Source organism: Zalophus californianus, chromosome 7 (assembly GCF_009762305.2).
Source record: "Zalophus californianus isolate mZalCal1 chromosome 7, mZalCal1.pri.v2, whole genome shotgun sequence".
NCBI classification, from domain to species: Eukaryota; Metazoa; Chordata; class Mammalia; order Carnivora; family Otariidae; genus Zalophus; species Zalophus californianus.
Genome location: NC_045601.1, coordinates 45456690 through 45736796, shown reverse-complemented (window position 1 = coordinate 45736796; position 280107 = coordinate 45456690). Strand labels below are relative to the sequence as shown.

Genomic DNA, 280107 nt, shown 5'->3' with positions numbered 1-280107 from the left:
CTGAAGCTGATCAGCAGCTGCGTTGAGAACTCAAGAGCACTTTAATTAAGGGAGAGACACGCAATGATGGACAATGCAGTGGTGAGGTCAATAAAGATTGGACCTTAAAGTGTCAAGACTGATTCCACCTCCTCCTCACACATGATTTTTTTTTTGAAAGTATAGGTTTTTTACATTTTCTGTAGGTATTGAAGTAGATTCTGCCTTTGTCATTTTAGAATGTAGGCAGAACCTGATGTATGGAAGTGAAGGCAAAGAGTTAGTTCTAATGATACTCCCAAGTATTTTCATCTGGAGTAAATAATAATATTTATTTTGTTTTCTGGGAGCTAACCAAAGACTCTGCTTCTCAAACTGGAGCACACATAATCCCAGGATGTGCAAAAGCATGACTGGTGGTATTTGAAGCAATAATTAGCCATCTCAGATTATCAGTTTTGCACTTGGATTTGGGATAATTTTTGCTTTTGTTTCTCTACTTAGGCTAAATTGCATAAAATATAAGATTAAAAACAAATACAAGTATGTGTATTCTTTGCTGTATCCCTGTGACAATGTCTGGCACTGAATAGGCATTTAATATTTGCTGAATGAGTGAATTATGGAATAGAATGAAAAATTGTCATGCATTTTAAAGGTTAAACATAACAGTTAAATGTTCTGTTTGCCATCTGCAGCTTGGCATAATGCTTCTGGATTCTGCATTACTTCGTACTCTTCTGCCAGCAGGGGTGCCTTAGGAAAAAGATGGATAAATACTGATCTAAGGCAAACACATCTAAAAGGTTACATGAACATTTCCTAGTTGAGGTAAGACCAGGAAGAGTGATGAATAACATCTCTTATGGATGCACAGGATGAGTTCATTGATTATACTGTCACAAACTCCAAAGATGTATGTGCCAAAAAGCAAAGAGATGCATTCTTGGATTCTAGGAGAAAGGAGACTGTGGGTTTTCAATATTTATGTGCTAGCCCATTGTTTGTGTTACAACACAAAGTAGTAAACTACCTCAAGTAGCTCAGTGTTTGTCTTTCAGAGAACATACCTATCAGGCAGCAAAGGTAGACATTGTATGATATATTAAAATGGGTTGACACTTCCAGAACTGTAGAGAGTAATTTTAGAGAGACCATTGAGATCTAACGTGATAGGGAAAGGTTTTCACAAATGATACATGGAGTATGAGTCCATATAAATATATAAATGGGAACAACATTAGGTTCTTTGCTGCTTTAGGACCTATGTCAGAGTAAGAGATGCAGAAGGCTGATATATTATGAAGTTGATAGCCTTCTGTTTCATTTCACTTTTGTTAGGCAAAGGACTTGGAAAGAAAATGGGTAAGGTAGGTTGGGAATACACAATTTAGTGCACCTTCCATTAATAAAAATGGAAAAATGCTGGAAAAGGTTCAAGAATATTTAAGGGATATCAAAACAAAATTTTAAATACTGCTGTGAGCCATTTTGGCACCTGAGGTAAAAGGAAAAATCAGTAATTACTTAAAATTTGGATATTTTATTTATTTTGGATTTTACATTAATCTTTATTTTTTTTAAAATACTGCGTTAAATATTACTTATCTTAATAACTGAGTTTTTGGTGCCTCCTTAAATTTTGCAACCAATATCAGTGCTTCACTCACCTTACCAAAGTCCTTGATAAATGCGTAAGGCTTTCAGGGTTCTCTGGTCTCCATCCTAAGAATACCAAGAAAGGCCTGGAGGCGGAACCATGTGGAGGGGGGCTCTTTTATGTAAACGAAGATGCTCAGAAGACAAAGAGAATGAACCATACCAGCTTCAAGAAGATATTTAAGCTAAAGCAATTAAGGGCCTGGAAATTACTAAACTATGTGTTACTGCTACATGCCTCAGACATCAAAAAATAGGTTATAGCTGGGCACCTGGGTGGCTCAGTCGGTTAAGCATCAGCCTTTGGCTCAGGTCATCATCCCAGGGTCCTGGGATCAAGCCCCACATCAGGCTCCCTGCTCAGCGGAGAGTCTACTTCTCCCTCTGCCCCTCCCCACTGCTTGTGCTCGCTCTCTCTCAAATAATAAAATCTTAAAAAAAATAGGGTATAGCTTTGACCATACCAATCCAAACATACTTAGATGTGATACAATCTTTAGTAAAGTGAATTATACACCAAATTTGGTGGTATCTTTAATAGATTGATTCTTGTGGAACTCACTCTGTCTAGAAATATGGATCTAGAACATTTTCCACCTAGACTTTTGGGATGATATTTTTAAAATAACTTCTTGATATTTGGATGTATCTTCTGACATTTAAGTTTTGTTTTAAAGGTCAGACTGATTCATCTCTATTGCTTGAAATGGCCCTTAGCCATTAGGATCTGTTACCAAGAGTGTTTGTTTTAAAATGTAAATATTGATGCTAAGGTCTTTGAAAAATGACATTAAAAGGAGAGTCTTAGTGGGCGCCTGGGTGGCTCAGATGGTTGGGAGTCTGCTTTCGGCCCAGGTCATGATCCCAGGGTCCTGGGATCGAGTCCCGCATCGGGCTCCCTGCTCCTTGGGAGCCTGCTTCTCCCTCTGCCTCTCTCTCTCAATCTGTCTCTCATGAATAAATAAATAAAATCTTAAAAAAAAAAAAAAAAGAGTCTTAGGCACATTCTCTAAGGTTTGCATTTAGTGTCCTTTTTTATTTATTTATTTTTGCTATTATCAACTAATTTTATTGGATTCTGTCTGAGATAGGAAGTGTTTTTGTGTCCACGTATTTTCTGAACTGTGGTTGAAATGTCTCTCTTCCTCACATAGGTGCTCAATTGATAAAGAAATACATTGAGCCAGCCCTAGAGAGCTTGAACACAAAAGGAAAAAGTGAAGATTTAATGTTTAATACTTAATATTTTAGTTCACCACTGAAAGTTAATCCCTTACGTAGTATGAAAATATATAAGATGGCTCTGGTGGAAAGAGTGAGAATTAAAGTAATAGGCTCTTCTAATAACTGAGAGTTTACACATTGTTAACATAAGCTCTGATCCTTAATTTCCTCATCTGTAAAATGGGGATTAAATAATTTCTAAACATGAAAACTTTACTTAAAAATGACAATTAATGAACATGTTCGAATTGGTGAGTTAACACTGCAGTTGTTCTCCCCACATTTTCCACTCCACCTTGTCCCCCTGCCTCACACAATGAAATTGTAGGGAAGAAGTGTGGTGCCATAGGCTGAATGTTTGTGTCCCCCAGAAATTCATATGTTGAAATCTTCAGCCCCATGGTGATGATGCTGGGGGCTGAGCTGTGGGACGTGATGATTGGGACCAGTGCCCTTGTCCGAGCTGCCTTGAGCTCCCTTGTCACTTGTGCTGTGTGAGGTCACAGTGAGAAGGCCAGGAAGGAAGGGGATTCTCTCTGGACACGAAATCCTGGTAGCATTATCTTGGACTTCCCGGCCTCTGAACTGTGAGAAGTGTCTGTTGTTCATAAGCCACACGGTCTGTGCTGTCTTGTGATAGCAGCCTGAATGGCTGAGACCAATACTCCTCCATCTTCCTTTTGCCATTATTTCATCAAAGAAGCGAATCCGGGAACAAATCAAACATGTAGCAGTTCAGGTGGCATGTCCTTCATCTGCGGTTGCACACTTGATGCCCTGCCTTCCAACTCTGGCAGCAAAACTGCCTCCAGTTAAAGCAACTGGAAGGGCAGCTCAGCTCCTTAGCTCCCTGTTTGATCACTTGTGGGTTTTATTGCTCTTCCATTGCAGTCCAACTTCTCCCTCTGCCCTGAGTACCTGCCATCATGCCCTCAGAGGTGGTGTTCCTGAGGGCCCTTCCCAGTCCCCATGCAAATCTCAGTCTGTGTTCTCAGAAGAACCCAAAGGAAAATATCCTATGAAATGATTTCAACTAAAGCAGCCTGGTGACCCGATGGCAGAACAGCACTGGAGCGGAGCCCACCAAGGACAGAGTTTGGTGGGGTGTGTGTTGAGCCAGGGCCCTTGGCTACCCACAGACCCCAAGTGATGCTAGGAAACTGGTTCTGGGTGGGGCCTGGAAATATGTGGGAGCATTTCTGTTTGTCACAACTTATCAGGGTGGGAAGAAGCCAGGGATCCTAAACACTTTCTGGTTTGAGGACAGCCCCACAACTGGAAGAACTGTTGCAGAAACAAAAGGCACAAAAATAAAGAAACAAACCTGGAAACCTTATTCCCTTTACTGGCCACTTGTTCAAGTTTTGTCTCGCATGCACTCTTTGGTATCTGTGGCTAGTTGTGGGGTTTTTGGTATTTGTCCAGAATTTATAGGTGCATGAAAGATGGACTGGAGGGGATTTGTGCCATTATCCTGGAACCAGAGCTAGAGTGATAAGAGATATGATTCCAGGATATGAAATGGAGTTTGGGTAATTATGGTGTGTTTTAAGTTGCTCTAGACTGGATTGATCTCAGATAAAGTCATGGCTTCCTGGAAGGGTTCTCACTGTTCCAATATGAGTAATATATTTGTAGAGAGAAACAAGCTCCTGTGGTTGTCCTTGGAACCTGGCCTTTCTCAGGTTCTTTCCTACCCTTTCCTATATGCCTGGTTTTTCCAGGTAACAATGGTACTGCATTTCAAACTCATTGCAGTCCTCATTCATACAGAAGAAATTCCTCATTCAACATTTCTCATTCATTCTTATTGAAATGAGAGTCAGAGGGGTACCGTCAGTATCTTGGCAGTATTAAGTTGTTCATTTTCTCTCCCCTTCCATTTGCACCTCATTGGACATCCATGACTGATTAAAGGGCCTCTAGAGAGCATACAAGGACACTGAGAGATCCTTCCATCTGCTTCCCAAAGTGCATAGATTGGGAATCAGAGAGGCTATGGGGCCAAGGGAGGTGCAGCAGCAGGGGTAGTGCTGGTCCTAGCAGAGGAGGCAGAGGAGGGAGAAGGCAAAGGGTAAGTTGAAGTCCCCCTGGCTGCTCAGGTTCATGGAGGGGCCTGTTGCTCTTCAGCAGCACCTGGATTTCTGAGGAGAGCTCTGTGACGGGCACAAGGGAGAGAAAGGGGAGAAGGCCAACTAAGAATTAAAGGAAGGTGTTTGCTGCTGTGTGCCTTGGGATTTCAAGAAGTCTGGGACCTCTGAGACCCCTCCCACCCATCCCACTGGCTTTGGGCACACCCATGGCGCAAGTGCTAAAGCCCACAACTGCCCTGCCACTCTGGCACCGGCTTTTTTTTTTTTTTTTTTTAATGTCAGTTCTCTTAGGTGTGCTCCTAATTTTAGTGATGAGTCAGCTCCAGCAAGAGAAAATGAAATATTGTGCGATATCATGACCTTCTGGGAAACAAAAGTAAGGTTTCTGATTGCCAATGTGCTTAACTGTTAGAATCAAAGTCAACAAAGCCTTTCCCAAATAAGAAGATGCTCGAAACTTCAAGTGAGATGACAAAGGCACATCTCATCCACTATGAAAAATTATAGTATGATGGTATCACAAAGAGAAAATGACAACTAAATTCAAAGACAAAGACTATTGCGATCCTATTCATATATAATTAAAAACAGCTTTCATGAAGAAATTTAGTGAGCTACAGAAAATTTAGAAGGCAGTTCAGAGAACTCAGGCATAAAATTAATGAACAGGAGTGCTTTACCAAAGAATTTGGTGAAATTATATAAAGGAACCAAAGAAAATCCGGATCTGAGGGACTCAACAAACAAGATGAAAAATTGGAAAAGCATTGGAAATATAGCAGGTCAGATGGAAGGAAAATAGGCTATCTGGATGATAGGAATTTAGAAATGATTCAAGTGGAAGAGGAGAGAGACTAAGACTTTCAACATGTCAAGAAACCCTATGAGAGTTATCAGACTCTTGAAAAAGCCAATATAAGAATAATGAGTATACCAGAAGGAGAAGAGAAGAAGGGGGCAGCATTTATTTAAAGAAATAATTGCTGAGAGCTTCCCAAACCTGTGGAAGGAACTTAACATACAAGTCCACAGAGCTAATAGAACACTTTATTATCTCAATGCAAAAAAATCTTTCTCAATGGAACATTATAAATGTCCAAAACCAATGGTAAAGAATTAGAGGCAGGGGGAAAATAATTAGTGCACAAAGGAACACCTCACCACTTAGCCTCTGGGCGGATTTCTCAGCAGGAACAGTACAGGCCAGGAGACAAAGGAGAGACAGATTCAAAGTACTGAAAGATACAAATGACAGTCATGAATACTCTGTCCACCAAAGATGTCCAAGATGAAGGAAAATAAGGGCTTTCCCAGGCAAACAGAAGCTGAGGGTGTTCGCTGCACTAGACCTGCCTTGCAAGAGAGGCTGAAAGAGCTCTTCAAGCTGAAATGAAAAGACACTAGTGACACACAAAAAAATGAAATCATACAGAACACTGACAAAGGTGAAACAGACCATCAAATAGAAAGATTCACTCAGTTTAAGAATAGTTTGTTAAACAACTATAGAATAAAGGTTAAAGGAGGAGAGTACTAAAGATAATGGTATGTTTAAGGAATTCACAGCATAATAAGAGGTAATTTTTGACATCAGAAACAAAAGTGGAGGAGTAAAAGTGTGGAACCATTGTAGGGAAATTAATATGATTTTCTAGCAGCAGATAAAGGACTAGCATTATTTATGTAAACCTTAAGGTAAGCATAAGGCAACACTCAGAGAACAGACACAAATGAATATGAGTTGCCAGCAGGAGAAAAAGGACTAGCAAGTTTTATGTAATGCTCAAGGAAACCACAAAACAAAAATCTGGAGCTGACACATACATGCACACGCACACACACACCCATACACACACACACACACACACACACAAATGGAAGACTGAGCAAATCATGACAAAACCCACCACTTTACAAAGGTGGATAGAAACAGAATGAAAAAGAAACAATATAGATGGAAAATAACCAGAAAGCAAAACATAAAAGAAGACTAGAAAGTCCTTACATGTTAATATGGTTACCCTAATTATATACCCTAATTAATGGATGAACTCACCCAATTAATAGTGCACACAGCGGCTGGAGTGATAAAAAAAAATACAAGACTCAACTATATGCTGCCTACAGGAGACTTATATCAGCTCTAAAGACATACATAAGCTCAAAGTGAAGAGATGGAGGATGACTTTCCAAACAAGTGAAAACCAAAAGAAGACAGATGCAGGCTGCTATTTTAGATCAAACGAAACAGATTTCAAGTCAAAAGTGGTAACAAAAGACAAGAAGGTCATTATAAGAATGTAAAGGTCAATACATCAAGAAGCTATAAAAACCACAAGTATTTCTACTCCTAACATTGAAGCACTGAAATATATTAAACAAATACTAACAGATCATAAGGGCTAAATATACAGCAACCCAGTGATACTAAGGGATTCCATTAGCCCACTAGCAACAGTAGATACATTATCCAGACAGAAAATCAACAAGGAAACATTGGAATGGAACCATACTTCAGAAGAAATGGACTTAAGAGACATCCGTTGAACATTCCATCCAATATCTGCAAAATACACATTTATCTCATTATTGTGCAGTATAGATTATATAATAGGATACAAAAATCTTAGGAAATTTCAGAAGATTAAATTTATACCAACTATCTTTGCTGACTTTGTATGATACTGACAATAAGAAAGTGAAAACATCCACAAATATGTAGAAACTGAATGACACTTCTGAATAACCAATGAGTCAAAAATAAATCATAAGGAAAAGAAAACATGATCTCAGAACAAATGAAATGGAAATGCAACATATCAAATCTTTTTTAGAACATCATATCAATTCTTACGGGATGCAGCCAGAACAATTCTGCATGGATATTTAATACCAATAATCACACATTACAGATTAGAAAGAGAGCAAATAATGTACTTCATTTTACAGCTTGAGGAACAAGAGAAGAACACGTTAAGCCCAAAGCTAGCAGAAGGAGGAAATAATAAAGATCAAAAGACCAGAACAGAAATAAATGAAATAGAGACCAGAAAAACAATAAAAAGAATCAACAAAACTAAGACCGGTTCCTTGAAAAGGTCAGCCAAATTGACAAAACTTTACCTAGACTAACAAAGAAGAAAAGACAGATGACTCAAAATTAGAAATGAAAGAGGAGACATTGCAAGTGATACTACAGCAATAATACATAGAAGCATAAGAGATGACTATGAACAATTATATGCCAGAAAAGTACATGATCTATAAGAAATGGATGCATTTGTAGAATCAAACAACCTACAAGACTGAATCAAGAAGACATACAAAATCTGAAGAGAAAAATGAGGAATAAGCCAATCGAATCAGTTATCATCAACCCAACAAAAAACCCCCAGGATCAGATGGATTTACAGGTGAATTCTACTAAACATTTAAAGAAACAATACCAGTCCTCCACAAAGTCTTTCATAATATCCAGGAGGAAGGCCCATTTCCAACTCATTCTATGAGGCCACTGTTAACCCTCATACCAAAACAGACAAGAACACCAAACTACCAAAACTGAAACAGAAAGAAATACAAAATTCAAACAGACCCATAACCAGCAGTAACACTGAAAGGCAACCTACAGAATGGGAGAAGATATTTGCAAAGGACATATCTGATAAAGGGCTAGTATCCAAGATGTATAAAGCACTTGTCAAACTCAACACCCAAAAACCAAATAATCCAGTCAAGAAATGGGCAGAAGACATGCACAGACATTTCTCCAAAGAAGATATACAAATGGCCAACAGACACATGAAAAAATACTCCATGGAACTGGAGGGTATTATGCTGAGTGAAATAAGTCAATCAGAGTAAGACAATTATATGGTTTTACTCATATGTGGAATGTAAGAAACAACACAGAGGATCACAGGGGAATGGAGGGAAAAATGAATGGGAAGAAATCAGAGAGTGAGACAAAGCATGAGAGACTCTTAACTATAGGGAACAAACTGAGGGTTGCTGGAAGGGAGGTGGGTGGGGGGATGTAGTAACTGGGTGTTGGGCATTAAGGAGGGAATGTGATGTAATGAGCACTGGGTGTTATATGCAACTGATGAATCAGTGAACTCTACATCTGAAACTAATGGTGTACCATATGTTGGCTAATTGAATTTAAATAAAAACAACAAAAAATATAGACCAATAGTCCTGATGCAAAAATTCTCCTCAAAAAAGCAAACTGAATTCAAGAACACATTAAGGTAGTATACCCCTGGACCAAGTGGGATTTATCTCTAGGATGAAAGTTTCATTCAACACACAGAACTCAATAAATGTAATATACCAATAAAATCAAAATAATATGCCATGACTATCTCAATAGCCACTGAAAAAGCAACTGAAAACACACAACATCCTTTCATATGAAAAACCCTTAAGAGACTGAGTGCAGAAGAAATATACCTCAACATAATAAAGACTATATATGACAAGTCACAGCTAATATCATGGTCAATAGTGAAAGGTTTAAAGCTTTTCCTCTAAGATCAGGAGCAAGACATGGATGCCCACTCTCACCTTTCTTCTGGTACTAAAAGCCCTAGCTAGAGCCATTAGGTAAGACAAAGAAATAAATGGCATCCAAGTCAGAAAGGGAGAAGTAAAATAGCCACTATTTGCAGATGATATGACTTTATATATAGAATATCCCAAAGAGTCAATCAAAAAACTATTGAAATGAATCCATAATCAGAGTAAAGTTGCAGGATACAAAATCAGTATATAGAAATCCGTTTCATTCATTTACACTAATAATGAGATCTTTGAAAAAGAAATAAAAGTATCTCATTCATAGTAGCATCAAAAACAATAAAATCTTGGGCGCCTGGGTGGCTCAGTTGGTTAAGTGACTGCCTTCGGCTCAGGTCATGATCCTGGAGTCCCGGGATTGAGTCCCGCATCGGGCTCCCTGCTCAGCAGGGAGTCTGCTTCTCCCTCTGACCCTCTTCCCTCTTGTGCTCTCTATCTCTCATTCTCTCTCTCTCAAATAAATAAATAAAAATCTTTAAAAACAACAAAATCTTAGTAAATTTAACCATGGAAGTGAATGACCTGTACAATGTAAACTATAAGACTTTGCTGAAGGAAACCAAAGAAGACACACAAAAAAATGGAAAGACATATCATGTTTGTGGATTGCAAGAATGAATATCATTAAATGTCCCTACTACCCAAAGCCATCTACAGATGTAACACAATCCTCATCAAAACACTGAAAGCATCCTTCACAGAAATAAAAGAAAGAACCCTAAAAAGGTATGTTTCAGTGGTTTAATTATGATATGTATAGCTTTAAATCACTTCACGTTGATCCTGCTTGTTTGTTGAGCTTCATGGATGTACACATTAATATTTTTCATCAAATTTGGGAAGATCTTGGTCACAAGTTCTTTAACGATTTTTTTTTCTGCCCTTTTCTCTTCTCCTTGCACTTATATATTTTCTACAGGTCTCTGAGGCTATGTTCAATTTTCTTCATTCTTTGTCTTTCTATTCTTTTCAGTGTTTGTAATTCTTTTCTCTATCAATCTGTCTTCATGTTTCCTGATTCTTTCTTCTGTCAAATCAAACATTTCTTGAGATCTTGTGACTCAACAAATAGGACATATTTTTTTATAGCTGTTTTGTTTGCTAAGTCCAGTGTCTGGGTCCATTCATACACAATTTTTATTAATTGCTTTTTTTTTCCTGCATGTGTATCATACTTTCTTGTTTTTTGGTATATGGTACCTTTTTTTTTTTTTAAGATTTTATTTATTTATTTGACAGAGAGACACAGTGAGAAAGGGACACAAGCAGGGGGAGGGTCAGAGGGAGAAGCAGGCTTCCTGCCAAGCAGGGAGCCTGATGTGGGGCTCGATCCCAGGACCCTGGGACCATGACCTGAGCCGAAGGCAGACGCTTAACAACTGAGCCACCCAGGCGCCTGTATATGGTACTTTTTTTGGTGAAAACTGGTCATTTTAGGATTCTGATCTTATCCTGGAAGTGGTGTTCTGCTTTTTTGCTTTATTTTATTTTTAATTTTTTTGTATAGTGACTTACTAGAACTAATTCTATGGAGTCTATCCCCAGCATTTTGCACACTCTGTTACTACTCAGATTTTTTTTTAAATTCTTGTGTTATATTTAAGACAAGGCCAACATAGCTTAGCAGTTAGTCAATAATAGGTCAGAGGTTGTAAGCAGATAATTTTTCCACTCATCACCCTCATAAGTTTGGCAAATAATGAAAATTTGCATAACCAGAAGTTTCAGTTACTTTCCTCAAGCTATTTATTTTTAGGGAATCAACTATTCTTTTCTAGCAATTGACAACTTTTGCTTCATGGATAGTGTTACATTTTAATTTAGAGAACACTGTGAGGAAAAGGTTTTCTGAATAATTGCAAGGTCAAATTTCTGTCACATTAAACACTTATTTTCTTAACAGTAAAATTGCTCCAATAAAAGGGATTAAAGCCTTCCTTGAATCAAATTTTTATTTAATGAAACCAAAGATGAACTCTAAAGTTCCTGAGAGTCGTTCTAAGTAAGAGACACAAACTACCTTTGCCTGGTGAAGTGTTTACAGAAGGGGGTGGTGAGGAGATGTGTTAGGAAGGGCTTGAGTCATTCCAAATCTGATAGTGTGTATGCCATAACATTAACAAATGCCAGTGAGTGGTGATTTATCTCAGTATATGTGAAGAGATGTCTGTTATTCAGGAAGAAGTAACAATAGAAGAGAAGCAGCATCTAAGGTCAATAATCCAAGTACATAGAGAGGGAATTTGAATAAACCTTAGAATGTTTATCCTTTATGACCATTCTATTTGGAAGACTGGAGAGTGTAGAACCCCTGAATAAGAGGACACAGAACAGTACCTGAGGAGCCGACCCCAGGACCTATCTCTCTGTGATATAGTGGTATGAAGACTTAGCAAATAGTAACACAATCGAGGGGTTTAATGTCAGGTAAATGGTTACTGGTAGTTAAATGAGTATTACATTTGTGTCAAGCCTACTGTAGAATTTGGGAAAGTGCCTAATCCTTCAAAATACATGTATTTTCTTCTTGCAGATGTGGATTTCTTCCCTCAACTTCTCAACTGTTCACACTACACTTATTCACTTATTCTCCATTCTGTTTCATAAGAAACATCACAACGATTTAAAGACACCAATACTTGTGCTATTGAAGAAGAAGAAACTCAATCCATTGTACTACTGATCTCTGGCCATTAGAGTATCATGAGTGCGACAGCAAACAAATGCATGCATATTTTCTGCTATAATTCAAAAGCAGAGACTTTGGACCCTACCAAGCATCTCTGAGTAGCAACAAACTGCTTGAAGCATTTATCTTCCATTATTTATGGTAAATGCATCCAGGCTTTTCACTAGACCTTTGGACAATCTACTGGTCAACATCAGCCTAATCCCTCTTCCTTAATGAGTTCTTGATTCTGGGAGCTCTACTAATTGATGAATCATTAAATCTCTTTGTGGAAAACTTAGTTTTTATCCATGTCTTTCTCCTTCAGCAGTACACAATTATTCTCACTTGCCTTTATATCAGAAGTTCACACTTCATTTCAAAGAACTCCTAAGGTGAGTAGCTTCATTTTAGTTTGGGAATGAAAAACTTTTCCCTTATCCTTTCTAGGTTCTTTGGCTGGTCTAATAATTAAATTGACATAAGACAGAGATTCACAGAAGAGAAATTTAATTATATATGTGTGGGAGACACACAAAAGCATGAAGAGTCAAAGACAGTCTGACAACTGAATCTTATAAACCATCCTGAGCTAAAGAGAAGGGGGTAAAATGCTTTGGAAATCAAAGACGAGGAAGACAATTCACAGGAAGATGAGGAGAGCACATATGTGGTAAACAGATGTGTATCATGCCATCAAAAGAGTCTTTCTAATAGAAAAAGTTGCATGTGGTAGGAGCTCTATTCCTGGTGTAGCTCCCTATCTAAATTCTTTTAGGCAGAAGGTAGAAAGCTGTTCTGAGTCTGCTGGGTCTTTTTTTTCCCCACATTTTAAAATTATTATTTATTTTTATCTTTTTATTTTATTGTGTTATGTTAGTCATCATACATTACATCATTAGTTTTTGATGTGGTGTTCCTTGATTCATTGTTTGCGTATAACACCCAGTGCTCCATTCAATACGTGCCCTCCCTAATACCCATCACCGGGCTAACCCATCCCCCCACCCCCTCCCCTCTAAAACCCTCAGTTTGTTTCTCAGAGTCCATAGTCTCTTGTGGTTCGTCTCCCCCTCTGATTTCCCCCCTTCATTTTTCCCTTCTTTTTTTTTTTTTTTAACATATAATGTATTATTTGTTTCAGAGGTACAGGTCTGTGATTCATCAGTCTTACACAATTCACAGCGCTCACCATAGCACATACCCTCCCCAATATCTATCACCCAGCCACCCCATCCCTCCCACCCCCCACCACTCCAGCAATTCTCAGTTTGTTTCCTGAGATTAAGAATTCCTCATATCAGTGAGATCATATTTTTCTGATTGACTTATTTCGCTAAGCATAATATCCTCTAGTTCCATCCATGTCATTGCAAATGGCAAGAGTTCGTGTTTTTTGATGGGTGCATAATATTCCATTATATATATATATATATATATATATATATATATATATATATATATATATATATATATACACACCACAACTTCTTTATCCATTCATCTGTTGATGGACATCTTGGCTCTTTCCATAGTTTGGCTATTGTGGACATTGCAGCCATAAACATTGGGGTGCACGTACCCCTTCGGATCACTACATTTATATATTTGGGGTAAATACCCAGTAGTGCAATTGCTGGGTCTCAGGGTAGCTCTATTTTCAACTTCTTAAGGAACCTCCATACTGTTTTCTAGAGTGGTTGCACCAGCTTGCATTCCCACCAACAGTATAGGAGGGTTCTGTTTTCTCCACATCCTTACCAACATCTATCGTTTCCTGTCTTGTTAATTTTAGCCATTCTGACTGGTGTGAGGTGGTATCTCACTGAGGTTTTGATTTGGATTTCCCTGATGCCAAGTGATGTTGAACACTTTTTCATGTGTCCTGGCCATTTGGATGTCGTCTTTGCAGAAATATCTGTTCATGTCTTCTGCCCATTTCTTGATTGGATTATTTGTTCTTTGGGTGTTGAGTTTGATAAGTTCTTTATAGGTTTTGGATACGAGCCCTTTATCTGATATGTCATTTGCAAATATTGTCTCCCCTTCTGGCAGTTGTCTTTTGGTTTTGTTGACTGTTTCCTTTGCTGTGCAAAAGCTTTTTATCTTGATGACGTCCCAACAGTTCATTTTTGCCCTCGCTTCCCTTGCTTTTGGCGATGTTTCTAGGAAGAAGTTGCTGTGGCTGAGGTCGAAGAGGTTGCTGCCTGTGTTCTTCTCAAGGATTTTGATGGACTCCTGTCTTACGTTTAGGTCTTTCATCCATTTTGAGTGTATTTTTGTGTGTGGTGTAAAGAAATGTTCCAGTTTCATTCTTCTGCATGTGGCTGTCCAATTTTCCCAATACCATTTGTTGAAGAGACTGTCTTTTTTCCACTGGACATTCTTTCCTGCTTTGTCAAAGATTAGTTGACCATAGAGTTGAGGGTCCATTTCTGGGCTCTCTATTCTGTTCCATTGATCTATGTGTCTGTTTTTGTGCCAGTACCATACTGTCTTGATGATGACAGCTTTTTAATAGAGCTTGAAGTCCGGAATTGTGATACCACCAGCTTTGCTTTTCTTTTTCAACATTCCTCTGGCTATTCAGGGTCTTTTCTGGTTCCATACAAATTTTAGGATTATTTGTTCCATTTCTTTGAAAAAAGTGGATGGTATTTTGATAGAGATTGCATTAAATGTGTAGATTGCTCTAGGTAGCATTGACATTTTCACAATATTTGTTCTTCCAATCCATGCGCATGGAACATTGTTCCATTTCTTTGTGTCTTCCTCAATTTCTTTCATGAGTATTCTGTAGTTTTCTGAATACAGATTCTTTGCCTTTTTGGTTAGATTTATTCCTAGGTATCTTATGGTTTTGGGTGCAATTATAAATGGGATCGACTCCTTAATTTCTCTTTCTTCTGTCTTGTTGGTGTATAGAAATGCAACTGATTTCTGTGCATTGATTTTAATCCTGCCACTTTAATAAATTCCTGTATGAGTTCTAGCAGTTTTGGGGTGGTCTTTTGGGTTTTCCACATAAAGTATCATATCATCTGCAGAGAGTGAGAGTTTAACTTCTTCTTTGCCATTTTGGATGCCTTTGATTTCTTTTTGTTGTCTGATTGTTTTGGCTAGGACTTCTAATACTATGTTAAATAGCAGTGGTGATAGTGGACATCCCTGCCATGTTCCTGATCTTAGGGGGAACGCTCTTAGTTTTTCCCCATTGAGAATGATATTCGCTGTGGCTTTTTCATAGATGGCTTTTATGATATTGAGGTATGTACCCTCTATCCCTACACTTTGAAGAGTTTGAATCAAGAAAGGATGCTATACTTTGTCAAATGCTTTTTCTGCATCTATTGAGAGGATCATATGTTTCTTGTTCTTTCTTTCATTAATGTATTGTATCACACTGATTGATTTGCAGATGTTGAACCAACCTTGCAGCCCAGGAATAAATCCCACTTGGTCATGGTGAATAATCCTTTTAATGTACTGTTGGATCCTATTGGCTAGTATTTTAGTGAGAATTTTTGCATCCATGTTCATCAGGGATATTGGTCTGTAATTCTTTTTGGTGGGGTCTTTGTCTGATTTTGGAATCAAGGTAATACCGGCCTCATAAAATGAGTTTGGAAGTTTTCCTTCCATTTCTATTTTTTGGAACAGTTTCAGAAGAATAGGTATTAGTTCTTCTTTAAATGTTTTGTCGATTACCCCTGGGAAGCCATCTGGCCCTGGGATCTTGTTTGTTGGGAGATTTTTTTATTACTGCTTCAATTTCCTTAGTGGTTATGGGTGTGTTCAGGTTTTCTTTTTCTTCCTGGTTCAGTTTTGGTAGTTGATACATCTCTAGGAATGCATCCATTTCTTCCAAATTATCTAATTTGTTGGCATATAGTTGCTCATAATATGTTCTTATAATTGTTTGTATTTCTTTGGTGTTGGTTGTGAGCTCCCCTTTCTCATTCATGATTTTATTTATTTGGGTTGTTTTTCTTTTCTTTTTGATAAGTTTGGCCAGGGTTTTATCAGTCTTATGAATTCGTTCAAAGAACCAGCTCCTAGTTTCGTTGATCTGTTCTGCTGTTCTTTTGGTTTCTATTTCATTGATTTCTGCTCTGATCTTTATTATTTCTCTTCTCCTGCTGGGTTTAGGCTTTCTTTGCTGTTCTTTCTCCAGCTCCTTTAGGTGTAGGGTTAGATTGTGTATTTGAGACCTTTCTTGTTTCTTGAGAAAGGCTTGTATTGCTATATACTTTCCTCTTAGGCCTGCCTTTGCTGCATCCCAAAGATTTTGAACAGTTGTGTTTTCATTTTCATTTGTTTCCATGAATTTTTTTAATTCTTCTTTAATTTCCTGGTTGACCCATTCATTCTTTAGTAGGATACTCTTTAGCTTCCATGTATTTGAGTTCTTTCCAACTTTCCTCTTGTGATTGAGTTCTGGTTTCAAAGCATTGTGGTCCAAAAATATGCAGGGAATGATCCCAGTCTTTTGGTACCGGTTGAGGCCTGATCTGTGACCCAGGATGCGATCTATTCTGGAGAATGTTCCATGGGCACTAGAGAAGAATGTGTATTCTGTTGCTTTGGGATGGAATGTTCTGAATATATCTGTGAAGTCCATTTGGTCCAGTGTGTCATTTAAAGCCTTTATTTCCTTGTTGATCTTTTGCTTAGATGATCTGTCCATTTCAGTGAAGGAAGTGTTAAAGTCCCCTGCTATTACTGTATTGTTGTCAATGTGTTTCTTTGATTTTGTTATTAATTGCCTTATATAATTGGCTGCTCCCATGTTAGGGGCATAGATATTTACAATTGTTAGATCTTCTTGTTGGATAGACCCTTTAAGTAGGATATAATGTCTTTCCTCATCTCTTATTATGGTCTTTGGTTTAAAATCTAATTTGTCTGATATAAGGATTGCCACCCCAGCTTTCTTTTGATGTCCATTAGCATGGTAAATAGTTTTCCACCTCCTCACTTTCAATCTGGGGGTGTCTTTGGGTCTAAAATGAGTCTCTTGCAGGCACCATATCGATGGGTCTTGTTTTTTTTATCTAATCTGATGCCCTGTGTCTTTTGATTGGGGCATTTAGCCAATTTACATTCAGGGTAACTATTGAAAGGTATGAATTTAGTGCCATTGTATTGCCTGTAAGGTGACTATTACTGTATATTGTCTCTATTCCTTTCTGGTATGTGTTACTTTTAGGCTCTCTCTTTGCTTAGAGGACCCCTTTCAATATTTCTTGTAGGGCTAGTTTTGTGTTTGTAAATTCTTTTAGTTTTCGTTTGTCCTGGAAGCTTATTATCTCTCCTTCTATTTTCAATGACAGCCTAGCTGGATAAAGTATTCTTGGCTGCATATTTTTCTCATTTAGTGCTCTGAATATATCATGCCAGTCCTTTCTGGCCTACCAGGTCTCTGTGGATAGGTCTGCTGCCAATCTAACGTTTCTACCATTGTAGGTTACAGACCTCTTGTCCTGAGCTGCTTTCAAGATTTTCTCTTTGTCTCTGAGACTTGTATGTTTTATTACTAGGTGTCGGGGTATGACCTATTTTTATTGATTTTGAGGGGGGTTCTCTGTGCCTCCTGGATTTTGATGCCTGTTTCCTTCCCCAGATTAGGGAAGTTCTCTGCTATTATTTGCTCCAATATACCTTCTGCCCCCTCTCTCTTTCTTCTTCTTCTGGGATCCCAATTATTCTAATATTGTTTCATCTTATGGTATCACTTATCTCTCGAATTCTTCCCTCGTGATCCAGTAATGGTTTATCTCTCTTTTTCTCAGCTTCTTCATTCTCCATCATTTGGTCTTCTATATCACTAATTCTCTCTTCTGCCTCACTTTTCCTAGCAGTTAGAGCCTCCATTTTTGCTTGCACCTTATTAATAGCCTTTTTGATTTCAACTTGGTTAGATTTTATTTCTTTTATTTCTCCAGAAAGGGTTTCTTTAGTATCTTCCATGCTTTTTTCAAGCTCAGCTGGTATCTTTATAATCATTGTTCTGAACTCTAGTTCCAACATCTTACTAACGTCCATATTGATTGGGTCCTTTCCAGTCGGTACTGCCTCTTGTTATTTTTTCTGAGGTTAGTTTTTCTGTCTTGTCATTTTGCTCAGAGGAGAATAGATGAATGAGAGAACAAAATATAACAGGGTAACAATGATCCCAGAAAAATATACACTAAAGGGGGGGGGAAAGAAAGGGAAAGAAAGAAAAAGAAAAAAAAAGAATATGATCAAATATGATCAGGCTGGTGAATAGATCAGTGCCATACACTAGATTTTGGGTGTATTTTGGTCTGTTAGAAGAAACTGCCTCCCAAAATTTTAAAGAAAGAAAAATTTGTATATGTACAAAAATAAGTGTAAATACGATGAAGGGATGGAATATGACTGTAAAGATGAAAATTATAAAAGATTTTATAAAAGGAATTGATAGGAAGTTGGTTGAAAAAAGAAAGAAGAGAAATTTAAAAAAACAGCAAAAAAAAAAGGGAGAGAATGTGATCACTCAGGAGACTAGAACAAAGCCATACACTAGAGATTTAGGGTATATTTTGGTCTATTAGAAGAAAGTGTATTCCAAAATTTTAAAAAGGGAACAATTTATATATGCACAAAAAATAAGGTTAACTACAATGAAGGGATAGACTATGACTCTAAACGTGAAAAATAAAAAAGATTTTTTAAAAAGGGATTGATAAGATGTTGGTTGAAAAAGGGAAAAAGAAAAATTTTTAAAAATAGAAAGAAAAAAAGAAAATTTAAAAAATTAACTTTGAAAGACTAAAGAATCATGGTAAAAAAGCCATGAATTCTATGTGCTGTATTCCCCTAGCACTGGAGTTCTGCCGTTCTCATTGATTGGTAAACTTTGTCTTGGCTGGCTGTTCTTGCTGATCTTCTCGGGGAGGGGCCTGTTGCCGTGGTTCCCAAATGTCTTTGACGGAGGCGGAATTGCCCCGCCCTTGCCGGTCCGGGCTAAGTAATCTGCTTGGGTTTGCTCTCGAGAGCTTTTGTTCCCTGCAAGCTTTCTGATCAACTTTGGACGACAAGAGTGAAAACGGCGGCCAGTGAAAATGGCGGCCTCCCCATCTCCACCCCAGAGGAGCTGAGAACTCAAGAACACAGGGCCCCACTCCTCAGTGAGCCCCCAGAGAAAAGCAGTCAATCATTCTCATCTCCCCGGTCTCCAGTGGCACTCCATGCTCACTTGGCCCGTGAAGGCCGAGCGTTTCTATCTCTGGCACCTGACTCGGTGTGGAGTCTCCAAACCCAGCAGATCCCTGCGGTGCAGTCCGGCACTGCTCCTACTGGTGGAGGAAGGGGAGTCTCCCTGGATCTGCTGCTTGTTGGGGCCTGCTGGAGGAGCAGTGGCCCGACTGTGCTGTGGATCACGGTTTATGGCAACCCCAAGCTGAGAGCCTGCGCCTCCACTCCGTCTCTGCAACCTGCTTCCCTGCTCTGATACCTGGGAGCTCTGCTGCACTTCAGGCACCCCCCGTCTTTCTGTGACCCCGAGGAACCTGAGACCACACTGTCCCAGCGAGGGTTCCACCTCCCGCTTAGCCACTGGAGCGATCGACATCCCTCATCAGAGCAGACTTCTAAAATTTCCGATTTTGGGCTCTTCTGCTCTATCACTTGCCGATAGTGGCTGATGGAGGCCCCCTCCCCCGCCATCTATCCTCCCGAATATCGCCTCGGATTCACTTCTCTACACATCCTGCCTTCCAGAAAGTGGTCGCTTTTCTGTTCAGAGAGTTGTTGCTATTCTTTTCTTTGATCTCCTGTTGAGTTTGTAGGTGTTCAGAATGGTTTGATCCCCATTCAGCTGAATTCCTGAGACCAGACGAAACCCAGGTCTCCTACTCCTCCGCCATCTTGCTCCACCTCCGAGTCCGCTGGGTCTTAACTGCTTTCAACTAAAAGATAATCCACATGTCAAATTGGTACTTTTAGGGGTGACATACTCTCTGCTTCCTTTCTCTTGTCTGTACTGTACTAGTTATGCAGTTTTAGGTGTTTGGTGTTTTCCTAAACACTAGGCTAAAATGTGTAAGCTATCAGCTCTTCTACATGAAGCAAAACTATACTATCCTTGTTTTGCTTTGATTTCCAATAAACTGAGCCATTTTATGATTCCAGTTATTTATTTAGATATTTAAGAACATAACTAAAAGAAAGGTATAATTCACCATGATAGTAGTAATTATACTAGGATCTAATATAAGTAGAATATAAGATGGTAGAATTATGTTTATTTCATAAAAATATCAAGGTATTATAGGCTCATCCTTATTGTTTTGATCCCAAGACATGAAATTGGCTACTGTTAGGGAGCCAGTGCTTCTTGATAATGGAAGTTAATATTAGAGCCCAATGGTTATGGAGTTGTAAATTAGGTTGTTTCTTTGAACACTGAGGATGGCAAAGGTGAGAAGCCTTAAATAACTCGAGTGACAGACTAATTTATCTCCTCTCTCTTCCTCTACCCTTCCTGTCTGGCCCCCCACTTTCTTCCCTGGCTGTGAATTCATGTTGATGATTCCAACTAATTTGCAGCTTTCCTAAATCTCCTTTGTAAAGAGAGGCTATCAATCCTCTGTTTTCTAGTAACAGTGTGACTGTCAAAATATATTTTAAATACTTCTTATTTCCCTTTGTCTTATAATGACCCTTTCCAGGGCATCCTGGAATTGCTTTCAAATTGTGTGATTCTGAAGCTCTTATTTTGTCAGCTGTTCCTGTGTCCGACTACTTTGGGGAATAGAAAAAAGACACTTCAGAGTCATCTGGAAGAACCCCCAAATCAACTATAACCTCAGGGTTCATAGCATCAGAGTAGATTATTTCCATATGGCTAGTGAGGGATACTAATAAAAGGCAAAATATATATGTAAATGATGATTCATAAGGCTGGGTTAGCACTTTCTATGTGTCAACCATTATTTGAATGTTTTCTCTTAGACTTTTACTTTGTGCCATTGTTCATTTTGTCATTATGGACAGCTTAACTGCTCACATGCAATTTGTCAGGCTTCCTAGAAGACAGTTATGTGTTTGTTAATTCATGCTTATACTACCCCAGTTATTCTAAAGAAGTTGCAAGTTAAGAAATAGAATGCCTGGGCACTCTGTTGCCAGATAGGGCCTTGTAGATCTCATTAATGTTGGTGGTCACAGATTCAAAGCAAGCACTGAAGCAGTCTAAGTGCTCCTTCTTGATCTGTTTGGATGCCTGCTTGGCTTTCTTGGCTTGCTTTTGGGTGTCCCCCAACTCATCTGAGGTCTCGTGGAACTTGTCTCAGACACTTTCCAGTATTTCCATGGCTTTCATGTTAGGGGCAGCAATATGCTGGAGCCCACTCTGCTGCTCATTCAGCTTCTGCTGCTGTGTATTCATTTCCTGTTTGATCTTCTCAGCCTGGGCATCCTTCAGCTCTTCACACAGGTCACCATAGTCAATCTCAATGAGGGCCTCTCACACAGAGTTACTGGAAGTTCACTGCGAACCACTCACTGAATCCTCCCCCTGGGAGCTACACTCTCCCTGACTAATGTCATCCATAGTGCCCTTAGACAGTGCCAACTTGATGTCCTGCATCTTGCAAACCTGCAGCAGATTGTGGCAGTCACTGCATTTCTGTTCAAGCTTGGTCTCAATGGCTGTTACCTCCTTCTGTAAATGGGTCATTACCTTGTTGGTGCCCCAGTTTCTTAAGAATCTCCTCCATCTCGTGATTTTTTTTTTAAATATTTTATTTATTTTGACAGAGAGAGAGAGAGCACAAGCAGGGGGAGGGTCGAGGCAGAGGGAGAAGCAGGCTCCTGCTCATGACCCAAGCCAAAGTCAGACGTTTAACCGACTGAGCCACCCAGGTGCCCCCCATCTCATGATTCTTGTTATTCACCTCTGTTCTCTGTAGTTGTTCTCTGTAGTTAAGAGACTGTTTTATAGTTTCCCTCTCTATGTTAATCTGTTTTTTTTTCTAAAATTCCACAATATGAGGGAAATCATATTGTCTTTGACTGACTTATTTTGCTTAGCATAATACACTATACCTCCATCCACATCATTGTAAGTGGCAAGATTTCATTTCTTTTTGATGGCTGAGTAATATTATATATACCACATCTTCTTTATCCATTCATCAGTCAGTGGACATTTGGGCTCTTTCCACCATTTGGCTATTGTTGATAATGCTGCTATAAACATGGGGGCTGCATGTATCCCTTTATTTCAGGATTTTTGTACCTTTGGGTAAATACCTGGTAGTGTAATTGCTGGGTCATAGGGTAGTTCTATTTTTAACTTTTCAAGGAACCTCCATACTGTTTTCCAGAGTGGCTGCACCAATTTGTATTCCCACCAACAGTGAAAGAGTGTTCTCCTTTCACTGTATCCTTGCCAACATCTGTTGTGTCCTGTGTTGTTAATTTCAGCCATTCTGACAGGTGTGTGGTGTTATCTCAGTGTAGTTTTGATTTGCATTTCCCTGACGATGAGTGATGTTGAGCGTCTTTTCATGTGTCTGTTAGCCATCTGGATGTCTTCTTTGGAAAAATGTCCATTCATTTCTTCTGTCCATTTCTCAACTGGATTGTTTGTTTTTGGTTGTTGAGTTAGATAAGTTCTTTATAGATTTTGGATACTAACCCTTTATCAGATATGTCATTTGCCTATATCTTCTCCTGGCCTGAAGGTTGCCTTTTAGTTTTGTTGATTCACTGTGCAGAAGCTTTTTATCTTGGTGATGTCTGTATAATAGGTGACAGAAAGAGAAGAAATATTTGCAACGTCTACAATTTAAAATTAAGTAATATCTATAACATAGTAGGACTACAAATCAACAAGTAGGGGACAGCAATCTGAGTATAAAAAGAGCCAAAGAAATGAGCTGAAAATGTACAGAAAAAAACACCCTCCACCAATACCAACCACCCCCCTCCCCAAACTGGTAAACAATGATATGTTAATTTACATCTACTAGACTGACAAATATTGGAGGAGTGAATTAATCTGAATGCTGACATGGAGTGCACAGAAATCTACATGCATTAGCATATTTCCCCTGAGAGAGTAGTTGAAGCAGCACCTCTGGAGAGCAATCTGGCACTCCCTGGACAACTGCAATCCAGATGTAGCAGGCAATTCCTGTTTTGCCTATTTGCCAAGAAAATCTCATGCAGGTGCACAGGGAACATGAGTGAGGGTGTACACTGCAGTGTTGTTTGGGGTGGGGTGTCTGTTGGGGGAAAGTGGATAGGTCAGTGTGGGAATGCACACCTCGAAACAGCATCTATTAGACAATGGATCAGACATAGCATATAAATGAATGTTAAACCACAGTGCACAGTGACAAACAGAAAGAAATGTTGCCCATGGATTGAAAATACAAACACATACAACAGTACATATTTCATAAGAACACTCCATCAAGGAATGCACTTTAAACCCCAAAGCCTATTTGTCTGTGGTGGGGGTTGGGATAGAATGGAAGTAGGAAATGAGATAAAGGAATAGACAGATTGGGGAGGGCCTACAGTGAATCAGTGATGTTAATATATCAGGAACTGAAGGGAAAAGCTTAGTATCCCATCATGCTAACATCTGACCATCAAATAGGCCAAGAAAGAAAGAAAAGAAGGAAAGAAGGAAGGAGAACAAAGGAAAAGGAAGAAAGAGAAAGAAAGAAGGAAAGAGAGAGAGAGAGAAGGACACATTGTGAAAGGGGAGGTGGGAGAAGAAGCTAAAGACATTTGAATTTTTGAATCTGTGAAGAGATTCTTGCATCCTCTTATTGAGTCTCTCCAGAACTGTGGCATGTTAGATAACTTCTCAGCTACCCTGAAGCTACGATCCCTTCTGCAGTAGCAGCGTCTGTTATCTGGGAAAGGTGAAAGGATGTAAGAAAGCCTTTTAGAGCTTCCTAACAAAGAGTTTTCATTGAGTTTGAGTTCCAGCTGTGGTAACATGTAGGCCCATGTGGCTTTGGTCTTCCCTGGGCAGCACTAGAGGACTACAACCACCAATATTAAGGTACTGCGAGGACCAGATAAGGGGCACACCACCTGCGCCTGTCAGCAAGGGATGCGTGCCCGACAATGATCTTGCTCACTGGGTGCTGCTACTTAGAATGGGTGATGGGATGGTCTCAGGAAGGAAGCCTAGGATGGGAATTGTCAAGTGGCCATTTCTTCTGAAATGCTCATTTTAGAAGTTGATTTGAATCTTTCTGGGATCTGTGACTTTTTGTTGTGGTAAGTCTTTTTAAAGCATTGCCTGGATATGTCAGAAGCATGACCTTTAAACCTTAATAGTCCCATATAGGAAGCATGCAAATGAAATGTAAGGAAACTAAACCAGGCAATTACACCCACATATTTTGTGACAAATGTCCACTCTAAGTGGAATTAGGCAAAATAGTCTTTGTAAGAATTTGTCACATCCCACTTAAAAAGAAAGGTCCAACTTTAGGCATCATCTTTCCCTTCCTGTCTCCATGTGGGTGTCCCAGGGCCTCCTTTAGGGATTTATAATGAACACTGTTCCCTTAAGTGGACATCGTGGGCACAGAATGAAACGTGGGGAAGGGGGGAAAGATGGAAAGTGCCTCCTCCGGTGGAATTCCTTTTTTCTTTGCTTATTTTGGCTCATATTCTAGGAGTGGGATTGGGGAAGGAAATAGAAAGGCAGACATAGAAGATCATTCAAAACTCCTGTATATGAAGCAGAAGAAAACACAGAAGAGTCAAAGAATAAATTTGTGGGACAAATTGCCCATGGAGTTTCAAATGGAATATCTCCTGAAACAGAAAAAGAAAAGCCATGTTTGTTTTCTTTCACCCATAATGCATTTTAGATACATTAAGAATTCCATTCAGATGAAATTACCATTGTACTTATTATAGTGACAAACTCTGATTAAAAAACTGATGACATATCTATCTCCATTTTGGAGGAATTTGTGCATCATTGAAAACAAAGTTATTCCTTTTACAGGAACCATCTGGTTCCAGCAGTTATTAAGTCTGATTTATTTTGAGGAACATCACAAAGGCACTGGAAAACTGCAAACCATGGATCGAGTCCCCTTCTTCAAGTACAACTGTCAAAAAGTGGATTTTGGGGAAAGACCATCTCCTCGTCTCTTCTCTACCCACCTCTCATACTACTTGGTTCCAAGTGGGCTGAAGAACAAAAAAGCCAAGGTAAGAAATAGACTCTGACTGCTGAGACATAATTGTTATTTTTCATTATTTCATTTCGTTTCAGGACGTTGACACTGTTCACTCATCCACTGTTCACAAATGTGGCATTTTACATACTTTAATTTTCTTTTTTTTTTAAGAGTTTATTTATTTATTTGAGAGAGAGAGAGAGAGAGCACAAGTAGGGGGAGTGGCAGGTGGAGGGAGAAGCAGGCTCCTTGCTGAGCAGAGAGCCTGACGTGGGACTCGATCCAAGGACCCTGGGCTCATGACCTGGGCTGAAGGCAGACACTTAACCAACAGAGTCACCCAGGCACCCCTTTACTTTAATTTTCAATAGCCATCTGTGTTCTTATCTTATAGTATTGGATTTGTATCTTGCACCCTTTGTTTTCTGATTATACAAGTAATGAAGCCATTAAAAAAATGAAAGAGTATATATGTGTGCATTTAATTTACTTTCCAGAGTGTGTTATAATATCATATATAATATATATCCTTTCATTTTTGAATCAGCTGTATTAGCAAGTATATATAAAAGGCTATATAAGTATATATAGCAAGTATATATAAAATCCTTCTTCTTTGCTCTGTGTGCCCTCCCTGTTTCCTTTTCACAGTTCACCTATTTTGCCTACTTTCTCTTCAAATGTACTAGTTTCTTGGAAATCCAAAGGAACCTCAGAGAAATCATTTGTCTCTACTGTGGGATTTTCTCTCCCTCTCCCTGGATTAGTCACCTCTACCCATTGATAATTTCAGCTCTTGACTCATTACCTTTCTCTCTACCTCTACTCCTGTTGCTCATGGGATTATTTCAAAGCTGATGTGAATGGTCTTCTGTCAGAGCCAGACAAGGGTGAGCCAAACTGCCCCAGAGGGGTCAACAGGAAGGAGGCACTCACTCATTCTCAGGGTCATGCAAGTGCAGGATTGCCTCCTTCTCATTGACCCCTCAGGCTCTGCACTGGCCTCTCATATCCCTAGCCCTGCCAGAATTCTCAGTGTTGACTTCACCTCCAGTGACCTTTTCCTCCACCAACCTCCGGAGTTTATAACGTGTTATTAACCTGCCTTTATTTATGACACCATTTGCCATCTGATGTAATACATACTTACTTGTTTATTTGTTGTCTGTTTCTGGCCCGAGTGTAAACCCATGAGAGAGATGGAGTTTGCAATGCCTAGAACAGTGTCCAGCAGGTAGTAGAGTTGAATGAATGAACAAAGGGGTCACCAGCAATTGCCGTAACTTGAATCCTGACTTCAAGCCCTTTGTTCTCGGAGAGCTGCCTCCTTTTCCTCCCACTCCTTTCAGGTGTCCATTGCAGTGACCGGTCGCCACATTCAGATTTCCTGTCCCCTCCCCCTCCACTTCTCCTCTCTCTCTCTCTCTCTCTCACGCATATCTTCAATTTCGTCTCATTCACCAATGACTCCATATTTTACGTTCAAATCCCTTTTGTCTAAATTCCCTTGCTCCATTCAACTCTATTATGATCAGCTGCCAACCCCTAATTCTAGTGAAACCCAATAATTGTATATTTGTACCTGTGTTCATGAATCTGGTAGTGTGGTAGGAAAAAACCAAGACACTTGAAAGTTGTATCTTCTCTTTACTTTTATGGCCTCGATTCTCAAATTTTACTTTTTAAATATTTTGCTTCCCCCCCTTTCCAGAATGACTGTTTGCTATTGTCTTCTGTCTTCTCAAACCTCAGTAGCATTCTGCTCCACCTCTCCCAGTAAATAGCCCCTAGTAAATGGTTCCCGCTCAATGACCTCCACATCCAAAACCTCCACTCACTGCCTTCCCTCCTCAAGAAGAAAAGGATGTGTTGACTATTTCTGTTCTCATTACATATCTGCCTCTCCACTCATGGTTTGGATCCCTTTTTGGATTCCTTTTATCTACCCCATTGTTTCACAAATGGTAGACATTTTGTTCCCCACAGGATATTTGGCATATTTGGAGCATTTTTGGCTAGGGTGGTGATGCTGCTGGTCTTTAGTGCGTTGAGGCCCAGGATGCTGTTAAATGCCCTATGATGCTCAAGGTCGCTCTTATAGCAGGTTATCTGGGAAAAATGTCCATGGTGCCACCGTTGAGAAACTTGCTCTATTCTCAAAGATTATACCTGAGCAATATAATTTCTTTTTTTCATTCATCTCCAATTTCCTGTGATTACAGAATCATTACATTTGGCCCATAACCATGTTTTCATGTGGCACATTTTTACAGCAAAACAAAATTTCTCTTGCTCCATTTCAATTTTCAGCTACTGCCTTTCATTTCCTGTTTGAGGTAAACTTCTTAAAAGAATTTAGCCTCAATCTCCACTCTTTTTTTTTTTTAAGATTTTATTTATTTATTTGACAGAGAGTGACACAGCGAGAGAGGGAACACAAGCAGGGGAAGTGGGAGGGGGAGAAGCAGACTTCCTGCTCAACAGGGAGCCTGACACGGGGCTTGATCCCAGGGCCCTCGAATCATGACTTGAGCCGAAGGCAGACCCTTAACGAATGAGCCACCCAGGTGCCCCCTCAAACTCCAATCTTTCACTGAATCCTGAATGTCAATGTCACTTATTTTTTACAACATTTTCAAAATGCAGGAATCATTTCTTATCATTTTTCTTGGCCTACCACTGGCATCTGATGTAGTTGATCACTTTTTACCTCTTTAAACATTTTCTTTTCCTGGTGTTTCAGACACTGCCAAGTTCCTGGTTTTCAGCCTGTCTCAGTGGACATTTAGAGCAGATACTGTTGGATTCCCACCCAATGACCATTCCCTCTCCTCATATTTCATGTCATCAGAACTCCCATTGTGCTTGGATTTGTACCCTCTATGCACTTCTGGCTTGATGGTTTCATCCCTGCCTGGGGAGAAGGGCACCATTTGGTTGGTCCAAGTCCAGGGTTTGGTGCCAGGCAGCTTTCAGTGATTTATTCAGGCACAGGTAAGGGACATGCTTATGAGCAACGATTCAAGGGAAGAAGTTTCTTCTGTGGTTTCTCACAAAAGGTTTCTTCACTCTTAAAGAGACCATGGGGATGAAAAGTGGTAGCCATCTGGCATGGGGAGTAGGGTGAACATGTCAGAGTAGAAAAGTGGGAGACTCTTAAGTCCTTGACAACATCGAGAAGATGAGTTAACCTAACCTGTTGCACTCTCATCTTGGGCCTTGGTGTTTTGTGGGAGAAGGTGATACCTCTACTGTTTAAGAAGTGTTATTTGAGGGGTGCCTGGGTGGCTCGGTCGGTTGAGTGGCTGCCTTCGGCTTGGGTCATGGTCCCGGGGTCCTGGGATCAAGCCCCGCATTGGACTCCCTTGTCGGCGGAGAGCCTGCTTCTCCCTTTCCCTCTGCCTGCCGCTCTGCCTACTTGTGCTCCCTATCTCTCTGTCAAATAAATAAATAAATAAATAAATAAATAAGAAGTGTTATTTGAGGTTTTCTCTACCTTATACATGGCATCCTGCGATACTGCTCCTTCCTACTTACTGGCTTTTCCTTCTCTGTCTAACTTCTGACAACTGATGATTCCCAGGTGTTTGGCCTGGCCTTCTCCTCTTCTTCCTCTGTTGTGAATCCCCGTTGTATATTACCTAATCACCTAACTTTAAATACTATGCCTATGTAGTTGATATCTCCCTTTAATTCTAGATTGCTATAAACTATTTACTATTTCCTATATTATGCCTATAAAGATCTCAAATATCTCCATGGACTCTATTATCCAAATATGGAACTCAAATATCCTAATGGCATTTTTATTTTACCTTCAAACCACTCCTCTTCCCAGGTTCCCTATATTAATAACTATCATTATCTACCTAAGAGGGTTAGGATCAAGACATGTGGCATAAGTGACTCAGTTGTACCATTGTGCCCATATCACTTTGACATAAGCATATAGATTAATGACAAGAAGCCATTCTCAAAGCCAAAGCAGGAGACTTGAAGAGTCACAGCAAGGGAATGAAAAGAACTTCTTCTCTCAAATTTAGGACAATCTTTTATTTCATTATGGAGATATCAACCACTGTTGACAATTGTTTGATATTATCAGCCAGTTTGTTGATATCAGGTAAATGCCCTCGGTGAAGAGCTCTATTTCCAGGGCAGTGGGGCCACTCAGGGCTGATATCCATCTTCTCATCTCCTAGCTTAAGGGTTGGCTCCAGGCAATGTGCAGGGAGGCAGCAGGTGAATGAAATCTTCCCTAGATGCTTCCCAAAAGAGTCATAAAATATATACATGCTATTTTCACAATGAAGATGCAAGCCTTAGGTTTCATTCAGGGCCCCTGAATATTCTGTACACACAGAGAATAAGCCATTTAAATGTGGGTTGGACAGAGATTGGTGACATATTGTATTCTAATGTCATTGGGTTGCTTAGCTGTTTTTGAAAGTATGTCTTCTGATTGGTTAAAATAAACAATTTTTAAAATGAATCCCTCAATGCTCCTGAAGTAACTTCTGTATGCAAAGTACTTATACTTTACACTATGAAGATATATAAATAAGAATTATGTAAACCATATGCTGAAGGATGAAAAGCATACTCTAAATTTTCTAAGATGATTTGAAAATATCTTAGTAAGTTTTTCCTATTGTTCTATAATATTATAGCTATGAGACATTTTCACATGTATTAGCTTATTGATGTAGGACAAGAGACTATTGTTGCTCTCTGTCAGGGTGAGTTAAGAAGAGGTACTATGTGAGGTGTGTCTTGAGGAGTAATTGAAAGTCACTGGCCAATCATAAAGGGAGAGGCATTGCTGAGAAGGGGAAACCCAAAATACAAAGAGGGCTGAGTATATACGTGACATGATTAGGAAAGTGTAAAGTTAAAACAATAGGCTTCATCCAATTGGAAGGTATTAGGGTAAAAATATGAGAGAATGAAAGCATCAGAAATAATGAATACCTCCTTTCTTTCCAGATTATTTATGTATACAGAAACCTTAAGGATGTTATGTGCTCATATTTTCACTTTGCAAAGAATGTGATGTTACAATTTACAAGTACCTTTGAGGAATTCATGAAACAATTTCTCAACGGAAGAGGTAACTGAAATTTATAGCATAAGTAATACGTTTGGTGTCCTGTGGTAAATTTTAAAGCTTAGTGAATTTGGCAGAGAGAGGATGATGAAATAGAGTTGAACAGGGGTCAGTAATCAATGTTTCAAGCCAGTTGGTAGGGTTGTCTTGGATGACCATGACCTGTCATTTTTACAAATTTTGCTTACTCCTGCTCCCTCTCAGGAGACTGTCAAGTTACATTTATATCACCAGAAAATGTTTACATCTAACCATGAAAAAGGGGTTTCATGAGCATACGGTTTTCTGGTCTAGCTCAGAGAGAAGCATGTCAATTTAGATCACAGGATTGGAGCTTTGCCCTGTATATTGCACGGGGCACCTCCCAGGAGCTCTATTTGACAAAGTTCTGATACACATTCCTTTCTTTTAAAAAAAATTTTTCATTAAATTTTTATTTATTTTTTAAGTAATCTCTATGCTCAATGTGGGGCTTGAACTCACAACCCCATGATCAAGCATTGCGTACTCTATCGTAGAGCCAGCCAGGTGCCCCCTGCATTCTTTTCTGAGGAGACAGTGTGGCTGTTTGAGCAGGAACAAGGCCTGCAGAGGTAGAGATGATGATCTGGAACAGGAGAGTTAACTAACATTAGTCTCTGTGCAGAGCTGAAGTGCCTCATCAGGGAGCCTTCATGTTGCATGCAGCAGGAAAACAGCTCTGTGTGTCTTTGGGGACAGAGGGAGGAGCAAAAAGGAGAGGATTCATTCCTCTGTTTTCCGGTTTTGGTTTTTCACTCCCCATGTGAAGATGATTTCCTGTCTATATGAAATGCATTTTTAAAAGACTAATTGCTTCTTGGGTTCATGTAATTGTTTCCTAGGGGAAGGTGGATAGTTCTCCCATAACCAGGTGCTAGGGGAAATCTGAAATCTAGCAATAGACTTCCTTTTCCTTCTTTGTTACAAAGATTCCCGCACCTCCCACCACTGCAGCTTACTTTCAACCTGTTCCACATAGTTACATAAATATGTCTCTCTTTTTCCCAGAGTGTTAGAAAGCCTTTGGTTTGACCACATCAGAGGTTGGTATGAGCACAAAAGCCTCTTCAACATTCAGTTCCTGATGTATGAGGAGATGAAGAAGGTGAAAAACATGACATTGGTGACTTCATGGTAGCTGCGAGGCAGCCTGGCCAAATGAATTGATAGTTCATATGTAGAACACCCAAAAACAATATCAAACTTGAGATCCCAGATTAAGTGTACAGGAGACATTTTTCTTTATCACTCCTGTACTTTGTTTACCAGGTTTTCATTTACAATTAATTAACTGGAGTTTTCTTTTCAAAAACTGTCTGTGTGTGAGGCATTGTGTATTTATTTCTGTGGGCATACACATGTTTGATTATTGTGAGCCAGATTATTGGTCACTCTTTCATGGATTATGAAATCTATTTTCTGCATTATTGGTTCTAGTAACATTCTTGATGTTATCTTCGTCATTCTGGGATGCATCTCATGGGAAACTTTAATCTTATCTGTACTGTATATGGTTAAGCACTGCAAGAAAAATTAAATGAAAATGTCTGTGTACGATTAGAAACAATCCAGCTCCCAGTATACTCAACTATAAATGCCTTAAAACAGAAGAACATCTATTGCTTATTGACTGAATCCCAGAGGCAGGCTATCCTGATGTTGGTTGTGGCAGCTCAAGTGTATCGTGAATGTCCCAAGCATTTTCTGTCTTTCCTTCCTATCACATTTAGTGTGGCAATGATGTCTCCCCTCATAGTGGCAAGATGGTCGTAGCTCCAAAGTCATGTCCTCAGATGTATGGCAGGAAGAGAGGGAAGTGGGAGAAGAAAGGGCTTTCTTGCCTTGCTTTGCTCCCACCTGTTCTCTAGGAGGAAAAATCACTCTTTTAAACTTCTGTTTGACTTCATCTTTCTGTTTCAATGCCAAAATTGGGTCATGTGACCATCCTAGATGAATGTTTTGTAGAGGACAATGGGATTGCCATGAGGATCTTGGGTCAATCAGGATCATTACTGGCAGGGGTCTGGGCACTGCTGCCAGAACACCACCAGGAATCTCTAAGCAGTAAAGAAGAGAGAGCTGAAAGGCAGGCAAGCCTAAGGGCTACCACCTGCTGAGTATTTGTCACTGGTTTCTGTTACACCTGTTCCAAGCTCATGACACCAAGCCTAGACTCTCTTGTTGAGTCCGTATCACCTACCAAAGAGAGATTCAGGTATGTGGCCAGCCTTGTACCTTACTCACCATATGGCCTCTCCATTGCCTCCGGCCTCCCCTCCCCTCTTTCTCATCCCAGGCATGCGCCTGCAAAGCTCCACCAGGGAAATTCAAATTCTGATAGTCCTGTGACCTGGTATCTCACACCTTCCATGCAACCCCAACACTGCATATATTCTTTCTTTTGCCTGGACTCCATACCTTCAGTTTGGCTATCTAGAAAATTCCTGTTTTTGCTTTAATTCCCAGAACAAATTTGTCATCTTTGCTGAGACTTTCTCTGAATTCTGTTACACAATTACTCTCTGTCCATAAGTTTGTGTATTGAATTCCCAGCACTGATTCCCTGTTGTGCCTCTGTTCCCTTGCACCATCACATGGGCGGTGTCTGACCTATAGTACCTACTTCCCAAATACTTGCTGAGTTAACACAGATAAAATGAAATATGAGTGATCCTAAATGAACCCAAATGTGCTCTAAAACAGTACAAAGTGAAAGATTAATTTACCAAGAAGGAATAAGCAAGTCACTTCTCATGGTCCAAGTCCATTTTTCTAACCAGCATAAGCACCTACGTTTTTCACTCCCATAAAAATACTTAGCTGTCACTTTTGTGTAAATCTTCTTTCTTATAATGTACATAATTTATCATACTCTGATTTATTTCAGGATCTCAGAGGTTCTGTGTTAAAAATCTGCAAGTTTCTGGGGAAAGAATTGAGTGAGGAGGATATGGATGCTGTTGTGAGACAGGTCACATTTGAGAACATGAAGTATGACCCACTGGCAAATTACGACAATATAATAACCACAGAATATGGGATGAATGTAAAAGGTCATTTCCTTCGCAAAGGTGAGGTTGAACAGTGAGTGGCCATGTTGCACTGTGGTAACCAATGGACCAGGTGTAGCTTCTAAGCTTGTTGGCGGACTTTCCTAACACAGAGCCCTCATGGGCCTGTTCATGTCTCTGGACAGATGATTTTCTGATTTCTTTTTGGTGCTTTTCAGGAGACTACATTATTTGTTCCCCAAATGAATCTGATGAGTAACCTACAATCACAAGGTCTTCTCCATGGCCCCCTGAAAATCTACCGATACCTAGCACAATGTCTGCCACAAAATGGATGTTCATTTAGTGTTAGACTGCCTCCCCTCATCAGCATGGGCTCAGCACGTGATGGTGAGGTAATGATGGGTCTGTCGGCCATCACTAGCTGCTCTTGCATCTCTGTGATTTACCCTAAACCTCCACCAGGGCTGAATGAAGAACACACAGTCGCTGTCCTTTTGATCTTGGGCAGGACTATCATGTGTCTCTCTGTAAAGCAGATTCTTACATCACAAAAATGTATAGGAATATCTCATTTGTCTCAATATCTCATACCTCTGGTCAGTGGGATTTTAAATGAATGACTCCTTATATAACTGAGAATTTGAACATGTTAAAATTTTTTTATATTATACAATCTTTCTAAATGATATGTTGTGATGTTCTAACTTAATACACGGAAAATCTATAATACAGAATTAGAGACATAAATTTTGTATTCAATCATAGGGTTCTGTGCCTCTATGTCAAGTAGCGAGAAATATTCGCTTTGATTTCTCTAAATTAGTATTTCCTTCACTTAATCTCTTCCTATGTCTTTACCTGTTCAATTCAAAAATATGAAACACTGTTACCTGGGAGCCCACATGAGGTGGGGACTTGCCTTCCCCGTTATGCCCGGCACACCCTATCATGTTGTAGATGCTAAGGCCCTTCTCAACTGCCATTGTCCTTGCACCTGCAACTTGTTTCTCTTTGAAAAAAGAAAATGTTCTGTGTTCCTACATCTTTAACACACCTGAAAATGACAGACTGAAATGGCTAAGAAGAAAAATAGAAGGAGCCAAATCGCCTGTGGAAGTGAAGCACATCCCCATATGTTTATTGTGTACACACACGCACTCTTCTCTTAGGTGAGATCTAACGGGATGTCATTCACACTAGCTTTAGCGCGGCGTTTCCAGTTTCCTTAGTGTATCTAGTTATTTGTTTACAGTTCAGTGTGTTTTAAGATCAGTGCTTCTTTTCTTGCCCCTCCTTCGGTCAGCCTCTGTTTGTCATCAAGACTCCGTGTCTTGAAGTTTAAAGTAAGACTGTTGTAAACCTAAAGTGGGCAAAGAGGGAATAATTACAGGTGAGCCGTTCCAAAGTGTGGGACCTTGGGTGACATTTTAAAACTCTCTCTGAGCATCCATGTCCTCACCAGTAAATTTAGCTCATCGATATCTGATTTTATGGAAATTGCAAAGGACTTCTGTAAACTACCAGAGCCCATGCTAGCCTGGAATGCAATAGTAAACAAGTTGCCAGAGTTTTCTTCTTTTCCAGGTGGCTGACAGCTGAGAAATCTGGCTACTTATCTTAAATTATAGCATAATTGTGAGGATGAGTTTGCCCCCTTGCCAGGAGGTGGGAGAGTGAAGGGTCGTGGCCATGTGCAGGAGTCAACGGGGGCCTTAGTGGGGAGAAAAATGAAAGTGCAAAAAATGTTTCTCCCAACAACATGCCCCCTCTTCCCGGAATCTTCACTGATGCAATTTCCTTGTTTTTCCTCCCAGGTACCATTGGAGACTGGAAAAATCACATGACTGTTGAGCAGAATGAAAGGTTTGACAAGATTTTCCAAAGGGAGATGAAAGATTTTCCCCTGAAGTTCATCTGGGACGTGAATGAAGATTAGAATGCAAATAGTTTAAGAAAGCACTTTCAGAAGGAAATATATTGAATTGTACACTTTCATCTTTAACTCTCGTTGAATCATTATTGAAAAACTTCAGTGATTAATAACTGTGAATATGCCGTCTTTACATCATTTGTCATCTGTGGCCTGTTTTCCATTTGCTGGGATTCCTCAGTTTCTGTTCAGGAGAGGTTTCCTCTCTTTGTTTTGGCATATAATTAGGGAACAGTTTTTATTTTATATTCAGAAATTCCAAAGGTCTTGGGCCAAAAAGGAGGTCATAAGATGTGATCAAGTTAGCATCTTATAATAGAAGCCTTGTCATTTATAAAAAAGGTACTTATGGTCTTTCTTCATATGTAAGATTTTAATTCTTAGGTAGTGAGTCAAACTTTCATTTTATGACTTCTGGGTTTTGTGTCTAACTTTGAGTGTTGCTATCACAAGTATTTTCATGCATTCATAAATCATATCTTTATTTATCTTATGTTGTAAGAAGACTATTTTTTTCTAACACATAACAAATTGGCCCAAGACCATTTATCGAATAGCCACCATTTTAAATAGGCATTTAAATAAATTAAAAAAGACACGATCTTGTTCTAATCAATTTCATGCACATGAGCTGACTTAGGCAAAATGACATATTTTTCTGTTGATATATTTTCTTATAACCCTGCCATAATTTCTAAAATAAGTTAATAAACTGTAATGACAAGTTGTGTTGGAATGTTGCTGAGTATTGCTTTATTCTTAAAAAGTCATTGGGAGTCTGCCTTCGGCTCGGGTCATGATCCCAGGGTCCTGGGATCGAGCCCCACATCGGGCTCCCTGCTCGGCGGGAGGCCTGCTTCTCCCTCTCCCACTCCCCCTGCTTGTGTTCCCTCTCTCGCTGTGTCTCTCTCTGTCAAATAAATAAATAAATAAATAAATCTTTAAAAAAAAAAAAGTCATTTAAAAACTGACATCACCACTAATTGAGTCTTCCTATTCAGAGATATTATACCCTCACCATTAATTTGTGTTTTCGTTCCTGTCATTTGGTACAGATACATGGGCCTTACATAAGCCTTGCTTATTTCTTGTGGAGTTTATCCCAAGCAGGCCTATATGCTATTTGTAGCTATTGGGAAGGGATATTTTGAGTTACACTTTCCAACTGCTGATTGCTGCTCATGGATTTTTGCCTGCTCACTTATCTCCTGAGTTTCTAGTAGTCAGGCGGGCTGAGTGGAAGCAGGGCAGTCAGTGTGGGCCCACAGGGTGGGGGTGTGGATGCTGCCACCCATCAGATTCTGACCCCCAGATTCTGCAGACCCGCTGGTGTATCCCTGTGTGTTTGTGCCCAATTTGGGGGTGCTGGCTGCCTCTTGTGCCTTTACTTCCATTGGACCATCGCTCTGTTTATCTTTCCTAAGAAACATACCTAATACTTTCCTGAGCTGCAGCTTTACACAAGGATATAAAGGGCCTGATCCTTGCATTGGGAGAGGATTTCTCCTCTCCCAGGGCTGCTCCTGGTTCACCACCTCCTGCCTCTCTGAACTCCTTTCTTCCAAGGGCTCGTAACTCCACAGCCATGGGCTTAGGAGAGGACACATGTCTGGAGAGAGACCTTCCTTTTCTCCTCCTTTCTCCTTATTTCTTCTCAAAGTAGGGTTTGTGTGGGGTAGAGGGAAGGAAATCTTGTGCTTAAAAGTAAATAAGTATTGGCACCTTCTGTATACAAGATATTGCCTTTAGAATTACATATGCATTATCTCCTTTATGATTAGCAAAACCCTGATGAGGTAGGTACTCTTTCATAACAAGGGAAACAGGAGTTGTAGAGATGAAACGAAATTTCCCCTGGGCAACTCTTTAGGTTAGCACTCTGATTCAGAACCTGCTCTGTCTCGCTCTAGAAATGAAAAATCCTTAATACTCTTTTAGCTTTTAGTTTTCCATTAGGGATTGAACTGGGTTGAAACTGAGTTTTCGATTTAACATGACTCAAGTCTATCTGCTTCATCCCCATTCCAGTGAGAGACCAGGAGGTCTGTTTCTCCTTAGTCCTTAGAAATGGAACCATTGGCTCTTGCCTTCATTGGTGTGCATTTTAGTTTTCATTTCTCCTGCCCGAAAGTTTCAAAATCTGGCCTAAGCCCAAAATTGCCAAGTGCACCCAGGAAAGCAAGCCAGGATACTTCACCTATAAAGGCTCTTCCCTCTCTGGAATTTTAGTTGATCTAGTTCCTATTGTTTCCCGAGAGCTAAGGTTTTTAAAATTTTAATTTTTGTGACTTAGTTGTTTTTTAAACCAACTTTAGCCAGGGGAGATTTGGTCTCTGGACCTACTCCATCCTGCGTACTCAGGAAAGGAAGTCTTAGCCACAGTTTTGACAATGATATGACCAGTTTTGGTGGCCTCCTGCCAGGTGTGACGAGCTGAGTCTGTCTAGTCTTTCAGTTGTAGCAGCAAAGCCAACTGACACTTTCTGGTAGGAATTCCACACTCGGTAATTTTACCATCAAATACATCTGCGGGGCAACGTGGGTCTGAAGTAAAGCAAGTAGTCCTGGTACAGGGCCCCATCGATGGGACAGGTGTTGTGCTAGCGATTCCCGACGCCAGAACACACTGCATCTCAGGAAACGTTCCTCTGAACCACTTACCCCAGTTATGCTCCAGTTGTCTGATGACAAGTGAAGCCCTTTTGCATGTTATGTTATTGAGCCATCATGTGTTCTAGGAAGAGAGAGAAGCTTATCAACCTCAATTCATGAATGGGAGAACTGAAATTTCTGATGCGTAAGCTGCAAACAATTTTCATTTTAGCTTAGTGGATTAACAGGTTGACTTATTTCACAGTATAAGTAGATGCTTCTGTCTACATCCCAGACATATTTCTACTGCCTTTTACATAGATCCATCCCAAGTTTCCCTTCCCCAAATGATCATCCTTGAGGTGAGGCGAAGCATTTATTTTAAACAAGATACACATTGTTTGTGACAGTGGTTTTTTGGACTTTCAACATACAGAAATTTCCTGGTTTGTCTGTTAAAACAGAGATTTCATAGCCCCACTCCGTAGAGATTCTGATCTTGTAGGCTTTCAGAAAGGTCTAGGAGTCTGAGATTTGTGGGTAATCTGTAGCCACAGTTCAAGTGATACTCATCGATAGCTTCCTTGTATTGATCTGAATAGTAATCGTGTGTGTGTGTGTGTGTGTGTGTACGTGTGTGACTATATCTCTTTCTTTGAAATCATTTCCTACAGTTAATTTTTAAAAATTTAACCAATGCTCTGTCAACCACTTCTCAAACTAACTTCATTAGAACCTTCTGACCTTTGTATCATGGATATTCTGAAATAGCATTGGATGGCTCCAGGGAATTGAGGACTGTTAGTGGGTTTAATTTAAGAATGGGTTGTTTCTATGGCCTATGTGTTCTCTATATTGATACTGATTTCCAGAATGTGATTAGATTTCAGGCCATAAAAGACATTTGTATTGAAATATAATGTGCACTTTAGTATCTGAACAGTAGCTAAATGAATACAGTTTTAAAAGATAATCAGTGTGACTGTCTAGGTGAAATAAATCAACATTGCAGACCCAGAAATCCAATGATTGTTTTTTCTTACTTGATTTATGGTTGCATGGCTGTTCACTTTATAGAGTCATTGTGGGATGTATGTATATGGTTCATGAACATTGATAATTTATTTTACTTGATAGTAAACAAATTAATTTTAAAGAAGAGAGAGAAGTGAGAACAGCCAGTTTATTCATGGAGATGAGGTTCAGTGGTAAAATCCTGAAGATTCTCTTTGCATCTGTGCTGCCAGGGTCTATGGCATATATGGCCCAGGGCTTCCTGCTTGCCTTCAGAAAACGGAGCAAGTTCATTCTCCACTGTTGTGTTTAATGAGTTCCTAAGTGAGACAAGCATTACTTGGGTCCTGAGACAATCTGACAGAGAGACAAGCATCACACTGGGTTAGATAAGATCCAGAGACTATACCAGTGCCCAGATTGTTCTTACTCATTGCAAATCACAAATGAACAAAAGATTGAATTCTCATCTTTTAATGATATCAAATCATGTGAGGATAATGTGGTAACTGGCCAATTAGTCAGTACTCTCACATTTGTGTTCTGCACAATTTTCCCTCAACCTTTACCAAGAGTTAATTAACTCTTTTGATGTGTGCAATGCCACATCTTCGGTCTCAACAAGTGGCTCTTCACATCATTAAAACATTAGAATGACACTAAATCACTGTAACATTTACTTCTTTAAACATATTAATTTTTAAATATGATTTTATGTATTTATTTGAGAGAGAGAGAGCAAGCATGAGCAGGGGGGAAGGGCAGAGGGAGAGGGAGAAACAGGCTCCCTGTTGAGCAGGGAGCCCGATGCAGGGCTTGATCCCAGGACCCTGAGATCACGACCTGAGCCGAAGGCAGACGCTTACCGACTGAGCCACCCCGGCGCCCCTTAAACATATTAATTATATACGAGCTAGCCGTTTCCAGCTATATAAGTCAATATATGCCGGGCTCAAGCATGACTCCTTCTATGTGCTTTGTTGTCCTTGTACTTAAATCTATAACTTCCCTGTGATACCGTCAGTGGGGATTCTCCTTGTTTTCATTAAGCTTCCCTTGGAATTGTAGAGCCCACAGTTCTTGTAAAGATTTCCTCAGTAGTTTGGGCACCTGGGTGGCTCAGTCGGTTAAGCATCTGCCTTCGGCTCAGGTCATGATCCCAGGGTCCTGGGATCAAGTCCCTCATCGGGCTCCTTGCTGTGAAGGGAGCCTGCTTCTCCCTCTGCTCCCCACTTGTGCTCTCTCTCACTATCTCTGTCTCTCTCTCTCAAATAAATAAATAAAATCTAAAAAATAAAAATAAAAAAAGATTTCTTCAGTAGTTTATCAGCAACTGACTGTGTAATTAAAAAACGAGTTAAATTCATAGGTATTTTTGCAATGTTGTTTTAAGTCTTCATCTCAGTCTAGTTTATAGGACAGCTCTGACTGTACTTACCTTTGTGTTTTAACAAAGCACTGCTCTGATCTTTGTTTTGATATTTGGCAACTCGTTTTAGGTGGAAGTGGCCATTGCACTTGAGAATACAGCCAATTAGAGTTTCTTCTTTCATTTTTTTATGATACTGTTACTTACTCTCCATCACTGTATTCTATTAATCATTTTTACCTCCCACTGAAGCATATGAGAGACACACACACACACACACACACAGAAGGGTATCTATTAAGAAGTCAAAGGTTTGTGAGAGAACTGAAGGCTGTCATGAGATATTTTCAGTTAGTGAGAATCCAGAGCTGAAGTAGACTCTTATCATTCTACTCCACCCACGTTTGGGAGTAAAAGGCCAGCAGGAAAGTAACTTACTTACAAATCTCGACCTGATATAGGGACCGTAGGAGAGGTAACCAACGGCTGTACTGTTTTGAGTTGCATGCCAGATAAGCTTTCTTTCGGTTCTTTTTTAACAGCTTTGTTGAGGGATTATTCATATACCATAAAATTAACCCATTTTAGGTGAAGGCTTAATCATGCTTAGTAATTTAAAATTGTGCAACCATCTCCACAATTCAGTTTTAGAACAATTCCATCAACTTCCCAAAGTCCCTTGTGTCTTTGGGCAGTTCATTTCTGTTCCCATGCTCCAGACCCAGACAAACACGAAGCTATGTTCTGCCTCTATTCATTTGTCTTTTTGGAACATTGAGGTTCATTCCTGATGTAGCGTGTATTAATTAAATGTGTTTCATTTTATTCCCAAATAGTATTCCATTGTGTGGATATGCCACATTTTGTTTATTCACCAGTTGATAGACATTTGAATTGTTTCCACTTTGGCTACTATAAATGATACCGCTATGAACATTCACGGACAAGTCATTGAAGGCACATAGGTTTTCAGTTCTTTTCAGTAGAAACCTACAAGTTGAAATGCCAAACTGCTTTCCAAGGACTCTACCTTTACAAAGGATTCCCATTTTGCCACATCCTCACTAATACTAGTTATTTTCAGTCTTTTTGATATAGTCATTCAGTAAAGTAGGAAGTGATATATCATTTTGATGGAGGAAGTTCAAGAATATTGGAGGGGCACCTCGGTGGCACCGTCAGATAAGCATCAGCCTCTTGGTTTTGGCTTGGGTCATGATCTCAGGGTGGTGAGATGGAGCCCCATGTCAGGCTCTGTGCTCAGTAAGGAGTCTGCTTCAGATTCTCTCCCTCTACCCCTCCCCAACATGCTCTCTCTCAAATAAACAAATAAATCTTTAAAAAAAATATTGGAGAAGGATACCAAGTCAGAATTTCAAATAATAGTGATGTACACAAGCATATTGTCACCTGAGTCAAAAGCACTGTCCAATCTAAAATTTGGATATTTTGCTTACCATGGATTTTATTTACATTAATTTTTATTTTTTTAAGTACTGCATTAAAACATTATTTATCCCAATTACTGAGATTTGGGTGCCTCCTTAAATTTTACACCAGATATAGGTAACTCAATCCCTTCACCACAGTCCTTGGGAGTTCAGCAGAGCTTTCCAAGTTTCCTGGCCTCCATCTCCCAAAGCATTAGGTAGTTGCCATCTGCAGCTTTGAATAATGCCTCTAGATTCTGCATTACCTTGTATTTTTGTGCCAGCAAGGATGCCATAGAAAAAAAGTGGATACATATCGATCTAAGGCAAACCCAGTGAAAAGGTTACATGAACATTTCTTAGTCGAGGTAAAACGAGGAAGTGATCAATAACAGCTCTTATGGATGCAAAGGATGAGTTCATGGATTATACTGTCACAAACTCCAAAGATATCTTTGCCAAGGAGCAAAGGGATGCATTCTTGGATTCAGGAAAATGGAGAATGTGGGTTTTCAATATTTATGTGCTAGCCCATTGTTTGTGTTACAACACAAAGTAGGTAAATGACCTCAAGTAGCTCACAGTGTTTGTCCTTCAGAGATCACACATATCAGGCAGCAAAGGTAGACATTGTATGATTATATATCAAAACAGGTCACACACTTCCAGAACTGTGAGCAGTAACTTTAGAGAGACCATTGAGTTCTAACGAGATAGGGAAAGATTTTCACAAATGACACATAGAGTACGAGTCCATAGAAATAGTAAATGAGAAGGATATTAGCTTGGTGCTACTTTAGGACCTATGTCAGGGTGACAGAGTTAGAGAATGCTGCCAAAAAGGTATATTGTGAATTTACAGGCTTTTGTTCCATGGCACCTTTTTTGGGCAAAGCACTTGGTAAAAAAAAAAAAGCGGGGGGGGGGAAGAGAGATGGGCTAGGAATGAACAATTTAGCGCACCCTCCATTAACAAAAAATGGGGAAATGCTGGGAAATTTTCAAGAACATTTTAGAAGGACAAAAATCCTGGAGTTGAGAGGGAGGAGTCCAAGATGGCAGAGGAGTAGGAGACGTTAGTTTTGTCTGGTCCCAGGAATTCAGCTAGATAGCCACTAAATCCTTCTAAACACCTGAAAACTCAACCAGAGATTGAAGAAAAGAACAGCTGCAACTCTACAAATAGAAAAGTGACCACTTTCTGCAATGGTAGGAGGTGAGGAGAAGTGAGTCTAAGGTGATATGTGGGAAGATAAACTGCGGTGGGAGGGAGCCGCTGTAAGCTTGCTACCAGAAAGTGATAATAGCAGTGGAGCACAAAATTGGAACTTTTAGAGGTCTCTTCTGGTAAAGGACATCACTCAGGCTGCTATGTGGGGGTGGAACCCTCGCTGGGACAGTGTGGTCTCAGGATCCTTGGGGTCATGGGAAGACCAGGGGTGCCTGAGTGCGGCAGAGCTCCCAGGTTTCAGAGCGGGGAAGCCAGCTGCAGAGACAGAGCCAGGGAATGGGCTCTCAGCTCGGGGTTGCCATAAACGAAAAACCACCTCAGAGTCGGACCACTGCTCTCTGAGCAGGGGCCCAATAAATGGCAGAACTGGCAAGACACCCCCTTCCTACCCCAGGAGGAGCAGCACAGAAGCGCACTGCAGGAGTCTGTAGGGTTTGGAGACTTGAAATGGGGTTGCCTCTCTGAGATAGAAATGCTGGTTCACAGACTTGGGAGGGCATGGAGAGTAGACAGAAAACAGGGAGACAAGAGTCTGCTTTTCCCTGAGGGCTCACTGAGGAGTGTGGCCCCAAGCTCTTGGCTCCAGGGCTGGAGATTGGGAGGCTGCCATTTCATTCTCATCCACTAAAGCTGCATGTGGAGATCCTTCAGGGAACAAAAGCCACAAAGACCAATCCGAGCTGCTTACTTAGCCTGGCCCCTGGCAAGAGCGGTGCTGTTGGGGGGAGTGGAGCAAAGACACCTGAGAATCAACACAAGAGGCCCTTCCCCCAGAAGATCAGCAAGAACTCCCAGCTAAGACGAAGTTTATGGATCACACAGAGCTGCAAAACTCCAGCACTAGGGGAAAATATATTGTATATAGAATTCATGGGGGTTTTTTTTGCCCATGATTCTTTAGTCTTTCAATTTTAATTTTTTCTTTCCTTTTTCAAGCAATTTCTTATTTTATCAACTCTTTTAAGTCTTTTTTCATTTTCATTTTTACACTTAAATTCTATCCTTTCAATGTATTTAATTTTATTTTTGTATATACGTAAGTTTTTCTTTCTTTACAATTTTGGGATGCAGTTTCTTCTAACAGACCAAAATACACCCAGGATTTAGTGTATTGCTCTGTTCTGTTCACATGTCTGTTTATATTCCTTTTTTTTTTTTTTGACTTCTAATTTTCGGTTTTACAGTTGCATTCTATTCTTTCACCTATTTAATTTTACTTTTGTACATATATAAGTTTTTCTTTCTTTATAATTTTGGGATATAGTTTTCTTTTTTTTAAATAATTTTTTATTGTTATGTTAATCACCATACATTACATCATTAGTTTTTGATGTAGTGTTCCATGATTCATTGTTTGTGCATAACACCCAGTGCTCCACGCAGAATGTGCCCTCTTTAATACCCATCACCAGGCTAACCCATCCCCCCACCCCCTCCCCTCTAGAACCCTCAGTTTGTTTTTCAGAGTCCATCGTCTCTAATGGTTCATCTCCCCCTCCGACTTACTCCCCTTCATTCTTCCCCTCCTGCTATCTTCTTTTTTTTTCTTAACATATACTGCATTATTTGTTTCAGAAGTACAGATCTGTGTTTTATCAGTCTTGTACAATTCACAGAGCTCACCATAGCACATACCCTCCCCAATGTCTATCACCCAGCCACCCCATCCCTCCCATCCCCCACCACTCCAGCAACCCTCAGTTTGTTTCCTGAGATTAAGAATTCCTCATATTAGTGAGGTCATATGATACATGTTTTTCTCTGATTGACTTATTTCACTCAGCATAACACCCTCCAGTTCCAACCACGTCGTTGCAAATGGGAAGATCTCATTCCTTTTGATGGCTGCATAATATTCCATTGTGTATATATACCACATCTTCTTTATCCATTCATCTGTTGATGGACATCTTGGCTCTTTCCACGGTTTGGCTATTGTGGACATTGCTGCTATAAACATTGGGGTGCACGTACCCCTTCGGATCCCTACATTTGTATCTTTGGGGTAAATACCCAGTAGTGCCATTGCTGGATCGTATGGTAGCTCTATTTTCAACTGTTTGAGGAACCTCATACTGTTTTCCAGAGTGGTTGCTCCAGCTTGCATTCCCACCAACAGTGTAGGAGGGCTCCCCTTTCTCCGCATCCCCTCCAACATCTGTCGCTTCCTGACTTGTTAATTTTAGCCATTCTGACTGGTGTGAGGTGGTATCTCATTGAGGTTTTGATTTGGATTTCCCTGATGCCGAGCGATGTTGAGCACTTTTTCATGTGTCTGTTGGCCATTTGGATGTCTTCTTTGGAAAAATGTTCATGTCTTCTGCCCATTTCTTGATTGGATTATTTGTTCTTTGGGTGTTGAGTTTGATAAGTTCTTTATAGATTTTGGATACTAGCCCTTTATCTGATATGTCATTTGCAAATATCATCTCCCATTCTGTTGGTTGTCTTTTGGTTTTGTGGACTGTTTCTTTTGCTCTGCAAAAGCTTTTTATCTTGATGAAGTCCCAATAGTTCATTTTTGCCCTTGCTTCCCTTGCCTTTGGCGATGTTTCTAGGAAGAAGTTGCTGCGGCTGAGATCGAAGAGGTTGCTGCCTGTGTTCTCCTTTAGGATTTTGATGGACTCCTGTCTCACGTTTAGGTCTTTCAACCATTTGGAGTCTATTTTTGTGTGTGGTGTAAAGAAATGGTCCAGTTTCTTTCTTCTGCTTGTGGCTGTCCAATTTTCCCAACACCGTTTGTTGAAGAGACTGTCTTTTTGCCATTGGACATTCTTTCCTGCTTTGTCAAAGATTAGTTGACCATGGAGTTGAGGGTCCATTTCTGGGCTCCCTATTCGGTTCCATTGATCTATGTGTCAATTCTGGAGAATTCTGAGAATTCTCCTCAATTCTGGAGAAAGTTCCATGGGCACTAGAGAAGAATGTGTATTCTGTTGCTTTGGGATGGAATGTTCTGAATATGTCTGTGAAGTCCATTTGGTCCAGTGTTTCATTTAAAGTCTTTATTTCCTTGTTGATCTTTTGCTTAGATGATCTGTCCATTTCAGTCAGGGGGGTGTTAAAGTCCCCCACTATTATTGTATTGTTGTCAATGTGTTTCTTTGCTTTTGTTATTAATTGCCTTATATAATTGGCTGCTCCCATGTTAGGCGCATAGTTATTTACAATTGTTAGATCTTCTTGTTGGATAGACCCTTTAAGTAGGATATAATGTCCTTCTTCATCTCTTATTACAGTCTTTCTTTTAAAATCTAATTTGTCTGATATAAGGATTGCCACCCCAGCTTTCTTTTGGTGTCCATTAGCATGGTAAATGGTTTTCCACCTCCTCACTTTCAATCTGGGGGTGTCTTTGGGTCTAAAATGAGTCTCTTGCAGACAGCATATTGATGGGTCTTGTTTTTTAATCCAATCTGATAGCCTGTGTCTTTTGATTGGGGCATTTAGCCCATTTACATTCAGGGTAACTATTGAAAGGTATGAATTTAGTGCCATTGTATTGCCTGTAAGGCGACTGTTACTCTAAAGTGTCTGTGTTCCTTTCTGATCTATGCTGCTTTTAGGCTCTCTTTTTGCTGAGAGGACCCCTTTCAATATTTCTTGTAGGGCTGGTTTCATGTTTGCAAATTCCTTTAGTTTTTATTTGTCCTGGAAGATTTTTATCTGTCCTTCTATTTTCAATGACAGCCTAGCTGGATATAGTATTCTTGGCTGCATATTTTTCTCATTTAGTGCTCTGAAGATATCTTGCCAGTCCTTTCTGGCCTGCCAGGTCTCTGTGGATAGGTCTGTTGCCAATCTAATGTTTCTACCATTGTAGGTTACATATCTCTTCTCCCGAGCTGCTTTCAGGATATTCTCTTTGTCTCTGAGACTCGTTAGTTTTACTATTAGATGTCGGGGTGTTGACCTATTTTTATTGATTTTGAGAAGGGTTCTCTGTGCCTCCTGGATTTTGATGCCTGTTTCCTCCCCACATTAGGGAAGTTCTCTGCTATTATTTGCTCCAATATACCTTCTGCCCCTCTGTCTCTTTCTTCTTCTTCTGGGATCCCAATTAATCTAATGTTGTTTCGTCTTATCGTATCACTTCTCTCTCGAATTCTGCCCTCGTGATCCAGTAGTTGTTTCTCTCTTTTTCTCAGCCTCTTTATTTTCCATCATTTGGTCTTCTATATCACTGATCCTCTCTTCTGCCTCATTTATCCTAGCAGTTAGTGCCCCCATTTTTGATTGCACCTCATTAATAGCCTTTTTGATTTCGATGTGGTCAGACTTTAGTTCCTTTATTTCTCCAGAAAGGGTTTCTCTAATAACTTCCACACTTTTTTCAAGCCCAGCTAGTATCCTTAAAGTCATGATTCTGAACTCTAGGTCCGACATCGTACTAATGTCCGTATTGAGTAGGTCCCTGGCAGAGGGTACTACCTCTTGTTCTTTTTGCTGAGGTGATTTTTTTCATCTTGTCATTTTGTCCAGAGGAGAATAGATGAATGAGAGAACAGAATGCTAACAGGTTAACAACGTCTCCAGCAAATATACTCTATACAAATCAGAAAAGACCTGAAACCAGGGGACAAGAAAGGGAAAGAAAGAAGAAAGAGGGAAAAAAAAAAAGGAAAAAGAGAAAGATAAAAACAAACAAAAACAGAACAAAACAAAACAAAACAAAAACAGAATATGATCAAATATGATCAGGCTAGTGCATAGATCAGTGCCACACACTAGATTTTGGGCGTATTTTGGTCTGTTAGAAGAAAGTGCCTGCTAAAATTTTAAAGGAAGAAAGACTCATATATGTACAAAATAAGGGTTGATACAATGAAGGGATGGAAGATGACTGTAAAGATGAAAATTATAAAAGATTTTATAAAAGGAATTGATAAGATAAGAAGTTGCTTTTAAAAAGAAAGAAGATTTAAAAAATAAAAAGAGAAAAGAAAAAAAAGAAAAAAAAAGGGAGAGAATGTGATCAGGCAGGAGACTAGAAGAAAGCCGTACACTAGTGATTTAGGGTATATTTTGATCTGTTAGAAGAAACTGTATCTCAAAATATTAAAGAGAGAACAACTTATATATATATGCCAAAAATGAGGGTAACCAATAAGAAGGGATTAAAATATGACTCTAAAAATGAAAAATAAAAAAAATGTTTTTTTAAAAAAGGGATTGATGTTGGTTGAAAAAGGGAAAAAAATTAAAAAAAAAGTTAAAAAATTAGCTTTGAAAAACTAATGAATTATGGTAAAAAAGCCATGAATTCTATGTGCAGTATTCCCCTAGTACTGGAGTTCTCCCATTCTCCTTGATCGGTAAACTTGGTCTTGGCTTGCTGGCTCTTCGTGCTGATCTTCTGGGGGAGGGGCCTGTTGCCATGGTTCCCAAATGTCTTTGCCGGAGGTGGAATTGCCCCGCCCTTGTGAGTCTGGGCTAAGCAAGCTGCTTGGGTTTGCTCTCAGGAGCTTTTGTTCCCTGCAAGCTCTCGGTACAGCTTTGGAGGACCAGAGTGAAAATGGTGGCCTCCCAATCTCCTCCCAGAGGAGCTGAGAACTCAGGGCCCCTCTCCTCAGTGCGCCCCCAGAGAAAAGCAGTCGCTCCCATCTCCCCGGTCTCCGTCTGCACTCCATGCTCACCTGGCCTGTGACCAAGCGTTTCTATCTCTGGCACCCGACCCCGTATGGAGTCTCCAAACCCAGCAGATCCCTGCAGTGCGCTCCCGCCCCGCTCCTCCCGGGGGAGGAAGGGGAGTCTCCCTGGATCTGCCGCTTGTTGGGTCCCTGCTGGAGGAGCAGTGGCCGGACTGGGCCGCAGATCACAGTTTATGGCAACCCCGGGCTGAGAGCCCGCGCCTCGGCTCCGTCTCTGCAGCCAGCCTCCCCGCTCCAATACCCGGGAGCTCTGCCGCACTCAGGTACCCCCGGTCTTTCTGTGACCCCGAGGGTTCTGAGACCATACTGTCCCGCGAGGGTTCCACTGCCCGCTTAGCCACTGGAGCGACGTCCCTCAGCGGAGCTGCCTTCTAAAAGTTCCGATTTTGTGCTCTGCGGCTCTATCACTTGCCAGAAGCGGCTGCCGGAGGCCCCCTCCCCCGCTGTCTATCCTCCCGAATATCGCCTCGGATTCACTTCTCCACACGTCCTACCTTCCAGAAAGTGGTCGCTTTTCTGTTCAGAGTGTTGTTACTCTTCTTATCTTCGATCTCCTGTTGAGTTCGTAGGTGTTCAGAATGGTTTGATCCCTATTCAGCTGAATTCCTGAGACCAGACGAAATCCAGGTCTCCTACTCCTCCGCCATCTTGCCAGAATTCTGGGATATAGTTTTCTAATAAACAGATCAAAATACACATAAGATCCAGTGTATTGCTCTGTTTGGTTCATCTGTCCGATAATATTCTTTTTTTTTTAAATTTAATTTTATTTTTTTCAGTTTTGGTCTCTTCTGATTTGTTTAGTGTATATTTCTCTGGGGTATTTGCTATTGCCATTTTAGTATTTTATTCTCCCATCCATCTGTTCTTCTTTGGACAGAATGAAAAGATGGAAAAACTCACCTCAAACAAGACAACAAGAGGCAGTACTGGTTGCCAGGGACCTAGTCGGTATGGATATAAGTAAGATATCAGAACTAGAGTTCAAAGTAATGATTATAAAGATACAGGCTGGGCTTGAAAAAAGCATAGAAGACAGTAGAGAGTCCCTTCCTGGAGAAATAAAAGAACTAAAATATAATCAAGTCACAATGAAAAACGCTATTGATGAGATGCAATCAAAAATGGAGGTTCTAACTGCTAAGATAAATAAAGCCGAAGAGAGAATTAGTGATATATAAGACAAAATGATGGAGAATAAGAAGCTGAGAAAAAGAGAGATAAACAATTACTGGATCATGAGGGGAGAATTTGAGAGATAAATGATACTATAAAGCAAAACAGTATTAGAATAATCGGGATCCCAGGAGAAGAGGAAGGGGGGGCAGAAGGTATACTGGAGCAAATTATAATGGAGAACTTTCCTAATCTGGGAAGGAAACAGGCATCAAAATCCAGGAGGCACAGAGAATCCCCCTCAAAATCAATTTAAATAGGTCAACACCCCAATAATATAATATAATAGTGAAACTTGCAAATCTCAGAGACAAAGAGAAAATCCTGAAAGCGGCTCGGGAGAAAAGATCTGTAACTCACAAGGGTAGAAACATTAGATTGACAGCCGACCTATCCACAGAGACCTGGCAGGCTAGAAAGGACTGGCATGATATATTCAGGGTGCAAAATGAGAAAAATATGCAGCCAAGAATACTTTATCCAGCCAGGATGTCATTCAAAATAGAAGGAGAGATAAAAAACTTCCAGGACAAACAGAACCTAAAAGAATTTGTGATTGCCAAAACAGCCCTACAAGAAATATTAAAGGGGATCCTCTAGAGAGCCCAAAAGTAACATAGACCAGAAAGGAACAGAGACAATATACAGTAAGAGTCACTTTACAAGTAATACAATGGCACTCAATTTATATCTTTCAATAGTTACTCTGAGGGGCGCCTGGATGGCTCAGTCAGTTAAGCATCTGTCTTCAGCTCAGGTCGTGATCCCAGGGCCCTGGGATCGAGCCCCACATTGGGCACCCTGCTCAGCGGGAAGCCTGCTTCTCCCTCTCCCTCTGCCTCTCCCCCTGCTTGTGCTCATGCTCTCTCTCAAATAAATAAACAAAATCTTTGGGGAAAAAAAAGTTACTCTGAGTGTAAATAGACTAAATGCCCCAATCATGCTGAGTGAAGTAAGCCAAGCAGAGAAAGTCAGTGATCATGTGGTTTCACTTATTTGTGGAACATAAGGAATAGCCTGGAGGACATTAGGAGAAAGAAGGGAAAATGAAGGGGGGGAAATCGGAGGGGGAGACTATGAACTCCAGGAAACAAACTGAGGGTTTTAGAGGGGAAGGGGTAGGGGGATGGGTTAGCCCGGTGATGGGTATTAAGGAGGGCACATATTGCATGGAGCACTGGGTGTTATACACAAACAATGAATCATGGAACTGTACATCAAAAACTAAGGATGTACTGTATGGTGACTGACATAACATAATAAAAAATAAAAAATAAATGCCCCAATCAATCAAAAGACACAGGGTATCAGATTGGATAAAAAGGCAAGACCCATTGATATGCTGTCTGCAAGAGACACATTTTAGACCCAAAGACACCTCCAGATTGAAAGTGAGGGGGTGGAAAACAATTTATCATGCTAATGGAAAGAAAAGAAAAGAAAGCTGGGGTAGCAATCCTTGTGTCAGACAAATTAGATTTTAACCAAAATTAGATTTTGGTTAAAATAATTTTAAACCAAACCAAAATTAGATTTTAAACCAAAGACTATAATAAAAGATTAGCAAGGACACTATATCATAATAAAAGGGTCTAACCAACAAGAAGATCTAACAATTGTAAACATTTATACCCCTAACATGGGAGCAGCCAATTATAGACACCAATTAATAAGGAAATTAAATAAACACATTGATAATAATACAATAACAGTATGGGACTTTAACAACCCCCTCACTGCAATGGACAGATCACCTAAGCTGAAGATCAACAAAGAAATAAGATCAACTGATGACATAGTGGACCAGATGGACTTCACAGATATATTCAGAACATTCCATCCTCAAACAATTGCACATGGAACATTCTCCAGAATAGATCACATACTGAGTCACAGATCAGGTCTCAACCAGTAGCAAAAGATGGGATTATTCCCTGCATATTTTCAGACCACAATGCCTTGAAACTTGAACTCAACAACAAGAGGAAATTTGGAAAGAACTCAAATACATGGAGGCTAAAGAGCATCCTACTAAAGAATGAATGGGTCAACCAGGAAATTAAAGAAGAATGAAATTCATGGAAACAAATGAAAATGAAAATACAACTGTTCAAAACCTTTGGGATGCAGCAAAGACAGTCCTATGAGGGAAGTATATAGCACTACAAGCCTTTCTCAAGAAACAAGAAAGGTGTCAAATATAGTGTCAAATATACAACCTAATCTTACACCTAAAGGAACTGGAGAAAGAACAGCTGGAGAAAGCCTATACCCAGCAGGAGAAGAGAATGAATAAAGATTAGAGCAGAAATCAGTGAAATAGAAACGAAAAGAACAGTGGCACAGATCAACAAAACTAGGAGCTGGTTCTTGGAAAGAATTAATAAGATTGATAAACCCCTGGCCAGTTTTATAAAAAAAAAAAAAAAAAAAAGGAGAAAGGACCCAAATAACTAAAATCATGAATGAAAGAGGAGAGATCACAACCAACACCAAAGAAATACAAACAATTGTAAAAACATATCATGAGCAACTATATGCCAAAAATTAGGCAATCTGGAAGAAATGGATGCATTCCTAGAGACATAGAAACTACCAAAACTGAACCAGGAAGAAATAGAAAACCTGAACAGACCCATAACCAGTAAGGAAATTGAAGGAATAATAAAAAATCTCCCAACAAATAAGAGCCCAGGGCTGAATGGCTTCCCAGGGGAATTCTTCCAAACATTTAAAGAAGAATTAATACCTATGCTTCTGAAGCAGTTTTAATAAAAATAAAAATGGAAGGACCCCCCCGCAACTTTTCCTATAAGGCCAACATTACCTTGATGCCAAAACCAGACAAAGACTCCCACAAAAAGAGAATAACAGACTAGGATCCCTGACGAACACGGATGCAAAAATTCTCACCAAGATACTAGCCAATAGGATCCAACAGTACATTAAAAGGATTATTTGCCATGACCAATTCTGGGCTGCTAGCGTGGTTCAACATCCACAAATAAATCAATGTGATATACTACATTAATAAAAGAAAGGACAAGAACCATATGATTCTCTCAATAGATGCAGAAAAGCATTTGACAAAGAATAGCATCCTTTCTTCATTAAAACTGGAAGTCCTAACCTCAGCAATCAGACAACAAAAAGAAAAAGCATCTGAATCGGCAGAGATTCAAACTCTCATTCTTCTCAGATGACATGATACACTATGTGGAAAACCCAAAAGACTCCACCCCAAAATTGCTAGAACTCATACAGGAATTCAGTAAAGAGTTGGGATATAAAATCAATGCAAAAAATCAGTTGCATTTCTATACACTAACAATGAGACCAAAGAAAGAGAAATGAAGGAGTCGATCACATGTACAATTGCGCCAAAAACCATAAGATACTTAGGAACAAACCCAACAGAGGAGCAAAGGATCTGTACTCAGAAAACTACAGAACACTCATAAAAGAAGTTGAGGAAGACACAAAGAAATGGAAAAACGTTTCATGTTCATGTACTGGAAGAACAAATATTGTTAAAATGTCTATGCTACCTAGAACCATCTACACATATAATGCCATCCTTGTCAAAATACCATCAACTTTTTTCACAGAGCTGGAACAAATAATCCTACAATTTGTATTGAACCGGAAAAGACCCCAAATAGTCAGAGGAATGTTGAAAAAGAAAAGCAAAGCTGGCGGCATCACGATTCCGGACTTCCAGCTCTATTACAAAGCTGTCATCATCAAGACAGTATGGTACTGGCACAAAAACAGACACATACATCAATGGAACAGAATAGGAACCCAGAAATGGACCCTCAACTCTATGGTCAACTGATCTTTGACAGAGCAGGAAAGAAGATCCAATGGAAAAAAGACAGTCTGTTCAACAAATGGTGTAAAGAAAATTGGACAGAGACATGCAGAAGAATGAAACTGGACCATTTCTTTACACCACACACAAAAATGGACTCAAAACGGATGAAAGACCTAAATGTGAGACAGGAGTCCATCAAAATCCTTGAGAAGAACACAGGCAGCAACCTCTTCGACCTCAGCCGCAGCAACTTCTTCCTAGATACATCGTCAAAGGCAAGGGAAGCAAGGGCAAAAATGAACTGTTGGGACTTCATCAAGATAAAAAGCTTTTGCACAGCAAAGGAAACAGTCAACAAAACCAAAAGACAACCGACAGAATGGGAGAAGATATTTGCAAAAGACATAGCAGATAAAGGGCTAGTATCCAAAATCTATAAAGAACTTATCAAACTCAACACCCAAAGAACAAATAATCCAATCAAGAAATGGGCAGAAGACTTGAACAGACATTTCTGCAAAGAAGACATCCAAATGGCCAAGAGACACATGAAAAAGTGTTCAACATCCCTTGGCATCAGGGAAGTCTAAATCAAAACCTCAATGAGATACCACCTCACACCAGTCAGAATGGCTAAAATTAACAAGTCTGAAAATCTTTTTCAGTATAGCTATAGATAAAATATTGTTAATATCTAAATAATCTATCATTTTGATTTTAATTTTCTAATTGGTCCAAGTGATTTTGAAGATGTTTTCCCCAAGTGTTTAATAATAATTTTCTTTTTTTTTTATAAACATTGTTTTGTTTTAAAGATTTTATTTATTTATTTGAGAGAGAGAGAATGAGAGATAGAGAGCATGAGAGGGAAGAGGGTCAGAGGGAGAAGCAGACTCCCTGCTGAGCAGGGAGCCCGATGTGGGACTCGATCCCGCGACTCCAGGATCATGACCTGAGCTGAAGGCAGTCGCCCAACCAACTGAGCCACCCAGGCACCCAATAATTTTCTTTTTTAACCTCTTCATTGTTGATTATTAGAATTATAGCTTCTATCAATAGGTAACAGTACTATAAGACTTCTAATTTTTGAAATTTATGGTGAATTACATGATCAATTTTTCAAATGTTCCATGACTACCTGAGAAAATGGTGTGTATTCTCTGTGTGGGGCACTAACACAGACACACACATATAAAATACATTTTGTTAAATATTTTTGTAGGTTAGTCGTTAATCCTTTTATCTTCATGTCTAAAGTAAGTGTGTATAAATCTCCCACTATGATTGCTGCTAAATCAAAATCTTTATAGACTTATTAGAATCTGTGCCATTTTAAAATTTTCTATTACATTATTCAGTATACAAAGATTCCTGTTCTGTTGTTCACTGCAAACAAATTATACGTTGTTCTGTTAAATTCCACTTGGCTTTAAATTTTACCTAACTTTATATTTTCATTTGTATTCTTTTTCCATGGGGTTTGCCCATGCGCCTGTGTTTTTTCTTGATTTTCAATATCATTTTTCAAAGCGGTATAATTTTACAAGTTGTGTAAGTAATTCTATCAGATCTGTGCTTTCTCTTCATTGAATAATTAGGTTACGGCAATATTTTGTTCTTATAACACGTGTTGCTATGAACATTCTTAATCATGTTCCCCGGTGTATATCCGCACAAGTTTACCTAGAGCATACACCCAAGAATAGAATTGCAAAGCCACAAAGTGAAAAAAAAATGTTCAACTTCATAAGATGCTGCTATTTTTTAAATACAAAGCAGTTGTACCAGCTTATGCTAACAGCAGTAATTCTTTTACTGGTCCGTTCTTATTTTTCTCCTAGTAAATTTTTCTATCAGACTTCTTAATTTTTATCCATATGGCAATTATAAAATGGTTTCTCAAACTGATCTTAATTTGCATTTCCCTAATTATTAATGAGATTAAGCACTTTTTTTTAAAGGTTTTATTTATTTATCTGACAGAGACGCAGCGAGAGAGGGAACACAAGCAGGGGGAGTGGGAGAGGGAGAAGCAGGCTTCCCGCCGAGCAGGGAGCCCGATGCGGGGCTCGATCCCAGGACCCCGGGACCATGACCTGAGCCGAAGGCAGACGCTTAACGACTGAGCCACCCAGGCGCCCCGAGATTAAGCACTTTTTGATAGATTTGTTGACCATAATTATTCCTTATTCTGTGGAATAATTATGACGTGTGCCCAGTTTGTAATTCGTTGTCTTTTTCTTATTTGTTTTATATATATTCTGGATACTAATCTAGTATTAGTTGTATGTGTTGCTTCTCTCTTATTGCTTTTGCAACTTTATGGTATATTTTAACAACATTCTTAAATTTAATGTAGTCCAATTCATCAATTTTTATTTTAAATAAATTTTTCCTGTTTAGAAAATCTTTCTCTTCTCCAAGCCCAGTAATATATTATTTACTTTTTAGATGTTAAAGTTTTGCTTTCATATTTAGATTCTAATCCATTTGTAAATGATCTTTGTGTATGGTGTGAGGTTGAAATCCATTTTCTTTTCTTTTTTCTATATGTAAATAATTTTTTTCAATGTCATCTGTTAATTTTTCCTTTTTTCACTGATCTTTAATGCTATCTAATGGTTGTATATCAAATGTTACTTAATGCGCACAGAGGGTAAATTGAAACAGCTTCTATGCAGGGTAATTTGTAATCTTAATCAATCTTACAAATAAGTAATTTCACTTTTGGAAGTTAGTCCTATAAGCTTGCACATGTGAAATGACTTGTGAATAAAGTTAGTTATTGCAACAGTCTTCGTATTGCCAAATATTGGGAACAACCTAAATTTTAATGAATAATAAATTTTCATGCATTCATATGATGAAATACTATGCAAATGTTTTATAAAACCTGTAAGAACAACCAGGAATTGTTAAAATTTTTATTATTTCATGGGGCATCTGGGTGGCTCAGTCATTAAACTACTGCCTTCGGCTCAGGTCATGATCTCAGGGTCCTGGGATCGAGCCCCACATCCCGCTCCCTGGTCCCTGCTCGGCAGGAAGCCTGCTTCTCCCTCTCCCACTCCCCCCTGCTTGTGTTCCCTCTTTTGCTGTCTCACTCTGTCAAATAAATAAGTAAAATCTTTAAAAAAGAAAAGAAAATCATTAAAAAAATTTTTTTTATTATTTCCCCCTGTAGATCTTTATGTCTATAGAAACCCCAAGGATGTTATGACATCACATTTTCATTTTTCAAAATCATTGGTTGTATTAAAAGATTCAGATAACATGGAAGATTTCATGGAAAGATTTCTAGATGGTAAAGGTAACTATGAATTTTTTGTCAGGCAAAATGTTTATGAGGCAATGTTGCCATTCAACCAAATTCTCAAACTTAGGGGACATATTTTACAGAGATGGAGAAGGTTAATAATTGAAGGTGAGAGACACATTAGTGGTTACTAGCGTCTGTCAACCTAATCTGTACCTCAATGGCTTTTCCATTGTCACTAGCACCACTTTGGGGATTATCAGGGTTGCAAAGGCATATTGTTTAAGAAATATTTTGACTGGATAGTAAGAGAACCCACAAATGGTTCTCTAGCAGTTCAAACTACCTAGATGCAAAGCTAGATCCATGAGTCTTAAAATAGTTAATGTTCAGGGATAGTTTAGTTAATATGCTCTGTCCTGGACCCGTGGTAGGCCTTATATCAGAGCTGTAGAATTTTCACTCTACTACAAGGGAGGATAGATTGATGCAAGAGGCTTGTGGAACGTGGAGTTAGGGCTCTCATTCATTTAGAAGATTCTGTCGCTTTATAGATAGCTAATGTTGCTACCCAGAGATCTTAAAATAGACAATAAGAAGAGAAATAAAGGCATGTTTTCAGGAGGCAGAAGTAAGGAAAAGAAGTGGGCTTACCTTAAAGAAATCTTCAAAATTAGTACTTTGGGCTTCTTTATTCTGCATTGCTCCTTTTCTACATACTTAGGAAAGACAGGTTTCTATTAAAATCATGTAATTGTTCCCCACAGTGGTTGGAAGGCTTTGGTCTGATCACATCAGACACTGGTATGGGCACGGACATGACTTCAGTATTCTGTTCGTGATGTATGAGGAGATGAAGGACATGACTTCAGTATTCTGTTCGTGATGTATGAGGAGATGAAGAACGTGACAGGAAAATGGTATTACTGTTGTCAATTATTTCCTTGAAACCTTTGCTTATCTTGGTTTCAGTGAACTACATTCTAGTTATCTTCATACCTAAAGACTTCTCAGGCTTTTCTGGGGGGTTTCTATTTTCCTGCCATCCTTTAATTACTCGTCTTCCTCGGGGTTCTCTTAACACTTTACACAATCATCTTTTATGATTCTTTTTCAAGTAACCATCTGTAGCAATAAAGGCAAACTCAAATATCTAGAGCAACCACACCTTAAACAAGAGAAAAGCACAGCAGAGTGCTGCAGGGGACAAGCCCCTGAAATATGCTGAATTAACCAGAGGTGGATGTATGCCCTGTGATGCAAGTTCGTTCTTTCCTTCTTTCTTTCTTTCTTTTTTTTACATAATGTTTACATGTTGGCATCCAATCAAAGGTATCTTAAAACATTCCATAAACCAAGTAAAGTGCATCTGAAGTTCACTATTGTGTGGTCTTCATTGATTTATTTAAAAAACTATTGAATGCCTACCTTGTGACAGGTACTAAATCACGAGACAAAGAAGATTAAACCCTTTATTTATAGAGTTTATAGTTCAACAGGGAAAACAGGTATTCACCAGCAGGTATATATAATCCAAAACTGTGATATGTGATACTAAGGAAAACTATAGGTACAGTATCAGTACATGAAATGAAGAAAACTGGTAGAGTCAAAGTGATAGGCAATGTTTTCTGGAAAAAGTAACATGAAAACTACAAGCTAACAAATATGAGTTAACAAAATGAGGAGCGGTAAAAGAGAATTCTAAGCAAAAAAAAAAAAAGTGCAAATCGCCTGAAGCACTAAAGTGCAAGACATCTTTTAAGAAGTGAAGGAAAAAGTTAAAGAACAAGGTGGAAGTGACAAAAGATTAAGATAGAGAGGTGCATGGGAGCCAGACTGTGCAAGGTCTTTAGATACGTTACTGATAGTGATTTCTTTCATCTTAAAAGCAGTAAGTCCTTGAAGAGTATTAAGAAGGATAGAGACCAGTGAGCTAATCCACTGAAAATCAATGGTGTTTTGGATTAGAATGGTATCATTGAGATTAAAGAGAATGCAGAGCTCTAAAACATATTTAGGAGGTAAAGAGCAAAAGGGATTATGCATAGGAAAAAATGAGGAAGAGAGGTGTCAAAGGCACTTCCCGTATTTCTGGTTCATCTATCAGTGTAGTTAATGGTGTCATTCGTGAAGATGTTTAGGGATCACAGAAGCAAGATAAGGGTTAAGGGAGAAGATTATCAGGTTGGTTTTGACACATGGAGTTTAAGATGCCTTAGAAGTATCAAGTATCCAAATGAAGACATTTGGAAATAAATAGAAAATAACAGGTGTAAAGGTCAAGGAAGAGCTGGGCTAAAATATCAGTGATATTAATTTGGGCATAATCACAGTATAGAATATAATTGATAATAAAGATATTCATTTGGGCATCATCACTGTATAGAATGTAATTGAGACTCTGGGGGCGCCAGGGGGGGCGCAGTTGGTTAAGCATATGACTCTTGATTTCGGCTCAGGTGGTGAGATGGAGCCCGTCAGTCTCTGTGCTCTGTGTGGAGTCTGCTTGGGATTCTCTCTCTCCCCCTCCCTCTACCCCCCAGCCCCCCAAACCCCACTTTCTCTCTCCCTCTCTCTCTAAAATAAATAGATACATCTTAAAAAAAACAGAGACTATGAACATGGATAAAATTGAGAATGGGAAGGGAGGGAAGAAAGGGAGAAGGAAGTAGGAACAACGGGAGAAAAGGAGAGGAGAGAAAAGAAGGGGAACTAGAATCTATTACTGAGAGACCTTAGGATACTAAGTTTGGGTGGAGAGGGATGAGCTCACCAAGGAAACAGAAAAGGAACAGTCTGAGAAGTAGAAAGAAAATGAGAAATTTGTGATGACATAGAGGCCAAGCAGGTGGGTAAAGAAAGATCTTTAAGGCGGCCAAAAAGTCAAGTGAAAAAGAGTTTAAAATGTCCATTAAATCTAGTGACATGAAGCCTGGAATGAAGTACAGTAAAGCAGATTAGAGCAGGTTGGGAAATAAGTTGGTGAATCCCAGATCGCCAGCTCAAGCACATCTATACTGTTTCTGTCTTGTATGTGCCTATTTTCATGTCTAATATTTGGTCTTCCAACAAAGCATGTCCAAAATAAAATTTACCACCTCCAAGAAATTTACTTCTCCTGTGAATTGCACTGTCATTCAAGTGGCCTAAATCAGATTTCTTTTCTTGCAGTGTCTTTGTCTCGCTTTGGGTATCAGGGTAATGCTGACCTTATAAAATGATTTTGGAATTATTCTCTTCTTCAATTTTTTGGAAGAGTATGAGGAGGATTGGTGTTAATTCTCCTTTAAATGCCTGGCAGGAACCACCAGCAAAACTCTCCAGACTGAGCTTTTCTTCCTTGTGCCCATTATATTTAATGACTTGCTTTACTCTTTCCTCATGAAATTGTGAACTCTTAACAAGCACAAATAGCATATTATTATTCTCTTGAACTTCTCTAGCACATAGCACAGCTCTGAAACATATAAGAGAGTCTCCAAGTGTTTCTTGCACGAATGGAGCTATCCTTATAAAATGAAGCAGTAGGAAGCTATAACAAAGCTGATAGCCAGAGCCATCATTTTCATAGAAGGAACAAGGAAGTAACACGTTCTTGTGGAGCTTTAGACTTAGAATAAGCCCACACACCTTCAGTTTTCCACAATGTGGTAAGGTTGTTAGGCAGTAATTCATGCATTTCTCATACGCTGACTAGTTTCTCCTACGATTCTTTCAGGAGCTCAGAAGTGCTGTGCTTAAACTTAGCAGTTTTTTTTTTTTTTTTGAGAAAGAACTGAGTGAAGAGGACATGGATGCTGTTGGGGAACAGGCTACATTTCAGAACATGGCATCTGATCCACAAATCAACTACGATTATATTCTAAAAGTTGTAATGAAGACACAAGTAAATGAAAGAATTTTCCTGCGCAAAGGTGATGCTCAGTGGTTTATAGAAGAAAAAGCGTTGAGACTTCTCTTGAGTCCTTGGCTCCTAAGCTAAATAAGGAGTGCTTCCAACATGTCTCTCCCAGTACTATCATTGGGGCCCTAAGAAGAATCGACAATCCCAACCAAAATGGCTCTGAGAAGTGTCCCAGGAAACAAAACAGTGCTTTTAAGTTTCCTTCATTCACTCTCACTTCCCATTGCTCAACTAGATCAAATATAAAGCAATTCTCATGTCCTTAATAGTTTCCTGACGGGCTTAAATGCCAATAATAATGTTTACAAAAGAAAATCTGGAAGCTGAAGATGCCAAATTATTGATCTTTATTTAAAAACTGCCTTCAGGTCATTTCAAACGTTCATGAAGTAAAACTGCCTCAGTGCCTGCTCTGAGAACCCTCTGTGACTTTGACTTCATTACTTGAAAATCTTTGGGTCTCTTTTTTTCCATTTTAAAAATGAAGAAATATTCACCTTGTAAGATTGTATGAAGAATTATATTACCCGATGGATGTACTTTGCCAAGATGGCACCTGGCACTTAGTAAAATATATTTAAAAATTCTGATCTCTTTATATATTTTAGTCTTGCTTTTCCTTTGACTTTAGAAGGTAATAACTTAATGGTAGTGGTTGGTGGAAGTCTAACAGTTAAGGAAGTGGACTGTAACTGTAAAACTGTAATTGCATTCCTAAGTTTGTTTCTGAGCTGATCCTTGTATAAGGAAAAGTGAAGTGTCAAACCCCACAGAGAACTAACAGATATTTAACTTGGCTTGGAGGAAGGATTAAAGTGGGCTGGAGGAGACTTTTACCCTGTTAGTGCTATTTCTTCACTTACTTGCTGTTCATGTGCTTCTCCTCCTAGGTACCCCTGCAGACTGGAAACGTCACTTGACCGTGGAGCAAAATGAAAAATTTGACAGAATATTCCAAAGCAAAATGAAAGATTTTCCCTTGAAGTTCATCTGGGATCTAAATGAGGACTAGAATCAGTGCAAAAGAATCGTATAAAACTCTACTAACAGGAAGCTTACTTTAATACACAAATAAGTTTGTGCTTTTTATGCAAATGTTAATTATAAAATTTCGTATGAGTAAATTGTGCTTAGATTAGTTGCCATGATTTTGATGAGCACTTTAAAATTTCACAAATTAGGGCACCTGGGTGGCTCAGTCGTTAAGCGTCTGCCTTCGGCTCAGGTCATGATCCCAGGGTCCTGGGATCGAGTCCCACATCGGGCTCCCTGCTCCATGGGAAGCCTGCTTCTCCCTCTCCACTCCCCCTGCTTGTGTTCCTGCTCTCGCTGTCTCTGTCGAATAAATAAATAAAATCTTTAAAAAAAATTCACAAATTAAATTATTTGAAAGAGAGTCTGCATAGGTAGCCTGTATAAAAAAGAAAAAAGCAGAATTCATGCAACATGAATTGTAAATGTCTTGAGAGAGTTTCCTTAGTGTGTATTTTTTTAAAAGATTTTGTTTATTTATTTGAAATAGAGAGAGAGAGAGCATGAGCAGGGAGGAAGGGCAGAGGGAGAGGGAGAAGCCAATTCCCCACTGGGCAGGGAGCCCAATGCAGGACTTGATCCCAGAACCCTGAGATCATGACCTGAGCCAAAGGCAGACACTTAACCAACTCAGCCACCCAGACACACTGTATTTTTTCCTTTATCTACAATTAAATTTAGGATCAGTAAAACATTAAAATATTTTATTCTTGTAATTAAACTTTAATTATTGGTTTAAAATCAGTGTGATTGTCAAAATTAATAGGCAGCTCACATGTAAACACATGGATCTTTTTAATACTTTACCAGATCACAAACTTTGCACTAAAGATTCAGGGATGAGAGATGGATTAGTCATCAAATGGTTCAATCATTTAAATGTTTGGATACAAAATTAGTTGTATTCATAACATATCACTCACTAATTCCATATGTATTTAATAGTTAAATACTTAAGATAAAATCATTTTTAATAACTAGAAAACTATAGATGAATCTCTTTAAATTCCCAAATGGATAAAAATTTTGAAGCATAAAAGCAGTGGAAGAAATTTAAAAGAAGAAAATTTAGTAAATTTATGTTCATAAACATTTCAAGTCACCACCATTCATAACAGTCACAAAGGGAAACAACCCAATGTCTATGTACAGTAAAGTACATAAGTAAATTGTGGCACCTCCTATAAGGAAACATACCTCGGATGCCTAAGGATGCATGAATTACAACTACATGGAAAACATAAATGACTCTCAGAAATATAATAGTATTTGGTCGAAAAAAGCCAGACACTTATTGCATGGTATTTTAAGATCTGGGATTTTAAAGAGTGGCTATGTTTGGGGGATGGTATAGTAACAGAACAGGTAAATGAGAGAATTCCTTAGGTGTTGAGAATATTCTGTTTCTTTGTCTTAGTGCTGGTTCCAGAGTTGTGGTCACTTGGTGAATATTCACTGGGCTGTGAATGTATGCTTTATCAATGTTTTTGTATTTTCGTCGTATTTTAATACAATTTGTGAAACAATTCCTAAATATGAGAAATTTTTGTTAGACAAGACCAAAAAAAGCTTGCAATTTATTGGGAAAACACAAAACATTAATTCAAGATTAGCAAAAGTGTAAAAATTGGGGAATGTTCCATGTTGAGTAGGGTGGAATAAACATTCTCTTATATTTTTGTGGAAACACAAATCAGTTCAAATCTTCATAGCAATTTTGAAACAGAATCGAGAGTATTAAAACTAGTCACATCCTGTGATCCCATTATTTCATTTCTAGGAAACTTCTGAACTCTGATTCAATTAACTCACTTTTCTGTACTTTGAATTTTCCTTTCACTACATTTCTTTTTCCCACTAACATATTTTTCCATGTCCGTGCAATTGGATTTTTTTGTTTTCAGATAAAATATCTATTTACATCTTTGTGGAGAACATACATCTGAGGTTTTCTGTCATTTTTGAAACTCTTTCTCCTGGTATCTTGGTCAGGCACTTTGTTGCAAGTAAGAATAAGCTACTTCTAACCAGCTTGGACAGAGTAAGGTAATTTATTAAAATGACTCATGGAACACAGGAAAAAGAGTTGTCTTGAACTTCCTGAAGAACTAGAACCTAGAAGTATGAAGCAGTCAAAGATTCATACATCTTTCCACCTTTTAAAAATTCTCTCTCTTAGAGTTTCATGGTCTCTCATCTCTGTGTTCTTCATTGAAAGGACACATGTTTCTCTTCCTCCGTCTCTGGAGACTGGCTTTGCTTCGGCATGATAGCAGTCATACGCTATGTTCAAGTGACCTCCATTCAAACAACAAACAGAGATAGGCTAGTGTTGTTGAATTCAAATTCAAATTTCAGGAAGAGAAACTGAATGGTGTGGGTCACTTAGCTTCCCTTAGGAGTCAACCTGAGGCCAAGGCAAAACAGAGTACAAACAGCACCTGGAACTCTGTAGCATCCTTCAGGGGATAAGAGAGACAGTAGACAAAAAAAAAGTCCCCCTTTAATGGCTTGAATTATGTCCCCCCAAAAGATATGTTGAAGTCCTAATCTCCATTACATCAAAATGTGACATTGTTTGGAAATAAGATTATTATAGATGTAATTAGTTCTCTTCAGATACTGAAGTAGGGTGGGTCCTTAATCCAATAAAACTGGTGTCCTTATAAAAAGAGGAGAGACACAGGGTGAAGATGTCCAGGTGACAAGAGGCTGGTTTTGCATCAACAAACAAAAGAATGTTGGAGATGGCTGGAAAACAACAGAACCCAGAAGAGGCAAGGAAGTATTCTCTTCTACAGGCTTCAGAGGGAAATCTTGATTTTGTACTTAAAGCCTCCAGAACTGTGAGGCAATAAATTTCGGTTGTTTTAAGCCACCTGCATATTGGTATCTTTTTTATTTTTTTTAAAGATTTTATTTATTTATTTGACAGAGAGAGAGACAGCAAGAGAGGGAACACAAGCAGGGGGAGCGGGAGAGGGAGAAGCAGGCTTCCCACTGAGCAGGGAGCCCGATGCGGGGCTTGATCCCATGACCCTGGGATCATGACCTGAGCTGAAGGCAGACACTTAACTGACTGAGCCACCCAGGCGTCCCGTGCATATTGGTATCTTTTTACAGCAACTCTAGGCATCCAATCCAATACTCTATAACTCATTAATAATTGCTACTCTAAACCACAGCCATGAGGCAGATTCTGGAGCCACACCAAAGAAGGCAGTAGGATAGCATAGTGCTGATTAGCTTTGATGTGAGAGATAAATATCCAAATATGTGTCACCAATCACTGTGTAATAATTAGAGATAGAAATCCATTCTTTCCACTCTTGTTCAGCATAGTACTAGGAAAGCGTAGCTAGCCCAATAAAGCAAGGAAAGGAAATAAAAACACAGGAGAGGAAGAAACAAAACCATCCCTGTCGGCAAATGGCATAATGGTTTATGTAGAAAATTATAAGAAATTAACCAAAAAAAAAAAAACCTATCACATCTGATAAGTGAGTTTTGCAAAGTTGCGAAATGCAAGTTCCTGACTCACAGAAATCAATCGTATCCAATATGATAATGATGAAAAATTGTAAACAAATTAAAAACATAATGCCATATACAATTACTCCAAAATAAGAACATATTGGGGCGCCTGTGTGGCTCAGTCATTAAGCGTCTGCCTTCAGCTCAGGTAGTGATCCCGGAGTTCCAGGATCGAGGCCCGCATCAGGCTCCCTGCTCCATGGGAAGCCTGCTTCTCCCTCTCCCACTCCCCCTGCTCGTGTTCCCTCTCTCGCCGTGTCTCTCTCTGTCAAATAAATAAATAAAATCTTAAAAAAAAAACAAAATAAGAAAATATTTAGGTGCACACCTAACAAAATGTGTACAGGGTCTGCATGCAGATGGATAAAAAATTATAATGACAAACCAAAGAAAACCAAATTAAATAGAGCAATATACCATATTTATTGACTGTAAGATTCATCAAAATAAAGATGTCATTTCTTCCCAAATTAATCCATAGGTTTAATGAAATTCCTACCAAAATCCAAATACGATTTTCTGTAGCCATACAAAAGTTAAGTCTCAATTTTAGGACTTAATATACAACAGCAATTAGTCAAGACAGCATGGTATTGGCAAAAGATAGAAACTTAGACCAGTGGAACGGAATAGAGATTCCATATACGGAGCTACACAAGTATACTAGCTCAATTTTGACAAAGGTGAAAAAGCAATTCCACAAAAGAAGGACAGATTTTCCAACAGATGGTATGGTAATAATTGGGCATTCACGGACAAAAGCAATGACACCTAAATCTAACACCTAAATGCACTGTAGATCTGAATATAAAACGGGACGCCTGGATGGCTTAGTTAGTTAAGCATCTGACTTCAGCTCAGGTCATGATCTCAGGGTCCTGGGATGGAGCTCTCCCCACCCCCACTCTGTGCTCAGCAGGGAGTCTGCTTGTCCCTCTCACTTTTCCTCTGCCCCTCCCCCTGCTTCATGTTCTCTCTTTCTCAAATAAATAAAATCTTTAAAATAAATAAATAACATAAAATAACATAAACTTACAATATTTTTAGAAGAAGTCATAGGAGAAAATATTCTTGACCTAGGCATATGTAAAGAGTTCTTAGACATGACAGCAAAGGCATGATCCATAAAAGAAAGATATGACAAATTAAACTTGGCAAAACTGAAGCACACACACACTTTTGCACTGCAAAAGACCTTGTTAAGAGATAAAAGAAAAGCCATAAACTGGGAGATGGTATTTGCAAATCACATATCTGATAAAGGACTTCTGACCAGAGGATAATTAATTATCTAAACTCAGCAATAAGAAAACAAACAGTCCAATTAGAAAATGGGCAAAACACGTGAAAGCCACTTTATCAAAGAGGATAAAGGAATGGCAAAGAAGCACTTAAAAAGATGTGTACCCCCATTAGCTTTCAGAGAAATGGAAATTAAAGCTACTGTGAGATACCACTACATACTTACTAGGATAAATTTTGAAATATGGACAATACCATGTGCTGGCAGAGATGTGGAGCAAAGGATCTCTCCCACATTGCTGGTGAATATACAAAATGGTCCAGCCACTCTGGAAGACACTCTGGCAACTTATCATCTTACACATAAACTTAGCATATGACTCAGCAATCCCACTGCTGGGTATTTACCCTAGAGGATAAAAACTTAGATTCACACACAAACTTGTATAATAATTTTCATAGCATCTGTCTGTAATAACCCCAAACTGGATGTATCCCAAATGTCCTTCAATAGGTGAAGAGATATAAAAAAACCTATTGCATATCCACACAATGAAATTCCGCCCAGGAATAAAAAGGCATGAACAAAGCACAATAACTTGGATGGGATTTCAAGATACTAAGTGAAGAAAGCCAAACAAAAGGTAACACACTGTAGGATTCTATTTTTATGATTTTCTTTTTTTTTTTTTTTTGAAGATTTTATTTATTTATTTGACAGAGAGAGACACAGCAAGAGAGGGAACACAAGCAGGGGGAGTGGGAGAGGGAGAAGCAGGTTTCCTTCAGAGCAGGATTTCAGCCAGGTTTGATTGTAACACTCACATATCTCCTGTCCCCTAATTGGCCATTGGAGGCTGATCAAATTAGCTAAGTGTGCTGCATGTTAGACCAATGGAAGAGAAGAGAGGCAAACATAGGACATGATGATGAACATTTCGGGAAAATGGAAATTCTACGAGATTGACTGAATGAAATCTACCGAATGTAAGGTAATCTACTCAATCTAAATAGTTGCAATGACAAAGGAATCGGAGTTTACTAGAACTGCCCTAAGAAAATGAAGGAGCCAATATACCATCAGACTATCAAAGTAATCTAAACTTTGCCTGATAAAAAAGGAATTCCATAAAAAATATGGCAGTCTTGCAGAAACAGTTCTTTAGGGGGAGTTAGATGAATGGGAGATGCTGAGGCGAGCCTCCGCGTGGCTCCGGGCAGCCGTTGGGTGGGCGCGGGGGCCCTGAGGCCTCTGCCCGCTGCAGTGGGCGAGCTCCCCATCCACTCTGCCGGTTATGGTGCCCACTCGCACCAACGTGGCTGCCGGGATCCCCAGTAGCAAAGTGAAATACTCAAAGCTCTTCAGCACTGACACTGGACACATTCACTATCAGAAGGAAACTTCACCTGCTGAAGCTAGCTTTAAATTGCAAAGATGTGTAGTGAGATCTCACTTATTAAAGTTTAAGAAAAGCTCTACTAAGATTCCTTATAAGGCCGTTGCCTGTGCCACTGCGCAGTTTTTGATTGGCACTTTTCTGGTTATTGTGGGCTGCCTCCTGCTGGCGGGCTACATCAGCAAAGTGGGCGTCAACAGGGCCGTTCCGGTTGTGATTGTTGGCATCCTGGTGTTCCTGCCCGGGTTTTACCACCTGCTCATCGCCTACAGAGCCCACCGAAGCTGCCAGGGCTACTCCTACAGTGACCTTCCGGATTGTGATGAGTGATGACTAGCCCCCAACCGCAGCCACAAGAAGAGGAGTCACGGATGGGGCTGAGCGCAGCCATAAGGCATTTGGCAGAGGCTGTGGAAATCTATGCTTCAGGAATAAGGAACTTGCAGCTTTGTAGATACTTAGCAAAACTATAACCAGGTTTTATAAATTCATCCCCAAAATGTTCATTGAGCTTATAATTAGCCAAATAGGAAGCTAGGAAGTGCTCCGTTTTTATTTTCTTGGCCCTGGCTAAAACCCCTAACAGTTTTTTTCCACGTGGATATGTATAGTGGAAGAATAGCATCGTTAATTGTGCAGGGAAGTGAAAAGTTATTCTGTAGAACAAAATGTTGCCCCCACCACCCTATTTAGAGCTGAACATCTCTTTTAAGTAGTCCTCATTGATAATTTTATTTTGTGGCAAATGGAAAAATGCAGTATGTCTACTTTCATATTAGTAAGTAATTTATCTGGAAAATTTCTGAGTATTTTATCACCCATGCTTATCTCCAACTTTGTAGCCTATGGATATCTTGGTAAAATCAAATATCAACGTAGGAGAAATAAAGAGAACAATACAGTTGTGTTGTGTGGAGCTTTAGAGTCAGATAAAAGTGGTTTTACATCCCAGATGCCAACTTTTTAGCTGTATAACCCTGGACAAACTATCCTAATACTCTGAGACAGAGTTTGGGACATAATTCTTACTGTTTGAGGTTTCAGTATGGACCAAATATAGTATTTATATTAACAACATTGCACATGGGTGGTCGTCAAAGTGTTAATTCCTCACTGTGAGGTAGGGTTTTATAGAAGACTGCACATAAAATTGACTAAAGCCACAAGTGAAGTGCTTCCATTCAAGCTAACCTAGGAAAGTTGGCAACCCAAGAAAATGAGGCTGCTCATCAATAAAGTCATCTCTTAGTTTAAATCAGGACACTGGATTGCTTTTTATTCGTATGAGCCTTTTCCTCTTGAGTCTTATGTAAGAAGAGGGCAGATCCAGGATTTGTGGCACCTAAGGCTTATGGAATTTGGAGGGGTCTCTTAAGAAAATACAAAATCATAAATTCAAAATTAAGTGCAGTGCACAGCAAAGGACCTATTTTAAGTATCTTTAGCTTCATGGTATATCTGGCTTCCTAGAGAAAGTAAATAAAGGATCTAGAGAAGAGAACTGAATGTGGGCATATGTCCGCAGTTAAGGCTGTAGTTCCGGATTAAAGATAATTGATGAAACAGTAGTATTTTTTAGAATAAAGGATATCATCCTATAAAAAGAAATACTTTCTGAAGTGTTGTAGATAAAGAATACAGGCATACTTTGGAGATACTGTGGATTTGTTCCATCCCACACTACCTCAGTGAAGCAAGTATTGCAATAAAGTGAGTCAAATGAATTTTTTTGGTTTCCCAGTGCATATAAAAGTTATGTAGACTATATTGTAGTCTACTAGGTATGCAGTAGCACTATATCTAAAAAAAAATGTAAATGCCTAAGTTAAAAAATTGGGGTGCCTGAGTGGCTAAGTCGGTTTAGCATCCTACTCTCGATTTCAGCTCAGGTCATGATCTCAGGGTCTTGAGATCGAGCCCCGTGTTGGGCTCTGCACTGGGCGTGAGTCTGCCTAAGATTTTCTCTCTCCCTCTGCCCCTCCTCCCACCCCACCCCACCTCTCTCCCTCTCTAAAAAAATTTAAAAAAATAAAAAATATTTTGTTGCTAAAAAATGCTAATCATTTGAGCTTTCAGTGAGTCGTTATCACTGATAGAATAATAATGAAAACATTTGAAATATTGTGAGAAGTATCAAAATGTGACACAGAGACATGAAGTGAGCAACTTTTGGTAAAGAAGTGGTGCCGATAGACTTGTTGGATGCAGAGTAGCCACAAACCTTCAATGTGTAAAAAATGCAATTATCTGCAAAGTACAATAAGGTGAAACATAAGAAAATGAAGGATGCCTGAACAGATTTATGTTTATGAAAGATATTTATGAAATATTTATGAAAGATAAAAGAGTGCATTTCTTGGACAAAGAATATTGGCAATTCATAAAGGAGAAGAAAAATACTCTCAAGTGTGCTAACCCTTAGGATGCACAAAACATACCCAAGTTAAAAGAGTTTGGTGGTCTTCCATTGGTATTATATTATGTACCTAGACCAGACATGTAACAAATAGGAAAAAATGGTACGTTTCTAAATATTAGCTTGAGATTGTGCTAAATGAACATGGAAAATATGAGTTATAATTTGTTTGGGCTTTGATAGCATCTTCATAATCCTCCCTCTTGTTAGAAACCACAGAATATACAAAAAAGTCCATTGAAAAGTAACTGGTAAAAAGTCCAGCACAACTTCAATATGTATAATTAATATTACAAGGGGGAACTCAGTCATGGAAAGGAAATACCTTTTGAATATAGAGAACGGTTAATCTATAAAATGGTAGTGAAGGAATGTCAATTTAGGAATCAAAGATCCAAATACGGTCAATAGTGTAAACTTCGATCCAGAGATGACCGTATCACAAAGAGAAGAGTTGGGCAAATAAAGACAAAAGGAGTATCAGAACATGGTCATATTATAGAAGGTGGTATTAGAAATTGGAGGGTTGTTTTAATTTCAAACATGCCATGCATAGTGTGTGCAGTAACTTTAAAATTGTAGTTCACACAGATCTGTATTTCTGAAACAAATAATACATTATATGTCAAAAAACAAAAGATAGTAGGAAGGGGAAAATGAAGGGGGGGGAATCGGAGGGGGAGACGAACCATGAAAGACTATGGATTCTGAGAAACAAACTGAGGGTTCTAGAAGGGAGGGGGGTGGGGGATGGGTTAGCCTGGTGATGGGTATTAAAGAGGGCACGTTCTGCATGGAGCACTGGGTGTTATACGCGAACAATGAATCGTGGAACACTACATCAAAAACTAACGATGTAATGTATGGTGATTAACATAACATAATAAAATTAAAAGAATAATAATAACAGAAAACAAAAAAAATTGTAGTTCATCAGGTCACAAATCTGACAACTCTTGCTGAATTATAAATTATATATATTTGGCTCTTCTTCTGTTAATTCAAAGTTGAGGCCAATTTCCTGTAAGAGCATTCTTTTGAAATGATTGGATTCCCAGCGGTGACTGACAGCCAGTCGTCCAGGCTAATGGTCTGGGCAGGCCAGGTCACTGGGCACAAGGAATGCAGGCAGACAGGAGACTGCAGCATCACCCATCTACAGACAGAAAACTCTTCCAAAGGACACCCTTAGAGTAGGACACTGTCCTTAATTTTGAAACAAAGCATATCACTTTATTATTAGCTTTTCAGAGAAAGTCTTGTTCTCTGCCCTTCCAAGAGAGTGGATCTGTGTCATAATTTGCTCTGGGGTTTTCTTTCATGTTTTGAAAGTAGCCTGTTTCACTATGGATTCCACATCCTCGTTAGTCAGCTGCTTTTTAAGAAATTTGCTGATTTTTAACAGTGCTTCTGAGGTCCTAGGATGGGTTCAGTTGATCACAATGAATCCCATGATGAAGCGAGGACATACATATCAGAGTAAACTAGATGTGTGACAAAGGATCATCAGTGCAACTAGATGTGTGACTAAGAGTCTGCAGGGCAGAGATAGCTCAAAGTGTTTCTCTTTGTAGTTTAAACAAGTTGAGGAAAATGTTAGGGAATTAAGTACAAATATGAGAAAAAACTCTACTATAAATTCCACTCATTTCTGCCAACCTATGTGTTCATGAGGGCTACCTTGACTATCCTATTTAATAATGCAACATGCCAAAAAAAATAATACAACTTGTTAACACCCCTCCCTTAACTTCTGATCACCACTTTCCAAGATTACTTTTTCATTTTCCAGAGCATTTCTCTCCTTCCAATATGCTAAACAATTTGCTTATTTATTATATTTATTGTTTAGTGTCTGTTTTTCCCCCCTAGTATGTTAGCAGTAGGAAAATAGGGATTTTTATCTGTTTTCTTCAGTTCTTAGAAAGACAAGCAGAATGTAGTAAGCACTGGATAAGTTTGTGGGATGAAAGAATAAATGAAGAAATTACTATTGTTTAACTTCAATATAAGGACATATGAAGTCCTAAGAATAAATTAAACCCATGCATTCTTGAAATTTCTAGCCAAGTTCTACTCATTGATAACCTAAAAAAATGTTTACTTAAAAAGGCCTTAGGCAAATATACTTTAAAAAGTATGTACCTAGTCTCAAATGGTTACATATGTGATAACATTTATATAGCATTCTTGAAATAAAATTGAAGAGACGAAGAGCAGATTACCATTGCCAGGAATTGCAGTGGTGCTTACGTGTGATAAAATTGTATAAAGCTACACACACACACACACACACACACATACACAAGTGCTTATAAACCTGTTGAAATCTGAATTAGCTCTTTTGGCTGTACCAATGCCAGTTTTCTGGTATTGACCATGCACTACAGTTATGTAAGATGTTACCATGGGAAAGGTGCAAGATGGATGGGATCTCCAGGATTTTTTTTTTTTTTGCAAATTTGTATGTTGAATTTATAATTATTTCAAAATAAAACGTTCAAAAATGGTAAAGATTTTAGAATGCTAATGTCAGTGTGCCTTAAAATGTGTTTGGATATATATTTTTTATGTCTGTGTTATCAACTAGTTTGACAAAATTTTGCTAGAGTCAAAACTCACTCAAAACACACAACAAACTTTCTTCATTTCCTCATAGGTAAGGAGAATATTAAAGTCATCCTTAAGAGTATGCGAGCCTCTAATATCATCAAGCCAGGAACTGCCAAACACTGGTGAAAACAAACATAAAATAAGTAAATCTGAAATTCCAAAATCTAGTAAGACCTACAGGACAGTAAAATTTCACGTGCAATATCCAGATTCTTTTATCTTTCTGGACTATGTTACACCAACCAATATTTTTTTTCCATCTCGTTGATAAAACCAGATACAAACAACTCTTGACTGTCAGAAATACAAAGCCAGGGTACTGAGCCAAAGGCCTACCACCGTCATAACGTAGTTCTGGTAACCCCGGTCACAGGTCACAGCACTCAACTGTGATGTACCTTGTCTCCTCTTACATAAAGAGGTAGTAAGACTATCTACTTTCTAGTGCACATTGGGGATAAAAAGATCACAAACATGAAAATACCTTGCACAGGTCCCACCAAGACAGAATTCAATTTATATTTATTTCCTGGGCTTGTTCTTGAAATAATTAGAAGTAGCTTGTTACACTACCTCATCTATTCCTAAAACCAGTGAGACTTTTGTAAAGTCACTAAATTCTTTCTAAATTATTTTTTATTTCCATTTTGCAACACTTTATCCTGTTTATCAATTCCTTTAAGGGGCTCCTTTATGGTATGGAGTCCTGAATATTGAAACATATGTCATATTTTGTGTTTTCTGCTCTGAGCACGGAACTTTCCTCCTAAAAAACATATTGCTTACAACATCAAAGCCACAAGGGTTTCCAGCTGCATCAATGAATGGCTAACTAAAACCCCAGATGGAAATAAATTACCCGCTCCCAAACCTTCTGATTTGAGGCCAGGAGATGTATCTGGCAAGCGGAACCTCTGGGAAAAGCAATCTGTGGATAAGGTCACTTCTCCCACTAAGGTTTGAGAGAGTTCAAGAAAGAACCCAAGGTAGCCGCTCAAGATGCTGGACCAGCTCACTTGGAGAGGGCTAGTTTGCTTCGTTTTATATTTATGTTGATTTACTAAATTGAGTTCATTTCCTCTTGTTTTATTTTTCATTATCCCAGTAAACCCATGTATATTATCACTATATTTAATAATCACAAAAAAACCCCATCAAAGCCACAAAAAGAATGGTTGCTATTTTTTATTTAATAAATTAAATTTACTTACCAGTGAAAAATCTTTCCAAGAGTTCTTCTTTTATATCTGATGTCATAAGTTTTAACATTAATTTTTTTAAACAGATTTAATTATTTTAGAAAGAGAGAGAGAGCGCCTGAGTGGCTCAGATGGTTAAGCATCTGCCTTCGGCTCAGGTCATGATCCCAGCGTCCTGGGATCAAGTCCCGCATCGGGCTCCCTGCTGGGTGGGGAGCCTGTTTCTCCCTCTGCCTCTGCCTCTCTCTCTCTCTCTCCCCCTCTCTGACTCTCATCAATAAATAAAAAAAGAGAGAGAGAGAGTGAGAGAGATGAATGGGAGGGAGAGGCAGAGGGACAGAATCTTCAACCAGACTCTCCGAGGAGTGTGAAGCCCGAATCGTGGCTCTCTCCCACGACCCTGAGATCGTGACCTGAGCCAAAACCAAGAGTTGGAGGCTTAACCAACTGAGCCACCCAGGTGCCTCAACATTAACTTTTGAAAAGTAATAAAAAGATGTCATCACACCTTTAGGGTTTCTAAATATATACACAATCTGAAAGTTAAAAGAGGTGACTTCAGATGTTTTAAATAGATATGTAATTATCTTAATTTTTATTAAGTACTTTTCATGAAAACTATTGAGAGGTTTTAACTATTAAAAGACATTGAACATTTTTCTAAAGATGTTTTCATAACACAAATAAAGTTGAAAATATGCAAATGTAATTCCAGGTGTTGTATTTGTTAGACATGCTTCATCCTTGGAAATTCCAGAGGACTTGAGGACGTGGCACTTCTTCATGTTTGTCTATAATCCACTTCTGAACCAGCTATTTAATGGAAATTCCAGATCTCCATAGCTAGAGCATGCTCTTTTTGAGCATTCTACACACCTTGGGAAGGAGAAGGAGAGTGGGGGGAGAGCCATCGAAATCTGATCCACAATCTGTCACATTCCTGCTATGACAAGCCAACACTACCAGAAGGTTACAGACTTCTTTGACCCAGGGCACAAGCGTAAGGAGAGCCCAGCACTTCCCAAGATCCAAGGGAGTGTGTGAAATGCCAAAGATGAGCATTTACAAGGAGGTTATGCTTGATGGTAGAGGACAGATACAGATAAAATGTTAAAGTGATGGTGCTCGCCTAGGATGGGAAAGAATGAAACATCCAGCATATTCGCATTCCATTATGATTGATATGTATTTCTCTTCCCTTTCATTGCCCACTGTCCCATGTGAGAATAAACAAGCAGTCAAATGGAAAACTAGAAGATGGAATAAATGAGAAGAAAAACAAAGGACAAGCCACAAGATGGACAATTTGCCATTGAATTACTGTCAAACTCTTTACTTCTCAAGGCAAATTGTAATTAGCTGCAATCTACAGTAGCCCCCCACTGTCTTATACACAGTTTCATCTTCCATAACTTCAATTACTCAGGGTACTGTGATGTGGAAGCAGATGATCCTCCTGACTATTATCAGAAGGTCAGGAGTAGCCTAAGAGGCTATGTCACAATGTCGATGCCATTCACTTTGCTTCAGCTCATCATGTAGGCAGTTTTTTATCTCACATCATTACAAGATGAAGGTTGAAAATAGTACAGTAAGATATTTTGAGAAAAAAACCACATTCGCATAACTTTTATTACAGTATATGATTATAATTGGTCTATTTTATTATTAGTTGTTAATTCTTACTGTGCCTAATTTGTAAACTAAACTTTATCATAGGTATGTATGTATAGGAAAAAACATAGTATATATAGAGTTTGGTACTATATGTGGTTTCAGGCTTCCACTGGGGGTCTTGGAACATATTCCCCATGGAGAAGGGGGGATGAATGTATTATGCACATAGCTATCAGGATTCATGTTTTTCCCTTCAGAATTAGTGTAGCTCAATCAGATAAGAAACAGTTGTGTCTTTGCACCAAACATAAGAAAATTACAACCTACTTTCCCCATTTTACCTCTCAAACTTTGGGAACCAAATAATTAAAGCAGGCAAGTCATAAAAAAACAAAACAAAACAAAACAAACAAACAAAAAAAACAAGCACAACAAACAAACAAAACAAAAACCAGCCTGGGCACCTGGGTGACCCAGTTGGTTAAGCGTTACACTCTTGGTTTCAGCTCAGGTCGTGATCTAGGGGTCATGGGATGGAGCCTCAAGTCAGGCTCCACGCTCAGCGAGGAGTCTGCTTCTCTCCCTCTGCCTCTGCCCCTCCACGTGTCTCTCCCTTCAAGTCCTACATAGATGAAGTTTCTTTTTATTGCAGATAACAGAAATGAACTCTGGTGACTAACTTTTAGAAAAGGAATGTGTTGCATGAATCCTGGGAAATCTCAAGGACTGGAAGAACCAAAATGGATTTCGGTGCTCTAGAATGAATTCTGCAAACTTTAACCTCATTCCTTCTGGTAAAACTTTAAACTTTGAGGCTTTGCTAGGATCAGTCTCTCTACTGTGATCAGGAGGGCAGATGGGAAAAACAGATATGGCTACTAAGTGAAATCATTTTAATTCAGGCAACCATCTCAAATCCTATCTAATACAAAGTTTGGTATAAATATGGTGTTCCTCACTCATTAAACTACTGAAAAAAATGGGTGAGTCTAAAGAATGACATTCAAGAAAAGGGTGTATTTCTGTGAAATGAGGTTTTTGACAGAGGGAAGCTAAAGTGGAAATGATGGTGATATATCTTTGGTAGTTGTTTTCAGGCTCAATGACTTGTATTTTGGCTCCAAAAATACTACAGCTAGAATTATATGCTCTATGTGAGCCATGTAGGTTGAGATCTATGATGAAATCCACAAGCCAGAGACATTGAGAAGGAAACAGGAACGTATAGAGCTGGATTCAGGGGTGGAAAGTAGAAGAAAATGTTTCCATCCTAGAGTAGATACAGCTCACACTGTAAGATCTTTCAAGTCAATAATCAATGATTGGAAATTCTTGGACTCCCTTCAAGCTAAGAAAGAATGGTTTGTGCATAAAAATGAGGTGACATATTCCATTAAAACTGATCAGGACACAGATACATTCTTACAACCCTTCTTCTCTTGGGACATTTTTGGGGAAATAATTATTTCCCCAAATTATTTCTAATAATACTTTGTGGTGATTATTAATATATATATATTGACATATGCTTTAAAAATAATTATATAACTTACTAGATTGTGGATAAGAAACAATAAAGGTATCACTATGTTGGATTTCAAAGTCTTTCAGCACATCTAGAAAATTTGGTTCAACAAACAGGTGTGAAAAGTCTTTAAAGTATAGCACTACTTATTAGCTTCCTTTGTTTTGGTCTGTTCTGCCATTATTCAGTGATCTGCTACCAAGGTATAGTAGTATTTTAGAAAAGTGAGAAGTTTAATTCTCTACCTATTCACTGATAACATAGGAGCTTATGGGGAGTGAGTGCAAGATTGTTTGGGGTCCTGGCACCATTATCAGCCCAGAAAATTCTTTCGGTCTGATGTTCTTACACAGCTATATTGAACTTCCAAGTTTATCTATCATCTATCTATCTATCTATCTATCTATCTATCTATCTATCTATCATCTATCTATATCTACGATCTTTCGAGAGGAAGGGATAAAGACAGGACTATTAATTCATATATCTTCCACAAAAGGGGTTAAAGAACTCAGGGGAGAGCTTTATTAATTTCAGATGGTTGATACAACAGGTAAGAGATCATGTTTCCTTCTTAAGACTCTTGTTCCTAAAACAAGGAACACTCTTTATGGGATCTACTTCTTTTCTCATGTTTTCTCTCTACTTTTAACTCAATGTTTTTGGAATTGCGGGAGACCTATTCTCTATCTTCCTGCACAAACCCTCTGCCACCCTCCTAACCTGTTTTGGAAAGAACTATTTGGTAAGGTAGCTTTTTCTCTTTATAAAGTGTCGGGAAGAATAGGGTCCATTTTTTCATACTTATGCTGAGTTCATTCTAAAATGATATTCAAGGAGCTATTAGAAAGCTACTATTTACTACTTACTAGCTGTATTTGTTTCCTATTGCTGCTATAATGAATTACCACAAATCTAATTGTTTAGAATAATATTCTCTTATGTTTCTCGAGGTCAGATCTGAAATGGGTCTTAAGTCCCATTTTTTTCTTTTCTTACCTTTTCTTTTTTAAAGATTTTATTTGTTTATTTGAGAGAGAGAGAAAGCACAAGCAGGGGATGCTGCAGAGGGAGAGGGAGAAGCAGATTCCCCACTGAGCAGGGAGCCTGACTCAGGGTTGATCCCAGGTCCCTGAGATCATGACCTGAGCTGAAGGCAGATGCTTAACTGACTGAGCCACCCAGGTTCCCCCTTTTTTTTAATTTAAAAATTTTTATTAAAAATTTTAAAATCTTTTGTCCCCTTCACCCATTTCTCCCACCCCACCCCCCTCCTTCCTATGGCAACTACCAATTTGTCCCTTTTTTACCAATCTGTTTTTTCTATCTATGAGCTTGAGTTTTGTTTTTTTTGTTTTGTTTTTTTTAAATATAGGCTCTACATATAAGAAAGATTATACAGTTTTCTCTTTCTCTGCATGACTTATTTCACTTAGCATAATGCCCTCAAGGTCCATCCATGTTATCACAAATGGCAAGATTTCATTCCTTTTTATGGCTAAATAATAGGCTATGGTTTCTTTATTCATTAATCAATAAACACTTAGGTTGTTTCCATATATTGGCTATTGTAAATGATGCTCCAATAAACATGTGGGTACAGATATCTTTTCAAGTTAATGTTTTCATTTTCTTTGGATAAATACCCAGAAGTGGAATTACTGGATCATCTGGTAGTTCTATTTTTAAGGAACTGCAATGCTGTTTTCCATAGTGTCTGCACCAATTTACATTCCCACCAACAGTGCACCAGGGTCCCCTTCTCTCCACATCCTCACCAACACTTGTTATTTCTTGTCTTTCTGATAGCCATACTAACAACGTGAGGTAATATTTCATTGTGGTTTTGATTTATATTTCCCTTATGATTAATGATGTTGGCCATGTACATGTTGGTCATCTGGATGTCGTCTTTGGAAAAATGTCTATTCAGATCTGCCCATTTTTTAATTGGATTATTTGGTTTTTTGCTATTGAGTTGTCTAAGTTCTTTATATACTTTTGGTATTAACCTCTTATCAAATATATGATTGGCAAATATTTTCTTCCATTCAGTAGTTTTCAATTCTATTTTATTTTTTTATTTTTATTTTTTAAGATTTTATTTATTTATTTGACAGAGAGAGACACAGCAAGAGAGGGAACACGAGCAGGGGGAGTGGGAGAGGGAGAAGCAGGCTTCCCGTGTAGCAGGGAGCCTGATGCGGGGCCCGATCTCAGGAGCCTGGGATCAGGACCTGAGCCAAAGGCAGATGCTTAACCAACTGAGCCACCCAGGTGCCCCAGTAGCTTCCAATTTTAAATGGTTCATTCAATGCTTATGTGCTTTATCTAAGTGCTAAGTCATAAAGAGGGTATCATATGGCACACACATAAACACAAAATTGTTTTGAATGGCCAAAATACTGAAACATAGATTTGCTTGTATTTTCATCATATTTTCTTTGACATATCAAGGTAATTTATATATAACTTCTAAATATAGTTTTTAATATATTTTAAAGTTGTTGGTTTTCCTGCTTGTCTATATGAAAATTTAACAGGAAAATGAAGCACTTATAAATATAATTCAACAGAAAATTCTTTACACAGAATCAAAATATTTTAGGTAGATATTATTTAACCAGCTATTTTTTAATTACTGAGATTAATTTATAAGTATTAGCATTATCCTTTCATATCTATACAACTGAAATAATTCACCAATTATAATGCTGGCCCAGATTTTTCATCTTAAAAATGTAATAATTATGGCAGATTATAAATTAATTACCATTTAACAATACAAATTAAAAATTTAAATGTGCAGAGCTGCTGACCGAAAAATTTCACATCTAGAAATTTATTGCATATATGTAAAAACACACACACAAACATGTAATATCTACGTCAAGAACTAAACAGCTACAACTGCAGTAGAATACTTAGTGTTACATTGTTTTAAAAATAAGAAATTGAAAGTAAGTTTTCCTCAATAGCCATTAGATTGTGGAATTACTTAATATAAAATATATATGTATATATATACACGCACATGTTCAAAATTTAGAAAGGTGTTGAATGATTATTACGTGTAAAAAAGTAAGTTATAGAACAGTACCTAATATCTCATTTGTTTTCTTTGAAAAATATATTCATAAAAACATATATTCCCCCTCCCCCCAAAACACAAAAAACAAACCAAAAAACCACAAACTCACTCCTAGCTTATAAAAAAGATAAGTTAGGGATGCCTGGGTGGCTCAGTTGGTTAAGCAACTGCCTTCGGCTCAGGTCATGATCCCGGAGTCCTGGAATCGAGTCCCATGTCGGGCTCCCTGCTCAGCAGGGAGTCACTTCTCCCTCTGACCCTACCCCCTCTTGGGCTCTCTCATTCTCTCTCTCTCTCAAATAAATAAATGAAATCTTTAAAAAAATATATGTATATATAAGTTAGATGGGGGGAAATGTTTTTTCCAGGCTAAATAAGTTTATGCATTTTTACCAATTGGCTTAGAAATATGCACTTTTAGGGATGCCTGGGTGGCTCAGTTGAGCATCTGACTTCGGCTCAGGTCATGATCTCAGGGTCCTGGGATCGAATCCCACATCGGGCTCCCTGCTCAGCAGGGAGCCTGCTTCTCCCTCTCCTTCTGCCATTCCTCCCTGCTTGTGCTCTCTCTCTCTGTGTCAAATAAATAAATAAAATCTTTAAAAAAAAAAGAAATACGTGCTTTTGGGGTACCTGGGTGGCTCAGTTGGTTAGTGTCCGACTCTTGATTTCAGCTCAGGTCATAATCTCAGGGTCCTGGGATCGAGCCCCACATGGGGCTCCACACTGGGTGTGGAGTCTGCTTAGGATTCTCTCTCTCTCTCTGCCCCTCCCCACTGCTTGCACACTCTCGCTCTAAAAAAATTAATTAATTAAAAAAAGATATATGCACTATTGTAATATTCCTATATGATAATGGATTTCAAATTGTGTGTGTTTTAATTTTTTTCACATTATACCTGTACCAGTTAAATGTTTATTATGACTGTATTATTCTTATGCTCAGAACTACCTTTAAGTATCCTGAATAATCAAATTTTGTCTTATAAAAAAACACTACTTTTAGTAGATCTATAAAAGAGAGAAAAGTGAGAATGCTGAAATAATAACAATTTGTGTCATTAAAGTAATCAGGTATAAGTAGTTTAGAGAGAGTCTCCAAATACAAAATTCAAAATAAGATTAAGATCTTAATGTATTAATAATATGTATTAATAATAACAATATTACTACTAATAAATACCACTTATTTGACCACATGGTGTTCTGAAATTCTTACCACAGCCTTTTACAGATGTTGGCCCGCAAGTATGTGGATACTCACAAGCTGATTCTAAAGTTTATATGGAGAAGTAAATAGCCAACACTATTGAAAGAGTAGAATAAAATTGGAGGACTGACATTGCCTGACTTTAAGACTCACTACAAAGCTACAGTATCAAGACAGTCAGTCGTATTGGTAAAAGAAGAAAATAATCCATCAACAGAATAGAATAGAAAGCCTAGAAAGAGACCCACATAAATATAGGCAACTGATATATTTCTGATATGGTGCTAGAACAACTGCACAACCACATGCAAAAAAAAAAATGAATCTAGACATAGACTTCACATCCTTCACAAAAATTAACTCAAAAATGGGTCATAGACTTAAATGTAAAACTTAAAATAATAAAACTCCTAGAAGGTAACATAGGAGAAAATTTAGATGACCTTGGGTTTTGTCCTGACTTTTAAGGTACAATACCAAAGTTACAATCTATGAAGGAAATAATTGATAAGCTGGACTTGATTAAAATTAAAAATCTGTGACCTGACACTGTCAAGAGAATGAAAAAGACAAGGCAGAGACTTGGAGAAAATATTTGCAAAAGACATATCTAATAAAGGACTGTTATCCAAAATACGCAAATAAGTCTTAGAACTCAACAAGAACAGGGGGTGGGGGTTTTGGTTAGCCTGGTGTTGGGTATTAAAGAGGGCATGTACTGCATGGAGCACTGGGTGTTATATGCAAACAATGAATCATGGATCACTACATCAAAAACTAATGATGTAATATATGGTGATTAACATAACATAGAAAAGGAAAAAGAACTCAACAATAACAAAACAACTCAATTTTAAAAATAAGCCATAGAAAGATGCTCCACAACATTGACAACACCCATTGCTGGTGAGCATGTGGAGCAACAGGAACTTTTATTCATTGCTGGTGGGAATGCAAAATGGCACCCTGGAAGATAGTTGGTCGTTTCTTAGAAAAGTAAACATACTCTTACCTTAGGATTCAGCAATTATACTCCTTGATATTTACCCAAAGGTGTTGGCAACTTCTCTCCACAGAAAAACCTGTACATGGATGTTTATAGCAACTTTATTCATAATTGCCAGAATTTGGAAATTTCGAATACAAGATATCTTTCAGTAGGTAAGTGGATAACTAAACTGTGGTACACCCAGACAATGGAGTATTATTTAGTGCTAAAAAGAAACAAACTATCAGGTCATGAATATACATGCAGGAAACCTAGTGTATAGTACTCAGTGAAAGAAACCAATCTGAAACAGCTACATCTTATATGATCACAAACATGACATTTTGGAAAAGAAAAAACCGTGGAGACAGTAAAAAGATTAGTGATTGCCAGGAGTTAGGAAAGATGGAGGGTTAAATCAGAGGGACATAGTAGGTATTTAGGTCAGTGAAACTACTCTGTATGACACTCGAATGGTGGATCTCTGTCATTAGTCACATGCCCGATGCCGATATTATGATACTGTAAAATTTGGCTATGTATATATTTTCACGAAATGAACAAAAATGATGAGGATCAATTATATTATTAATGATAGAAGAAGAGAGGCAGAAATCTTTAAAATTTATATCTAAACGAATGCCAGTTCTTCATATATTCTAACAGCTCCGCTCCATCCCAAGCCCTCTGCCATCCAGATTCCCTGTCCTCTAGGCTTATTACCTCTTTAATGTTCCCATAGCCATAACAGGCATACCTCATCTTATTGTTTCACTTTTTTGTGTTTCTCAGGTACTGTATTTTTTACAAATTAAAGGTCTGTAGAACCAGAATTGGAAGCGGAGCCTGAAGATGTGATTGAATTGCTGCAATCTTGTGATCAAACTTGAACGGATGAGGAGTTGCTTCTTATGAGTGAGCAAAGGACATGGTTTCTTGCGATGGAAACTATTCCTGGTGAAGACACTGTGAAGATCAGCTTTGATACGAAATATGTTGCATCTGTGTCCACTAAAAGTCAATCAGTTTGTTCCCCACCGTCAATTTTTACCTGGGGTACCTGTGGGAAAATCTAAAGTGGGCAGTTTAAGTCCATGGGAGAACCTCGGTCCTCAGAGGTAGGGGAAGACGATGCGGTGGAATAGAAGAGGGGTCATCTAGAATGTCCGCAGTGTCGGACGGGCTGTGAAACGGAACAAGACACGTTCTAATATTTGCAGTCGGGATTTTGGGGACAGTGCCATGAAGGCTTGCATATATGGGATCTCTGACCATTTGAGGAGTTCCAGCAAAAGAGGTCAAGCTGGAAAACAGTATCATAAGAATGGGTTCCGTGGGGGGACCATACCTCTTGACCTGGGAGTTTGTACTGAGGCCAGGAAACATGACATAAAAAGATGGGATATTTTTTTCTTAGGCTTTTGGGGTCAAATTTGTTCCCGTTTTTAAAAATACAACCCAAGGGCAAGTCAGAAGAAATAGAGGGGGTTTGTCCCATAGTGGGAAAGACCGGCTGCCAATTCTCAAAGGGGCATTCCACCAAGAGGCAAGGTAGCTGAGAGTTAGCCAGCATCAGGAAAGGGTCCCAACTGAGTCTGTAAAGTGTGGATTTACCCAGGATGGGGGGCTGTTGCCAACTGTGCCACGCACTGGGAACAGAGACCTCAGAGGAGACAGAGTGGAAAAGGTTAGAGGAAAGGGGTCCTTCGTCCTCATGGGCATGGATAGTCTGACCTGTTGGCCTTCAGACCTTCCAAACACACCGGGGAGCTGCCCTGGCCAGGGATCTTCAGTTGCCTGAGGAGTACTAGGGTGGGCTGCCGAAGGGCCAAAAGAGAAAGAAGGAGAGAAGGATTTCCCCTCTTCCAAACGGCAAGAGGGGAAACTTCTCACCCTTTTGGGCAAGGGCGGTCCAGCAGATTCCCCCTGGGGCTTCAGATCTCCCCTGAGGAGCAATCTTGGCTGGGGGTCGTCAGTTCCCCAAGTAGTAAAGTCCATCCACTAATGGAAAGTCCTGAGAAGTCCCTGAGGCTTTTCTACTGAAAGAGTTAAGGTTCCTATATCTATATTAACTTTCTGTATTTGCATGCAAAGTCTTTAATTGTCACCATGGTTAAGTGGATAACTGAGTATTGTTTCACAATGACTTAGGATCCTATTGGACCAAGTATTTTAAAGCCTTTTGAATATTTTTAACAAGATTCCCCAGATCTACTTATCACTTGTAATTCCAGTTATTATCCTAAAATGTAGTGTGTCTCAAAAATAACCAAACTTTCTTGTCAATTCCATTGCAGTGAATTCTCTTTAGATCGTTAACAATGGACAATAAAATCTATAAAGATTGTGGCACATGTGGGTAAAGTATATTCTGCTTCTACAAAAAAATGGCCCCTCATCACCACACTCTTGCCATCCAGATGTCCTTGTAACATGACAAGAGTCTGCTCCTGAATCACAGAAATTAAGATGGGTAAACAATGGCTATAAATTAAATGAACAGTCAGGGCTATGGGAAACCTAGGATGGCCACTTGGTCCTTCCCAGCTCCCTGGCAAAACCATTTTTGGTTTTTGCATTTCTTCACTCACCTTAGTGCATTTAAGAAAAACTAACTTGGTCCTCAGAGGCCTCGGACCTCCTCTCTCTGGACTTCTTGAACGGCTGCAGCTGGACTTCATTCAGCTGCCACTCACAATGGGTTATCAAAATGTTGATGTGTTTCCCATTTAGGGTATACCTTCCACAATATCCAGGGACCCACTTCATTGGGCAAATTACATAAGACTTAATGAAAACCTTACAAATTTCTTAAAATTATCACTGTTGATAATCAGGCAAGGTCAACAAAACAAATGAAAAAACTGTACTCAAGCGCAAGTATTAATTACATAGGATTGACATAATTAACGAGCTGATGAATATGGATTATAATTTTCATAACTTTTTTCTAAAGTGTTACTGGTCTTAGTCTTTTGTTTTTCCAGATTTAGGGAAATCTTTTCTTTTCTTTTTTTTTTTTTAAGACTTTATTTATTCATTTGAGATACAGAGATACAGAGAGAGGGAGCATGAGTAAGGGGAGAGGCAGAGCTCCGGAGAGGGACTCGATCCCAGGACCCCGGGATCAGGACCTGAGCCGAAGGCAGACACTTAACCATCTGAGCCACCCAGGCGCCCCGGGGAAATCTTTTCTCTTAAGCTTTCAACAATTGGGTAAGATCAACCTTTGTAAACAAAGATGAAATATTTATCTTTTCCTCTCTACCTGACCCCTCTAGAATTCAAACAATAGTGTTAGCTGTTTACATAAATTCAATGAGAAGTTGTTCCCCTTATCACAGGACACAATTTTTAAAAAACTGGCTACCTTGCCAAGGCTTTAACTAAAATGTTAGTGTTTCGAGGTAGGTGCATAGACTCAGGTATGACCAGACAACTTTAAAGAACTATTTGCAAAAATTGGCCTAGTACCTTGCTTACAAAGTTCCAACAAAGCAATCTTTTAAAAAATCTATATAGCCAATCACTATCTTTGCTGCTTTTATATAAATAAACAAGCCAAGCTTAAACAGATTAGTTTTGTCATGATCTTTGATTTAAAAAAATTGGGGTGGGGAGCCTGGGTGGCTCAGTCATTAAGCATCTGTCTTCTGCTCAGGTCACAATCCAGGGGTCCTGGGATCGAGCCCCGCATCGGGCTCCCCGCTCAGTGGGAAGCCTGCTTCTCCCTCTCCCACTCCCCCTGCTTGTGTTCCTGCTCTCGCTGTGTCTCTCTGTCAAATAAATAAATAAAACCTTCAAAAAAAAAAAGAATTCGCTTAAAAAAATAAAAAAACAAATAAAAATTAAAAAATTGGTGTAATTGTAGACAGTTGTTAGGTTTGTACCTTCGTCTATATTAGATTCTAGCCCTATTAATTGTCTTTCAGGTTTTATTATACACCTCTAAGCTGGACTGGATCCTAAATTCTTTTAGTTTCTTCAACTATCTGGCTTTGACTCTCCAAACTAACATTTCTAATTTTCTCCCACCCTTGTGATTTGAAATCAATAAAAACAATAACTGCCTTAGAATCTCCTTGGAAGAGACTATATCAGGTCCTCCTCACTCACTGCCCAAATGGCAGGCAAACTTCAGGGACTCGAGGCTTGGATACACATCTCACAGCTAAAGAAGGCTCCACCTGACATCTGGCTTTGTACAAACGCTGGAGACCTCTGAACCAAATTGACAAGGAAAATGAAGATGGCACCTAATGTGGACAGCTAACTCAAGACTCTGGACCGGGCCTATATACTCATGAACATTATTTTGACTCTGCTCTTAATCCATTTCACATTAGATCTGCTTTACAAAACCGGTGAACTCCTTAGCTTTTTGATAACTCAACGTTTCAGACATGCTCAGATTATTGATATTTTTTTAAATACTGCCACTCCTTATTTCCTTTCTTAAGTTAATTTCCTTCCTAAAACAGGTCCACCTTATTGATTGAACTACAGTGCATAATGACTCCATAATGTGTGCTTTCTCAGGGTATATTTTTACTTGTATTTGGCAAAAGGACTTACGGGGAACACACTATTTAAGTCCCTGCCAAAGTAAAGGTTGTTGTGCAATTGGATTATTGGTTACACCTATTTCATTTGTATAATCAATCAGAAACTTAGCATTGGGCATCCCTTTAAATTTACTTCAGAGACTAAAGTGAGACACTGGCTTCACACGTAGTCAAGAGTCATCAGTGACTGCTGGTGTCAACCCAGCGAAGCTGCCAGGTTTGGCAGATTACTTTTCCTTGGGTAGATACTGCCCATAAATGAATATGTGAGCAGAAATCTCTCTGAAATCGCTAAATCTGTTGCTAAAGCAATAGCCATCCAAGAAAAATCTTTGGACTCCCTTGCACAAGTTGTATTCGTTAATGGAATTGTTCTTGGTTCCCTCCGAGCTGAACAACGTGGGGTTTGCTCTGGGATAAATACCTCTGGTTGTACTTGGGCAAACAGCTCTGGTGAAGTAGAAATAGAACTAGATAAAACCCAGGCACAATCCAAGTGGTTAAATCAGTGTCCGCTGATTTCTTTTTAGCCGACTGCCCTCAGGAATTGCATCCTGGTTTAGATCAATCCTCCAATTTGGACTCAGCATTTTGTTTATTATTATTATTGGAATTTTTATCACTGTAAAACTTTGTGTGTCCTTTATATAGCTCAATGTTATAAGGATGCCACCCAGGTAATGGTCACTTAGCATTTTGGAACGATTTCTAAAGCGTATGAGACATTCCATGAGGAAGGTCCAGAAACTGCAGAAGATATTTGGCCTTAGGATCTGACGGTAAAGCCTTTCTCTGCTCTGGCACTAACGTTGCTCAAATGTGGCCTAAGGCTCCTAAGACAATCACTTTCCCTCCTACGTGGACACGACACACTGAGAATGAGCCTTCATGGTGACACGGGATCACTGATGCTTGATGGTCGATCAGCAATACCTTCCAATGGTTGAGATCTACGAAGCTTTCAGAGAAAGATCTAGATCAAAAAGGGGAAAGGTGAAAAACTGACATGACAATCCATTTTAAAAGGGGGTTGGGATGCCCATTGTAGAGAAACCACCTTACCTGCTTTTGTTTGAACTGGGCTAAAACTCGTGGAGTGGGCAAAACGGCAACTGCTTTTAAGCATTGTTTGACAAGTCAGCAGAACAGACATCTGATCATAAGGCTCATAGTTGCGGAATTTCTGAAGATAAAACCAGCGGTCAATCAATGTATAACCCAAAGTAGCTTACCTTGTTAACACCCACAGAGAACTTCTTCCTTTCTTTGTAACTGAACACAAATCTGTCTGCCATCATTTCACTTATGCATAAGCTATATTTATCCAATAATTACTGTATAAGTATTTTGATCAAACTCTTACCTGTTAGGTCAATTAAAAGTAATAAGATTAAAGATTTGATTTTTACCTTCATTTATTCCTTCTCCAACACTTTTCCTTTCCATGTGTACATTTGACTTTCTGATCTCTATCACTTTCTTTCTGAGGAACTTCTTTTAACATCTCTTGCAAGGCAGGTCTGCAAGGAGCAAATCTTCATCTCAGAAAGTCTTTATATCTCCTTCACTTGTGAAGGATAATTTCATTGGATACGGAATTCCAGATTAGTGGGGTATTCTTTCTTCCAACACTTTGCATATTTCACTTCACTCTCTTGCTTGAATGGTTTCTAAAGGGAAGTTTGATGTAATTTTTAACCTTGTTTCTGTAGAGACAGGTAAAGTGTTTTTTTTCCTCTGGCTTCTTTCAAGATTTTGTCTTGCTTTTCTGAAATTTGAATATTATATGCCCAGATACAGATTTTTCAGTATTTATCCTGCATGTTCTTAGTTTCCTGGATCTGTGGTTTGGTGTCTGTTAGTAATTTTGGAAAATTCTTGGCCATTATTATTACAAATATTTTTTCTGTTCCTTTCTTTTTTACCTTCTGCTATTTCCCTTAAGTGTATTTTACACCTATTGTAATTATCTTACAGCTCTTGGATATTCGGTTCCTTTTTATTTTTAGTTTTTAATTCTTTTTTCTCTTGCTTTTCAGTTTGAAAAGTTTCTATGAACCTCTCTTCAAACTCACTGATTCTTTCCTCAGCCATGTCCACTAAACTGATGAGACCATTAGATACATTCTTCATTTCTTTTATAGTGATTTTGGTTTCCAGTACTTCCTTTTGATTTTAACGGTTTCCATCTCTCTGCTTAGAGTACTCAGGTATTTTTCCATGTTGTCCACTTTTTCCATTAAAGCCTTTGGCCTATTTATCATAGTTATTTTAAATTCAGGCTTGATATTTCCAAAATCTCTGCCATATCTGAATCTGGTTCCGATGCTAGTTTTTCCCTTCAGACTATTTATTGTCTTTTAGCATGCATTGTAATTTTTTGTGGAAAGCTGGACGGATGTATCAGGTAAAAAGAACTGATATACATAGACCCTTAGTGTGAAGTATTATATTTATCTAGCTAAGAGTTAGGCTGTGTTTACTGTTTGCTGCAGCTGTGGTTTCAGAGGATAAAATCTTCTCTAGTGTCCTTGTTTCTGTGTCCTCTCTTGCCTTTGGGTTTCTCCAGAGACTCCTTATTAAATGGATCTCAGGTTTGCAGTTCTTCTGGTGTAACCCCACTGTTATTATACAGAAGGCCCACTGCCCTGGTGGCAAGGTGTGGAGAAAGGAGAAGCCTTCCATAATCCTATAATTAGGTCTCAGTCCTTTGTAAATCCATCCACGTTGCCAGGGTGTGGCCTTCACAAATGTTTCTCAGCTTCCTTCCCCCTCTCCAACCTCCGGTGATATAGAAAGGCTAGAGTGGGCTAGATTTGGATATCTCTCCTCAGGTCAGTTAGGCTTCAGTAAAAAGCCCAAAAAACCCTTGCAAAAATTAGTTAGGCTCTAGTAAAATAGCTTTCCTGGAGGGCAATCGCTGTTAAAGAGAACAGAGAGCTCTGGGCATTTTTGAGAATGGTTACTTTCCCCTATCCCCCTGCCCAGAGCAGGAGCGGCTTTTTCTCTGGTCTTCACCAACCCAGGAAAGCCTCTGGAGGTGAAACTTACTAGTAGTTCATTACCATGGCAGATTGTGATCAATGCTAAGAATGAAAAGTACAGGGTACTATGATAGCACATAATAAGGGAAACTGAAATTGTCCATGGGATCAAGGAAGGTTTTCTAAAGGGAAAGAACTAAGTGGAGGAACAGGGAAAACTTTTCAAGCAAAGGAAATAGCATCTGCAATTGCTCTGAGATCAGAAGGAATACAGAACATTCGAGTGAATGAAAGAAAAATCAGGGTAGTCACACAAGGGAGAGTGGCTCCAGATGACAATGGAGAGGTAAGTAGGCCAGGAGCTTTGATAGTTATTCTAAGAACGAGAAGCAACTTTAGGATTACTAGAGTCAGAGTCTAGATAGACGTTTGGGCTGGAAATAAAGCAGGAAAAATAATGGACATTTTCTTAGGTGTTCCTTTCAGTTGCTCTTCTCCACTAATATATCACTCTAGTTTTTCTGTCATTTTTGAGTCTATTCCAAGGGTTCTAATCTGGGGAGCCTGACTTCAAGGAGTGCCTGAACCAGCAGAAATTATATGCGACATTTTGTGTACACAGACACATGTATTCTGTGAAGGATAAAAGGTCCACAGTTTTATAGAAGGGTTCTGTAATTCTCCCAACAAATTGGGAGTGGACGAGAGCTAAGGATTACGTTCTTCCATGAAGTTAAAATTAATAACCAACATCTTGCTAATTGGAAGTTATATCAATGTAAAGTGTCAAAAACCAAGTATTCATTTATTAAAAAAGAGAAATACAGGACAAATGAACATTAAAAGTCTAATGAATATACTGTTTATAGTCCAGACCAGATATAGTCCCATCCTTTATAACTTCTTCACGTTGGAGACTGAATATGAATTGGTGATAGTCACACCTTAAATATTGCAAAATTATGAATTCACATTTATATGATCAAAAAATGATTATATTATACCAATATAGTTATAGGGTTAATTTGAATTTCAGTCATTAGAAAACAGGTAACCCATGAGTTGTATTATTTATATAGGATAACCTTCTACATTGCCCTCGCCTTCAAGGTAATATGCTGCCCACTCATCTGGCAGATTCCATGAGCAGGGGGAGAATAAAAATCAGGACTTCCTTGTTTATCCTCTAAAAGTTTCTCGAGTTTGGACGGCGCAGACGAGACATCTCTGCCTTCTAAGTGTGAGTCTTGAACTCTCCTGGTCTGCACACTGGCATCTCATTCGCACCTACAGACCTGGATTCCCAAGGTCTGTCTGTGTCTCTGTCGCACCACACACACACACACACACACACACACACGCACATGCACACTCACTCACTCACTCGCTCTGTAATTGCATTATCTCTCTACCAATGCATGACTCACCCCTTTCCGCGCACCTTGAATCAAAACTATCAGACCCTGAATGTTCTACGGCGCTGGATAGCGACTCTCCCGGCTCCTCCTCCTTTGTTTTTATTCTCGCGGCGCGGGCCCGTTCTAAGGTTTCCAACCACGACTGGTCAACTGGAGGTCCGATTGGCTGCAGTAGGAAGAGGAGCAGAGACCTCACCAAATCACAAACCTAGGATTTTCATTTTACTTGGTCTCCTCCCTAGAATCCTGGCCACAGGTGTGCATGGTTTCTCTTCCAGGAACCCTTGCCTGAGGTTGCTATGGAGATAGGACGCTGCAACTTGCGGAGCCGCCTGGACCCAGAAATCGCTTAGCCGACCTCAGCAAACCGACTGTTTTGCGTTGCCTCTTTCCATATCTGCACTCCCCCCTTCATCCAGAACTTTGTTTTTTCTTGACTCCTTCCATGGAAGACTTGACATCCCCGAAGCAAGAAAAAGAAAACCAAGAACTGGGGGAAGCAGGGCGGCCATGGGAAGAAATAGCAGCTTCTTCCCAAGATCCCGAGTCTGCGTTATCTGAGCCCCTGGAGTCGGAGCAGTGGCCGGAAACTGGACCCCAACCCAGAAGCAGCCTTCCTCAGAGCCCACTGTCTAGATCCAGCACTCCTCTGGATGACCTCCGGGGACCAGGTGCATCATCTCCACCTTCCCCTCCTCAGGAGGCCTCTTTCACTCCTTCAACCCTGGCTCTGGCCGGACAGGAGCTTGCGATCCCGTGGCAGTCAGACAAAACCGCTGTGAATGTGAATCCCAAAGCTGGGACACCTCGCTCCCAGCATTTGGAACTACCCACTATCTCTGATAAAGGAGAATCGACTGCTCCTCAAACATGCCAATCAGAGGGAAACACCTTTCAACAGTCTCAGCAAACCAAACGTCTCCTGTATGGACCAGAAGATGTGAGCGATAACAACTCTAAACAAAAAGAGCTGACATTTAACGTTTTTCAGGAGGAGGACTCAAACAGTAACTATGATCTGGATCATGCTGAGTCTGGGGTCTCTGAAGTGGCCCCCAGCCTGCTTGAGATTGCCATTCAGAGTGCTAAGGCTTACCTACTGAAGACCAGTAGCAAGTCTGGCTTAAATTTGTAAGTCTTTTTTTTTTTTTTTTTTTTTTTTAAGATTTTATTTATTTGACAGAGAGAGAGACAGCGAGAGAGGGAGCACAAGCAGGGGGAGTGGGAGAGGGAGAAGCAGGCTTCCCGCCGAGCAGGGAGCCCGATGCGGGGCTCAATCCCAGGACCCTGAGATCATGACCTGAGCCGAAGGCAGTCGCTCAACCAACTGAGCCACTCAGGTGCCCCTTAAATTTGTAAGTCTTAAAGGGAAAAAGGAGGGAGGGGGATTTGGCAAAGAAAAGGGGGTGTGAGTATCTTTGTGTGAGAGTGTGTTTCTGTGGGTGAATGGAAATATATTCGAGGGGCGCCTGGGTGATTCAGTCGTTAAGTGTCTGCCTTGGGCTCAGGTCATGGTCCCAGGGTCCTGGGATCGAGCCCCGCATTGGGCTCCCTGCTCAGCGGGAAGCCTGCTTCTCCCTCTCCCACTCCCCTTGCTTGTGTTTCCTCTCTCGCTGTCTGTCAAATAAATAAATAAAACTTAAAAAATATATATTTGAAAAGTCTGCATTAGTAGGAGAGAGTTAGTGGCTTTAATAACTCTTTGCATCACAGAACTCAAAATAGGTCTTTGATAGGGATTCTTTTAACTGCTTTAAAGACCCTTGGCGCACAGAAATAAAACCTAGGAATTATGGAATCTTGGGTTTAAAAGAGATCATGAAGATAGTGAAGTCCAAGCATCTCTCCAAGATGCTTATAAAAAGCAACTGTCTACCAGTGATAGGGAGTGCATGGCATCTCATCTGAGCATCTGGTGCTTGTCTGGCTTGATTTTGAGCCACCCCCCCCCCCCCCCCCCCGCCCCAGGCCAGTGCGGGGGCGGGGGCGGGGGGCGGCGGTTACTACCCACTATCTCAGCCACCCAGAACTGTCCTGATTTGAGCGCTGGATGTTCGGCATCCTGAAAAACCCCTCAGTCTGGGGCAAACTAGGAGAATTGGTCACAGTAATTTAAGTTCTGAAGAATTTTTTAAATTAATATTTAATGTGAGAAATCTTCCAGAAACCCTGAGATTGACAATTCAAAAGATTATTTCTAAAACCCTGTTTTAAACTACAATTTACTAAGTTTCAAGGATGTGATTTATACTCAGTAGTGGATTCTACTTGAATTTGTCATATAAACTTATTGTCATAATTCTCTGGGTTAAATAACAAGCATGAATTTACAAACTGTGTTAAAATTCCAGAAAAACTCATTATAAATACTTGAGAGTTCACTAACAATTTAAAACTGAACACAAAACATCAAAATGGAAAAATTTCCTTTACTGAATTATTTTGGAACTGACATTACTTAAATATCTAAATTTTATTTTATTGCCAAATGCTAAGTCTCTGAGGTCATAAATTAATATCTTCTATAATATTCACTATTATCTTCTAAGTACCTTAGAGCCTGCATTTAAAAACTGCTCAATAACAGATGACTTTAACTCTCTTATATGCAGATCTTATTTGATAGTCATGAAAAATATTTTTTTGTTGTAATTAAAACAGTCTTTTACTAAAATACAAGGTCTGATATTGGTTTTACTCTTTTGAATAAAAAGCCTACAAAAAGAACTGCATCCTCTTTTTTTGCCATTCTATTAAAACAAATTATTAAATCTTCCAAATTAAAAAAGCTATAAATATGAATTAAAATCTAATAAACATCTTTTATAATTTGACACAAAGGCATTTTCAGGTTGAATTATGCAATGCTTGTTCGAAAGTTGTTTGACATGGATATTATCTGGAATTTTCTCTTTTTGGGTAGATATGATCATCTTTCTGATATGCTGACCAAGGTCTTAGATGAGCGTCCTGAAAATGCTGTGGACATCATTGAAAGTATCAGCCAAGATGTGAAGATGGAACATTTTAGGAAAAAATTAGATACACTCCAAAATGAGAATGAGATGCTTCCAATATATGAAATAGCAGAGAAGCAAAAGGCTCTTTTTCTCAATGGAAATTTGGAAGGAGCCGACCAAGAACTGGAAGATGAAATAGTAAGTCAAGGCTATAAATTTGAATAGTTCAATCTTAAGGTTTTATTTGAGATGAGTGGGTGTGGCTTGAAATTCTTATAGACTATCTTTTATAGTTTCCTAAATAGTACTTGCAACCTCAATTTCACACCATTCATATCCGTGTTTAAGGTTTCTTATTTTTTTACATTGTGTTTTAATATTTCATAGGCTTGGTTGTTTGTTATATGTTTGTGGGGTTGAGCTCCTTGATATCAGAGAAAATGATTCACCGTTTGTATTCTCCAAAGTACCTGATATAGATGTGGGTCTAAAGCTGTTTCTTATTAAATATTTATTGAATCAATGAATTGTCAGATAGTTAAAAGTTGGGCTTGTTTAAGTTGCCTATTTGCCCCTTTAATTTACTAGAATAATTAGAAGTACCTTTAATGTCATTTGCATTATTTTCTAAGGCAACTTCCTCATATTATGTCTTGATATTATGCATTTTACATCAATGGGACATAATATAAGAGGAGAGGGATAAAATATTTATTTTAATCACTATAGACAAAGTGTTGAAAATATTTACAGAGAAAGCTGGTGTCAGAGACAAAAAACTATCATTAAAGAATAAAATAAGTTGTACCACAGAAATTTTTGCTCAATATTTTTAAAATAGCATCAAGTATTCTGTTTCCTGAATACCCACGTGCTTGTAATTTATACTACTGAGTGATTTATACTATACATCTACTGAGCTTCCATGTTGTGTTACCACTAGGCTACTTAAAAATCTGTCTGTATACTTGCAAATTTGATGTTTGGTCTAAGATATTTTCAGAAAAAGGTGGAGAGTTCAGTCAAGAAAAACATAGGAGAGTAGGGATCTAGACAGCAGCTTCATCTTCTAGGGCTCTGCAAGCTTTGTGGGGAGACCAACCTGACACAGTGGGGTACAGAGTACTCAGAAGGCACAGGTGACAGTTGTCAAGGAGTTGACATTGGTTGAACCTTTTCTGAAAATATCTTACTCTAAACATGTGGTTAAATAGCCACACACAGTGATGACGAGTCTGGGGGCAATCAGTGTGTGGGGATCAGGCAGATAGGCAGACACTCTCAGGGAGGAGTTTATCAAAGAGAAGTCAGACTCCAGTATAGGAATGGGGCTTTGGGCTCTCTCTAGGCACAGTCTGACATGGTAGGGATCTGCATCCTAAAACTAGGAGTGAGAACACAAATAAGGTGTTTTGGTCCTGGAACTTGAACCCCCTAACCAGATTTCATAAATTCTTCCCAATGAGGAGTACGATTTAGAGCCAGGAAGAGCTGAGCCATCAGATGAAGATCAAAAGTTCTACCTCAGACAGTAGAAAGATGCAGGAACAGGAAGACACATAGGTCTTGGAAGTGTTGAAATATGAGCTTTGTGATCAACTCTGTCTCAGACTTAAGACTTAGAGTGTTCGTGTTTCTATTCCTGTCTTTGACCACATGAGAATTCCTGTTCCTAGTTTTCAGCTTTCATTTATTCATTCACCCATTGATTCACACTGTGACTATTTACTGCATGCCAGCTACACATGAACAAAATATACACATGAAATGAAATACACATAAAAAAGACTTTTCTGACTTTAAGTTGCTCACAGTCTAGTGAAAGAAGCAAAAAAGCCTATAAAACTGTTTGATTAGCACAATAATAGAGATAGCATCGTTTGGCGGGAAAAACAGGAGCTTGGGACTAGAATCCTAGCTCAATCACTTACTTGCTGTGTGAGTGTGAGTAAGTGATTTAACCTTTTCAAGCCTCGGGGATAATCACATGGCAACAACTCGAGAGGGAGAGTATTATATATGAAGGGTTTGGCACATACTGGGAATTTAATGGAGAGTAGCAATTGTTATATTGTTTTGACAAGCTATGAAACTGAATGGAGCAATAAATAACTCCACTATTGGGAATTGGGCAAGACTTTGTACTGGAGGTGATATTTCATTTGGGTCATGAAGGACAAGTAGAAGTTCACGAGATAAAGATGATAAGGAATAAATTCTGAGCAAAAAGAACAATACAAAGTCAGGAGACATTATGCAATGTTTGGGAAAGTGAACATGGATTTGAGGGAATGATAGAAACAAAGCAAACAAGGTTTTTAAGCCAGCCTGCTCTTGGTGCATTGATAAGAAATTTCTTTCTTCTATATGATGGGAAGTCAATAGAAGCTTTTCATGGAAAATAGCAATGGTCTGACTTTTGGTTTAGAAAGGTAACTCTGGTAATAACGTGGAGGAGAATGAAAGAAGAAAGATTAGAACAGGGGCAAGGAGAGCATTCGAAGCCTTCTGTGACAGGACAAGGAGTCAGGATGGAGACTAGTATGGTAAAAATGAGCTGATGAGGAAGGAATGATGCGAACAACTCTTTAGATGGTAGAATCAATAGGACTCTAACTAGTTAAATATGAAAGTCCAGAGAGTCAGAAGAAACAGGATGATGAAATTAATTTGGGAAACTGAGTGAATGGTGATGTTATTGGCAAAGATTGGTAAAAAGAGAAGGTTTTTTTTTTCTGTGACTTTAAACTTTTTTATTGTTATGTTAATCACCACACATTACATCATTAGTTCTTGATGTAATGTTCCATGATTCATTGTTTGTGCATAACACCCAGTGCTCCACGCAGAATGTGCCCTCTTTAATACCCATCATCAGCCTAACCCATCCCCGCACCCCCCTCCCCTCTAGAACCCTCAGTTTGTTTTTCAGAGTCCATCGTCTCTCATGGTTCGTCTCCCCCTCCGATTTCCCCCCCTTCATTCTTCCCCTCCTGCTATCTTCTTCTTTTTCTTTTTTCTTAACATATGTTGCATTATCTGTTTCAGAAGTACAGATCTGTGATTCAAAAAAAGAGAAGGTTTTGAAAGAAATATGAATGCAATCTTAATTTGAAGTACATGTAGACTATTCAGCTGAAATTTCTCATAGGTGACTAGAAACGTAGGTGTAGAACATGGGAGAAAAGTCAAAGTAAGAGAGCTGGATTTTAAACAACCATGTAACACTTGTAGTGTGTGGAAGCACTCTTCTAAGCATAAAGTACTGAATGATGCCTGAAATTTGAGGACATGAATATTTGGGGCTCAATTAAGGAAAAGGAGCCAATTAGAGACTAAGAAGAAATAGTTACCAAGGGCAGAGTAGGATGAAGAGTGGGATCCACTGTGGAAAACAGTAGGGAGTTTCCTCAAAAAATTAAAAATAGAGATGCCGTATGATCCAATAATTCTACTACTGGGTATTTACCAAAAGAAAACAAAAACACTAATTTGAAAAGATATATGCATGCCTATGTTAATTGCAACATTATTTAAAATGGTCAAGATATGGAAGCAAGCTAAATGTCCATTGAAAGACAAATGGATAAGGACAAGGGAATATTTCACAGCCATAAAAAAGGATGACACTGTGCTACTGTGACAGCATGGATAGACCTAGAATGTATAATGCTAAGTGAAATAAGTCAGACAGAGAAAGACAAATACCATATGATTTTACTCATATGTGGAATCCAAAAAACCACAACAAATTTATAAACAAACAAACAAAAAGCAGAATTAGTCCCATAAATTCAGAGAAGAAAGTGATAGTTGCCAGAGGGGAGGGGGATAGGGGGATGGGCAAAATGGGTGAAGGGGAGTGGGAGACACAGGCTTCCAGTTTTGAATTGAATGTCACAGAAATAAAAGATACAGTATAGGGAATACAGTTAATGATATTGTAATAGTATCGTATGGTGACGGATGGCAGCTACACTTGTGGTGAGCACAGCATACGTATAAACTTCACTATGGCTACACCTGAAACAAATGTAACATCGTGTGTCAACTACACTCAAATAAAAAAGAAAAAGGAAAAGAAAGTGAGGGATGCAACACATGCCAAAATGAAAGAGATGAGGATTGTAAAAAGTCATCATGCTTATTTTGACACCAAAATTATAATATAAACAAGAGCAGGTAACTTGTAAGAACAGCAAAGTGCTCTCAATTCTCCATCTTCAATGTCTAAAATTTGTCTAAATTTATCTAAAATTTGCAAGTGATCCCTATCTTACTTAAATACTTTCTCAAAGATGTTTTCTTAGGGTCCACTTGAGACTACTTTTTCACTTCTATTTTTTTATGAAATCATTTTTTATTTTCTTCCTATGTTAAATCCAAAAGTATTTATTATAAGTAGGGGCAAACACCTGACTAAATTATGTTTTCAGGGGAAGTCATGTCTGAGTACTTGTTTTATTATATCTTCCTTTTATTTATCCTATATATTATCTTATATAGAGGGCCATATTGATTTTTTTATCCTAAATATTATCATTTGTAGATAATAAATAATTATTACTAAGAAAAAATATGGTAATATATACAAACATATATAAACTTTTTCTAAATATATGTAGGAAGATAGATTATATTTTATTATTTCAGGATAGTAAAGGGACCATTTAAATATCTTTTATAAAAAGATGTTGAATTTTTATTATTCATAGTACCTATTAAATTATCCTTAAGATACACACATACAACAAGGCAACTATTATATTGCTAAGTATAAGACACAATGGTAGAAGTTACATTTATAAGTAATGAGAGAAAAATTGGAATAGAGGAATTGTCAGAGTTTGATCTAAACCTCGCAAGAAATGTCAAAGACATGGTGGAGAGAGCAGGTAGAGCTAATACCAAGATGCTGAGAAAGGAAAAGGGAAGCAAGCAGTTTCCTAACATTAACCACAGTGTTTTTGTATCCCCAGGCAGAAAACTCTCTCCCAAATGTAATGGAGTCAGCTTTTTATTTTGAACAAGCTGGAGTTGGTTTGGGCACCGATGAGACTTATCGCATATTTCTTGCCCTCAAGCAGCTTACTGACACCCACCCAATCCAAAGATGCCGCTTCTGGGGCAAGATCTTGGGTCTGGAAATGAATTACATTGTAGCGGAAGTAGAAGTCCATGAGGGAGAAGATGAAGACGACGTAGAAGACGAAGATGTAACGGAAGAGAGGGACGATGGAGACAGCGAAGCTGATGAAAATGACGAAGAGGAATTACCAAGGACATTTTACAAGACCCCACAGCCTATACCAAAAGAAGAAAGTAGAACAGGGGCCAACAAATATGTGTATTTTGTTTGCAACGAACCAGGAGGACCATGGGTGAAGTTACCATCGGTTACGCCTGCACAAATTGTTATTGCAAGAAAGATCAAAAAGTTTTTCACTGGGCGTTTAGAGACTCCCGTTGTAACCTACCCACCGTTCCCAGGAAATGAGAGCAATTACTTACGAGCGCAGATTGCCAGAATTTCAGCAGGGACCCATGTCAGCCCTCTGGGATTCTATCAGTTTGGTGAACAGGAAGTAGAGGAGGAGGAAGAGGTAGAAGGCAGGCGAGAAAGCTTTGAAGAAAACCCCGATTTTGAAGGCATCCAAGTGACTGATCTCGTGGAATCCCTATCCAACTGGGTTCATCATGTCCAACACATCCTCTCTCAGGTAGGGGTTTTGCAAATCTCAGTCGCTCAGCCAATCAGCAAATTTTTATTAAATTCTCTCTACCAGGCACAGATATATACAAAACAAAGTTCTTCAGATCCTAGCCAAAGAAACCATTGAAAAATCAAATAAAAACACAAGAGTATTACGAAACTGCCAAGTAGTGTAGATCTGGGATCTTTGAGCACATTTTTATTCCCAGACAGAAATAAAAGAAACATTTCTATGGAGAATTTGACAAGTTATGTGAGAATTTAGATGAATGTGTGTTGTGAAATTATATTTTATACATTAAATATAGATAGATGCATTCCCATTTTGGGAACAGTTCTTTTATTCTATTTCTGTAATACATGGAGCTTTTATACCAAGAAAAATAAAATATTATAACAAAAATGAAAACAAGTAGTGCTGGATTGGCACCTCCTCTGCCAGGTGCTCTTACTAGCACTTGATATGTATTATCTCACGTAATCCTCGCAACCGTATGGAAGACTAGTATTATCCTGATTTTACAGATGAGGACATTGAGGCAGAGAATTTAGAAAATGTGGAAAAGGGAATATAGCTAATAAGCAACAGAGTCACATGTGAATAGGCAGAATGGATCTGGCGTCCATCCTCCTAATCACCCTGCTATACTGCCTCATCTGCAGGTAGAAAATCACTACACTTTGATCTATGGAAGAGGGACTCTTATACATCTCTGGATATAAGAGTTACTTAAATGAGCAATAACCCCAAACCTCCTTACCTAACTTAATATCACATTTAAAAATTTGTTATTGCCACTAATAATAGTACCCTACCACTTTCACGTAAATTATTTATTACAAATTAGTAAAGTGCATTATTTTTTTCACTAAGGTTTTGCTGATTTCAAAATATAAATGCTCTGTAACTTTAAGAAGTTGGCAAATTTATGAAATAAATTGTACCATTTTTTGATTGAAACAAGCTAGATCAAAAACCTAGTACTTGGGATGTTGAATGAGTAAGTGATTGATCAAATTCCCATACAGTAGGACCTCCTGCAGATAATTGCTTTAATCCAAATGAATATTCCAATATTTTAAAGTCCTCGTTAGATTACTAAATCTTACAATACTCCATTCCCAGGGTCGCTGTAATTGGTTCAACCCCACACAAAAAAGTGAGGAGGAGGAAGAAGAGGAAGACGAAGAAAAAGAAGAAGAAAAAGGAGAAGAGCCTGACTATATGGAACAGGAAGTGGGGCCTCCTCTTTTGACACCAATCTCTGAAGATTTGGGTAATTTTACACAAACTACATAATATACCATGTGTATTATATTCGTATGTAGATACTATGTATATATAATGTGGTATATATAGTATACATATATACGGTAGTATATTTTTATGTATGTACATATAATATACTATATACAGTATACATATATATACTATAGTGTTTTTATGCATGTATATATAATATACTGTGTATATTATATGGTTAATAAATGGGAGTTGGAAACCTATAAAAAGTGAACAGGAGCCAAAATTTCATCCCTTTTCCCCTTCATGTGTTTTGGGACAGTGGGGACTAGAGAATATAGCTGGCCTCACCGCCAACTTTCTCGGACAGAAGGTGAAGGAGTGATGCAGGGAAGAAATGTAAATGTTGCAGCTCTTATGGGAAATGCTGACAGTTGTCTTGTGTACCGTTCTTGTCTTGCATTCTGCAGACCATAACCTGTGGCCATAAACACATGACGTAGTCGTCTGAGGTATTGTGGGTTTTTTAAGTCTACTCTTGTCCTCCCTAGTCTTGTTTCTTCCTCTTCAGTTTCGGAGCAGTTTTGCTTGTAACTCTTGTTCTCTTTCATAAGAATAATTTGATCTTTTATTTGGTTATTCAATAATATTCTCTCTACCACATTGTTCTCCTCTCCCTTTTTAAAACTTTTCTGTTGCACAGATGGACACGTACATGCACAAATACATGCATATAAATGATCAAATTTTGTTGTTCCACAATGTTCATAAATTATCCTTCTGACTTTATGTTAAGCTGCTGATGCATAATTTTTCTTCATATGTCAAGTATGTGTGTTTTAATATTTGTAAAAAGATCTCTGTTACACAGTAGATCCCTGTCTATTTAGGAGTTAAGCTTTTGAATTTCTCTTTGGTTTACAGAAATCCAGAATATACCACCTTGGACGACACAGCTGTCCTCAAATCTCATTCCTCAATATGCTCTTGCAGTCCTGAGATCCAACCTTTGGCCTGGAGCGTATGCCGTTTCCAACGGCAAGTAAGTATACAAAGCCATTATCATGATTATTTAAGTGCTGGAAATTATAGTTATCGCTAGAATGCCGTTATGTTCCAGTTTTGTTCTTTTTTTTCCTTTTCCCCTCCCTTACCTGCTTCCCCAGGTGAAGTACAAACCTGGGTGAGGCAGTTAGAGTAACCCCAGAGTGACAGACGAGGCTGCCCTGGGTGGTTGTGCAGGGCAGCCGCTCACAAAAACCTGGGGTGAGATCCCAGACCAGGATGGGAGGGAAGAAAGAGTATGGCGCAGTCTACCCAGAGTAAGGGGTCGGGAGGAGGGATACCCAGGAAGGTCCAGGCCATGAGCCAGATGTCATGTTCAGCACTCGTACTTACATCTTCCCTAGGAGTTCTTATCACAACTCTGGGGAGAGAGGTCCTCCATTTCACAGCTTAAGAAATGGGGCTGCGATAAAGAGAGAGAAAGAGGCTGGAGGCAGATGATGAAGTCCCCAGATTCCATAGCAGGTACAACGTCACTGCCTACGACGAGCTTCTTCCCGTTGCTGAGTTGACCACTCCCGGGGAACCTACACCACCACAATCTGTGAGGCTATTTTCTCACTGGAGGGATTTTCTCAGTGGTGTCTGTTTCTGGAGCCAAGGCTGGTGCCAGGAATGCTCAGGAAGGAGGAAGGGGGTTACTCTTGTTTTAACTCATCTTGGCATGTCAAGTGTGTGTGCCATAAGATTCAGTCAAGTGACATCTATACTACGTAGTAAAGCGTCAGATTTAGAACACCAGAGTAATTCAGACCTCTGTCCTAATATGGTTTTTATTCTGATTATTTGAGTCATAGACTTACTCATTTTCTAGGATTAATGGAGATAGTTCTATGCACTGTTTAGTTTGAATCTCATATAATTTTTGTCGGATATCTTGATAAAAAATAATTTAAAATATGTATTATTTTTGCTATCGCTTTCAAGAGAATTAGGATCAAGCGGATACTCAGTGTCCTTTTTTTTTTTTTTTTAAGATTTTATCTATCCATTTGACAGAGAGAGACACAGCGAGAGAGGGAACACAGGCAGGGGGAGTGGCAGGGGGAGAGGGAGAAGCAGGCTTCCCGCCGAGCAGGGAGCCCGACGCGGGGCTCGATCCCGGGACCCTGGGACCATGACCCGAGCCGAAGGCAGCCGCTCAACGCCTGAGCCCCCCAGGCACCCCGATACTCAGTGTCCTTTTATGCCTCACCCAGAACATACACTTCCACTTGTCTTATGCTTCCATTTCTCGTTTAAGAACCCAGTGTCAGAAGCTCAGCTAAGCTGGAGAGAGAGCTGAGCTGCCAAATGTGAGAGATGCCATTAAAGCCACAAGCCAAAAATGAAAAGCTTTTGATCATTTACTGTGACAATACAAGCAAGAGAAAACTCTGACTGCTCCTGTCCCGTTTTCCTTCATGGAATGGCACACCGATGGAAGGTCGGTGCCTCAGTGTAGATGTAGAGGTCATCTCACTGAGGAGTCCCCAGATATCAGGCTTCTGCAATTTTATGGCCTCAAGGGCCCAGGAAGCTGGTGGAGGGTGGGGGGAAGGGCTAGAAGTGAAAAAGTACCGAGTACTGAGTCAGAGTAGAGAGAAGTGTCTTTAAGGTGCCCCCCTTCCACAACCCCATAAGGAGGCCTTGGCAGAGGCACCTGAAGACCTTTGCTGAAGGCCTCCGATAAGACCTAGAGTGAAGGCAGCTGTGCTAGGAACTCAACTATGCAAAGAGCATGGCGGGCCGGATGGGTCAGAGTCCTTGACTAGAACTTTCCTTCAGAGACTGCAGTGCACTGGCTGGGCATCAAGTATGGCACAGAAACAGCAGTTTTCCCATGAGGCCTGCCAGAGAAAGCTTGACAACTGCATATGGGTAGGCCTGAAACACCACACACAGGTTTGTGACCAATCACAAGCATCCTCCGCCATACCAACAATTTGCCAGGTTGGCAAGTTTTTAATTCTTCCTAACTCTAAAGAGGATTAGTAACTTTTTAACTTGTTTTGTTTTTCCTGAAAATAGCAGTTAAATGATTAAAGATGGCGGTCTAGGTGTAGGGTACATTTTGACCGAGTTTGGCCAGCCTCTTAACCAGCTTAAGCAGTTTGGATCACAGTAGTGTCCTGTGGTAGAAGAATCATTGAGGGCTAGTTCATCCCTAGGACTTCAAATGGAGTGTTTTAAAATTATGGGACTATGACACTGAGAGTGATCAGCTTTTACAGAAGAGAAGGATCAACTTCTCTTACTAAAAAGGATATAATGATCATCTACTTTCTTTTCAAACTTTATAGAAAGTTTGAAAATTTCTACATAGGCTGGGGTCATAAATATAGTCCAGACAACTATACACCCCCAGCTCTACCACCAGTTTACCAAGAGTACCCCAGTGGAGCGGAAATTACAGAAATGGATGATCCTAGTGTGGAAGAAGAGCGGGCTTTCAAAGCCGCACAGGAGCAAGCAGCTGCTCTTCCAGTTGAAGAAATGGAAGAAACTGAGGAAGATGAAGATGAGGAAGATTATGACCAAGAATAGTATCAGCCCAGTCTTGTGTGAGACTGGTACACATATACTGTGTGGACCCGATTTTACATATATAATATGTAGTATAGAATTACATAAAATTGGCACCTATTCATGTGCAAAATGTCATTCCTTGAAAATGTCGTTTGGAATTTCATATGTGCAATAGCTAATATGTACTTCTAGAAAGACACTCGATGGATTTTCCAGAGGCTAAAGGACATGTTCTTATATCGTTGTTCTAATGGCTACAGCTAATAGAATAATGTGTATTCTTTAAAAAAAAAAAAAAAGTCTTAGGTTTAATTTCGAATATGGCAAACATGGAAAGATGTAATCCACAAAATCTTCTTGGGGACTTTAATATTTGTCAGTGGGTGCTGGGACCAAAATTATTGATAATCCCTGAATCAAAGCATGTATTTTTAACCAGTCTGTGATACTATATGCAAATATTGTGTATGTATGTTTGTATGGGGGGTGGGTTGTTTTTTGTTTTGTTTTGTTGAGGACAGGATTTATAATTCTATCACCTGCTCAAAGGCTGGGAACACTCAAAATTTTAACACTTTTACTTGTTACTTCTTAAAAAATGTTCTCAGCCTGCCTCCTTTATCCTATAGAAATTGGTTTGATCTGACTGGGGAAAAATGATCTGCACACAGATGGCTAGCCGGGATATCCAAAGACTTCAGACTACAGTTTTTCTACTACTGTTTCTCTAATAAAACTAATTATTATTTCCATTCACTAAAAAAGTATTTTTAAGTCCTCTCTGTGCCAGGCACTCTGAGACTACTTAAAAAGTAGACATTGCTCCTGAAATCTTAGAGCTTCCATTCAAGGAGGGGAATATGCAAAGAGAAATAGAAAATTAGAACAGATTGCAACTTAGCGGAGGTATCGTGATAAAAATGTCACAGGGTACCATAGAACAGTGTTTCTCAGTCTGTGAAGTACCAATTTAAAAATAAAAATTGTAACTCAACGCCATTATTTTTGTAAAATAAAGTATCACAGCAATTCTAATTTCTGTAATTATCTTGTCAAGGACTGGCAGTCCTCAGATGACTGATCTATCTACACTTTGAAAAACACTGCTATCAAACACTTAGAAGGTGCATTTAATCCAGACATGAGCCTTGCAGAGAGCACTTCCAAGAGGTGGAGAACTATGGGTAGAAGGGTCCTAGGCAGGATCAACTGTTTTTTTGGCAAAGGATTTTAGGCTGGAAGGAGTAGAACTTTGAGGGTGGTGAGAGATGCACCTGGAGAGGTTAAGCAGGGCCCAGGTTGTGTGGAATGTCTGGACTTTATCCAGGAGCAATGAAGACTCACCTAGGAAGTCACCAAATCACATCTGTATTTCAAAACATTTGGTTTACGTGTGGAAGACTGACTGACAGAGGATCAAGACAGGGAGACCAGTTAGGAGATTATTACATTATCTAGATAAAAGGTCATGGTGGCTTGAAACAAGGTAAAGTAGAAACCTGGTTACCTGTCTGAGGGACAGAGTATTAGGAAAGATGGTTTCCAGAATTTTCTGATTGGCAATATTATTCATTCTTGGAGTGCAGCTTTTACTATTTGATGGAGTAGCTAATATTTATAAAACCGTATTCAAGTACGTTCTTCCTTTTTCGTGTTGCTTTTTGTTGTTGTTGTGTAATATCCATTCCTTATCTACTCTGATTTCCTTTTGAGAAACTGCCTCTGTCCCATGGCCAAGTCTCACGCCAATCAGATGTGGCCTTTCTAGAATCTGAATTTTGAGCAGAGACATCCGACCTCGGCTCCTAACCTGATAGTTCCGCTATGAATCAGATCACATTCTAGCCTCTAGAATTGTCTTTGTTCCAGCACAGTTTCCTAGTTACTGGTGTATTCTCTGAGCTTCTGATAATCTTTCAATGAATTCCCTTCTGCTCAAATTGGCTGACATAGGATTCCTACCTGCAACCTTACTTGACACAGCCAACATGAATCTGAAAGTTTCTTTCCTACAGGACATGTTAAACCCAAAGTTCTAATTCACAGTTGTATGTGTAAGAGTATAAATATTTAACAAAAGCAAATCCCTCTTTTTAGAGCTATACCTGTTAAATATTAAGGTAATTTCTAAGTGATGAGGAGGGAATTTCATTATACGTGTTTTATAACAAAAGAAAGCAGAATGCCCAAATGTAAGAGCTTGGAAGTGAGACAGCCGGGGTTCACACCCTGGATTACAATAATTTTCTTGGGAAAATTACAAACCTTGCAGAGCTTCAGCTTCCTTACAGGACTAACAGAATTTGTCTCACAGAATTGAAGATTACAGTAATTAATACATGGAAAATACTAAGAATACCTAACACAAGGACCCAATAAATATTACATACGATCATCATACAAAACCAGTTTCTAACACATAGATGTGAGAGGAAATACAGAACTCATAATGCAAACAAAATTGTTTATTGAAATAGTTACTAAACAATGAGGTACAAGAGGTGTGATTTAGATGTTTTAGAAGTTAAATTATAAGTTGAGTAAAGAATTCAGATTCGTAAGCTGTATTAGGGACCTTAATATCTGAATTTGGAAAATAAAGTAAAATTCCATGATCACTGCAATGCTTCATTCTTCAAGGAATCTTCTCGGCTGTGAAAACTTGAGAAGCTTGTCTCCTGGCCTTGAAAAGGAATTTTAAAGAACTGTTAATTTTAAGCAAGAAGTCCATTATTAGAATATATATTAATTATTTAATATAAAAAATAAAATCTAGAATTTTTTCAAGATAATGAAAATTCCTTAAGAAAAATTACAACTTCAAACTTAGGAAATTAGAAATAAACTTTTTTTTTTTTTAAGTAGGCTCCACACCCAGAGTGGAGCCTGACGTGGGGCTTGAACTCCAGACTCTGAAATCAAGACCTGAGCTGAGATTGAGTCAGGTGCTTAACTGACTGAGCCACCCAGGCATCCCAGAAATAAACATTTTTAAAGCCAAACCAAAAAAAAAAAAAAAGAAAAACTTAAACAAAATACCAGATAAAGACAAAACAAAGTAAAAAGAAAATTCACTGTTTTAAGGAATAATGAGTCAAAAGTAAAAATGATGGATCACAGTCATAAAGAGACATGTATAAACACAGAGAAGGAGAGAGAGAGAGAGCAGTGAGCAGAGAATCTTTTTTTTTTTTTAAAGATTTTATCCATTTATTTGACAGAGAGAGACACAGAGAGAAAGGGAACACAAGCAGGGGGAGTGGGAGAGGGAGAAGCAGGCTTCCCGCTGAGCAGGGAGCCCGATGTGGGGCTCGATCCCAGGACCCCGGGATCATGACCTGAGCCGAAGGCAGACGCTTAACGACTGAGCCACCCAGGCGCCCCGCAGAGAACCTTTAAGAAAATTATCTCCTTCATTATGGTCTTAAAAATGTCACTTTAAAAGACTTTTTTTTTTGAAAGATTTTTATTCATTTATTTGAGAGAGAGAGAGCACAAGCTGTGGGAACAGGAAGAGGGAGAAGGAGATTCCCCACTGAGCAGGGAGCCTAAGGGGGCTGGATCCTAGGATCCTGAGATCATGATCTGAACTGAAGGCAGATGATTAACCATCTGAGGCACCCAGGTACCCCTAAAAGACCTTTTAAACATTTGTTCTATTTTCACAACTTGAGTTACAAATCAAGGTATATTATACCAAGCTAATTTAAAACAAAGTTAAATCAAGATTACATAATGGAAAACAAAGAATGCAGTGATAGAATCTAACTACAACAAGTCAATGTATGAAAAGAATTGAGGAAAATGGCTATTAAATAGGTTTGTATGCATTACTTAACTGAACTGCATTAGGAGATATTTTCCAACATAAATCCTTTCACCTAAACAAGTGTTCAAACATATATAACAGTTTGGAATTATTAGATACTCAAAATATATTTATGGCAGAAATATATTATGGTAATTATAGGACAGCTGTCAGGATAAAAACAATTTTTTGAAACCCGATTCCTCTCCTTGAATAAGAGCTGCATGATTAAAATATTATAATTAACTCCAAATATGAAGAACAAAACAAAAAATGCAGTTACAAATATCTACATTTTGGGATACTTTAAAACACCAAATTTGTTCTGAAATTCCTACATTTAAAATTATAGCTATCACTTAGGAGGAAAAAGACATTTTAAAATGAGCTATAAAAAAACAATCACCCGGAAATAAAAAGTAAAGTCATTAATGTGCCCTTAGTAAAAGACACAGGTTTCTATCTGGTGATATGCAGATCAATCAGTACATCAGTATTTGCTGAATTCCTATAATGTATACAAGCACTGTTAAAAATGGCAGAATATAAGACACACTGATTTTTTTTTTAAAAAAGGAAAAAACAAAAACCTAAGCTTGAAAGCGATATGCGAAAATAATGTTAACTGATGATTTCTTTTCATTTTTCAAAATATACTTTCCTATCTTTTCAAAAAAAGTGAATTGTTCACATGCAAGCTTAATTAACAAACATGAAATGATAAGACTTTGTATCCTCCCAGAAGAAGCAATATAGAGAAGGACTCTGGACGTAAATGGACTGAATTGGAATCCTGCCTCGTTACTTAGCAGCTGTGTGACTTTAGAAATAGATACAACTTTTTTGAGCTTAGGCATCCTCATCTGTAAAATGGGAATAATAGTGACTACTCTATGGGGCAGTTGTGTAGATTACATTAGTTAATATTTGGGTAAAATGCTTAGGATGGTGCCTAGCACAAAGCAAGCATTATAAAGTATTTATCAATATTATAATTATACTCATATTATTATTTCTTCTCTATCTGGCGGCATTGTACACAGTCAGCCAAGTTCTGATTCTTTTGGTTAAAGACACAGCTACTCTCCATGACTCAAAAAAGAACAGTAGCAAATGCACATTTTTAGTATTCTAACACCAATGTCTCAGTTTCTAAAACCAGAAAGTTAACAACTAAAATGTTCAGCTAGGCTCCATGATAATATTTAACCTCACCTATGCTCTGTTGATGAACAAGCATCCTGGTATTTAAAACTATTAACACTAACCTCTAACAAACAAAAACCAGACTCTTAACTACAGAGAACAGATGGCTACAAGAGGGGAGGTGGGTGCGGGATGGGTGAACTAGGTAAAAGGGATTAAGAGCACACTTAACTGCGTAATGTATAGAATTGCTGAATCGCTGTATTGTACACGTGAAACCAATATAATATTGTAGGTTAACAACACTGGAAGTACAATAAAAATATAGGGACACTTGGGTGGCTCAGTTGGTTAAGCATCTGCCTTCGGCTCAGGTCATGCACGATCCCAGTGTCCTGGGATCAAGTCCCATATTGGGCTCCTTGCTCAGCAGGGAGCCTGCCTCTCCCTCTGCCTGCTACTCCCCCTGGTGTGCTCTCTCTCTCTCTCTGACAAATAAATAAATAAAATCTTTAAAAATAAAATAAAAATATAGGGGCACCTGGGTGGCTCAGTCAGCTAAGCATCTGCCTTCCACTTGGGTCATGATCCCAGGGTCCTGGGATAGAACCCCACTTGGGGCTCCCTGCCCAACGGGGAGCTTACTTCTCCCTCTTCCACCCCCTGCTTGTGTGTGCACGCATGCTCTTTCAAATAAATAAAATCTTTTGAAAAATAAAATAAAAATGTCTTTTTAAAAGTCAAAAATAAATAAATAAAATTAATCTCTAACTTTATGCAACCAAATTAAGGATAGGGTGAAAAAATGAATGCAATTTTGGCATTTATGTCATGGCAAAGAAACCTTTGAGATTTAATTAAATTAAAGAACCTCTGAAACAACCTTTGCCTTTATATTCCAAGTTGTAAGGCTGAAAGGATATCTAGTTCTCTCTCTCATTTCAAGTAATTTTAGTGCTTTCCTCTGTAATCCTGTTACTCTTCATAAATGCTCCTCTCTAGTCCTCTCTTTTCTCCTCAGAGGGAAACAAATCATGTGGAGTAGTCTAATAGGGACTTTTTTTCTTTTAAGATTCTGGGAACTGTGCATTTTCTAGACTTGATATGCCATTACATAGCTTCAGTTTATACCAAGTGTAGGGTCTTCAATCCCTAGAAATTCTTATAAACATACCAGTCACCACTTAACTGTAAGGGATAAAGAGGCAACTGTACTGAACTTAAAATTCTAGAACTGTGTATATCCAGTAACCCCAAACGCGTAAGATGGAGTCTCAATAATTACAAGAATCACGCTTAATAAACCATAATTATTAAGACCAATATGCGTTAGGTCTCCTGGGATTAAGTGAGGTTTTCTTTACCATATATGTTATAAACAATTATGTAAGAGTAAATATTTTTATGAAGCTCTGAGTAAAGTATTTGAAAGTCATTAGGTAGCATTTGAAATTCAAAGATGTCCACTACAGAAATTAAATGATACAAAACCAAAATAATGCAGAATGAGATACAAAGGGATTAACATTGATTCTAACTAAAAACTTTAAACTTGTAAGTTCAACTGGTTCAAGCTTCACATAACCAAATATGCAGATACTTACAACTTTCTCCTCTGAAGAAAGAACACCCTCTACTGCCACTATCTGGTATTGCTTATGTTTTAAATTTCCCACAAATTTCCGAAGTTGCTTGAGATTGCTAGCCTCCATGTCTTGCTTTAACAGTTTCTGCATTTCTCGAGAAGGACATCCGGGATCAAATATTAGTAAACATAGTGTTCGGTTTTTTCTCTCTTCAATTCCAACAACTGTTCGACTATGACCTATCAAAAAATAAAAAAAAAAAACTATATATATGTGTGTGTCTCCTGTCTATTACTATACATATAGACATGTTATTAAATTCACACACACTATATATATATTCTCTGTATGCAGTGTGTGCACATGTGAGTTTAGAACAGAAATAAAGTCAGTCCCTCTGACAGGTACTCTCACTCTGAAGACACACAATAGTTTTAGTTCTATTTCCTAACCTTCAGTTTTCATTTGTTCAGTTTTTCTTTTCTTAAAGGCTTCAATGCAAAAAATTTTATGTCTATTGTGCCATATTATTTTAGTTCTTCTTTCTTAATCCCTTGATTCTTCTTATCCAAATTATTTCAAATGCATGAAAGCATTTGAAAATTATCTACCACAGAACAAAATCTCTCATGAATCCAAAAGATTAACAAAAGTAAATTTATATATATTAGAATTTCAATGGGGAGGGAAATTCCCAATGTTTACTGCTCCTATTCCTGTTGATTAAAATCATCCATTAAACAAAATTTACCAAGTATCCATGTGTCAGGCACTATTCCAGGCAGTTAGCTATACAGAAGCAAACTGAACAAACATTCCTGCCTTCATGGAGTTTTCACTCTAAAAGGAAGGAATACCCTATAAACAAGGTAAATAAATTAAGCATATTATTATGTTAAATGCAAAAAAATAAAGCAGGGAAGAGAGACAGAAAATGCCAGCGGTGAGGGGTTGAGAACAAGATGGAATTTTAAATAAGGTGATAGGGGAAGGCCTTACTGAAGTGACACAGATGAAGACCTAAAAAATAAAGAAGTAAGGGATGGACAAGAAAAAGTGAACCAGGTGGCCCTGAAATATACAAGGGATAGCACCCTTTAATACCCAGGAAGGTACTATAATGACAATGTCACTCTGAAAATCAGACTAATGTCTCAATACTCCCCCCTTCCCTATTATCTGAATCTTAATCTGTGCTGAAGCGAAAGTCAATTAGTTGTCCTCTAAAGGTATAAGCTATACTTATTATTTGTGAGTTATACCAACCTTGATGCTGAAGATAGATTGGAGGTTTAGATGTACACACTACTTTTGGACTCCCTTCTCTCTCTGAAGAATAATAGTTCAATATCCATTCAAATAAACGAGGATGTGTACCCAAAGGACCAGTTGACTTATGAAAATCAACAATGCGGCATCTATTAAAAAATTGACAAAATGATTTGGAGAATAGTTTTTAAAACATTTTCACCAATGGAGTTATCAAATACAAAAAAATTTTAATTTAGAACTAATTTTATCTCATCAATATTTTCCTAAGAAGAAAATAAATACGTTTCATTAAGTATCTGGAAAAATGTCATTTTATGCAGAAATAATTATTTAAATAAGATTTAATAAGATTGATGACTGATATAAAAGTTACATTTTCTTTTTCTTTAAAGATTTTATTTATTTATTTGAGAGAGAGAAAGAGAGAGAAACAGCGGGGAGACGGTCAGAGGGAGAAGCAGGTTCCCTGCTGAGCCGGGAGCCCAATGTGGGACTCAATCCCGGGACTCCAGGATCATGATGACCTGAGCCGAAGGCAGTCGCTTAACCAACTGAGCCACCCAGGCGCCCTAAAAGTTACATTTTCTGACATACAGAATCTCTATGAAGAATAAATAAGGACCTTACTTGTTTTTTTTTTTAAGATTTTATTTATTTATGTGACAGAGAGAGACACAGCGAGAGAGGGAACACAAGCAGAGGGAGTGGGAGAGGGAGAAGCAGGCTTCCCGCTGAGCAGGGAGCCCGACGCGGGGCTTGATCCCAGGACCCCGGGATCATGACCTGAGCCGAAGGCAGTCGCTTAACGACTGAGCCACCCAGGTGCCCCCATACTTGGTTTTTTAGAAGTCATCTACATGTAATCTGAGACACAACTTGCATTCTAAAGTCTCTAAACCTGATGATCAATTAGAAGCTGACTTCTAATTTTAATTCCACAATAGCCATTCACATCTATCAAAAATATCCTGAGTATTTTTCCTCTTGGCTCTCACAAATTCCAGTAACAGACAAGAAAAGAATACCTGCAAAGATCTCAGAAAAGCCCTGTACGTACTCCTCCCACATATACATCTATCTATCTGCTATTTGGCACTAGATCACAGTGGTATTCCTTCCTCAAGAGGAAGTCAGCCTTGAATTAATGAAATTATTTTAACCAGAAGCACTATTGACACTTCTCAGCAACTATTTTTAATAGGTCGGGTAGAAGCACTGGGCGCCTGGGTGGCTCAGTGGGATGAGGGTCTAACTCCTGATTTCTGCTCAGGTCATGATCTCAGGGTTGTGGGATCCAGCCCCATGTCAGGCTCCCCAGTGAGCAAGGAGTCTGCTTGAGGTTCCCTCTCTCCCTCTGCCCCTCCCCCCACTTTTGTGCATGTGCTCTTTCTCTCTCTCTCTCTCTCTGATAAAATCTCTAAAAAAATAATAAAAGTTCGGTTATAAGCAAAAGCAACTAAAAGCCTTTCTGTCACTTTAAAGTATAGCACAGGTATCCTGTCCCTCCCTGTCTCTCTTGACAGAGTCTCCAAATACACCAACATATAAATACACCAAACACAGTGTAACGGTTGCTGTCCTTAGCCTCAGTGAGTTTAGTGTTGAGGCTAACATTCAACTGATTACTACTGAGTTTTAAATGCTGAAATGAACTTCTGGATAAATTGTTAAAAAAGTAGCTACAGTACTTCTGGGTTTGAAATTGACTGCATATTTAGATTTAGAATCTGAATAGTACCCTACAGAATATAATTGATAGAGAGCAAAAGGAAGACATTTAAACTAGTGAAAAAATTCAGAGTATAGTATTAAAGAGGCTTTACTAAAAAATTAAACTATTCCAGGCACCAAGAAAACAGCTGGATATATCAGGTATTTTAGACAGATATTTTCCTTCCCTTAAACATGACTTGAAAAATTAGTATTTGATATAATATATGTAATCTGAAAGTGTGAACAGACTGGCAAGAAGAAAAAATAAAGTTAGAGGACATTAAAATAGTCCTTTTGATTTAGAGATCATGACCTGAGCTGAAATCCAGAGTTGGACGCTTAATCAACTGAGCCACCCAGGCACCCCCAAAGATTTTCTATTTAAAAGTTAAGAAATAATTTCACCTCTGAATCTAGTTAATTAATATGGTAAAAATGATGTGAAACAAACATAAAGGAAAACACAGAGCTATGAAGCTTAAAGGCAAACTTTCCATTAAAGATGATCATAAGCATCTATCTCTGTTCCCTCTTGAAAGCCCAACAACATAAAACTCAAGGAGAAAATGATTCAAACAGCCAAAGACAAAGATAATGGAGACAGATCAAACTGCCCTGCACTTTTGGAAAATGAAAAGCAGAAAAGGAAACATAAAAGTGAATAAAAAAACCCCAGACAATTGTCTTAAAATCCCAGAGAGGCTGGAAGCTTAGAGGCACTAGGTATTGGGGAGAGTAGTAGTGGGGGTATAATGTGAAATGAATTGAAAATTTGCATAAAGAAGGCAAATCACTGCTTAACTACCCCCTCCATCAATGCAGGAGCTCTAGGCAGGAGAGTGGAGAATTCTTCTCTGAATGGCCCCTAGAAAAGATCTCTTCCTATATTAAAATTTTCAGAGTTCCCCAAACAAACAGAACGCTTCCCCCTAAAACTCTATAAATGAAGTCTGCTCATCTGCAAGCTCCATGTAATCCTATAGGACCTCTGATCTTTTAGTGCCTCATCCTCACTTTAGGAATGGACAACTAGGGATTTACGAAAGTTCGAAGAAAGCCTTCAAAATGCAAAAGACTAAAATAAATAGAGTGAAAACAAATTAACATGGAAAAAACCCGCAAAATGCAAGGAATAGAAAGAAGGAAAATGTTGGGAAAAAATCTGCAACCATAACAGACTATGATGCTATGAAATTGCCCCTTAAAATTAAAAACATGATTGCTAAGATACAAATTTCAATAGAATAGTTGGGAGATAAAGCTGAGAAAATCTACATAGTAAAACAAAAAGCAAAGATAAAAAAATGAAACACAACCAATAAACTTAAAAAGTCAAAGGAGTTCAGTGGCCAACTACCAGAAGTTCCAGAAAGAAGAATAAAGAAAATGGAGGAATCGTAATTATCAAAAAGTTAACTCTGAGCTCTCATTACACGCCAGTCACAGTTCTAAGCACTTGATCATCTCACTTAATATCACTGCAACTCTATGAAGCAGTTACTATTTACATGTTCTTTTTATCAACGGTGGGACTAGGCTACAGACAAATTAAGTCATACAGCCAGCCAATAAGCAGGAAAACTAGAATCAACTGTAGGCAGTCTGACTCCAAAGTCCAAGCTCTTAACCACTACACTGAGATCTTACAATTCACAATTCTAGATTCAAAAGGAAAAACAAATGCCTAATACAATGAATCAAAGCCCCACATTCATGGTGAAATTTCATAATAGCAGGACTGAGATGATGCAAAAAACTTCCAGAGAAAATAAATAGGTTATAAATAAAAGGAATGAAAATCAGATAACATCTTACCTTCTCAATAGTAACACTGATTGCTAGAAGTCAACAGAGTAAGAACTTATTTGATCTGAAAATGATTTTGAATTTAGAATAACACAGCCACCCAAACTATCATTTAAGTAATAAGAACTAGGCACCTTTTCTTAGGAAGCAGTGAAAGATGTGTTTAAGCAGAAGAGCAATCCAAAAAAGATAAAGACATGGAATCCAGGCTCTACTTCAAGAAAACAATGAAGAAATGCTACATGATTACAGCTTTGAAGGGAATCTAGAGCAAAGACAATGGAGGGCTTCAAGGAAGAAGTGTCCAGGAATAGGAGTGCCTCAGATTACATAAGTGGAGGTTGTGAAAAAGGTTGAGACCATGATGCAGTCAAATAGTAAAAAGGAAAAGAAAAGACAATTCTTAACTCAAGGAGAATTGTTAAAAGCTTTTCAGGAAAGGAAATAAAATCAGCAATGAATAATATTAATACAATTATTAATTATTAACCAAAATAAAAGGATTGAGGGTGAACACAGGTAAGAAATGTGAGGGAAATGCAACAGACAATGTCTAAAACTGATAAACCAAAAAAAGAAAAGAAAAGAAAAAAAAGCCCTGAAAGCATATTATTCAGAAACAATGGAAGTAACAGCTGCGTCGGAGAAATCAGACTTGAGAAGAGAGAAGAACGTAAGATAGGGACTGAACTGCTGGTTTTTAGTATAAGCCTTTCAGTGCCACTTAAATTTTATTTTTTAACTGTCCTTTGATAAAAGAAAAAAACAACAACAAAGAAAACCTCCCAGGTATGACAATAACCTCAACTTGGGTTTTCAGGTACATACTTTACCCTTAGGGAGGTCAGAAGTGTATATACTTCACATGCTCCGATCCAGGCCTTTGTTCCCTGTAACCTGTTATTAAGTTGAGAGGCACCCTGAGGATCAAAACCCTCCTTCCACGCATCTTCAATCATAGACTGAATTTTTGGAATGCAAGGAATTGACATACCTAAAATTATACAAGCAAACACGTTACATGATAGTTACAAAAGTACTATATATTAATTCACTCCCTATTATATGTACAGTTGATCCTTGAACAATACAGGGGGGTTAGGGGCACTGATAGCCTGCACAGTTGAAAATCTGCATATAACTTTTTGCTCCCCCAAAACTTCACTACTAATAACCTACTGTTGACTGGGAGCCTTACCAAAAAACATAAAATGAACAGTTGATTAACACATATTTTATATGTTATACTTATTATATACTGTATTCTTATAACAAAGCTAGAACAAAGAAAATCGTAAGGAAAAAAATCATAAGGAAAATACATTTACAATATTAGACTGTAAAAAACCCATGTATATGCAGTGCAAATTCATGTTTTTCAAGGGCCAACTATGTATCAGTGGACACGTTCAGAGAATTGTATTTCACATACCTTTCAAGCTATCGTCATAAGCATCATTTTGCAGTAATGATGAAAGTAGCATCTGGAAATTTCGGTAACCACAACCCCAACCTTTGTCACCAAAAGATGAATGAAAGTGATCCACCCCTGTGGAAAGCCACACGCGCCTCACATCTGTGGCCGCATTCTGATAGTATCTGTAAAGTGCTTCAATAATTCCTAAAATAAAAAAGAGACTTAGAAGATTTAGAAGGATAAGCTATCATCTTTGATGGCTGTCTCATATACTTCTAATATTAGTCTCTCCCTCAAGTGCCCCATCTAAATCCTGTCAATTCCATCTTCTTTATCTTTTTACTGTTATAACCTTTGTTCATGTCTTATTACTACTATGCAAGTGTTCCTAACACTAGCATACTACTTATACTAAAACAATGGTGCCTCACTGTCTAGGTAACAGGGTCCTAGCAACTTTAGCATCATATATAATTGCCAAAGAAAAATTTCCTCATAATAAAATTTTTTATCCTTGGCCCCTAAATCTCTTTAGATATTTTCCAATATCTTTTGTTAAATTATAATCTATTGTTAAACAGAAATAATAGCTTTAACTAATAGCTGCTTCAATTAACATTTGCATAACTAATAAAAATAAAAATCTTTGCCACACAATCGCTGAATTTCAAAGCAGTTTACAAAAAGGACATAGCACATTACAGAGCAGTATTCTTTAATCTTCTACAGATATATTAGTATTAAATTATACATACTCTACTACATTCTATAGTAATTTTAAAACATATACACAAATAGAAATTAAAGGGTGACATAAATTAAAAACAAATAGAAATTCTAGTATTTTCTTCCTGTATACCCTAATGAATCATATTCCACATCTGTTGGAATGTCCTATCCCACAGAAACCTTTTTACATGGAGACCCTTGAAGAAATATAAAGATGGTCTTCAGAAACAGACTCATGGAATTGAAAATATATGGCATAGGGAATTACAGATAAGTGGGGAAAGTACAGAGTTGCTTTCCTTTCTTATTGCTTGAAATACATAAGCAATAAGAACTTAAAAGTACTGTTATAAATAAGGGAAAAAAATTAAACCCACACCTTCTCTTTCTCTCGCTCCTTCTCTCTCATACACACTTATGTACAAATAAACCCCGAGTGAATTAAAAGTAGAAATATGAAAAGCAAAGTATAAATGTTTAAAGAAAATATAAAGGAGTATGTTTATGACCTCAAAGTTGGGGGATTTCCTTAAACAAGACACTTAGGATATAAATAAAGATAAAGACAGAAATTTGATTAAATTCAAATTTAAAACTCTAATTAAAGATATCATATACAAAATTTAAAGGCAAATTATAAATACTGAAGAAGATATTTGTATTTCATGTAATCAACAAAGAATTAGTGTCCTGAATATTGAAGGAACTCCCACAAATCAATAAGAAAAAGACAACCCAAAAGAGGACAAAGGAAGGGAATAGGTTTTTTACTGAAGAAACTAACTCAGGAGTAATTAGGAAAATGCAAATTAAGTACCGTATCATTTCAAAAATGAGTAGCAAAAATTAAAAAGTGTCACCGTACAAAGTGTGAGTGAGAATACAATGATGCAAATGTAGATTATGATCATTTTGGAAAACAATTCTATAATAACCTTAACAAAGTTAGAGATGTATATGCCCTCTAACCTAGTATTTCCAGTTCTGGATGCATTACAGAGAAACTCTTAAAAAAGACCTCTTGACAAAAGGGAACAAATTGAGGGGAGGTCGGTGGGGTAAATGGATAATGGGGTCAATGGATAATGGGCATTAAGGATTAAAAAAACAAAACAAACAACAAAAAAAACCTATTCATAATTTGTATGAACAACTTAAATGTTTGTCAACCACAAAAACAGGTAAATAAGTTGTGTATAACTCATACAAGGAAGTACTATACAGAGTCAAAATGAAGGAAGTACAGCTATAAGAATCACCATCTCTAAGCAGACCAAACAGAAGCAGATGTATACCAATTTATACATAGTTTAAATACATTAAAATATTACATATATTTATGGACGCCTACATATATGGTGAAAGCATTACAGTATATGAGACTAATAAATACCAAATTCAGGATATCGGTTCTCCTTGTGGATGAGGAGGGATTAGAATCAGAAAGGGATGCACAACGGATTTAAAATACATATGGGAGGTTTACAGCTTTAAAACAGTAAGATTAGGAACCTCTGTGGCAGGAACAAAGCTGTTTCCATATAAATTTTTTTACTACACTAATAGGTATATTAAAAAGATACCTTAAAAAACATCATGGAAAAGGCATTCTTTGGAGCAAGGCAGATTGGATTGTGAATACTAGCTGGGCCAATAAGTAGCTATGTGGTTACGTTGGGAAAGTAATTTAATCTATCTAAATCACAATTAACTAATCCAGAAAAATGTAACAGTATACAAGCGAATGTCTGTTTTGAGTTAAATGATGCATATATATATAAAGATGTTAGTGTCTGAATCTATACTAAAACAATATAGTAGCCACTATCTAAGTGTGACTATTAAGCACTTGAGATGTGACTTGTCCAGATATAAATACTCTGTAAAGTATAAAATACACATTGGATTTTGAAGAATGTACGAAGATTGCAAAATATCTCATTAATAGTTTTTCATATTGATTATATGTTGAAATAATAATATTATGGACCCATAGGGTTTAAAATATTAAAATTAATTTCACTTCATCCTTCTTTCTTACTTTTTCTAATGTGACTACTGGAATTAAAAAATATATATGTATATACATATTTGACTCACTTGTACTTCTATCACACAGCATTGATGTAGAACATAGTAAACACTCAATAAAAACTTCTAAAAGGCTCATTTCCAAATGTCAAGTAAATGAACACAATATAAAAGTAAATTATTTTTAAGTGAATTATTAATGAAAAAATAAAAGTGCAGAGGTTTAAAAAAAACACATTAAAAAAATTATTTGAAGAGTCTCACCTAAAAGTATACAAACTATGGATAATTAAAATTAAGCAAAATTCAAAAAATCCTGATTATTACTTCACTGTTATATGAACTACTGAAATAATGATTTTGATGTTAAAGTACTCACCAGAAGTTCTTGTTTTTCCATCATCAATACCAATAGCTAGCGATTCCATCATATCAGCTTTTCTTCTATGAAATTCAGATGGATGCATTCTTCCCCTATTGACTTCTATCTCCATATTTCGTAGTTGCTGTTGTTTGTATCCTCCAGAATTATCTAAACCATATTGTCTCTAGCAAATATAAAAATGACTTACTTTTTATGTCCCTTTACCTCCATGAGGATGGAAACTTATTACAGTTTTATTTATTTGGAAATGTACTTCGAAACATTCTGGTTTATAGACTTTCATACAAGATTAAGATTTTTTATTAGAGATTTTTATTTAAAGATTTTTCTTAAGATTTTTATTAAAGATAAATAACACACACACACAAATCCCTAAGTTAGTAACAGCCTTTCTCTGTTAACAACCACCAGGGCAAGAGATTTGCTTTCTTTGTATTAGGGAAGGTAGAGAATCCTGCCTTCCTACTAAAGGTATGCAAAAAGGCAGATGAGTTCTGAACACACCACTGATTTATTTAAGAAAACTTGTCAGTACTTATTATTTGGTTCCAGGCTAGCCTATGAAGGCCTACTTAATCCATAATTCATTCAGGCAGTAATTCTACATAGTAAATTAACTATGTTTTTTTGCACACTGGATAGAGAATCTCCAATGTGTAACACAGCCTCTATGCAAAAAGTTTTTGAGATCTAAACAACTTCCAAAGTTACTCAACAAACTCCTTTAAATACTGGAAACTTTGTTTATTGATAATGTTCAAAATCATATAAGACAAAGAAAACTGAGGAAAAGCAAACTTGTTTTCCTCCTCTGAATCTTGGTGGGAAAATGTTTTGCAAATAAATGAATCACCAAGGAGAAAAACAGCCTAAATTAGATATTCTAAAATGAGAATTATATAGTCATGTGTAACATATCTGAGAAGAAAAACTCAGAAGTAGGTCTGAGAAAATTATGGTAGGTACAATGCACATTAGTATATTAAAGGTTTTGAAAAATCTTGCGGTATACAAACCTGTTTAACTGAATACTTTCAAACCTATTCAATCATAAGCCCTTTTTATTCAAACGTTATCCTATTAGCACATAGAAAAACAGTTTTTAGAAACTCTGAGCATTATTAGCACAGGTAGTAGTTCACAGAAAATTATGACTGAAAAAAGTAGAAAAATCTATTAAAAATTTAAATGCATTAAAAATATATTAGATGCTGCCAGTTTAGTTCAGCAGGTACCACCATCAACCCAAGATAAAGTCTCAAATACCACCAAAATTGGATTTTCTATTAAAAATGTTTCTTTTTAAATGCCTGAATTGCAATCACTAAAAAAATTTAACACTCAGACAGGAGATACTAATTCTAAGTTTCTCTTTTAAGTATCTATCTATACAAACACTTAAATTCTGAGTATCTGCTTCCTAATCTGCCCTGTCAATTTAACATAGGTTTGAATCCAGGCTTTACCATTTAGTACAGCCTGAACCTGAACAAGTTACTAGCTACATAAGCACTCTGTCTTTACTTACTCATCTGTCATTTAGGGAGTTGTTGTGATGATCTTAAGATACTATATATGAAGTGCTTATCCCAGTACATGACCAGAATGAGTACCTATAAGTGGTAGCTGTTATGAATTATAAAATGTGTATGTAAAAAGAGTATTTTGTATACCAAAAATGACAAAAATAATAGGCTGCAGTCTTGACAGCATGTTTGAAAAATAAGAACTCTACCAAAGCAAAATATTACAATTGTTATTAATCTTTGTACCTGCAGCTTCTGAAATTCTCCCATTTCTTGTCGTGATTCTTCAGATCTCCTCTTTCTGTCTTCTTCTTGTTGAAGCTGGTGAGCCAATTCTAGATCTCTAGAACATTGGACTCTATCTATGCCTATTAGATATTTTTAATGTTTAGAATAAAATAACTACTGAATTCAAATCTCACCTATTATACGTTAACTCATATCTTTTAAATGGAATAAATGCTATTATTTTGATATTTACTCACGACTATGATGTCACGGAAACACTGTTTCTAGCAGAACTTGAACGGCTTCTACAGGGTAGAACCTCCACTTAAATCACCAATATTCACTGAATAGGTAGGCTGTGACAAGCATTTTTCATTAATTATCTCATTTGATCCTCATAACAACCTTAGGAAGTTAGGTATTATTTCCTAAGGAAACCAGAACTTAGAGAAATCAAGTAATACTCTTCATTGGTGTTCCTTATTAACACAAATAAGGATTGGCTTTTAAAATAAACTGGGGGGAGAAAAGGAAATAATGAAGAGCATAAAAATATGTCTGCCAAGTATAGCTTTATCACCGTCTGGTCTCAAACAAATGGTACAACTTTGCAGCATGTTTCCCTGTTTCCTCTCTACCCAATATCCCACAGATCCATTAGTCAGTAGCTTCTGGCCAGGATCTGGTCTCCCTGACTTCCAATTTGATATTTGAATTATGTATTTGAATATTCTTTTTTTCCTTTCAAATCTCTCAGTCTCTACTACATCTTCCTATTTGGTCCCCACTTCCATTGCCGGAGATAAACAATTTACAACTGATTTTTAGCGTACTTCTGACACTATCTACAGTGATTTACTCAGGACATATCTTTCATTATCTACCATAGGCTTATAGAATAATTTATGTACCCATACAAAGCCTATTATAAACAAAAGAATTATCAGACTTTCAGCTTCAGAGGGTTATTTTTCCACAGCAGTCGGTAGAGAATCACTGGAGAAAAGGACTGTTCCATCTTTGCTCCAGTGATTCTCATTTTGGGATTAGGCTGAGTGAGCAAGGAATATTACTCATGAAGATCACTGATTGGGATTAGGATCATTAATACTGGGTACTGAAGACCCCTGAATTAATAGGAGATATCAATGTACCCTAAGAAAATGAAATCCAGTAGAACACAATTGGTTTCTTTTAGGGTCTACTTTATATTGTTTCAATGGGACTCTTAAAGTCACAGAATCCTTCTACTTCTAAGGTACCAACAATGATTACTTTATCAATGCCACTATTCAAAAAGATAAGGAACAGAGAAAAAATTGTATAGAGTCAATTACAAAACTAGTAAGTGGTAATATAAGAAACTGGGCAAACTGGAAATGAACTTGAAAAACATTTCAATCATACAGTTCATATATTTTTTAAAAACTGTAAGTGCCATATGGCAGCTTCCTAGTTCAACAACAACTTTTGCTGACCTGATGCTAAATTCAGTTATTTCTAGCTGTTGAAAGAATGGCCTTAACCTCAGCAAACAGATTTCTTAAAGTATACATATTTCATTGTCTTCTAAATACTAGTGTTCTGGGGCAAAACTCTGGGGGCAAAATCACTAATTTAGTTACTGCTCAAAACCGTTCATCCTATACAACTTTTCTGCGAAACAACTTCTAAAAAGAAGTTGAAGTTACACTAGAATTCTTTAAAGGGACAAATTTATTTTTAACCAGTATGCTTTTTTTCCCTCTGTATCACTACTCTAAAAATTAGATATATCCTAGGAAGCAGAAATTAAATCATGAGATTCTTATTTTTAAACATATCCACATACCTTGTCCAAAGTTGCTTTCTTCCAAATGTAAGTCAACATGTTCCTGGAGAATATGGTAATTTGTACAGATGAGCCCACACATAGGACAGTCATACAGTGGTTGATCATGGTCTGTTTTAGAGATGTAATTCAGTTGATTTTATTTTTAAAACTTTTAGATTTTTTTTCACCCTAAGTCAAAGATTGTCCACTGCCCACTAACCTTATTAAATAAGTAAAAGCTCTTCGTAGTTGGATTTAAAGCTATTTTCTACTTCTGGGGTCAAAATGGAAGATTGAGCATAAGCACAAATCTCTTTTACCACTATAATAAAAGAAAAAATTAATAATAAATATTCGGATCTATAGTCAAAGCAAGAAAAGAAAAGTATAAAGGAAAATCAAAACAGTAAGTAGGGACCAGTCTACGCATGAATTTTAGGGGCTAAGTAATCAGCACCCTCCTTCCAAACTAAATGGTGAGGTAAAAATTCAGCATAAAGCCTTCAGCATAAAGCTTAGAATTGGTATCATACTGCCTAGTTGGAGTGGGAGATCAAAGAGCCGCATCCATCAAGCAGCACGGCAAGTAGACAGGTGTAGCTTGCCCAGGCCAGAAGCAGTACCTCTGCAAAAACCAAGACCTGACTGATACTGGGCACAGAAGAGGGAACCCTGAGCACTGAGCCAAGCAATCCATACATGTAAGGCCTGGTCTGGAAGTGGAATAACTATATTTAGAAAGTAGCAGAGACTGCTAGACAGCTGTTTATTTCCACAAAATGAATGTAACCAGTCTCATTTTAGGTGGATCGGCTGACCTTAAAACTGAACTAAGTCAATCTGATATGTTTGGAGAGACGCTGCAGTCAAAAGATTTAAAATTAGTTGATATATCCTATGGTGATGAAAATGGAAACCAAGCCATTGAGTTATCTACTGAGGTAAAATTCATTCAAACAGAGAAATTAATTCAACATTTTGGTGAAATCAGCCAGGACACAGGTAAGTACTGTTTTGGAGATGAAGATACACTAAAGGCTTTGCAAGTGGGAGCTGTAGAGATTCTAACAGTTTATGAAAATCTGGATATAATGAGAAATGTTCTTCATTGCCAAGGCACAGAAGAGGAGAAAATTCTCTATCTAACTGAAGAATAAGAAAAGGATAAATCTCATTTCACTGACAGGAGAGGAACATGAACTGACTGAGAATATGTCCCTCTTGGAATGGTTTGCTCACAACTATCAAAAATTTGGAGCTACACTGGAAACTGTCACAGGTCATAAGAAAGATCCTAGTTTGTGAAAGGATTTGGTGGAACTGAAGTATCTTGCAATACTGAGTTGATTTCCATGGAATGGAATACCAAGGAGGAGACGATGAATTTTTTTACCTTGATGACTAGTAGGTAGTTGACATGGGTCCCAGAAAATGTGCCTCACCCTGCAGCAGCCAACTCAAGGAACATACCTCTGGTGGAATCCAAATAGATTTCTGCCTTACAACTAGACCATTTTCAGAACTTAATCCAGGAGCACTGGCTACTGAAAACAACCAAATAAAACCAGACCCAACCCTATACTTGGCTTTGTCATGGTGTCAACACTGCGGCCTATGACTAAGTTCCTAAATGCTACTTTGGACTAATTTAAAAGGAAACCTAGTTTTTACTTTTACTTGATGACCAAATTGGGTGCTCTTGTATTTTATGAAAAAAAATTTTTTTAACCTTCATACATTCAAGCAAACATAATTTAGGTGCTATAAATCTTCAAAAGTTAATAGAAGTGACATCCTAAAAAAAGAAAGAAATGCTAGAAATCAAACACGTTGGCTTATTAGCAGGCTGGACATGGCTGAGGAAAGAATCTCTGAGTGTGAGGAGATGACAAGAGATATTTCCCAAAATGAAACGTAAAGAGAAAAAGACCCTCCTAAAACCTCCCCCCCAACATAAAAAAAAAACAAAACAAACCTACAATCTCCAAAAACTGTGGGAGAACTGCAAAAGGTATAACATACACAAAATGGGAATACCAGGAGAAGAAAGGAACAAAAGTATTATTTAAAGCAATAAGGTCTGAGAGTATCCCCCAAGTTAATGTCAGACATCAAACTATAGATCTTGAAAGCTCAGAAAACACCAAGCACAGTAAATACCAAAATTTACATCTAGGCACATCATATTCAGGCTGCAGAAAAATCAAAGATAAAAAATCTTGAAAGAAGCCAGAGGGAAAAAACACCTTACCTATAGAGGAACAAAGATAAGAATTACATACAACCTCTCAGAAGTCATTCAGGTAATAAGAGAGAGGAGTGAAATATTGAAATTTTCCGGAAGAAAAAAAAACCCACCAACCTAAAATTCTGTACCATTCAAACTTATCCCTCAAAAGTGAAGGAATAATAAAAAATTTCTCAGACAAAAATTGAGGGAAATTGTTGCCAGTAGACTTGCTGTGCAAGAAATGTTAAAAGAAGTTCTTCAGAGAGAAGGAAAATGATATTGGTCAGAAACATGGATATCCTTAAAGAACGAGCATCAGGGAAGAATAGGAGATGATAAAATAAAAACTTTTATTTTTCTCATTAATTGATAAAAAGGTAAGTTTATTCAAAATAAAAATAGCAACAATGTATTCAATTATGTGTGTGTGTGTGTGTATATATGTATATACATGTGTGCTTACATTTACTTGAAATGAATGATAGCAATGACACAAGGGACGGGGAGGAGTTAGGAATATCTTATTATTATAAGGTCCTTGCATTCATATAGCGATACAACGTTATTCAAAGGCAGACTTGGATTAGTTGTTAATGTATACAGCGAACTCTAGGCCAAGCCCTAAAAAAGTAAAAACAAGTATTATTGATATGCTAAGAAAGGAAAGCATTGAGCAAGTGACATGTCTTGCCTATTATCAGGAGTAGAAGTCCAAATGCATCTTGATATCAGAGTCGCCATGGAAAACAATGCTGTCAAGTACTGAACAGAACACGTGACTCACAGTAAACAGAGAAAGAGCACGATCTTCAGTATTAGACATTAGTCTGCCATGGCCAGTGGGTCACTTCCAGCAGCCAACACAGGGCAATTGGTCTGTACACACCTCTCCTGCACCACAGAATGAAGGCTGTCATCCCCTTCCAGCAGAAGATAGATCTAGCATTAAGGCTGTTCAGGTGCCATACGACACACGTGCTTAAGCAAAACAAAGGAGTATACATTGTTGCCTGAAACAGAGAAAGATATTTCCATACACAGGTTGTGAGGACCCTATCTCTTGAGAAGGAAGTGTTCTAGGCCTAAGGATCATTCTTATGTGGCCAAATAGGGTCAAAAGACTACATGCATGAACTGTTTTTCCCCATGGAGAGAAAATAAAATCATACGAAATGCTCAATTAAACCACAAAATCAGGAAAAAAGTCGACAAAAAAAAAAAGCAAAGAACAAGGGCAACAAATAGAAAAAAATAAATATGGTATATTAATCTAACTATAGGAATAATCACTGGTCTAAACATACACATTAAAAGACAGATTATCAAGGTGGAGCAAAATATATGACCTACCTGTGTGTTGTCTACAAGAAATTCATTTTAAATATAAATACACATATAGAGGGGTGCCTGGGTGCCTCAGCTGGTTAAGCATCCAACTTGGTTTGATCTCATGGATTGTGAGATGGAGCCCTAGTTGAGCTCTGTGCTCAGTGGGGAGTCTACTTAAAGATTCTCTCCCTCTGCCTAGTCACACCCCCTCAAAAATAAATAAATATATCTTTAAAAAAATACAAATAAAGATTAAAAGTGAAGGGAGGGAGAAAGATACATCATGCTAACACTAACCAAAACCAAAACCAAACAAACAAAGAACCAGGAGTTAGCTATATTAATTTCAGAGAGGGCGGATTTCAGAATAAGGAATGTTATCCAGGATAAAGTGGGGCATTACATAATGACAAAGGGTTCAATACTCCAAAAAGACATAAAAATCCTTAATGTGTATGGGCCTAACAGAGTGTCCAAATACATGAGGCAAAAATTAATAGAACTGCAAGAAGAAACAGAATTGAAGAATTATAATCAAACAGTCTGCTCTCAAACTACAAGGGAAATAAACAAAAATTAAGAGAAAGAGCTGAAAAATCCCCAAATACTTGGAGATTAGACACACATTTAAATAATGTACCAAAGAAATCTCAAGGTAAATTTTAAAATATTTTGAACTAAATGAAAACTAAAATAAACTTAAAGTTTGTGCAACACAGCAAAAGCACGGCTTAGAAGGAAATTTATAACATTCTATGCAATCATCTAGGTTTCCACTATAGGAAACTAGAAAAAGAAGAACAAGTTAAATCCAAGATAAGCAGAAGAAATTAAAAAAAAAAAATAGAGCAGAAATCAATGAAATTGAAAACAGAAAACCAATAGAGAAAAACAATGAAACCAAAGGCCTCTAGCCAAGCTAACTAAGAAGAAAAGAGAGAACACAGATTGTTAACACCAGAAATAAAAAAGGGGACATCACATATCCCATGTACATTCCAAAGATTAAATAAAGTTACATTATGAACTACACCACAAATTTGTAAACTAGATGAAATGGACCAATTCCCTGAAAGATACAACTGGGCAAATTAATAACCGCTCCCCTAAAAAAAAATGCTGAGGTAAAAACCTAACAAAATATAAAGACATACATGAGAAAAAATACAAAATTCTGATGAAAGAAATCAAAGAAAAACTATGTTGAGGTATTTCTTGTTCATGATAGGAAGACTCCATATTGCCACAATGTCTATACTTCCCAACTTTATCTATAGATTCCAGACAATCACAATAAAAAATCCCAGCAAGTTACTTTGTGGCTATCAAGTAGCTGATTCTAAAATTTATAGGAAGAGGCAAAAGATCCAGAATAACCTACACAATACTGAAGAAAAGCAAAGTCAAAGGACTGGCTCTACCAGACTTCTAAACTTAGTATAAAGTTACAGTATCAAGACACTGTGGTACTGAAAAAAGAACAAACAGATCAATGGAACAGAACAGACAGTCCAGAAATAGACTAATAGCCCAGTTGACTAATCTTTGACAAAGCAAAGACAGAATTAGGGAGGAAAGAAAATCTTATCAACAAATGGTGCTGAAACATGTGGACATCAAAATGCAAAGAAAATGAATCTAGACTCAGACCTTACATCCTTCACAAAAAGTAACTTGGAAATGGATCATAGACCTAAACTTAAAATGCGAAACCACAAATTTCCTAGGACATAACATAGGAGGAAACTTAGATGACTTAGGAGATGGCGATGACAACACCAAAGGCATGATGAAGTTACAAAATAATAGATAAGGTAGACTTCATTAAAATAAAAAACTTCTGCTCTGCAAAAGACATTGTCAAAGAGAATAAGAAGACAAGTCACAGATTGGAAAAAAATATTTGCAAAAGATACATGTACTAAAGATCTGTTATCCAAAATATACAAGGGGGGGGGCAGAGCAAGATGGCGGAGGAGTAGGAGACCTGGATTTCATCTGGTCTCAGGAATTCAGCTGAATAGGGATCAAACCATTCTGAACATCTACGAACTCAACAGGAGATCGAAAAGAATAGCAACAACTCTCTGAACAGAAAAGCGACCACTTACTGGAAGTCGGGCCACTGCTCCTCCAGCAGGGACCCAACAAGCGGCAGATGCGGGGAGACTCCCCTTCCTCCCCCAGGAGGAGCAGCGTGGGAGTGCACCGCAGGGATCTGCTGGGTTTGGAGACTCCACACCGAGTCGGGTGCCAGAGATAGAAACGCTTGGTCACAGCCCAGGTGAGTGCAGCCGGAGACTGGGGACACGGGAGTGACTGACTGCTTTTCTCTGGGGGCGCACTAAGGAGCGGGGCCCCCAGTTCTCAGCTCCTCCGGGCGGAGACTGGGATCTCGTCCTCCAAAGCTGTACAGAAAGCTTGCAGGGAACAAAAGCTCCCAAAGGCAAACCCGAGCAGATTGCTTAGCCTGGACCGGCAAGGGCGGGGCAATTCCGCCTCCGGCAAAGACATTTGGGAACCATGGCAACAGGCCCCTTCCCCAGAAGATCAGCACGTACAGCCAGCCAAAACCAAGTTTACCGATCAAGGAGAACGGGAGAACTCCAGCGCTAGGGGAATACTGCACATAGAATTCATGGCTTTTTTACCATGATTCATTAGTTTTTCAAAGTTAATTTTTTAACTGTTTTTTTTTTTACTTTTTCTTTTTCCCTTTTTCAACCAACATCTTATCACTTTTTGAAAAAAATTTTTTATTTTTCATTTTTAGAGTCATATTCTATCCCTTCTAGTAGACACCCTTATTTTTGGCATATATATATAAGTTGTTCTCTCTTTAAAATTTTGAGATAGTTTCCTCTAACAGATAAAAATATACCCTAAATAACTAGTGTATGGTTTTGTTCTAGTCTCCTGCCTGATCACATTCTCTCCTTTTTTCTTTTTTAATCTCCTTCTTTCTTTTTTCAAACAACTTATCAATTCCTTTTATAAAATCTTTCATAATTTTCATCTTTACAGTCATCTTCCGTCCCTTCATTGTATCAACCCTTATTTTGTACATATATCAGTCTGTCTTTCTTTAAAATTTTAGGAGGCACTTTCTTCTAACAGACCAAAATACACCTAAAATCTAGTGTGTGGCACTGATCTATGCACTAGCCTGATCATATTTGGTCATATTCTGTTTTTTTTTTGTTCTGTTTTTGTTTGTTTTTATTTTTCTTTTTTCTTTTTCCTCTTTCTTTTCTCTTTCTTTCCCTTTCTTTCCCCTGGTTTCAGGTCTTTTCTGATTTGTTTAGAGTATATTTGCCGGGGACGTTGTTAACCTGTTAGCATTTTGTTCTCTCATTCATCTATTCCCCTCTGGACAAAATGACAAGACGAAAAAAATCACCTCAGCAAAAAGAACAAGAGGTAGTACCGTCTGCCAGGGACTTACTCAATATGGACATTAGTATGATGTCGGACCTAGTGTTCAGAATCGTGATTTTAAAGATACTAGCTGGGCTTGAAAAAAGCATGGAACTTATTAGAGAAATGCTTCCTGGAGAAATAAAAGAATTAAAATCTAACCAGATCGAAATCAAAAAGGCTATTAATGAAGTGCAATCAAAAATGGGGGCACTAACTGCTAGGATAAATGAGGCAGAAGAATCAGCGATATAGAAGACCAAATGATGGAAATAAAGAAGCTGAGAGATAAACAACTACTGGATCACGAGGGCAGAATTCGAGAGATAAGCGATACGATAAAGACGAAACATTAGAATAATTGGGATCCCAGAAGAAGAAGAAAGAGACAGAGGGGCAGAAGGTATACTGGAGCAAATTATAGCAGAGAACTTCCCTAATGTGGGGAAGGAAACAGGCATCAAAATCCAGGAGGCACAGAGAACCCCCCTCAAAATCAATAAAAATAGGTCGACACCCCCACATCTAATACTAAAACTTACGAGTCTCAGAGACAAAGAGAAAATCTTGAAAGCAGCTCAGGAGAAGAGATATGTAACCTACAATGGTAGAAACATTAGATTGGCAACAGACCTATCCACAGAGACCTGGCAGGCCAGAAAGGACTGGCATGATATCTTCAGAGCACTAAACGAGAAAAATATGCAGCCAAGAATACTATATCCAGCTAGGCTGTCATTGAAAATTGAAGGAGAGATAAAAATCTTCCAGGACAGACAAAAACTAAAGGAATTTGCAAACATGAAACCAGCCCTACAAGAAATATTGAAAGGGGTCCTCTAAGCAAAGAGAGCGCCTAAAAGCAGCGTAGACCAGAAAGGAACACAGACAGTATACAGTAACAGTCACCTTACAGGCAATACAATGGCACTAAATTCATACCTTTCAATAGTTACCCTGAATGTAAATGGGCTAAATGCTCCAATCAAAAGACACAGGCTATCAGAATGGATTAAAAAACAAGACCCATCCATATGCTGTCTGCAAGAGACTCATTTTAGATCCAAAGACACCCCCAGATTGAAAGTGAGGGGGTGGAAAACCATTTACCATGCTAATGGACACCAAAAGAAAGCTGGGGTGGCAATCCTTATATCAGACAAATTAGATTTTAAAAGAAAGACTGTAATAAGAGATGAAGAAGGACACTATATCCTACTTAAAGGGTCTATCCAACAAGAAGATCTAACAATTGTAAATATCTATGCCCCTAACATGGGAGCAGCCAATTATATAAGGCAATTAATAACAAAAGCAAAGAAACACATTAACAACAATACAATAATAGTGGGGGACTTTAACACCCCCCTGACTGAAATGGACAGATCATCTAAGCAAAAGATCAACAAGGAAATAAAGACTTTAAATGATACACTGGACCAAATGGACTTCACAGACATATTCAGAACATTCCATCCCAAAGCAACGGAATACACATTCTTCTCTAGTGCCCATGGAACATTCTCCAGAATAGATCACATCCTAGGTCACAAATCAGGTCTGAACCGGTACCAAAAGACTGGGATCATTCCCTGCATATTTTCAGACCACAATGCTTTGAAACTAGAACTCAATCACAAGAGGAAAGTCAGAAAGAACTCAAATACATGGAGGCGAAAGAGTATCCTACTAAAGAATGAATGGGTCACCCAGGAAAATAAAGAAGAATTAAAAAAATTCATGGAAACCAATGAAAATAAAAGCACAACTGTTCAAAATCTTTGGGATAAGGCGAAGGCAGTCCTGAGAGGAAAGTATATAGCAATACAAGCCTTTCTCAAGAAACAAGAAAGGTCTCAAATATACAACCTAACCCTACACCTAAAGGAGCTGGAGAAAAAACAGCAAATATAGCCTAAACCCAGCAGGAGAAGAGAAATAATAAAGATCAGAGCAGAAATCAATGAAATAGAAACCAAAAGAACAGTAGAACAGATCAACAAAACTAGAAGCTGGTTCTTTGAAAGAATTAACAAGATTGATAAACCCCTGGCCAGACTTATCAAAAAGAAAAGAGAAATGACCCAAATCAACAAAATCATGAATGAAAGAGAGATCACAACCAACACCAAAGACATACAAACAATTATAAGAACATATTATGAGCAACTCTATGCCAGCAAATTAGATAACCTGGAAGAAATGGATGCATTCCTAGAGATGTTATCAACTACCAAAATTGAACCAGAAAGAAATAGAAAACCTGAACAGACCTATAACCACTAAGGAAATTGAAGCAGTCATCAAAAATCTCTCAACAAACAAAAGCCCAGGGCCAGATGGCTTCCCAGGGGAATTCTACCAAACATTTAAAGAAGAATTAATACCTATTCTCCTGAAACTGTTCCAAAAAATAGAAATGGAAGGAAAACTTCCAAACTCATTTTATGGGGCCACCATTACCTTGATCCCAAAACCAGACAAAGACCCCATGAAAAAGGAGAATTACAGACCAATATCCTTGATGAACATGGATGCAAAAATTCTCACCAAAATACTAGCCAATAGGATCCAACAGTACATTAAAAGGATTATTCACCATGACCAAGTGGGATTTATCCCTGGGCTGCAAGGTTGGTTCAACATCCGCAAATCAATCAATGTGATACAATATATTAGCAAAAGAAAGAACAAGAATCATATGATTCTCTCAATAGATGCAGAAAAAGCATTTGACAAAGTATAGCATCCTTTCTTGATCAAAACTCTTCAGAGTATAGGGATAGAGGGTACATACCTCAATATCATAAAAGCCATCTATGAAAAACCTACAGCGAATATCATTCTCAATGGGGAAAAGCTGAGAGCTTTCCCCCTAAGGTCAGGAACATGGCAGGGATATCCACTATCACCACTGCTATTCAACATAGTATTAGAAGTCCTAGCCACAGCAATCAGACAACAAAAAGAAATCAAAGGCATCCAAATCGGCAAAGAGGAAGTCAAACTCTCACTCTTTGCAGATGATATGATACTGTATGTAGAAAACCCAAAAGACTCCACCCCAAAACTGCCAGAACTCATACAGGAATTCAGTCAAGTAGCAGGATATAAAATCAATGCACAGAAATCAGTGGCATTCCTATACACCAACAACAAGACAGAAGAGAGACAAATTAAGGAGTCGATCCCATTTACAATTGCACCCAAAACCATAAGATACCTAGGAATAAATCTAACCAAAGAAGCAAAGGATCTGTACTCAGAAAACTATAAAATACTCATGAAAGAAATTGAAGAAGACACAAAGAAATGGAAAAACGTTCCATGCTCATGGATTGGAAGAACAAACATTGTGAAGATGTCAATGCTACCTAGAGCAATCTACACATTCAGTGCAATCCCCATCAAAATACCATCCACTTTTTTCAAAGAAATGGAACAAATAATCCTAAAATTTGTATGGAACCAGAAGAGATCCCGAATAGCCAGAGGAATGTTGAAAAAGAAAAGCAAAGCTGGCGGCATCACAATTCCGGACTTCCAGCTCTATTACAAAGCTGTCATCATCAAGACAGTATGGTACTGGCACAAAAACAGACACATAGATCAATGGAACTGAAGAGAGAGCCCAGAAATGGACCCTCAACTCTATGGTTAACTAATCTTTGACAAAGCAGGAAAGAATGTCCAATGGAAAAAAGACAGTCTCTTCAACAAATAGTGTTGGGAAAATTGGACAGCCACATGCAGAAGAATGAAACTGGACCATTTCCTTACACAGCGCACAAAAATAGACTCCAAATGGTTGAAAGACCTCAATGTGAAACAGGAGTCCATCAAAATCCTAAAGGAGAACAGAGTCAGCAACCTCTTTGACCTCAGCTGCGGCAACTTCTTCCTAGAAACATCACCAAAGGCAAGGGAAGCAACGGCAAAAATGAACTATTGGAATTTCATCAAGATAAAAAGCTTTTGCACAGCAAAAGAAACAGTCCACAAAAACCAAAAGACAACCGACAGAATGGGAGAAGATATTTGCAAATGACATTTCAGATAAAGGGCTAGTATCCAAAATCTATAAAGAACTTATCAAACTCAACACCCAAAGAACAAATAATCCAATCAAGAAATGGGCAGAAGACATGAACAGACATTTTTCCAAAGAAGACATCCAAATGGCCAACAGACACATGAAAAAGTGCTCAACATCGCTCGGCATCAGGGAAATCCAAATCAAAACCTCAATGAGATACCACCTCACACCCGTCAGAATGGCTAAAATTAACAAGTCAGGAAGCGACAGATGTTGGAGGGGATGCGGAGAAAGGGGAGCCCTCCTACACTGTTGGTGGGAATGCAAGCTGGAGCAACCACTCTGGAAAACAGTATGAGGTTCCTCAAACAGTTGAAAATAGAGCTACCATACGATCCAGCAATTGCACTACTGGGTATTTACCCCAAAGATACAAATGTAGGGATCCGAAGGGGTACGTGCGCCCCACTGTTTATACCAGCAATGTCTACAATAGCCAAACTGTGGAAACAGCCAAAGATGTCCATCGACAGATGAATGGATAAAGAAGATGTGGTATATATACACAATGGAATATTATGCAGCCATCAAAAGGAATGAGATCTTGCCATTTGCAACGACGTGGATAGAACTGGAAGGTGTTATGCTGAGTGAAATAAGTCAGAGAAAGGCATGTATCATATGACCTCACTGATATGAGGAATTCTTAATCTCAGGAAACAAACTGAGGGTTGCTGGAGTGGTGGGGGGTGGGAGGGATGGGATGGCTGGGTGATAGACATTGGGGAGGGTATGTGCTATGGTGAGCTCTGTGAATTGTACAAGACTGATAAAACACAGATCTGTACTTCTGAAACAAATAATGCAGTATATGTTAAGAAAAAAAAAGAAGATAGCAGGAGGGGAAGAATGAAGGGGGGGGAATCGGAGGGGGAGACCAACCAGGAGAGACGATGGACTCTGAAAAACAAACTGAGGGTTCTAGAGGGGAGGGGGGTGGGGGGATGAGTTGGCCTGGTGATGGGTATTAGAGAAGGCAGGTTCTGCGTGGAGCACTGGGTGTTATGCACAAACAATGAAGCATGGAACACTACATCCAAAACTAATGATGTAATGTATGGTGATTAACATAACAATAAAAAAATTAAAAAAATATATACAAAGAACTCTTAAAAATCAACAATAAGAAAACCAAAACCAGATTAAAATGTGGGCTGAAGACCTTCACAGACACTTTACCAAAGAAGATATACAGATGGTAACTAGGCATACAAAAAGATGTTCATTTATGTTTATGAGAGAACACTTCAAATTAAATTAAGATGAGATACCACAACACAAATATTATAATGGCCACAATCTGGAACACTGACAATACCAAATGCTGGTAGGATGTGGAGCAACAGGAAATCTCATTCACTGCCACTGTGAAAGAGTTTGGCAGTTTCTTATTAAAACTAAACATGCTATTATTATACAGTCCATTAATCACATTCCTTTGTATTTACCCAAGTGAATAGAAAATTTCTGTCCATATATAAATCTGCATGTGGATATTTAAAGCAGTTTTATTCCTAATTGCCAAAACTTGGAACCAAGATGTTTTTCAGTTGGTGAATGGATAAATACACTGTAGTACATCCAGACAATGTAATATTATTCAGCTCTAAAAAAAGAGCTATCACGCCATGAAGACATGCAGGAAAGCTTAAATGCATATTATTAAGTAAAAGACACCAATCTGAAAAAGCTATATACTGTATGATTTCAATGACATTCTGAAAAAGGCAAAAATACAGAGATAGTAGAAAGATCTGTGATTGCCAGGGGTTAGGGTTGGGGAGGGGTGACTAGATGGAGCACAAAGGATTTTTAGGGAAGTGAAACTCTTCTGCATGATAACTAAAATGGTGGGTAGTTGTCATTACACATTTGTCAAAACCTATAGAATATACAACACCAAGAATGAACCTTAATGGAAACTATGGACTTTGGGTGATAATGATGGGTCAGTGTAAGTTCATTGATTATAACAAATGTATCACTTGGTACAGATATTGATAGTGGAGGAGGTTGTGAGTATATGAGGACAGTAAGTACATGGAATTCTCAGTACTTCTTTCTTAATTTTGCTGTGAACCTGAAACTGCTCTAAAAAATAACATTTATTAATTTTTAAAAAAGTGAATCTAGACACTTTCCTTATACCTTTTAAAAAAATAACTCAAATGGATCACAGACTTAAATGTAAAATTCGTAACTATAAAACTTCTAGAAGATAACCTAGGAAAGATGACCTCGGGTTTGGTGATGAGTTTTTAGATACAACATCAAAAGCACAATCCATAAATGAAGAAATCAAGTAAGTTGCACTTCATTAAAAGTTAAAACTCTGCTCTGTGAAAAACAGTTAAGAGAATGAAAAGACAAGCTCCAGACTGAGAGAAATATCTGCAAAACACATATCTGAGAAAGGACTTGTATCCAAAATAAACAAATTATTCTTAAAATTCAACAGTAAAGAAAAAGAGATGATTCTAAATGTACTGTATTCACCAACAAGAGAGCCTCCGAAGAGATAAAGCCTGAGAGGGCTGAAAGGGAAAATAGACAAATACACAATTATAATCGTGGACTTCAACAAGCTCCTTTCAAAAAAGGCTAGACAGGAAATCAACAAGGATATAGAAGATCTGAATACAAACAAAATGAACTAAATGACAAATTTAGAACACTCAACCATTGACAACAACAGCAGAATATATTTCTCTTTCCCAAGTGTCCATGGAATATGTACCAAGATAGATCATATACAATATCTTGGTAGATAAAACAAGTTTCAACACATTTAAAAGAACTAAAATCATAGAGTGTGTTCTCTGATCATAAGGGAGTAAAACTCAGAGCCACAGAAAATCAGAGTCCAAGACAGTTCAGATGCCCCTGGGCTGGTGTTATGAGAATGCCCTCTGAAAAATGGACTCTGACTATATTCCTCCTCAGAAAGGTTCTAAAACTACTCTGAGTGTAGTTGAAACATTTATTATCTGAATAAAAAATTCTTTTCCACAATTGTATTTTTATATTGTAATAATAGCAAATAAACAATGTTATAAGCTGAATTTAAAAAAACACATTTGCAGTAATCTGATTTACAAACCAACTTCTAGGACACCACATATTAAACTGACACTACTGTTACTTATTACATAAAATGAGTATCTTACCTTCTGATGGAGTGTCTAAAAGATCAGCATGCTTTGTTTTCACATGATTTTCCATATCTTGACTACAATCTTCTATTCTTCCGCAGAACGGACATTCGGGAGGACTATACATTGTTTCATAAATTGATCCTTTTATTTTAGATGGGTCATACTCTTTTTCCTTACTTTTAAGGAATTTTCTAGATTCAGTTAAGTTCTCCGAATAAAAGGCTTTATGTTTTAAAGTACCATCATTAGGCAGGCTTTGAGCTGAAATTTTTGGATGATTAGATGCACAAGCTGAATGGACACCAGAATTAACTTCCATTCTACACTGTAAGGTGTTGTCTTTCCTGTTATCTGAAGTTCTAATCTGTATTGTATTGATCCTTGCAAAGCTTCTTTCTAGTTCATTTTGCTCAAAATGAGCAGTTTCAATATGAAAACACATTTCATCATAATTCACGCCTGACAACTTGCAAAATGGACATATAACTTCATTTTCCATGTGAACAATTAGGAGGTGAGCCTTCATGTCTGGTTCTGAGGTTACTGTTTCACCACAAATATCACAAGAAAGCATAGTACATCAGATAGCTAGAAAAGAATATAATATTATTTTAAGTTTGAAAGACTGAAGAAAAAAACGCATTCTATAAAATGATTTGAAATAGATTTTTAACAAATATTTAAAAGCTGGAATATTTGGATGAAGATATTTTCGATGTACTTAACGTTTCCTCACATGTACAAACTTCATTATAAATCTCAACCAAAATTACTCTACTGTATTTTAAGTTTAGGGTTTCAATAAAATAAAGGCAGTAATAGTTCAAATTATAATTTTTAATATATTTCAAAAAGCATGTCTGGTGTGAGGGAGAGAAGAAAATAATGTTTATAAAATTGCCCAAGTATGGCAAGTCAGTTAAGAGAAAATGAAAAGAAATCTTATCAACTGGTCTATCTAAATACAGAAACTTAAAGTTGTTAACAATGGGGAGGGTAAATAAATACATCTTACTAACAGGAGTTAACAGTTAAAGAGCTTTAGATATATCAAAGTAATTTAAGTAGCATTACTATCATCCTATGTGGAGGAAACCCTGGCTCAGATAGGTCACCAAGGTCAGAAAATGGTCAGCCAAAATGCCAACTCAGTCAGGCTCCAAACGCTGTCCTCTCAACCCAGATAAAAAGAGTGACCATGGTAGCAAAGAACACAGATTCCAGAACCGAGAGAACTGGATTGTAATCTCACGTTTCAGAATTTTAGGTAAGACAGCTCATGTCTTTGAGGTTTGGTCTATAAAATGAATTGTACTAAATCAGCAGTCACTTCAGGGTTTTATGGACTAATAAAGTACTGGGTATGGACAAAAGGTGATTTTGTTTAGAATTTTTAAACAGCACTCACAGCCACAACCTTCCTATGTCGTTCAGCTAAGGATCATTTAAAAACGAAAAGAAAAATAAGGAAACTATTCCCATTATTTGAATAAATTTAGCTTTGTAAGAACTTCCTACGTTGTCCTTATGTTTCTTATTCCCCTTCAGACAAGTGAAAATAGTTTCCGATTTTAGAAGTTAATTCTCCCAAACCACCAGTGGAAAGAACGTCACAGTTTCTTCTTTTCCCGAGGCTGGGACACGGCTAGACAGAGGGATACGCTTGAACTCCCAAACACTCTGATCATATCAAGTGGGTGAGAGATGTAAGGAGGCTATGACAGGTGACAGGCTGGGCAGGAGGTGAGACAAGCCGTAAAGGCCGAATGCCACAAGGTCCAATCTGCCCAAAAGTCCGCGCCAATGTCCAGGACCCGAAACCGGCCAAGACACTGACTGGGTCAAAGTTGAGGCCGGGGGAATAAGGGAAGGGACCGTTAGTTCCTACCAGCCCAAAGATCCGGCCGCGGCCACACTGCCTTATGGTTGGCTTCCCCTTCGGGTCGGCCGCGGACGCCGTCTGGCTCTCCCGCAGAGACGTGCACGTTCAGCGCCGATTACCTTTCCCGGCCTGGAAGATTGGGACAGGCCGTCCCTACACCCAGGGTTTCACAGTTAACCAAGACAAGAACCAGCGCCTCCAAAATACTTTCACTTCCATTATTACATTCAAAAAAAGCTTTTCCTTTGTCACCCGGAAGGAAAAGACTCCCAGCATGCACTGCTCCACGTCGATCTGGGTTGTAGTGTTTCCTGGGAGTCGTAGTCTTTTTTGCATCCTCGGTTCAGGGTGCTGACTCCTAATTTACTAGGAGGCACACAAGGCGCTGAGAATTTTCAGAATGAATTCCTACGACGGGTACTAGGACATTACACGAGTACACAATACCCTAGCGCTTGACTGCCACGGTATATCAAGACAGAGGCCAAATCATGTAGGCTCTTGTAGAAAGTTATTGTAATATTTAAACAGGAGAGTGGCATAATCTCATAATGTACAATATATAAGGGATTTTGTGGTTCAATATGGCAGACTGAACATGTACATCTATATTCCCTGCCTCTCAAAATCTACTAAATTGACAGAATAAAAATAATAAAAATAAATGCTAATGAGATTTTAATAACATTTGAAAGCTAGAAAAAGGATGGATGAGTAGTAACTAACATGCCTAAGAGAAGTCAACAAAAACAAATGGGTTTATACACCAGAATTCTGGAAACGTTCAGAAATTAAAGACCAGATACTTCTAAAAAACATACTAAAACTGGGCCTGAAAAGAGGAACATTTTGCTGAAAAGTCTGAATAAGGAGCAGTTAGCGCCCTACCTCCAGATTTCCTCCATTACCGGGTGGCCAAGTGACTGATCTTTCCCTCCAAGACAGAGGGTATAGGTTTGGTTTCATGAAGAAAACGAACCAGAAAGGCACTTAAGTCAGAAATGCACAGCTAAGAGTGGGGGAGAGGGGGTGTCAAGGTGTTGGACTGTAAGTGGGGAATAGTGAAAGCTAAATACTGAATTATGAGGCCATCCCCCCCATCACATTCTGATGTCTGATATGTGCCTTTTAGTAAGATTAGAAAATTCTTCTCCAGGGAAAATCATGGGTCTGAGAGAAAAGACCTACAGATAAGGGCTTTTAGAAAGTCCTCCAATGAAACAGCCAAGATCCCATGTTATTACTCCATAGGGAGGGCAACAATTGGCAAGTAAACAATCAGCTAATACACAAGTTTACAATAGTTTTCTTCAGTGTCTTACTCTTAAATATGAATGGATACTCAAGGATCACCAGGCTTTAGAGTACACTGGTGGCAGGAAAGATTAAAACCAAAATGATGAAAAAGGAAAAACACTCTGAAGAATCAGAGACAATGAATGAAGGGGAAAAAAATACTTCAAGGCAACTACAGTCAATATCTTCAAAGAGACCAAAAAAAAAAAAGATATTTAATTCCTGAATTAAAAATAGGAAATAGCTCTTGGGATTAAAAATACAACAGCAGAATTAAAAAATACAATAGCAGAATCTATCTACCTACCTACCACCTATCTATTATCTATCTATCTATCTCTATCATCTATCCATCTACATCCAGAGCTGGAAGATAGCCCAAGAAATTTCTCAGAAAAGAAAACAAAAAGAACAAGAGATAGAAAACAGGATCTTCCTCAGGGCAGGAATCATGTGTTTTTTATCTTCTCTATTGTAGAAGATAGCCTCTTTTCAGTGCCGTTTGTTGAACTCCAGGGTGGATTACAAAGCTATGTGTGTTACAATAATTTAAAATTCTTTATTTGGAATTATTTATTTCACATATCAGTGACTACCTTTTTGTTAAAAATCCACAAATGTTATAGAATCCAAATTTTAAATAAATGGCAAATTGAAAAGCTTGAAACAAATGAGCAGGACATACAGGAAGAGGTTAAAGCAGCTGAAGAAGGAAAGAGCCTCTGTAAAGCTCCACGAGGTTGGAATTTTTCCGTTGTGTACACTGTAGCAGCTCTAATATCTAAAACAATGCCTAGCACAGATTAGGCCCTCCATCAATACTATTTTGTAGGACCGAATAAACTAAACCAACGAATGAGTGAATGAATGAGAGCTCGCACAGAGGGGTAGGGCAGTAGGACACAGCGCTGCCACCGCGACCGCGCCCTATTAAAATCCCGGAGTCAGAGCAGCGGCCTGCCCCTCCTTCGGTGGGTGGAACTGGGGCGCTCGCTTCTCTCCGCCCCTCCGCCGGTAGGTGCCGCTACCGCCGCCACCACTGCGGTCGCCGCTTGCAAGGGCTTCTGGGAGCCGAGCCTCGGGGTCTCGGGGAAGGGGCGCAGGTAGCCGCCATCTTGAGTTGAGAACCTTGTCGTTACGCTCAACGCTAGGGGCGGAGTGGCGACCCCACTGTTACCTGCAGCGGACGCCGCAACCGGGAGCCGGGAAGTTAAGACACCGGGTATTGTCACATTAATGGGTAAGTGGGAGTGACACAGGCCAGTTTGGGTGAACCTCGGGTTTGGTCCCTTTGGGAGTTACTGGTTCCAGGGGCCACTGTTTTTATTTACCCCTTTCCTTGCGAAGGCTTGAGGACCAGGCCATGCTGCTAGGTCTTTTTCCTCAGGTTCCCCTGAGGGAGACCGCGGTGGCGGGGGCGTGGCAGCCGGACCTATTCCTTGCTGACGCGAAGGTGTGGAGAATACAGATCCTCGCAGTCAGCCAGGCTGGCCCTCGGAAGGAGCCTTAAACAGCCGAGCTCATCCTCCGGCCGTTCTGCTTCTCCGCGCCTTGGTAGTTCTTGTCCTCGGTTCCGGGTCTTGTCAAACGTTGCCATTCACTCCTGGGACTCAGCGTCTGTGTGAGTCCGGCAGCATATTAGAAGTTCCACAGTGTCCAGAATACGGCGGTGGTGGCCCTGCGGCGGGTGTTAATTGTCTCACCGTCGCGTTCCGCCAGCTGTCTTCCTCCAGCTGGATGCAGGTGCCTCAGAGGGCTCAGTGTCGACGCCGGCAGGCGTGGGTTAGATGCTTCCCTCCAATAGCCTGTCAGCTCCCTTCCAAGATGAAAATTTAATAAGTGTTTCCTCGGTAATGCATAAGAGATGAAGGATTTGAAAGCTGTGAAACGGGATAGTGATACTTCAAAAGAATACGACATCAGCATTTACTCTTAGGCTTTTAAAATATTTTTTAATTTTTTTTAAACCTCTGATTTGATATCTTAATTATACTCAGTGATTCATAAAGCGACTTTCTTCCTTGGTAAACAAGAAGCAGCTCTGCCCTTTCTGTCTTTAAGTACTGCTTGTTTGATTGTAGGGGCTCTAGTCAGCACTCTTACCCTTTTGTACCGATGTATAATTGTACTAATTTGCACCCAAACCGTAGAAATGGAGTCTTTAGGGACACAAGAAGTTCCGTTAATAGATGATAGAAAAAGTTCGAATTCCAGTTACGTTCCCAACCTCAAAACAGTTTTTCAAAGAGCTGAGTGAAAAATAAGCTTTTGAGAGAAAAAAGAAAAAAAAATCCCTCTGTTGCGGATTTAAAGTAGCTGAATAGCATTTCTTATATTTAAAATAACTTGTATGAGATAGCAGCCTTTGAAATACAGTCTTTTAAAGTTATTTTCCAGAAAAGGGAACAATCCTGTTTGGGTCATGCACCTTTAGAGATGATTTTTCTTGGACTTTATGTCCCTTTTAAAGCAACTGTAGTGAGGATGCAGGTGTTAAGTAAGAAGTTAGTACGACATCAGAAAAAGGAACAAATGATATATGAGTTGTTGGGGGTAGATTTTAATTGGTTAACATATTTATATTAAAGGCTTTAATGTGGTCACCTAGATTAATGGTTTTAGAAGTGTCCCGTGTGTAGGTTGTGGAGGCACAAGGTAATTGAATCAGATATGGGGAGAAAATATTAGAACTTGTTTCTTTACCTTTTAGAAGTATTTCTTTCTAAGAATTTTCTAATTTTATTTATTTATTTATTTATTTATTTATTTATTTACTTATTTATTTATTTATTTAATGTTCTGTTAGCCAGCATATAGTACATCATCAGTTTTTGATGTAGTGTTCAATGATTCATTAGTTGCGTATAACATCTAGTGCTCATCACAACACATGCCCTCCTTTACTTTTTTAATGGGATAGATTATTAGATTAGTAATACTTGTGTATAAATACACATTGAAGATGAATGCACAAATATATTTTGCATACATGAGGATATGTGATCAGAAGCTGTTAGAAGCCAATGACCTGGAAAAGTCTAATGTAGGTGATAAATATTAAGAGGCTTATTGCTGTGAACATTTCATTTTGCTAAAATATTTTATACTTATTGAGCATAATTCAACAACTAATGTTGAAGCCCAGTTTGCTCTGCAATGAACTCATCTCTGTTATTCTCTTCCCAGAGCCTAACCTCTTATTAATGAGACAGAATTTTTATATATGAAATACTTAGGGAATAATACTGAACATATTTTTACTAATAAAGTTAGATTGAGCTGTTTCTAATGGTAAGTATTTGTAGGTCCACACAGTATTGTTGAAATCAATTCATTAAATACTTTAAGGAAGGATTTTCGTTGATTATAAATATACTTTAATTGCTAGAATTTACATGTGTTAGATTCAAAGGCACAAAATACTTTTTAAATCATTCTGAAGTGCTCAGCCTATTCCATTCTACTTTTAGTTCCACCACTAATGAAATTTTTCTCCCTATCTTTACCAGTAATTATCAAATCTTATGCCTCATGTGGTACTTGGCTTATTGTAGGCACTTATATTTGCTGGAAGAATCAACAAATGAATAAATTGAGTGGCTTGTTTTTAGTACTACTACAAATGAAATACTCCTTTGTCTTTTGAATTCGTTTCTCTTTCATGACTCTTACTTCTGATTCTCTCACCTATTTCTTTTTGGTTTCCTTTGCTCTTTCCTTTTCCCACTCAAAGGTAAACAAACATTCTCAAGATTTCTCCCTTGGCCATCTTTCTTTTATATTTTATAGCTCTGCATGATCTTGGATGATCAATTAGGGCTCTTCCTGAGTTTTGACCCATACTTTTTTTTTTTTTTAATTTTATTTATTTTACTTGACAGAGAGAGAGAGCACTAGCAGGGGGAGTGGCAGGCAGAGGGAGAGGGAGAAGCAGGCTCCCCGCTGAGCATGATCCTGGGATCATGACCCAAGCCGAAGGCAGACGCTTAACCAACTGAGCCACCCAGGAGCCACTTGACCCATACTTTTAACTGTCCTAGGTCTTAATCTCCTGTATGTGCCCTAAGTATTATATAAGTATAACACGTTTAAAATGAAAGTTACTATACATCTATTAGAATGGCTACAATTACCAACAAAATATGACAATACCAAATGTCCGCAGAGCATAGAGCAAGAGGAAGTCTTATACATTGCTGATGGAATACTTTGCAGTTTGGCAGTTTCTTATAAAATGTGAAGCATACACTTGCCATATTATCCATCAGTGCTACTTCTAAATATTTACCTGAGACAAATGAAAACTTATATTTACACAAAAACCTGTACATGAATATTTATAACAGATTTATTCATAACTGCACTAAACTAGAAACAACCTAAACGTCCTTCAACTAATGAATGGATAAACTGTGAAGTATCTATGCAATAGAATACTACTCAACAATAAGAAGGAGTACATTACTGATCTATGCCAACAGTATGGATCTCACAAATACACTGTGCTAAATAAAAGAAGCCAGTTTAAGACTATATACTGTTATTATTCCATTTATGGTGAAATTCAAGAAAAGTAAGAACTGTGAAGATGGAGAACCAATCAGTGGTTACCAGGTATTAAGGGTGGAAGAGGGGTTACTAAGAGCATGACCAGGTTTTTTAGGGGTCATGGAGCTGTTCTGTATCTTGATTGTGATAGTTTTATGCCTGTGCATTTGTCAGATTCATAGAACTTTATACCAAAAGAGTGATTTTTTTACTGTATATAAATTAAAAAATAGGGACAGCTGGGTGTCTTAGTTGGTTAAGCATCTGCCTTTGGCTCGGGTCGAGATCCCAGGGTCCTGGGATCCAGTTCTGTATTGGGCTCCTTGCTCAGCAGGAAGCCTGTTTCTCCCTGGGCCTGCCACTCGCTCTCTCTTTCCGTCTCTCTCTCTCTGACAAATAAATAAAATCTTTAAAAAAAATTTAAAAATAAAACAATTCATTGTTTTCATCTCAAAAACAAGCAGGCAATCAAACAAAACCATCACTCTGATACTCCATCTTTATTTCCTGTCTTGGCTTATTTTGTTGCCATACTGATATAGATCAAGCTAAAAACCATGGAGTCATCCTAATCTCTTTTTTCTTCTTCACCACATATTCCTTACATTTATTTGGTCTCTAATTCTTACTGAATCAATTTCTGCAATGTTTTGGAAATCAACCATTCTCAGTGCAGCTGCTAATTTAGTTCAGGTCTTCATCATCAAAGTTCGAAACAATGTTCTTTTCAATTTTTTTAATTGTTACTTAGGACCAAATCCAAATTTCTCAACCTGATTGTAGGAACCATATGTGTTCTTAGTTACCTTTCTAGCTTTACCTTCTGCCTTTTCTCCCACAAATCTTGTTTAGGCACACTTAATCTCTTACTGTTTTGTGTTTATGCCAGTCTTCTGCAAGAACTCTTTGCCTTTGCATATATTCCCCCTGCTTGAAGTGCTTCTTCCTTCCTGATTTTCCCTTTTCATCCTCTTCCCTGACAAATTCTTGCTCTTTTAAGATAACCATCAGAGCTTCCTAAGGCACAGTTAGTTGCTATTTCTTCTATGCTCTCACAGGATTTAATGCATATGTTTTAGTGTACTTTACTACTTAGAGTATAATTTATGAGTTCAGTAGTCTGTCTTCGACATCAGAGATGGCAGATAAATGCCAGCCTTTTCTTTTCTTCTGTTTCTTCCTAAGTGTTAATTGATCACAACATTCTCTGGTTTCTAAAAGTAAAATTGTCTTATTATTTTAAATGTAAAATGTTATGTAAAATATTATAAATATACTTGTAAGAATATGTTTATATAAATGTTAATGTTTTCAAATACATTTATAATAAAACTACTTAAAAATAAAGTATACAAGTATTTCAGTATTTAAAAAGAATTATACCGTAGTATTTCAAATTATTTTTGCAGTCATGACTGAAGTCATGACCTATGCAGCCTTAGTTCTGAAGACAGCACCTTAAGTAAATTAAAGAAGCCAGACCCCCCCCAAAATATTTGAGGGATGCTTATTGAAGCCTAAGATCATATTCCATTGAAAATAAGATACTTCACTCTGGCTATCTTTTGATCTTGCCAGGAGCTGTAGAAGTTTTTTACCTAACTATTTCATGATTGATTATATCCTGGCTGACAGTGATTTTAAGATGCATTCCACTTCAGAAAGGTTAAAACACCAGGCATTGGGGAGTGCATCTTAAAATCAGTGAAGTTAGGATAATGACTTTTTATCTGTGTTTAGACCAAAATCTATTATTTGTTTGATAGTTTAGTCCAAAAATATTTTGTCACTTTGCTCCAATTTTGATAGGGGTGTGAGGGAAATGTATTCTTTGTACATAATTTTCAGAATTGATTTTGTCAGTCTATTTAAGTAGTAAGCATGAACTTAATTTTCCTAGTAAACATCTCATGTTGTTTTGAAGAATTATCAGTATCTGTTTTCTTCTCTCCTAACCTTAAGATGCCATGGCTAGTCCAGGGAAAGATAACTATAGAATGAAAAGTTACAAGAATAAAGCCCTAAATCCCCAAGAGATGCGTAGACGAAGAGAAGAAGAAGGAATACAGCTTCGAAAACAAAAAAGGGAAGAGCAGGTAGGTGTTTTAAAATATTTAAATGTTTAACACAGAAGCATCAATATATAGATTTTAGAAGTTACATTATTATTGCTTATTTTTAGATAATTTGAAAAAGTGTTTTTAGGAAATTGAATATAAATAAATCTGTTCTTTAATTTACTAGACTCCAGGAATAATTTATGAATCAGAATCCTGTGCTATTTTTAATCACTGAGAGGAGCAGCTTTTCTGTTTTATTGATAAAACTTTATGTTAATTGTATTTTATCCCAGTGTTAAGAAATTTTTACTATTGAGCCTATGTAGATCACTTCCATTTGTCAGTGTAAAATTTGCCCCCCCCAAAAACATTGTATTCATTTGTTGCTTTGTGGTTTTCATAGTTCTTGCTCCCAAGTTAATTAGTCCTCTTCCTCTGCTACTCATACTATTCCTTATGTCGTCTCGTCAGCTATCTAGCTCTCTTAGCCTTCTCTGTTTTGAACTTTATATATGTGACATAAAGAATAGAAAAACAGTTCAAAGAGTACATCTCAACATTTTTCATTCCAAGATGTACTTAAATTTAGAAGTATTTATAATTAAGAGGGTGTAGTCCTCACATGCATGAATTAAAAACTGATGTGTAGAAAGGACTAGCAGTGATGAAAGTAGAGAAAGCCCTGTTTTAGAAATATGATTCATCATCTCCCTATCTACAGTATCTAGCACAGTCCCTACTTTATTATAGTAGAGACTCAAAAAAAAAAATCTGTTGAATGAATGATTAGAAAGAACTGTATACCGGTTGAAGAAGAGCAGTATTTCTTTAGCTATCAAAAAGAATATACTAGATTTTTTTCTTCTCTATTTTGATATAGGAAATGTATCCATAAATCCCCCTCAGTGACCTCACTGTGCCTCATTCCTCTTTTTCTTTTTTTTAATTTTTTTTCATTCCTGAAATAAAAAGGATAGGGCCATATTTCCTCAGAGTTCTCTATTCCTTATTAATCTGATATGTTTATCAATATACCACAATATTTCTCCCATGTAACTAATTTGCTTTTTTATTAAGATTTTCTTAGAAAAATAGTTAGACATCTTGTATACCAGTGTAAGCATATATGCTTTTTCAAATGCTATAAAACGTAAATGTGTACTCCACTTATGGGACCAGCCATTGGTAAAAGATCTGAGATTAAGAATGACCCAAAGCAGTCTGCAGGTAAGAGCTAACCAAACCAGGAGAGTTTAACTTCTCAAAGATAATTTAGGACTTCATGGTATAGTGATTGAGAAATGCTAAATATTTAGAATTTTAAATGATCAGTTTTTGTTCACTTAAATGAAAAATATAATTCTATGGGAATTCAGTGTTTTATGGAAAGCCCAATGTATAAAGTGATTTCTCTTTATTACAGTTGTTCAAACGCAGAAATGTCTCTTTGCCCAGAAATGATGAATCTATGCTAGAAAGTCCTATCCAGGATCCGGATATCAGTTCCACTGTGCCCATTCCGGAGGTAGATACAGAAAAATGTATTTCAAATTATACTTCAACAATGTTTCAGAAGTAGTAGGTATAGCAACAATTATTCATGCAAAATATTTAAATGATAAGTTATATTTTCTATGTTTTAGGAAGAAGTTATCACCACAGATATGGTTCAGATGATTTTTTCTAACAATGCTGATCAGCAGCTAACAGCAACACAGAAATTTAGAAAGCTGCTTTCTAAAGGCAAGAATTATTTTCAATATGCTTATTTCATATTAAAAGGTTCTGTAATAGAGTTTTATTTATTAGATATTTTTTATTTTAAGACACTTTCATTGTCAGTAAGTCAGTAGGTCTTAATTTTTCTTTAAAATATACTTGTAAGTAAGGTCTATTTTTTTTATAAAGTTTATTTATTTATTTTAAGTAGGCTCCAATGCCCAATGTGGGGCTTGAACTCACAACCTTGAGATCAGGAGTCACATGCTGTACTGACTGAGCTAGCCAGGGAACGCTAAAAGAAGTCTTTTTTTTTTTTTTTAAGATTTTATTTATTTATTTTAGACAGAGAGAACGAGAGAGAGAGAGAGAGAGAGAGAGAGAGAGCACATGAGAGGGGGGAGGGTCAGGGAGAAGCAGACTCCCTGCCGAGCAGGGAGCCCGATGTGGGACTCGATCCAGGGACTCCAGGATCATGACCCGAGCCGAAGGCAGTTGCTTAACCAACTGAGCCACCCAGGCGCCCCTAAAAGAAGTCTTTTTTATCTTTTTTGTTATATAAATAGGGAACACTAACAGAGAAGTTCCTGGAGAATCACAAGAGCATACTTTTTTTTGAAGCCAAGAGAGAAGGAAGAGTTGATAGATACATAGATTGCCAGTAGCTGAAATATCTTGGTTTTAATTTGCATATCTTTGTTTTAAAATTTCCTAGAGATTTTATGATTCTCAAAAGCCCTCTGCATTTCATGAAAATTTATGAAGAATCCTATATAGTTCAGTAGCATTTCTGTGAATAATGAATGATACCCTGACAGAATAGAATATCATTTGGCTGAGAAGCATTAGGTAATGGTTGATAGGGAAGGAGACATCCCTGGAAAGTGGTGTTTACTAATAAAGGATTAGGGGGAGGATTATCTGTCAGTTGGTGTTTTTTGAGTATTAGGCTGAAATACTCCATGTTGTGAAGATGACCTTCTAAATAGCGTTCAACTTACAATATTTAAATATTTGTGTAGGAAATATTTTAAAATTTTTCTTACTGTGATTAATGAAAAAGAATTTGCTTTTCAGTAAACATTGCAATTATGAGAACATTTGTTTACTTCGGTTAAATCCACCTAAGGCTTTTAAACTTGGTCATTGAAACCTAGGAAAGAGTTATTTTGTGCATCCTGTTAATTGACACAGGGACCAGGTTATTGTCTTTTTGTGTCTATGTAATAACTTAATTCTTTCTTAATTTTTAGAACCTAATCCACCAATTGATCAGGTTATACAGAAACCAGGAGTTGTACAGAGATTTGTGAAATTTCTTGAAAGAAATGAAAATTGTACTTTACAGGTGAGTTCTAAATTTTTCTTTCTTAATCTCTTTCCAGAAATAACATATGATTAAAGTTTCTAGTGAACTTCTGTAATACTAAATATATTGTAAACATTCAGGAAATACTTGGAAATTAAAGGAGAAGGTAGTGCCACCTGTCTTACCTTAGTCATGTTTACAATGCTAGTTTTTTCTAGGGACTGTTATTTCTTTAAAACAATTTTGGGAAAACTATATAAAATCATTTGTAATGCTAATAAAAATTTTGTAGTTGTCAACCTTTAATAACTTTTTCGTTTTAGAAAACCTCAAATTAAAATGTTAATGGGTAAATTTTTTTTGGCTCTTAGCTAATTAGAGTTGTAACTTTTTAATATAAACTCTTTCACCTTTTAAGACATTAGTCTGATTAGTTCTTTTTTTGGAAAAAAAAAATCAATAAAATCTACTAAAAATGTGACCAAAGTTAGATTTGTCCAGATGAGCATTACTTCTCAGTTATACTATAGTGTCAATTATAAGATGTCTTCCAAATAATTGGCTGCTAATAGTAAATGACTGAAGTTTGCAAATATTTACTGTTTTTTAAAGAAAGATTGCTTTTCCTGATTTCATTGCTATATATATTCTTAAGTAGGAATATAGTGTGGAATTACATCTATCAGGAATTGCACAAGACCTGCATGTAGTTTATCAGCGCTGTTGTCAGTAGTGGAAGATTGTTACAGGTATTTGAGTAATAGTTGTTGAAATTACAACTTAGAATAGTGTTCCACTGATCTGAGTAATTTGGGAAAGCTCCTCACATTTTAGATAATAAGCAAAGGAATGTGTTGCACACATGAATATTACCTATCATGATTTTTATGCTGAAAAATTTTGAGAGTATTTACAATAAGGATGTCTGAGGAAAAAGCCACTTTGTGTTATATATAGTAATACTGTGCGTTAGTTTTCAAAGTCTTTCTGTGTTAACTCTGTAAGGGCTAGAAGTCCGTTTGCTTCATATTTAAGCCCCAAGTCCAGACTAAAACACAGGCCTCCTGATATCTAGTTTATTATTTGGCTTTTTAATTCTAAATGAATAAAAGAGGAAATGAGTAAATACGAATAAATAAAATTGAGTGTTAGTTTTAGCCATATAGTGTGTGTAAGGCATTGTATTACAAAATTAAAACATTGTCCCTTTGCAGAAATTCTTCACTCTTTGTTGGAAAAGACAAACATGTAAGCAGATCTGTGATGCCATAGTATGCTTAGTGCTATAACAGAACTATAAATGGAGTGCTTTAGGAGCACGGTGTAATAACTCATCTGTGTAGGGGAAGTTGAAGAGGACTTCACAAATGTAGTATTGTGTGGCTAGTCTTGAGGATAAACCTTTTCCGGATGAACCTGAAAAGAGGAAAATTAATTGTTATGAGAACAGCAGGTGCAAAACATAGAGTATTCAAGAATAACATTGGGGACTTTGGCATGTATTAATCACTGAAGTTAAAACTTAATGAAATTCAACAGTATGGCCTTGGGATAGCTATAGCTTTGCCCTACTACCCACATTCATATAAAATCTGTTAGTTCAGACTATTGGTTTGTCGAAGAGACTCCCAACTGATGGCCTACCGGCCATATTGGCCTACAAACAAGTTTTGTTTGTCCTGAATATGTTTTAAAAATGTGAATTAGATATTGGCCTTTAAAATATTGGAGAATTTCATACGAAAATCCAGATTTTTGACTTCTTTTGACAAATCAGAAGAGTTGGCATTGCTGCCGCCACACAGTAAAGGTCTAGTGGGGCTGAATAGTTGTGCCTCCCCACCCCCCTTTTAGAAAGTTACTTCCTTTTTGTCCCTGCTTTTTAGAAAAATCATAGTCATGCTCTCCAGCTTGCTGCAATTCCCCACTTATATCACTCCTTTTATTCTTAATTATCTGTTTTGTCAACTTCTGAATTCACCACTTTTCTTTAATGCTTTCTCCTGGGGATACCTAGGAGAATTTTATGGAGTAAACTTTTAATTGTTCTTTAGTTTGTTTCTTTATAATTGGTTAGTACTGTGGTCTTTTTTTTTTTCAACATAAGTTCCTCCCTTAAAAATTTAGTCTTACACATAATAGTAACTACTTTTCATGCCTTTCAGTAATGCTTTTGGTTGTGTTTTTATTTTATTAATCATAGTGATATGTACCTTTCGTGTGAAAAGTTGTCTATGTCAGATATTTTTAAAGTTATAGTCACTCCTTAGTTTGTGGATTTGTAGATCATTTTCAGTTATTCACTAGTTTATTGTTTGGGAGCCATGGGTTTCTGTTTCTTCTGTTACAAATCCATCACATTTAAGTATATCCAAATTTAAGTAGAATTGACATGAGTGGCTTTTCAGAGGTCCTGCTGCTTACAGGAATACAAGTCCTGCCTGTGGCTCTGCTAATAGTGAACTCTTTGACTTTGAACAAATCATCTAAGTCTCTGGCCTTCTAATTTTCTTAATTTCTTTTTTTTTTTTAAGATTTTATTTATTTGAGAGAGAGAGAATGAGAGGTAGAGAGCACAAAAGGGAAGAGGGTCAGAGGGAGAAGCAGATTCCCTGCTGAGCAGGGAGCCCGATGCGGGACTGGATCCAGGGACTCCAGGATCATGACCTGAGCCGAAGGCAGTCGCTTAACCAACTGAGCCACCCAGGCGCCCTAATTTTCTTAATTTCTTAAATGAGGAGGTTGGAACTGGATGATCCATCCCTAAGGAAACAAAAGTACCTTTTAGGATTCTAAGTTCCATAAATGTACTATTGCTCTATTAGTAGTGTCTCATTTATTTCATTTATTTTTAAACTGCTTGCTTTAGGACACCTGGCTCTCTAAATAGTAAGCATTAGGAGTTCTGGGAAATATAATTTCAATGTTCATTTATTGTTCATGATTTTGAAAATTTTCATTATATTCTTCTCAGTTTTTATTTTTCCAAATTGAGTCCTTTTTTAAAACTAAGGGGTTTTATTTATGAAATCTGATTAATCTTATTAATCATAAATCCGTCTTTCAGGCTTGTCCAGCTAACTCTTTACTCCCTCCCTTCTTTCCTTTCTTTCTGACAATTCTTTGGTGCTTTCATTTATTCTACTTCTGTTTTTCCTTAGTTTGAAGCTGCATGGGCATTAACTAATATAGCGTCTGGAACTTTTCTGCATACCAAGGTAGTGATTGAAACTGGGGCTGTTCCAATTTTTATCAAACTTCTTAATTCAGAGCATGAAGATGTGCAAGAGCAGGTATGTTTCTAATTTGAATGGTTATATTTACTAGATTTTAATGTTCTCTTGAGAGTTGAATGTGCATTGCATTTGTTAAAATATAATAATTTCTCTTCAGTGTCAAATTAGAAGGAAGCCAGAATGAGCTATCTCAGGCATAATCCTGGGTTCACTGTAAGCGTGATCTCAGGTATCAGAAATTACTATTCTCGTGTATAAAAGACCATACTGAGACTCAGAAAGTTAGTAATTTACCCAAAGTCACAGTGAATGGCTGAACCAAGTTTTAAACCTGGGCTTGTCTGACTCCTTATTCTTTGCATGGGCACAGATTATTTTGTTTCTTTTTTTTTTTTTAAAGATTTTATTTATTTGAGAGAAAGAGAGAGAGCGCATGAAAGGGGGAGGGTCAGAGGGAGAAGCAGACTCCCTGCTGAGCAGGGAGCCCGATGCGGGACTCGATCCTGGGACTCCAGGATCATGACCTGAGCCGAAGGCAGTCGCCTAACCAACTGAGCCACCCAGGAGCTCTTGTTGTTTCTTTTTAAAATATCATATTATCTTCAATGGAACTGTTTTTAAATAGACATTATAAATTCTAATAGGGAAAATGTAATCACATATACTTTGTACCAATGAAATAAAATAAAATGTTTTGGTATTTTTGTTTTGAACTGTTTTTATGGCAAATTGATCTCTTGATCTACCATTCCATTCATCTGTTTAGTTTTATATATATTTTATATATATATATTCATCTGTTTTAGTTTTATATATATACACACGGAGTTTTTTCCCCCCACTTAATTGATATTGGGAGCCTTTTCTAATGGCATTATTTATTCTTCCAAGGAAATTTTACTGATTACTCATTATCTAGTCAGGTATGAACCATAATTTATTATCTATTCCTCCATTATATATTAGAGTTATTTCTAGCTTATTAATATTATGATGAACATCATTATCAGTCTGTATGTGTGTCTTGATTATTTCATTAGGAAAAGTGACTTTAACCCTGGTAAAAGAAAAATTTTTCACGTTCTTATTATGTATTTCAAAGTTGACCTCCAAAGAAGTTATACATACTAATTTCCCCACCAACAGAATGTTAGACTTCACAGGGTGAAAAATGTCATTACTTAAAAAGACTTTTCTTAAGGTGGCTCTGTGGCTTAGTTGGTTAAGGCGCCTGTCTTGTAAAAGATTTTTCTTAAAAAATAGAAAATAAACTTAGGCCTAGAGTAAAAATATGTTAAAAATATTAACTTTTTTTTTAAGATTTTATTTATTTATTCAACAGAGAGAGAGTGAGCAAAGTAGGCAGAGAGGCAGGCATAGGGAGAGGGAGAAGCAGGCTCTGCACTGAGCAGGGAGCCTGATGCGGGGCTCGATCCCAGGACCCTGAGATCATGACCTAAGCCAAATGAACTGACTGAGCCACCCAGGCGCCCCTATTAACTCATGTTTTAAATGTTAAAATTTTCCCAGTTGAAAAAGTAACTTATGTCTACTTTTGCACTTACTTGAAAAATTTGAAGCAAGAATATAATGAAATGATAATTTGCATAATTTGTCATTTTAATTGAAATTAAATAAGTGAATAATTCGATATTTTACCTAAATTATTTAAAAAATTATCATGAACCTGGACTAATTCTAAACTTATTTTCAGAGATCAATCCAAGCTAATTCTCGTAGTAGCTTTACTTCACTTTTCTATATTTTGTTTCTCCTTCCCTTCTGTTACAAATGAGTCCCTTCCCAGTGAGTGGATTACTTGGCATAGGAGCAAACCTCTAGAATAGGTAATTGCAAAATTCACTAAATTGATATTTTTGTCTCTCTGTGTAGATTTGGAGTAGACAGACTATCTCTTTGTTGAACAGAATAAACATTTCACTAGTATGTATTGAAAAAGTTTTAATGCCCTATCCTTCAGTTGGTTAAAAATACTAGTAAATGGTACTTTTAAACTTTCTTTACTGTCCTACTAGCATTTTTTTTAACATCTTGAAAACTGTTACTTTGTTCATTTTGTACTAAAATCTCATTCTTAAGAGAGAGCATCTTATTTAAGATATTGTAACAGAATATTTTTTTCTCATTTTTCTAAGGCTGTTTGGGCACTTGGTAATATTGCTGGTGACAATGCAGAATGCAGAGATTTTGTTTTGAATTGTGAAATACTTCCACCTCTTTTAGAGTAAGTACTTTATCACAATTAAATTGTGATAGTTTTGGAGAAGAAAACTATATATTCTACACTATAATTCTACATACACAATTATGTTCTTCAGTAGTGCTTTTAAATTTGGGGTATGTTTAGCTGTATCTGCAAGAGCAATAGCTTAAAAGTAGGTAAAGCAAACAAAAAAAATTCCAGTTTTATCGTTTGTTTTTTATATTTTCTTAAGCCATACATAACAGTGTTTATTGTGTACTTGATGCTTAGTGTGCTGAAATAATAATTCTACAAAATAAGAATATGTAGTAGTTTTTAGAAGAATAAAAATTTAAGTTCTGCTAAAGAAGGGAATCTTTAGTACATGAACAGATGATATATTTAGGATATCAGGTTTTTGTATTTGATGTTGAAATGTTCAGAGAACAAAGATCATAAGACATTTTTCTTTTGGAATTAGAATTAAATATTTATCTAGTAGTTTCTTTTTCGAATACATTACACACTTTTTAAAAAAACAGTTACCCTATAATGTAAGGACCTTTACGGAAAATACGTAAAATTATTTGAAAGGTAGATTTCCTTTATTCATCTTTGTTATCATTCACTAAGAGGATCTTTTTTTTTAGACTAGATGCCACTGGCAAGTAGTGAAAAAGAAAAAACTAATTGAGGAGATGGTTAAAAGGAAAATTTTATCATTTCTACACTATTAGCCATTCTCTTCAAGCTGAAGAATTGAAAGGAAGAATAAATTTTTAGTTACGAGTTTGCAGAAGATATTTTATTCTTCCAGAGAGAGTAACTTTCCATGGAGCAAGTGATTTCACAGCATTTCACTCAACTAACATTAAATACTTAACTATGTGCAGGCCACTGAACCACTTGCTATAATGTCATTAACTTTGGGCTTATTCAAAGTTAATGTTCCAAAGTATTTGAAAATTTAGCTGAGCTGTAAAAGAAAATACTGATTTAGAGTTCAATATCAGAGTTATTTTGAAATTCATACTATTAAAAGTATCTCTTAAATTTTCAATTTGAGATTTTTCTGGCCTGATTATATGGTTCATAGATTAACTGAGCACTTTGTTTCTTTTTACTTTTGCTCTCTGTCTCATTTTCTTATTTGTTAATATCTCAAGTTAGTAATGGTTTCTGAAATAGTAAGCATTTATTAGTTCTAATTCCTTTAAATGTTCTAAGGAGTTTTAATCATGACCAAAGAAACCAAACTAAAAAATAAAGCTCTAATGGAGAAAAAAGTACTCAGCTATGTCATGCTAGTTATAAATATAATAAATTTCAGAAAATGAGTAGGCTTAAAAAGTTAGAAAACTTAAAAGTTTCATTAACAAATTGAGAAAAGTAGTAAAAAAGAAATTATGTCAACTTAGCTACCAGATGCTCTCACTTTAGTTGGGCAAAAGGAAGAAAGTTATTGGCTTTTATTAAGATTATGGATTATCTGTTGTTCACATTGAAATTCACATTTTAGTTATTGCTTAAGTAAATGTAAAACTTCCATTAATGTATGGTTTTATCAATTCTGTTTGAGTGAGTTTTAATTTGTTTTATTCTACTTCATTGGATTCTCAGTAAATATAACTGCAGTAAATGTAAATCTCTCAGCAAATGTAAATCTTTTACTGTCGATTTCATATACTGACACATTTGTTTTTTAATTTAATTTGACTTTAATTTATATAATAACCTCATTAATACAGATAAAGAACAGTATACAACACAGCTTGGCCAACTACAGTCCTCAGGCCAAATCTGGCCTGCTTCCTGTTTTGTAAATTAAGTTTTATTGGAACACAATCACTCCCATTTGCTCACTTAATGTCTACGGTTGCTTTCTTGCTACATAAGTAGAGTTGAATAGTTGCTACAGAGAAAGGCCTGCAAAGTCTAAAATATTTACTGAAAAAGTTTCTCAACCCCTGATATAGAAAGTCAATGTAATTATTTTATTTCTAAATGAGTTATGGTTTTAGGAGACTTCAAAGAGTATAGGAAAACCTGTAGAACAGATTTTTTTTGTATATGGTAAAATATACATAACATAAAATTTATCATTTTAACTATTTTAAAATGTACAGTTCACTGGCATTAAACAGTGTTTTGTACCTATCACCACTATCTAGTTCCAGAACTTTTAACACTCCAACAGAAACCCCAATACCTATTAAGATGGCATGTCCCATTTCCTCCTAGCCCCAGCTCTTGGAAACCACTAATCTGCTATCAGTGGATTTGCCTATTCTGGATATTTCATATCAATGGAATCATACATTATGTGACCTTTTGTATCTGGCTTCTTTCACTTAGTGTATTGTTTTCAAAGTTCATCCATATTATAACATGTATAAGTACTTCATTATTTTTATGGCTGAATAACATTCTGTTCACCCAGTCATCAGTTGATGGTCATTTATTTTCCACCTCTTGATTAAATAGTATTCCTCTGAACATTCAAGTACAAGATTTTGTTTGAACAGTACTTTTTAATTCTTTTTAGGTATATACCTATGAAAAGAATTGCTGGGTTGTATGCATTTCTATCTTTAACTTTTTAGGAACCACCAAACTATTTTCCATAGCAGCAGCACCATTTTACATTCCCACCAGCAATGTATGAGAGTTTCAGTTTTTCCACATTCTCATCAGCACTTGTTATGTTATTCTGATTTAAGCCACCCTTGTAGGTGTGAGGTGGTATCTCATTTTGCTTTGATTTGCATTGAACATCTTTTCATGGGTTTGTTGGCTATATCTATATCTTCTTTGGAGAAATATCTATTAAGTCTTTTGAATAATTTTTAATTCAGTTACTTGTTTTTTGTTGCTGTGTTGTAAGAATTCTTCATATATTCTGAATACATTCTTATCAGGGTAATGATTTACAATTTTTTTTTTTTGCATTTTCTGGGCTGTCTTCACTCTTGATAGTGTCCATTCAGTCACAAAAGTTTTTAATTTTGATGAAATCCAATTTATATATTTTTTTCCTTTTGTTGCTTATGCTTTTGGTGTTGTATGTGAGAAACCATTGCCAAATCTAAGGTCATGAATATTTGCTCTTATGTTTTCTTCAAAAAGTCTTATAGTCTTTGCATCTTTGATGCATTTTGGGTTAATTTTTTTAAATGATACGAGGGCATTTGCTTATCACAGCATAATTTGTTGAAGAGAGTATTCTTTCCTCATTGGCACAATATTGTTTTGATTACTTACAGTAACTTTGTGGTAAATTTTGAAATCAGAACGTGTGAGTCCTTCAGTTTTATTTTTTTGGTCAAGATTGTTTTAGCTATTGGGGTGCCTGGGTGGCTCAGTCACTTAAGTGTCTGACTCTTGATTTCAGCTCAGGTCATGATCTCATGGGTTGTGATTAAGCCCCGCATTGGGCTCCGTGCTCAGTGGGAGTCTGCTTGAGATTCTCTCTCACCCTCTGTCTTCCTCACCCACTCCTTCTGCCCCTCCCCCTGCTCATGTATGCTCGCTCTCTCTTTCTTTCTCTCAAATAAATAAATTTTTTTTTTTTAAGATTTTTATTTATTTAGTTGACAGAGACAGAGCCAGCAAGAGAGGGAACACAAGCAAGGGGAGTGGGAGAGGGAGAAGCAGGCTTCCCTCTGAGCAGGGAGCCGGATGCTGGGCTTGATCCCAGGACCCTGGGATCATGACTTGAGCCTCAGGCAGACACTTAACTACTGAGCTACCCAGGCACCCCTCAAATAAATGTTGTTTTTTTTTTTTAAAAAAGATTGTTTTAGCTATTCAGGGCTCCTTGCAATTCCATATGAATTAGTTTTCAGAGTACAGAATTGGTTAAACTTATTCCTAAGTGTTTTATTCTTTTGATGCTATTTTAGATGAAATTTTTTTTGACTTGTTCATTGATAGTGTATAGCCATATAGTTGGTTTTTGTGTTTTAATCTTGTAGCTTGCACCTTTGTTGAATTCATTTATTAGCACTAATGGGGTTTTGTTGTGGATTTTCTCTATATAAGATCATGTCATCTGTGAATAGTAACAGTTTCAGTTATTGCTTTCTAGTTTGGATGCCTTTATTTCTTTTTCTTGCCTAATTGCTCTGACTAGAGCTTCTAGTTCAGTGTTGCATAACAGGGCAAAAGCAGGTATCTTCATCTTGTTTCTGATCTTGAGTAAAAGCTTTCACTCTCACCATTGAATATGTTGTTAGCTGCAGGTTTTTCATAAATGTTCTTTATCATGTTGAGGTAGTTTGCACCTATTCCTAGTTTGTTGATATTATGAAAGAGTGTTGGGTTCTGTTAAATGCTTTTTCTGCATCAGTTGACAGGATCGCATGTTTGTTTGTTTTTTCCCTTCATTCTTTTAATGTGTATTATATTATTTATTATTTGTACATTGAGCTATCTTTGTCTTCCTGGGGTAAATTCCATTAGGTCATAGTATATAACCCTTTTAATATGTTGCTGGATTAAATTTCCCTAGATTCTGTTAAAGATTTTTGCATGCGTATTTTTTAGAAATACTGGTCTGTACTTGTGATGTCTTTGGCTTTGGTATTAGGGTAATGCTGGCTCATAAAACAGGTGAGGAAGTGTTCTCTTCTATCTCTTGGGAGAGTTTGAGAAAGATTCATTTTTTCTCATGTTTTGTAGAATTTACCAGTGAAGCCATCTTGTGCTGGACTCTTCTTTATTGTGAAGTTTTTGATTACTGATCAATATCTTTAATTGTCGTAGGCCTATTCAGATTTTCTGTGTCTTCTTGAATCAGTTTGGTAGTTTATGTGTTTCTAATTGTTCATTTCTTCTGGGCTATTCAATTTGTTGGATTACTATTGCTCATAGTATTCTTTTATACTTGTATTCTTATTTCTGGAAAATCAGTAGTAATTCACTTTCTTTTTTTTTTTTTAGATTTTATTTATTTATTTCAGAGTGAGAGAGAGAGAGAACGCATGTGTGTACCTGTGCTTATTCTGGGGGTGGGGAGGGGGTAACAGAGGGAGAGGGACAAGCAGACTGAGTGCACAGCCCAATGTAGGGCTTAATCCCATGACCCTGCAATCATGACCCAAGCCAAAATCAAGAGTCAGACCCTCAACCGAGTCACCCAGGCGCCTGCCCCTCCCCACTTCCATTTCTTAAGTTTGAGTCTTTTTTCCTTTGTCAGTCTAAGTAAAGGTGTTAATTTTGTTGATTTTTTTTTTTCCCCCTAGAATCAACTTCTAGGTTAGTCATTTTCTCTAGTGTTTTTCTACTCTTTATTTCATTTATTCTTCTGCTCTTTATTATTTTCTTCCTTCTGCTAGCTTTGGGTTTAGTTTGCTCTAATTTCTGTAGTTTCTTCAGATGGACATTTAGGCTGTTGATTTGAGATCTTCTTTCTTAAATGTAGGTATTTACAGCTATAAATTTTTCTCTGAGCATTGCTTTCACTGTATCCCATTAAGTTTAAGTATGTTTGTTTTCATTTTCATTTATTTTAAAATATTTTCTAATTTCCTCATTTTTTTGTTTTGTTTTTTTGTTTTTACCCATTGGTTGTTTAAGAGTATGTTTTTTAAATTTCCACATATTTGTGAATTTTCCAGTTTTTCTTAATATTAGTGATTTTTAGTTTCACAGTGGTCAGAGAGGATACTTTGTGTGATTTCAGTCTTTTAAAATATATCAGATTTGCTCTATGATAGGTATATCCTGGAGAATGTTTAATGTGCACTTGAGAAGAATATGTATTCTGCCGTTACTGAGTTGAATGTTGTGTAGGGTGTCTTTTATATTTAGTTGGTTTATAATGTTCTTGAAGTCCTCTTTTTCTCTTACTGATCTTCTATCTAGGTGTTCTGTCCATCACTGAAAACAGTTTATTGAAGTTTCTAACTATGATTGTACAACTGTGTATTTCTCCCCTCAGGTCTGTCAATTTTTGTTTTGTATATTTTGCTGTGTTGTTACGTCTTCTAAGTTTATGAGTGTTAGAGCTTTGTGATGGGTTAACTTTTTTTTATCAATATATAATGTCCCTCTTTGTCTTTTAAAATAATTTTTGACTTGAAGTGTATTTGTCTTATACTACCCTGGCTCTCTTTGAGTTACTATTTGCATGGAATATCTTTTTCCATTCTTTCACTTTGAGCCTATTTATCTTCAAATCTAAAGTGAGTATCTTGTAGGGGCGCCTGGGTGGCTCAGTTGGTTAAGCATCTGACTACTGGTTTCAGCTCAGGTCATGATCTCATGGGTTGTGAGATTGAGCCCCATATGGGTCTCCATGCTCAGCAGGAAGTCTGCTTGAGATTCTTTCCCTTTCCCTCTGTCCCTCCCCTGCTTTTGCACACACTCTCTCCCTCTCTGTAAAATAAATAAATCTTTAAAAAAAAAGTAAAGTGAGTATCTTGTAGAGTGCATTATAGGTGGCTCATAGATTGTTGTTAGTTTATCTTGGGGTTTTTAAAAAATGTATTGTGCTGGTCACTGCCTTTTAAGTCAAGAATTTGATCCATTTACATTCAGTATAAATACTAGGAAGGACTTTTTTTTTTAAGATTTTATTTATTTATTTGACAGAGATAGAGAGCACAAGTAGGCAGAGCTGCAGGTAGAGGGAGAGGGAGAAGCAGGCACCCCACTGAGCAGGGAGCCTGATGTGGGGCTCAATCCCAGGACCCTGGGATCATGACTGGAGCTGAAGGCAGCCGCTTAACTGACTGAGCCACCCAGGCACTGCAAGGAAGGACTTTTGCCATTTTGTTGTTTTCTGTATGTTTTATATCCTTTTTGTTTCTTAATTCCTTATTATCTTCTTTTGTGTTTGATTTTTTTGGAGTAAGATATGGTATTTATTCCCTTCTCATTTCCTTTTCTCTATATTTTTTAGTTATTAATGATTAGTCCAGCGAGTACAGTTAACATCTAAAACTTACAGTAATCTTGTTTGAATTAATACCAATTTAGTTGCAATATTTTGAAAAAACTCTGCTCCTGTACATCTCTGTCCTACCTCTTTTAAGTTGTTGTCAAAAATAACATTATATGGTGCATGCCAATTAAGATAGATTTATAATTATTGCTTTATGTATTTGTCTTTTAAATCACAGAAAAAAAGAAAAATTACAAATCAAAATTACCACCTTTTATATTTATCAAATATCGTTATTTTTAACAGTGTTCTTTATTTTTTCTTCTGGTTTTGAGTTATTGTTTATTGTCCTTTCACTTCAGCCTAAAGGACTCCTTTTAGTTGTTCTTGTAAAGCAGATCTACTGGTGTTGAGTTTTTCCGCCTTTGTTGTTCTGGGAATCTTTTACTTTCTTTTTGATATTTTGAAGGATAGTTTTGCAGGATATAGAATTTCTTAAGTGACAGCTTTTTCTTTTAGCAGTTTAAATATAATCTCGTTGCCTTCTGTTCTCCATGGTTTCTTTTCAAAAATTTTTTTATAGATCTGATTTATTTATTAGGCAGAGGGAGAGAGAGAGTGAGAGTGAGAGCACCAGCAGGGGGAGGGGCAGAGGGAGAGAGAGAAGCAGGCTCCCTGCTGAGTAAGGAGCCTGACATGGGACTCAATCCCAGGACCCAGGGATCATGACCTGAGTCAAAGGCAGGTGCTTAACCAACTGAGCCACCCAGGCGCCTTTCCATGGTTTTTGATGAGAATTCATCTGTTGATCTTAATGAAAGAGTTCCCAGTAAGACAAAGCAAAAGAAAGCCCTTTGCATCCATCCTTCCGGCAGCACCCACACAGATCAAAACAAACACAATTCCTTGGAAACAAGTTTCCTTAGCTCCTTTTTGGAACCAGGAACTCACGGTGGGAATTCTAGCTTGCTTCTTCAAGACTGCTGCCAGACTTGGGAGGGAGTAGGTCAAGGGTAAATTATACTGCCTGAAATCTCTCCTACCACACTGCAGCCCTTTCCTAGTTAACAGTTTTCTCAGTTACTATAAACTTTTGACTGTCTTTGAGAGTTTTGATAAAGTTGATTCTGACAAAGTTTACAAGTTTTTTTGGTTGTTTCTAGGGGGGGGACAGGCTGCCAGAGTTACTGTCTCCACCATTTTTGCTGAGGTTACTACAGAATAGGGATTTCTTTTTTAAAACCTAGTTTCTCTATACTTGTAAGAGGTTGCAGATCAAAAATGCAGTCTGTTCAAAACAAACATCTCTTCTCAGTAGCTGATCTTCATTCAATTTGACCCTGTATTCCTTACTTCCTGAAACATATTATTTTCATGGTTAAAAAAATGTAATCTAATACTCTTTTTGTTTTATTTTTTTATGCTTTCTTTTTTTTTAATTTTATTATGTTTAATGTTAGTCAACATACATCATTAGTTTTTGATGTGGTGATCCACGATCCATTGTTTTCATATAACACCCAGTGCTCCTCCATGCAGTACGTGCCGTCCTCAATACCCATCACCTGGCTAACCAATCCCCCCTCCCCTCTCCCCTCTAAAACCCTGTTTGTTTCTCAGAGTCCATAGTCTCTCATGGTTCATCTCTCCCTCCGATTTCCCCCCCTTCATTTTTCCCTTCCTTCTAATGTCCTCCAGGCTATTCCTTATGTTCCACAAATAAGTGAAACCATATGATAATTGACTTTCTCTGCTTGGCTTATTTCACTTAGCATAATCTCCTCCAGGCCCATCCATGTTGATGTAAAAGTTGGGTATTCATCCTTTCTGATGGCTGAGTAATATTCCATTGTATATATGGACCACATCTTCTTTATCCATTCATCTGTTGAAGGGCATCTCGGCTCTTTCCACAGTTTGGCTATTGCAGACATTGCGGCTATGAACATTGGGGTGCATGTGGCCCTTCTTTTCACTACATCTGTGTCTTTGAGGTAAATACCCAAGAGTGCAATTGCTGGGTCATAGGGTAGCTGTATTTTTAAATTTTTGAGGAAACTCTACACTGTTTTCCAAAGTGGCTGTACCAACTTGCATTCCCACCAACAGTGTAAGAGGGTTCCCCTTTCTCCACAACCTCTCCAACATTTGTTGTTTCTTTCCCTGTCCATTTTTGCCATTTTAACTGGTATAAAGTGGTATCTCAATGTGGTTTTGATTTGAATTTCCCTGATGGCTAATGATGAACATTTTTTCATGTGTCTGTTAGCCATTTGTATGTCTTCTTCAGAGAAGTGTCTTTTCATATCTTCTGCCTGTTTTTTGACTTGATTATTTGTTTTTTGGGTGTTGAGTTTGAGAAGTTCTTTATAGGTCTTGGATACCAGCCCTTTATCTGTAGTGTCATTTGCAAATATCTTCTCCCATTCTGTGGGTTGCCTCTTTGTTTTGTTGACTGTTTCATTTGCTGTGCAGAAGCTTTTTATCTTGATGAAGTCCCAAAAGTTCATTTTTGCTTTTGTTTCACTAGCTTTTGGAGATGTATCTTGAAAGAAGTTGCTGTGGGCGATGTCAAAGAGGTCACTGCCTATGTTTTCCTCTAGGATTTTGATGGATTCCTGTCTCACATTGAGGTCTTTCATCCATTTTGAGTTTATCTTTGTGTATGGTGTTAGAGAATGGTCGAGTTTCATTCTTCTGCATGTGGCTGTCCAATTTTCCCAGCACCATTTATTGAAGAGACTGTCTTTTTTCCATTGCATGTTTTTTCCTGCTTTGTCGAAGATTGTTTGACCATAGAGTTGAGGGTCCATATCTGGGCCCTCTGTTCTGTTCCATTGGTCTATATGTTTTTGTGACAGTGCCATGCTGTCTTGGTGATCACAGCTTTGTAATATAGCTTGAAATCAGGCAACGTGATGCTGCCCCCAGTTTTGTTTTTCTTTTTCAACATCTCCTTGGTGATTCGGGGTCTTTTCTGATTCCATACAAATTTAGGATTGTTTGTTCCAGCACTTTGAAAAATGTCATTGGAATTTTGATCGGGATGGCATCAAAGGTATAGATTGCTCTGGGTAGCATAGATATTTTAACAATGTTTATTCTTCCGATCCATGAGTATGGAATGTTTTTCCATCTTTTTGTGTCTTCTTCAATTTCTTTCATGAGTGTTTTGTAGTTCCTAGAGTATAGATCCTTTACCTCTTTGGTTAGGTTTATTTCGAGGTATCTAATGGTTTTTGGTGCTATTGTAAAGGGAATTGTTTCTCTAATTTCTCTTTCTACAGTTGTATTCTTAGTGTATAAGAAAGCAACTGATTTCTGTGCATTGATTTTGTATCCTGCCACATTACTGAATTGCTGTATGAGTTCTAGTAATTTGGGGGTGGAGTCTTTTGGGTTTTCCATATAAAGTATCATGTTGTCTGTGAAAAGAGAGAGTTTGACCTCTTCTTTGCCAATTTGAATATCTTTTATTTCTTTTTGTTGTCTGATTGCTGTTGCTAGGACTTCTAGTACTATGTTGAACAATAGTGGTGAGAGTGGGCATCCTTGACGTGTTCCTGATCTTAAGGGAAAGGCTCTCAGCTTTTCCCCATTGAGGATGATATTCGCTGTGGGTTTTTTATAGATGGATTTTATGAACTTGAGGAATGTTCCCTCTATCTCTATACTCTGAAGAGTTTTAATCAGGAAAGGATGTTGTATTTTGTCAAATGCTTTTTCTGCATCAATTGAGAGGACCATATGGTTCTTCTCCCTACTCTTATTAATGTGATCTATCACACTGATTGATTTGCGAATGTTGAACCACCCTTGCATCCCGGGGATTAATCCCACTTGGTCGTGGTGGATGATCCTTTTAATGTATTGTTGGATCCTATTGGCTAGGATTTTGTTGAGGATTTTGGAATGTATATTCATCACGGTTATCAGTCTGAAATTCTCCTTTTTGATGGGGTCTTTGCCTGGTTTGGGGATTAAGGTAATGCTGGCCTCATAGAATGAGTTTGGAAGTTTTCCTTCTGTTTCTATTTTTTGAAACAGCTTCAGTAGAATAGGTATTATTTCTTTGAATGTTTGGTAGAATTCCCCAGGGAATCCAACAGGCCCTGGACTCTTGTTTTTTGGGAGGTTTTTGATCACTGCTTCAATCTCGTTAGTGGTTATTGGCCTATTCAGGTTGTCAATTTCTTCCTGTTTCAGTCTTGGCAGCTTATAGGTTTCCAGGAAGGCATCCATTTTATCCAGATTGCTCAGTTTATTGGCATATAGTTGTTGATAATAATTTCTAATAATTGTTTCAATTTCCTTGGTGTTAGTTGTGATCTGTCCCCTTTCAATCATAATTTTATTGATTTGGGTCCTTTCTCTTTTCTTTTGGATAAGTCTGGCCAGTGGTTTATCAATCTTATTCTTTCAAAGAACCAACTTCTAGTTTTGTTGATCTGATCTACTGTGTTTCTGGTTTCTAATTCATTGATCTCTGCTCTAATCTTAATTATTTCTCTTCTAATGCATGGCTTAGGCAGCATTTGTTGCTTTTTCTCTAGTTCTTTAAGGTGTAGAGTTAGTTGGTGAATTCGGGATTTTTCTATTTTTTTGAGTGAGGCTTGGATGGCTATGTATTTCCCCTAGGACCGCCTTTGCAGTATCCCATAGGTTTTGGACCAATGTGTTTTCATTCTCAGTGACTTCCATGAATTGTTTAAGTTCTTCTTTGATTTCCTGGTTGACCCAAACATTCTTGAGCAGAGTGGCCTTTAGCTTCCAAGTGTTTGAATTTCTGCCAAATTTTTTCTTGTGATTGAGTTCCAGTTTTAAAGCATTGTGGTCTGAGAATATGCAGGAAATAATCTCAATCTTTTGGTATCGGTTGAGACCTGATTTGTGACCCAGTATATGGTCTATTCTGGAGAAAGTTCCATGTGCACTCGAGAAGAATGAGTATTCTGTTGTTTTAGGGTGGAATGTTCTGTATATATCATTGAGGTCCATCTGGTCCAGTGTATCATTCAAAGCTTTTGTTTCCCCATTCAGTTTTTGCTTAGATGATCTGTCCATTGCTGAGAGTGGAGTATTGAGGTCTACAATTAACGTATTGTTATCAATATGACTATTTTGGTTAAGTTGGCTTATGTAGATGGCTGCTCCCATGTTGGGGGCATAGATATTTACAATTGTTAGATCTTCTTGTTGGATAGACCCTTTGAGAATGATATAGTGTCCTTCTGTGTCTCTAACTACAGACTTTAGTTTAAAATCTAATTTGTCTGATATAAGAATTGCTACCCCAGCTTTCTTTTGAGGTCCGCTGGCATGGAAGATGGATCTCCATCCCTTCACTTTCAGTCTGGATGTATCTTTAGGTTCAAAATGAGTCTCTTGTAGACAGCATATGGATGGGTCCTGTCTTTTTATCCAGTCTACAACCCTGTGCCATTTTATGGGAGCATTTAGGCCATTCACGTTGAGAGTGCTTATTAAAAGATACGAATTAATTGTCTTTATGTTGCCTGTGAAGACGTTGTTTTTATAGATTGTTCCTGTAAATTTCTGTTGTATATCACTCTTGGGGTCTTTCTCCTTTTATAGAACCCCCCCTTAATCTTTCTTGCAGGGCCAGCTTAGTGGTCACATATTCTTTCAGTTTCTCCTGGTCTTGGAAGCTCTGCATCTCTCCATCCATTCTAAATGACAGCCTTGCCGGATAAAGTATTCTTGGCTGCATGTTTTTCTCATTTAGTACCCTAAATATGTCTTGTCAGGCCTTTCTGGCTCGCCAGGTCTCCGTGGATAGGTGTGACATTATTCTGATGTTCCTCCCTCTGTACGTAAGCAATCTCTTCCCCCTAACTGCCCTTAAGATGGTTTCCTTGGTTCTAAGATTTGCGAGTTTTACTATTACATGCTGGGGTGTTGGCCTGTTTTCCTTGATCTTGGGAGGGGTCCTCTCTGCCTCTAGGACGCGAATGTTTGTTTCATTCCCCAGATTAGGGAAGTTCTCAGCTACAATTTGCTCAAATACATCTCCTAGTCCTCTCTCTCCACTCCCTCTGGGATTCCAATTATTCTGACATTGGAACGCTTCATGGTGTCACTTATTTCTCTGATTCTATTTTCATGCATTCTGAGTTGTTTTTCCCTGGCCTCCTCTTTTCCCTTTTTATCTATTATATTGTCTTCCAGGTCGCTTATTCGTTCTTCTGCCTCAGTTACCCTAGCTGTTAGATTATATAAATTGGATTGGATCTCATTGATAGCATTTTTTAGTTCTGCCAACTCAGCTTTCATTTCTGCCCTTACGGACTCTGTGTTGCCGTTAATTGATTTCTCCATTCTAGCTATTGTCTTCACAGTTGCTAGCCTGAATTCCATCTCCAACATCTTGGTTATATCTGCATCCATTTGTAAATCTGGGGCATAAGTCATAATCTCTGAATCTTTTCTATTTTGGGGGTTCCTCCTCCCAGTCATTCTGTTGATGGGTGGTTGAGGGAATGTATAGAGTCCAAATCATTGACCAGAACCCAAGCAAGATGCACCTGTTTTCTAGGGACCTTAGGGTTGCTGGCCTTTTGTTTTCCCAGCCTGTCTTCTTGGGGAGGGGCCTGCCATGCTGTTACTCAGGTAACCTTGTTTGGGCAGAGTTGCCCTCCCCCCTGTGGCGGGGAATGGGCTCAGTGGGAATCAGGTTTTTGGGGCTTTTGTTCTCTGTTGGCTTTCCCTGGTGGCTTTCCACGACTCTTCTGAGAGTCAGAGCAGAAGAGACCGTTTCCAATCCTCTGCCTCAGAGCAGAGAGACCGCAGTCTGTTCTTCAGTGAGCTCTCTAGGCCACACTGTCTCTGTTTCTGTCTGTGCTGCTATAAACTGCAGCGTCCTGTGTTGTGCACCCCTCTGCAGCGCTCCCAGTCCTGCCTCCAGCTTGGGGTACGTCTCTGCCCTTTGTGCTTATAAAACCACCAGCCACTCCCAGTTTGCCTGCGTGACCCCGCTGCTCCTGGTTTCTGCTCCGCGGGCTGCCCTAAAGTCCTTTCTCCGCCGCTACTGGTCTGCCAGTCTGTGCCCCGTCCCCAGTGCGTGAGGCTGTAGCTCACTGGCGGTGTAGGATCCCCACGGCCCGGGTCCCTCCCGCTGCCATTTATCCTCCAATATCTTCCTGTGGAATTACGACTCCCTGCTTCATACCTCGAAACCAACTGCCCGCGATATTCTGTTTGTGGAGGTCCAGATCTTCTTACATCTCAGGCTGATTTCATGGGTGCTCAGAGTGGTCTGGTAGATATCCAGCTCAATTCCGGGGACCAGTTGAAATAGGGTCCCCTACTCCTCCACCATCTTTTCTTCTCTCTCCCAGAATCCTAATACTCTTTTTAAAGTATATAGAAATAATTTTAAGCATCAAACCCAGTATTTTGTATCTTTTCTTTTTTTTAACTGAGATAATTTGTCCTTAATTTGTAATGCTGAGGCTACTTTTGGGAAGACTTTATGCATTTTCTTTTCTGCTCCTCTAAAGCCCCAGTGTAAAGATTTCATATTCAAAATTGCACTATCTGTTACTTTATATTGTGACTTAAAACAATAAATCTGTCAAGGTTTAAAAAAAATATACAGAAGCAGATAAGTCAGTTTTCCATGACACCCTTTCGTTTGAATATGTTTTATGTCTTCTAAGGATCCATTCAGATCATAGATTCAGAATTTTAAAAATAAAGCAGTGTTTTATATATATATGTATATATATATAAAATTGCTAAATATATATTTATATATATTTATAATGATTTTTTTAAATTACATTTCCTACTTTACCACGTTGACTATGTTATAAAATATATTGAGAATTTTTATATTTTATGATAATAAAATAGCTAAAAAGAAGAAATGAATGTAAAGTGACAATTTTCTTTTTTCTATTTTTTTTTTTTTTTTGGCAGGTTATTAACAAATTCAAACAGACTTACAACAACCAGAAATGCTGTATGGGCTCTCTCAAATTTATGTAGAGGCAAAAACCCTCCTCCAAACTTTAGTAAGGTATGAGTAAAATATACAAATTAAGGAATCTATATACATAAACTTTTAATTAAGTCTCCTTATAATAGACTTTCAGAGATTGAAGGAACTTTATGCCGTTTTTTAGCAATTATTTTCTTTATTGACTAGACAATATTTGCACATATACAAAGTCTAGAGATATACAATAGAAAGGAAGTTTCCCTTCTCCTCTTACTTTACCTCATGATTGCCTCTCGGCAACCATTGTCACTTGATGTTTATGTATGTTAGTGTTGACTTTAGAAATCTTCTAGTCTTGTTCTTCTCATTTATATCCTATAAATGAAATTGAAGCTCCCAAAAAGGTTAAGGTAATTCATCCAGGTCCACTATTAGTTGTAAAATTGGAAAAGTAATTAGTCCACAGTGGCTTGTGCTTTCCCAGTGTACTTTTTATCTGTTTAGAATATCTTTTTCCCCATCTGCTCATATTCTGCTAAAAGAATAGATTATTAATAAGTTTCCAATCTAGTTCTATTTTCTTACCAATAAGATGTTAAAAAGATAGAATAGAGGTAAATTTCTGGGCTACCATTATACTTCTTTTGAATTCAGTATCTTTGAATGAAAGAGGAACTTTGTAGCACTAAGAAGAGCTCAAAATCTGGTGAGGATTTAGTGATACAGTTTCTGTGGGCAAAAAATAATAAATTCCTAATTGAAAAATATGCATGAGTTGGTATGCCTTCTCATTTATACTTTTACCATTCCAGTTTGAAAAATGCATGATCATTTTTGCCACGTTTCATCTGAACCACCAACAGGACTTTAAAATCTCATTAGTACCATCATCTGTTGATCTTTTACCACACCCATAGCATGTTATGTGTTCAATCATAATTCATAAAATTTTTCCATAACCATCCATGCCTATTCTATTCCATGTTTATTGACAAGTACATAATATGACTAAGAAGCTAGTTTAAAGCATTGTAAAGTATGTTAAAAATAAAAGAGGGAACAAAATTTATTTTTTTAAAGACTTGTATTTATTAGAGAGAGAGAAGAGAAAAGGCACACATGCCCTTGGGGGGGGAGGGGCTGGGGGAGAGAATCTCAAGCAGACTCCCTGCTGACCATGCCTCCCTCCCTCTGCCCCAGTGCAGGGCTTGATCTCATGACCCATGAAATCATGACCTGAGCCAAAATCAAGAGTCAGATGCTTAACTTACTGAGCCACCTCAGGCGCCCCCAAAATTATTGTTTTAATCAGAAATTTGGTTTAATAGATAAATATCTTAGAAAAGTTTTGAGTAAACTATATACCACTGCTCCCTAAGGAAGCAAGTTATGAAATAATATTGCAGCAATGGCCTTAGTTAGTTTAAAAGAATTTTTTATAACTGTCACTTTAATAGTAGAAGGATAAGGGATGAGTATTTGAACTGGGTATAATACAAGGAAAAGAATATTTATGTGGTACACAAGTACCCCTCAATGACCTTTTTTTTTTAAACATTCTATATAAAATCATCATTTAGCAATGATTATTATAGAATTGAAAGGAAAAAAATGTTCATATTTTGTCTGAGGAGATAATAAGGGTCAATTCAACTCATGATGGTGAATCCTTCACCAGCTATTTGTAGGTTTAAACTTGCATATGTAGAATTGGCTTGCTAATTGTATATAGATTCATGGTTTTAGCAATTATAGTAATTTCTTTATTTTACCTCTTAAAAAATGGTATGGGATAACTGTTTTGATTGAGTTTTTACTCAGTGAACTTTGGTTTATGCATTGCTTTTCATTTTAAATTTCTTTAAAATACATTCCTTTTAAGAATTTGGAGGTTTTTACCCTTTGCTTTTAAAATAGTGTGCATCTCTATGTGTATATGTTGAGATAATAATTATGTGATAATAGTTGTAAATATATAATTAGTTTAAAATGCCATATTTCATTTTTCTTTTTTTTCTACTTAGTAATAGTGTTGGAATTTTTTTTAGGCATTGTTAAATTTTGAGATCTTTTTGTGTAATTATATTACATGGTTTTTTAAGACTTCTTTAGCCATAGACAAGCAGTAAAGATTTTTTTAAATTTTTATAATAACAATCATCTACTTTATTATAAAGGACTCATTTTTAAAAACTGTCTTATAGAGATGCTTTTCCTGAAGAATTGCTTATTTGAAAAAAACTGAAATTTATAAAATTTATAATTTGTAAAACTGGTAGTCTAAACCACAATTTTCTAAGCTTCCTTTTAAAAAATGATTGCCTTTATGAGATATCTAATGGAACATTAAGGACTTTGAGAAGTTATATGAATCTTGAGAAGCCATGTGGTTATCTTAATTTCAGGTCAATTCACATTTATAATGGTAGATATTACTTTAATAGCTGGCAAAAAAAGAAAGGATTTTTCAGTTAGGAGACTGTTTTTTATTTTCTCTTCCATCCTACCTCTGCTTCCTTCTCCATCCTCACTCTCAGTTTATGACCCTGCTTCTTCACTGAGAAAATTGAAGCACTCTGAAGAGAACTTCCATAGATTACTACCATCATTACATTTGCCATCTTGTCATCATTTGTACTACTATACATTCCTGTCATTGTTGGTTACTTTAGCCACGCTTCTTTATAAAGTCAGTTCATTTGTTTGGACACTACATAGCTTTCTGTTTTCCCATTTAGGGTCATTGCTCCAGGTCCATCACTCCTTTCCTCTCCAACATTAGTAATTGTTTTACTCTCTCCTACATCATTCTCAATACTATAAAAATATACTGTTATTTCTCTCATATTAAATCTTTTCTTAGTCCCTGAAAGCCCTGTTAGTTCCCATGTTTATTTCCACCCCATTTCTTTGCTTCCTTTTATAGCAAAATTCCTCATTTGTCTATTCTCATTGTCTACTCTCTCTCCTTTCATTCTTGTTGAATCCTCTCCAGTCAGAATTTTCCCTCAGTCACTGCACTGAATCTGCTTTCACTAAGGGCACATGTGTCTTCACATTGTGAAATCCAGGGGTCAGTGTTTAGACCTCATCTTAAATGACTTGCTGCATCACAGTGGTGATTTCTCAGTCTTCATCTTACCTGAGCTATTGCCTTCATATGACATATTTGATCACTCCCTCTTCCTATGTAATTTTTTTCCACTTGGTTTTCAGGCCACTACTCTCTTAAGTTTTCCTTCTACCTCAGTGATTGCTTCTTCTCAGTTTCATGTATTAGTTCCTCTTCTCTTTTTTCCTACTAAAGTTGAGAGTACAAAGTGAATGGTTTTGGCTTTTTCTTATCTTTATCTGCATTCAATTCCTTATTGATATTGCCCATTCTGTGACTTTAAATGTCATCCACATGCCAGCAACTTCCAGATTTCAGTGCTTGGCTCAGATCTTCTTTTTAACTCCAAACTCAGCATCTTTATTTGGATATCTAATAGACATCTTAAACCTAACATATTTAAAATGTAATTCCTGTTCTTTTCCCCCAGAACCTTCTGTACCAACAGTCTTTCCTATCAGTTAATAGAATTTCATCTTCCATTATTAAATGAGGTGCTTTAACATTTTTTGCCTGCTTTCTCTTTTATCTCATTCTCTACATTCACTGCATCAGTAAATCCTGTTGGCTCTACTTCTGAAGTATATTCAGGTAGGGGTTCCTCTAGCCAAATTTGGTACTATTTGAGGATCAAGATGAATTAAGGAAAGGAAATACTTTTTTTTTTTTAAGATTTTATTTTTTTGTTTGACACAGGGAGAGACAGCACAAGCAGGAGGAGTGGCAGGCGGAGGGAGAGGGAGAAGCAGGCTCCCTGTGTGGGACTCGATCCCGGGACCCTGAGATCATGACCTGAGCCTTAACAACTGAGCCACCCAGGCACCCCAGATTCTTTTTATTCAATGTATTAAAAGTATTTCCTTTCCTTGGGGGTGCCTGGGTGTCTCAGTTGTTAAGCGTCTGCGTTCGGCTCAGGTCATGATCCCAGGGTCCCGGGATCGAGTCCCACATCAGGCTCCCTGCTCAGCAGGGAATCTGTTTCTCCCTCTACCTGCTGCTTCCCCTGCTTGTGTGTGCACGCACTCTCTTCTCTCTGACAAATAAATAAAATCTAAAAAAAAAAAAAAAAAGAATCTGTGAGTCTATCCTAATACTAAAAATGGGGAAAGAAAGCTCTTTTTAACAGAAGAATCCCAATTAATACTTGTAGAAGGACTTCATATTAGAAAAGTCATTTACCATGCTAATATGACATATTTGATGTGTCACAGTTTGTTACTGTGCTATTTAGCAATATGGTACTTACCCAAGGAATAGGACATAGTATGTGTACAAAAAGACCTGTACAAAAATGTTTATGAGAGCTTTATTCATAATCACCAAAAATTGGAAACAGCCCAAACGTACAATAGCTGGTGTATAGATAAACAAATTATGTTTCATTCGTATGATGGAATATAACTCAACAATATAAAAGAAGAAGCTACTGGTACATGCAACAACATGAGTGAATTTCACAAGAATTAAGCTAAACAAAAGAAGCCACACACAAATGCTATATCTTGTATATTTTGTTAATATAATATTTTGGAAAAGACAAAACTATAGAAACAAAATCAGATCAGTGATTGCCTGAAAGGGACAGGAGGGTAGTTTTAAAGACGATAGAAATATTCTGTATCTTGATTGGGTGGTAGCTGTACAACTGAATGTATTTGTCAAAACTCTCATTAGAACTGTACACCTAAAAAGAATTATTTTTACTGTAATTTATTCTTCAATAAACCTGATTTTTTTAAGATACTAGTGAGATATAACAAGTAAATGCAGTGTTTACTGATTAGATCATGGATTGAAATTAAAATATTTAAATTTGCTTTAGACCTTAGATAATACTATTGTACCAATGAAAAAATTTTGGATGTGACAATAACAATGTCTTAAAAGAATGTAAAGAAATGCCATTTTTCTTAGGAGATACATGCTGAAGGATGTAGGGGTGAAGTATCATGTTAACATCTGCAGTTGGTTCTCAAATAGGCAGTAAATATATTTTATATGTATATATGTGTGTGTGTGTGTGTATATGCATATTTCCCATTTCATCTCACAATGTTTTCAAAAGACATTTATTCAAGAATTGAGTTTTAATAAAATTAGTAATTTTTACTGCTTCTACAAGGTAATTCTTAAATAGGCACCCTCCCCCCTCCCCCCACTGGCCTCTTTGCAATTATGTGAACATAAAGAATACAAAGATCTGTGGTACATTTTGATACCACTGCCTTGATTTATGCTGAGTTTTACCCACCATTGCTTTTGTAACTTTAGTGCAAGTGTCAATAAAATGAAAAAGACCAATTATGTGTTAGTATAATTATGAAAATTTTGGCATTAAAGATTGCTTCCAAGGTTTCAAGAATCCTTCAGGGGTCCATGGACCACACTTTGAGAACCACTGGCCTACAATTTAATGCTTAATATCTACATAATTCCCTCATTTTCTTTAAGTGCTTGCTTATAAGTTACCTTTTCCATGAGCTGTACTCTGACTACCCTACATAATAATGTAATCTCTTACTACCCCAGCCACTGACCTCCACATTTTACTCCAATTTTTTCTTAGCATCTTTTAACATAATACATGTTTTTAAAAATTTATTACCTATTTAATTAAAAAAAAAATCTTTCTTTCACTAAAATATAAACTCCTTAGAGTTAGGAATCTTTGTCTCTTTTTGTTTACTTATGTGTTCCAAACTTACAGTGTAATTCACATTAATAGGGCTTAAGACTTTTGTTGGGTAAATTTTCTGTGATTTTCTATGAGAGATTTTATCATTCACATTTTTTTGGAAATTTTTATTTTTACAATCATATTTTCAAGAATTTTTTTTGTTCTTGATTGCTCATCTTTAGATAGACTTTTCTGTATAGGTGTTATAGCTTTTTTTATGGACCCAGCAAATTGATTTCCTGAGGATTTATAATTTTTTTGAAGTTTTCTTTTTTCTGGTGTCTCTGTTTCTTTGTATGTTTTTGTTTTGTTTGTGGTTTGTTTGTTTTAGTCCTTTTTTACTGGGAGATCTCCTCATATAATTTGTGATCCTGGGCACTCTGGACATACTTAGGAGGCAGACACTAAAAGCTAAATGGAAAATGGGTGTAGAGGTGGGTGTATAGACTTGTCCTTTCATGGGCTTCATTATAGAGTAAACGGGTGGCAGAACCATGTTTTCTTTGAGGAATTCAGAATTTCTATATGTTTTCTGAGACCATTCTGTTTCTCCAGAGACAGATTTTCCAGTCTCCTCCTGCGAAGTGAATAGATTGGGTTGAGGTGTAGAGTAGATAATACTACTGGAGATGTGGGAGCTGGGCATTGGAAGAGGACTAGAGGTTTTCATCAGTCAGTATGTAAACTTTTACTTAATCTCTGTGATTTCTGTTCTCATGTTTTATTTCAAACTTGTCTATGTCTGATACCCCAAGTTCAGTTTCTGTAGTTCACTTCTTGTTTTTCAGTTTCTCCTTAAAATAAACCTCTAGTCTTTTGTAGCATTGAGAATGTTAGACACCTACCTATAGTCTAACCTCTTTCTCATTTAGCTTTTTAAGCTTGCTTTCTTTCTGTTTTAGCATCATTGCTCTCCTGTGCCTTCTGTGATAGCTGGCACCTCTGATTCTTGAGGCCCTTTGGGGTGATGATTGGAGGATAAATTAGCTTTCTTCTTCTTCTTCTTTTTTTAAATTAGCTTTCTTCTTATTGGTAGTTCCCTCTGCAGGCATAGAGGTGTCACTTTTCTCTCCTCATTTATAATCCTGTCCCTGATATATTATGGGCATGATTACAGATGTCTGCTGCACTCCTCAGAGATCGAATTTGTATTTCTCTTTCTTTCCCTTGTTTCTGAGAAGACAGTGGCTCAGAAGTGTTTTTATTTTGCTCCCTTAAAACTAGAAATCTGTGATGCTTCATTTTTTAAATCAGTAAAAAGATATGGATCAGTATGCTGATTTTTTTAACTCAAAAATTTATATTTGCTTTAAAAAATGATTCTCACATTTCTCTGTTTGAGGAAGAGGAGGTCATTGGCAAGGGTGAAGGCATGTTTGTTCGGAAAGGATCCAGTTGTGCAGATTTGTTTTACTAACTTACAAGCATATCTTTTTGTAAGCAAACTGTTTTTTTTTTGTTCCTGGGCCCTGGGGTCATCCGTACAGAAGGGCCCAGCAGAGAAGAGAGATAAGTATTTTCAGAAGGTTATAGTTTATGTACTGGCAATCTTTAAAATAGAGGTAAAGAGAAAATTCATCTTAAGTACTAGAACCTTAAAAAAGCTGTCATTACTCTTTATTTGTGGCACATCTAAATTTAGTATACAGCTCTTATCTGAGGGATACTTTAGGTTGCTGATTAAAAAAAAAACAACTTGGGGTGTTTGGGTGGCTCAGTTGGTTAAGCGTCTGCCTTTGGCTCAGGCCATGATCTCAGGGTCCTGGGATCGAGCCCCATAGCGGGCTCCCTGCTGCTTCTCCCTCTGCCTCTGCCTGCTGCTCCCCCTGATTGTGCCCTTTCTCTTTCTTTCTCTGTCAAATAAATAAATAAAAATCTTAAAAAAAAAAACCTCTTAAAAAAAACTTTAAGGAATATAGAGTCAATACTGATCATGGCAATAAAAAGGGCGAACATCTCTGTGCTTACTATATGTCAGGTACTGTTCTAAGATGCTACATGCATTCTTACTAATTTAACAGTACTGTTTTATCCCTCTTTTATAAATGAAGAAATTGGGTTTCAGAGATGTTAGGTAATTTTCCCATGGTCATACAGCTAGTGAATCTACGACTGTCTGATTTGAGAAAGGAAGGATCATAGAATTTGTCTAATTCAGCCTTTGTTTCACAGATTTGGAAACTGAGTCTCAGAGAGGTGAAGTGATATGCTCATTTCACAACTAAGTAGTTGTAATATTAATGCTAGGGGGACTAAAACCTGTTGTCATGTATGTGGTTTTTCTTTTTTTGTAATTGAAGATTCAGGGTTTTGGTACATTAAGAAGTGCAGTTTATTAGTGACTTTCATTTAAAAACCCTTCAGATTTCTTTTTGTATTTTCTACACCTTTAGTCCTCAACTGATTATTAGATTTGTTTCCAATAATGTACATGTAATAAGTAGGGTGAGGTTTATTTCAGTTGGATCATATTTCATGATCATATTAAATACTTAACTAAAACATCTTTACTTCTCTTAGCTTTGGTATGCCTTTTTTGGGTGTGTTATGTGTGTGATTTAAACATAGGGGATATCAAATATGTATTTCATTACTCTTAATTTTAAATTACCACATATCTTATTTAATGTAAGATTAATTGGAGGGGCACCTGGGTGGCTCAGTAAGTTAAGCGTCTGATTCTTAGTTTCAGGTCAGATCATGATCTCAGGTCCTGAGATCGAGCCCTGTGTTGAGCTCACTGCTCAGCGGGGAGTCTGCTTTCTCTCTCTCTCTCTCTCCCTCTTTCCCTCCCCCAGCTTGTGCCCTCTCTCTCTGTCTCTAAAATAAATAAATAAATCTTCAAAAAAAAGATTAATTGGAAACAATTGGTTATATGTTCATATATATGATCATAATTTTTTAAAACAATAGAATGTTTTAATTTCTCCGGTATTTTTATAGCATTAAATTTTTGTTTTAAAATGGGTTTCTGTATTTTCCTAAAGAAACTCCGTCTTAGAGAAAATTGTTAAATATTGGCTCTTTTCTTCCAGGTTTCACCTTGCTTAAATGTCTTGTCACGATTGTTGTTTAGCAGTGACCCAGATGTATTAGCAGATGTGTGCTGGGCCCTTTCTTATCTTTCTGATGGACCCAATGATAAAATTCAAGCAGTCATTGATTCTGGAGTCTGTCGAAGATTGGTGGAACTTTTGATGTAACTACAATTTATGATTAATAATTATATGATTGTGTATTAAATTTAGCAGGTAGAGTAATGGCCTTATAAATATCTCAAGAGTGACTATCTTCAGAAGAATTGAAAAGCCATCAACCCCACTTTTCAGAATAGCTATAATGCTGAAAAGTTGACCTTTTTAAATTTGTATCTCATCCTTTAGTTGGAACTAATAATCTTGTGAATGTATTTCATTAGTTTTAATCTTTTTATGAATGTCAGGGACTTAATTCAACAGTTATATATGGAATGCCTGTTACCTGCTAGAGTATTGCACAACATATTGTTAATGAAATATAGAACTCGGTACCTGCTCTCACAGAACCGGTAATCTAGTTAGTTGTTCATTACAGTAACTAATTTGTGTAAAAGTCCATATAAGTGAAAACATTTAGTATTTCACTTGTTTTAGTATTTCACTTGCTAGGCTATTATTGCTACCTTCTTTAAAAAGAACAGATTTTTTTTTTTATAAAAGAAGTTAAAAACTAAGAGAATTTGTTTTAAAAAGATAGTTTCTTTATCTTTTTCTTTAAAAAGATTTATTATACTACTTCCTTTTGTCAAAAAGCCATTAGGTAGGCTCAAACAAAGCAGATGGCACAAAGAAGAAAGGTCTGATAAGGGGTCGTGGCTCTAGTCCAAAGACAACACCTGAGGAGGGTAGGCAGGCAGGTCCAATGAGGGGATCAGGGCTCAAGCTTGAGGATGGCACTAGAGCAGAATAGCAAGCAGACTGGAACAACACATGATGGATAACAGCCTAGCTGGATCAGAAGCCAGTTTCTTACTCTAAGAGAATGGAGATACAGAAAGGAGGAAAGCCAGAATAATATTATGGTATTAGATGAGAACTGGAGATATCAATGTGAACTCATGGCTTTAAACATAAAGAGATGTAGAAATAAATAGATATATGTGTGTGCGCACACACGTAAGCTCTTAAAGGCCCTGTGAGTACTGACACTTGTGTACTAAAAAGCTGAACACACCAAATCTTGGTTTTTAAAAACTACTTTTCATTAACAGGAACCAAAATTCTTGGATAAATGGCTGATTCTAGGGCTGGCATTGAGAAAAAATAAAATGACCCCATAAAGTAATAAGTGCTCAAAGAATGGAGAAATATCAAAAGGACACAGAAACCCACTTAAGGGACTCCTACCATCAAACTTCCAAACTTTGGATGATTTGAGCATTAAAATAAATTATAGTAATATGTTAGAGCATTGAATAAAATAGGAATCCATGAGTCCACACCAAAATAAGTAGGTACATCAATAGATAGACTGAAAAAGCATATAATGATGATATTACAAAATTACCATTGGCAACAATATTAATAATAATTCAGACAGTACACATCAAGAAGTGGTGAAAGTAGTGGTTGGTGAAAGTGGGATAAGGAATGGGATTTAACATAGTCTAAAAGTATATCCTCTCAAAAAATATTAATTATAAGGGGAAAAAACAGTAATGTTGAAGTAGAAAAATCTGACACACACCATTTTAAGTGACTGGAGTTCAGTGCTACTATTGTGGACAAAACAGGTATCAGATGCTATCCTATGTAATGAAAAGATGGTTGCATTTGTGATATCCTAGCTAAAAGTATATAATTTGTATCTTAATCATGAGGAAACATTGGACAAAACCTAATAATTGGTTTATGATCATTATAAATGTCAAGATCAGGAAATAAAGGAAAAAATAGGAACTGTTTTGAATTGAAAGAGACTAGAGACATGACAATTGGGTCTAATACATAATCCTGTCTTAGATTCTTTATTACAGAAGTATTACTGGCATAATTAGTGAAACTTGAGTGGGATCTCTGGGTAAAGAGTATACAGGACTATTTTGTATAATTTTTGCAAATTTTTTGTAAATTTTAACTCTTGCATAGTATGTAAGTTCATATTTTTATTATTTTTAGGCACAATGATTATAAAGTTGTATCACCTGCATTAAGAGCAGTTGGTAATATTGTGACTGGTGATGATATTCAAACACAGGTGAGTTCAGACTTTAATATGATAAATTGTTAAGATAATGGATTTTAAGAAATTTATCTAGTTTCATACTAGATACTTCATACTTGGTTACATATTAATCAAGACTTTAGCATTACCATAACTATATAGGCATCTATAATGTGACAGCATATTCTTGATGATAAGTGCTCAACCTTGAATACCTGTATGTGAAAGCACTATCCTAGATCTATATCGATATATAGAAGTACAAGATAGGAGGTTGGCTCTTGAGGGATTTATAATAAAATTGAAGAGAAAATATATATTAAAGCAAAGCAAATTACCCAAGTTAGTGTATGTTTGCTGAGAGTTGGTCAGTCAGTAAATGCTATAGAAGTTTAAAAAAGAGATTACTATGCTGAGAAATCTTTGTAGATTCCATAAAGAAGTTGGAATTAAAGCTATATCTTAAAGTTGGGGAAGAACTTTAGTAAACTAGAAGAGATTTATGTGAACATAGGTACAAAGGCAGACATGTGTGGGTTGTAATTTAAGAGACATTAAGCTTGACCGGAGAAGGAACTGTTAGTGAAAGGGTGATTAATTATAAATAGTTTAAACATGGGATTGGTTGGAAATGGGAGGTCCTTTTATAGTAGATTGAAGACCTAGATTATGGGAATGGAAGGAAAGATAGAAAGGAAACATTTTCCTGGTTAGTAACTATGTGTGTGTGTGTCTGTCTCTCTGTCTTTTGGAGGATGGTGAGATACCAGAAAAGGTGTGATGTCAAGATTGACTTTAGATCTGGAGCAATCTTTCTTGAAGATAGAAACTTAAACTTTGTCACACATTAGATTCTCCTTTGCTTGCCACCATAACTTAAACTTTATACTAATTTACATATTATCTTTCAGGTTTAATCTTATTTAATCCTATTTAGATATATTAGTTATTAAATAGTTGATCCTTAGTAATTTGAGTTACTAATTTAAAATATCTCTTTAAATGAGAATGCCCTTCTAAACATAATACTCTTCAACAGAATTTTGGTACACTGTTTCATACATTCTTCACCAAGTAAATTTAATGTAAATCATTGTGGGTATTCTGAAAATAGGAACATAATTAATTATGCCATGGAATGAAGAATGTAAAGGGACAAAGCAGAACCTACTTCTTTACAAAAGAAAAGTAGAACAGTAAAAAATTTTAATGAAAAAAATTGACTTACTCTATACATTGAGGTTTCTTACCAGTTATGGAATTAGGTACTTTCAAACTGTTTCATCATCTTTTTTTCATCATCTCATTTGGCAAAACTAGAGTTTGGATCCTGACCAGTCACTAAATCTCTCTTGAATTGTCGTACCAGTTGAATTCCTTGAGTATATTCGTAAACATGAAGGACACACCTCTGGTGTCCTGCTTATTCTCAATTTAGTGGTTTGACAGAGCGCTTTACTGCACCCAAGTTTTGGCGAAGTGGAAAGAGTAGAAGGATAGCAAGTACCTAAGTTTTACTTTGAGAGGAATTTCTTTTTTCTTAATTTAGTTTTTTCAAGAGTGATTTTTGTATTTTTATAAATCAGTCTATCTTTCTGTAGTTTTTTTGCTATAAAACTTTCTGTTTCCATTTCTGGTTTTTTGTTTCAGGTAATTTTGAATTGCTCTGCATTACCATGTCTCTTACACTTACTGAGTAGCCCAAAGGAATCAATCAGAAAAGAAGCCTGCTGGACTGTTTCTAACATCACTGCTGGAAATAGAGCTCAGATTCAGGTAAACGCCTTTCAGATCTAAGAAAACAGGAAGATCTCTTAAGTCAGTTTGGACAAAAGTCAGCATTTTAGCAGTGCTTTTTTTTTTAATGAGTTACTTAAATTCTTGAAAAGGATTTTACAGAACATGGCCTTTTCTCCTTTAAAATAATAACATTCATTTATAGTGGTCTAGGGAGGAATTGTGTGTGGGTGTGTGTATAAAATTGCCCACGGTGCTGGACACATATGGCTAGTCTTAAAAGGGATTAATTTTTATTAGTTTTTTTTAAAGATTTTATTTATTTATTTGAGAGAGAGAGAATGAGAGAGAGAGAGCACGAGAGGGAAGAGGGTCAGAGGAGAAGCAGACTCCCTGCTGAGCAGGAGCCCGGACGTGGGGCTCGATCCCGGGACTCCAGGATCATGACCCGAGCCGAAGGCAGTCGCTTAAACCACCTGAGCCCACCCAGGCGCCCTGATTTTTATTAGTTTTAAATAAGTTAGGTAATAATCTTCCTCTCAAAACTTTTAAGTAATGATTTATTAGGGTCTTATCAGGCTTCTTGAGTCAAAAATTACTTGCCCATTTTGATCAAGTATCTACCTTGTGCTTTATCATCTTTATTTTTTTATTTATTTTTTAAATATTTTATTTATTTGAGACAGAGACAGAGAGAGTGAGAGAGAACATGAGCGGGGTGAGGGGCAGAGGAGAAGCAGATGGGGAGCCCTATTTGGAGCTCAGTCCCGGGACTCTGGGATCATGACCTGAGCCAAAGGCAGACGCTTAACCAACTGAGCCACCCAGGTGCCCCTGCTTTGTCATCTTTAAAATTAATATTCTGTTAAATATATTTTCCAGTCTGAAAGTACTGTTGAAAGATTAGAAAGAGGGGCGCTTGGGTGGCTCAGTCTTAAGCTTCTGCCTTCAGCTCAGGTCATGATCGAGGGAACTGGGATTGAGCCCCCCTTCAAGCTCCCTGCTCAGCGGGAAGACTGCTTCTCCCTCTCCCACTACCCCTGCTTCTGTTCCCTCTTTCCCTGTCTCTCTCTCTCTGTCAAATAAATAAATAAAATCTTTAAAAAAAAAAAAAAGATTAGAAAGATTTCCAAAGATTAGAAAGATTTTCAAAGATTTTTATTTCCAAAAAGCGTGACGTGACATTTTAAAGCCAATGGGTCTTACAATTTCTCTACTTAATAACATTTTTAAAACAGTATTGGCACTGTTTATCATTTTTCCTCCTCAGGCTGTTATAGATGCAAATATTTTTCCTGTTTTGATTGAGATTCTTCAGAAAGCAGAGTTTCGCACCAGGAAAGAAGCAGCTTGGGCTATAACTAATGCAACATCAGGAGGTACTCCAGAACAAATAAGGTGTGATAGAGTTTTTTAATTTATTTTTTTAAATGTAAATGGGACAAAATGAAGTACTACATACTTTTTATTTGTTGATGAAACCAAAACGTTATTTGTAAGTCATTTTAATGTGAAATGAAAGCATTTGTTACATCAGTTGTATTATTCATTCATAGTAGTTTTTTGTTTTGTTTTTTTCAGTAAAGGATAATTAACATCACTTGCCTTGGCAGACTATTTATGAAAAATCAGAGATTAAAAATCTGAAAAAGAACAGTTTATATTAATTTGCAAAATATACTCTGATGGACATTAAATATTTTTTATACCATTAGAATCACATGCATGTGACTTTATTATATAGAAATGAGTAATGAATTTGAACATCCAGTTATTTAAAATCATTATTAAAAATAAAATTAAATACTGAAATAGACATTTGTTTGTATAGTGATGTTCTCTTAGTCAGTTGTTAGCCTTACCTGTGGATGGTATCTTTTCTTTCTCTATACTAGTTTTCTTTTTTTCTTTTTTATGATAGCTTTTTTGATAGGCCTTTTGTTGTTTACTTGTTTCTTTTACTAACAACATAAATACTAGGTATATGGGCTTTGAAGTCAGGCTGCTTTAAAATCTTGTTCCCTCAGTAAAGGTTTTGTGACCTTGACAAAACCATTTTACCTAATTAATCCACAGTTTCTTCATTTTTTAAATGAATTTGATTAACAGATAATACCTTATGGTAGTCTCTTGATAATTAAATGGGATTCATTTACAGTGCTGAACATGGTGCCTAAACATTAAATTCTCTACTAAGATTAGCTGGTATTATCATTGTTATTTGTAATCATCACAACTTTTATGATCAGAATTGATTCCTAAATTTCTTAATATCTTGTGCTTTTATTCTCTTTTCCCCCATAGCAAGGTTCTACTTCGCACTTGTATAAAAGCTTGACTTCCTACAGAATTTTCTTATTCTATGGATTTGTCTGTGAAACTCAGGACTTTTTAGGTTTCTTGAAGTGACTGTTTAGGAAGTATCTTCTAATGAGTATTTATGTCTTAATTTATAAAACAGGAAATAAGGCTACTAACTATTTTACAAATCACTGTGGATTTTGAAATAACTTGTGAGATCTTTGTCTTACTGCCTTCATTTGTACTATTATCTTGGTGTCTTTAGATTTATATTTCTGTATGTTGATAACATCTCTTCTGCTTTTTATTTTCCATTCTACCTCTTTCCATTACATTTCCATCTCATTATGTTATGAATATAAAGAGTAATAAAACAAGATCTTCCCCCGTTCTAGCTTGCATTATTTTATAAACTAATATAATTTTTATCTGCTTTGGGAACCAAAGTTTCTTTGTTCACCTACAAATAGTTGTATTTTTTTCAAATTATTTTCTTATTATGTCTAGTCCATATATTATTACTTAAATTTATTGATGTGAATCAAGTGTCCAAACTGAGATCATTATTTTTTCTAACCATTTTCACCATTTCATTAATTCTACAAATATGGGAGGAGATCTTGAATCTCAGATTGATTTCAGCATGCATACCACTAATATTTATTGAATGTCTGATATTGCCTGTTGCTGTGCTAAGTCATTTTAGTTATTGAGTGCCAGGAGAGTATCCAGTACTTTCATATATTTTATGTCCTTTAACTTCATACCGCTATGAGATATTCATTCAACAAATATATTGATTAGTTATAGTATAGTATATGGCAAGTGAGTGCTCTAGTGAAGGTATGTATTTTTTTTTTTAAAAGGAAAGTAGAAACTAACTTTTATTGAATGCTTAACTGTGTTTTTATAGCAACTCTCTGAGCTTGGTACTGTTATTATCCCCATTTTAAAATGGAGAAACTGAGGCACTAAGCAGTCACTCAAGGTCACACAGCTAATAAGGAGTGGAATTGGGACTTGAAGCCATGCAGTCTGGCTTCAGTATATCTTTTTTTCCTTTAGCCTTAATGGACTTTTTCCAAGTAAATAAATCAGTTACTTTATATTATAGAGAATGGAAAAGAGCTAATAAAAACTAGAAAAGGACAAAGTATTAAAAAATGAGTGGAATAACTTTTGTGAACATTGTTTATTAAAATTATTTGCAACATAGCATGTTTTGCTCCTAGAAGCCTTCTTCTTTTTTTTTTTTTTAATTGTGTTATGATAGTCCTAGAAACCTTCTGTATGCTTCTGAAGCACAGGTGGTATTTTAGAGCATCAGCTGTGATTGTTTTTGTGGGAAATATGATTTGAATATCCCTTCTCCCTCTTCATTTCTACCTACTCCCATATGACCCCAGTGTGTGTACATAAGCTCACCTTTAAATAGTAGCACCTTGAAGCCACTATTATTCTTAGTACTACTCATATGCCATGCAGAAACAGCCCAGGTACCTATTTGCTTGTATGTATATTTTTGTAATATTTGTTATCTCATTTATTGCTAATTATGTTAAATGAAAATAGAGTAGAAAGAGGTTTTCAGGTTCCTATGTAAGTGAAAATTTAAATGTTTTAATGTTTGAGTTTGTATAAAAATACTTTTCTTAATTGTTTGTAGAACATTTCACTGAAGAATATTTGCTATAAATAATACTTAAGTCTTTTTAAATGTTTTTTTTCTCTACTTTTTTTTAAAATCACTCTGAAGGTATTTGGTAGCCTTAGGTTGCATTAAACCACTTTGTGACCTATTGACTGTTATGGACTCTAAAATAGTCCAAGTGGCTTTAAATGGACTTGAAAATATTTTACGTCTTGGAGAACAAGAATCTAAGCAGAATGGAATAGGCATTAATCCATACTGTGCTCTCATTGAAGAAGCATATGGTAAGCAGTCTGTTCAAAATGTATCATTATAGTCAAGTCTTTTTGTTTTTAATTGATATATAACATTACAAGTTGGTCTCAGGTGTACAGCATAATGATTCAGTGTATATACTGTAAAACTATCATGATCACCATAATAAGTCTAGTTAACAACCATTACCATACATAGTTCCAAAATGTTTTTCTTACGATGAGAACTTTTAAGATTTACTCTCTTAGCAACTTAAACATACATAAAATACAATATTAACTATAGTCCTCATGCCGTACATTATATCCCATGACTTTATAACTAGAAGTTTGTACTTTTTGACTTCCTTCACGCATTTTGCCAACTTCCCCCACTGCAACCACCAGTCTGTTCTCTGTATCTATGAGCTTGGTATTCTGTTTTGTTTTGTTTTTTGTTTTTGGATTTTACATACATGTGAGATTATATGGTATTTGTCTTTCTCTGTGTGGCTTATTTTATTTAGCATAATGCCCTCAAGGTCCATCCATGTTGTCACAAATGGCAAGATATCATTCCTTTTATGGCTGAATAATATTTTATTATATACATATATATACTACAGTTTTTTTTTAAATCCATTCACCATCAGTAAACACTTAACATTGCTTATATATCTTGGCCACTGTAAATAGTGCTGCAATGATCATGGGGGTAACAGATGTCTTTTCTAGTTAGCGTTTTCATTTTCTTTGGATAAATACCCAGAAATGGAATTGCTAAATCATGTGGTAGTTCTATTTTTGGGGAGTAGTTTAATTTTTTGAAGAGCCTCTGTAGTGGCTGCACCAATTTACGTTCCTACTATCAGTGCACCAGGGTCCCATTTGTTCCACATCTACACTTGTTATTTCTAGTTTTTTTGATAATAGTCATTCTAACAGATGGTGAGGTAATTATTTCATTGTAGTTTTGATTTAAATTTCCCTAATGATTACTGACATTGAACACCTTTTCAGGTACTTGTTGGATATCTGTCTTCTTTGGGAAAATGTCTGTTCAGATCCTCTGCCCATTTTTTAACCAAATTGCTTGTTTTTGGTGTTGAGTTGGTGCTGAGTTCTTTATATATTTTGGGCATTAACTCCTTAAGGTATATGACTTGCAAATATTGTCTCCTATTCTGTAGGTTATCTTTTCATTTTGTTGATGGGTTCCTTTGCTGTGCAGAAGCTTTTTAGTTTGATGTAATCCCCACCTGTTTATTTTGACTTTTGTTGCCTTTGCTTTTGGTGTCAAATCCAAAATATTGCCAAGACCAGTGTCAAATGTTTATCACCAATGTTTTCTTCTACTTTTATGGTTTCAGATCTTACATTCAAATAATGTATTCAGAGTTTGTTTTGTGTACGGTATACGTTAGGGGCCCAGTTTCACTCTTTTGTATGTGACTGTCCAGTTTTCCCAGCACCATTTTTTGAAGAGACTGCCCTTTCCCCATTGCATGTTACATTCTTTGCTCCTTTGTAGTAAATTAATTGATTTTATATGTGGATTTCTTTCTGGGCTCTCTAGTCCATTCCACTGATCTGTTTTTATGCCAGTAAGTTTTGATTATTATAGCTTTATAGTATAGTTTGAAATCAGAGTATGATGCCTCCAGCTTTGTTCTTTTTCTTAAGATTGCTTTTAGCTATTTGGGGTTCTTTGTGCTTCAATATAGGGGCACCTGAGTGGTTCAGTTAAGTGTGCCTTCAGCTCGGGTCATGATCCCCGGGTCCTGGAATCGAGCCCCACATTGGGCTCTTTGCTTATTGAGTCTGCTTCTCCCTCTCACTCTCCCTCTGTGTGCTCTCTCTCTAACAAATAAAATCTTTAATATATATGTGTATATATATATATTCACATAAATTTTAGGATTATTCTATTTCTGTGAAAAATGCCATTGGTATTTTGATACAGAGTATATTGAATCTGTAGACTGTAGATTGCTTTGGGTAGTATGGACATTTTAACAATATTAATTCTTCCAATCCATGAGCACAGAATATCTTTCCATTTATTTGTATCATCTTCAGTTTCTTTCATTATAGTTTTCAATGTACAGGTCTTTCACCTCCTTGGTTAAATGTATTCCTAGGTATTTTATTCTTTTTGATGCACTTGTAAGTGGGATTATTTTTTAATTTCTCTTTCTGATAGTTTGTTATGGTTGTTTAGAAATGCAGTAAATTTTTGTACTGATTTTGTATACTGCTACTTTACTGAATTCATTGATTAGTTTTAAGTTTTTTGGTGGAGTCTTTAGGATTTTCTATATATAATACCATGTCATCTGCAAATGGTGATAGTTTTACTTCTTCCTTTTTGAGTTAGATGGCTTTTACTTCTTTTTATTGCCTAGTTGCTCTGGCTGGTACTTCCAGTACTATTCTGCAATGATATAACTGAAGAGGTTTACCTGTAATTAAATGAAAAATATATTCAGCATCACCCAGACTTAGTGTAGATTTTTCTTCCTGTAAGCAATAAAATAGAGTGCTCTAGATTTTGCTTATTTTGCAAAAATAGGCTTTTTCGGTTTCACTTATAGTTTGTACTTTTGGTATATATACAGTAGCTACATGGATTTGTAAATAGTACTCATTCCATATTGATCTCCTCTGGCTCTTTCTCTGAGAGAATGTGTGTGTGTGTTAGTTTGCTCACCTTTTAGTTTCTTCATTTGTGTTTATTTTGATGCTTATCCTTTTTGTGCTTTTTATAAATAGCATAATTACTCTAGAAAGGACCTTTGGAGTTACATACTCTAAAACTGTCATTTTAAAATTGAGAAACTAATGTATAGAGAAACCAAACTTATTTGGGCAAAATGACACAGCTAGCAAGGTGGAGTCTGTGATCTTTTTTTTTTTTAAAGATTTTATTTATTTATTTGACAGAGAGAGATAGCGAAAGTAGGAACCCAAGCAGGGGGAGTGGGAGAGGGAGAGGGAGAAGCAGGCCTCCCGCCGAGCAGGGAGCCGGATGCGGGGTTTGATCCCAGGACCCTGGGATAATGACCTGAGCCGAAGGCAGACGTTTAATGACTGAGCCACCCAGGCACCCCTGTGATCTTTTTATTCCCAGGCCTGTGCTACTTCCTCATACCACACAGCCTTATGCTGTCATTCTTGAAGTTTAAGACATAAGTGGTGTTGGCTATCAGTATATGCAAAAATTAGATAAGAATAACAACCGCATTGCTGATGAACTGACAGATGTTATTGATTCATTATTTTGGTTCAAATATCTGATGAAACTTGAGTAACAATTTTCTTCATATATATATATATATATAACAGGTCTGGATAAAATTGAATTTCTGCAAAGCCATGAAAATCAGGAAATTTATCAAAAGGCTTTTGATCTGATTGAACATTACTTTGGTGTAGAGGAAGATGACCCCAGCATTGTACCTCAGGTGGATGAAAGTCAGCAACAGTTCGTGTTTCAGCAGCAGGAAGCACCAATGGAAGGGTTTCAACTTTAACTTGGTGGGGGAAAAATTAATGGCTACAAAGGATAGTTTCAGAGATACCTTCTTTGTTACAATGTCAGTAGGAATGTTTGATGTGTTTTTACTTAGAACAGAAAAGAAAAAGTCGATGCACTTTTAAAAAGCAAAACAAAAAAGTTTCCATTCAGATGCAATCTTTCATTATAGTTTTGTTGTTATTTTGGTGTACCTATATTTGTGTTTTTATTGTCTTGTCTGTTTTTTGTAACTGAGCAATTAAATACATATGAAATTATTTAGTAACTTAAGCTTGAAAAGGAGAACTTTAGGTAAAGTATTACATATAATGGTTCTGAATTTTTTCTGGCATCTTGGAAACTGCACAATAGCAGTACAGCTGATAATTGCATTTTGGCAGTAAGTCTGACACGCCCAATCTACTAAATCTACCTCTATCTTGAAGCAAAAACAAAAAAGCTTCAGAAGCATGAAATAGTGTAAAAGCTAAATTAGAATGTGAAAATATCTATTACCTTAAATTATAAATCACTGTGCTGTAGGTTATACTTTGCAAAAAAAAAAATTACAACAGAAAACCTGTAAAATTTATTTATAAAACATGTAAGTGTTGTACTGATAATCAATTAAAATGTGGCAATTGTGAAGAGAAAAGCTGTTCTTCATGTTGAACACATTAGAATGATTACACAACATTTAAATATTTGTTTTTAACATGTAAATGCTATTATATTAGTATATTTTGTATTTTGACCAAATATGCTACCATTTTTGAAATAGTGTTTTATTATTTTTTCACTCTTCATTTTAAAAGCATCATGATAGAGATGCCATCATGAATCTAAAGTAGTGCTGCATAGCAAAAATAATACTGTAATTCTTTCTCTGATTTTTTTCAGAGCAGTAATTGAAAAGTTTCACTTTTTGTGTAATAATAAATTTAGGTACTTTGACAAAATTATCCTGAAGAAATCACCTTGTTATGTGTTAAATTTTATTAAATGCTCTTCATGTTTGGACACTAAAGGATGACACTAAATGAAAATTGCTAAGGATTCTTTAATATAGTTCAAATCTATATATTAGGAATTTTTTTTTCATTTTTCATACTACTTGGAGGGCCATACTGCTGCTTATAAATCAGTGTATTAAGTTACATTTGTATCAGATTGGTCAATATAATGTATGTCTGTTACGTATTAACAGCAAAAACCTCTTCAAACCATGAAGCTTTTAAAAAAAGTCTCAATAGAAAAAGTATATATATATTTATTTATAGATACATATGTAAATGTTGTCTGTTATTCTCACAGTGCTGTACTTGGTAGAGCTTTCTAAGCAGATATGGTACTGTTGAACCCAGTCTTTTCCTTTATAGTTATATGCAGGCTATTTACACTTCCAATTATATACCTAAAATACTTATTTACAACTGTTTTAAGATGGGAACTAAAGCATTTTTGATATGATTCATAGTCTATTCTGTAAAGAAAGATTTCATTTATGATAGCATTTATAATGTTTCTGCTGGAAATCAGAGGCATGTTACAAGAAGAAATTGTATATAGGAGTACTTTTAAATAGTATGACACTTTGTAAATTATGTATCATGAAATTATGCTTTTGGCAAGACACTTAAAACCTATAGCTATAAAATACAGGTTTAAATGGTGTCCATAATGTGACTGTATCTGCCAAACTTCTTTTATATATTGTTAAGTAGAGGATTGTATCTGTGCCCATTTTATTGTAGTGGAAGTTATAAAGTTTAGTCTAAAAAGTTTTTCTTTTGCATTACGTATAGTCAAAAGAACAGGGTAGTTATATCAAAGATTACCAAATTGATGGTGAATTTATGAGATAAACATTTTTTTTGTGGTACAGATGGTTCTAAGTATCAGGTGACAGGGTATTCCACTCTTTCTAATCGAACTTGATAATGCAGCATAATTCATAAACTAACCAGCTGTGCCTGCTTTTATTTTGAGGACCCTGTAGTCACATTAATAAATATCTAAGCCAAGTCTTTCAAACAAAATGGTTCTTATAGAAGGAAAAATAATATATATGTGTGTATATACCCACACACATATAAAATGATTTTTGAGGGGATAATTTTTAAATTTTGCCAGTAAAACAAACCTTATATCTCTAAATACAGAGTATGACTATATTTTAAGCATCTAAATTTAGAATTATATTTAATTTCTTAGATTTGTTATTTGGGTAATTAATTTGATTAGATTTGAATGCAAGAGGGAGTTTCTGTCTAATAGTTGGGACCAGCTATGGACATGATGATGATGACTTCATTGAACCAAGACTAGCAAATACTTTGTTACTAAAATTTTTTTATATATGACTACTCTTTTCAAATAAAATATTTAAAATGCTCCAAAATATATTTTCATTAATCTTCACTTACCCTTATGGAAAAAAATTTCTTTTTTTAATCTTGCTTTCCTAATAAGATATATTTAAATTCAAGAGAAACTGTGCCAAAAAAAAAAAAATTAAAACATCTTGTAAAGGGGAAACGCATGCAACATTAATGCAAAAAAGAAAACACTTGAAAGAGCCTTTTACATTTATTTAAATTCATTGTTTTATTTTGTCTGAATTTGAATTTGTACTAGTTAATCTATGCAATTATGCTTGTTTTATATTTGTAAGTACTTGACTCACTAGCCTGGTTTTCTTTAAGAAGTTTTATTTTGGAAAGGTGTTGCTAGAACTTAATTTTTAGTGTCATTTTGTTCACTTAACTGGTAGCACCACAACAAGAAAGCAAAAAAAAAAAACAACAAACCACACACACACATAAAAAAATCTGCTGGCACAGAAATAACATCATTTGGTAACTGTAAAACTTATTTGCGAGGTAAAGGTTGATTTATTGAATAAAGGACTAAAAGAAGCATTACCTTTGCCTCATATTTTTTTCTTAAGAAGGAGCATTATGGAAAAGGTAACTCTAATACAAAGTCTTAGTGAATTTTTGTTGCTGTTCTGAATTCAACAATCTACTGGCTGCTTTGTGAAACTGTGAAATCAAAGTAATTGTTAACCTTTACTCATTTTAGTTCATAGCATTACTGTTTTATGAAATGTGACATTAGGAGCCAATATGGTAGGGCTCTACAAGGATGATGTATCTTTAAATTCTGGATTGGGGAGTGGGATGAGGGAAGGATATTCTTGCCTAACTAAATAAACCAACATTTGAGCAGTATGCAATATTATGAAATGTTACAGCACTATATTAAAAATAATAAAATACTATTTTACAATTGCATTTATATAAATGTGTCTGTTTCATTTGTTCTCAGGATGGTGTATTCCTAATGGAACAAAAACAGATGCCCTCATTGATTATAATTCCATCACTTTCTAAAACCAGTGAGATTGTTGTTTGTAGCATATCCGATAAAGCAGTACGTCGCTTTTATTTTAGAACTTATATATTCTGCTATATATCAAATTTGTCTTTGTATTTCAAGCTTTGGCAGTTAGCAGACATTCACATGTTTTGAGATGATTTTTTCCTTTTCTGTTATTTTAATGCAATATAATGCATTTATTTAAGGGGTAGAGTTTTAAACCTGATAAATAGAAATCAGAGGGAATGTCCGATTTAACTTATTAATGAACTCTGGGATACATGATCCACACTATAGCCAAGCCTAAGCCTCCCTAGCCTAATATTTTTGTTTTCTTCTGTTTCTTTTATTTTTTGCTTTGCCTGGCTTTTCCTTCAGTATTTGAAACTATGTTAATCAGTAGTGAAAGTAATTGGATCTGTTATTTTTAGGGTACCTTACTCTCAATAAGGCAGTCTGCAATTCTAGTGACAAATGAATTCCTGAAAATGTATGAAGATACAATGTACAGGTCAATCAAAAGACTTAAATATGCAGTGGCATTCCCTTTCCAGAAATTCCTAAGTACATCCTTTAATGATGTGTTTGCTCAATTTTATATATGTTCTTTTTTTTTAACTTTTAAACACTTTTTATTTAAATTCAATTAACATATATTATTGGTTTCAGAGGTACAGGCCTATGATTCATCAGTCTTATATATAATACCCAATGCTCATTACATCACTGCCCTCCTTAATGTCCATCACCCAGTTACCCCATCCCTCCAACTCCCTCCCCTCCAGCAACCCTGTTTGTTTCCTATGATTAAGAATTCTTTAATTTCCTTTCATATGAAAGAGTTGACTAAATTCAGTGAGCACATGATTCCCCCTTTTAGCACATCAAACAATTTTTGTTTCAGTAGCTTACGTTTTAGGAAACATACATCATATCATTATCAATAGCACTTTAACATTTTAGTTTTCCATTCTGTTATGAAATAGAATTTTGAAATAATTGCACTGGCAGTAAATCACCACCAGAACCAAAATGTTGATTGGGGGCAACCCCATGAAATAAACAGCTTGGAATGCTCAGTAGTTAATGCATAACCATTTTAATTTGGAGACAGTTGGCAGTTGAGGGAATTTAACGTGTAATGCCCAAAGGTTCCTGTTACTTACAGGCTACTTTTGAGGGATCTCTCTTGTTCTTTTTCAGTTATGGTTAACATGTTTTTAAAATCTAAAATAGCATGACAAAATTTAATACACTTTATTTAGGGTTTTGACATGACACTATTTTCTGATCATTCCATCTTTTAAATTGTTTTATTATAAAATATACACAAAGAGAATAATGTGAAAGAAGATAGTTTGAATAACAAAATGAACGCTTACATATTCACCACCCAACTTAAATTATCAGTCCTTTGTAATCATTACTCTGGATTATGTTAATAATTCCTATGCTTTTCCTCATTGTTTTATCTCATGTTTAGGTATCCCTAAAATAGTTTCCCTTCCCTGTTTTGGAAATGTATAAAATGGGATATTTTACACATATCATTATTTTTTTAACTCAATGTTAACATCTTTTGAGATGCATTCACATTGATGCATATGTCTGTGGTTCATTTTCTTTGCTGTATAGTATTCATTTTGTGACTACGTCATGATTATCTGGTAAGGTAAGTCTTCTGTTTTGTTCTTCTTCAGGATTGTCATAGCTCTTTGCATTTTCACATAAAGAATTAACTTCTCAAATTCAGTTAAGAGCCCCGAAGGGTTTTTGGATGAAAATCTAGAGGATAATTTTGGAGGAATTAACATCTTAATGATACTAACTCTATTCATGAACAAGTTATAGCTTACCATTTACTTAGAGCTTCCTTACTGTATTTCAAAAAAAATTTTTTGTAGTTTTCTTTACAAAGATCATTCACGTTTTTAAAGTTTACTACAAGGTAGGACCTTTATGTTTTTCATTGTTGTAAAACAATTATCTTTTGTTACCTAAAATTTTCCAACTTGCTGCTGGGGTGTAGAAATGTAATTGAATTTTATATATTAATCATGTCTAACAACCTTGCTAAATTAATTCCAATTTATAGATGATTTGGGGTGTCTGTAGACAATAGTAACTGAATAATGGCATTCATTTCAAATCCTTGTTTCTTTTTCTTATGTAGGATCTCTAGTACAATATTGATTAGAAGTAATAGTAGCAGGCATTTTAAACTTGTTATTTTTTTTAACATCTTTAATGTTGCACCACAAAATATGATGTAGTCGGTGTAGTTTCTCTTGCTTTTTGCAGATTCTTTATTATCAAATTTGCCTACCCAAAATCAATATTCAGGGCATTTTCAAGGTTATTTGTGGACATTGTGTAGAGTGGTGAAAAAATTGAGTCACCCAGGGCACATGTTCCCAGCTGAGGTTGAACAAAACAATGCTCTGCTTCTTATTTCAGCTTTCATACTATAAACAACTATCCTTTCTTGATCTATTTAGTTAGTGCCATGTTTCCTGCCCCCTTTTTTTTTTCTGTTTAAAATGGCCTCCAAGTATGCTGAAGTGCTGTCTAGTGTTCCTAAGTACAAGAAAACAGTGATGCGTCTTAACAAAAAACACATTATGTTAGCTAGGTTTTGTTTAGGTATGAGTTACAGTTCTGTAGGCTATGAGTTCAGTGTTAATGAATCATATATATAGTCTTTAAGCAGAAACACACAAAGAACAGATTAGGTATTTAGTTGACAAAAATGCTACCAGAGGCTCTCAGGAATCTAACCCTGTATTACCCTAAGGAGTAATAATGATTTAGTACTTGCTAATTCAGTGTTTGCAGCAACTTTATACAATAACTCCCATGAGTAATGAGAATTGACTGGTTTTTTTGTAGATAGTTTTTATCAGCTTTAAAAAGTATTCTTATTCCTAGTGTAAGGTTTTTATTTTGATCTGTTTTTAACTCGAATGGAGTTGAAATTCAGCCAGTGTTTTTTCTGCATCACGAATAAGCATATGGTTTCCATTGTTAATATGTTGAAAAATAGACTTTCCAGTATTGAACCTATTTTAAGATATACCCAGTATGTCATTTACCATTTTATTGCTTTTAAGCTCCAAATGTACCCTTCCTCAACCTACTTTGTGATATTGGTACTGGACCCTGTAAACATTTCTCCTTTGCCAAGTGGCATGATGTTAAGCTTTGTCAGTAGAAGGCACTGGAGAGACATTGAAGGAGGAAGAAGTGTCCTGGCCTCTTCCAAGTGTGCTTTCCTTAGTTTTTGCTCCTGTGATGCTCAGCCACTGTGCAGAAGTCTTCCGGGGTTCACCTCCAGTGTGGTTGCAGTGGTACTTCTGCAGGCAGCTTCCTGGTAAGTTTCATTGGCACCTCCAATCAGCTTCCAGCAAGGTCAGTGGCACTCTTATGGGCAGCTCACTGGAGAGTCACCCCAGTGACCCATCTTGTTTTCTTTTTTTTTTTTTTTAGATTTTATTTATTTATTTGACAGAGTAAGAGAGCATAAGCAGGGGAAACAGTAGAGGGAGAGTGAGAAGCAGACTCCTCACTAAGCAGGGAGCCCAATGCGGGGCTCGATCCCAGGACCCAGGGATCATGACCTGATCTGAAGGCAGATGCTTAACCATCTGAGCCACCCAGATGCCCCGCCCCTCCATCTGGTTTTCTAGCAAGTTGCACAAGCACCCAGTAGGTAGTTGCCCAGCTCGTTTCACTGGTGCTCCAGCCGACTTGCAATGAGCCTTGCAGGCACCCCAGTGGGCAACTCCTCAGTGAAATTAAGTAGCACCTTGCAAGCAAACATTCTAGGGAGTTCCTCCAGCACCCCTGAGAGCAACTTCCTGGTGAGTTTTGTTGGCACATCAGTGGACAGTTTTCTGTTTGCCAGCCTCAGCCTGAGACACCCAAAGAACCTAGCTGCCATCCAGGAATGCTACATACCAACGAGGTCTGAATCTTAGCCTTGGAGGAGAGGGCCCTATTCCAAGGTCATTCCTTCCTTGGACATAGATGTTGTTCCCTACAACTGCTTCTGTTATTTACCTGACTTCTCTTTACCTCTAGTAGTCAATCCCTCATTACTAATCTTTTTACATTAAATTTTCCCTGTTCAGGTATCAAAGACATTCTGCTTAAAAAAAATTTTTTTTAATTGAGATATTTACTTACATACCATACCATTTATCCACTTACACTGAAACTCAGTGGTTTCAGTGGTTTCTATATTCATACAGATGTGTAACTATCACCACAATCAATTGTAGAACATCTTATTTTGAGACTCACTTCTTTCATTTAGTGTAATGTTTTCAATGTTTGTCCATGTTGTAGCATATATCAATATTTCATTCCTTTTTATTACTAATATTCCATTGTATGGATATAACACATTTTATTTATCCATTCATTGGTTGATGGACATTTGGGTTGTTTCCACATGTTGGTTATCATGAATTGTCCCCTTTAACAAATAACCCTCTTTATGTTTGATAATATTCTTTGTTCTAAAATCTACTTTGATATTACTATAGCTACTCCTACTTACTTTTGTGTTGCATGGTATATCTTTTCCAACTAAAAAGTAAAAACTTTTAATTAATTTCCTCCTTTATAAAGATTTCTTGTAGGCAAGAAAGAGGTCTTGCTTTTTTATTCTGATAATATCTGCATTTTAACTGGAGTGTTTATAAATCATTAACAATTATCATGATTATTGATTTAATTTAGTTTAGATCTACCATCAGGCTTTTTGTACTTTTTTTTTTTGGTCTGCTTTTTCTTTTTCTACCTAGTTTTGGATTAATTATTTTTTAGGGTTCCATTTCATCTCCTTTTTGACTTATTAGCTATAAATCTATATTTGTTTTTCATTTTCTCTTGGTTGCTTTAGGCTATAAAATAGGCATCTTTAATTTTGGCTACTCTTAAGTAATATGGAAGCATATCACATATCACACTGCACTTTTGAGTGCTTGAAATGTCGCTAGTACCATTGAGAAATTGAACTTTTAATATTATTTTAATCAAGTTAAAAATAAAAACTGATAACTTTACTTGGTTATTAGAAAACCTAAGTATATTTGGAACAGTTTGGGTAAGGGAATCTTTTTTTTCTTTTTACTATACATTTTATGAAGTCTAAATATAGACCAAGTATTTCTGATCAAAATTTAGCCTTTGAACTGAGATATAAAATCTACATTGGATCTCAAAAATTTAAAAAGGAAAAAATGCAAAATATGTTGTTAATAATGTTTATATTATGAATATTTGCTAAAATGCTGTTTTGGCCATTTTGGATTAAGTTCCATTAAAGTTAATTTTACTGATTATTTTTTACTTTTTAACATGGCTATTAGAAAATTATAAATTTCATATGTGGCATTATTTTTCTATTTGACAATACTGGTATAAGCAACTTAAATATACTTCCATTTTCTCCTTCTCTGCCTCTGTCCTATTGTTTTCATACATTTTACTTCTCTATATGTTATAAATCCCATAATACGTTCATGGTTTAGTCATAAATTTTTACTTTAGTCTATTATTTTAAAAGAGGTTTAAAAATTATAAAGTTTTTATATTTGCCCCCATAGTTACCATTTCTAGTGCTCTTCAATTCTTTGTGTAGATGTAGATTTCCATCTGGTATCATTTTCCTTCTATATGAAGGACTTTTAATATTGTTGTATTCTGTTTGCTGATGGTGAATTCCATCACCCTTTGTATGCCTGAGTAAGTCTTAACTTCACCTTCATTTTTGAAGGATTTTTTTTTTTTAAGAGAGGGAGGGGGGATGCAGAGGGAGAGGGAGAGAGAAAATCTTTTTTTTTTTTTTAAGATTTTATTTATTTATTTATTTGACAGAGAGAGAGCACAAGTAGGCAGAGCGAGAAACAGGCTCTCCACTGAACAGGGAGCCTGATGTGGGCCTCGATTCCAGGACCCTGGGATCATGACCTGAGCTGAAGGCAGACGTTTAACCGACTGAGCCACCCAGGCACCCCGGAAGAGAGAAAATCTTAAGCAGGTTCCACAGCCCATGACCTGAGCTGAAATCAAGAGTCAGATATGTGTAACCAACTAAGTCACCCAGGCAATTCCATTGGGTATAGAATTCTAGATGTATTTTGTTCTTTTAAGATGTTGCTCCACTGTCTTCTGACCTGCCTTTCTCTGACAACAATTTTTCTATCATTCTTATCTTTTTTCCTTTGTAAGTAATGTTAACTTTTTCTTTGGCTGCTTTTAAATTTTTTTCTTCATCACTGATTTTAAGCAATTTGGTTATGATGTGTCCTGGTTTGCCTTTTCTCATGTTTCTTGTTCTTGCAGGTAGCTGAGCTTCTTGGGTCTATAAGTTTATAGTTTTCATCAATTTTGGAAACATTTCAACCATTACATCTTCAAATAGTTTTTCAATTCCAATTTCACTTATACTAGGCTTCTCAAAATAGTCATACAGCTTACTGATGCTTTTTTCATTTCTTTTTCTTTATGCGTTTGGGTAGTTTTCATTGCTTTATCTTTTTTTTTTTAATTTAAATTCAATTTAGTTAACATAGTGTATTGTTTCAGGGGTAGAATTTAGTGATTCATCAGTTGCATGTAACAACACCCAGTGCTCATCACATCAGGTGCCCTTCTGAGTGGCTAAAATTAACAACTCAGGAAACAACAGATTTTGGTGAGGATATGGGAAAAGAGGAACCCTTTCACACTGTTGGTGGAAATGCAAAGTGGTACAGCCATTCTGGAAAACAGTATGGAGTTTCCTCAAAAAGTTAAAAATAGAACTACCCTATCACCCAGCAATTGCACTACTGGGTATTTATCCAAAGGATACAAAAATAGTGATTCAAAGGGGCACATGCACCCCAATGTTTATAGCAGCAATGTCCACAATAGCCAAAGTATGAAAAGAGCCCAGATGTCCATCGAGAGATGAAAGAATAAAGACAAATGGAATATTACTCAGCCATTAAAAAGTATGAAATCTTGCCATTTGCAAGAATGTGGATAGAACTAGAGAGTATTATGCTAAGCAAAATAAATCAGTCAGAGAAAGACAAATACCATATTATTTCACTCATTTATGGAATTTAAGAAACAAAACATGAGCATAGAGGAAAGGAAGGAAAAATAAAAACAGAGAGGGAGGCAAACCATAAGAGACTCTTAACTATAAGAAACAAACTGAGGGTTGCTGGAGGGGAGCTGGCTGGGGGATGGGGTAATTAGGTCTTTAAACTCACTACTTTTGTCTTCTGTTGTGTCTAATTTATTCTTAATTCTATTAGTGTATTTTTCATGTCAGACTTTGTATATTTCATCTTTAGCAGTTCTCCTTGGGTCTGTTTCATATCTCCCATGTTTCTTATACTCAAGCTTTTCTGTACTCTATTGAACACAGCAAGTATGATTATAGCTGTTATGTTGTCCTTATCTGCTGATTCTATCATCTGGTCTGTTTCTTTTTATTCTTTTTCTTCATTATGGTTTGTATTTTCCATTTTGCTATATTCTTTTCATGTCTGGTAATTTTTTATTGGATACCAGGCATTGTGAATGTGACTTTGTTGGCTATTAGATATTGGGTTTCCTACATCTATTCTTAAGCTTTGTTATGGGACACAATGAAGTTACTTGAAGACAATTTGATACTTTACAGTCTTGCTTTTAAACTTTTTTTTTTTTTTTGCTTTTAAACTTTGTAAGGCAGGCACAGAACAGCCTTTATTTTACTACTGAGGTAATACCATTCTAAGTACTCTGCTTCTCTGTCAAACATGAGAGTTTCTAATTTGGCTGGTGGAACTCAAACTATTCTTGGCCATGTGTGAGCTCCAAAAATTGTTTCACCTTGTTCTTTCACGTGGTTCTTTACATGACCATGTGTAGTGGTCACTTGTGGTCATCAACACTCAGCTGCAGATCTCTAGAGCTCTCTGTTCAGCTCTCTCACTTTGGTTCCCTATCCTGTGAAATCTAATTGTCTTATCTTCCCTGGCCTCCTGACTCTTTTCCTCAACTCTGAGAGACTTCTAGTTTCTACCCAGGTTTCCCGTCTATGCCATGTAGTCTTGAAACTCTTTAGGCAGTAAAGTGGAGCAATTACCAGGCCCAACTAACTTATTTTCTCTATTTCACACATCAGTGCCCTTCATTGCTAGATGCCCAATGTCTGGAAATTGTTGTTTCATGTTTTTGTCCCAATTTTTAGTTGTTTCAGGCAAGAGAGTATATCTTATCCCTATTACTCCATTTTGGCCAGAGCAGAAGATGGCATACCAATTCATAATGTTCTTTTTAAAATCTCTGTTGTACCTTGGCTTTCATCCCTTTTATCATTTCTAAACTGCTTTTTATACTTTTTATCTTTAACTTGAAGACTCTGCCAAATTCAGTTATATCAACCCTCTATATTCTATGTTTTTATTTACTTCGTTAGTTCCTGCTCTTAATTTTGTAATTTCCAATCCTTTATTCCCTTTGGATTTGTTCTATATTTCTTTTTTGAATTTCTAGGGATGTTTAATACATTTGTTATAAACCTTTCTTTTCTAAGAAAAGCATATTGAGGCTAACAATTTACTTTGAATTACCACTTCAGGTACATTCCACAAGTTTTGATATATAGCTTTTTCTTAATATTCAGTTCTAAGCATTTTTAAATTTCTATTATGATTTACTCTTTGACCTATGAGTCATTTGGAAAATCACACTTTAAAAACCTTATGACAATAAATAAGTGAATAAAAACATCATCCTATTAATGTCTAAGTTGTGATATGACTGCACGAAGTTCAAAAGTTGATGAAATGTGCTTTATGGTTTAGTATGTGCTGTTTTAGTGAAAGTTCCATGCATGCTAAAAAAGAATGTGTATTATTAATTGATTCACATCTTTTATATATTTACTAGTCAGTGGAATTTGTCAGTTTCTAAGAGAGATGTGTTAATTTCCCAAAATAATGGTGGGCTTGTCCATTTTTTCCTTGTAGTTCTGACTGTTTTTTATGTATTTAGATGCTACGTTACTTTGTGCATACAAATTTAGAATTAGTATAACATTTTTCAAATTCAAGTGAGAATTTGTATATTTATGCGTTAAAAAACAGAATAATAGTTATTACAAATTTTATTTTCAGCTTATGTGATGACTGAATTTAAATAAAACACAACCAGTTGAAACCTAACTGAAAATGTTTTCTTTTTTCTTTTTTTTTTTTAAATTTTTTTATTGTTATGTTAATCACCATATATTACATCATTAGTTTTTGGTAAAATGTTTTCTTTTTTAGTTGTTACGGTGGGAACAATGGATTTTGCTGCTGAGAGCTGAAGACATAGCAGCCCTATAATGCCAAGATGAAAGTGTGATAAGATTGAAGGTTCAATCACAACTTTTCATGGTGAAATCTTCTGTACAGTGCACTAGAGAATGGCCATCATCCAAAAAAGCAGTCAGTTTATAGAATGAAAGAGCACAAAACCTTTGGTCTAGGGATTTACTGTTAAAATAGGTGACAGGGAACAGATTGGTTAATAAAATGATGTGACTCAAACAAAAGAGGACTAACAACAGAAGTCCTGCTCCCGATCTCTGTTATAGGTAATTTTTCTGTAAACATCTTTGCCATAAGCATTTTCCCTTCAAATCTTTTTAAAGCCTAACTAATTGGCCATAAGACAATTCTGCCTTAAGAGATAAAATACCCGACTGATAGTCTGGTTTAATTCTCCATTGATGAATCAACTAGCTTTAGCAAAGTTAATGTATTGAAGCTAGGTGTCCATTTGGTTTCATTTCTCCATTGACAAAATTCCCATTTTTTATTCTATAAATCTTAGCTCTCCTAACAGTCTATACAGTATTCTGTTGTTTTGTAGTGCCCTTTATTTTGACTACCCGTATATCTGGATTCATTTTGACCATGTTATTTTGTCCTGTTTCTCTTTTTTCTATTCTCTTTTTCTTTCCCTTCCCCCTTTTTTGCCTTTTGACTAAAGTCAGTCATCTATTTTTTTTTTTAAATCTCTACTTGTTTGAGAGTTCATATTTTCCTGTTACCCTAGGAAGCTTAACAAATATATTTAACTTAACAAAATCTGAAGTTGATAGTTTTACATTCCTCTCAATCAATGTAAGAGTCCTACCCAAATATAGTGGTACTTTGGTTGAAAATTAGTTTAGATTTTAAAGAATGCTTAGTGAATGACATACACAGAGTGCTCATTTTATAATTATCTGTCTTGGCCAAAAACTGGAACAAATACCCAGATAAACTGACTCATATTCATACAATGGAATACTATAACAAAATAAAAATGAACAAACTCATGCTACACAAAATTTGTGGATGGATCTCACAACATAATTTTGAGTATAAGAATCCATCCTCACAAGTGCATATTGTGTAATTCTATTTACATAAAGTTAAAAAACAAGCAAAACTAACCTATGGTGACAAAACACAGCAATGATTACCTTGGAGGGTAATGAATGACAGAAGGCAGAAAGATTTCTGAGATGTTACTGGTGTTCCGCATCTTGACCTGGGAGGTGGTTATGCAGGTGTGTTCACTATGTAAATATGTATCAAGCTATATACACTTCCGTGCACTTTTCTGAATACAGTTCCACTTCAGTAAGATTTTACTAAAAAGTAAAAATAAAAAGACTCTGCTTCTCTTTACCAAATAAAACCATGGCAATTATTTTGTTAAATATTCTACTTTACCTATCTTTTATTGTTTTTGATAATAATAATGATCCTCTGATTAACACTGTGTCACTTAGAATTTCATTTGGCCTTAGCCTGTGCAGCCAATGCAGCTTCTTCACGCCACTTAGCTTTCTTTGCCAGGTTCCAACTCGTTAAGGATTCATGTCGTTCTGCAGCCTTAAAAATAAAAAAATAAAAAACAAAAAACAAAGCAAAGTGTTGTGACTCTCTGGAAAGGATTTGTGTTTCAGATAGACATACACAGGAGATACTCTGTGAAAAGGAGAAAAGTAACTTAAAACATCTGTCACAAATAGTATCCAAGAAAAATGATCCTTTGGTATAGAAAAAAAATTATGTAAGTTGTGAGACTTCTAGTCAATAGGACAACTGACATCAGAAATCTGCCCTGGCTCTCTTGGCTCACAAAGACATATTTTTTGGATTAAAAAAATAAAAATATTTTCAAATGGTTATGTTCAAAATCAAGAAAGGGGAATCCTCAGGTATCTGAAATGGAAAGAACTCAAAAGGCAAGAATTGGTGGGTAATAAGAAGAACTGAGGCCAGAATGGGAAGGAATGGTTTCAGGCAGGGGGCATTAGGGGAAAATATTGGTTTTAACAGCTGTGAGCTGGGAGTTTAATCTCTACCCCCAAAAGGTGAGTCCAGAGTTTGGATCTGGGGTTGGAAGTATCAGGTACTCCACTGAAATGACTAGAATTCCTCTTACCAGCCCAAGGAACTGGCAAGGAAACTAGGCATTTATCTGGGGTGGGGGGGCAGGAATCACCTCTGAAAAGATAAGATGATCAGCATCATAAATGGGATGTAAAAACTCTAGCTAGAGGGATGCCTGGGTGGCTCAGTCAGTTAAGTGTCCACCTTCCGCCCAGGTCATGATCCTGGAGTCGCAGGATTGAGCCCCACATGCATTTCCCCACTCTGGGGAGTCGGCTTCTCCCTCTGCCCCTCACCCTTCTTGTGCTCTCTGTCTCTCAAATAAATAAAATCTTAAAAAAAAAAAAAAACCTCTAGCTAGAAAATAGGTCTGAGGGCATGATCTAAGTGCAGTACAGAGATATAGATACCAAAAATAGAAAAAAAGTTAAGGGACATGGAGAATCTAATTAGAAGTTCCAGCACACATGCATAGTAGGTGGAAAGAATAGACAGAATGGGTGAAGGGGCCCTATTTGAAGTTACGACAGCTTAGACTTTTCAGAAGTGAGGGAAGCTGAATATAGGTCCTTAGACTGAAGAGTGTACACAGTCCTTAGCAGAATAAAAAAAATTAATAGATACTGTTGAATGCCTAATCTGCCCCTCACACTTAATATATCCACAGTATGGGACTGAGTGTATTTTGCCTGTCGTGCCTACCAGTTCTCTCCCCAGCTTTACACATCTCCACAAATGGTGGTACCATCCACCTAGTTACTGAAGTAAAAAACCCAGGCTTTTTGGTTTCTTTTTTCCATTTTCTTTCCTCTTCCCACATCAAATTTACTTCAAAGTTCTACCCTTTCTACCTCCCCAAATATACCTCAAATTGCTAACCTTTTCTCCACCTCCGTTTATCACAGTCTCAGTTAAAGTATATGCGTTGATTATTTAAAACAAAAGAATTGGACAGAAGCAAGAGGGAGACTGTGAGACCCACTAGAAGATATTGCAATCCATTAGGCAACAGATGTTGGTTATGTCAGACCAGGGTGATATCAGGAGAGATGGTGAGGAGTGGTCCAATGGTAGGTATATTTTAAAGTGGAGTCGAGGATTTGCTGATGTATAATGCCTTACTCGTGAGCAGCTGGGAAGATGATAAAATAGCACTTGGGCAAGGCCATTTTAGAGGGGGTGGTCAGGGAAGGTCTCTGACTGGAGTGAGAATAAGCCACCTATGGCAAGGCCAGGGGAAAGAAGGAAGCCTAGGTAGCTAAAGGGCTGAAGTTTGGAATTCGCCCTCTGGGAGAAATGCTGTGGAGAGATGTCTGTGATGCCTACATAATGGCTCCTACCACTTGAACCTACAGGCTGTGATGAGAAGTGAAGAGCTGCGTCCTTTCTCCCTGGCTACTACGGGTTTTGTTAACACAGAGGATATCTCCTATCTGGTGTTGGGCATATCCTAGGAGCTTCCAGCTAGCTTTCCTTTATTACCCTGTGTGAGCAGCTGTCAACTTACTGGAGGAAAGAAATTGCCCAGAAATTTTGAGATGCTTAAGTATTTTTAGACCAATTAGACTTCTTTAACATAAATACTTGTTTTTATCAAAAGGATTCCAATAAAATATTTTAAAGCAAAAAAAAAAATAGAACTAGTGTGGATGGAGCATAATGAACAAAGAGAAGATATAAAACAAGGAGGGTCCAGACAATATCAGGCTCTAGTCTGTCATTTAGGAGCTAGAGAATCATCACCTTGGTGGACAGTCATTTTATCTACAGTAGGTTATAAACAAGAGATGACCAAATTTCTTTATTTCTATGTTTGAATATTTAAGAAATATTTAAGAAATTTCTCCTTTGATGAGAATCATTTCAAAGCACACGTTCTCTGCCACGCTAATAGAAATGAATGGATACGTACATGACATCAGTAAGCTTACAGCCTCGGTCCCTATGTGAATGCGTGGGCTCAAATACTCAAATACAAGATGGAGAATGGTAATTGGCTACACACGCCCAGAGAGTGAAGAAGTACGGACCCAAGCAAACTCTTCTGTGTGATGCGGCTGCCAAAACTAGTTCCAACTCTGGCTGCGCTTCTAGGATGCAGTTCACGAACAAGTAAGTTACAGTGGTGCTCTGACAGGTTCAGTTGCAAATGCCACAATGAAGAGGGACACTCATAAACTGCAGTGTGTTCAGAGGAGAGCTCAAAATAGAGGGAAGTTGTAAGGGATAGGGAAATTAAGACTGGATCAGAGAAGACTCGTGGGGATGTGTTAGATGTCTCCCAATATTTGTGGGGCTGCTCTTCATGGTAAAAATTGATCAGCAGATGAAAGGATTTGGGGAAGCAAAAAACACAATTAGAGTAATCAGCTCTTAATTTGTCTCTAGAAACCATGTACTGGAGATGACAAGGAAAGGGCTCACATACAGGATATAGACAAACAAGCTGGCCTTGATCGCTTCCAATGTTTGCCATTTCTGATGATTTCGTGATTCTATACGACAGCTCTGATTGAGTTCATGACTTGGGGAACAATCTAGTCTGGGTAACTTTCACACAACAAACTTCTTGTGCAGATTTTAACCAGGCTATGAACTGTCCTGTTTTTGTTTTCATCTTATAAATGGAAACAAACTTTTGTTCCTCCTGTCTGCCCATGTAGTTTACATTTGTGGACTCAAATTTTCATGAAAGAAATTGTTTCCAGGAGGATAGATATTTATGGGTGGCCCAAGGTGTCTAAGTTGAAATTGTGCTTACACTGAAAACACAGCAATAATTCCCAAATTGAGAACAAAGGTCATAATGTTTCTTAAAGTTCACCATTCCAGCTTTATTTTAAAGAGATACTCACCTTTTTGGCAGATGCTATCACTGCAAAACAGGCGATAATGGTGAGTCCAATCATTATGTAACAAGCTTTCACCCGAGCCTTGTTTCTTGCAGCATCTATCATTTCTGGCCTAAACCAAGATGTGTATTCTGTTAATTAATTGAAGCAATCTGCTTTTTTCTCACTGACATGATAGACAATCATTTGTTATGTAAATATTCCCCAAATTTCCCTGAATGCCAACTGCAGATGCGGAAGACATCCAGAGGCTAGTCCATTGTGTTACCAATTTCAAATTAACAGGTATATTTAGGTCTTAATTAATGTTAGTCACCATGAAACTACAGTGTAGTATATTTAGTTTCTAACTGCTCAAAGTATAACTACTAGAAATTATGGCCTGACTCTCCATCATTTTTTTTGTCACAGATCAGGGTAAAGGTAAAAATTTAAGTCTATATATGTCTATGACTCGTGTTCAGGCCCTTCTGTTATTAAGTGGGCTTCATTTTTAGTTTAGTTTTTTTTTTTAAGATTTTATTTATTTATTTTGAGAGAGTGAGAGAGCATGGTGGTGGGAGAGAGGGGCAGAGGGAGAGTGAGAGAGAATCTCAAGCGGACAATGCGCTGAGCCTGGAGCCCGAGGAGGGCTCTATCTCATGACCCTGAGATCATGACCTGAGCTGAAACCAAGAGTTGGGCCCTTAACTGACTGAGCTACCCAGCCACCCCTCCTTTTTAGTTTTAAACACGTTGTTTTTTAAAATTCGTTTTCCTCATTTTGTTTTCTCACTGGGCTCCCGATCCCTTCTTGCCCCCTCTCATCCTATCCCCATTCTGTGGGGACCACTATTAGAGAAAAGGTGTTTCCTTTGTGGCTTTTGCATGAGGTTTTCAAGATAAGTGATCAAAATTACAATGATTTGTCGAAGAAAAAGACAAAGTCACCTTCGTTTTCTTCTTATTCTGAAATTTTATATACTTCCTTGAATACTGGGGAGACTTATTTATTAATATAAAGTTACAAGCAAGTTGTTTAAGATTTTAGCAATGCTACTTAACAAAGCAGGGTTACAAACCTAATCATGTCTCTAGGCCTTTTATACTGAAATAAACTTTAACAATTTGCAGTAATACGAAGTGGTAGTTTATAGATACACATGATTAAAGAATGATTCTTGAGAATGTATGCAGCAGTATTCTTTCTTATCTAATGTCAAGTTTAAATAGAATGTAGTTACATTGAAAAAAAATTTCAGAAAAACAACTTACAATTTCTTTTAAAAATGAAAAACTTTTTCTTTAACTTTTCCACCAGTTTAAAGAGCACAGCAAGCCAATATCTAGCCTGTTTTCCTTAAATTTGAGACAGGTTAATGTACGTTTTAAGATGTTAGTTGCAAACAGGTGAATATGAAGACTTTATTAGATTATACTTGTTGCTGACTTTTGTTCCAGATGGTGCCTAGAAGATATGATCTTTTTTACCCATCCATCTGGCTTTGATCTGCTATACCAAATTAGGTTTGTGCTGAAAAAACAAGAGAAAGCATTATTATTAAATATCATTAGTGTATGATACAAAGATTATAGGTCACTTGTTAATTACATGTCCATTAAGAGCATACTAAGTGAAAGCTGTTCACATTGTTAAGTCTAAAACTTAGTTTGGGAGGCATATCCCTCTTCAACAGCAATACTTTAAAAAATTATAGAAAACAGGGTGGCTGGGTGGCTCAGTTGGTTAAGCAACTGCCTTTGGTTCAGGTCATGATCCTGGAGTCCCGGAATCAAGTCCCACATTGGACTCCCTGCTCAGCGGGGAGTCTGCTTATCCCTCTGACCCTCCCCCCTCTTTGCTCTCTCTCAAATAAATAATAAAAACATAAACAATTATAGAAAACAACACAATGAAAAATATTCAAATACTTTAATATTTCCAATGCCAAACTATAATTCCTTTCTTAGACATCTTATTTGAAGTTAAATTCTCCTGTTTATAACATTTCTTTTGACTGCGATCCTGGGGAAATTAAATTATTTCTATAAAATGGGTCTCTTCACACATAGAGCTATATTAATGCAATATTGGGCCTACTGTCTCTTGACAAGCATTAATTTACAATACTGCAGGTTCTTTACCTTCTTTTTTTTTAGTTATCAGTTTATTTATTTTTATTTATTACTGAAGTATTGATTACTCTGTTATAGCACTAAAACTCAAAATTCCAAAAAATTAGGGATGGTATTTTAGCTTTTCTGAGGATAATTTCTGCTTTGGGCTAAGTCTGTAGTTCAGAGTCTACAGATCTCAAAGAAAACAATATTTGTTTTATAATATTAAAAAGTGTCTCTGTGGTTGAATAAATGCTGAATACAGATTTCAAATTCTGTGTTATTTCAAATTCCATGTCCTTTCCTCATTAAATAATTTGATCCAAGAAAGAGATAAAATGTTTGAGAATTCATTATTGACCGAACATTTCCCATCACATGTTTTTTTCCATTTATTTGATATGCTTTTGGTAACTAGTAAATTACAAAGTAATAAAAGTGTAGACAAGTACAGCTGAAACTAATGTAACATTGTGTGTCAAATATACTTCAATGTAAACAAGTGTAACTTTAAATTTTAATTTTAAAAAGTGTAGGTAATATGTGCAGAACAAGATGTAGGCCTAGTTTCCGTTATTCATTCTACTAGGCATTGATTACATTGTATAAAAATTATGTACATGACATCTGAAATCCTTATTTGATATTAGTTCTAGTCTCATTTTTTTTTAAAGATCAGCTTAAAAAGTAGTAGATTGGTTTTATTGTTAGTTTCCTTCATTCCCTTTTTTTTAATCCACTCCCTTGTAAAAAATGCTGGGAAGTATTTTGGGCTTGCATAAACTGAAATTGTAGAAAGATGGTTTTTACAGGTTAAATTTACCCTTGGGGTGAAGTTGTCAGCTTGAGTTTTATCATTTAAGCGAGTCTCTATCTCGGTTTTGGGATGGTGAAGAGGCCAGCGACGCTGACGCTCCGAGGGTCCTAGCCCGAGTAAACCCGGCACTCGGTGGGCTGCAGAATCAGGTACACCAGGCTTCTCCCGCCCCAGAATAGGAGGTCGCGTGGGTGCGGCTTCCTCCCAGAGGCTCTTTAGTCCTCCCAGGAGCCACGAGCCTTCGTTGGGTGGAGCAGGGAGCTGCTCCCCGGGCAGAGCCCCTCTCCCTCTCTGGGGAGCCCGCAGGCACCCGAGGTGCACGCGCGGACCATGCCTTCCGTGTGGCCTGAGCGCTCCTCTGCCTTGCGGCTCTGAGCTCCCTGGGGCTGGTATCTGGGCGATGGTGGAAGTGCCCACTGAACTTCTGGGGTTTCGCTCAACTTCACCAATCTCCTTGTAAGCTTAGGTGCCCAGTGTTCAGTCAAGGCATTTGACGTTGAACCGCACTAGGGGGAGGCTGGGGAGGTACATTCCTTAAGGTGGTAGGTGCTGTGAAGCGCTGCGGCCGCCTTCTTTCCAGGGCGCGCGGCGGTCGGGACGTGCATCGACCGCGCACCCCCCACGCGCACGAAACCTGGCCACCGCACAGGCCACACTTACGGGATCCGAGGCGGGATGTCCTCCATCGCTTTGAAACGCCCGGTCCACAGCAGGATTTTCTTATCGAATTGCGAAGGCTTGTATTCGGCGGGGACCCGGTGGACCTTTCCTGCTGCGGAGGAACCGACTGACCGACGGCACAGTGGCTCAGAGCGCACTCACACTTCTACTCCTTCCCTCACCCCAGCCCCGGCTCCTCGCCCGCCGCTCCGCACCCCCTCCCTCTCAGGTCGTTCCCAGCCCGGCCTCACCTGGACCTTGGTGCTCAGAGCCGCTGGCCGCCCGGCCGCTGCAGTAGCGGGACAGACCCCGAGGGCTCAGAGGCGCGATGGGCCGGAGCGCGGCTTCTCCGTGCGCTCCCGGGGCCCAGCGTAAGATGCGCCCCAGGCGGATGCGCCGGAGGCCCCCGAAGCCCCCGACAGCCGCGAACATGCTGCGCCCTGTTCCCGCGCTTCCAACCACCGGCGGAGCTCTGCCGCCGTCCCCGGCCCGCTCCGCCCCGCGGCGCTCCCAGGGGAGCCCGGGACGCGCAGCTGGAGCCTCGGGCACGTGCACGCTCGCTCCCGGTCCCCGCCCCCGGCCTGAGACCCTGGACCCGGGTGCCACGACCCTGGGGGCCGATTCATTGGCGGGCGGGGCCCAGGGGGAGACCTGTCTCTGCTGGAAAACTCTCGGAGCAGATTCACCACCTCCTGAGACTGCAGCTCCCTTTAAACGCATTTCTTTGTGTCTAGTAGAAGCGCGTTTCCATTAGGCCTTCACCCTTTGGTTCCACTGTTTGGTGTCAAGAGAGTAAATCTAAACCCTCTCCTCCAGAAAGAACCAACAGTCCTTCAAGGGCAAGACACGCCAGATGTTTTCCAAGTAAGTGTGAGGACATGCAACAAACTCTGAATTCCCCCATGAAGAGAGATTTTGAAGTTGGCTCCTCATCCTGCCCTCCACTCCCATACTTTTTCTCTTTCCTAGGCAAAACAACCTCAGTTGCTGCAATTTGTTTTCTAAGACCACAAACTCTCCAAATGTTCTTCAAAATGAGCCTTTCTTCTACCTTCCTCCATTTTCCCTCTGCAAAAAAGGGGGTGGGGGGATCTGCTCTTCTCTGGCATCTAAATGGAAACAGGGACTCAGGGAAAGGGCTTGTAGGAAAGCCGTCTACTCTGAAGGATTTTACTTACTCTGCTTACTCCTATTCTCGGGCAACAGACCCCAGCCAGGTAAGGGTGCTCTTCAGGACCCAGCACCAGGCCTTGCTCAGCCTCCTCCTGTTATTGTCTCTGAGGTTCCTTCCAGAGCCAGACACTGCCTTACACTTTTAGTTGGATCTCCAGATACTTCTTTTCTTCCTAAGCAGACTGTCAGGCTCTTGAAGGCAAGATCCCTGAACCTCCAAGTGTTTTTCACAAAACGGTGCTTAATGAAAGAGGAGAGTCGGTACAGAAATATGCATTTAAAGGAGTGGTTGTAGAAAGAACACAGGTTTTGCCTTCATGCAAAGGTTGAAGCCCCTGATTTGTGCCTTAAGAGTCTCACAATCATAAGCAAACCATTTACGTGATCAGTCTTGGTCTCATTTATAAAAGTATTCCTACCTCTCAAGCTCATTCATGCAATGACTACAAAAACCTGTACTGTCTGCCGGCTACTTCCCAGAGTCGGGGATAGATGCTTGAACAATGTTAAGTGGAAACCAGTAGATGAAGAAACAAAACACAGGATGAAAAAAAAAAGTAAGCAGGGGTGGAGTGGGGAAGCTATTTAGAAAGCTTGGCTAGGGAACTGTGCCTGGCCCGTAGTAACATTTCAAAAGATGTTATCATTTCTTCCCTTCACATCTTTTGTTTCACTAGTCCCAAAACACAAGGGCATTTTAACTTGTGAAATCTCATGGAGTGAATTGTAGGAAGCTATGCCCTCCCGGAAGGTTAAGGGTTATGTTTTATTTAACACTATATGCTTAGGATGTAGCTGAAAATTTTGGCATGTAGTAGATCCTTAATAAGTATTTGTTAAGTGAATAAATGAGTGCAAGTCTTCAATAATAAAACAGACTCTGTCTGGGCTAGTTTAAGAAAAGACTGAAGTATTTGAGGATGTGCTACATGGTGAACCGAGTGAATTCTTGCTTGACAAAGTAGGTTGCCATAGATCATATCTGATTGTTTCAGGAATATGCTAGTTGAAAATTCTCCCATTGCTCAGACGTGTTCCTTTTCCTTTTAAGATTTTATTTTTCTTCATGTTTCTGAGAAAAACATCTCTGGGAAACAACCCATCATTAATAGTTCACCAAGGAGTATTAAACTAGCCAAGTAAGTTTATTTCCCTGGAAAGAACTAAATGTCAAGCATCTACACATGATTTTCTATCTCCAGCTTCTCTAGAATTGCAGAATGACAGAGCAAAAGAATAAGAGCTTCTATCATGAGAAAAAGAACAATTTGCATTCTATTCTCTATTCCTTATGGGATTAAAATATCACTATTTGGCAGTGGTCTACATAAAAAAAATATAGCCGCATGGGAGATGTTTTCTTTAGTTCTAGAATTGGACCAAATAAAAAAAAATACTCAAATCAACTTCTAATAGAAGAAAAAGCTAATTGTAGCTAATTGTATTCCTTCCTTCCTTTCTTTTGCTTTCTTTCTTTCTTTCTTTCTTTCTTTCTTTCTTTCTTTCTTTCTTTCTTTCTTTCTTTCTTTTGCTTTCTTTCTTTCTTTCTTTCTTTCTTTCTTTCTTTCTTTCTTTCTTTCTTTCTTTCTTTCTTTCTTTCTTTCTTTCTTTCTTTCTTTCTTTCTTTCTTTTTCTTTCTTTCTTTCTTTCTTTCTTTCTTTCAAAAACCAGGACGGCTTATTTATTCATTCAACAAATATTTACTGAGTGCCTCCCATGTGCTAGGATCTGAGGTTGCAGCAGGTAAGCAAATAAAACTCTTTGCCTCTTAGAGCTTATTACTAATCCATGGTGGTTTTAGTTTACCCATTGTATACTATATTATATTACTTTTCAATCCCTGGTTCATCTGATTTGTATATACTATTTTCAGTTTTGTTCCTTCAGGGCTTGTTTTTGGTTAGTATGGTTTATGTTTCCATTTCTTAGGATGGTTTATGTTTCCATTTCTTACGGTTAATTTAGTTACACTGTTAAAACTAGGAATATATTTTAAATAAGACTATTATGTAGACTGAGTGGAAAGTGTGGGTAAATTTTAAATTATTTTATTATTATTTATTATCGAGAGCTACTGTGTGCTTCCTACTGGACTAAGGCAGGAGATGCCAAGATTACCACTGAGCTATCCCTGAGAAGCCCCACTCTGGCTAGGATGATATTCCCTCATCAGGAAAGGCCTTGCTTCCAAAATAGGGACCTTAGCTAATTTGTTTTCCAGTCCCCTACCAGTCTGTCTGTAGGGAAAGTTGTAAGGTGACAGTTTACCTGCAGACCCAACTCACTGGAGTCTCCAGTGCTTCGGGCAACCTTATTTAAGTACGTGGTCCAGGCAGCGGCCCAGCGACCCAATAGGTATTAAGCATAGCTTTACAGCACGAGCAGAAACTCAAAATGAGATCTGAAAAACCATTAATGAGCTCCTACATGCAGATCTTGTTGTTATTCTTCTTAATTCCCGTTTTCATTGCTGTAGTTCAATCTTTCATTCTCTCTCAACCGTGCCTTTGTAACGACCCCCAAAGCCTTTTCCCCATCTCTAGTCAATTCTTTCTCTCATCCTTTCTCTGCCTAGCCTCCGGAGATAGTTTTGTAAAACACAGATGCAATCATGTAAAGCTTTCATGGGACCAGTCTCTTCCCTATTTCCTCTCTAATCCCACACTCCACATCCCTATCTACAGTCTACAAAGAAGACCTTTAAAAAAAATTATAATGAGACAGGGAGGACTCTTTCAAAGTCTCCTGCTTTGATATTTTGCAAAGTCTGATTCAAGTTCTCTGCCTTTGTCATATCCCTAGACATTTACAATGTCACTGACCACAGGCAGGTAGGTCACATAGAATTATTATGTGCTATTACTGATGCGCAGCAGCTATTGGTTAACATTACAGTTTAGTTCTGGCTTGGATGGAGGGGTAGGCACTGTGTGTGTAACCAGTGCTCATCAGGACATGGCTGAGTTCTGACTAGATTAGTCGCTTGTTGTCCCATTGTTCTAAACATTAGTCTGAGCAATGCATTCAGAAGAAAGCAGGTGGGATTAACTGCTCCTGCACTATTCAATAATACATGGCTTTTATTTGTTCTGGAAATAGCAAATCTGAAACGCATATATGTTTATTAAGTACTGTTTAGGCAGACTGCCCCAGGACAGTGAAGGGGCATCTGCAACGGCCATGTCTCTCACATTCTTTGGCTGAAAGGTTATTTTTGTCGCCTACTTCGATATCTGTTAAGACTCTTGCATGTGTCAGATTGTAGGCAATTGCCTAATCACTTTATAATGGAGCAGCCTCTAGTCATCCTCCAGTGATCAATTTCAAACTCCAAAATTCCTGGTAACAATCTCTTGTGACACAGCATTTTATAGTCCCAAGGTCTAAATCTGCTACAAACTTTTTACCCTTGAGGCGTAATAATGACTTTATGTAATTCAAATCTTCATACTTTCATAGAATTTTAGGATGATTTAAGAATGCTTCTCCAGCTCCCTGTCTCACACCACCCTCCTCAGACACATATAGAGAAGTGGTCTTGCAAAATGAATCAGACCCATTATAAATGTGCAATATAATACGTTTCCTATATACTTACAATTAAAGAAGGCTGTTCATAATCATAATGTGAATGATGCCACCCCAAATTCCTGTAAGATAATTATCTTTTGTCCTACCTGCATTTGTACAAGTCTTAGTCAGCTTCTCTCAGCTGCTTATCTCTCTCTTGACTTACTTGGTCATGTTTTCTCAGAAATTGGGAACTGACTTGTTTGAATGCTTTGCCTATTCAGGGATAAAAAAAACCCCAACTTATCAAAGAATTTTCTTTTTTTTCCTCTTTCAAGCCTTTTTACTTGGGGCTACTCATAACTGATTTTCTGATTTCCAGTGTGAAGTATAGTAATATCTAGGCAGAGCTAATTAAAAGGGCGGAGACTAAGTCTTTTTTTTCATACTTCTCATGACACCACCATCTACAAATGGAAACAATTATTATTTATGATCATGATAATAAAGATATACAACAGAATTTGGTACAGATGATTAGCACAAATCATTTAAATTACCAGAGCTCTCCAACAAGAGGTCAGGCTTGGGTTAAAGAACCAAAACCTAGGGAAATTTTTTAAGGTTGAAACTGAATAGCCTACGAGAATGTTATAGAGGTTAAAGGTCAGCTATTTTATTTGTTCATTAATTTCTTCTTCCAGTCTCCTATTTTTTCAATTTTTATTATTATAAACTATGCTGCAACGAATATTCTTGATATAGCTCCTTGGGTGCATGTGTAATAGCTTGTCTTGGGGTATATACCAGAAATGAAATTTCTGAATCCAGGAATGGTCTCATTTTAGAAATTAAATGTCAAATGTAATGTAATGATAAATATTCTGGGCTTTGTTTAAAATGAAACTGGCCTCCTTCTCTGAGCTTAGGTCTGTTTCAAGCTGAAAGACTGCCCCGGGGACAGCACTGTGTGGTCAGTTTCTTATCTATCACCTCCTGGCTTTCTGCTTCTCTTCCACCTCTGATTGGCCCTACCTCTCATCCCCTTCACCAGGTCCCCCAGGGCTCCTGCAAATCTGGAAAGAAGGGGTAGGAGGAGAGAGGCAAGGGACAAGAAAGGTCTTGACAGATTTTTTTTTTTTTTTTTTTGTAATCTGTTGTAGATACTCTCTGTCTTCAATGGCTGTCAGAAGCTGACCCTTTTCCTCAGTGGGGGCGGGGGCTTTCTGTAGGTTCCTGAAAGGTACTGTGCACAGCCAGCCACCGCTCAGTGGGGGTAGGTCTGGCTCCTGATGCAACCATCTCTCCTCTCTGCTGCTGGACAGATGGCTTCCGTCACAACCTTTTGCCTTTAAATGTGTTAGTCATGGGTCAAACTCTGGGGTACGTGTGTCAAGTTCTCCAAGAGGTTTTTCCAGAACTTCTGTCCCTGGGTTTGAAGTGAGAGAAAAGAATTTCTCCTCCACCCCCTTCCTGACAATCCCGTATGGGAATCAAGGAGATTCCTAAGCACTTAAACAGCTTTCTCCAAAAATTTCTCTCCTAAACACATCCATCTCTCCTGGCTTGTCCAATGTCTTAAATATTCGTAGGGTAGGTGGTACGGATTCTGTGCCCTTTTGCATATGTCAAATTTGTCGAAACCAGAAGGATTATTATGGATAGTGTAAAGCTCATGGTATCATGCGAATGCTGGAGGAGTGCAGCTAAGCTTCTAGTAACTGCTCTCAGAAGCACACACAGAACTGGCCTGGTAGCAGCTCTACCTTCTCCGACCCAGAGCCACCCTGCCTCTGTCCCGGTTGGGCAGGCCAACTGTTGTTGCCACAGTTGACCCCAGAACACATTGCCTCTGCCTATTTCCCTACACTTGTCACTGCTAAACCAGAATTTCATATGGAGGTATAGCAACAGCAAAGGAGAGTAGGAAATATATTTGTTGTTATTTTTTATTTCATCTTAGAAAGGCAGCACTCATGGTGGGCATCTGTGAGTACGTCCACATGTCCGCTATAAACCACAGAGATCTTTGTGGTGATTTCTTTTTCATGTCTTCATGGATGGCCCAGCACCTTGCTTTGAGACATGGGGATATTTAGCACCTATTGTTTTGTGTATGTTGTGAGTTAGGGATCTAATTTATTTTTTTCCAGTAAGGAGAGCCATTTTTTCCTGCCATTATTTAATGAGCCACCCATATTTCTGCATTGGTTTTTATGTAGCCGAAACATAGATCTGGCTTTCATTTCTGTGTTTTATTGGTTGGATTGCTTGTCCCTTCACCATTGCCATGCTACCTTGGATCCCCTTCCCTTGTTTTTCAAGAGTATCTTAACTCTTTGTTCTTCCACATACATTTAAAATCTGTTTGTCAATCCTGTTGAGATTTTTATTGGAAATGTGTTGAAATTAATCTGTAGAAAATTGACCTCTCTATGATAGCAAGTCTTCTAATTCGTGATTAGAAATCTCCATTTATTCAGGTTTTCTTTTTATAGCCTTCAGAAACATAGTTATTTCTCCATAAGGGCAATACTGTATATCTGTTGATTTATTCCTAGGTACCTTATAGTATTTGTTGCTTTGGAAAATGAATATTTTATCAATAATAATTTCTGATGGATTATTACCCATTGTATCCATTGATCCTGATGAACTTTCTTATAGTTCTGTTAGTTGGTTTGCACATATTCTTGAATTTTCTATTTATATAATTATATTGTCAACAATAAGGCATTTCAGTTTGTTTCTTTCCCACTTTTATACCTCCTTATAACCATTGGCTATGAACTCCAGAACAATGTTTATAGGAAAGCGTAATAGTGGATTTTGTCCCTAAGTTTGATGGGAGTACGTTTAAAGTTTCACCATGAAATCTAATATTGGTACTATTGTCTGAATGTTTGTGTCCCCCAAGATTCATTTCTTGAAATCCTAACCACCACGGTGGTGGTATGGGGCCTTTGGGAGGTCATTAGGTCATTAGGGTGAAGCCCTCATGAATAGAATTAGTACTTTTATTAAAAAGGTCCAAGACAGCACCCTTGTTTTTTTGGCCGTGTGGGGCTATAGGGAAAAAGATGGTCATCTAGGAAGCGGCCTTACCAGACAGGGACTCTGCCAACACCTTGATCTTGAACTTCCAAGCATCCAGAACTACAATAAATAAATGTTTGCTGTTTGTAATCCACCTAGTTTATGGGATTTTTGTTGTAGCAGCCCGAATGGACTAAGACAATTGTCTTTAAAGTTCGGGTGGTGTATTAGTTTCCAAGGGCTACCATAACAAATTACCACAAACCGAGGGCCTTAAAACAACAGAAATTTGTTCTCTTTGAGTTCTGGAGGCTAAAAGTTCAAAATCAAGGTGTTGGCAGGTTCATGCTTCTCTGAAGGCTCTAGGAGAGAATCCTTCCTTGCCTCTTCTATCTTCTGGTGGGTGCCATCAATGTTTGGTGTTCCTTGCCTTATAAATGCATCTCTGCAATCTGTGTTTCTGTCTTCACATTGACCTTCTCCCCTGTGTGTTTGTCTCTGTGTCCAAATTTCCTTCTTCCTTTAAGTACACCATCATAAGACTTTGGGTGTTTGTATTAAAAGCTGCTTGTTATATTATTGTTGATATACTAATGAATTTCATTTAACCAGCAAATTTCTTAAAAGGACCCTCATCTTTAATTAAAAGCTTGACTGAGCATAAAATTCTAATACAAAAGAAATTACGATTTTAAAGATTGTTCCATTGAACTCTAGCACCAGTGTTGCTGTTGAGAAGTATGGGGTTATTCAGATTCTTTATCTTCTAAAGTCAACCCTTTCTTTTTCCCCCTTAAAGAACTTTTGGAATCTTCTCTCTGGCTCTGGTGATTTGAAATTTCAAAAATGTGGTGCTTTGGCATGGATCTCTTTCATCCAAACCACTTGGCATTTTTTGGATTCTGTTTTCAAAAACTCATGTTACTTACTAATGAGAGTAATGAGCAATATCTTGAAATCTTTCTCTGGTAAATTCCATCCATCATTTTCTCTGTACTCGATTTCTGGAAACTATGTAGATGGGGGTTTCTTAGAGAGGTCTTCTAATTTTTTTCTACTGTTTTCCACCTCTTTGTCTTTTAACTTACTTTTTAGAGACTTTTCTCAAGTTTACTTTTCAACTCTACTGTTTATTTTTAAATATTTGTTGATTGCCTACTGTGTGACAAAACAGTCCTAAGTACTGTGATGCCAGTGACTCAAATGCAGATCTCCGCTCTTTTGAGATTCTTATTCTGTTTGGAGGAAACAGAGTGAAAACTAAACATTGTAAATAGGAAAATTAGTATGTTAAAAGTTGTATGAAAAAAGTATTTTTAAATATAACATTAAGGAGGATTCAGAATGCCAGGATAGAAGACAGATTGCAGTTTTATATAGGGTAGATATATTTTGAATGTTCAGTCAATGGAACTTCTGCAGGGAATGATGGTGGAGTATGAGATAAAGAGAAGATTCAATTCAAGAAACTTGAAAGATGTAGTTGTCATTAGATGGAGAAGAATATAGGACTGTAGGGGCACCTGGGTGGCTCAGTCATTGGGCATCTGCCTTTGGCTTGGGTCATGATCCCGGGGTCCTGGGATCGAGCCCCACATCGGGCTCTCTGCTCCTGCTTCTCCCTCTCCCCTTCCCCCTGCTTGTGTTCCTGCTCTCGTTATCTCTCTCTCTGTCAAATAAATAAATAACATCATTAACAACAACAACAACAACAAAAAGAATATAGGACTGTAGGTTGAAAAGGGCTTGGGCAGGGACAAGATATGTAGTTCAGTTTTGGATATTTTGGGTTTAAGATGTATTAGAGTTCTCCAGAGAAATAGAATACATATGTACGTGCATATATATTCAGGGGGTGGGAGAGACAGAGAGAAAGAGAGACAGAGAGAGACAGAGAGAAAGAGGATGACTGATTGACAGATTTTAAGGAAATTACTTGTGGTTTATGGGATTGTGGAAACTGACAAATCCAAAATTGGCAAGGGAGGTCAGCAGACTGGAGACCCAAGAAAGAGCTGGTGTTGCAGCTTGAGTCCAAAGACAGACTGGGGGCAGAATTCCCTCTTCTTTGGGGGACTTCAGTCTTTATCTCTTAAGACCATCGGCTGATTGGATGAGGTCCATCCACACTATAGGGAGTAATTTGCTTTACTCAAAGTCTATTGGTTTAAATGTTAATGTCATCTAAAAAAATGCCTTTACAGCAAAATCTAGACTGGTGTTTGACCAACTACCTGAGTGGGTATCATGACTTAGCCAAGTTGACACATAAAATTAACCATCATGGATGTCTATTAGACATCCAAGTGGAAATGTGAAGTAGACACATGAATATACAAGTCTAGAGTTTAGGACATGAATGGGAGATCTTTCAGTATATGAATGGTATTAAAACCCAGGGGCTGGTTGAGATCACCAAGAGCGTGAGTGTAGATAGCAAAAGGACCACGGACTGTGTCCTGGAACATTATGACTTGAAGAGATAGAGGATTAGAGGAAGAATCAGCAAAGGAAAGTGAAACAAGTATCTACTTTGATTGAAAGAAGAAGGAAAAAGGAGTGCAGTGTTTCTGAACCCAAGTAAAGAAAGTATTAAGGAGGAAGTGTGATCAACCGTACTCAATACTACTGAAGGTCAGTAAGATTGAGATGAAGAATTGGTGGTTTTAGTTGTTAGCAACATGGCACCTTACCGAGAGCACTTTTGGTGTAGTGGTGGGGGATGGAGCCTGACTGAAGTGGGTTTAGGAGAAGATGGGAATCCCTGAAGGGGTTGGGATGCCTGTTGTCCTGGCATAATTACTATTAGTGCTTTCTTTCATTCCCAAAATGTTCCTGTTTGGATGATAAAATATATTTCCCCAGAGGAGAGAAATTGGAGACAGGGAATGTAAATATCTCTTAAAAGGAAATTTGAAATAGTGAAAGGTGGAAGAGCAGAAAACTCCTCAGACATTAAAGAAGCAACTGTTAGTTTGTTTTTAATCTTAAATATTAGTACACCATGATTAATGGATGCCCAGCTTAGCAGGTTTCTCCTTTTCTCCTTTAGTCTGAGGCAAACACAAAGGCGTATTTAGTAACTCATCAAGAATCCAGCGGCAAATCACTTGAGAATATATACTTCAGACACATTTAGTCTTCTATTTGGTTATTCCTTATGCTCCTGTCCATCTCATCTTCCAGTACTCCAGGAAGAGTGGAGTTTTCCTCTGGGAAAGTGCAAATTCTCCTGTGGTGTCAGTACCATCAACTCGGCTGGTAATGGCTAAGAGTCACTCCATGCTAGTAACCCATGCATTAGCACCTGCAGCATGCTTCTGGCCTGATGTTAAAGAAGCTTGTGCTTCTCACCAGGTCTTCCTTGTTTCTGATGTTCCAGCTCCTCACATAATTCCTAGAAGCAAATCTTAGCTATGATCAGGACTAGGCAACTGAGGTTTGTCCCAGGAAATCAAACTTAGATGATGCAAAAAAAATTTCGAATAAAGACTGTTAAAAATTATGCAGTTTTAAATTTTGTTTCATTTATATGTTGATAACACAGGTATTTCTTTGGCATCAGAGAAATATTTGAATTTAGTTCTGAGTTAACACAGTTAAGCTAGGAATGCCTGAGGGTATTTAATGCTTATTATAATAATCTATGAGCCAGGGCATGAATTATAGAACATATTTGAAATATTTCAAAATAATTTTCTTGTTACTTGCGTCAAGGGTATATTGTAAGCACAGGAAAATGCTGAATGAATAAATGATGAAATTGTTTAAAATATTTCAATGAAAATTTTGTTCATGTGCATTATAATTAGAATATTTGTGAAGAAAGGACAATTTCCATAATCACTTCTTCCCAAGGAAGAAAAATGTGTGGGAGTTGAAAATGAGGAATTATGTCCCTGCCAATATTAAAAATTGTGTTTTTTTCGAAGAATCAATTCAAAGAATCTTTCCTTCTAAGAATATATTGTTATATTAACATTTCCTAATTTCTTATGTTCAGTAAACTAATAAAATATATAGTTTAATGCTTGTATTAATCAGTATTGGTCTAAGTGGAAACATCATTACTAGTGTTTATCTAAAAGTGTTCATGAGGGTCTCAGTTCCAGTTATTCTATGGTCTATAAATAAAAAATAAAAACATAGCTGTCCACCAGGTGGCAGTAGTATGTCAAATTGTTCTGCAAAATAGGGGCACTTCACTAAATTCCTGGGATATGAAGAAATTGAGTTCTGTCCCTGCCTTCAGCTAACTCACAATCTGTTCTGCAGCTCAAATATATGTACTTTGTGTCTCTTTTCTTTTTCTTTTGGTAGTAAAAATTCTAAGTACAGACTATTGTCTTGTGTTAGAAGGAAAAATGAGACTACCATAGCTATTTTGCTTAGTGTGGAGCCTGAGCTACCAAGTGGTTTTGTGACGTTCCTGGAATCATATTATGAGCATAGTGTCACACCCCTTCTGCCCCAGAATTAATCTAATAGACATTTTGTGATAGTATTTCCACTAAAAATATATATGGTTTTAGGCATTGCACTTTTTTCATGTTACTCCTTTGCTTCTAGACAGTTGAAACTGGTATTTATTGATGAGAAAGCAGTTGTACTTTCAAGGTATTCAGTCACATCCAAACTAGTGGCAATGGAGTTTCAGGTTGGTGAGAACAATCTTACTCTTATCATCTGAACATTTCAATACACCCCCTTAGGTTATTTAAATATATTATATATTGTTATAATAAAATTAAAGATAACACGAAATTATCCCATATTCTCACATTCTCAACACGAATGTTTTCTCTCTATGCTTCTTGAGAATCTTTATCTACATTTATACAGAACTCTAATTAGAGTACCCATTAACATTGAAAATTCTTCACTTAGTTCGTAAACCATTTTTTATCTTTAGCCTCATCTTTATATCTATTTTTTACGTGGCATCTTAATATTTAGTTACAAAGACATGTTATAATTTATTTTATTTTTGTGGTAGATACAGGTTGTATCCAATTTTATATGTTGTAGTTTGTAGAATGTATGATGTTCTGGATGGGCTTGAGGTCAGATATCTTGTTTAATTCTGTCTGTAAATATTCTCATCTTTATCAAAACATGTTCTAAATTTGATTCCCAGCACCTGTCAAGAACCATGTAAATGTGTGTGTTGTGTTTGCCAAGAGTTTTATTCTGGGAAATTGACTTAAGGAAATAGTCCAAACAAACAAACTAAAAAGTCTGAGTAATATAATGTTAGGATGTTTCTTCATACTTTCCTGAAAGTCTGGAAATGTTAGCATAACTTTATTTTTTGTAACTAATGTTTTTCTTTTCTTTTTTTTTCTTTCTATATTTCTATAACCAGATAATTGACAGGGAGTTCACTTGGGGTATAAGTTTTAGATCTAAATCAATTTTCTCTATATTGCAATATAATTATCCCTCTCTATTAAATAATGTTTACTTGCCTGGAATTATGTGATTTTTTTTTAAGAGAGGGAGAGAGAGAGAAGGGTGGGGAGGGACACAGAGAGAAAATCTTAAGCAGGCTCCATGTCCGGGAGGGAGCCTGACGTGGGGGCTTGATCTCACCACCCTGAGATCATGACCTGAGCCGAAATCAAGAGTTGGACACTTAAACAACTGAGCCACCCAGGCGCCCTGGAATTATGTGATTCTTACTTCACTGAACACTTCAACATAATATATAAGTTGGTTTATCTGGGTTTTAAAATTCTAACTTATTTATGTTTGTCTTTGTGTCAGTATCGCATCATTTAATTATTGTTACTTTATCTGGAAGGACTAGTGATGCTCGGCAGTTCTCCCACCTTTGACATTAGTCTTTTTTAGAATATTCATTACCACTTATTTTTCTGTTTTTATTACATAAAACATATTTTTATGATTTTCATTGGGATAACACCAAATCAATGAATGGACTGGTTAAAAATTATTTTTATTTAAATGTTTATTTTGAAATAAAACATGCTCATTTTAATGAACATTCAGACAATAAAACATAGCAAGTGAAAGTCTTCTCAATCACACCCTTTTTAGGGAAAACTGTATTAACAGTTAGATACTTGTTTTTCCAATCTTTGCATATGCTATCTACGCAAAAATTATACTATCCTGAAACCGGTTTCCATTACTCATAATGGATGGCAGGGTCGTTTAATATTTGTTCATATGAACTTACCTCATTTTTTCAAATGACAGAACAGTTTTTTATTGAATAAATGTGTTATAATTTATTTAGCAAATTCTTTATGGACCTTTAATTTTTTCAAGTTTCTAAAAATTTCTTATTATTATAAGGGTTGTTATAAAGAACATCCTCTAAATAAATATATCTCTGTGTAGTTGAGAATTTATATCTGAGGTCTAAATTTGTAACAGAAGAATTGCTAAGTCAGAAACTGTTGCTTTAATTTTCATACATGTTGACAAATTGGCCTCTAAAAAGTTTCTCTGAATTGTCGTTCCCTCTACAGCATATAAAATAATTCCTATTTCCAAACTAGTAAATTTCACATATTTTGAAAGTCTGAGAATATCCGTCTTTTTATGGTTGGGTAAACATTCTGTGGAACAAACACATCCTTACCTCTTGTTCCATATCTGGTTTTGGTTGATTCACTGGAGAAATAGGTTTATGATTCTACCCTGGCATTTTGACTCGGATGCCTGTAAAGTTATTTAATATATTTCTTCAAAAGTTTAGGCATGTTAGGTCAAAGGTATGAAAAAAAAGGTGTTCATATACAACTCTGGAGATCTTTTCTCTTCCTGATGTTCAGTGTTCACGAATTTTTATGGTCTAGTAGCCACTTAGGGTGTGTGAATTCATATCACCTTGGCCACCAAATAGCTGTGGGAATTTAGGCAAGACACTTAATCTCACTGTTCCCTAATTTCCTCCTTGGTAATAGTTACCAGCCTCACCAGGTTGTTATGAAAACAAATAATGACAGTGATGAGGGTAGTAATAATATTTTGAGTAGTGATATATAGCTTCCAAAGCACTTTGATGCCCATTATCTCTTTTGATCTTCATAATAACCTTATATGGTAGAGAGGACAAGCATTTTTATCATTGGGTTTTCACATAAGAAAACTAAGGTACAGTTAAGATTTGGCAAAAATATCAACAAATGTTCCTTCAAGAAGTTAAAATTATTTCACAAAGGTAATACCAAGGACAAGGAAACACGAAAGTGTTGCTGGCAAGGAACTTTGGGGAGGACAGTATGTGTATGGCATGACTTTTCCCAATGTTCCAGAGGGTGTTTGCTGTGAGGAAAAGACTGGTCTGTTTCCAGCCTTTCCCCCTTCACTTTTCCCACCCAAACCCCTTGTATATGGTTATAGAGAAAAGCTTAATTACTAGAAAATAAAAATTGGCATGTGATTTATTAAACGCTTACGTTGTATAGAAACAGAATCATCAGACAGGCATTGCTTTCCTATAGCACTTCCTCTCTTCCACACCCAGTGAAGATAGGACAGTCAAGTTTTCCTCCCTTGATCGCCACTGGAAGCCTTGGCTGTGCATCTGACTTGTAGCTTCTGTTTTCTGGGCTTCCCCTAGAACTCCCTTACAAGCACTGATGTGTATATATACATATATTTTTTTTGAGGGGAAGGGGGTACACTTGAAAGAAAAGAAAGCCCTGACATTAACAGAAGCATGAGCGCAAGTTCTAAAACTTGGATTATACTTTTTAAATCTAGTAATCCAGTAAATCCTTTAAAATATTCCCTGCTTCTCACCAACAGAAATCAAGAAATATCAAATCTTCAAGTTCATTATGAATGGAATGATTAATCATTTTTCTCTCTAGCTTGGTCTATGTCAACAATAAATAACTCTTTTGGAGTATTGTATTTCCCATGGAATCAGATTTGCAGTGCAATGTGTATTTCTCACTTGGGGATTAAACACATTCAGTAATTTAACTACATTATTTAGCTCGCTTCTCAGGAAAGGGAGACTGGGGAGCATGTATCTGACCCTGCTTTATTGGGGATATAAATGGGAAATAAGTAAGCAAAAATTTTTCATAAAGGATAGGCTTAGAGAGTAGAAATAGTTATTGACAGCCTACAAAGTATTGGAAATTCTGGATAACAAATTAGGTGAGATAATATCACTGTCCTGAAGGAGTTCACATATTCATCTAGTTAGAACTATAGAAGGGGCGCCTGGGTGGCTCAGTCATTAAGCGTCTGCCTTCGGCTCAGGTCGTGATCCCAGGGTCCTGGGATCGAGTCCCACATCGGGCTTCCTCCTCAGGGGGAAGCCTGCTTCTCCCTCTCCCACTCCCCCTGCTTGTGTTCCTGCTCTCGCTGTCTCTGTCTCTGTCAAATAAATAAATAAAATCTTAAAAAAAAAGAACTATCGAATTTTAGGCTGAAAAGGGAAGTTGGAAATAAATTTATTCCATGCCTTTCATTTTACAGATGGGAACATGTAACTAATGATGTGAAGCACAAGGGTTTGGGTCATGGTTCTTTAGCTTCAATTACAGAAATCCCCAAAAATAAGCTGAAGAAAAACAGGAAAATTTTGCCTCTTGTAGCCAATAGTTTAAGATAGTTCAGCTTTGGGCACAGCTAAGGTCTAAGGATAGTTCAGCTTTAGGCGCTGCTAGATCAAGGTGCTCAAATTTTCTCATCCCCTTCCCCTCATTCTCCCCTTTCCTTCCCCTTCACCTCCCCCCTCTTTCCTCTGGCCCTTCCTTCCTCCTCTCTGTCACTTGGCTCTGCTTCACTTTTAAATTTAATCTCATTATCTCCTGTGTCAAACTGGTTTCCTTCTTGTGACAGGAAAGATGATGGTTGGAAGCCTTATCATTCACAAACTGAAATCAGGGAGAGTCTCCCTTCAGGGGTAGAAAGGACCCAGAAGGACTCTTATGTCTCAGTGTGAGCCACCCTTCCTCCACTGTGGTGCTCCAGGTGATTGACAGCCCTTCCAGGGGCACGTAGAGTGGAATGTTACTCAAAGAATTCTGAAGAGGAATGGGGCCTTGTAAGGTTATGGAGCAAATACAGAAGGAGCTGAAACCAGAAAACGAACCTCCTAGGCTATGAACTTTCCAGAATTATTGCAGGTTATGCCTGTGGAGGGCCATGGTGTCCACTTCTCTTGTCTGTCACGATGTCCAGAGTGAATAGTACAAGAGCACCTGGTCTTGATTTCAGTTATCTGCCTTGTCCCACTCTAATACTTATTTATAAGAATTTTATTAAATGCATTTTCTTTTCATAAAATCCACTTTAGATCTTGGAAATAGTTGGTTGCAAACATAATAAATAAGTTGTACCCACCAACAGTTTTCCTGTGCTTTTTACCAACATGGTGTCTCTCACTAGATATTCTCACTTCTATTCAGTCTCATATAAGGGCATAGCAATTTTTCTAATATGCCAGATTCCATTTGTTTTACACTGCTAACTCCCTAAACCTGGCTCTAGGTTTTCTATTTTACCTTAGTATCTACAATTGATAGTTCTTTAGATGAGAAATATTCTTAACACAGACCCACTGGTTAATTGCAGACTAGATTTTACACTTTCAGCTTATACATTTTTAGTCACACCTTTGATGTCTAGCAAGCAAGAAACAGATCAAGTTCACATATTTATGGATAGGAGAGGATGGCTATTTGTAAAAATGAGAAAATATTTTATTAATTTCTTTTCAGGTAGGTCTGGAATTTTCAAAATTTCATTTTCTCATAATCTGAGTTTGGGTGGAAATGTAATGCCAGGTATCAGAAAAATTATGTAAGAGCAGAAGTTGTAAAATGTAAGAAATTTTAATCACCTGAGATTTTCCTACAAGGGGCTCTTGGATGTGAATGCATCTCTTTGCTGTGTTCAGTCTTCCAACTCTTCACATTGTTTTTGTGACTTGGCCATTTATTAGAGCAGACAGGCAGCCCACACATGAATTTAACAGGTTGTTTGCTTTCCTAAGCAGAAGAAATCCAGGGCTGAAAAGCAACATCAAAGTGTTGGTGACCAAGGCTTCTTCAGTCTTGTTGCTCTGCCCTCTTCAGCTGGCAGATCGCATCTCAGGGTCCAAGATGGCGGCCCCACTTCTGCAAAAGAGCCAGCAGGAAGGGGGGATGGAAGTAGAGGAAGGGCACACTCCTTTCTTTTTAATGTCACAGGGGAAGTTCCACTTACCACTTCTATGTTCAATTGTTCATATGTTTATTCTTCATCTTCTTTTAACCCAAGTTTTAAAGATTCTGCAATTAACTGCTTTCTACTTTAACTTTCTGGAAGGATGTTGTTGATAATGGCAGTAAGGGGCTGTCTGAGGTTTGGCTTAAAGACAGCTCAAGAGCTGTGGAGACTCTAGTATGAGAGGTGAAGTTTGGGGGAAAAATTGTTGAGTTACTGTGCTGATCAAGACATTAAGAATATTTGTGAGAACATTAAAGTTACTCATTCAACACTTATTGAATATTAATTTTGGGGATCACCTTGTATGAATGCACAGATAACAATTATACTTGGACCTTGCTCTTGAGATCCTCACAGCTTGGGCTGACCAGCTTCTGATTTCATCCTGCCAATAAAGGCTATGGTGTAATGTGTATTGTTCCCTTACCCCTGCATTTTAGCAATAAAATATTTTAGTAAGTGTATCTCTGTAAGAGGATAATTATATGAACCAGTCTGTCAGTGAACTCTAAATGATCCCCCACTCTTAGAGCACTTTATCTTGACCAATGGGAATGTTTCTATCTGAATAATGATTTGGACTTGATTAAAACAACCTGTAAAAAGTTGACTACTTATATAATGGTGGACTGTTGGTTGGTCATAGAGTTATAGGTTCTTTTTTTGTGTGTCAGTTTTGGCTTATTTTTATTTACTTATTTTTTAATAATGTTTAGATATTGGCTTTATAATAGAAAAAAAACCCACTTTATTCCAAAAGGAGTAAGAAAATTATTTAACTTACACTCAATTGAATTTAAGAGCCTCAAAAGTCGACAGAAAAATGAAAAATACCATAATCATTCTCTTGCTGTTTGTTTTACATGATGGCAAAGATGTAGTTTTAGTATCAAGGAATTCAGAACTTAATTTCTTATGTTAAATAGCATTTTTTTTATTCTGGAATAATTGTTGAAAGCTACATAACTGTAGTAAAAGTCACAACTCTTATGAAACAATATTCCTTTCATTGTTCTATTGACACAACAGTGCTGGGATTTCTGTTTTATGTGATCACACTCAAGAATCTGGAAGCTCTCTTACAGCTTTGCTCTCATGTCAATAGGAGAAACAGTTTTCATATCAACAGAGCAATGAGTCAGTGAAATAACAAACAGAATACTCATTTCTTAACATTTTCGTGTACATCAGGATATTTTACCCTTAAAAATTTTATGATATGTTATCATCATATTATATGTGAATACATTTGGGTTAAGCAGTAAACTAGGATTAATATCTTGGGTGTTTTTTTTTTAACATTCAATCTATGTCAGGGTAAGACTGTGGAAGATCTTGCTTAGCAAGGTAGGGGAATTTAATTCTGAAAGTGATAGGAGGTTATTAAATTTCTCTGAATAGGAGAATGATGGTATTGGAACTAATTTGAGTAAGATTGATCTGTGGTGATGTATTGTATATAATAGAAGGGGAGTCCTGGGTAGTAACTAGTTTGGACTATTTCAACAACAGAGGTATGGAATCACGAGAGCCTAAACTGGGGTGATGATAGCAGTGGTAGTAGAGAGGAAAGGGCAGCCAAGAGCATTACTCCAAAAGGAGAACTGATTGCTCACTGCAAAATGGTGAAAACATCAGAATATAAACTCCTTGAGATGAAAGAATTGTCTGTTTTCTTATCCCTGTATATTCCCTGTGCGTAGAATTATGCCTGGTATATAGTAGGCACTTGTTAAGTGTTAGTTGAATCAATTAAAATAAAAACAAGTGAATGTGATGAAGTGTAACAGGTGTCATGACAGCGGCAGCAAAGATGGCCTGTAGAAGGGGAGAAGCTTGATTGTGTCTGGTGGATTAGCTGGAGTGTTCCAGGAGGACAGGGTTGGAAAGGACATCCATCATAGGCCAAGAGGAGAGGCCGACTGTGAGGCATGGAGCAGCATGCTGGGGGTACAGACAATCACCAGCAGGTGGCCATTTCTCAAGGGTAATGTACCAGCTAGAAATGGGCAGCCATTGGTACTGGAAGTGGAAAGCCTGGGCATCAAGATAAGGACTTTTGACTTCCTGCAGGTTTTAAGACAACTGAGTAACATAAAGAGGTTTTTACTCTAGAAATACATCAGGTGGAAATGAGTGGAAGCCTTAGCGAAACCTTCTCTGTCTTTGAAATAAAATGAAAGACCAGAGTCAAATTAAGAAGCTGTTGTAAACATCTATGAAAGAGGAGAGGAAGGCCTAGATTAAGGAGGTAATGACAGGGATAGAGATCTAGGCAAGGTTTTGAGAAAAATTCAGGAGTTAGAAAATAAAAGGTGATAAATTAAAGGCATAGAAGGGTGCAGCAGATGGTGGGATCAGAAATGAATAAGATGAACCGCAGGGTTCTGATGAGTCCAAAGGAGGTGCAACATGTGAGAAGTAGAAAACAGGAGGAGGAGCCAGGAGAAGGAAAGAATGGATTAAATGTTTGGCATGTTGATTTTGACAAGTCAAAGTACAAGGGACAAGTAGGTGAATTGGTTAGAGTGACCTGGACCAGAGATATGGTTTGGGAAGTTATCGGGGTCCAAATTAAGGTATGAAGATGGATGATATTGTAGCGAGAGAGTGTGTGGAGAGAAAAGAGATTTTGATTGTGGGTAGAACTCTGGGGATTACCCACAGTTAAGAGTCAAGTGGAGGAAGACATATGGTCAGGATGCCAGAATAGAACCAAAAGAGCCTTTGCATCAGATTGAAGAGTTTTGAATAACTGAAAGCTTTAGAAAATCATGTAAGGAATGAAGAAGGAGAATATCAAGGAGGAGGAATTATACCATAAACGCCTATCAGATTCAAGGAAGATGGAGGCTTAAGAATGACCGTTGAATCTGACAGATAAAAAGTCACAGGCAACTGTTCTCTGAACTATTTTGGCAGAGTGGTACAACTAGGAGCCAGATTCTAGTGGGCTCAGTGGGTCACAAATCAATAATGACACTATTCCTTCAAACATTCAGTTGTGAAGAGGAGGGGGAGAGAAAGTTGTACTTAAGGGGACGTCAAGATTGGAGACGATGTTACTTTGTATGCTTATCCGTTTTATAAGGATGGGTGACAATGTGAACATGGCATTCAAATCCTTATCAGCAGCCCTGCCCTGTCCCCTGCACTCAGAGTCTTATATCCATACGAACAGTTGATACATCTTGAAATTACTCCAGGCACTTCAAATTCAGTATTCCATCTTCTATTCTAAACCAGTCTTCTTCCTGCATTGCATATATCCTTCAATAAACTAAACTAGAAGCTTATAGTGCAACTACTTCAGGTAAATTACCACTTCCTATATGGCTTAAATACATATTCATATTCTTTTCTCTATTTCCTAGTGTAGCTCCTAATCCTCTCCCAACTAGACTCCATCATCTACCCTGTCTCAGAGTGATCTTCCTAAAATGGAACTTCGAACCTGTCATCTTGATGACCTTCTGCCCACAAGATAAAGACCTAAGCTTCCCATAAAAGGACTCCAGTCTGTGATACTCCTTCATGACCTAACCTCTACATACAAACCAGGACTTCTCTCTATAAATACCAAATGACTGTACTCCCCTGAGCACACCTTCTTGACACTTTCTGCTGCTGCCCCGGGCTTTCCCCTTCTATCTGGACCAGATTCTTTTGATTAGCTAACTCTTACTCACCTTTTGAGACTTCACCTAAACGTCATATCGTTTATTTAGCTTTCTTCAAAGCTCTCTCATCATCCCCCAGGGTGGCTAAGTGCCACGTCACTATACTGTTACAGTGCCCCATGCACACGGCAATCCTAAAATTCCCCACACTGAAATGAAGATGTCAATATGTAACTGTCAAGGATTTTGAACTCCTTGAGGTAAGAAATGATGCCTTGATCCTTCTTGTACCTTCGTATTTAGCCTATCACCTGGCACATGGTAACTGTTCAAATGCTTGTTCAACTGAATTGAGCAGGGGAAGTGGGAAGATAAAGATGCTTTAGGAGGGAAGGAGAACCCATATGAAGAGGTTTGGGAAGAGGAGACAGAAGGCACAATATGGATGATGTATTCTGGGCTACTTTTGAATAGAAATATGCCTAAGAGGAAGGGGGTGAAGATGGAGGCAGATGGAGGAATGAAGGCAGTTTCAGGGCGAGGGTTCTATTTTCTTTGTTAAACAGGTGGTTGGACAGAGGGCACATTGGTGAACATGATGGCAGTGAAGAAACACATAGAATATATTTGTTGGAAAATAAATGCACATTTTAAATACAAAGATCCTAGACACATTTTATTCTAGGACATGCCATCTCTTAAGGATGCTTTCATATGCTTGAAATTCTTTTTCGAGGCAAAATTTTAGATACACGTGTAGCATTTTCTCTGCATATGTGTGCAAATGCTTGTGCCTGAAGATCCTTGCCTTCCTGCCAGGCTGCAGACCTGCCACCAGAGCTGGGATCGGTCATTGTGATACTGCTGTTAGTGGAGTCCAGTGAAACATGACTTATGGCAAGGCTGCTTGCAGCGTGGGAAGAGTAACTGTAAATCATCTTGAGAAAGGCAGATTTTGTGTTAGTCTCTTGCTTACAAAGAATAACATAGCATTTGGGAAAGAATGTGCAACACAGGATCCCATAGTTAGATATTAAAATAACAATAATCTCCACAGCTGGCAAATATTTACCAAATGTGGTTGCATAGACAGGGATGAATGTGATCCAAGCTATGAAATAAATGAGCATGCCAAATGTTATGAATTTGGCTTCATTGTAATGCTCAGGTAATTTCCTGCCTTTGAAGGCAAAGATGAAGCAAATGAAGGCCAGGATGGCAATATAGCCCAGCATTGTGCCAAATGCAAGCACAGATCCCTCCTCGCATTCCAGGATGATGACTCTGGGCAAGGAGACGTTCTCTTCCACAGCAGGTGCTGCAAAGATCAGCCAGATGGTGCAAATGACAACCTGGATACCTGTGCAAGTGAAGATGATGAGGATGGGTTTATAAAGGCACTTCAGGAAGTTTTGCAACTTGGGATCGAAGCTGAAGGCTAGCAGAATTTTCAGGGACTTCATCAAAATGCAGGAGATGCAGAGAGTGAAGCTCACACCAAATAATGTCTGCCTGGTTTTACACGTGAAGTCTTGTGGTTCTCCAATGAAGAAGCCCGTGCTGGCGAAGTTGAGGAAATGACAGAGAAGGATCACATAGCAGACCAGCAATCCCCCGGATGATTTCACAATGGGTGTGTTCAGGTTTCTTGTAAATATTATGCCAATGGCCAGAACAAACAGGATTCCTAGTAGGGAGAGGGACAGGAGCAGTATAGCCAAGGAGTCATTCCAGTTAAGATACTCCACTTCCTTTTCAAAGCACCTTGTGCTCCTTACAGGGGCCCAGTGAGTTTCGTTGTTGCATAAAAGGCAGTGATCCATGTCTAAAAGACAGAGGAGATTCAGTTACATTGCAAACAGTTAAACCAGGTGATTGTCCACAATGATGCTACAAATGAGACTCCTTAGTTATGGTCCCGAGGAGAAAAGGGATGGTCATATTGGTTACTTACTGAAATAAAGCATGCACAGAACCCAAAAGAAGTCAAGAGAGAAAGTGTGAGGGTGAGGGAAGAAAAAGAGGGGAAGAAAAAGGAAAGAAAAAGCCAGCTGGGTCTGTGAGTCTTTAGGAAATCAATGTATTCAGGATAGATACTAGCCTCTTAGAAACTTGCTATTCAAACTCTATTAAGAAGAAGGGCTTTGGAATTGGACTCATCTCAAGTCCCTTTCTCTATCACCTATGATTCCCATAATCTTGAATAAGTAAATTGAACTTTCTATTTCCAAATCTTTAAAAAAATTTTAAAAAGACTCTGCCTCACTGGGGTTCTGCATTCAGTGACAGAATAAATATAAAATGCTTTGCATGGAGCGTTACACACAGTAGACACTCAATGTAGTGAGAACTGCTATTATAAATAAGGAAGCAGTTCTTTTAAAAGCAGAGAAAATATGGCTGAGTCACCCTAAAAGCTCTCTAAAAATGAGATAACGCAAGATTGTAACCAGTGACAGTGAATGAAGAATTAAAGTTAATTTTTTTTTTTGTCTGGAGATCAGTAAAATTGAGTCTCTCACACAGGCAATGATAAGCTTGGAAGTGTTTCTGCTGATTCTGATGGCAGGGCCGCATGAAGAGCTGATACCAGAGCAGAGTCTCTGGGAGTGTGATTGCATTTGCTCTCCAGTCTTGCCCCCTAAAGATGGGGTCCCATCTCTTGCCAGAAGCCCCTCTCTGGGCAACCATCTGAGAACACTCCACAGTGCCCATTCGATTTTATATGGGGCCCGTGTTCTCTTCTTCGTTAACCTCAAAGTCAGGTTGTGTGTCTGTGTATACACTTCATTACCTCTCCAGCCTCTTCCTCTTTCTAAGCCCTGTTTCCCTACAAACATCCATTCTTCTCTGTTCTCCCTTGCCACTGCTAGCATGTGCTATCTTCTTCACATGTTTGGTGAACATTCAATGACTTGTTTCTGTACAAGAGTTGTGCCCTGGAGACATAGAGAACAATAGAAGAGAATGTCCTTTTAGATCACCCTAAATCCTTGCTTTTCCTCCAAAGGAAAGGCAGTCTTCTACACTTGTTCTTTCCCTGGTTATCCAAAGACAACCCCAAATTATTTTTGAAAACTCATGTACATCTTTATGGGAAATAAACACTACATACTCTCTCGTTTTTATTTATCCCACTTGTCAGACAGCTGCTAGACACCATATTACCTGGAAAATCCAACCCCGCTCCCCCAATACCTAATTATTTACACAGCGGAGCCCATCTCAGGTTGGGACAAGTGGCATTTTTGTGAGATAATGACCGAGCATGACTATTGGAATATTAACATTGCGATACATTCCCCTTGGAGCCAGTGAGAAAAAAGAGTAAGCATTTGAGAATTGTTCCAGTTCTCGGGTTCTCAGCTGGTATAGATGAAGAGGGATGCAACAGTAAACAAGGGAACATGATGCCTTTAAAGTAGGCTTAACTCCAGGGAAAGTGCTGATAGCTCCTATTAAGACCCTGAAGGCTGCTGACCTTATTCTTGTTCTTTAATTTGTATATTTTGCTCTGATCTTGTAAAATTGTTAAAGATAGGTTTGTCAAGCAATCAGTAGCATCTCATCTATGTCAATGGTTCATCCCTTCCTTTCACAGAAGGTTCTTTTTAGGCTTTACTGTTGCTTCTTGGTAGGAATAATGAGATCTCCAGGGTATGCACACCTCTGGATTTCTATCATGCTCTGTTTAGCTAATTCAGCATTTATTTATTTATAGTTACTGTGCCCCAGTTACAAGGCAGGCATGTCTATGTGGGGGATTCATGGACAAAAATTGACAGAATTCACGTGGTTTTGAGAGATGCTAGAGAGGAAGTCCAGTTGAGGGGGTGACAACTTCCCTTGGAAGTAAAGTTACTTTTATATCTCTATTATGTATTGGTTATACATCTGCTGATATAATGGAGCAAATTCCAAGATCAAATGAAATTTCACTGGTATTTAATCTAGCAGGATGAAATGCCTCCTTTTTTAATGGAAAAAAAATAAAACAAAATAGGATTCATGTAAAAAAAAATCAGCCTAGGAGAAATGGTTCAGGTGTGTCACTGTACATGTTGTAGTGATTATAATTACCTGTCTGGTTACTGTAGTGATTTTCAGGACAGTTCACACATTCATAGCAGCAGATATGTTGGCTTCTTGTAGTTTTTTTCATTTGTCCAGGACTGCATTCCTTGGAGCATTTAGATTGAATTTGCTGCAAAGTGAAAGAAATCTCAAATAGATTTTTAAAAGATTTACCTTAAGTAACCTTGACTTAATTAATTAATTTATTTTTAAAAGATTTTATTTATTTATTAGAGAGAGAGAGAGCACACGCAGGGGGGAGGGTTAGAGAGAGAGGGAGAAGCAGACTTCTTGCTGAGCAGGGAGCCCGATGCGGGACTCGAGCCTAGGACCCCGGGATCATGACCTGAGCTGAAGGCAGACACTTAACTGACTGAGCCACCCAGGTCCTCCAAACTTGACTTAATTTAAAGATACATTTACTAAATAGTATTTTGGTCTCTTTAAAAAAAATAGCAAACAGGATTGTTTTGTCATCTGGAGGAATGTGAACAAGTTTAAAAAACAGAAAATATTTCAGATGGTGAAACTGCCTTAGGAAGAAGTAGTTTTTGTTGCATTAATAACGTCTGTAAGCAAATAAGGGAAATTAACTCTTTCAGAAAATCCCTAGTAGAGGGACAGATGTGTAATGACGGAACAAAAGAAGAAGACAATGGCTTGGAAATTTCCAATCTTGGGTTGTATAAAGAGTTCAACTATACAAGAAAATAGTAACTTATTGGGCTTTTATATTCTTTAGAAGAAGGTTATTAATCATGCTGTCCAAGGACTCTGCCCAGTCTAATCTTCAAAAACAAAACAGTAGAGGGACACCTGGGTGGCTCAGCTGGTTAAACGTCCATCTGACTCTTGATTTCGGCTCAGGTCATCATCTCATGGTCGTGAGATCAAGCCCCGCGTCAGGCTCTTCGCCCAGTGGGGAGTCTGCTTGAGATTCTCTCTCTCCCTGTCCCTCTGCACCTCCTCCCACTGTCTCACACACACACACTCTTTCTCCCCCAATAAATAAATAAATAAATAAATAAATAAATAAATAAATAAGTACAATCTTTTAAAAAAACAGTGGAAATTTTGAATTTAGAACCATTGAAGTATTAGTGAAAAAGGCAACCCTAGATATATAAATAATATTTTAAAAATCCTGAGAATTTAGGTTATAATTGTGCGTGTCACAATGTGAATCATATGTAGCATCCTATTTTTATGAAGGCCTTTCCAATTTAAATAATAATTCTTTGCACTTCAGCTGTGCTTTTTTTCCATTCACAGTCCCTATCTCGTGGCATATCTTGTGAAATAAATCTCTTATTATCTCACTCTTACCTTTGGGAAACAAAAGCAAAATGGGTAAATGAGGGTTTGTCTAGATTCTCTTAATAGGTATTCCTGAGCCAGGAACATAATCCAAGGACTAAGCTAACTTGTCTTTTCTCTGGGAGATGAAAATGGTATGGCTGAGAGAGAAAAGTAGCCAAGATTTGGTAGCCCTGCATCCACAAGCAGTGGCTTTCTTCTTCTCAACACAGTTATATCCTGATCTGGGTTTTCAGCAGGCAGGACATCATTAGGGGATAAAAGGGAGACCTTCTCTCTCCCTCCACCCCTAAGAGACAGCAAAGACATTCTAAAGTCTGGTATTAATAACTTTGGGATATCAAAAGATTTAGGATTATCTGATGTTTTGGACTATGGGTTTGAAAGTGAAACTTAGATTGGATAGAAAATGTGACAAGGTTTTTCCATGAGCCGCTAAAAGGAAATGGCCATTTATTGAGATGAAGGTAGGTTTGGGAGCTCAGTTTTGGAGGTACTGAGTCAAGAGGACTATTGGACACCCAGGTGGAGATGTCAATTACACAGTCGTATATTTATTTGGGTTGAAATTTAGAAGATAAAAACCTGGGAGTCATCTGCCTTCTATATAATGAATGACATTATTTAAATCCACGAGTCCAGATGAGATCGCTAAGGAAAAGTGCAGACACAGGAGAGGAGCAGTTCTGAGCTCTGGGTATGCCAATATTTATAGGCAGCTGGAATGATGAGGAAGCAGCAAAAGAGACTAAGAAGGAGTGGCCAGAGACAGAGGAAGAAAATTAAGGGAGCATGGTGTTGTGGAAACAAAGAAAGAAAGCATCTTACAGAGAGAACAATTAACCAGTAAGTGAAGTAAGATGATGTTTGGATTTATTAACATTGGTGAACTGGATAGAAAGAATTCAAGAGAATTATGGGAGGAGAGAAATTGGGGCCATTGAGTGTATTTAAATTTTTCAAGGACTTTTGCTATAAAGAGAAATAAAGGATTGGGCAGTATATAGAAGGAGAAATGGCGGATCAATGGAGTTTCTTTCCTTTTTTTTGAAGATGAAAGGAATAACAGCATATTTATGTCATCATGTAGATAGTGGAGAAAAGAAAATACTTGAGGACACGGGAGAGAATGGAGAATCGCCGAGCAGTACCATCGAGTAGGCGGTAAGTGGTTGGGATCCAGAGGTCAAGGGAGGAGCTGACCTTGGCCAGGAACACATTCCACCCACAGTGCCGGAAGGAAGGCGGATGTGGCAGCAGGGCGACACTGCCGTTCTCTTCTGATTTTTTCAGTTTTGTTAGTGACATAGGAAGCAAGGTCAACTGAAAGTGGAAACTGGGAAGCTGTGTTGGAGTCAGAGGAGAGAAGAAAAATCATGGAATAGCTATCTAGGAAGGTGGGTGAGTTAATGGACTAGGGTAATAGTCTGATTGTCCAGCACCATTAAGGGCCCACTGGAGGTTAGAGATCATGAATTTAAAGTGAAAATAGTCAACAAGGTGTTTTTATTTTTGTTTTTGTTTTGCCAAGTTCAGCTATATAGGGGCCATATTGAATAGGCAGAGAGTTGAATTTAACCAGGATTATGCTTCGGTCAAATGAGGATGATGAAGAGAGCTTGTACAAGGGAGGGAGGCACAAGTTGACCAGAGAATTTGAGGAGGGAAGTTTGGGACAGTAAACAGGCAGGGTCATTGGAGGTTCTGGTGGGACTTTTGCAACTGAGGTACTCATTTGATTTGAATGCTATAAAGCAGGCTACCACAAAATTACCTTAAGATTTCTGAACTCGTTTTTTGTTTCTTGGTCTGTGATGATAAAGACATCATTCTTCAGATCATATTGTGCCATCTTGGTGATAGTCATGTGGCCATCGATCTCCTTCCAGAGAACAACGTCATATCCAGTATTCATATCCCCATTGGCATCAAAATGAAATGAATTCCCTTCATCAGTGAATGTCACATTTTTTAGTACATCAAGTAACTATAAAATATAAAAATAGAAACAAACACTAATAGAAATATGTATCCATTATCCCGATTATGACACTGCCTTCTAAGGAATATCACTTAAGAGGTAGAAAAAAGACATTCTGGATCAATGAGTGTGGTAACTAGTTGAGAAGGTTCTTAACTATCTGGCAACAATTTGAGAATTCTAGCCTTATTTCTGCCAAAGTCTTGCTCTGTAAATTTGAGGAATCAAGCTAATGTTTATGGAGGGCAGCTTCTCTAGATTATCAAACTGCGATCTGAGCATCTTCTTTTTCCACGTTATAGAATTTCAAGATGGGTCCTATGGGACAGTTGCCTGGGCTCTAATCCTGGTTTTATATCTCATTAGTGATGTGGTCTTGACACTTACAGTTTCTTTCTAGGCCTCAGCTTCCCCATCTGTAAAATGAAGTAAATGAAACCTACCTTATAGGGCCATTGTTAAGGATTAAATGTAATTAAACATGTAAAGAGTTTAGCCCAGTATCGGGTACAGATTAAGATTAGTAAAAGTTTGATTAATATCTATTAATACTGTTAATTAGCTAATAGAGATATTGTACAAATAAATAAAAATACTTTGAGTCTATCAATTAATGATGCCACCTGACATTCATATATTACTTGCTAATACTCAGAAGTGTGATATCCTTCTATCCCGTAACAATTCAGTGAAACACACTGAGCAAGGATCATCTTCCTCTTTTCTTAGATGAGCACCACCAGCCAAGGGGTAAAGGGCCTTATATGGGAACACACATTTTGACTTTCAGGTCTTTCCATTGCATCTAACAATATATTAATTCAATATCTTCTTATTTTTTCCTTCTGACTCAAAAGCAGTCATCAGTGTGTCTTCTGGAGCTATAGAATCCATTCTTTCCTTCTAGTTACAATTGTGGATCCTTGGCCAAGCCTGAGTGGGTAATCTGAGCCAGTGGTTATTATGCTCACCAGCCCCACAGTGAGGGCTAGGGGGACAGAGGTACAAATGTGGGAGACAGTCCAGTGACAACAGCACCCTGTTCTCGGGGTGTCTCCCCACCAGAGAAGATGAGCTGGTGGGTGGAAGGTACTGCTGGTGCTTGCCCTCTAAATCCGTACTTTATTACTCCATTTGGTGGGAAGTATGGATCTTATTATCTCCAGTGGTTTTCAAATCTGTTGCAGTGATTGAGTGTCTAGTAAAGTGACCTCTAAATTCTATTTCCAATGTAATTCATAAAGTGATTATTTTTTAGCTTGAGAGGAAAGAAATGCAGTGAAAAATTACTTGTCTTGTTACCCACTTTATACAGTAAGAACTTGCATGCAATGCAGCTAGGACAGGAAGTGTTTTACTGACAAATAGGGCAGCTGTATTGAGTTTGTGCTGCAGAGGAAGAACACTGGACTGGGGGAGAGGAACACCCTGCCCCACCATTAACCTGATATATGTTCACAGCTAAGTAAATACCCTCTCGAACATGCTGGGCCTACTCCTCTAAGTCTATGAGGCTTGTGTTGTGTGCAAAATCTGTGGAATGGGCCAGACATTACTCTATTTGAATAGAATTATTCTATTCCTTCACAGTTGATCTTTTATGAATGTTTCTTTCCTTCAATTTTGTCATTAGAACATAGAAAATCCAGTTACACTTTAAGGTAAATATATTAGTTACGATATCAAGTCAGTGACCAAATGTCACTTCAGTAAAATCTCTAAGCAACGTATACTGATTTTATTATATTATGTCCCCACAGATTTCTTAGTTCTTTTAATGAATGTTAAATTGATTAGTATTACTTTAAAGAAGCAGGATATCAGATCTAACAGGGTGGAATTAACACACAAAAGCTTTTCCCAGCAATTGCCTGGAAGAAAAAATATGATGGGAACAAAAATTAAAAAAAGGAAGGAAGAACCTACCGTCAATGTTTCCACCTCTACCTGTGTGCTGCAATATTTTCTCTTCCTTCCTTCAGCAGTTCACACACATGAGCCCCAGAAAACTCACTTCTTTAGGGAGCGGATCCTCTTCAACTCTCGAGTTTGGAACTATAATTTCCACCTGGCTTTTCCTGCACTTAATTAGGTTTTCCAGGGTAAAGTCCTGACACATACCCGTTCTGTAAATAGTGATAACACTGTATGATGTACATAAACTAGCGTAACTGTATGCTTGTCCTCACAGGAGAGACGGTAGAGGCAAACAAAACAGTGCCTTCCTGACCTGGTAAGTAAGACAGAACATTTGCTCTGGGTTAAGGTAAGTTTTTGAACATCGGTGCTGTGGTTATGAAGCTATCAAAGGCTTTTTCTGTCAATTGTTTATTTATTTTTTTCATGGAGACTCTGAAAGTCACTGTGAATTAACACCATAAATCTTAAACAGTGGGATTTGCATTTCCACGATTATAGCATTCACCCTGTGAAGGGCAATGACCTGTTTTTTGAGAACGCAAGGCCAGGAGGCCACACTACTTAAGCTGTTGTGGTTAATGTTGTTTTCCTTTTCCCCTGACTTCTCGGATGTCCATGACATCTCCCTAATGAAACTGTGCTGGTGAGTAAATTCGAGGCACAGAGGACATGGCCTTGTTTCTCTGTCTGGTGCCCAACCCATGTCTTTTCCTTTCAGGAAGTTTTCTATGCTGTAGCGGAAAGCACCCTGGACTAAGGCTGGGATAGTCTCACGGTTAACTGTGTGGGTGACTGTGGGCCAGACCCTAATTGTGGAGGTCCCCTCCATCTCTAATCAGCTGCAAGTCTTGGTCACCAGTAACATTTCCTCTTGCCACTTCTTTAGGATGGAGTGTAAGGAGTGTGAACCTGTGGACCTACTAGAATATTATGGAGATTAGAGGTGATATATGTCAATGCCTACTATAGTAGACCTTAAAAATTATTAGCTCTTGGGGTGCCTGTGTGGCTCAGTCAGTTAAGCTTCTGCCTTCGGCTAGGTCATGATCCTGGGGTCCTGGGATTGAGCCCTGGTTTGGACTCCCTCTTCCTCTGCCCCTCCCTCCTGCTCATGCTCTCTCTCTCACTCACAGTCTCTCAAATGAATGAATAAATAAAATCTTTAAAAAACATATTAGTTATTAGTCTCTTTATCACTGCAAAATCACTATCTTCTCAGCCCATGTCTCTTCTGACTTTTGGACTAGTATCTGACTGCCATTGCTACACTTGAATGTCTCAGAAACTCTTTGAATTCAACATCTCCAAAGCAGAAAGTTTCATACACACCAGACCTCTACTCTTGTCTCTTTCCATCTCAACAAATGGTACCAATTGTCCAAATGTGGAATCACTTGCAACATCTTTGCTTCTCTTTGTCTGTCACCCTTTACACCCAATCTATCTCCAGATCCTCCTCATCCTTCCTCTTAAACATCCATGTATGCATGTCTCCATGCTCATTGTCACACACAGTACTTGTAGTACTTGTACCTGGAGTATAAGCCATCCTTATTTTATGCCTAGATTACCAAATTGGTCCCTCTGCCTCTAGTGTTGTGTCCCTCTAGTCAGTGCACACCACAGTAGAACTGCTATTTCTGCAGTGGAAAGCAGATCACGAGACTTTCCTGTCTGAAAATATCTTTAATTGCCTCCCCTTTGCTCTGTCAAGTCCAAACCTTTAAACAGAGTTTGCAGACTTTCTACTGAAAGGATGTCCCTGTACCAGTAGTATCAGCATCACCTGATACACCCGAGAGAGTGTTAGAAGGACAGACTTTCAGGTATCCCCCCACTCTGGCTGAATTAGCATATACATGGTAATAAGATTCCCAGGCAATTCAACTGCACATCAAAATTTGAGATGCTGTGATTGATTGGGCCCTAATGATGGATGCTTCACTAATCTCTCTACTTTCATTTACCTGTAGTTTCCACAAAAAACTCTGATTCTTTGGCACTATTTTCTTATCTCTGAAGATGCCATGTTTTCTCTCCCTTCTCAGAGTATTTCTGTCCTGGCTAACTCCTACCCAACCATCATATTCTCCTGAGATGTCATGATCTTTGGAGAATATTCTCTGAATTGTTAATACTGGATTGGTTACCCTCGGTTGTGTGCTTCTCTGCCGTTTTGTGTCGCTATGAAACATAGTAATGCATCTTTCTGCATTGTAATCAGCTCCTTAATTGTTTGACTGTATACACCAATAGAGAGATGACTCCTTTAGGAAGAGAATTGTCTTGTTTTCCAGAATATTTCCAGCACTCAACACAATGCCTGGAACATTGAGACATCCAATAAATATTTGCTAAATCAATGTATGAATTAGAAATTTGGCTATTAGACATCCTGTCATCCCACATACATCACTTACTACTTTCTACCTCATCATAAGTAAAGGAAACAAAAACGCCCAAATCACGGTCCCAACCGGGAGGTGGTATCCTCATGCACATCAGAGTAACATTAAAAGTCTGTTGAAGTAAAACAGTTCTGATTGCGCCATTCCTGAATACTGCTCACAGATGTCATCAAATATGGCGCCAGAGTAAGAGTGATCCCCCCCAAAAAAAACTCCTTTAAAGTTATTTGAATGTAAAATTATTTAGAAAGTAATATTTAAATATGAGTGAATTTTACCAGGGGTCCAAATAATCTTTAGGAATGTATCTTTGATTAGTGATCCTAAGTGTTGCTGATCTTTTAAATTTAAAGTGTATGGAGATTTCTTCATAAAAAGACAATTGTCTGCATTATTTGTCCCACTGAATCTGGCACAGATGTGGTTCACTCACATTGTGATCAAAGGAGCAAACCACTCACATATTCCTCCTTTCCAATCTGTTTTCGTTTGTTTCTAGATAACCAGGCTCCCAGGGGGAATAAAGAACAACCACAGGCTCCTACTGTTTAAATAAAACATTTTAGAAGACTCTGCTTAGATTATACTTTCTCAAGTCTTTTCCTCAGAATGTTTGAGATTTATTATTTAAAATACTTTCCCAGATCTTTAGTGGATAAATAGCTCTATTTGTATTTCTCTTTCCTTATGAGCCTCCTTGTGTCTCCCCCCCTTTATCCTATCTGTCTCCAGGAATGTTTAATTTCTCTCTATCACTCCTTCTCAACATCTCATTCTTAAAATTTTGTGTGGTGGTTTCATTATTGTGTTTCACTTAATTTATAGTTTTTACCAATCCCTCATTAAAATTTTACATTACAAAGAGTGTGCTTTCAAACAGACATCTTAAAATAGCTAGACACAAGTGTATATGTTTTAAAAAGATAGTTTTAATTTAAAAAAAACTTCATCTTTAGTCTTCCGTCTTCATTAGGTTTTTTGCCTTGCATTTACAAAACTAGCTTTAAAATGAGCAATTTGAAACACCCTGTGACTGTCACATGATCCACCCAAATGTAAGCTGATGACCTCAGACCCTGGAGCTTGTGTTTGTGTTTAAAATAAAAATGACAAAAGTAGACATAGCCTGTCCTGGATACTCATGTATATGGTAAGAATTAAGTCTTATTTCCTTTCACCTTCTTTTTCCTTTACACATTTATAATAAATATATTTTTGGAACATAATTCTGCATCAAGACAGACAAGTTTTGTCTCTGAGTACACACTATTGAGAAATCTGTTTTAATGAGTAAAATTTATCATCATAAAGCAACATTTTGCTTTTAAATGCCTTGTTTATCGGCATTTAAAAAGCACAGTGGAAAATTTTTACTAGAAAGGGTCACATTAAGCTTGAATTTGAGTTTCTACAAACTAATCAAAGCAAAGGCTTCCTTTACCCACAATTTGTGGCTCATTTCAACCTGAAATATCATAGGAATTATTATGATTGATCTCACAACGTTCATTTGAGGAAGACTGGAGTCCTAGGAAAGACTGTCCTAAGAGTTGCAGCTGAAGGCTTTGAAGACTATAAACTACCAGAGACACCACGAAAAACAAAGGGCATAGAGGCAGAAGACCCAGACTAGAGTCATATTTCTAGTACTTTCTAGCTTTAGTTTCCTCATTGATAATATTTAGTGATAATAAAAAGGACCATTAAACATGCCCGGTCTTGTGTTTGTCAAGAGCACTAAAAGAGATAATTCATATGAAGCATTGAAAAACTATAAGATCAGATACAAATCCATAAACTCATGGAAAATACTTCTGTCAACTGGATCTTCTTGGAAAATAAAAGAACACCACTTCCGTGGGTCAGTGTAGTAGTAGCGAAGGCAAAATAACACTCTATTATCCTCAAGAACAAAGAGCTAATGATAGAAATGCAGGTTATTCACTGAAGGTATCTACTTACAAAAGGAATACAATTAAGAGCAGTTAATATAAATATTTGCAAATCAACTCAAGGCAAAAAATGACGGTAGGGGAATTTTCTTGGATGTGTGAGTTAGTACCTCCCATGGTTGAAAGGCGTTGGGGTTCTGACAGTCTCGAGCTTGGCAGAGATCCCGAATGGCATGACCAAGGGCACGCACCGCAAGCTGGATACTGTGAACAAGTCCCGGTTCGGTGTAATCCCACAGGAAATCATTTCTCAGGGAGAAGTTCCTTTCTATATCCTCGTTAGCCTTGTAGGCTAAAGTCCCCTGAGAATTGTTGGAAATGCATTGACTCAAATCACTGTCCTTGACATACGCACAGGCTGACAAGAGCATGGCATATTCATGTAAGGGCTTGTTATTCTCACTGGGAAATATATGCAGATTTTGAAGAAAGGAATGGAAAGAAGACATATTCCCTCTTCTAAAGGTAAACCCCACAACCTTGCCAATCCTTTTAACGTTGGGAATGGTGGTAATCTTGGTGGCCGTTGACCAATTATCACTAGCAATCCAGATCTTATTTATATTCCTTTCTATAGCCTTACTGAAGAGCTTGAAAACATGGAATTGCCTCAGAAATACCACAATGACATTAACTTGGGCTTCTGCTATGATTTTCTCAAGTGTCTCATTGATCCTGACCTCGATGGTATTATCTGAGAGGAAGGCTGGGAGAACTTCTTTGAAAGCTATGCACACGTTATTTGCTGCAGTCTGAACTGTGAAAGTGTTGAGGGCCAGTCGTCCGTAGTCATCATCTGTGGCTATGATGCCAATCCAGTTCCATCCAGATTTCTGAATCAGGTGGGCCATTGCTTTAGTTTGATAGAAGTCACTGGGCACAGTCCGTAAAAATGAAGGAAAGCGAATTTTGTCACTTAGGATTTCTGCAGTTGATTCATAACTCACCTGGAAATTGATAGACTTTTTAGTTATGGTGTTGAGGAACTCTAGGTGGCTGTTCAGACTCTCCTTCATTTCGGTGAATTTCTGTAATCTTTTCCTAAATTCTCTGGTCCTTTACATTCTTCCCCTTCAATGAACTTCTACTTTATAAATAGCTTAAATCGTGACATTTAGTACCTGGTGACTCTTTAGAGTCATTGTTCTTCAATCACTTCATGTTGTGTATAGTACAAGGACTCTGAAGTTTCAGGCTCTACCTTCTGTCTCCAGCTACACTTCTGTATCCAGTTACATCTATCTTATATCTCAGGCCAAGGCCAATAGTGAATATTATTTAAATACTTAGAGATAAATACGGGAAAAACGCAGCTGGTCAAATAGGCAAAATGCATTTTGGGACACCTGGTATATTCAACATTTTGTCTAACTGACAACTTTGCTGATTTTTTATTCTAGGTAAAATAAATCATCCAGCCAAATAATCATCTAGTCTAGGGGTCAGCACCAGATATAAAATATTTTAAGCTTTGTTGGTCACATATGGTCTCTGTCATATATACATATATATATGTATACAGATATACATTTATATATATGGTATTTTTTTGTTACAACCTTTTAAAAAATGTAAAGACCATTCTTACTTGACAGCTTAAGAGCTTGAGAGCCACATTTGATCTACATGCTATAGTTTTGTGACTCCTGATGTACTTAAACAAGCATCAGGATTTTGGGAGACCTACCTAATATGTGAAAAGCTCTGCTTGATTTACAGCTCTGGGGATTTTATTCTAGGGGGAATGATTACCTTCTACACTGTGTCACTTGCTCAGTGATTGTTTTTTCCACTATTTATAGCAGCCACCTGGTATGGTGGAAAGACAGTAGGCTTTGGAGTCAGACAAACATTCAGAATCCTGACTTCAGTAAATTTGGTAAAGCTAGTATTTCCTTACCCGTGAAATGATAGGATTCTTATGAAGATTCAAGGAAAAAATTTAAATGGATATTGGCACATGGTGGACATGTGCCGAAACCTTAGTTCCCTGACATTGCTACGCAGACCTACATTTTATACCTGGCATTGCTGGGTTCATCTACATTTGACACCTGGGCTTCATTAAAATCAGTGTCCCCTGCGGAGAGTTCCCTTTCCTTTTGTTTTGTCTAGTGTTGTCAGTCATGGAAATGACATTTTTACATGACATAATCATTGTTAAAAATAGTCTACTTTTCTTACTTATCACCTAACCAGCCTTATACGGAATCTAGAAAATTTGAGCCAAAGCCTTATCTCTGAGCTATTTGGGGGAGTAATTCTTTTGTTTTGTCATTTTGGATATAAACTTTTTTTTTAATTAACTTCACGAGGCTATATAATGGAACTCTTAGAGTCTCAGAGATGCTGAATGACCAGCCCTTGCTTATCTCTGCAAATGCACCTCTTGCTGCACTCCTTTCTCTACACCTGATCTAGCTATGTTGACCTTTTGTTATTCTTCGGCATTTCAACTTTGTACTCACTGTTTTCACAGCGTAGAGACTGTCCTCTCCTCCCCATCTTCCCTGGGTTGTCCCTTCTCGTTTGAGTTTCAGGAAGTGTTCATTGCCCTGCATGTCCCCTTACCGCTCAGTCTCTCTTCAGTTTCCTTCATAGCACCCAACTGATGTTATTTCAGAAACAAGGCCTTTGAGGCAGAGATTTTAGTCTTATCTGAATCCTGCTGAGAACCTTCAGAAACTCGATCTGATGGATTGAGGGGCGACTGTCTTCCCTTAGTGTTCTGTCCCCTATACTATCCAGAATAGGGCACCATGCCCTCTTTGACTGAAGAGAAAGAAAGGTTAAAGTAAAAGCAACTCCCTAACTGGTTTCCCGGGTTACCCTGATCCTCTCATAATAAAGAATATGCTAAAAAAACAGCGTTGGCAGTAAGGCAAAACCCACCTGTGGCATGAGCTGTAAATTCAGCATCCTGGAGACAGCCATCGTTATTTCTGAGTAGCCAGCACCTATGACAGCCTTAACTCGTGGCATGTAGCTGGAATAGTCACACTTAAACTCCACGATTTCTCTGGAGCAGTTGAGCTTAGACAGAAACCTCAGAGTGGCGGCCATTGCCACTGTGACTTCGGTACAGGTGTCATAGATCTCGTACCCCAGTGTGACTCCAGATAGTAGTGGTGAATTGTTGATCATCTCAATGCTGTGAATCATGGCAAGAGCTTGAAGAAAAATTGATATTTCAAAGCTGTTGGGAAACAAGGTTTGTTTGGTTTTTTTTTAAGAAAATCAGAACATAACTCTTCTATAGACATGATGATAACTCATTTTATTCACACCTCTGCCTTACAATAGACAATTTCTTGATCAGTAAAGCTTACCTCTTAAAGGGTAAACTTCACTAAACTCCATTTATTTAAAAATAGTTCTTGATGGAAACCTTTCTAAAGGGTATATAGTTTCTCAGATGGAGTCTGTGGAACAGGATTTAACTTTTTCTTGACTAATTTTGGGATCATTTGAATACTCAGTTTCGTATTCTGCAGTATGAAGATGTATCTGATTCGTGCTCCTTTTTATAGTTAGTTATCACCATTTCATTGCTGTCCATTTTATATCTACTCCTTAGACTCACTAGCCTGGCTTATTTTTTTTTTTTTTTTGGATTCTAAACTATTGTGGTTGGAAACAAGATTAATAAGACTCTTAAGAATCACATATAAAACAGGCTGTGGGTATAAGCTCAGTAGCTTTCTCCTAGATAAAGTGCACTATTTTAGTTATGAAACATAGCTATTTCCTCTTTTGATGGGTTTTCCCAGTTGACTTCTTGACTTGTGATTACTTCAGGGCACTGAGTTGTTTGGTTACTGATTTACTGTTAAGTTCATGTCATCCACCACCGTATACAAAAGGTTGCAAACAGTACCTAATATAGTAGAGATTCAAATGTTTTTTAAATGAATAAAGGGGAATATTATTATTATTTTAAATTCCAGTACAGTTAACATGCAGTGTTATATTACTTTCTGGTGTACAATATAGAGATTAGAAAATTCCATATATTACTCAGTGCTCAATATAAGTATACTCTTAATCCTCTTCACTTATTTCAGCTATCCGCCTGCCCACCTTCCCTCTGTTAGCCATCAGTTTGTTCTCTATAGTGAAGAGTCTTCTTTTTGGTTTTCTTTTTATTTTTCCTTTGTTCATTTTGTTTCCTAAGTGGGTGAAACCATATGGTGTTTGTCTTTCTCTGAGTTATTTCACTTAGCATTATACTGCCTAGATTCATCCATGTTGTTGCAAATGGCAAGATTTCATTCTGTTTTATGGCTGAATAATATTCCACCACACCACATCTTCTTTATCCATTCATAGAGGAGGATATTATTGTTCAGGGTTTTGATATTTTTAAGTGTCCTTTTAGTTCACTGAATTATGATAAATTAAAGTATTTTAATAATATTATTTGTCATTGGATACTATCTAAAAGTGAAGTTGGGCAAATCAGCATTAAGTTTTTAATTTAAAGAAAGAAAAAAGTTAATGTAATGAATCATAATAAAAATAATACATTGTATAACAATTAAAACGTATATTTTCAGGGTCCCCCCATGTTAGCTCCATGAGAGTCTAAACCTCTTTGGTGTATTCACTTCTGTATCCCAGTGCCTAGAATAGGGCCTAGTTAATGTAGGCACTTAATAAAGAGTTGTTTGATGCTGAATGAATACTGTTTCTCTTAAGGAGTGTCAATAAGGTGAAAGGATGTTCAAGTCAGTGATTTTTTTTTTCAGAATAAATTTGTTTATTAGATTTTCATATTTTCCATCCTTAACTGTTGGCCTATAATTGTGGGCCTCAAATCTGCAGTCATTCTTTGGGTACCAATTTAGTGCTCTGAAAATCTTCATTATTTATCTTGAGGCATTTGCTGGTATTCCTGATAACCAACATTTAAGAAGACAGTAGCTCAAACCTCCCAACTTCTAGGGTGAATGACAGGAAGGAATGTTAGTGTGATGTGGAATCACATTTTATCTGACAGCATTCTTAGAGGAGTTGGTAAATACTTTTTGATAAACAAAGAAAAAAGGGAGGGGGAACGAGAAGGTTAAATTTACACACAAAATCATCAAGATAGAAAGCAGGATTTCTGAGGGGAAGGAAGCATGGTGATCACATTTGCCATAGCAACAGAAGCCGATGCTGCCTGTATCCCCAAGTTATCCGGGCCCTTATTTTACAAAAGAGAAAACTGGAAACTGGAATTCAACGAGTTTAAGTGATTTGCCTAAGTCTACAAAATGAGTTTGTTCCCAGACTGAAATTAGAATTCAAATATCCTGCTCTCCTTAAAGAAAATCCATTTGTAACATCCTCTGCCCAGCTTTACTTTTCCATAGTACACTGTGCCATGTCTCTTCTACAGTCAAACTTTCAGTGGAAAGTGTTCATCAAAGAAGAAGAAACACATTAAGTTGAAGTAAGGCCTTAATTTATCATGAAAGAATTTGATTATTTCGAGAATGAAATGAATGCAGCATTGACAAAAATGCTAGTGTAGAGAGAAATTTTAAATGTAGCCCAGTTTAAACAAAACACTAAATAATACATTCATATTTAAAACAAAATGCATGTTGTGGGGGACATGAACATGAACAATACATAATATAAATAGATAATGTAATATAAATTCAAATTCATTAATATTAATATATAATAAATATATATAATAGAAATAGAAATGTGCTGTGTACGTTTGTTGTGGACAAGCTACAGTGTCTCCTAGTTGGTTTTCTCAAGTGACTTCAGGGTTTGTTTGTTTTTAGGCAAAATCTAAATATGTATATTAAGGGAAAGCATTCACTGCCTCTGCACTTAGCGGTTGATTATACATACAGGGCTGATACATTTCTCTTTTAAGGAAGGATTGCAAGACTAACTATATGCAACTTAAAAATATATGAGTTTAAATTTTATTAAAATAATTTAGATGTTAATACAAGTGAATGCTTACATGCCTTAGTCTCATAGTACAATCTGGAAATCTAAATGTGTTCTTTGAGACTTTACTCACCCAACACACTTCTGGATTTCTGGTCGTCTGGGATAGTCTTCTGAGGACAGCATTTTTTCATGAATGGCAAATAAACCTCCGATCGTGATATGTCCTGGAGAAGTGGCAGCCACAAAGTCATCAGGGGTCTGGCAAGGCGGGGAAGTAGCAAGAGTACTCCCAAAGCAGGTCATTGGTATGATCAATAGTGCCATGCTTCAATTTCATTTGTTCCGTTCATGTGAGTTCTTAGGAATCACTAAGCTCACAGAGTGCCAACAACATGGTTTCTATTTCACCTGTAAACACCATGTAAGGTATAGGGCAGTGTCAAAGGCTGGAAACATTCAGTTTTCAGGTGCTTGATGATAGTCAAAACAGTTCTTCACCAATAAGAACATATCAGACTCTAACATTCCATTGTTGGAGATGAACACTAGCAGTCATGCTACGAAAAAAGTCAGAATTAGAAACACAGGTCCTCGCTGGGATAGTTCTCTTTTACTTCACTGATATGCCCAGGGTTTTGGGTCATATTGCCATTTCTTTTAAAGTAGAATATACAGTCTTCAAGAGGGAGCAGTTTGGGAAAGTCTTCCCACTTCAGCAATGAACAGTTTTGCATTTCCAAAGTATTTGGAAATTTCCTTGTATTCAAGGCCCAAAAGCTTCAGTGTCTTTTATAAACTGTTTAGAAAAATAGCATTCTGCTTTTATTTCTCCAGTAAAGCTCCATTTAAAAAAAAAAAGAAAGAAACTCAGTTAAGTCTAAGTATTTATCACTCTCAGTATACATGTGTTAGAAATAAGTAGTTTTGGTGATAACGGGCAAAATTAAAATTGAGACAAAACTTACCTGATAGTGTTTGGTTTTGAACAAGATAGTGTTTGTTTTTGACGACCTGTCACAGATCGTCGACATTGCCACAGTGTGTGGGTTTTATTTTTACAAATTTGGAATGAATTTTAGTCTACATGTTCTTAAATGCTTAGGAATCTGAACTAATGTGATTTAATGGATTTCAGGGATAGATACACCTCAGTGACTTAGGAACCATTAAGAAAAAGTTAAAAATTTTTAACTTTCCTTTTTAAAATCAATCTTTTCCAGACATTGGATTAGGAAGGAATATATCATGGGCAGGCAGTTCCAAACCCCATACAGCCAGGTTGTTGATGGGTCGCAGACATGTTTAGAGGAATTTTGGAAGATAAAAGAATACAATGGCTATTACAGTGTTTTCCAAAATCTAGATTAGCCTTAGGTTCCATTGACACGTGGAGTTACACCAGCCAAAAAGTGGAGAGGTCACAGCTCTTCACACAGTGTCCAATGTTCCTTAAGTCTTACGTTTTACCATTGGCAGGATTTCTCTTAGGATGCAAACCAGTTAACTTCGGTTGTTTGGAAAGTTTAATATACATGGGTTTGAAGTCTCTTCAAATGTATAGTAATTGCATTTTGCCCCTCTTAATCTTATTATTCATTTGTGTATATATATATATGTGTGCAATGGATATATTTGTTTTTATCAATGTATTTTTTTTTTTTTTTTTTTTTTGCTCAGGTAACCTGCAAGTTCTGCTGTAGTTACAAATTCAAACATGATTTTGGCAAAAATATAATAAAAAATAGTAAGTTCAGATCATCGTCCAGCAAAAGTATATAATAGGTACTAAATAACTCAGAGTGATTCTGAAGGTATGACCCTCCTGTGACCCTATTGCTCAAACCTGACATTTATTTGAAAAATCAGTGACAAAGTTGGACCAATGATTTCTCTTAGGTTGCAATTTTAACAATATTTAGGGACTTTGTTATCTGATAAAAATTAAAGATAAATCACATTTTCTTATTTTACTAAATATAATCAAAGTTGGAAAATCTGTTTCTATAAAGGAGCCTTCTAAAGGTGTGAAAAAAGGGTTTTGCAAGCCCTTGTCCTATAAAATGCAGTGTTATGTGGCAGAAAGAGCCCAGACTTTGGAATCTGACAGACTGGTTGGCTCTGCCCACCACTTAGCATGTGACCATGAATGAGCTACTACGCTTTTCTGAACAATAATTTTCTAATTTATAAAATAGATAGGCCATTCTTTCTCATAGGTACATTTTGAGACTTGAACTGAACTGATTTCTAAAGATCCTGTATTCTAATAGGCATTCAATAATTAACTCCTGTCTTAGTCCATTAGGACTGCTATAACAAAAATACCGTAAACTGGGTGGCCTATAATTAACACACATTTATCTCACAGTTCTTGAGGCTGGGAAGTCCAAGATCATGGAACTGTCAGGTTCAATATCTGGTGAGATCCTGCTATAAATCTCCTGTGGTAGAAGAGGCCAGGGAGCTTTCTTGAAGCTGCTTTTATAAGGGCATTAATCCCACTTGGGAGGGCTCTGCCCTCATGATGTAATCACATCCCCAAATCCCCACCTCCCAATACCACAACCTTTGGGGTTCCATTTCATTATGTAAATTTCCGGAAGACACAAAACATTCAGAACATAGCAGCTCCCACCTTCCCCTTCCCAAAACCAAACTGAAAGTTATCAATTCTTAAATTTGGAGTGCTTTCTACAGTTGGCATTGCCCAGAGCTCTTTCTCAAACACCATAAATGCATGCCTGGTTGTAGTGATGATGCTTGTAATAGTACCCCTGGTTGGTTATTGTCTCCCTGGAAGGTAAATCATTATTGAGTTAGGCTTGAAGGAAGATACAGAGTCTATTAATTACTTCAGAATTCTACTGGACATGTTCTCTTCCCAGTTGTAGTTTCTGTCATTTTCAGGGTATAATTTTGGACTAGGGACAGCACTTTTAGCCATAATTTTGAATCTAAAGTTATTCCATATTTTCTGCTATTTAAAAGCACTTGCAGGAACGCCTGGGTGGCTCAGTCAGTTAAGCGTCTGCCTTCGGCTCAGGTCATGATCCTGGAGTCCTGGGATCGAGTCCCACATCGGGCTCCTGGCCCAGCGGAGAGTCTGCTTCTCTACCTGCTTGTGTTCTCTCTCTCTCTCTCTCTCTCTCTCTTGTCAAGTAAATAAATAAATAAGTAAATCTTTAAAAAAAATACAAACACTTGCTTATGTTTGACATGTCATGACGGCACTGTGACTATTCCAAAAGATCTTTTTTTAAAACAACAGTTTCTGAAGGATAAAAACTCTTGAAGAAAGTTTGAGAGATGAATTACTGATGGCAGTAGTTCTTTCCTCCTTTTGATCTCAAGGTTCTGTGTTTCTTTGTAACTCTCTTGATGTGAAGTGCTATCTGGTTAATATTATTTAAAGGGAATAGTGTGGAAGTGATCGCACCACCCACATATTCTCGTAGAGACACCATTGCCCTGCTTGGACAAGTACAGTAGGGACTTATACTCAGTGAGTAGGGATGCTCTGTCCTGTCCTCATTTGTCTGTAGCACTGATGATGGACTGACCCCCACCCCCACCCCCAAAGCTCAGAGGCTGCTGTGAAGACTGGGTCAAGCTGGAAATGGCCCTCTGGGACCTGAGGCTCACAGTATGGCATCAGCACTCTAAGAAACTTCTAGTCAGTAAGTTTGACACCTGTCAGCTCTTAGCATGTGAGCTTCCTCTCCTGCTACCATAGCTTTCCACCCGCCCACCCCAACTCCACAGCCCTCTTTCATGCTTCATTACATTTCATACTAATAATGACACCACAGTGCTATTTGCATCTGCAATGAGATCTTAAAAACAGAACCATCTTCGGGGCGCCTGGGTGGCTCAGTTGGTTAAACCGCTGCCTTCAGCTCAGGTCATGATCCCAGGGTCCTGGGATCGAGCCCCACATCGGGCTCCCTGCTCATGCAGGAAGCCTGCTTCTCCCTCTGCCTGCCGCTCCCCCTGCTTGTGTTCTCTCCCCCCCCCCCCCCCGCTCTCTCTCTCTCTCTGTGTCAAATAAATAAAATCTTTAAAAAAAAAAAGAACCATCTTCAAAATTAAAGGAATCAATTTTAAACAGTGGATTTCGGTTATCTGTGAGAGGAATTGCAGGGAGGTCCAGCATGGCAGGGGTTTGTGGGGGGACTTCTGGACCACACTAGCCAGGCAGTGACTGCACACAGAGCCAGCCTGACGGAACAGCTCAGCGTACTCACCCTGAAAGGAAAGAAGCCCACCCCAATGTTATGCAGGTAGATGCCAGTATCTACAGCCTGGGGGCGAAGACAAACAGAGTTTAAGAGTTCTGATCCATTAGTCCACATTGTCTATCGCTGGTAGTTGTTTTTTTTTTTCCCCCAGGGCTGCACAAACAAGAATATATTTAGCTACAACAAGCAGGTATTCAAAGCACAATACCAAAATGACATTTATTTGATCAACATGAAATTTGAGTGGTTTTTTATGTTCCCTGTGTGCTTCTCTTTCACAAGAATCCCTTATCAATTGGTTGTAACAGGAGATTGCAGCCTTAGGAACACAACGCTCAGGGCTGAGCCAGGAATCCAATGATTAGGCGCTTTCAACTGGCATCTATTGTGCTAATGTCTTTCATGTTTACTTTTCTTACTGTTTCCTCATTTTTTGTGTGCTTAACTATTATCTCTTCAACTAGATGGACACTTTCTGTAGGGCTGAGATAGGGTTTGATAGGTCTTTGTACATCTCATAATTTATTGTCTTTCTGAAAAAATACAGTTTTGTGAGGTATTTAGCAACATTTCAAGTGTATTGCTCAGTTTGATCTTTTTAACAAGTCATCAATAAGCTCATAGCAGATGAGCCTCAGTAAGCTAATCTGAGCTAGAGTACATACTAGATATGATCAGCATTTTTATAGTCTATTATTATCATTCACGTGCAAAAATCAAAATACCAATTCATATTGCATAAACAGCAGGGAGTGCTAGATGAATACCATTGTTCTGTAAATCACAGAGTTCAGTAAAACTTCAGCGAAGGGTAAAATTACATGGCAAAGGCCTAAGTCCCCAATGAACCCCACTGACTGCAGAGCTAAGCAATTTATTTCATTTAGTTGGACTTCTAATAGATCAATAAGATCAGAGATGGTTCTTAGCAAGGTTATAAAATAACAGTCAAATTTTGGTCCTCTTAACAATCTTTCCCCTGTCAGTTCCCTGTTCCCCTGTATTTACCCACCTTGTCTCGTATTTCCTCACTGCGCTATCGCATATTGAGTTGTCACTTACGCTGCAACACTTCTGTTCCATCCTACATCATCTTCTCTGCTGTACGGCTGTCTGTAATTAAAATTTCTCTCCTAGCGTTTTTTTTTTTCCATTTCATATATAGTTTTAACATTAGGTCTCTAACTTCCTTTAATATGAAACGTAAGAGATATTATCCTACTTAGGGCATCCCTGGAGGTCTGTGGATGGAGTTCAGGGAAATCTATGAATCCCTTAAAATTGTGTACAAATTTTGAGTGAACATGCATATGTGGATTATTCTGGGGAGAGCATTCGGTGCTTTTATCAGATCATCAAATGGATCTGTTACCCCCAGGAAAATTAAAAACACTGTCTATTCGATTTAAGCCTTGCTTCCCAGGAAACCCAGGAATGTTTTCTGAGATAATGATCCTTCCTTTGTTGCTACCCATTCGTAACTCGAACCATCCTCACTGGTCTTCCACCAACAGCTTCATCATTTGCTTGATACACGTCACCATTTAATATTACCAGTCAAAAGATTATGTGAGCCATTATGATCCACAAGTCACTTCTCACCCATCGCAGAGGAGAACACAACTAGTTCACTACCCTGAAAACCCCAGACTTACTTCCCCTACTTACCACAAAATGAAGTGAAGGATATGTATTTCCTGGTGAAGCTAGGCAGGAGAAGCAGTCTGTAGTGTTTGATTATAATGTTCCCACAGAACAGGCCGGGTGTTCAGTTTTCAGAGCTATATCCATTGTATTTTTTCCACAAATCACATAAAAGATACTGTTATTAAAATGTTTTGTTGTGACTTGAAGGTGTGTGTGTGTGTGTGTGTGTGTGTGTGTGTGTGTGTGTGTGTGTGTTTCCCCTCTTGCTGAAGGGAAGAACTTGAATATTTTAGGTTACCATTTAGATCTACATTGTATAGTCTCACATGGAATGGTAAGGCAGCATTTTATTATCTTTTCCCTTCTGCTGTTACTGTTCCACTTACAAAAGTACTTCTTTTGCCCATCTCATCACCTGTGGTAAAATAGGCACGGAGATCAAAATCCTGACAGATCTACTTCAGTATCCAATCATTGCTTCAATCTTCTCTTATGTGTTAATTGAATCTCTCATATTGCAAACTCTATTTTATTTTTAGTGGCGTTATTAAAAAACTAAAAGGTTTTAGTCTTTTGCATAACAAGCTGCATGTACTTGAAAGCCATTTTTAATGTCAAACTAAATTGTAAATTCAAAGAAAAATCAATCTGCCATATCACTACTTCAAGTGCTGTTGATACAGTTTGTTGATTGAATGAATGTCTTACTTTTCAATCAGTTTTTTGATATGTTTAGACATAGTGCAAGTCAACCACTTGACTCTCCTTTTTCTACGGTAAATAAGTACTACTTAATTTATAAAATTTTTTTTTTCAGGAATTTACAAACTGTGCCACTATATCCCCCCATTCCCGAAGAAACATTCTGCACACATTGGCAAGAAGCCTGGTCCTTCTTACCCAGTTTGCCATGTTGGGCTCAAAGTTGAAAAAGTGTAAAGACATTCTTTTACTTTGCAGATATTGACACTAGAGGATTTTCAACCTTCTTGTATTTGATTTTGGCTTAAACGTCACTCCCTTAGAGAATGTATTCATTTTCTTCACAGGCATTTACTAATATCCGTTGCTGTTGATGATTTGTTTGTTTACAGTGCATCTCTTCCATTATATTTTAAAGCTCTACAAGGACAGAGATTATGTCCATATTTTTACTTGATTATGCCCAGTATCTTATACAGTGCCTAGCCACATGGTAGACACTCACTAACGAGTTGTTGAACAAATGAATGAGTACGTTGGAACAGCCTAGAAATGTGTGATTACAGCCTGGACTGCCCTTCTTAGCTGGGTGGATGTCGCTTTGAGAACCTGCAGCACTCGGAGGAACTCAAAGCTGAGTATCGGTGGAGACTATTCACAAGCTAAAATCAGGAATTCCAAGTTCACATTGGTTTTCCCCAGTTTGTAATGTCAGAATGATGTCTTGTTTGGGGAATTGGTGACACCTGCTTCCCTATTTATTCATTCTCCACTCTCCACTCTTAATGAGGCAGCATAGTAAGCACCTGGCTGATTGTAGGCCCAACAGACTGTTCACTACCAACTTGTTATTTGTTTTCAACCTACTCCGTTAAGTTCACAGGTCATGTTGTGAGTGTCACATGTTTGTGTTTTAAGGATAAACAACTTTTTATATGTGCTCTGTGTGCAGCTCTTAGTTTCAATTCAGTAGCAAGGAACAGGCCGAAGTAAATGAAAGGTAATAGATAACAAAATCAGAAACTGGCATATGAACAGGTTACCAGTGAAAAGACTGCAAGATTGCTCAGCAACAAAAATATTTGCCTCTATAGGTTTCACATCGATCTAAGCAAAAATAAGAGGTTGGTGATTTGGAGAGGGAAATAGGACATTGTGTAAGAGACAAGCTCAGGTCTTCTCCCTTGAGATTCCTGACAATCAACAGATTTAATCCCTCAAACAAAGGCAGACAACTTTGGTTAGACTAGGTTGGTGAATTATTGCAGATCTGGCTGCTGAAGTTGGCAAGCAATCATTGAGAGATTTTTCAAAGCTTCTTGTACAAAGGGATAATAGAGCTCTTGGGAACAAATAAGTAGAAACCTCTCTATTATGATTGAAAAAGACAGTGTAACAGATAATTAATTTAGAAAGATAATTCTTTTTCTTTTTTACAGATTTATTTATTTGAGAGAGAGAGCGTATGGTGGGAGGGACAGAGGGAGAGAGAGAGAGAGAATCCTCGAGCAGACTCCCCATTGAGTGGGGAGCCTAAAGCGGGGCTCGATCCCAGGATCCTGAGATCATGACCTGAGCCGAAATCAAGAGTCAGCTGCTTAACCGACTGATCCACACAGGCGCCCCTAGAAAGATAATTCTACTTATGACTGCTTTATAGAATCCTACTTAGTTAGAGTCAATTGACTAGTTGTTTCAATTTAACTCTTTTGAATCCATCAATTTGTCCTCAAATACTGTAGAAATAAGTGTATGTAATTCTTTAAGTCTGTGAAGTAGAAAATGAGAGTTGAGAATAAGAAATGAGGTTGAGTTATATATATATTTGTGCTGATAGACTATTTTTAAAGAAATTTTATTTAAATTCAAGTTAGTTACCATATAGTGTAGTGTTGGTTTCAGGAGTAGAATTTAGTGACTCATCACTTACATATAACACCCAGTGCTCATCCCAACAAGTGCCCTGTTTAATATCCATCACCCATTTAGCTCATCCCTCCCACCCACCTCCCCTCCAGCAACCCTTAGTTTGTTCTCTTAACTATAGAGTTTCTTATGATTTGCCTCCCTCTCTGCTTTTATCTTATTTTATTTTTCCTTCCTTTCCCCTATGTTCATCTGTTTTGTTTCTTAAATTCCACATAGGAATGAAATCATATGATATTTGTCTTTGACTGACTTATTTCTTTAGCATAGTACCCTCTAGTTCCATCCATGTTGTTGCAAATGGCAAGATTTCATTCTTTTTGATGGCTGAGTAATATTCCATTATATATATACACCACATCTTCTTTATCCATTCATTGGTCGATGAACATTTGGACTTGTTCCGTAATTTGGCTATTGTTATTAGTGCTGCAGTAAACATTTGGGTGCATGTGCCCCTTCGAATCATGTGCTGATAGACTATTATCAAATTATCAAATTTCCTGAGGTACTATCAAAGGTAAACTGTAGCAATTCAGTGCTTTTAGGGAAGTGTAGAAAGAACTTGGATCATTTGTACTTGCAATTCTATTCTGAGGCATGCTTTATCTAAATTAGCCTCACACAGCTAGCTGGCAGTTGATCAAAGTTACTTTTCATTTGCCTGTAGATGCTTTCCTTTCTTGGGAGAGAAGCATATTAAACTCTGCTTATTAAATAAATACTTACTGAGTGTCTATTATGTCTCTGGCACTGTTCTGGGTGCTGGGAACACACAAGTGAACAAAACAGGAAAAAGGAAAACATCCCTCAGGAAGTTTACATTCTAATGGAGAAGGCAAACAATTATACAAAATGTATGTTTTTATCATATTTTAGAAGGTATTAAGGTTATGAAGAATAATAAAGCAGGAAGGGACATAGAAAGTTCCAGAGTAGGGTTGAAATTTTGGTCAGGCAAGCTAATCAGTGAAGGCCTTGCTGAGAAGATGACATTTGGGGAAAGATTTAAGGGTGAGGCGCGCACCTGGGTGGCTCAGTTGGTTAAGCATCTGCCTTCAGCTCAGGTCATGATCCCAGGGTCCTGGGATCGAGTCCTGCCTCAGGCTCCCTGCTCGGCCGGAAGCCTGCTTCTCCCTCTCCTTCTACTGCTCTCCCTGGTTGTGCTCTCTCACTCTCTCTGTCAAATAAATAAATAAAACCTTAAAAAAAAAGATTTAAAGATGAGGGAGGGAACCCTCTGGATGTGGGAGGGGAGAGTTATCCAGGTAGAGGTGAATGGAAAAGCCCGAAGAAGGAGAAGAGCAAGGAGGCCAGCATATTTGGAGAAAAAGAGAACAAGGGGGAAAGTAGTAAGAAATGAATTAGAGAAATGACAGGGGACCATATCATGAGGGCCTTGAAAATCATTGGAAGGATTTCACTTTTCACTCTAAAATGGGAACTTATTGGAAGATTTTGAGTAGTTGAGTGATATATTCTGATTTACATGTTTAAAGGATCATTTTATCTCTGTTGAGAATAGATTGGAGGTGAGTTGATGGCTGTTGCAATAATTTAGGCAAGATGATGCTGGTTCTGATGCATCTGGTAACAGCGGAGAAAGTGAGAAGTAGTCATATTCTGGCTATATTTAAAAAGTAGAGCCATCAGAATTTGCTTTCGTCATTACTTAGAAAAATTGCCAGCTCTAAAATTCATGTTTTTTTCCTTTCTCAGTTTCCATCTGCAGATACACTAAGGATACTGGGACAGATTCAGAAGGTCATTTTTTTTTAAAGATTTTATTTATTTGAGAGAGAGAGAGAATGAGAGATAGAAAGCACGAGAGGGAAGAGGGTCAGAGGGAGAAGTAGACTCCCCGCTGAGCAGGAAGCCCAATGTGGAACTCGATCCCAGGACTCCAGGATCATGACCTGAGCTGAAGGCAGTCGCTTAACCAACTGAGCCACCCAGGCGCCCATGTTACTTGGCCATATGGGCTGTAACTTGAGGTAGATAAAAGCTCAAGAAAACTATATAATATTTCTCAGTATTGTATTATTATTATTATTATATTTATCCCAGAATACTCAGATAAAATGGGATAAAAGGTAAAATGCAAACCATTTTCTCTCTTTCTAAGCATGTAGTAAATATAATTTTTAATGAGGTGTGACTGAAACATTTAATTTGGTCTTCATGCTTCTGGCTTTGTGTTTACCTAACAATAACAGAATATGTCCATCTTGGAAAATGAAAAGATCAAACAGTTTTCTCATTTGGCTTCAAAGATAGTAACAGGAAAACAGGAAAAGAATAAAAGCTGACATTTTTCAAGTTTTGAACTCTGCTACTATCTCTTACTCAGTGTATTTTCACATTTCACTTTCTTGGTTAGTTTAAACCACTATAATTTATTATAGTAAACAAGAAATGATGAAAGCATTTTCTTGTGATTATAAAGTAAACAAAAATTTTAACTCCACTTCAGAAAAACATCTTTTAGGGGACACACACACAAAAAAACAAAACACTGGTGAATTAGCATTTCAGTGAATGAGAGAATCCTAGCAAAGGGAGGTGTCTGATGACTTCCTAGTATGGGAACTAGGAAAATCTAATAGAGAATTTTATGTGAGTTACTAGAAAAAGAGAAAAAGGATAAAATCTCTAGATCAGTGTTTCCTAAACTTCCTTAAGATGTTATTAGTTGTCCTTTGATAAAAGGATTTTTGATCTAAATAAAATGGGATACACTGGGTTGAGCTAAGTGATCAGACCCCTCCTCTCCCTCCCAAGCTCCCAGGGTTCTCACTTTCTCAGGCTTTATTCACCGTAGAGAGATAGGGCCACATGGAGATATCTTCCATGAAGTGCAAGCTCTAAGTGTTTTGCTCATTTGAAAATGAGTTTTGTCCGTTTTCTTATTGATTTAAGGGGTTCTTTATAAATTCTGCTAAACACATGAATTTAAAATATTTTCTAACATTCTGTCTCTTGTCTTCTCAGATACCTCTCCATTGTTATTCCCTAAAGTTTCAGAGAAAAATAGTGTCTCATTTAGGTCAGGATGACAAGTTCAAGGAAAGAACTCTCCGGGTAAATCAGGAAAACATTGTTCTTTTGTTGCTAAACCAGCAGCTTCCATAGATGCCAACAAACCCCCACCCTGAGACAGAAGCTACATTTGCTGTCCCGTGCTGTAGTTTCCTCGATGGAGAGATAATATTTGCTAGTTTAACTTAATCTTTAGGCTCTTCAGTCAGAATTGAAACCAAGGATGAAACAGGCCATCAGTTAGATATTTAAAAGGAAGTATGACCTACAACACAAATGCTTAACTTAGTCTCTCTTTTAAAAGTCGGTAAATGAATTTTGATGTCTTATTAGGCAGACGAAAAATAAAATATGAGTCAACAAGGGTGAGTTAAAATTCTCTCTCCACCACCTAGTAGTTGAATGAACCTAGCCAAGTAATTTAATTTCTCAATTCCCTTATCTGTAAAATAGAGCTAATAATCCTGCCCTCCTAGGGCCGCTCTGCAGATGCAATATTACCAAGTATGGAAAGCACCTAATTTAGCACCTAGCACCAGTAGTTGCTTAACAGCTGTTATTAATATAAGGAAAGTAAGTCAAGTCAGGCTCTACTCTAATATTTTCAGTAAGTGAGTCAGACACAGGCAGTTATTCGTTATTTGTATTTTGTAATACACTCTCAAAGCCCCGAGCCCAAAACTGAGATGAGATACTGATTTAGAATCCGCTAAGCCGTCAAGAGGCAAGAGGCTGAAACGACCTGATGCAGTGAGAGGCTCTCTCTTTCTACAGGAACTCCAGAGTTCGCCTTCTAGGCTGAATCCAATCATTTTTAGAATTATTTTGAAACCTTTAAGAAGTTATTTATAATTTTTGAAAAAATTTTCATTAAAAATAGATTTTGCAATATAATAGGGCAGCTGTTTATTCGAAGGCCTTTTTTTTTAGTCAGGAACAAGTGACAACCCAGAAAAATATTGTTCAACATCCCCACCTACTGGTAACTCTACAGAATGACATATTACAATTACTGAAAGAACTGAAAATTCCTAGTTTTCCAAGAAATAAATTACTACTAATAATGACAATGATTAACGTGCACTGAGCACTTACTTGATGTTAGAGACCTTTTAAAGAGCTTTATGACATGGTAAATCACAGAATAATAAAATAGGTTTTGGATCGAGTCAGTATAGCTTAAGGAAAAAATCATTTTCAGCATTATCACTGGGCAAGAGAACAAATCATGTACCCAGTCCAAAGCAGGATCTTGTCCACGTTGTCTTAAGTTCAGAGGATTGCAGTGGCCTCCTAAATTGCCTCTCTGCCCTGGGTCTTCCCCCCAGACCAGGCCATTCTGCACTGTGACATTAATTTTCTCATGGTGATAAACACAAAGGAAGGATTTATGTTTCTGAATAAGCTTCAAAAACAAAAAAGATTTGAAAAAAATTAGCAGAGACATTATAGTCTTCAAACCAAGACTTTCAGTTTTTGATGATACTGATGGGGTTGGGCTTGTGAGAGAAAAGGATGAGAGATGAAGCCCAGAGGCAATGGAGCAGGAAGTATTTGCCTTGTAAAGTTGATTTGACAAAATACATGATGATATCAAAGCAGATTCCCCACCCTTATTAGATAAAGTTCTCATAGGTTGGGGGAAGCAGAAGATGGGGCAAGGTTGTGATCTAGACAATGAGATCTTGGACCCGAGCCTGAAGCTGGTGTTATAAGAGAATGTACACTTAAGGATTTAGGAAAGGAAGGAGTGTATTTTCCAAGTGGAGGAATATAATTTGTGGTCAGGGGATAGACTGTAGAGATTGCCATAAATTCTTTGACACTTCTTTCTTAGAGAGATGTGATATGTAATCTGTGGCCCCTCTCCTTGAATTTTGGCTAATTCTGTAACTTCCTTGGTCCCTACAATGTCACAGAAGTGACACTATGCCAGTTTTCAGGCCCAACTCTTAAGAAATGGGCAGCTTCAACTTCCTGATTCTTGGAACAGTCAGGGAGCCTGGCAGCTCTATGTAAAGATCCAGTCCTCCCAGTCCTGCATGGTGGTGAGGCTATGTGTAGGTTCTCCAGTGGACAGACTCAGCCCAACTGTCCAAAACACTAGACACGTGAGTGAAGAAGCCATCTTGGACTCTCCAGAACAGCCCTTCCAGCAGCAAAATACCACTAAATGACCTCAGTTGATGCCACATGGAATGGAAGAATTACCCAGATGAGACTTGCCTGAATTTTTGACTCATAAAATCAAGAGATATAATAAGATGGTGGTGGTTTTACCAGACTCTTTTGGGGGTAAATTGTTAGCCCGCAATAGATACCCAGAACATTTCCCTGCAGTCCATCCTCAACACAGCAGCCAGAGGGAGCACTGAAATATAAGTCAGATCGTGTCCCTTCTCTGTCCAAAACTCAGTAACGGTAAAACCCAAAGTTCTTACAGTGATCTTCAAGGCATTACATGATCAGTCCCTATTATTTATCTAACTTCGCTCTCTGCTTCTGTTCCCCTTGCTCATTCATCTCCTGCCACACTGGCCTTCTGCTCTCCTGAAAAACAACTCAGCATGTTCCTGCTAATGTCTCTAGTGGTTTCCTCTGCCCGGAATACTGTCCCTCCACATGGCCACTTGGCTAACTCCCTCACCTCCCTTAAGTATTTGCTAAAATGTCACCATCTCAATGAGGCCTATCCTGCTCACCTTATTTGATGCTATTAATTATCCTATCCCCCCCATTCCCACCACCCCCAGCACTCTTGATCCCACTTATCTGGTACTATTTTGACTTTTTCCCATACTTACGTCCTTTTAACTTATTACACAACTTGTTTATTCATAATTTTATTAAATTGTCTATCTTCTTGGCTGGAATAGAAACTCCTTAAAGACAAAATCTTTTTCTGTTTTTTTCACTGACAAACCTCAAGTGCCTGGCACATATAAATACTCAGTAAATATTTTTTAATTATTGGAGTAGATGAATTTACCTTGAATTAATAAGGTTACATTATCTACCGCTGAGCAGATATGGGGCCTCCAGAAGTATAGTTTAGTTTTAGAAAGAAAAGTATGTTAAACCTTAGCTCAACTGAATTTTCTGAATGTGCAGACATCTGTACTGTATTTTTTTTTTGAGCCAAAGACAGTAGGTAAGGCTTGGAATCCCGAGAACAAACAGTTTTCCAAATAGAAAACAATCACCATCATTGCCCTCATCACCATCATCATCATCATCCTCACCACCTTTGTGACTGCTTGCAAACCTAAACTGCAAAGCAATTTTACCAATATTGGTAAAATTGCTTTTTACCTTTTGTGAGACAATAGGCAAAGCAGTGCCTCAACTAGTTATTTATTTATTTTTTTTCTTTAATGGTTTCCCCTCTGTGAGCCCAATTAAATCCCAGCTCTCCTTGTTTGCTGAGTGCTTTTACCTGAATGGGTGCTGAATTATGTCAAATGCCTTTTCTGTGTTTATTGAGATGTTTGTTTTTCTTTATTCTGTTAAGGTAGCGAAATATATTGGTGATTTTAGAATGTCAAAGTATGCTTGCATTCTCAGAATAAAAGCTCTTTTTCATAATGGATCATCCAAATAATATCTTGTTGGATTCAATTTTGCTGAGAATTTTTGTGTAATGTCTTTGTCAGCTTTTGGTAGTGGGGTTTTGCTGAACTTATAAAATGAATCGGAAAGTATTCCCTCCCCTATTTTTGTGAAAATTTGTGTGAATCACATTATTTTTTCTTTAAATATTTGATAGAAAGCCCTAATGAAGCCATTCTGACCTGTAATTTTATGGAAAAAGTTTTGATTGTGATTTCAATTTTTAAAAATAGAATAGAGCTATTCTGATTTTCCATTGCTTGTTGAATCAGCATTAATGAGTTGTGTTTTGGAAAAAAATTGTCCATTTTGTCTACATTTTAAAATTTATGGGTCAAACATTGTTCATAAATATTGCCTTTTGCTGTATCCAGGATCTATAGTAATATCTCTTTTATATTGAGAGTAGTCATTTGTGTTTTATCTTACTCTTTTAAAAAATTATTCTTGGTAAGGGTTTATAACTTTTGCTAATCTTTTCAAATATTCAACTTTTTGAATATTCTTTAATGTTTGTTTGTTTTTTATTGAAATAATTTTTCCTCATATTTTTATTATGCCTTTCCTTCTACTTACTTGGTTTTAATTTGCTTCTCTTTTGCTAACTTCTTGAGATAGAAACTTAGACCACGGATTTTAAACCCTTTTTTCTTTATTAGTATAGTCACTTAAAGCTATAAATTTTCCTGTAAGTACTGCGATAGCTGAATCTCACCAATTTTTGGTCAAAATCAAATTTTTATAGATGTTTTTATTATCATTTAGTTAAAATATATATTTTTCTCTTGTGATTTTTCCCCCCTTTGACCCATGTGTTACTTAGGAATGTATTATTTCCAAATATGTGGGGATTTTCTAGATATCTTTCTGTTGCTAATTTCTAATTTAATTCTATTCAAAATAAGCCCTGTAAGGTTTCAACCTTTTGAAATACACTGATATTTGTTTCTTAATAGCTTAGTACATTTGGTAAATGTCCCACATACTCTTGAAAAGAAATGTGTATATAATCTTTGGGTACAGTGATTTGTAAATATCAATTAGATCAAGTTGCCTGATAGTTTTGTTCAGATCTTCTATATCCTTACTAGTTTTTTGTCTACTTAGTTCTACTAATTATTAAGAGATGAATGCCAAAATCTCTATAATTTGGACTTTCTGTTTCTTCCTTTAGTTCTCAGTTTTTACTTCACAAATTTTGAAGTTTTGTTATTAGATGCATACATATTAAGGTCTTAAAGAATTGCCCCTCTTATCAATATGCAATGTCTCTATCTTAGATAATATTCCTTGTCTTGAATTCTACTTTGTTTTATGCTAACATAATGACCATATTTTGCATAGAAATTTCACAACAGTTGCTTACTATCTCAGAAAATTGCATTACCAATGGTAAGACCTCTTATGTGTTTTAGTGACCAAAAAAGCTCTGTGCGTGTGTTACTCTTCCATTATGGTGATTCTGTTTAGATGCAAACCTCAAATTTCTTAATAAAGTGTTTTAGCATTGTCATGCCTGAGCATGTATCTATTGAAATGCCTATTATTTATTATTAATAATCTTTCTTTAGTTTGCTCTTTATATTAGAGCCAGTACATTACATTGACTAAATATATGTATATAGTTTACTGTAACTTTCTTTTGGTGTAGTAAAGAGAATATTACAAAACATTTGCTATAAAATGGGGCCTGGGATGGGGACGTGGGCTGGTAGGACTGAGAAACACTGGTCCAAGCATGTGTGAGACAGACCTGGTGCTTGTGTTGGTGGGGGGGTCCAACAAGTTTGGCATTGTAATAATTAAGATATGAACCTTTACATCAGTCAGAGCTGGGTTCATTCCTGTTTCCTCATTTACTAATCATGAGATGTTTGGCAAGTCACTTCCATCTTTGAGTCTCAGTTTCTACATCTGTAAAAAAAGCCATATTCACACCTACCTCATAGAATCAGTGAAGATAAAATGACATAAGGTATAAAGTACTTAACATATTGCCCATAATGTGTTTGGTATATGATATGTTATTATTGAAACCCAATAAGTTAATGAATTCCTATAATAAATATTATGAGCAAAGTGTTATATACTATTAATAATGTAGATATTGATAAATTCTTTACATTTATTCTTTCATTCCTGACGAATGCTCCTCTATTCTGGCTCATAGGATTCAATATGCTATTATTCCACCATGTGTTTTTCTAGTTGTGCCAAAATCTACTCCTTTCAGTTTATCTTGGTTATTTCCTTTGGGTCTTGAATTTGCATTCAAATATATCAACACTTAGTGTTTGTTTTTTTCCATTTCCCTTTATCTCATTCTCCATATTCTTATCAGCATTTCTTATTTCCTTGCTGGACTTCAGGACTGTACACAGGTGAATGTGAGTTCAGGTTTCTTTGGATGTCATTAATCTGTTGTGCAGAGATGGTTTGTTGGGTGAAACTAAAAAGCTTGCTTATTCGGCAAGCCTGGATGTATTCTTCTCCCTCTACAAGAGTTAAAGTGCATCCCTGACAGGGAGGGAGCTCCATTTCCTGCAGGGTTTCCACAGTTAACACTACAGAGAGCACATCCTGCCTACGGCTCACTGAATGAAGTAATGAAGATATCATTCATATCCTTCCCTTCTCTGGTGCAGTGAATCTTAAGACATTGGAAGGTCATGATTTTTTTAAAAATCACTTTATAATCTTAACTTTAAAGTTAAATGCAGGGGCGCCTGAGTAAGTCAGTTGGTTAAGCGTCTGCCTTTGGCTCAGATCATGGTCCTGGGGTCCTTGGGATGGAGCCCTGCATCAGGCTTCCTGCTCAGTGGGGAGCCTGCTTCTCCCTCTCCCTCTCCCTCTGTGCTCTCTCTCAAATAAATAAATAAAATCTTTTAAAAATTTTGAAAAAAGTTAAACCTAGGATTTCAATATCTATGACATGCATTCATATTTCCACAAATCCTCATGAGTACCATTTTTTCTAGCTTAATATTTGGATTCATTCACATCAAAGTGGATGATGAAACAACTGGAAGTCCAATATATGCCATATGTTGGCACTGTGGAATTACCTTTTCTCTCCATAGGCTTGTAATTACCAATACACTGGAACAGGGTCAAAACAGAAATTGTCTTTACCATGACGCTGATTCAACTAAAACTCTTCTTTTTACCTTTAATCACTTCCTGTCTCAACCATTGCAATTTTCTTTTTTTTATATTCGTCTTCAGTTTTCTTATTTTTAACTCTAAGTGAATTCTGAAAGCAGCTGGCAATCCATAGATTATTTAATGGAAACATTGCAGGAGAATTTTCCATTAGTCTAATTTTCCTTATGTGGTCCACTAGCAAGTCATATAAGGACCTTGATAATTGCCCTACTATCTCTGGAGGGATCAATTACCTTTTATGTCTCTCATGTCTCCCTTCAAAATTAACTCATAGTTAGAAACAGATCATCAACCACCTTTTTGATGTGATTTAGGTTAAAAATTAGTAGTTATAATAGCTATGCTGTAAGGATGAAGTAGCTATTTATTCAGTTCATAAAACTGAAGCTTAGTTCACATTACTGTCAGTTGGTGAGTAGGCTTAATATGCAACTTGGTTTTACATCTGATTTTAAGTTGCCCTACTTGTCAGTGAGTTGGGTTTCTGGAGACATGAGTAAACAGAAATTACAAGTAGATCAACCCAAAATGTGTGATCGTTATTTGCTTTCCATGTTAGTGTAAATGTTACTATAGTTTACTTTTAGTACTATGTGCCGTTTATTTTTTTTAAGTTGATGCATTATTTTCAAAGTTATATATTCTAATTTATTTTGATGCACCCAATTAACATTGAAAGATATAATGTTGAACTAAAATTCAACCTAGTTTGACACGTATATATGGAAACTCACATTTTTAGTACTACATGATTTAGGAAAATGATCAATAAGCATTTTTTAATTTGAAACATTAATCATTTGATGTTTTTAGCTATTTTTGGTTTTATAAAAGTTAATATCAAAGCTGGTTTTTGACTTCTTTACCTCTTGTTGATTTCTTTTCCTCATCTTTATTCATTTTTTAATCTGGAATACACGATTTTTTTTTAAGATGCCAACATGTAAGTAATTTTCATCTAAGGATTAAAACAAGTTCTATCTCCTTTCTATATATTTTGTACTTTCTTATTTTATATTTTGTATTTATATTATAGTCTCATATTTTATGTAAAGTAATAAAAATTCTCTTGAAATTTCACTTCATATCATCATAGATGACTAACTGAAAAGACAAGATATATAGATTATACATGCTTTCTAATATAACAATTAAATTATTTCATTCAAATGTAAGTAGCATGGAGTAATCAAGAAAAATGTTCTACATGTAATGTCATATCCACTTAATAGTATTCCATAATTGATTGTGGAAATGGGGAAACTCTCCCGTGTCCTTCTTTACAAGGAGCTGGAAAATGGTCCTGCAACATCGTGGTGTTAGCCTTCCTATTCTTCAAAGTAGAGAAGATAAAGCCAGTGCCAGGCTTTGCTGAGAGCATGCAGTGATGAACACTCACAGAGAGATGGATGTTCCCTGGAGCATTTTCCCAGCAGGGTACCTGCATGGAGATGGCATTGATCCCTTGTCTCTTGCAGTGTTCAGAATCTCTGGTCTGCTTCCTCCTTTCTAGGAGCTGACTCATCTGTCTACCCCAATGTGCTGTATAGAACGTTGCCATTTTCTACATGAACCGTGGTATGAAAAACCAGGAAAACACCACCGAGGCTACTGGTAGATTGTGATCATCTTCTCATTCCTCAGCCTGCCCACTTCACTCTTCCTTCCTCCTTCCTTTCACTCTTTCCTCCACACTGTCTTTCCGAATGAGCCATAATCTGCCTGAAAGCATCCTCTATTATCTCTCTAGGATTTCAGACTATGACTTAGGCTGGGACACATTATCCTTCCTCACGTCTTCTAAAGGCCAACTTTCCTTGTCTTAATGGGAGAAATTTATAATACATGACACTGAATTGATGAAATCCATTTTATGCAGTGATTCCCTGGTTCTGAGGTGGGTATCTGCATATTTCACATGTACTTTGGATAACGCTGATGCAGATGGTCCAACTCCAAGAAGTATCACCTTAATCCTTGTGTTAGATATAACCAACTATCTTTTCTAATTTATTATGCCATTCTCTCATTATTTATCCTCTACTGGCATCCAAATTAAAAAATAAATAAATAAACAGTAAGTTATGGAAAGAGTAGCATTTACTCAGCAACTCCAACTGATAAATTGTTCAGTAAAGATGACGCGCTGAGCTCAAAAGCTTTCAGACAGAGTGAGGCATTAGGAATAAATGCATTGCACACACAATCTTAGAACCACAGTCTGGAGTTAGTAGGCATAGTTACAAAATTAACAGTTTAAGCAAAACTAATCTTGTGTAGCTTAGGGAAATTACATGAGTTCTGAAAAGAGTCATTGATTTCAATATTGTATTTAAAAAGCAATGTATTCAGCAAAATTACTAATAATTATTAATCAAATTATTATATACAGCAAAATGATTACAATCAGTGTCTTCACAAGTCTCTTTTATAAAATACAAAAAAATGGGAAGACTGAGAAGAAATAAAAACTACAATCTTCAATATTCATGGAAGAGAGATTCTAAATAAAGGAAACATTTAGAGTGTATTTCACAATTAAGGAGTGATATACAGAAGTACACTGAGAAGAAAAAGAAGTTTGGAACCAGCTATTGATTACAAACTACTAAAAACAAACTTATGAGAAATCATGCATACTGCCTTAAATTTTAGATCACCTAGTTTCTTCTATATTAGCCATGACAGTAAGTAAAACATGACTAAAACTTTATGCTTACAATTTAAGTCTTCTAATTTCAATTATATGCCCTGTTATGATAGGAATATTAAGGCTGAAAAGCATTCTGGTCTTGCCCATTTCTCCCATATGACATGAAACAGTTTATTGTCTTCCTCTTGTAGACTACACATTGTGTTTTGAAATTAAATGTTGATAAACTAGCATATCTTATTATACTTATTATTTGGAATAATAGGCACCCCAGCCCCAAGGCCACTAGGAAAATATGTGGTAACTACTATAACTAAAAAATTCAAAAATAGAGTTGAGTTTGTTTAGCCTGAAACATGCTTAATTTATTTGGAGGGTTTAGGGTTCACACGCCCATAATGTGTGTCTCTGTGTGGACGCTTCATTTTGAAGAAGCATATGCACAATTCTCTGTGTTTGGAAGTAGAAGAATTATGCCTGTGAAAATTATATCCTTCCTATAGTAAGAAACTTTAGGGAGCTGTTTTAAAGTGTACTGGGGCACCCCAAGTTGTTTCTCCCCAAAATGGGATGTGTGTATCTCTCTCTCTCTCTCTCTCTCTCTTTATGTGTATGACCACTTGTGTGAATTCCTAAAGTCAAATAGAAAATAAAGTACATATAATCCACATATATACAGACCTATAAGGTAACAATTATTTTTCTTTTGGTGTTTTTGTGTATATCATTGCATTTGATCTTTATATGAAACCTTTGAGGTAAGTTTGATTATTCAAAACTTCCCTCACCTTTGAGTTCTATTATTCCTTATCTAAAAAACAAATGCAAACAAAAAAACACCATGAAAACCAAACAAAATCACTCTACATTCACTCTTCAAACTGTTTTTCCCACCCGCTACTGCTACTCCTAAGTCTCTGCAATTCAACCAACTTTTTGTGGTATTCAAGGAGATAAACTATCAACTAATCCATTACTGTATCATTTAGTTTTTGCTATGTAACAAACCACCCCCAAGTTTAGTGGCTTGAAACCATAATTATTTTTTAGTGCACAGTTCTGTGGGCCAGCAATTTGGGCTGAGTTTACTCCTAAGCCTCACTCATGACATTGCACTGAGCTGGTAAGTTAGCCAGAGGCTGGTTATTTTAAAATGGCTTCATTTAACATCACTCACATGTCTTGTAGTTAGTTCTAGTTATTGGTTAATTCTGGCTGGCAGCTAGAGTAATGGGTATGACATGTTTCTAGCAAGCTAGTCTGGGCTTGGCCACATGGTGATGGTCTCAGAGTTTTCAGCATCAGTGAGAGAAGTGAAACCCCAATGCATAAATGCTTTTTTAAAGGCTCTGCTTGATGTCTGCTAATGGCCACGCTCAGAATCAACATAAGATGGGATTACTCAGTGGCATAAATGAAGGATTCATGAACTACTGAAGGGGCCAATACTGTAAAAATCTGTCACAATCACCATGTATCAATGCTTATTATGTTCTTGAATCACCTCTTTTTTTCTGTCTTCACTGCCATTGTCCTAGGCCAAGCCTTTGTTTTATCACATGGTCTTCCTAACTTCCCTTCTTCACAATCCACTCATTCTTTATACTTTCTTCCTAAAACCCCTCAGTGATGTGTTATTATTGGTTATAATGTGTATTTGTTAGCTTGAACAAGGCCTTCAAGATCTGATCTTAACTCATGATCATTCATGTTCCATGATGTTCCTTATCCTCCAACTGCCCCCAGCTATTGATTCCTTCAACCAGCCTTGTCTTTCGTGCCTCTGTGCCTGTGTACATTCTGTTCCTTCTGTCTTCCACCTGTGATTGCATACCGGCCCTTCAAGACTAGTTCAAATGTTATATTCTCTATGAAACCTTCTGCCTGTCCTTCTTGGACCAAGGCTGCCCTTGCCTGAGCTGGTCATTCTTGCCTCTGTGCTCCTAGAGCACTTTGTGCTTATCACCATTTTGATACTTATCCTGTTGTATTCTAATATATCTGCCTTTTCCACTACACTGAGAGTACTGAATGGAGAAAAATCATGTCTTACTTATATTTGAATCCCCAGGTCATGATAAATTATTTTTGGTTGAATGAAGGAGAAGATAGAGGGTTGCCACTACTTTCTATTCATTTTTATAACAAATATTTGGTAGATATCTACTATGTATCAGTTGTTATTTAACATATACATTTAATATTTAATTTGATTTGCAAGTCATGTTTTTGCTATTTATTATATATACAATATATTATACAATATAAGAAGATCTCAAATACACATTAAGCAGCACATTACTTTTGTATACAGACTAACCTAGCCTATTTTCTTTCTTCACTATTGCAAACATATAATTAGTTTTATATTAATCTAGAAAAGATCATTAGACTATCTTTTAATTGGAAATGGAGAGAGAGCTAAGTGGTTTTTTATATGTGAAGGATAAAGGTTACTGGAGACACTGGATGTAAAGGTCGAACAAAGTAAACTTTCCATAAAAAATAGAGTGACTTTAATTTAATTAGAGAAGTGAATATTGAAGTATTTTAAATGTATTCTCTCCATTTTTAACAGTAGCATTGTAATGAAGACACATATATCCTTGGCTTTAACATATTTTCTGTATACATAGGCACCCCTAGAATTATGTAAATTTTTTATAAACAAGTATAGGTCAACTTTTACTAAAGTTAAAAAAGCTTACCCCAGTTTTAAAATTTTATTTTGAAACAATTTTAACCTAGAGGAAAGTTATGAGTGTAATGTAAAAAACACCCATGTACTCCCTATTCCTCCATTTCTATTTTCCTAAACAACATATAGAACAACAAACAAACATACTTGCATCAATCACTCAGTAGGATTTACAGTATGGAGAACTACAAATCAAGAAGAGCATCTTCTCACAGCCTTAAGGAAAATCTGATGAAATGTCTAGACACTGGGCTGGGTTTCAGCAGCTCTCAATAGAGATGCTTATGGTTCAGTGCTGTTATTAGCTCTGGGCCCCAGTTCAGGCTGAAGTCCCTGTTCTGAGCTTAAGACACATGTCTGTTTTTGGAATGATGGTGGGAAAAGAGGTAGCCGTTATTCAATGAGTTGTCTGTCTGGTAACATTGCGTTTGTCAATGTCTGTAGTGAGTTCTGGGGGTCCTGGGGCCCAGAGCCACTAATTGAGCAATTATTTTACACGGAAAGTCCTTCTTATTTTCCTTGATAGCTCCTAAAGACTGCAATCTGGGAAATAACTTTTCTGTTCCATGCAAGACCTACCCATTAGTCACCAGGAAATGCTGATTCTTCCTTTAAATCACCTTAGTGCCTGCCACTCACTGCATTTCCAGCCAGACACTCCCTTTCCTAGCCCTGATCACTGCCCAGATGTAATCTGGCTGTAGCTGCCTAGAAAAGCCCTTTCCTGGATTTTCTCCAAATTAATTTACCTTTTACGTTGATCTGCAGTTCTGGAAAAAATGGTTCTGCCCATACGAAGACTGGAGCCATCAGCTCAGTCTCCTAACTTCTCACTAACTGGATGAATTTCATCTTTCCTTTTTTTTTTTTATTTTTATTTTACTGACTCCTTCAGTCTTCTCAATCATTTCTTAACCTTTCTCTCCTTTCTTCTCTTCATTCCCCATTTCCTACTGTTTCCTTCTCATCCTACATGCAATAAACACAAGAGAGACAGAGAGAAAGAAAAAATTAAATTAACATGGCACAACCAAGTTTGAAGGAGGAAGAAATGAGACTTGAAGAAGGAATCAAGATATAATTCACTGAAATTTACAGGACAATTACAAAAATATGGCTCATATTTTAAGAATAAGTCTGTGAAGTTTGTCCAAATTAGTGATTTTTATCTGGTAAGAATCTGACAGATTCTTAAGTAGTTTCTTTATAACCTGACTTTGCTTATTTAAAAACTTTTTTCTTTATTGAGATAAAATTCACCATTTTGCCATTTTGAAGTGTATGCTCTAGTGGTTTTTAGCATCCTCACAATGTTATGCAACCATCACCTTTCATTCCAGAACATTTTCGTTACCCAAAAAAGAAACTCCATATTCATTAAGCAGTCACTTCCCATCACCCTCTCCCTCCAACCCCTGGAAATCACTGATCTAATTTCTGTCTCTATGGATTTGTTTATTCTGGACATTTCACATAAATAGAACCATACAATATGTGTCCTTTTATATTTGACTTCATTCATGTAGCATGTTTTCAAGCTTCTTCCGTATTATGGCATGTTTCAGTGCCTCATTATTTTTTATGGCTGAATAATATTCCGTTTTATGGATATATCAAATTGTATTGCTCTGTTCCACAGCTGATGGGCATT

The 280107-nt window shown here is 37.4% G+C and overlaps 8 protein-coding genes and 2 pseudogenes across 17 annotated transcripts; 6 read left to right on the top strand and 4 right to left on the bottom strand.

The window, feature by feature from the left end:
* Positions 1-21325: 21325 nt before the first annotated feature.
* LOC113927870 lies at positions 21326-24192 on the bottom strand (annotated as a pseudogene).
* Positions 24193-24200: 8 nt separating this feature from the next.
* Positions 24201-36146, top strand: LOC113927869 (amine sulfotransferase-like). The gene is made up of 6 exons (XM_027604038.1): positions 24201-24357; positions 25220-25428; positions 30384-30507; positions 31536-31630; positions 33413-33596; positions 35354-36146. Exons 1-6 carry the CDS (start codon positions 24201-24203, stop codon positions 35473-35475), a joined length of 891 nt encoding a protein of 296 aa, XP_027459839.1. The 3' UTR covers positions 35476-36146.
* A 13563-nt stretch (positions 36147-49709) lies between these two features.
* LOC113927868 (amine sulfotransferase-like) lies at positions 49710-61924 on the top strand. Its single transcript, XM_027604037.1, has 5 exons — positions 49710-49719; positions 56934-57059; positions 57773-57876; positions 60727-60922; positions 61803-61924. Exons 1-5 carry the CDS (start codon positions 49710-49712, stop codon positions 61922-61924), a joined length of 558 nt encoding a protein of 185 aa, XP_027459838.1.
* Positions 61925-68015: 6091 nt separating this feature from the next.
* LOC113927507 (transmembrane protein 230-like) lies at positions 68016-69289 on the top strand. The gene has a single exon (XM_035728654.1). The coding sequence runs from the start codon at positions 68016-68018 to the stop codon at positions 68445-68447; it is 432 nt and encodes a 143-aa protein (XP_035584547.1). The 3' UTR covers positions 68448-69289.
* Positions 69290-87964: 18675 nt separating this feature from the next.
* ZUP1 (zinc finger containing ubiquitin peptidase 1) lies at positions 87965-141035 on the bottom strand. Of its 6 annotated transcripts, XM_027601642.1 has the most exons (12): positions 140808-141035; positions 138932-139507; positions 124711-124821; positions 122898-123019; positions 121120-121288; positions 117996-118184; positions 117392-117557; positions 113039-113190; positions 111791-112011; positions 106740-107915; positions 88404-88524; positions 87965-88314 (listed from the first exon to the last, which is right to left on the bottom strand). In XM_027601642.1, exons 2-10 carry the CDS (start codon positions 139491-139493, stop codon positions 107868-107870), a joined length of 1740 nt encoding a protein of 579 aa, XP_027457443.1. In that variant the 5' UTR covers positions 139494-139507; positions 140808-141035; the 3' UTR covers positions 87965-88314; positions 88404-88524; positions 106740-107867. The 6 variants fall into 6 exon arrangements, with proteins under 6 accessions (XP_027457443.1, XP_027457445.1, XP_027457440.1 ...); XM_027601644.1 differs by lacking the exons at positions 87965-88314; positions 88404-88524; positions 140808-141035 and adding an exon at positions 124913-125014 and having other exon boundaries at positions 107689-107915; positions 138932-139038; XM_027601643.1 differs by lacking the exons at positions 87965-88314; positions 88404-88524; positions 106740-107915 and adding an exon at positions 112524-112630 and having other exon boundaries at positions 111880-112011.
* RSPH4A (radial spoke head component 4A) lies at positions 91934-106746 on the top strand. Its single transcript, XM_027601637.2, has 6 exons — positions 91934-92874; positions 94667-94901; positions 99683-100423; positions 101543-101693; positions 102584-102701; positions 105007-106746. Exons 1-6 carry the CDS (start codon positions 92189-92191, stop codon positions 105248-105250), a joined length of 2175 nt encoding a protein of 724 aa, XP_027457438.1. The 5' UTR covers positions 91934-92188; the 3' UTR covers positions 105251-106746.
* On the top strand, positions 125166-128392 carry LOC113926759 (annotated as a pseudogene).
* A 2029-nt stretch (positions 141036-143064) lies between the features above and the next one.
* KPNA5 (karyopherin subunit alpha 5) lies at positions 143065-195742 on the top strand. 2 transcript variants are annotated; one of them, XM_027603495.2, is made up of 14 exons: positions 143065-143337; positions 148608-148741; positions 150129-150230; positions 150349-150448; positions 151678-151772; positions 154895-155026; positions 157126-157214; positions 172000-172099; positions 180846-181009; positions 182967-183045; positions 184663-184788; positions 186020-186147; positions 188807-188985; positions 192280-195742. In XM_027603495.2, the coding sequence occupies exons 1-14, from the start codon at positions 143334-143336 to the stop codon at positions 192465-192467; spliced, it is 1620 nt and encodes a 539-aa protein (XP_027459296.1). In that variant the 5' UTR covers positions 143065-143333; the 3' UTR covers positions 192468-195742. The 2 variants fall into 2 exon arrangements, with proteins under 2 accessions (XP_027459296.1, XP_027459298.1); XM_027603497.2 differs by lacking the exon at positions 172000-172099 and having other exon boundaries at positions 180887-181009.
* A 9390-nt stretch (positions 195743-205132) lies between these two features.
* On the bottom strand, positions 205133-214347 carry FAM162B (family with sequence similarity 162 member B). Of its 2 annotated transcripts, none has more exons than XM_027602827.1 (4): positions 213936-214347; positions 213685-213796; positions 210114-210222; positions 205133-206754 (listed from the first exon to the last, which is right to left on the bottom strand). In XM_027602827.1, the coding sequence occupies exons 1-4, from the start codon at positions 214114-214116 to the stop codon at positions 206656-206658; spliced, it is 501 nt and encodes a 166-aa protein (XP_027458628.1). In that variant the 5' UTR covers positions 214117-214347; the 3' UTR covers positions 205133-206655. The 2 variants fall into 2 exon arrangements, with proteins under 2 accessions (XP_027458628.1, XP_027458629.1); XM_027602828.1 differs by having other exon boundaries at positions 213685-213793.
* A 21589-nt stretch (positions 214348-235936) lies between these two features.
* GPRC6A (G protein-coupled receptor class C group 6 member A) lies at positions 235937-255103 on the bottom strand. 3 transcript variants are annotated; one of them, XM_027603590.1, is made up of 6 exons: positions 254910-255103; positions 251771-252074; positions 248989-249825; positions 242392-242604; positions 239307-239430; positions 235937-237051 (listed from the first exon to the last, which is right to left on the bottom strand). In XM_027603590.1, exons 1-6 carry the CDS (start codon positions 255101-255103, stop codon positions 235937-235939), a joined length of 2787 nt encoding a protein of 928 aa, XP_027459391.1. The 3 variants fall into 3 exon arrangements, with proteins under 3 accessions (XP_027459391.1, XP_027459393.1, XP_027459392.1); XM_027603592.1 differs by having other exon boundaries at positions 249514-249825; XM_027603591.1 differs by lacking the exon at positions 242392-242604.
* Between the last annotated feature and the right edge of the window lie 25004 nt (positions 255104-280107).

Bases quoted from the DNA above. Each gene is read 5' to 3' on its own strand.
- LOC113927869 (XM_027604038.1), top strand. From the start codon at position 24,201: ATGTGGCTTTGGTCTTCCCTGGGCAGCACTAGAGGACTACAACCACCA. The intron at 25,429-30,383 runs GTAAGAAATAGA...CTTTCTTTCCAG, and splicing joins TGAAGAACAAAAAAGCCAAG to ATTATTTATGTATACAGAAA. The intron at 33,597-35,353 runs GTGAGGTTGAAC...TTTTCCTCCCAG, and splicing joins AGGTCATTTCCTTCGCAAAG to GTACCATTGGAGACTGGAAA.
- LOC113927868 (XM_027604037.1), top strand. The intron at 57,060-57,772 runs GTAACTATGAAT...TGTTCCCCACAG, and splicing joins AAGATTTCTAGATGGTAAAG to TGGTTGGAAGGCTTTGGTCT. The intron at 60,923-61,802 runs GTGATGCTCAGT...TTCTCCTCCTAG, and splicing joins AAGAATTTTCCTGCGCAAAG to GTACCCCTGCAGACTGGAAA.
- LOC113927507 (XM_035728654.1), top strand. From the start codon at position 68,016: ATGGTGCCCACTCGCACCAACGTGGCTGCCGGGATCCCCAGTAGCAAA.
- RSPH4A (XM_027601637.2), top strand. From the start codon at position 92,189: ATGGAAGACTTGACATCCCCGAAGCAAGAAAAAGAAAACCAAGAACTG. The intron at 100,424-101,542 runs GTAGGGGTTTTG...CTCCATTCCCAG, and splicing joins TCCAACACATCCTCTCTCAG to GGTCGCTGTAATTGGTTCAA. The intron at 102,702-105,006 runs GTAAGTATACAA...CAAACTTTATAG, and splicing joins TATGCCGTTTCCAACGGCAA to AAAGTTTGAAAATTTCTACA.
- ZUP1 (XM_027601639.2), bottom strand. From the start codon at position 139,493: ATGCTTTCTTGTGATATTTGTGGTGAAACAGTAACCTCAGAACCAGAC. The intron at 118,185-121,119 runs GTGAGTACTTTA...TTTTTATTTTAG, and splicing joins TGGAAAAACAAGAACTTCTG to GAATTATTGAAGCACTTTAC. The intron at 117,558-117,995 runs GTATGTGAAATA...GTATAATTTTAG, and splicing joins TTATGACGATAGCTTGAAAG to GTATGTCAATTCCTTGCATT.
- KPNA5 (XM_027603495.2), top strand. The intron at 157,215-171,999 runs GTAAGTACTTTA...TTTTTTTGGCAG, and splicing joins ATACTTCCACCTCTTTTAGA to GTTATTAACAAATTCAAACA. The intron at 184,789-186,019 runs GTAAACGCCTTT...TTTCCTCCTCAG, and splicing joins GAAATAGAGCTCAGATTCAG to GCTGTTATAGATGCAAATAT.
- FAM162B (XM_027602827.1), bottom strand. From the start codon at position 214,116: ATGTTCGCGGCTGTCGGGGGCTTCGGGGGCCTCCGGCGCATCCGCCTG. The intron at 213,797-213,935 runs GTGAGGCCGGGC...GTTCCTCCGCAG, and splicing joins CTCTGAGCACCAAGGTCCAG to CAGGAAAGGTCCACCGGGTC. The intron at 210,223-213,684 runs GTAAGTGTGGCC...ATCTTGGTTTAG, and splicing joins GACATCCCGCCTCGGATCCC to GCCAGAAATGATAGATGCTG.
- GPRC6A (XM_027603590.1), bottom strand. From the start codon at position 255,103: ATGGCACTATTGATCATACCAATGACCTGCTTTGGGAGTACTCTTGCT. The intron at 249,826-251,770 runs GTGGGTTTTGCC...ATCAATTTCCAG, and splicing joins ATTTACAGCTCATGCCACAG to GTGAGTTATGAATCAACTGC. The intron at 242,605-248,988 runs GTACTAACTCAC...TATATTTTATAG, and splicing joins ACGCCTTTCAACCATGGGAG to TTACTTGATGTACTAAAAAA.